Source organism: Spea bombifrons, chromosome 4, assembly GCF_027358695.1.
Source record: "Spea bombifrons isolate aSpeBom1 chromosome 4, aSpeBom1.2.pri, whole genome shotgun sequence".
NCBI lineage: Eukaryota > Metazoa > Chordata > Amphibia > Anura > Pelobatidae > Spea > Spea bombifrons.
In genome coordinates this window covers 6548078-6834557 of record NC_071090.1, presented here as the reverse complement: position 1 = coordinate 6834557, position 286480 = coordinate 6548078, and the positions used below count along the sequence as shown (strand labels likewise).

At 39.3% G+C, this 286480-nt stretch overlaps 3 protein-coding genes across 4 annotated transcripts in view; 2 read left to right on the top strand and 1 right to left on the bottom strand.

The window, feature by feature from the left end:
- The first annotated feature begins 16219 nt into the window (after positions 1–16219).
- LOC128491329 (tetraspanin-11-like) lies at positions 16220–38231 on the top strand. The gene is made up of 6 exons (XM_053463645.1): positions 16220–16411; positions 28411–28485; positions 29879–29983; positions 31026–31184; positions 32824–32910; positions 37907–38231. The coding sequence occupies exons 1-6, from the start codon at positions 16220–16222 to the stop codon at positions 37985–37987; spliced, it is 699 nt and encodes a 232-aa protein (XP_053319620.1). The 3' UTR covers positions 37988–38231.
- Positions 38232–70265: 32034 nt separating this feature from the next.
- TSPAN9 (tetraspanin 9) lies at positions 70266–224216 on the top strand. Of its 2 annotated transcripts, XM_053465674.1 has the most exons (9): positions 70266–70459; positions 104820–104864; positions 153803–153882; positions 210241–210432; positions 211131–211205; positions 216680–216781; positions 217939–218070; positions 218606–218689; positions 223379–224216. In XM_053465674.1, exons 3-9 carry the CDS (start codon positions 153820–153822, stop codon positions 223448–223450), a joined length of 720 nt encoding a protein of 239 aa, XP_053321649.1. In that variant the 5' UTR covers positions 70266–70459; positions 104820–104864; positions 153803–153819; the 3' UTR covers positions 223451–224216. The 2 variants fall into 2 exon arrangements, with proteins under 2 accessions (XP_053321649.1, XP_053321648.1); XM_053465673.1 differs by lacking the exons at positions 70266–70459; positions 104820–104864 and having other exon boundaries at positions 153043–153882.
- Positions 224217–280443: 56227 nt separating this feature from the next.
- The window catches only part of PWP1 (PWP1 homolog, endonuclein), a 13907-nt gene continuing 7870 nt past the window's right edge, over positions 280444–286480 (bottom strand). The window contains exons 11-15 of the mRNA XM_053465660.1: positions 285051–285162; positions 284843–284933; positions 283342–283463; positions 283045–283150; positions 280444–281156 (exon numbers count right to left, since the gene is read on the bottom strand). Coding sequence (XP_053321635.1) covers positions 281050–281156; positions 283045–283150; positions 283342–283463; positions 284843–284933; positions 285051–285162 — 538 coding nt within the window. The 3' untranslated portion in view covers positions 280444–281049. The remainder of the gene's footprint in view (positions 281157–283044; positions 283151–283341; positions 283464–284842; positions 284934–285050; positions 285163–286480) is intronic.

Sequence of the window (286480 nt, the reverse complement as noted above, 5' to 3'; positions counted from 1 at the left end):
CCAATAGGTGGGAACAACAGGTGAGAAGGGTTAGAATCATCTAATAAGGCCTGATAATGCGGCTGCCATATTGGAGACCAACACTTGCAGTGGTAATATTGGAGACCAAAACACTTGCAGCGGCCATCTTGGAGCCATGAAGGGAATATGCATCAGTGCTTCACCAGGTGTCCAGGCCAGTTTCTCCTTTCTCTGGGTAGGTAACCACTGTTTGGCCACGCCTACTTCCCGCCCACTACTCCTATATTAAGGGCTGCCCCTCTTACACAGCTCGCTCCACCACTTCAGGAAGCCTCTCCCTAAGAAGTTGACGAGCTGCGGAGAGCAACCATTGAATTTCCCTTGTGATAATATTACCCATGACACTCTGATGAGTTTCTTACTGTATATGTAGTAATATGTAATATGTAGTAATATGTAATTACCGGGGGGCGTATTAAACTATATGCTAAGTTTAAGGATCAGTCAAGTGCATCTCGAGTATTCGTGTGATGTCACCATCCTCCACGATAAGACATTTACTGTTGACTTCATTGCAGCAAAGATCACGGGAGACATTTATTTAATGATGATGAGGAAGCAGTAAATTGGCCTCTAATAATTTCAGCAAAACAAATAAAAAATATGTTAATAATCATTATTTTTAACATGAGACGTATTTTGCGTTAACGGAACCCCTTGAAGTATCTAGCCTCAGATGAATCATTTCTGGAACGTGTCTCCGGATTAAGAGCAAGAATTTGGCACAATGTCATTTTGTAAAATTACAACCGACTACAACCAGTGGCGAGCATTGCTTTTAGACTCATTCCTTCGCATTTTTTAATTACTGCAGGAAATGCATATGCTTGGGATATGCTTCGAGTATCGGAATGTGCTTTGATCCACGAAACAGGTGCAAAGGTGTACAAAAACCGGCTTAGCGGGATTGAATATTTCTGATGTATTTAAAAAGATATGCGGCGAAGCATAGAAATTAGTCAACTGTTTAAAGTTCCTTAATGTCTCGGGGAATAAAATTATAATAGAGCGAAATAAACGCATTAATATTCATTCCTATTATGTTGTTGACTGCAAAATATGCTGGAAGAATGAAAAAAAAAAGACAAATAACTTGTATATTAGTTTAAGATATAAACGTAAAATGATATGAAATTCTTAGGGAAGCGATCCCATGATGGACATCAAGTGTTTTCATTAGAATTCATTAAAATGTTCTATTTTCAGAACAAAGACGTGTTAAGAAGAACTTTTTTTTAAAGAATATGTTAATTTTGTCATTGTGTTATTTTTTAAAGGAAGGTAGACCAGTGCGCTGCACACACAAAAGGCATTTTGAAGAAGATGCACAACATATTGCTGACTATGTTGGACATCACTGTATGTAATCTAGATTGCAAAGGCCATTAGTTTTGATTGTCTAATGTTATTAATTTCAGGTATGTGGAAGCTGCTGATCTACTTAATAAAAATAATTAAAGAAAATAATAATAATTATTATTATTATTATTCTTATTACTATTATTTTTATTATTCGTTTTATTAATTTACTCTCTCTAGTAAGCTAAACAAGTAAACTTTAGTCATTTTATTATTTCCACTGAAGATTTTCTCAACAACACAGGAACTCTTATGAAGGTTCTTCAGCTTCCATGGCAATAACCTATAAATGCCTGCTTTTATGTCACATGACAAGTGTCACGTTACGAGGCAACATTTTACTTGGTTACTATTTATGATAAGGGTTTGAGTGTTCAATAGTACTAGGAATAATATATTCTAATCCGTACAAATAAATAAGGGACTAGCTCATCCAAGAACAGGCAGCACCTTAACTGGTCCTATGGTGTGTCCCAAACTTCAGCTAATTTGCACCATTAATGAGGGAAAGTTCCCACCCGGATATCCCATCCACAACGAGAGTCCAGAAACAAAATGTGAAGCAAATTTAATCTGCATGAGGAAGCCAATGAAACCCCAAAACATACGCGTTTAGCTTTATAGGCCATAACCAGTCGGTGTGGATGATATACCTTTGGGCACAACTGAGCAAGGAGGTCCACGTGTGGACTCACTGTTACACTTGTGGAGATCCCCAAGAAAGAAAACGTATACAAAAAAGATAAAAGAGTAGCTTAATTGAGAATAGACAGCAAGTTAATAGCCTGCCCTACAATGCATCCCTGTTAAATTGTAGCTCACTTGTGCCGTGAGCTAGTCTCATATCTCTGTTTATGCAGAAGTTTAACACCCTCCAGTTGGTGTTCCCTCCAAATTTAGTAACATCCAGGTAAACCCAGAGTATATTCCAGTTGTAAGAGATGTGTTTGTCCCACTTCAGACTAATAAAAGCGAGACATAGAGTTCCCAGCAGAGCCATTTACAGTGTCTGTAAAGTCCTACATGCACAATGGCACATAAAAGAGGCTCACAGCAACGTTGGTATATAGCGCACTCCTTTGCCACCCGGAAGGGTTCTTGAAGATGACTACGTGCTTTACTCTGTCCATTTTGGAACCCCAGATGAAGTAGAAAACTGCACTGGGGATGGCTCAACTGACTGTGGGCAACGGGGAAACAAGGAGAAGAAGGGGAAGTGGGCAGGGAGTGGGTGTGGCCAACCCCCCCAAAGAGCAAAGTGACCCAGAGACCAGGAAATGCAGGACATCACTCTGAAACTCTTGGACAATCCCAGGGATCTTCCATCTATGTTAATATAGTTTACCTAAAACTATTATTCTTTGAATATAAGTAAAATAGGTTTATTTGGTGTTTCAACTGGAAAATGTAAAATATACAATTTAACATATACAATTTATAATGGGCCCACCAACATTGAAGACAAAAGACGAGGCTATTTCAGTAATTGGTATTCTTTGAAATAGGTGTCTTGGTGACTTTGTCCACGACTGGTGTATAAAAAATTCACCAGGCTCTGGAATAATTGTGTGTTTTCTTATTCTAGGCTCCTAATGCCATTCGTCACACAACCATGTTGTTTTGGAAGTCTATAAATCCGTTTGGATGAGCCTTGCTAATATAAATGACAAGTTGTTAATTAGTGTCATTGTGACGACTTTCCAACGCAGCTGCGGTTGCCAAAAAACGGAAAGTTGAAAACTAATTCATTACCGCCAGCGATTGAATCTAATGTGTATTTTTTTTTGCACCTGACTCTTGTTCAAGCCACGTTCCCCCTCTCTCTCTCCACACCTAGGGGCTTGATTTGGACAGCTGGTGGTTGACAGAAAGTTTAATTAGTGTCACCTCCGCCGGATGATTCGGCCGCATGGCGGAAGTAGGAATTAGGGCAGAGAAGGAAGCATTTATAATATTAGACATATCCATGGGCCAGCTGTGGCTAATAATACTTTACCCAGCCAGCGCTTCCTATCATATGTGTCCAGGGGTCCTCAAATTCATACGAGAAACACTGGGATTAATATATGATGGACGCTTTCAATTTATCTTACACCATACGGGAATATGTTCCACTAAATGAATACAAAGAAAAAAAGAGAAATACAATTTTCTCAATATTAGCTTTTCTTAAAGAAAAAAGTGCTCACTATTTATTCACAATTTATTTCTGCAAATAAATTACCAATAATAATACAAGAAATTTTACAATTCGGGGACAAAGTGTTACATTTCGAGCAAAAGCAAATCTGGATTTCAAACCTTGTGCATTTGATTTGTTGGAATTTTGTAATTATACATTTTTTTTTTAGGATTTGATTTTTAGAAATATTTTTAGAAATATGCCGGAGACTCCGTTTTCTGTTACTCCGCTGCATTACGCTAGTTGCGATTCCTCAGAAAGATAAATGAACACAAAGGGAAATTAAATCATGTTAAAAAAAATGGGCAGACCCATTGATAAGAAGAGTTGTTTGTGCCAAGAAACATAATTGCTTATCTCAGTTAATTAAATAATGTGAAAAACTGCTGACAGAGAATTCTTCGGTTGATCTATATATTTAATTTAATTATTCGATGTACCAATTCCATATTTTCCCAGGAATTATCATGAGAGGCTATAAAAGAGAGAGCTTCTCTAACTTTAGACCTTCTTGGACATATCTGCCACGTGGATGTACCCCTTTTTCAGTTCAAGGTGATCAGAGCTGGTTGTGGGGTACCCAGGGGCTGGCATCAGTGTGGAACTTTGAGGTACGGATAGTTCGAGTAGCACTAGCCAGGTGCAAGACTTGTCGTTGACTGGGTCACCGATGAGTGGCAAGCAATGTGTCCACCATGCAGGGAGTGTTACACCGGGACTATCCATATATCTCTCAGGGACCCCCACCAGTCATCAAGATCTCATTGTTTAGTAAGTTTAAATTAACAAGTCATTGCTTCATATATTTTATTACGGTTTGTTATTATGAAATTGTCACCTTTTGCCTCCATGCCTCTGTGTCTTCATTGGACGTCACAAGGTTGCCATGTGGTTGCTGTGAATGAGCTCTAACACCATTAGAAACATCAATTATTGCTAAGCTCCAACTTTTAGGGAAGGTTTAAATGTCATGTGGCACAAACCTAAGCACTGATAGGCCATTGTCATAGTAACCTGTGACCCTGTTTTATGTGATTAAACATTTAGAGTAAATGTATATAAATAGCAGATTTATATAATATAATAATGAAGATTCTGGATATTTCCTTTCTAGATGGGCCTACGTGACTGGAAGATGTGTATTTGCAAAACCAGACTTTTTTTTCCATCAAAATCTTGTAGCTAATTGTTACTAATCGTGGCTTTAGATTCTCATTAACAGATTAATTAACTTTTAAATGAGGTCTTCCTAAAATAAAGCTTCCATAAGCCAAAAATCGTGAATTGCATGACTCGTAAAGCAATGACAGACACCAAGACAGATGCTAAGTGTACAAAAATAATTCTTAATGAAGTCAACTCTCAAGCTATGAGTCATTAATCATCAGATATTTATCATTTTTCGGCAATGATCACAGACAGAGTACTTTTTTTATTGTAAATATTCTGGTGGTGTAGGAAGGACTCATTAGCGGAGGGAAAAAAAATGGCTACTAGCATTGCAGAAGATGATGGGACAGTGTCCAGCGTGAAGAATGTTAGGTGACCCATGTGATAATGGAACCTGTTTCAGTCCATGTCCATTCTACAGACCTCCATCGATATTACAGCTCTCTGGGCCTGTCAGGGGTGACCAGAAGGTTTCCTCAACCAGCCCATGATCCCTCGGTACCTTCGAAAGTGAGATAGTGGAGCAACTCGGCAGGATGGGGCACAAAAATCTGGACTGTCGCCAGGAAACTGGTTTATTTGGGAGGTATGGATACATGATGATCATTCTCACTTCAATGGGCCACCATGGACCTGTGTGCTGAAGCCACAATACCGTTCTAATGCCCCATGTCTTTTTAATGCATATGTTTTCAGGTTTTGATTTGAGCACCGATAATTTGTTTCCCTTTGTTAACTATGGCTAAATTACATGTCATTGCTACCACCCAGCACGAGCAGGAACATGCAGATCAATCAGTAGAAACATTCCATTGGTTGCTGTGGAGACTACTCAAGAAGTTCTACTTATAAATATAATTAGAAGGCATAGAGTTAAATTTCATTTACTTGTTACACGAAGAGACACAGTACAGAAGGCCTAAAAACACCATCTATGAAAGGATTCATTTTGTACAATAGACTGCAAGCTCACAGGAGCAGGGCCCTCTTCTCCCTCTGTCATCACATGTTTCTGTTTAACATCATTTCAGTTGTAATGTTATTTTAAATTTCCACTCTCGTCTTTTTTAAGAGTGCTATAGAATCTGATAGGTGGATTTGTAATGTTTTCCAAATGTCACAGTCAATAAATAAATTAATTAACCTTGGCAGACTTCATGTTCTCAGAATCTGCATGATTCTTCCTCCGAACAAAGTTATCTCTCCTCTGTTGTGATTGTTGTTGATTGGTTGGTTGATCAACATAATGTATCAAAGAATAGTAAGAATATGAAGTTGTTGAATATATGAAGATCACTCTCTCTCACTTGATCTCTCACACTCTCTCATGCTCTCTCTCAATGTCTCCCTACCTTCTCCACCAACCACGTCTGAGTCCTAACCTCCTTTCCAAAAGCTCCACTTCTTGACGTGCCTGTTCTTGTGCTTTTCTTCTTCTGATTTCTTTCTTGCTCAGCTTCTCCCCGTTATCTGCTTTGTTAGCCTAGCCTCTAAAAAGGGCAGAGCCCTTCCAAATTTCATCCAAACCAAAAGGGCCGGTAAAAAAATCTGTTGTCCATGCTCAAAAGTCTATTAGCAATGACGTTACTCGTGATGCATTCAGCTTTAAGAAATACGCACAGGCATTCTGCTGAGCACTGTATATTGAGATATTTTGCCATAGGAGAACCATTGTCAACTCATGATAAATGCAGGTTACTGGCTGCCTAATTTGTAACTGCTGTGGTTGTCTACTAAATCATTTTCCTTAAGGCAGGCTTAGCCCTATAATCCGTTTAAATCAGCAGGCAAGCCCCCTAGAGAATCCTTGTCATAAATTATATACATGGTTAAAAATGACCACTAGGTGCTTGTAGTCATTGAATCTTTTGCCTCCAGCTTAATATCAACATATTTTCAGAAAGTTTGCAAGGCCTCTTAGTGAAAAAAAATTATGGGGTAAAAAACAGTAAGGTCGTTCATTTCATGGAATACTAATATAGGGGCGTTATATGTTCTCGTAACAGATCTTCATTAGTCCATAGTATTTTGGAATAACATCCCATTATGACCCAAAGTTCTAAGCAATAAGTAATTGCAATAAGTAGAAGAAACGAGTTTCTGCCGTGATGAATACTGGAGGCATGAAGGTTAAGTGGAGGTATATATACTGTCAAGCTTACAATGTCTGACTATTGCCCTACATAGCAATAAAATGAATTTAGGATTACAATTCAAACATTTAAATGTTGAGCACTTAACTGTGATAAGGATACACTTTCCTTTGATATAGGGGCGTACCTAGCGCATTTGGCACCTGGGGCGGATCCTGTATGTGGCACACACACACTTTAAAACTGCATAGCTTCTATCGTTATATACTGAGGCAGACATTGACAAGGGTACAGCATAACTGTTATCATTATATACTGAGGCAGACATTGACGGTGGTACACGATAATACCTATCATTATATACTGAGGCACACATTGATGGGGGTACAGCATAACACCTATCACTATATACCGAGGCACACATTGATGGTGGTACAGCATAACACCTATCACTATATACTGAGGCACACATTGACGGTGGTACAGCATAATCCCTATAACTATAAATTGAGCCAGACATTGACAATAATGCAGCATAACCCCTATCACTATATACTAAGCCAAACATTGATGTGGTGTAGGCCTACAACTTCAGTGACTGGCTTAGTATATAGTAGGGATGCATGGAAATGAAAATTCTGGACTGAAACCTATAATTCAGCATTCACTTGGCCGAAACTGAAAATTATCTCCCCGCACCTTTATAAAAAAACCAACAAAACCACACACCAAAATTGGACAAAAAAAATATATTAGGCCATTCTTCCTTACAGAACTGCTTAAGTTCAGCCACATTCCTGGGATGTCTGGAGTGAACGGCTCTCTTAAGATCATTTCACAGCAACTCTAATGGGTTAAGGTCTGGGCTCTGACCTTTTAAACCATTCTGTAGTAGATTTTTTTTGATGTTTAGGGTCATTGTCCTGCTGCATCACCCAATTTCTTCTGAACTTCATCTGGTAGAGAGCCACCCTAACATTATTCTGTATGATAAACCTTGATAAACTTGGGAATTCGTTGTCTCCTCGATGGTGGCCCTGAGGTAGCAAAGCAGCCTCGAATTATGATGTTCCCTTCATCGCACTTTACCATTAGGATGATGTTTTCATGTTGATATGCAGAGCCCTTCTTACACCATATGTAGTGCTGCATGTTTTTCGCGAACAATTCAACCTTAGTTTCATCCGTCCACAAAACATTTTCCCAACACAGGCAAAAACGCTAAAAATTGGCAAAGATAAACAGAAAATGAGCGCTGAATAGAGCAAAAAAAAAGCCATAGAAACAAGTAGAAAGAAAGATAGGAAATAATGTGTTTAATGTGTTTGTTAATCAGGGCAAGGCCTGTCCCGGGGCATTTCAACGAGGCTGACGCTACCACTTCTACTGAGGAACCTGGAATGGTGAAATTGTCAGTACGGACAAAATGCGGACATCTTGGTACTGTTGGAATATAGTCTTTCTGCAGGGCGGTTAGGAGACTCACAGGGCATTAATCAGGACATAAACAATCTTCGCATCAGCGCTGCTGTTAAAACATTAATGGACCAATATGTGTGTTTTAGTGCTTTAAAAATACAATATATACGTCGTTCAGCCAACCTCATCTATCCTTTCTTGTTTATTGATCGCTTATTATACTGGAAGCGTTGGCAGGATCTGGCACTAATAGAGGGTGAGATCATTGCGCTGGAATGTATTGGCATTGTTTCCACTCTAAATGAGTTAAATGACTTTTACGTTTCACATCAAGCCAGAGGGTGACAGCAAGCTGCCGAATGTCACTTTATGCTCTCACGAGAAACACAGTCACATTCTCCCCTCGCATCGAAGAAGATTTTATCCATTCGACAATTCATCCTGCAAGATAATAAGGCAGCAATAGGTGTAATGTGGAGCAGACACTGCATGCAGTATTGTGTAGATACTTTGGTCCCCTGAAGCTCTCCCCCTAGGGTGGCCATCTTGAGGGTCTTCTACACACATGGGCAGATTAGCCCAGATATACTCAGAAGGGGCAGTAAGTGATGAGAATCTGAGGTGCCCAGAAGGCCTGGTAACCAGAACTGATTTCCAGAGAATCCTGGACAAACCCAAAAGGATCCTGGGTATAAATATTAATCAGTACTTGGCCAGTTTTACTTTAATCAAACAGCATCTTGTCAGTTGCATGATACCTGGGAACTGTCTGGGTTTTACCCAGAGTCTCAGGGTGAAGCCCGCTTACACCTAAACTCTGAGTCTGTGTTGGTTACACTCACTTTCCATCCACTTCCGTTCCACTCCCCACCTTCCCAATGCCATCTGGGACTAGCCTTTAATGTTGTAGATCTTATTGGAAGACCATGGGCAAAATAGTGACATGAATGATGTCATTGGTGATGTGGTGGCATCACCAATGTCTTGTTTGAGGTCATAAATCATATTATATTTAAACTCAGTGGTTTAATCCTGATTAAAAAATTAAACACCAATGGGTCCATTATCATATTATTATACGTGTGTTTCAGTCAGCCCCAAATTTGTCTTAGGCTTTAGCCTAGAACTTCCTTATAATAGTTCTGAAAAATGATGTGCTTATTTTATATATTATTTTTTTTTAAATCTAAAAAATTATAATTATAATAAATAATGTTAATTAATTCTTCAGTTCTCTTTCTCGGGTAAAAAAAAGTCAATGAACTAGAAAAATAAATATTAAAAAATGATAGCTTAGCACAGCGTCCTCTTTTCTGCATGTGTATAAATTATCTTTGTGATAGCTTGCTGGGCTTCCACTGAAGCAAAGAGAAGCAGGCAACCCAACGGTCTTCAAAGTAAATGAACACAGTGGGTTTTATGTGAACCATACAGAGGATTTTCCTATATGAATATTTAGGTCAAGCCAAGCAGAGGCACGAAAGTAAGTTGCCTAGCGTGAAAGTTAAAAATAGATTATCAGTATTTAGTCTATAATTGGAGAAAGTGTTATTTTTCATTACTTTTGAATTTGGTGTCCAGAGACGGCATGCTGGACCTCCAGTCAGAGGGCATCCACAGTACCTAAAAACCCAACTACAGATCAAAAAAAGCTGGAAATAAAAAAAAAAGCATTAGATAAAACCCTAGATTTTTGAAAGTAATAAAAATGACACTGCATCTGCTGGAATAAGAATTATGCCCACAGTAAACCTTGTGATGTATGAAATAACATGGATAATGTGCAAATTATTTCAAAATATTTCATATTTTAATCGTCCTTCCCCCAAGAAGCGGTTAAGGTAGAAGCTTTATTTATTGGCAAACATGCTGCATTTTTATCATACTATATAAAAGTCCTGTTTACCTCCTATCCAACATGTTTTCCACAGGAAAGCCCCAGTTTTTGGGAACTGTACCCCTGTCCCATGTAACTGCCACGCTGTCTTGTTTTTTTGGGGGGGCTGGGTGTCATGAGTGGGTGTCATTAGCCATTTGGGGAGATCATTTGATGTCATAACATTGCCTCTATTGCGGCTACCACATTGCCACCTCAACACAATGACGTTGAGCGTTGCAAGGTGGTTCTTCTAGTAAGCGAGATGGTCAGTCCTGGCCTAGCCCCAAGTGCCTCTCCCTGCTTATGGTCACAACCTTGAAGCAAAGGTGTGTCTATCTATCTATCTATCTATCTATCTATCTATCTATCTATCTATCTATCTATCTATCTATCTATCTATATATCTATCTATACATATATTCCCTATTTCATGACTTGACCAGAGATGATTCAGGATGTGATAATCCTATGTTAAAAACTTCTGAGGCAGGGCATAGTTATCAGTGGGTATTATTACACCCTGACCACCAGCCTCCAAACGCTTGACTTCCGAACCTGCCATACTAACAAGTTCATTAAGCACAGCCAGCAATGTATTTACCTTTTGGCAATGCCCTAGGCTGGACCCAGAAACAGCAACCCCAGCCACCCCCTGCTCAACCAGCATCTTCCCTATGTAAAGGCATGGAGGCTGTGCTGAGCTGGTAGATGCTTCCATAGTGTAAATTGGCCAGTTGGGGGACATCATAGATCTCCTCTGTAACCAGCCCATTGGGCAGCAGCACACCAGAGGACCTGGTAGTCCAAGAGGGCAATCTGCCCCCAATTTTAGCATAATTCTTCTTTTAGAGTTTCACCCCATGACCATTGGGGCCTTTAATGTCAAGAGGTAAATGTGTGTTGTCTATGTGTCTAATCAAGTATGCTTCCATATAAAATTCTGTCTAGGAATGTTTTTTTGTAGTTTAATTTATATTTTGCATGTTCTAATCTTAGCTCATTACCATTTGTGCACCATATGGACCTCTAGGACCATAAGAATCAAGCAAATCCACGTTTTTACACATAAATACTATAGCACTGTGTAGAAATGTCATACGTACAAAAAAATCATTAAATATAATTATATTAATATTTTATCCCTTTGCCTTTCTTTTATTTTCAGTTACGGAAATATTGAATTTATGATGTGCCATAAACCTGTTGGATCTTTAACTATCTTGGACTGGCTTGTTTCTTTACATTTATGAAATACATTTATTATTAAAGAGACAGCCCAATGTGCTCTCCCGCTAGAAACAATGTTGTAGGGGCAGACGCCAACCAGAACATCTTGGCACCGCTATAGTCACAGCATTGGTGGCGCCCTAATGGCCTTGGTGGCTTCACAAGCCTTTCATATAAATTCATTCAAAAATGGCCAACTCATCTTTTTCACACACATGTTTTATTTATATTTACATACCTTAGAGTTGGAATATGGTTCTTGGCTTCCATAAAGTGGACACCTGAAAGCCATCAAATTAACACTGAATTTGAGGGGAAAATTGCATGTATGGAAGAATCTGACCCATTTTACAGAATCAACAACGTTATAGGTGAAAAGTAAATATTATTAGCATTATCCGTAAGTATACTCAATGGGTCTATCAGAGACCAGTTTTTGTATCTCCGACTTCCAACCTGCTTGAATGCCACCATAATAGGACCAAACAGGCGTTTATGCCAGTAGATGGCGGCAGCCAACTGAAATCTAAGCTTGGTGCTGAGCACAAGTTGGAAGGCACTCAAGAAACTTGATCGAACCATTTTCCTCTGTGGCCATCATAATACCATAGGATCTGGCTCAGTCAGCTTAATGATGGGACATGCTCGCTAAAAGCTGCTGTCTCGAGCTCTACACAACCACTCGCTCTTGGAAGGAAACATCAACAACATTGATTACATTTTACTTTAGAATCACTGCGGAGGCTACATAAACATTCAGCCATAGCACAGCGTCACGGTGAGTGAAAACCCTGATGAAGGTCAAGGTGATTTTTAAAATTCTCATTTCTATGTTCTAAACATTCTTGAATGTTCTCACATTCCACCCTCTGGTTCCTACACTCTTCTTTTTATCAAACATGTTTATCTCTGTTTATTCTTATGAAATAGTTGGATCTTTCTGTCATGTCTTTCCTCTCCATCTACTCTTTTGGTGTATACGTACATATTAAGGATCTAAGTCCATGTGGGAACACTTTGGGATCCACCATGTTTTGATGACAATCCACCAAAAGCTATTGAGCTGGCTGTGAGGGTATCATGGCTGATAAATATTCAATTAAAGGTTAATATGCAAAATGAATATTAAACCTATTGTAAATCTGGATTATATCGTTCTGTTTTTAGATTTTCCAAATCCATATAAAAGTATAGGATGAACGGTTTTGCAAAAAATATTACACATCATCATTTATTTAAAATGTTCTTCAGATGACCTTCCAGAAAAATGCATCTATCCTTCTATTGAATAAAATGAAAACATTCCTTGTTTGGACCTCACATGCATCCTGTACATCTATAACATGGATTTTTCCTTGAATCTTTGCGATTTTTAAGAGTTTGTCGACTTATAATACATTTATAATTAAAAATATATTATAAGATATATTTTTATAAATAATAATATAATATATTATGCATTTATCTCCTGCAGCAATGGTTTTTCTTAAACAAAAACTTCAAAAATTGATTTAGGTATGTTTGGTCAGATGTTCTAGAAAGAAAACAGCCAACACTGATACATAAATACTCAATTTAATCAAAGAACATGGGGTTTATGTATGGAAAATGATTTTTCTGTAACTTAGTTTTGTCCTTATAGCAATGAATGGTATGGTCCATTGAGCAGGAACATTCCATATTCCAAACCATGTACCAGAATCGAATTTTTAAATAACCCTTTGTCCATTAGAATGGTAATTCCATATATGATGTAAAGACTCGGGCTTTTAGGGAATCATTTGAACCATAAGATTTTCCATTCTTTTTTGTAAGTTTAAGTTGTATTTTATCGTATTTACTATATTGCGGAATAGGTAGATTGCCTGCTCTTCTGCCCACTTCTGCACCAGTGGTACACATTGTTAAAAAATATATTTTCGTCTACGGTAAGTGGAAAAAGTCTTGAACAGAAGTCCTATATCAATACGCCTATCCCTTAAATGAATCAAGCTTCCAACTTAAACTTGCAATTTGCTGGAATGTGTATGAGAACTGCGGGTAGCTACGGTGATATATTTAATCTTTAACCTAAAATTGAATCTGTTTCTTTCTATCTGTCTTCAAGCTGTTTTTTTATGAACAAAAAATAGGTAATTCTGTTCAGATCAAAAAAAGGACATTTTTTGTGTTACCCTGTAAGTCTCAGCTTTATCTTGGCACCAGAGGAGTGGGAATAAAACAAAGACTAATAGCATGTGTAACCAACAGCATATAGGTAGGTTGATAACAGATTACCCTTTAGTCTAGAACAGTCAGTACAGAGCTAGTAGCGAGATGTGCTAGTAGCGGCGGTGGATTCTGGTGAATACAGCAGGTCCAGGGGGGCAGCAGGCCTATTACGTCAGTCAAAAGGGAGGTCACTGATCTCCCCAACAGGCCCATTAACACAAAGTTGGCACAGTCCAGTCCTCCATAGTTTCCTTCTGCCCGGCACAGTGCGTCCTTAAAAAGTAGAGAAATGGGATATGACGTCATGTCTTGTCTCCCAAGAGACATTGCTCCATTCTCTATGTGTCAAGGGGTACAAGGGGTATCTCCATTTAAATGCGGAGTACTTTTAAGAAATTGAGCTCCAGGATGTACTGGTGCTCCACAGCGAGGACCGTGGCCACGGAGGGAGTCAGGCCTAGTGAACACCCAGGTAAATACGCTGCGAGTATGAGTAAGTTTGCTGCCCTATCGGCCCCAGGCCCGCGAGGCGTTTCCCCGTTGTGTCAGATGACAAGTCCAGGCATGGAAACAGAGTCAGAAGTCAGGGAACTCTCCTAGTGGTTTTCATATCTGGTGACTCTAACTTACGTTTCGGGCAAGAAGAACTGTACAAGCCTTAAAACAACGGAAACAATCAAAATCATAATAGTGAGGTGGGGGTATTAGCCTACAGTGAGCCTGGATTGAAATGAATGTTGTTTACATGCTCTCAAAGCTTTGAAAGGAAATCAATTAACTACAGAATGCAGATAATAATAATAATAATGGCCGAGCTTTCATTTGGGAAAAGCTCCTGGGGAAAAAAGCTGAGCTAGAAGTAACTCATTGACTGTTTATTTTTAGCTGCGGCAGACATGACACATTCCCATGATGAAGAAAGAGATGACAGAGGCACGGTCTTTCTGAAATACCTGCTATTTTTGTACAACTTTCTGTTTTGGGTAAGCTGAACACACAATCGATGACACTTCAGATAAAGAATTCTCGTAATGATATACGAATATTTTTCTTGCAAAACTACAGAATGACAGAGTTCGGACATGGTTACATACTTACACACACACACATACTTACACAAATAGTAACATATTTACACAAGCATATACAGTAACATACCAACCTACCTAAATTAAATACACACACTCACACACACAGTAACATACTTACACATACTAACATACTTACACACACACACATACTTACACAAATAGCAACATATTTACACAAGCGTGCACAGTAACATACCAACCTACCTAAATACACACACACTCACACACACAGTAACATACTTACACCCATGATAACATGCTTACTTTAGCCCACCCACACTAACATATTAACACACCCAATAATATATTTAAACACACACTAATGCACACATACTAACCTCCTTATTAAACACACGCGCATACACACAAACATGCTTACAAATACACACACACCCAAAAACTCACCCTCCTACATTTGCCGGCCGGTGGAAGCTCTTCTGCCCCCTCGAGTTCTACACACTATACACTGTTTATTTTTAAAGATTTGTGTTTTTTTGTGTATAATTCATTTATTCTTGTTCCATGATATATTAGCTAAGCTATCCGGTCAGCCAACACTTACTTTAAGTGTTTTTTTACCATGCCTTGCAATATAATTACCCTAGGGGTAAATTTCAATAGGTTTGATGTTAACTGCTTGTACAGAGTCAGGGATCTGGGCGACTGCATCACAAAAGATTATACAGATTTCCTAAGGACGTTTTTATAGATTGAAGTTATAAAGGTTGAAATTATTATGGCTGACTTACCCTTTGATATGTAGTAATATTTTAGCAGAATACTGAAAGCACCCGAGACAAAAAGACTTCTTCTGGTTAGAAAGAAACAAATATCAGCGTTGGGAAGTGGGTAAAAATTCAAGATTTTCCTCTTCTGACCTACTTTAGCTCGGCTTAAATTCAGCTGATTAATTATTAGTTGTTGCATAAATCTGGCAGTATATAGAGTCTGTATGATCTTGCAATGAAATAGAAAATATAGGAAAACTCAGTTACCTATATATATTTTTTTTCTTGATGATTGACCAGTACAGTCCTTTAATAGATTGTAACAACAAAAGCTGTACTAGAGGCCGCCATCTTGCTTTTCCAGCTACCTGCCTACCATACCCAGAGAACCCCGGAAGAAGCACCGCTTATCCAGTTCTCTGGGTCAACCTTTCGGCTCGCAGGAGCAGGGTTTTGACACCCTAGTGGTTATATATGGAACTGCAAGTAAACACAGCATTGAAACAAAAGATTCTTGGCCCCAACTCTTTAAATACCATGGGCAATCACTTTTATTTATTCCCTTGCCAGTTTTGGTGGGCTCCACTACCCTAAATATTATGTAAATGGCTCAGATAATAGACATAAGCAAGTATTGTATGTACCCGAATTGTCTATTGAAACATTGAAATGGTTCTTGGAGAATCTCTACATGAAAAGTTGCCTAATTTTTTTATAAAAAGTGAAAATAATGTTAAAATTAGGTCAATTTCTAGGTCTGAATTAGAAACTTGTACCAACTCTTGTCGTTATGCTTTCTCTTGTCTTCTTAATGATAACAATTTCCTTCCTTGACACAGATGGGTGGTGCTGCTGTGATCGGGATGGGTCTATGGACATTAATAGAGAAAAGTAGCTACATAACCTTCCTTGCCACCAGTACGCTATCAGTGTCCGCGTCCATCCTACTCTTTGCTGGCAGTGTTGTGATGGTCGCCGGTTTTCTTGGATGCTGTGCAATGTCCCGAGAACACAAAGGCTGCCTTTCAGTAGTAAGTAAAATGAAATATGTAAATATTAGTGAACTAAAATATACTACTTGGTAATATTGAGGAGTTGAAATATAACCTCTTCCTATGCCCTCCATCCAGTCGTGGTATTGTGAAGGAGGTTAATATTGAATTGGAGAGAGTCCATGCCATACCACTTTCCCTCCTTTCCCTGTTCTGTGGAATGGAGGTGTCAAAAAAATAATTCTAAATGCATCAGTCATATGATTTATGTTGGCATAGGTGTAATGATGGAGTCCACAGGTGTCCACAGTTTCTGGCTGTCTGTCCATGACTTTTTCCAAACTTTCTTGGAGAGGGCCTTCATTCTTGGCTCCTGAAGCTGCCTCTCCTCATGGTGATCCGATATCCTACATCACAGTGAACAAGAAGACGTTGCTACAATTGGTTTTGCAGCTAGAAGAGTCATCTGGCTTGACCTGGAGTCACCAGAAAAAAAGTCTGCTCCTCTGGCTGTTCTTCTCCTGTCAAAAAAGAGTTGTCTACTCACAGCCCATATTCTCTCCCACACCCTGCATAGTTAAGGCTCTCTAGAGCTAGTCTGCCCACCTGAACAACAAGTCCCACCCCCACGCATTGTTACCTTTGTCGCCATACTCCCCAGAAGAGGGAGAGCTCCAGGTACCCTTTGTTGAGAAGTTCCTAGGTATGGATGTCCTTCAATGGATAAACACTACAAACATGTGTACACTACTTGGGACCCGTGGCTGTCCAACCCAACCATACCCACCTTTGCTTACTGAAAACAGAAACTCACACCCTATCCTGAAGCACCATGAAATATTATATTTTAAACAGTATCATCTGGTTTATAAATTATTAAAAAAAAGAAAATGTTGAGAACCCTAAGAGTATAAATGAATGTATTTGTACTGTAGGCTATTAATTAAGCAACATGTGAAGGGTAGAATGAGAAAATCTAATAACCCAAAAATTATACGCTCAATAAAAAGTAATTGGTTCATTTTAGATGTGGTTAAAGCAAAGTATTAATGGTGACATTCGAAAGATTGTATTCAAATTAATACTTTGATTAAATCAAGTCTTTCCCTGCTCAACCAGTTAATATTTTTTTCTTATCTTTCATGATAGCAAGAAAATGTAACCTACCCCTGTTTTTTTTTTCTTTAATAGAATGTGTCGGCAGATAACAACGATTTGGCCCATCTAGTCTGCCCAATTACAAAATTATAATTTTAATACAATTACATTTAAGTGATGGCATAACGTTTAATGTCGGAGGTATATCACCACCATCTTAATAGCCCCTGATTTGATTGTAACACTGTTTCATTTTATTACGTATGATGCGTTATGTCTACATGCTGGATAGGAATAAGCTGGCTCGCGTACGGCAGCTGCTGCATACAATATTAACCCTTTATTGGCCCAACTTAAAGATTCGATCTAGTTGCTCACCGAATGTGGCCTTCAGGAAACCAACGTGTTAGTCAAGCATTCAAGGAGGAGTATCAACCATAACACATCTCCATCTTAAAAACATTGCCCACATGCATCCATTCCTAACAAAAGACGCCACTAAGGCTCTTGTTCATGCCCGCTTTATCCCCGTCTTAGATGATTTGCCAAGACTTCACAAGGGCTGTCTCTATCCTCTGGCCTATCCATCTTTTCCCCTGCCTTTGGCCCTTCAAAAAGACCCACTTCTTTGAGGACACCTATGAACGGGTTAATGTCCATCCTCCTATAATCCGTTAGTTCACTTTTCTAGTCCCTCTCCTACTTTTGGACAATACGTATACCAGTGTGTCTGGTCCATCTCTAACCGTGGCGCTTTTACATCTTGCGTCCCAAGTCCCTCTAGATTGTAAGCTCTTTTGAGCAGGGCTCTCCTCACCTGTTGTTTCTGTAAGTAAAATTGTTATGTTAAACACTACTTGTTATGTCTCGTTTACCCATTGTACAGCGATGCAGAGTATGATGGCACCATATAGATCAATAAATAATAATTAATAATAATAATAATAATAGAATACTGGTAGCAAAGGCATCATTTGGGCATCATTTGGGAGTCTTATATATAATCACAGCAGTGTAGAATAAGAAGAAGTCAGTTTCAGACCTTTAGAATCTGCCCCTTCAACCCACAGACTGGGGGCATAATATTCTATCCTCCAGAATGCCTTTGGCCACCTTCCTACAGGTATGGGTCTGTTGAGACCCCCATTTCCATGCTCGGAAAAAGCTCCTAATGATTTCAGTGAGAACACTTTACAGCCATTGATTGGGTTGTTTGAGCAACCAATCAGTGGTGAGAATTGGCAGACCACAGAGGAGATGGATAGTTGTAGCTGCAGCTTCTCCTTAAGGTAAGTAAATTAAATGTTATTTATTTATTTATTTTGTTTCCATACTAAATCTTTCCTGGGCTTTACCTTTAACCCCTTAAGGACAAAGAGCGGTCCCTAAACCCATTGAAAACAATGGATTTTGAGCCCGTACATTTACAGGCTTTGTCATTAAGGGGTTAAGTCCAAATGAACCAAAAAAAAGGCTCAGATTTATGGCTCCCAAGGTTATTTCTCTGTGATCAAATAAACTGTCCGATCTCTTATTACAGGATATGGCAGCAGTACTTTTTCAAAACAGCTACTTCTCTCACCAACTAATTCAGTTTACAGTCAAAAAAAAAACCACACTAATGGATGGATTTTTAACGGTTTTTGACAATGTTTTATGACTTGTCATCTGTGTTTTTCTTGGTTGTCCTTGGATACTAACTGCATTGTGGGGAATATGAGACCTTATGTAATAAGCGCAGCTGGAGCACGCTGGAAATGGTTTATTTTAGGAGTATTTGGCTATTTCTGTGTGTGGTTCTACATAAATCCTCTTGAACCCCGTTAATGAACAGAAGTGTGCGGCAGACAAAACCGTAGTGACGTATACGCCTGCAACAAATGTGGATAGACTTCTCCTGAGAGGTGAGAACTTGACGTCGTATATTGTCCTCCAGGGGCAAATGTTTTAATAATGGGCTCCCTATTCACTAATCAGATCCATAAATATGCAGAGAGGCTCCATCGCTGGTGCATGATCACTGAGGGTGCGGGAAGCTTCTCAAGCCCTGCCATGTGACAGAATCATCCAATAAGAAGTAGTTGGGGGGGGTCGATGATAAATATAGGCCCCCTGCTTGATCGAAGGGTTGCGCTGAGATGGGTGTTGCTGGTGTATGGCACCCAGATGCCACTGCTGGTAGCCAGTAGAGACACAAAGGCATAATGCAAGAGATTTGTAAACCAAGGCTGAATTGTGCTGTAACTGTAGTATGTGAATAATAACAACAAAAATATTCCAGAATTGTATAAAATAAATATCCAACTGAGTAGCCAAGAGTTTGCTAATGCATGGGCACAGCGGCATGTATGTATACATATAGCCCCAGTGCCCCATAATCCACCGCTGCATTTTACTTAATTACACCCAAAACTGTAGTCTTTGGGTGTAATTGTTATTTTCTTCCTTTCTCCCTCTCTTCCTTCCTTCCTTCCTTCCTTCATTTCTTTCTTCCTTCCTTCCTTCCTTGCTTCCCTTCCTTCCTTCCCTTCCTTCCTCCCTTCCTTCCTTCCTTCCTTCCTTCCCTTCCTTCCTTCCTTCCTTCCTTCCTTCATTTATTTCTTCCTTCCTTCCTTCCTTCCTTCCTTGCTTCCCTTCCTTCCTTCCTTCCCTTCCTTCCTCCCTTCCTTCCTTCCTTCCTTCCTTCCTTCCCTTCCTTCCTTCCTTCCTTCCTTCCTTCTTTCCTTTTTTCCCTTTCTTTCTTTCTTTCTTTCTTTCTTCTTTCTTTCTTTCTTTCTTTCTTTCTTTCTTTCTTTCTTTCTTTCTTTCTTTCTTTCTTTCTTTCTTTCTTTCTTTCTTTCTTTCTTTCTTTCTTTCTTTCTTTCTTTCTTTCCTTCTTTCTTTCTTTCTTCCTTCCTTCCTTCCTTCTTTCCCTTCCTTCCTTTCTTTCTTCCTTCCTTCCTTCTTTCCTTCTTTCCCTTCCTTCCTTCCGTTCTTCCTTCCTTTTTAATATAGACTGAACTATGTCTTGCTAATTTGTTAACATTAATCTGTCAGGTATAAAATCCCTTGTGCATGAAAAAATATTTACTCTAATTAAATTAAAATGAAAGTAGATGATATATTTATTTTTCTACATCAATGAGATGTCCAACTCTCCAGTATAAACATTTTATAGGCATCTTATGTTAGACTCCATTATAATTACAGTCCGAGGTTACAGTTCCTGTTACATTGACAAATCACGCTGCATGGATTTGCTCTACTCTCTAAATAGAAGCTGTCAGAAATGTATGTTTATTATAGGGCGTAATAAAGTATCACAAGCTTATTTTATATGGCACATCTAATCTTGTAGCGGCGAAGCATTGTAGCTACGGTGCTGGCCCAGTCTTTTATTAAAGCTAAAGATAAATACTTGTGATAGATTAGCTACGGAAAAGCTTTCACCAAAAGTAATTCCTCTATGAGCTTTTCTGCGGAGCTCGTGTTTTCTTGGTTGCTAGGTGAAGTTTCACATTATTACAGTAATGTAGTAGAAAAAAGGGGGAAATAAGCAGATTTTTAATTTCCTTCTACTCTAAAATAACAGCCTTAGTACTGTGAAGATTAGGATTCCGGGCACACGGGGGGAATGGCTGGTAGATAGCACTTCAAGGCTCGTAGAACATCCAAGACGGCAACCTCAAGATGGTATGTGCATCAAAATCACTTTAATTCTATATAGACACCCGGTCTGTTCACACGACAAATACTAAATACCCCCTTATGCGACATTACTATTATCATTATTTATTTATGATTATATTTTATTTATTTATTATTATTATTATATTTCTTTATATTTATATATTTATATATTTATTTATTTATATTTATGTAGCACCAGCTAGTTACACAACGCTTCTTACAGTACATTTGTTTAAAAAGATACAATAGGCTTACAACCTAGAGTGAATGACGTGTAGAGAAACAGTGAGATGAAGAAATATTTGGCCACTTTTGTTTTTTTTTTCTATTTGTCACATTTAAATTTTAGCTCAGCCAACTAATTTAAATATAAAGCAATAAGAACCCAAAATGTAGCTTTTAAATGATCGTTTCATTTATTGAAGGTAAAGAGTTCTTAAAAACCTATATGAGCCATGTGACAAAGTAATTGCCTCTCTAAACCTAATTGCTTGTGCCACCTTTGGGAGAGACAGCTGCAATTAAAGGTTTGTGATAACCGGCACTGAGACTTTTACATCGCTGCGAGGAATTTTGGCCCACTCTTCATGGCAGGATTGTTTTAATTCAGCCACATTGGAGTGTTTTAGAACATGAATCACCTTTTTAAGGTCCTGCCATAGAATCTCAATCGGATCCAAGTCAGGACTTTGACTCGGCCGCTCCAAAACCTTCATTTTCTTTCAGAGGTGGACTTTCTTGGGTTCCTCGGATCATTGTCCTGCTGCATAACCCAACGATGCTTGAGCTTTAGGTCACAAACTGATGGCCGGACATTCTCCTTTGGGATTTTCCAAGACATTGAGTGTAAAGAGAGAGAACAGAGGGCCAAGGACTTATCCTTAGGGGACACCAACAGAAAGTAGAAGAAGTGAATGGAGATGTCTTGCCAGAGAAAGTGACAGAGAAGAAACAATTAGATCTATTTTTTAAACGTGTGTGTGATTAGATTACATACAAATTATTATTTTTGGACTATCTACTCTAGACTTGGTGCTACAGTCATGCCAGAGAAAATTATCTGATTATCAGTCTTCTGTTCCAGTCCATGGTATTAAAAAATAATGTTGTCAATGCTTGGCATAGAATAACCAATACAATGGTTTTATAATTTTAATTTAGATATTTAAATATTATATAATATATATAATATCTAAATTATATATATATATATGTATATATATATAATTTAGATATTATATATATTATATATATTACATATATATTATATATATAATATTATATATATATTATATATATATATATTATATTCTATTATATATTATATATATATATATATATATATATATATATATATATATATATATGCGCGTGTAGATTCGGTCATTGCAGTAACCTGTTTTACAGAAGAGAATGTTCTTTTTTTATACAAAGTGTAAAAAATATTCCTGTCTCTTTATTGCCATAGCAACCAATGTGATGTTCCTGCTGACTGGACCATTTTGCTTTTTGTGTCTTGGGGACGGAGCATCATTAAGTTCGGCATGTAACAGTAAAGACATTAAAATCCGCCATTCCTACACATATTATACACGGAGTCGATGGGTCCCCGTGCTATATTCTGCAGGAAGACTCTTTATTATAATGGACTGTAGGTTCTGTTTTGGTTCCTTGCGTTAAAAAGCTTGTAATCAGATAAATGAAAAACAAATTGTTTTCTGTCCTTTCCCCCTAAAAAAAATAATATTGCTTTTAATCTACATACTCTTAGATTCAAATGCATTGCACGTGTATTAGTAAAACCTTGCTTTTATTTTACACCCACCCAACAGCACTACTAGACAGGTGTGTCCAGCATGGGCCACGCATTTACTAGCCATTGGGCCGGTAGTCATATAAAAACATAGAAAAATAGAATTTGACAGCAGATAGTCTGCCCGCTTTTCCTGATATAAAACCCAGGTCTTAATCAGTCCTTGGTACAGGATAGCTTTCAGGATTGGGCTCCAATGCATGGTTACATTCCTTTACTGATGGGAGGCTGTTTAATGTATCTACCACCCTCTCAGTAGAGTAAAAGGTCCTTACATTACATCTAAGCTCTGAGCCTCTAGTTTTACACCATGACCTCTGGTTCTCACATTTCTCCTCCTTTGAAATGAACTTCCATTCCCCATTTTAGCCGCCTTCCTCTGAGCTCTCTCCATGTCGATATCCTTCTGGAGATGGGGGTCTCCGGAGCTGGACCCAATACTCTAGGTGAGGTCTGATCAGAGATCTGTAACGTGGCAGAACCATCTCTCTCTTCCTGCTATTAATGCCTCTCGCTATAGATCCCAGCACCCTGTACAGTGTATTGGATAACTATATTATATCTATTAGCATGTTGGCATCCTCTATAATACACAGTTTTGGCTTTTTAAGGCTATTTTTTTTACATAATTTTTAATGCTGCTGGAATGAATTGCATAGGGCAATGACAATCCTCAACGTACTTTAGAAGCAGGGCCAACAACTAGAAATGAATTGATCTTTATAATTACTTCTTCTAAACAGAAGTGACAATTTTCGCTCTAAATTGAAGTCCTAATTAGTTATGTTAACATTCCCATGAAAAGACGTTGCGATGTCCCTCCGAGACCGGACCTGTTTTTAGAAACATGAATATGTCGCCCTTAGTAATCTGTCCGGCTTTTATCACATCGTGGTTTCCTAAACCGGCATGCATTCTTTTTGTGGAATATATTAAATTCTAATATTCATCTGTTCTAAGAGGCAGCTAAGAGATTTCATAGGTTAAACATATAGAATCACTGAAAATACCTTTAAAGCACTCTGGAATAAAAATGATTTCATAACTGCTGGAATCCGTCTTTCAGACGTTAATTGATTTCTTTATGCTTATGCATTTATGGTAACCTGTTTAAATGATTTTCCTTGAAATGACTGGAGTCTTATTTTCCCTCCCAATTAAAATACAAATAATAGAATCTCAATTGTTTTAAAATTACAGTTTTTAACAATGTTAAAGGGACACTCCAGTATCCATGGACAGATTGGCAATGGCAAGGTAGCCCTGGCACTTTAAGGCCAGCAGCCGCCTGATGACGTAACTGCGGCTCAATGTCTGCATATGCACGACTATGTTTTTATGCTTATGTATCATGAGGCCGGACATGTCCGCCCAGTGGACGACACTACAGCAGCAGATCAGTTTTGTGTTGCTGTTGGCCAGTAGACCAGTTCTTCAGGCCAATGGAACCACTTTCTGCACATGGCGGTGCCCTTAGACCCAAGAACGCTTGTTGAGCCAGTAACGGAGCTGAGTGGCAGCAAGTATATCATGTGGCTGGAGATACGTTTGGCCAAAGAGATCCCCTGAACGGCAAATTGCTGGTGGAGTCTTGGGATAATGGTCAAAAGTATATAGAGAGATTCAGCAGAATCCCTCCATGCATTTCCAAGGTGGAGTGTCACTTTAATAACATCTATATAAAAAGATACAACGTATTTTAATATGGGCAAATCCATCATTTTATCTACAGTTTAGCTTGCGGTATAGGTCACTATAAAATATTTTTGTTATTTCAGAGTAAAAACCCTATAATATACACCGACACAACCAATGATTGATGTGAATCCTGATGATCAAGTTCTTGACCAGCTTGTCCGGGCTTCTCTGTCGGCTTAAAAGGGCAATAATCCAAAAGACATTCTCAAAAATGAGATGGGGGGGATGAGAACAACCTCAAAATATCATCAGACGTTTTAACATACAGTCAAATAAAGTTAAATGGATAATTAGACCTTTGCTTACGTGTGCTTAGCTAGATCTAAGCACACGTAACGCTAGTTAGAAGAGTCTAAAAGATCAAGATACCAAAAATTTGAACATTCTCGTTTTGATAAATTATTAATGACCTCTGATTGTAAATTATTTAATACATGCAAATATTAGCGGCGTGAGCCGAATAACTCTACCGGGACTGGTGGATGATCCAATGCAATGTATTTATCTTTAGATCTTTATTTTCATAATTGGCCAGGTGTGTCTATGCTAAATATTAGACTTGTGCATTCGTCTTCGGGCGAACATGAAAACGAACACGAAGAGTGCGTTTTCGTGTTCGTTCCGAAGACATGAAGAAGAGAAGACAGTGCAGGTAAAACGTAGGCGAAGACGAAGACTCACACACGAAGAATCTTCGCCTTCGTCTACTAATCTACCCGGTCCCTCCCCCATCTAACTTACCTTATCTTCACAGCATCGCGGGAGTTGACTGAAGTGGAAATCAGAAGGTTCGTCGTCAGGGGTTACAGGGCAGTGTGAGTGAGCCTATTGGTCACCTGCAGGGTCTTCCTCTGGCATCAAACAATTGGTTGATGCCAGAGGAAGACCCTGCAGGTGACCAATAGGCTCACTTGCACAGCCTTTTTAATTCCTGATTTCCGCTCTCGTTAACCCCTGCAATGCTGCGTTGGATAACGGGAGCAGAAATCTGTAGGGTAAAGGGCTGTGCAAGCGACCAATAGGCTCACTCGCACGGCCCCTTACCACTAGTTGCTAGGCAGAAAAAAAAAAAGCAACCTGGGACCCTGCTGCACCAGTTAACTTAAAAGTCCGTGCCAGTGACCAACAAAGTCACTGGTACGGACATTTAACTGACACAGCAGGGACACCAGTGGTCTCCCCACTGTGTCAGTTAAATGTCAGTGCCAGCGACCAACAAAGTCGCCGGTACGGACATTTAACTTAGTATAAATAGCTTACTATAACTTCGGACAGAATGCTGCCCTCTGTTGGTTTTTCATTAAGTAGCATATGTTTGAAATCCAAAGTTATTCTGCTACTCAACGTAAAACCAACAGAGGGCAGCATTCTGTCCGAAGATATATTAGCCATATGTGGCAGTGTGTTCATTTTCATTTATTAATTATTTAAATAAAATATATTTCCATGATCCGCTGGTCTCCCCGCTGCAACAGTTAAATGTCCGCACTCGCGGACATTAATTTTGTCGAACTTCCAAACTCTTTTTTTCTATTTATTTTGGGGTTTTTTTGTATTAAACTGTTAGACGAAAGGATCATGGGAATAAATGCAAATGAGCGCACGGCCCCATATGGCTTATATATCTTTGGACAGAATGCTGCCCTCTGTTGGTTTTACGTCGAGTAGCAGAATAACTTTGGATTTCAAACATATGCTACTTAATGTAAAACCAACAGAGGGCAGCATTCTGTCCAAAGATATATAAGCCATATGGGGCCGTGTGCTCATTTGCATTTATTCCCATGATCCTTTCGTCTAACAGTTTAATACAAAAAAACCCAAAATAAATAGAAAAAAAGAGTTTGTAAGTTCGACAAAATTAATGTCCGCGAGTGCGGACATTTAACTGTTGCAGTGGGGAGACCAGCGGATCATGGAAATATATTTTATTTAAATAATTAATAAATGAAAATGAACACACTGCCACATATGGCTAATATATCATCGGACAGAATGCTGCCCTCTGTTGGTTTTACATTGAGTAGCAGAATATTCTGCCCGAGAATATATTAGCTATATATGGTACTGTGATCATTGGTCGACAGCAGGAGGCCCCCTGCTGGCGACCAATGGAGTTGCTGATAGACACATTTAAAGTACTGGCGCCAGAGCCGCGTTAACCCCGTATTAACCCCTTAACCGGAAAAAACGAAGAAAAAACGAATATTCGCCCGAAGAGAAGACAGGAACGGGCGAATATTCGCGGAATACGAAGATTTTTTTTTCCCCGAAGACGAGCACGAAGACGAACACGAAGAGCCCCCTGGTGCCCAAGTCTACTAAATATACCTTTGACTTACCTTTTATCACTACAGGAGGGCTCCGGAATAAGCAAGTTTAAGCTTTTTGAACGTACTTCCCGGGGCTAAAACTCTTGACTATTTTCTTTAGATGCTTTTATGAATTTTCTCTACTTTGTGAAATGTATCTATTGGTTTTAACCCCTTAAGGACAATGGGCGGTCTCAAAACCCATTGAAAACAATGCATTTTGAGTGTCATTAAGGGGTTAAAGGAACATCATCCTAAATAAGGTATATGTTTTGCTTAAGCATATAAATATAGAGCTCTTTAATTGCAGATATGTTGTTATTTTTAGCGTAACGAATACTAACTAGCCGTGGAACCCGGGTATGTTTCTTCCCAATTAAAAATTACAGTTTATATTCCATTTGATGACTTTGCTTCTGAAAAGGGTTTAGACAGAGATCAGCGAAGCAGGAGGCGACGTCGTACACAATGTATAGCTAACGAGATATCGAATAAACGCAGGATTATAAACGTCATCTTGTTTAGGAGAACTATATATATATTTATTTTTTTACAAAGAGTGTATTTATAATCTCTCTCTCTATTAATATGGCATTGATACATCTGTATTTAATTTGGGAAATGTATAAATAGCCCCCCCGAAAGATGATTGAGGTCCGTATGGTAGACTAATCATGTTTGGGTGGTCTACCATGTTGGTGCTGTTTCTAGAATTCTTCTAGACGCACGGAACGAGAGTTTAACCCCTTAATGACAAAGCCCATTGTCCTTAAGGGGTTAAGAGCACGTAAATAGCATTTCACCAGATTCCAGGATGGCGTTTCCAACCAGTGAGTGATCGACATCAATAGTCAACCGCTTTGTTTTATAACTCCTTTTACGAAATGTTGAATGTCTTTGGCCTAAATTCACTCCCTTTATACGGAATGCTAACCATAACTTATCTTCTCCATTCATCTCTTCTTGTAGCGATACCCAAAGTTCACCAATTTACCCTCCCCCAGTTTAGATGAAACTTATATATTCTGTTATTAGAATGGCCAGAAAGAGACTTTTTGGTTTTAGACGATGTGGTCAGCGGCATGGCGAGCGACAGGGCTTTGCTAAGCCTTTTTTACATCAATAATTGTAACAGTATAAGGCACTTAGCGGTAGTTTTCTTTAGATAATGTAATTCATAAACCCATTTTCTGCTGTTTCTATACATATTATTGAGTTGTGACTGCAGAACACTGTCATTTACTTATATCCAGCACATCAGTGAAAGTCAAAAGGGACAATCGGGTTTGGGTCAAAAAAGAGTGACTGTCCCTCTTCAGAGCCTTTGTTGACTCCCAAAAAAGTGAATTTTATAGCCTGGAAACCAGAGAATATGTTACACTGTACATAATTAATTCAACAGATTTGACTGCGAACAATAATCTGATTTACTGTATTTTTCTTTACAGTATTTGTCAATAATAATTTCGGTTTATGCTGCTGAACTTGCTGCAGGTCTCCTGGCATACATATATTATGATACCGTAAGTTTGTCCATATATATATATCTATATATATATATATATATATATATAATTTTTTATTATTTTTTATATTTTTTCTTTTAGAAGAGGTAAACATGCATCGGAAAGACATATGGCTTCTTAATCTAAGATGAGACCAACGACTGATTAAGGTTTAAGTCTTTCCATCACGACAAAACGGGCTGTGGTACTAATTTGACCAATATTTCCAGACTAACTAATTAAAAATAATATTTTTGGGTAAAGCAAAATATCCATGATTTTTGATGATGATGATAAATTTAAGGGTAGAATAGTCCATAGATGTACCATTTTGGGTAACAGTCCCAGGGATTAATGATAATCTTTTTTTTCCACTGTAGTTGTTTTCCCGCGGGGAAACACATTGCGTCTTCATGCTGTGACCTATAGCAGCTGAACACTATTTGCGGTTATTATCCAGCGCAGCTGAATTCATTTTAACAACATTAGAGACATGAAAAGCGGAGTCTCATCAGCTTGGGCTAGAACATGCTACTCGGAAATTAGAACATGTATTAAAAGTAATGTATTAAATAAAATAGTTATCCTTCTGGACGTGTCTTAATTTTTTACATAGAATTTCCCTAACCAAAAACTAGCCATATCCAATTTAAAATAGGATGTATAGGAGACATCTATAAAAAGCCCTTGCTTCATATTGTTATGAATGCAAATAAACAACCTCTATATTTAGACTTATTTATTACTTCAACGTTGTAAACGTGAAGATACCATATGCTTTTTTCTTGGGCGACATGTAACTTTAAGCCAGTGAGTCTGACACTTTATGTAGAAGGAAGCTTATTTGTAATTAATTAGCATCATGTCTATATATATATATATTTTTTTATTATTATTATTTTTTAATTTTTTATTTTTTATTTTATTTTTTTTTGTCTTAATGTCCCCCAGTGATTATATTTTAATACATAAAATAAGACAAGGGTTGAGAATTAAAATACTAGAATTGGTGAGATTATCCAGGAGTTGGGTTAATGTATTTGTTAGACAATGGACGGCTGACCAAGTTCTTCTCCAGAATAGAAATGGATAGAAATATAGATCTAAGATTCACGTAAACCCATAAGAACATGGAAACTGTGATCTACAGATCTTTTTATATTTATTTTCTAGATTTAAAATAGAAAATGTATATATAAATGTAATTTAAAATATAAATGAATGGTACCCCACTTCACAGGTAAAAAAAATATATTTGGGGTATCATGTATAAAGAGCAACCAATGGTTCTGGTGATTGAACCAAACTGTTGGTTGTCATGGTGACAACACCAACATTTCCCCAGCATCCCTTTTTTATACATAAGCCCCCTGACTGTGTTCAATCTATTTTTTGTATTTTTAATATTTAGATCAGCGAAGAGCTTAAAGAACATCTGAATCAGACTATTGTGCGTCATTATGCAGAGCCCGGGAAGGAATACATTACCGATGCAATTGATCAAATGCAGGAAGATGTAAGAACTATTTATTATTATTTAATCATCATCGTGAAATAAATGATCTGACGGTTTGTAAATGCTCCTTGGCGCCACTGAAAGTGCTTGTCATTGTTATGATGGCCCAATGAAGGGTATCGTCTTCAACTAAAGACTCCATCGCACGCATTTAGTGCCGTAGACAGAGCTATATTATGACATATCTTTGGATGAAGCCATCATTTTAAATATATCCAAGATGGTTACTCTTAGTTACCGCAAATAAGAATATTTTAATGAAAATGTTAGAAATGATACATATCTTGTAGACGTGCAAATGAGTCAAAAACAATTCGGACAATTTGTTCAGTTCTTTTTTGACCCATTCGTTTTCGGACAACAAATTTTGTTTCCCGCCTGCCCTTTTTGGACGAAAATCAGGGACCAATTCTTTATCCGGCACCCCCATTTACTCTCCCGCACTCTCTTAGACTCTCACTCACTCTCTCACACTCTCATTTTTGTTTACTCTCTCTCATGCTATCTGAATGTCCCCCTACCTTCTCTGCTGTCTCGTAGCTCTGCTTCTTGTTCTCCTCCTTCTTGTTCTCATCTTTCCTCTCTTTTCTCTCCTTTCGTCTCCTTTCTTCTCCTTTCTTCTCTTCCCCTTCCTTTGTCTGCACTCAATGTTACCAGAAGCTCTGCCATTTTAGCAGACATTCACATGGGGTTATCTTAAGGCAAAATGGCGGAGCTTCCGGTGACGTCCTCTACTCCAACCCTCCAATCAGGAAACATTTAAGTCTAATATCTTGTATAAGAATTAGCACAGTTCAACTTTAAAGGGACCGTGAAGGGTGTACTATATGAGATAACATTTGTTACTTCCTGTTAATAGTTATATAGAATGGACAGTTGAAAAGATCTATTTCCTTGTTGACCAAAAATCTTATTCAGTATGATTGTACACGCATTTTATGGGAATTACAAAACAATTATGTATTGTATGAAACTCGGAACATTCAGTTATTGTTGGGTTTATCCATGTAACGGGCGTCTTTGGCTTTCATTCATGGCTCAGCTTAGATGCTGCGGCAGCAACAGCTACGCCGACTGGAAATACAGTTTATACATCAACTCCGAGAAATCCGACGGACGGGTGGTGCCTGACAGCTGCTGCAAGACCGTTACTCCGTACTGTGGGAAACGAGATCATCCCTCTAATATTTTCAAAGTGGAGGTAAGAAATATGTTGCTACATTTCAGTATTTTAAAATCTTGTAATATGGCCACAGTGTGCATACAAGTTGCCCAATGTATAGATACGTCTACTTGCATATTTGTATGTGCAAGTTGGTTTCCAAGTGCTGGCATCCAAGGGTCCACAACTGAAGTTGGGTTTTGGTCATTCACGTAAGTCTGTAACAACTGACCACTCCTTTTAGTGAATATACCCCAGTGTTTTATATAGACACAGACTACAAGGAGACATGAGATATGTTTTAAGGAAAAGGCAAGTTAAAAAGAAATGGCATGACTGTACCTTTAAGTCCAGTTTTGAAATAGTGTCTATACATTCCTTGACACTTTGTGGCTCATCAAAATTAGTACTTCCTTATATGCGTCCTTCCGTCCATGGTGCTTGAGTGATATGTAGGGGGTATCAGATAATGTGTATGAGCAGGTCGGGAGGGCAATTGTTATCTTTAAGCAGCCAATCAGTGCCCTAGAATATCAGAAGCTGCGCTATTTTGGCAGACATTGAAAGAATGCGAAAGCACGTTTACTTGGAAAGCCCTAATTAACAATGTTTCTACCTGCACAAAATGGGGTCTTCACCAGGTACAGAAAATAATGGTACTGTACCCTTCTGAGCATAGACCTCCGTTCATGCTATCATACACCCAGAGGATTTAGCTGGCGAATCCTTCCAGTCTTGCACCTCACGAAGGTAGACAAATAGTGGAAGGGCACTTTGGGTGGTACCCAGTCAGACAGGCCAGCCAAGGACCTTTGGAGATACGCTGAAGGATATCTCACATTGACTCTCCATACACATTAATGTAAACTTGAAACTGTCTCTAAAAATGATGTTTTTATTCAGTCTATACTTCAGGGACTCAGGACTTGAGTACAAACAACATGAAACATTTGTAGAATCAGAAGCCAGACAAATCAATCAAATTGTCAGGTGCTGCCAGAAATTGATCTTTTAATTGGGCCTTTCAAGCCCAGCATCTCACGGAGTTGGGTAAGGCAGATGATAATTGCATTCCATCAATTTGGAAATAAAATAGTCTTCTCGTATTATACACCCTGCTTCAAATTGCCCCATTTAATAGCATGTTGAATGAACTCTGGTTGGTGTGCCCCTCAAATGCTCTATTCTGGAACAGATTTGATAAATGAGGAACTTCCATGGGGCTCCACGTTTTCGGTCCATCATCATAGTCAAAGGGAAAAAGACTCAAACTGGTACCATCAATTATTGATCACTCCCACCCATCGTTTGCTCATGGTCTACCCAGTTACCATTCTCCAGTTGCTTGATGGTCCAGTAGTGGTGGCATCTTATTCCATCCCTAGGGCGTACAGCGCTGTAGACAATTATGGTGCTATAACAATAAATAAAAAATAATAATATAAATATCCTGATCATGATGAGCCATGATAAGTCACTCTTATACCTTAATTATTGGAAATGATTAGTTAATGGATCTACCTAAGCTCCAAGATCACATTGAATCAGACCTACATCTGTCTCTTATATTCTGCCTCATTACCGAAAAGGTCTTCATTTTCACGCGCATGTGTCTTTTTAAGCACCACTGTAAATGATCATTGGACATTGAAAATGACTTCTTAACTTCTGCATACAGATAGGATGTATTTCCAAACTGGAAGAATTCCTTCAAGAACATCTCTTGATCATCGGAGCGGTTTCTGTGGGAATTGCTTGTTTTCAGGTGAGAGTTCAGGACGAAAGTAAATTATACTTAAGACGTACCTTCGTACATTCGATTAATTCATTGAGTAATCGACGTTTGCATATCTCTACATATTTCAACTTACAGTAAGAATTTTGAGTTTTTCTTATTCCTTATATGCTTCCTTCCGTCTATGGTGCTTGAGTGATATGTAGGGGGTATCAGGTAATGTTTATGAGCTGGTCGGGAGGGCAATTGTTATCTTTAAGCAGCCAATCAGTGCCCTAGAATATTGCACCATGGAGGTGGTAGGAAGCTACGGCGGATTAGATAAGTATTTTATATTTATTTTATGAATGATGCATTTGAGGGTACTTACAAAGTACTTTTATATGCATTTATTGTTTGGGGGGACTCCTTAACACAAAGTAGGGGGAGGTATTTCTTTAATACTGGTTTATGCTAATAAAAAGAGGTCTTTATCCCAACCCAAATCATGTGATATCAGGATATCATCCAGTTACTTTGAGTATTATTTTTTTTCAATGTTCATGTTGCATTTTAATATATTTTTTTATCTAGTAAAAACTATTCTTTATATTTGTCAGGACTTCATGACTTCATGTGTGTGTGCATTGAATTCATTAATAAATATGTGTGACTTTATTTCACATGGAACATCTGTACAATATTCGATCACATAAAGTTTTATTATCGTTTCGAGTAGAAGTTTGTATTTATGAAAAGTTATGAACTTTTTTTTCCTGGATCCGTTTCAGTGCTTGTTAAAAACCTGCACGGTCTTTCTATGTATTATTAATATGTTTAACCCATATATACAATCAATAAAAAAGGGGGGGCTTCTAATGTAAGCTGTGACCCCCACAAACCAGGGCTACGTGGGCCTCACAGGTTGAATAAAGTGACCCAGCCAATGTTTGTGGCCCTAGACCAATGTAAGGATGAAGATTAAAAAACATTTGTGAAATAAGTAGGTTTTATTATATTATTTATTATGTTTTATAACATGGGGATGGCCTTAAAGGGAAGTCTAACCATAGTTTCACTTAAAAGCTCTAAAAATTTATTGTTATTGTCTGCTCCAATAATTTCCCCCCAAATTTCAGTGTAGCTAACAGCTGCATAATGGCCTTTATGCATGTGTTTAGGTCTGTTCTAGAATACCTCAGTCTTAATTACCCAGGGGACCATCTACCAATTAAGGTCTATGGGTAAAGGGACTTTTTCACTGAAACAGGATTTCCAGGAGGAATCATCTCTGGTGTTTGTGTTTGGAATATAAATAAAATATCACATGCCTGTCGAAAATGGCCAACCCTCAGATCTTCACATAATGTTTATTGGAACGACGTGGAATAAAAACCCAGTACTCTTCAGTGCTATCCAGTCCAACATCTTAATTTAATTCCCTTAAAAATTGTAAACGTACACTGCACATTTCATTTCCCTTTAATATCATCTGTTAACCGTATAATGTTTAATGCATAAGGTACGGAAAGTAAAATGTAATTTCCCCGGCTCCTCACAATGAAGCAATCATAATAATCTAAATAATGCAGTAAGAAATGTGCCTGGTATCGCTCCAAATTAAAAAAAAAAAACCAAAAAAAACCAAATTGACTCAAGATACATTCTTGCTTGTTCTGACACTTCAATTAGGAAATGATGCATTATATAATGAAACAAAGAGGAAATTGGTTATTTACTTTTACGGTTTCTGCTGCTGGTATAAAAGCAAGAACAAGAATATCTCTTGCCCTGTTATTGATAATGAAGTCTATGAAACAATTTTATTTCCCCCGGCAAGGTCTACTCAACACGATTCTGGTGCAAAGTTTTATCATCAAAGCAACTCTTTAAACCATCCAATAAACATTGGTTACTATGGTAATAACTCACATGCATACATACTAGCATAAAAACAACCACTGTACACTTACATATATACATATTCTGTCTCCTGCTCCTCTTCTTCATCTCCCGGGTGGAATTAACACTAGGTTCACCCCTTACATGCCAAAACCATATGCTGACACAGAGACACATGAAAACATCATACACTGACACACAAACATACACTCTAACCTCATACCTTAACAGACATCATATGCTCACAAACATTAATAGATTACAGTAACACACACACTAACACACACGCTAACACCATACACTCATGCACAGACACGCTAACCTCATACACCAATGCACTCTAACACTACATGTGGATATAAGCGTTCATGCTAATGCCATACAGTCACACACACAACATCATATGCTCACATACATGTGTGTGAGCATATGGTGTTGTGTGTGTAACTCTGTTTATGTATATATATATGCTTATACACCTACAGTACTAATATACTTACACACACACAGTAAAATACTTACACATACAAAAATACTTACAAACACTTACATACTTACACACAGTAACATACTTTCACTAACACACACATGAACTAATATACTTACACACACAAAGACACACACAGTAAAATACTTACACATACTAAAATACTTAACAACCCTAACAAACTTACACACACAGAGTAAAATACTTACACATATTAACATACTTACAAACACACTTACACACAGTAACATACTTACACTAACACATACACAATAATCTACTGACACACAGTAACATATTGACATACTTACACACTTGCACATACAGTAACATACCTACACACATACCTACACAAAAAGTGAAGCACTGTGATAGAAAAACATGAAAACAAATATAGCCCATATAATTTATTGGCAGCATATTTTCATATCATTTTCACCGGCAAACTATTTCTGAACACCTTAGGTTTATTGTTTTTGGAAAATGTGTCTGTCTCTAATGAAACCCTAATAGTTTATTTAGATCTTTATTTCTTGCCATTTGAAAATAACAACAAAAAATGATTTCCTATGGATTTCATAAAACAAATGACAACAGTGCCACCAACTGGTAAAATGTCATTATTACACATAAAACAAAAAAAAACTTTTAGAAAGATGTACTATAAAAATGGCTCAACTTAAAATGATTGTGAGTAATTGATTCATTGATTATTTATATTAATATGGATTTACCAATGAAATCATTACATTACCTATTAATTCCTGAGAGTGTAAGGAGAGTGTAAGGAGTACATTATCCCCATATTTCATGTTCCCAGCTTAAATATTTTTTTTTGTCCAGAATAGGGACAAACCCAGCATTTTTTAAGGATACGTGAAGAACAAATTTGCCATAAATAGGATGCATATGAAAACACATAGGTCTTTATATCACTGTGGCCAATGACATCATGCAATGGACTAGGACCAACTACGAGAGCATCGGTATAGTCGAAATCATACTAAATAATATTTGAAGTATGACATTAACCATTTTTACATTTATTTAAATAAATTTCTGAAAACAACGTTCTTTAGAACACAGAAATCATGTTTACAGTAGATGATAAACGGGGAAATCTCTCCTTATTTGATAAAAGTCTGCAAAACAGTACAAAAAAAAACAGTACAAATTGTTCTTTAGGTAAAGAGGAGCAAAACATTTGTTAAACAATAATTCATTTTAATAATCCTTTAATCTCTAAAATATTTTCCTAAACAGTATTGCAACAGTGGCATTGTAATTCAAAATATTCTGCCTGTCTGCACTGTATGAGTGCTGCTAAGTATGGGAAAATTACACGCAACGGCACTTGGGCATAAATATTGTAAAAGTCTATTTTACCCAACTTCTTGATTTTAAGACAGCCCCAAATGATCATGCTCCCTTCACCATACTTCACAGCTGGTTTGATGTTTTCATGTTGGTATGCAGTGCCCTTTTTATGCCATATGTAGTGCTGCGTGTTCTTCCCAGGCAATTTAACCTTAGTTTCATCCGTCCACAAACATTTTCCCAGTAGTGTTGTGCGTCAAGGTGCTGTTTGTGAGCATCAATGTTTTTGGAGAACAGCGTCTTTCTTCGTGGTGTCCTGCCATGGACTCTATGCCTGTTTTGAGTATAGCGGATTCATGAACAGAGATTCCAAGACCGGTTCCAATGATTCCTTCAAGCATTTAGCTGTTACTTTAGGATTTTTTTTTTACCTCTTTGAGCATTCTACATTGTCCTTTTGAGAGTTATCTTGGTTGGGTGCCCACTTGTAGGTAGAGTATTCACAGTACTAAATTGCCTCTATTTATGAATGATTTGTCTAAGTGCGAACTGATGAATGCGTTAAGTCTTTTAGATTTCTTTGTAACCCTTACCAACTTTATGCAAAATCAATAATTCTTCATTGTAGGCCTTTTGAGATTTATTTATTATTTTGCGATGCATGGTTCACATCAACAGAGGCTTCTTGAGAATAGCAAACTCAAAATGTTTTTTTTTATGTCAAAGTTGCTCTAAAACACACCTCCAATCTCATTTCATAGATTGGACTCCAGGTTTGATAACTCCTGACTCCAATTAGCTTTTGTTGAAGTGATTAATCTAGGGCTTCACATAGTATTCCAACCCACACTGTGAACGTTTGAATGATTTATTCAAAATGGAGAAGAACAATACAATAATTTGTGTTATTAGATTAAATAGATTGTGTTTGTTCATTATTGTAACTTAGATGAAGATCATATAATATTTTATTACAAATTTATACATAAATCCAAAGTATTCACTTACTTGTGTCTCCAAAACTTGGAGAACTATAGTAGGGCTGTATCTAAGTTTATAAGGGCCCAAAGTGAAAAGATTTAGAAGAGCCAATTTGTTATGCAATTAATTAATTAAAGCAAGTAACACAATACTTATTAACCGGTTGTTTTAAAAAGAGATATCGTACTGATATAACCTTATGAGAAATCTGTATCGTACCTCTTTTACAGCCTCCAAGGGAAGCTCTTAGTTACCATAGCAAACAACCTCCCCAAATGTATTTTAGATTTTTGCTTGGCTCAAATAATATATTAAACATTATATAACATTTTAATAACATATTTTGTATGTGTCTTACAGCTGGTTGGTGTATTTCTAACAGCCTGCTTTTTGTGTGTCCTCTACAAAGAAGAAAAGGAAGATTCATATAATGTTACGTGATTCCTTGTATCAAATATATTCGTATTACTATATAAATCATATGACCCATGGACCGTGAATTTGTTAATCAACAAATGATAATAGATTATAATTATATTGGACCCATTTCCCTTCTTATTTATGCTCTTAATGTACTCTTGTTCCTTGTGTGTTGTTCCCTGTAGTGATTGTAAGTTTTGTAGATACCGTAAATCAAATGTATTCATGTTGGTGCTACTGAAATAAAATTAGAAACTTTACTTTACTTTATGACCAAAAGTATGCAGACACCTGACCATCACTCCTATGTGAGCTTCCACTCTTCTGGGAAGGCTTTGCACAAGATTTTGGAGTGTGATTTTGGGAATTTGTGCCCATTCAGCCACAAAAGCATATGTGAGGTACTGATATTGGATGAGAAGGCCTAATCTGGCCAACAATCAGCATTCTACTTCATCCCAGAGGTGTTCAGTGGGGTTAAGGCCCGGCCTTTGTGTGAGCCACTCGAGTTCCTCCACACTCCAAACTCACCCAACCATGTCTTTATGGACCTTGCTTTGTGCGCTGGAATAGAAAAAGGCCTTCCTTACATTGATACCGCATGATATTTTTCCATCTCTCTGAATGCATTCTTCTCTTTAAGCATAAACTTTGGATACCATATCCTTCGTACACCTTGCTGTCCATCTCATAGATTTCATGGGCCAACAGAGGTCCAAAAGACCTTGCAGTAGTCGATGAAATTCATAGTATAGTATCATTTTTAAAAAAATTACTTTAATCCTGGTAAGTAGATGAGGTAACATTTTAACTGCCTAAATTCATGTTGCATTACACCTCATAGTGAAATTAGTGAATTGATACCAAACTGTCTGGTGAACCAACCACCATTCTCCAGCTGTTTGGTGAAAATCTGAGTTTTTGCCGAGGCCTTTCTTGGTGATTTAATTGAAGTCAATAACATCAACAATCTGGCTAATTTTTGAGACATCAAAGGAGAGCCCTTATGATCTTCAGCATATTAGTAGAGTCTCTACTGCTGTCTAACAGCTAGAAAAAGAGGTCTATTTAATCAAAGTTCCACCACATGGATTTGGACACAACGGTATTTTTGACAATTGTGCCTCTGGAACTGTTCCTAGAACACCATAATTGGAATCAATGTGGTGTTCCATTAAAAATCAACACAAAAATAACAAGTCTTATCGGCCAAAAGGATTTATGATAATTTACACCATTCTGCGAAAGGGCAGCAGATGGATTCTTTCCAGGGCAAATAATAGGCATTTCCTTCAGTGAAAAAGCTGTCTCCCTGGAGTCACTCTCTTCCTAATTTATTTACAAGGCACGCATTCTGGATATAGTTGTGAAAGTAGGGATTAACATTCGAAATGAAGAATGACTGCTGAATTCTCGGGATACGCAGGTCTGTTTTGTGTAAACAGTGGTTGACAACTTAATGTTTCCAGGTCAGAATACATGAATTCCAAGAGGCATACATAGGTTTTAAGCGTGGAATACTCCTCGTACTTATGTTTGTACCAGTTGATGCACTGTGAACTAGACTTGATACTATCACTTTCAAAGGGACGCAGTTATAAAAGGTCTGATAATAGTTTATTGGATAATTATAGAGTAAACCAAATACGATCACTTTATTAGTTAGAAGCAAACAGATTTCCCTGTGAACATAATACAGAGGGGCAGGACCAGTGGCGTCTCCAGGAATCATATTCTTTAGAATCTTTAGACATCCAATTTTGACCCTCTTTATCGCTACCCTTTCTTTTTATCTATTTTTTTGTTCTCTTTATTCCTACCCTTTATCTTTATCTCTTCTCCTCTTTATCTCTCACCTTTCTCTTTATGTCTCCATTATCTCCCCTTTTTGTTCATTTCTCAACTTCTTTATTTTTATCTCTACCTTTTCTTTCTACCCCTCCCCCTATCTTTCCACCCTTTCTCTTTATCTCTCATCCTCCCTCTCTCTTCCCTTTCTCTATAACTCTCATTTTTTCTCTTTACCTCGCCTTTTCCCCCCATCTCTCCCCTTTTCCTCAGGAATCTCATTGAGGTCAACAAGAGGTCCAATAAAAATTGTTCCACACCATGAACCAACTTGTGTCAATGGCTAATAGACATTCTGTTTCTTAAAAACATTAAATTAATGTGCTTACAAAATATCTGTAACTGGTAAATACATTTGTTCACAGCTGGAAAGGCCATAGGTTTGATTTCATGATGGCTATTTGTACACAATGTCTCACCTATTCTGACCAATTCTTCTCCACACTCCCCTTAAAAAGTTCGTTTTACTCTTTTTGCGAGACAAATGCGCCATCAGCATTCGTACCTGGGAATATTAGACAGGACACTTGAATCCCATCAGCAAAAGAGAATCCGACAAGTTTTCACTTGTTATATACATTTCCTAGAGCAAAACCGTGCATTTGAGCGAGAGACTTTTAGGTTCATATCCACCTCTTTTGGTTGACTGCATTAATGTCGTTTACAGCATTTGACCGAGGAAGTCCCCTCAGAAACCCTCATTACCTGTTTTGCAAGTGTAACGAATTTTCACGCTTCCTGGATAATGGCTCCTGTTTTGTCATCTTGTCGTGTGTTTCAGAATCAAGTTACTTATTTATTTTCCATAGAATTAACCTTGAGGTATAGGACCGGAGAATTTTTTGCCTGTTCAGTGACTACAACGTTCAGAGTGCGTAAGCACAGCATATGAAGATAAATCGGGCCTAGTACGAAGTTAAAACGTGAGCTAAATTTTATTGTTTTTCGTCAACATGTCCTCTCAATAAACATATCAACAGATTATCCTCTATTTTAATTAAGTGTATAAATGGAGAACTATAGAGAAATAATATATCATTCTTATGTAACAATTACGTTAATAGATCATATAGCTTTTGCCTTAAAATCTACACCGGTCACATTTTATTTTAAATGGAGCTAAACTACAAATCCCACAACACTCAGCTAACAAAGATGCATTTTCTTGCTTTTCACGTTTATGTACTAATCTAGTCAAGGAACGCTTTTAGTTTTTAAATTACAAGGTTTGCCTCTCAGAACAACTCCCACAACCTTTGGTTTGGTATGGATGATGGTGATGTGGTGCGTGGTCCCTGGTTCCTTATCTCTGTGCTTTCAGGGAAATATTCATAATTGTTAATTAATAAATTATGAATGAATTAGTTAAAAGTTATCAATGGCCGACCTCAGGTGTGGAAAAGATGACATTATATTTAATGTTGAAAGGCTCTGAGCGGCCCCTCATTAGGTCGCCCGCTCCACCGTACTCGTCCGTTCTCCAGCTGTGGATGGCTAGATATGCAGTCCAGCCATCCAGTCACGTTATCAGGCGGCCATTGTCCTTAAAGTGCCAGGGCCACCTTGTCATCCCCAGGTCTGACCCTGCCTAGAAACCAGGCCTGGTCCTCAACGGCACCCCTTAAAATTTTCATAATCCTCCCGTTTTCCTGCCCATTACAATCAATTCCAACAGTCAATCCTTGTGACAGTAAGACAACATCTGTCTACAAAAAAAACAGCAGCCCAAACCCAAGAACACACACACACGTGTCCAACGTCACAAATTAAAACAGCTTGAACCAATTAGAGGCCGAACATTGCCTTATATTGGTTAGGCAGTTGGATAATGCCTCTGGCATCAGGCCTCACGTTACCCCGGGGACGTATTAAACCGTCAGGTAAAGTATAAGCTCCCCATTGAGATTTAATACTTAAATACAGTTGCATGGTATCATAAATTCGTTTACAAGGTTAAAGTAACCGTGTCCTCTAATAAGTAATTTTCCATGTGGCCAAAAATCCTGTTTTTTTCATTTCGGGCCATTATTTTGTTCCACACAAATTAGTTTTATTTTATTGTTGACTTTTGCATTTCCACCATGAAACTCTGTCAGTAACACTATGGCTGCGAGCAATAAATTAGTTTAACAAAGAGTTGTAACCACTTCATCCTTTTTTTTCCCTCCGTATTTACCTGTCATTCACGAGGTTCGACAAGATTGATGTCCGAGTATAAGTGCTACAATTCTGCTCCAAATAAAACGTCCTCACGTTGCAACAAACCGCAAACATGGTGTATTCATTTTCCTAATTTCTTAGCTTCTGTTGATATTTTCCATTCAGCTTGATGATTCTGAGAGAAAAAAAATCTTTTTAAGGCATTTATTTAAATTTTTATTATAATAATATTCATTCAATTATTTAAATCAGATTTAAATAAAAATAAGAAAAATTGGGTAAACTAAGGTAAAATATTAAACATTAATATAAATATATACTGCATATATATATATATATATATAGTATATATATAAAATGTAATATATAATATATATAATATATTTATATGTATTTATACTTTTTTTTGTTATTACATTGCGATTTAGTTAATAAAAAAAGTTGTGTATTAAATATTTAATTCACATATAATTTTGCCTTAAATGTGAAAAAAAAAACTTTTTTACTCAACAGGATTTGTCCAACATTTATTTTATTAATCCGTATAATTTATGTTTCTCCGTGCCTTAAGGGCATCCACTATTTGCATCTATCCATTGGATTTTCTAGCACCAGTAACAAAGTGAATTCTCTATCTTTACGGCTTATGCTGTAAGTAACCAATACCTTCTGCTGAATAATAAAACTTCTACCTATTCTCGAGTCTCCAATTACACATAATTCAAAGCCAAAATCTCCAAAAGTGTTTTTTTCTTTTTTTTTCTTTTTCTTTTTACTTGTGTTTGTTTTGTTTTTATTGTGTTAAGCGGTATTAGATTTCAGATTGGCTTATCTGATCTAAAGGCACTGTAAACTAAGCTATTTTATAATAGTTAATCTTTTATAGATCGATTTTATGATTGTAATGTTTGCGTCTCTTTGTATGTATACTTTTGTGGTTTTCTTCTTCTTTTTAAAAAAACAAAAATAAAATAAAGATATTACAAATAAAAAATTAAAAAAAAAGCTTAACCGTACATTGTAGATTGTATATCGTCAGGAGATAATTTACATGGGTGGCTAAGGATAGTTGGTTGCCATACATGTTGTGATTATGATTCCAAAGTAGCACCATTAATAAAAAAAAAAAAAACAAGCCATAACGTGTGACAGAAAGCAGATCGCATGGCTTGGGGACCCTGATTGCTGGAATGTTATCCCTAAAATGTCTGTCTGTGTTTTATCATAAAAGAAAGAGCTGTAGTCACTGTGTTAAAGCAGACCCATCGCGTAAAAAAACTTTAAAATATATGAGTAAAAGAAACTATGACATGTTAACATTTTTTTTTCAGTTTGTAAGATGTTTTAGAGACACATTATGACTCTAAAAAAGAAATTTTCCCAACATTCATCTCTGTCTATTCTTGATTGGCTGTTTCATTTTCATCTTTTAGCATTATTGGAACTTCATGTGGCCGGTTCCAATATCAGGAAATAAAAATAAGATCATTTCCCTGAATGCCCCTGCCATAATGATTATTACTTATTAGGATAATAAATAATATTGGGTGGGAAATGCTCCCAATTATTTCAGTAGGAGCACTTTCATGCCACTGACAGGCTGGACGGACCATGGAGGAGGGAAGCTGCAGCTCTGTAGATGCAGCTCCTACTTCAGGTAAGTACTTTATCCCCCCCCCCCCCTGTAAACTATACCTTTAAGGATGTTGTTAAAACATTAATTGCACTCTTTACTATATTAACCCCTTAATGACAAAGCCTGTACATGTATGTGCTCAAAATGCATTGTTTTCAATGGGTTTTGGGACTGCCTATTGTCCTTAAGGGGTTAAGCACACAATTTTATTCTTTCATCCAAAGGTTTAATCACATAAGGTTTTTGGGTTCTATTGCATCAACTTATTCGTACCTGCCTTTGCGTCACATGACAATTACATATTCCTGGCTAAAATGACCAATTAGACATCATTAAAGAATTATTTCTGGGTATTCAACACTACCAAGAACGATGTTTCTAATGTTGTGTTGGGTTCCAAAAACAGTAAATTCAGCAGTGTAGGTGGAACAGCATCTCAAAACTCTTTTAATTAATCTATAGTTCTCGCCAGGTCCACTTACTGCTGAACAATTTAGGAGGTAAAGCCACTTACATGAAATATAATGCAAAAGCTAAAGGCGATATTAGACGACTACATCTGGAAATAAGCACAAGCCACCCAAACAGACAGTAAATTATAAAAAAAAAATCTATACTTCTTACATCACAGGAAGGGCACGAGTGTTTCATTCTGATGCAGCCAAAATCGTACCGAAATCATGCACACAATTTCCTGTAATGTTGACGCGTACGGCAACCCGTGTATACAAAGTATCGTCTGCTTTCCGGGGGTCGCGGTTCATGAAATTTAGGAATTCAATAAAAATAACAATAAAAAAAAATTCCTGACCCGCCATACCCTTTTCGTGATTCAATGATGTAAAATCCCTGGCATTATGTCGGACAGCGTGTGCGACGGCATCCATTTTTATTGTGTTTGATGTATACAGTAAGTGCGATTTACTGCCACGCAAAGCCGGCAATAAAAACCCTATTCGTCATCGTTATTATTAAGGAACACTTTTTCAAAAGACCCTGTGGGATCTGGAAATCTGTTCTGTTTTCTCGATGGAAATATTGTATATCGTCGTTAAAAAGGTATTATCAGATATAACTTATTTCAATTTTGGTTAATAAATAAATAATAATAATAAAAGACATTTACATGGATTTTTGTAAAATATTTTGCACTTTACAGAAAAATAGGACATTAGGTTTCCTGTAGGTCAATGGCGCACAACCCAAGGGCCTCAAACGGACCACCATTCATGTAAGCACAGGCATCTTAAATAAAATGTATTAAAGCCAGACATAAATCACTGATCTAGACAATTGTGTCACCCACAGATCTATAGTTAGCAACAGTATGATGTCACTGACCTACAAGAAAAAAGTACAAATCTGGCATTCATGCCCGTCTCTTTACTTTCTAATAATGTGTTTTTTTAAATATGTATCGGTTTCATAGAATTTTGATTGTTAGAAAAGCAATGTTAAGAAGACACAAGGCTATGTTATTTAAATCATGTTCTCCTGGATAGAATCCGTGAGCTTAGCTTCCCTTTGGATCCTATGATGTCATTGTGACCTCATCAGTCAGTAGAAACACCTAGATACTAATCCGATGTTAAAAAAAAACAAAACATTTTTTTATTTAAGAAACATTTACCCTCAACACTAGCTGAACGTAAAAATAATATATACATATTGGCGGACTTTACATGCTGTCTAATGATATAAAGATCACATGCGCAAATGCCTTTTTAATGCAGGAATATAGCACTACATAAAAGTGATGCAAATTTTTTTTTTTGCCCAGATTTGTCGGAAAATGTCTGTAATGGACACCAAATATGTAAGCACGGTCTTTATCCTCCATTTATCTCTTCTCTAAACCCACTCTGTCCTGTATAAGCAAATCCCTCTATTGCGTGCAGATAAATCATCACTTTCATGGTTTCTGCACTAATGGCATCGCGGTTGCTTTAGCTACTTTCTGTAACACGAAAACAACAGCCGTAACCAAGCACATTTCAAACGTTTTCATTATGAAGGACAAGCAAAGATTTTTTTCGTCTACATGCAGTAAATGCTGTCAAATATAAAGTTAAAAAAATATATATATTTTTTTAATTAATTTGTATAAATTGTTATTATTAGTTTTTGTGTGTGTGTCGATAATTAAAGAGAAAGTCATTTTATGAAATATGGGGTGGGGATCATGCGCAGTGCAGTTTTACTTTCAGGAACAGATAAATATTGTGTGTCGTTGTTTCCTTCTTTATTTGGAGAAAATGTCTCGGGGAAGGCAGGCAAAGGGACCTGGGGTTATGGCTTCTTGCATTGCTCTTTCACAGTGACTGCAGTTCCACATATAGCCACCGGGGTGCTTGGGTAAAAAAAGGACATTAGAATGCATGAAAACCATTGCCAGATCCGTTTTAGGCTCCCTTTAGTAGTATTCTCAGCAGGTGAATGTCTGTTGTACATTGAATGTACTGTTTCCTTTGGGTTTACCAGAAGGGAGCTGTGAAACGAAGAACATTACTGTAGAGATGAAATCCTCCCTCTAAGCCATATGGGGGATAGAATGGTATGAGAAGAAAGATGGGCTGTAGGTCCAGGGGAGGACCGGCACCTTCTGGCCTGGGGGAAGGTAAAGCCATGGGGTGCTATCTGCCCCTGTTCCCCAAAAATAACATTCTCATGCTCACTTGTATTTACTCTCACACTTACACGCACTTGTGTTAATACACAAACATTCACGCTAACACACACTCACGCTAACACACTCATGCTAACACACACTCATGCTAACACACACTTATCTATCTATTTAAATCTATCTATTTATATAATCATGTGATGTGCATTTATCAATTCTAGTTATATATATATATATAATGTTTTATTTATTTATTAGAAAAGTATATTACGTTAAATACTATTGCTCTAAAATATAAGGTGAGATTTATATCAATTTATTCTCTTTTTCTATTTTCTTATTTTGACCAGCGAGAAAGAAAATAAGTAACATTGAATCAATCTGAGGCGGAATTAGATGCTGGAATTGTTTTTAGGGGAGGTATTAGGTAACATGACACTCTTCCTAAATCCTTCTGACATTCTTGTTCTGGGTAATTTATTACAGCAAGTTGCTTGTTACAGTGTCTGAGTGTCCTGATAATAAATATTTGCTTGATAGACATAGTCGGACAGCAAGATATTTCATTTGTCCGTGTTTTGTGTTTATTTCGATTTAAATAAATAGGGTTTTTTTTTTGTATCAGAAGGCATCTAAGAAGCTTCAGTTACGGTTACTGGAAAGAAAGATGTCAAGAAAGATATAAGTAGAAAATACAATTTAAGGTGCACAAATCCTACTTTTTGCACGTCAGTATATTAGGGAATCCACTGTGACAAATATGTAATAAATCAGTTACTAAAATATCAATTTTATGTGCAAACAATGAGAACAGCCATATGCATTTGCCATGCTATAACTTTTAATTATTTTTTCCTCCCCTTTGAGTTATCCCCCCACTTTGTTAAGCTGCTGATTGTCGTTGTAAGAAAAAGTGCGAGCTCTCTTTAAATTTTCATGTGGTCTATTATGAAAACGCATTTGCCCCTTTCCCCACCCCCCAGCTAAACGCCTTGCAGGAGATGCATTCATCCAAATGCATTTTTCCATAGGAGCAATTTCCTATCACTGATTGGCTGCTTAAGTTGTCAATCAGAGACAGCAACATGCTCCCACTGATTTCTTTGGAAGTCCTTTAGTACTACTGATTGACAGCTTAAGCAGCCAATTAGTGACAAGAAATTTCAGATTATGGAGGAAGAAAGAATTTTTTCTGTGTCAGGTTTAAATTTATATTATGTTTTGGAAAAATGCATATTAAAAAAGGGTTAAGGTGACTTACAGAGTACTTTAATATATTATTTTTATTATTATTATTTTTTATTTATATAGCGCCAACAGTTTACGCAGCGCTATAGAGGTGTCATGGACATTAAGGCCCTTTAAGAGAAATTATAATTCCAACTCTGTATCATAAATAGAATTACCTGGCTATTCTGTTTTCTATTTTAAGTTTTTTGGGATATTATTGTATGAAATCAGCTGTCTAAGAAAACCATTCAGATCTTTAACTAAGACACTATTTTTATGTATGTTTTTACTCTCTCCACGGTCAACACGTCTTACTGTACCCTTTAAACCGACATCAAAGAGCGCTTTCTATAGGATTAAAAATGTTTGATGTAACTAATCACTATACAAACACGGGAATTAAGAAGACCTCGATCAGAACGCTGCGATAAAGCACATCTGCCGATGTCACGAACAATTCAGGCTTCATTTAACCCCTTAACGACAATGGGCGGTCCCTAAACCCATTGAAAACAATGCATTTTGAGCCCGTAAATGTACGGGCTTTGTCATTAAGGGGTTAAACATTTTTTTTCTGTTTGTTATCATTTAATGAGTTGTATTAATTCGATTGGGTCCAAATGGGTCCGAAAAACAGGATCCGCCATTTAAAACATAGCAGCAGCAAAATGTAATGCTTCCATGTTCTCTGGCCAAGGATCATGGGACTTCTGGTACTTGGAAAGCTACTGGGTATCCCTGAACGAACCATATGCCCTTTATATAAATACATTATGTTCTTCCAAAACGTGAAATGGTATTCGCTTAGTGGAGTTTTTTTTTTTTTTATCTTGAATCATTTAACTCACAATCGTAATCAGATGTGATCGTTTCAATATGTTCATTTATTTTCACGATCATTATTGAGAAGTAAACACTAAACAAACGCGTTAAAAATAAATACGTGCGGCGAGAACAACAAAGTCATTGGCTACAAGCGGTAAGCAATTTCAACAGGCCACAGACAGAGATTTATGTGACGGTACGCGAGACAGACGCATACCGGTCTTAAAAATAGGTAGCTACCTAGAAGCTGACTCCTGTAATGTCTGGAGGGGTAAGTCATAAAAAGATGTAAAGATACATAAGCTTTCATGATCTAAGAGACCTCTTCTCAGTTCCATATTAAGAAGAGACCTCTGAAGTTCTGAAAGCTTATGTACCCTTTCATCTTTTTTACGTTGGCCCAATAAAGGGTACCAACTTTGCCTGAAGACTCAGTTTTCTCTTGGGCTAACGTGGCTTCTTCCCTTTGGGTTATTAATGGCCTTGGACAAATCTATAGATTTTTGGCCAATTTTAAGAAACAGTACGTATATAACCCCCCCAAGTGTCTTCTTGGCAGGTCCAGGGATCATGAGGTGGCCCTGGCACTTCAAGGCTGGTGGCTGCCTGATGACGTAAGAATGGCTATATAAGACGACTGGTTGCACTTTAAGTTTTTATGCTCATTCAGCGTGGGTAGAAAATAAATAAAAAACCATATTCTTTATCTTAAATATCCTAGACTCATACATAGCTATCACAAACTTTTTGGTAGTGTCCTGACCCCCAGCTATGTCATCTATGTAAATCAAGGTTGGTGAGCCAGTTGGTGGCATGGAGCACTCAAATCCACAAACTACTTACTTTTAATAAGGCTTTAGTATTGTAACAGCACATAAAAAGTACATAAGCTCATCTGCCACCTCAAGGTACCCCAAATGAAATACACTGCCACCAAAAGCACTACAAAAAGTTGGACTTCCAAATCAAGTATAAGTGATAAGAAATAGGGTAGGCTTTTTGGGGCTGAGACAGTCTCAGGGTCCAGCTTTTGCGCATGATACAAGCCAGATCATAAACTTTTGTTGTTTTTACATAGTCAGCTTAAGTACATTCTTAAGCGTTGTAACCGCGACCCCAATGAATTTCTTACATTCTTCTCCTTCTGACACTTTTTCTTGTTCTGTCGTCTGCTAAATGTCAGATAAAAAAAAAATAGCCATAATCTCTTTTTTAGGTCCAAATACGTCAAACACTTTTATGGTTTTTAGTGTGATAAAGTGATTCAAAAGAAGCTAATTCAATTTCCCATATCCTGTATATACAATTTGATTGGAAACTTCCCAACACGCACCATCCTCTAGCGGCTAATCTCTTCGTTGTATTGTAGAGGGGCAGCTGCTCAGTGTCCTTGGATGTCATGTCTGACAACAGGATTAGCGAAAGATTCTGCCTTCTCCAGAAATGTTGCTCAAAAGAGAGAAAAAGATGTAGATAATGGTATTGAGGGCAGGAGTTTTGGTGAATGTAGTTTTGGTGACACTATTTTTGAGGTGTCTGGGACTTAATGGTAGTTCTGCTAATAGGCTACCAATTCTCACCAAGCGTTAGACATTTTGCTCTGCCCAAGTTATTTTTATGCCCCGTCCGCAAAGCCTTTTTAAGTAACGGCAGGGCTAAGTGTGTGTATGGGCACGGTAAGCCCAGCTGGAACTTAAAGGGCCAGAGAGTGGCCAGAGAATAGGTGGAGATGGGCAGTAAATAGATGCAGCCTTGGTGGTCCCCAGTCCAACCAAAATGGAATACACTGAAGAAAGCAATGTGATTGCCTTATTTTAAATCTGAATCATAGTTCGCACTAGTAAGTCTATGTGTATTATGTGTAATTGTAACACCTCAGATCCAATGCAAATTTCCTTTTATTTTTAAAACAATGCGAGGAAGGAAGTGGGAAGTAACTACTTCCTCCCCCTTTCCTCTGGTCAGTATGATATAATAAACCTGCAACAAACCATACATTTCTAGCCAATGTAATGGCCAAATGTGAATAATATTCTTATATGAACCCTCTTTGTGAGCCAAAGCCCCCTGTCCTATTTTATTCCCGTGATGTCCCTTCTTTTCTAGGAGTTCGGAACGTTTGCTGGATATGAGGCTATCAGAGGGTTCTACAGACCTAAAAGTCACAGTAATGTGTATGAAAACAGCAGAAAATGTATTTATACATTAAACTGTGCAAATAAAATACATTATTCTAGTTATAAATAGGTCAAAAAGTCACATAAAAAGTTTTAGTAAAGCCCCTTCCCCTCTAGTCATGCCTTTAACCACACCCCTAAAACAAAAGCGTCCATATTTGGACATAAACCCACATTTTGGGATTGCCCTGGAAAATCCAGGACTCTTTGCGGCTATGCTTCACTGTCTACCTCCTTTCTCCACTGTGCACGGAAGCATTTTAAAATAAAGCCACATGTAGACCAAACCTCTCAGACTAAACGTCCTGCTGAACTTCGACAAAACATTAATTGTGCGTGTGAAGAAAATAAACTGCGGCACATCTGTCATTTGATTCTTTCATCTGAAGGTTTATTCACATAACAGCAAGGCAGAATCTTTTAGGAAGCCTTCTAAGCTTATATGGCAACAACCTATTAGTGCCTGCTTCTGTGTCACATGACAATTCACTTGGCACAAATTACGAAAGACGTAACATTTCACATAAACCACTTTGTAGAACTTCCTTGACACTGACAGCCACAAGTGCATGGAACTTGCACCTCGAAATACATTTTAGACTTGTGCATTCAGACTCATTTCTACAAATTTAAATTTTAACAAAATTTGCTCATTTTGTTAATTCGTATGTATGTATGAAAACAAGGAGGGACCCTCAAAAAAAAAAAAAAAAAAAGAGGCAGAGAGCTCCAAATTTTTGGTTATATTTTGTTTTTACTCTCACACTTTCTCACGCTCACTCTAATGCTCTCTCTTACACTTTCACTCTCTCTCGCACTTTCTCACGCTCTCTCATTGTCTTCCTACTATCTCCGCCAGCCAGTTCCATGTCAACTTTTTTGCAGCTTCATGTGTTGTCTTGCCTCTTCTCGTTCTTCTGTATTCTTTGTTCTGTCTTCTCACTTGGTCCGCTTCCCCCTTGCTGTCCGAAAAAGAGGGGGTAGGGCTCTGTGCACATCCTCTCTCCCAATTGGAGGAATGAAGGAGAGGGCCACCAACCATCCAGCGAGCAGTGACTCCGCCCCTTTTGCGGAAGTACTTAAAGAGGCCAAAATAATTCAGAAAGGTCTGAGGACCGTCCCTGTCAATGGGCTTGAAACAGAGCCCCTCAGTGAAGACGATAGCCACATCGGGGGGCAGCTGGGGGCAGCTAGAGGTTGGTCAGCCCCACGGCAGCACCTAGGGCATATACGCCTCTGGCTTGTAGGGATGAAATTATAGGTTTGTATGTATGTCTATTAGAATTGTAACACAAAGGAATGAAACATTACCTCTGTGTCTCTGATTTTTTACAAAAAAATCTATTAATTTCTTTTGCATGTTTTTTCTCGTTGACTAATAGGGAACGGTTTTGTAAGGGAAATAATTATTCTTCTATAAATCAGATTCTGCGTTAGTCCCTCAGCAGGTATCACCAACTCCATGTAGTTTGCAGCGAAAATGATAAATACTATATCCGTGTACAGTGAATTCTGTGGTTTGCCGTTAATTTACTGTAGGTTTTCCTCGGAGATTTTAAATCAAATAAAGCAAGGCATTGCCTGTTTCCTATTAGTCTTGGTTTGAAAATGTTTATTCAATTGAGAACATCTTATTTATAGTTTAACACCAAAGCAGTTCTTCCCATGATATACCGCCGCCTGAAGAATGCTATTGTTTGTAGAACTACTTTTTTTTAGAAACGTATTAATAATAACTAAATGCGGATGATAAGGATGTGTAAAGCATATATTGTACATTATTCACGGAATAAGTCTGGTCTGTTTTATACCCCATGGGGGTGGCAGTAGTTCAATCGTCTCATGGACATTTCTTTACTATAATGACTTATAATGACTTATGCGTATTGGGGATTCTTAAGGACTCTCCTTGCCCTTGGGAAATGGCAATACCCCTTCCTGACAAGGCCCTTGAGATTTTGGGTTCCTTGCAGGGTCATTTGGGTTTGGGGGGACTCCTGTTGGGTACAACCTGCGCCAAGCTTCTTCTATGGCACCCTCAGTGTAAGTCCCTGGAAAGATTCCAAAAATGATATCCTGGTGGAAACTTTTATTCAGACCCTCCTGAAGTAGGGATGCATTGTAGGACAGGCTCGTAAGTTGTCCATTATTGGTTGACCTGGTCAACCTAGTATCTCTTTGTATATATTTCCCCCCCCTCAGGGAGATCTCTTGGGGTTCTCCCCAAGTGTAACATTGAGTTCAGATGTGGAACTCACTTTCACCTACCAATCACGCCTCATCGATCAAGTCTACAGAGGGGGAAAAAGGTTGTATGGGTTATAGGTGCACTTGTACATAGAGATGTTTCAGTCCTGAACTGCCTTTGTGGATAATGAACGAGTGAACGTCTTTTGGGTGTGATAAGCAGCGTAAACCGTTGAGTTGCTGTCAGTTCTTGTTTGAGTTGTCCTAGGTTATGGCATCTAAAATCTATATTTATAGAAATATTATTTTGTAATCATTTTGATTGTAAATCGTAACCCAAATGGAATGCTTAACAGTTTCCTGAGTCCTCATAATTCCCGTTTGTTAAATGGGTTAAATAGGGCGCTGCTAATAACTGGATTAAAAGTTTTCCCCGCCATATTGTTTGATACTACAGATACAATTTGCTACAGAAAAGAAAAGTTAAATTTAATGATGAAAAAAATTGTTAGTAAGTTTTAAGAAATGATGAAACTCACAAAGGAATAGAGCTGAGAATTTCACCATATGCTTCGAGCTGAGACGTGCAAATTATATGTCACATAAGTAAGCTAAAACGCAACACATAAACACATTGTCAAAAACTTTAAAGCCAACCGTTGTTTTAGCATTGATTTTATTTAAAAAAAATAATAAGTTGGAAGTTGTGTCGGGTGGAATGGAGCAGTGTCACCAGAATATCCACAAAGTACATTGGGCTGCCTCAGGGAGCTGGTCTATGATGCATGATGTGGCTAGCTTGCTAAGAGGAGAAGACAAAGGCTCCATGGCCATACCTAAGAACTTGGTTTCTATACGGTCTCTGGGTATCGAATATGACGTTTAGGTTGTCCAGTCCAAAACCATTCCACGGCCATCCAAAGCTAACCACATATTGATCGACTAGCCATGCCTACTACCATACTGCATCTTATCTCAGCTCCAGCATGAGCAGGAGATCTAAGCAGACCCAGACTAGCCATTAGGTAAGCAGGGCAAATGCCGGGTTTGACCCGTGCACAATGGCGCCTTCCAGGTACCTTCATTACCACTCATGTGGCAGATCCCGGATGGCTGGATTCACGTGGCCACATGATGAAAAACTGTAAGAGCTTATTGTGCGACCAAGACAACATCGTTTATCGGACGCTGGCCGTAAAAAGCAAGGGACCATTTTAATCCCCAGTCAGGCGCTGGCTCTAAAATAGAATCCCTTGTTAGCTCCCAGGTAAGTCCGTGACCAAAAACTAAGGAACCTGGGAATTAAATGTGACACACCTTAACCTTACAAACAAGGTAACCCTCTAATAATACCACTTCACGTGTCTTCTTAATCAATTCACTTATGGAAGATTTAACCTCAACATTAACAAACAAATGAAACTGTTTATTGCCTTGAATTAGAATTCATTATTTGGCTCACAGCATTCATTTATAGTTGATGGTTTCCCCGCAGGTATCCGTAATTTAGTTTTTATTTAGTGATTTTTTTTCCTGCAACACATATTGCTGTCACCTTCGCCCATGTCTCCACAGCGTCAGCGCTGCCACCAGAGTTACTAATTTCTCTAGCTGTGAAAACGTCTCCTCTCGCTGGCGGGGATTTGCTACATTTTTCTACAGCAAATCTTGTTCTTATTGAGCTTGACATCTTAGCACATAAATGATTACTATGAGATGTCTACCAAAATGTGCCAATTACTGTTATTTACAGCGGGACTTTAGTTCTGCGTTACACATATGGAATATTGGGGTACAAGAACCCAATGGAAGCCAACATATATGACACCTACAACAAGACCATACATGACATCCATAATGGTTTTACCAGCAAAATTCCCAGTGAAGGAAGATAAGCACAGTAGGTTTATGGAGATAAACATCTCACTGTAGCCTATAATGGAAGTCCATTTGAGCCAAACGGAAATCAAGACTAACCCTTGTATAATAAGGACAGTAGTTTCAAACCAGCTCATCAACTGCTAATCATGGAAGCCAACTTCAGCCAACGTACAATGCAATGAAAGAGGGCATGAAGAATATGGGAAAAGTTTTCACAAGCAAAATGGGAATCACAAAATAGTAGTAGAGCCTGGTCTAAACATCTCCCAACAAGGACTTAATTATGAAGAACAAAATGTCTATGATGAACCTGTTGTTGTTTGATAGAATCATCCCCTCCTGAACCTTGTTACCAAAGATGAACAGAAAGTGTAATCATTTTGTGCCCCTCTCCATATAATTGTTTCATGGTCCTGAGGTGCAGACAACAAGGATGAAGGATCTCAAATGGACCCGTGATTTTGTCTTCATCATTTTCTTATTCCTTGACTTGGGCCTCTACAACCTATAACAATTTCTCTAAAAATATTATTATTTCTCATTTGTGTTTTTCAAATTTCACAAAGTGCAGGAAAAATAATAATATCCAGCATCTTATGGGGTGACAATGATATACTTTATGCTCCAACACAATGGGAATGACTAACAACACAGCATATGTTCAAACCCCCATGCTGACTTCCGCCTCTGATAATGTCACGCCTGTCTACATGTCATACACACCATATCTACAATCCTCACAACATGGTGGCTTCCTTCTTCTTTCCAAAGAGGGAGAAGCAATGCATTATACGGTCCAGAGACAGAAGTTCCCAGGTTTTATGAATACTGTGTACGATGATTTTGGGTTTGTGTACTTGGTTCTTCATGGGTACTGGAGCATGTACAATCCTAGAGAAGCCCTTTTCACATGCGCAAATGGCAAAAAACTTTGCTCAGTAAATCTTACGATGACTTCATTTCTGGTAAGTGCGTCTGAGTGCAGCACCCCTGACCTCCTAAATGGAACAGAGAGGATGGAAGGGTCATTTTCAAGGGTTGGTGAAGGTCAAAAGGCAGATTGTATTGCGATCAATGAAATAAAACGAATAACTCAAAACACAATGATTTTTTTTATTATTAAATCACATAATTGGATTATGTATAAATAAAACAAAACACAATTTAACCATACCTGGGATGATGCCGGATGTGATCTTGTTTTTTTTTTTCTCGTGAATCCCAAGTAATGAAATCTTCACCTTTAATTCAAAATAAAAATATTCACTCTGAAAATATCATTTTTTTTCTAGCTGGAGAAACAAACAAAACGCCTTGCGTCAACTATATTATTATAATCACAAAATATGCCTTTGTGAGATTTAAGATATGAAACAGACCTAGCATGGGGGGCATGTTCAAAGATTGTGGCCCTGGCTGCCTAGCATTCCCCCTCCCTATTTTTTGAGTCAGAATGGGACAGAGAGCAGGAGAAGGGTGGCGGAAGGAAAAACAGGACAGGAATCGACAGGGGAGGGCTGGTGCTTTCTGGGGCTAGTAAAGCCCCCTCCGTACCTAACACACATACATGTATCACACATTGCAACATGCGGCGCTACTACTGTGGTGTTCACTGAGCTTCCACCCCCAAGAGCAGTCAGATTAGGAATGTGTACCTGGACAGGGGGCATTTAGCCCCCCCCAGATCAGCCTGTTGTTTCAGGGATTAGCTAATAACATATTAAATACACAGTCATATATCCCTGTTTCATAAATTGTAGTTAACAGACACCTGGATCTTAAGGAACGACAAGGTGGTCGTCAAGATAATATGAGTCAAGTTTTTAAGGAAAGTGAGTGTGTGTGCGTGTATATGTGTTGGAATCACAACATGGGAAATGAGAAATTGCTCCTAATAAGTTTAGCATTACTCTCATCATATGCGTACAAACTTGTATGGCTATTTTTTTGACAGCTGCTAACATTAATTTTCGAAATCCAAACACTCCACCCGCTCGTGTCCAAGTTATGTCGTGATCCAAGCTCTCCAGGGCCCAAGGATCGTTCTGGAGCAAAATCACATCCTGCGCAATAAGAGTATAAAACACTTTATTGGGTTACAAAACCAGGAAGGAATAACAAAGTGACAAAAATATACATAATACAATAAATTAAGAAACACACAGAGGTAAACTGCACGTGTCAGCTAAGGTTCTCTACCAAAAGAGCTTACGATCTACTGGGGTGATAAGAAGTTTAAAGGGGTAGGGAAATAAAAGTAGGAATCGTGTATTTTAATAATTTTTTTAAAATTTGTTCTATCCAGCCTTTGGTATGTTCAGTCAGATATGTAAAATGTGTTGTTTCTATATCATATTAATGATTTATTGATTTATTTTAAATTACTCCATTACTCCATTATTACTCCATTGACGTTGGTGGGCGTTCCCGCTGACTTCGGTGGGCGGTCCCGCTGACGTCGGGGGAGTTCCCACTGACGTCGGTGGGAAACACCCCCATGTAAAGGAAAAAATGGGCGGGGAGTGGGGCGTGTCAAGACCCCGCGACCCGGAGGATTCGGGTCTTGACCCGGAGATCCGGAGGAGCAGCGCTCACCCGGCAATGGGGCTGTTATTAAAACTATTTGGTTGCCACCGTGAACGACAAAAGAAATCCTTGTCATGTGTCAAAAATATTAAAAATTAAAGGGTTAATGTTTTAGGGTTAGCTTATTCAGGTGTTATGCTGTGCGTCATGCCTCCCAACAGTCCCGTTTTGCGCTGGACAGTCCTGATTTTGCATCATTCAGCATCATTCCCGTCACACGGCGGGGACTAATATGTTAAAAAAACCAAAAAGTCTAGGAAACAGGATAACCTGCAAATTGAAGTAATCAGAATATATTACGGCATTAATAAAGGAAAATGTGACAGGCTTGATAACAGATTTAATACGAGGAAAAGAAGAAGTCATGTAATTGGATAAGTAAAAAGAAAACAATAAGATTTATGTGTACAAATGTCTCGAGTCAGGGGAGCCTAATACAGGAACTCGTGATCATAATTCTACAGGAAGATTTGGATATCGCTCAGATTTAAGGTACATTGGGGTATTGGGCCAATGTGTAGCTTATTATAATACAAATCCTGTTGTTTCAATAAAACTTGCCTTAAAGCCAAAATTAACATGAGCGCATAATGTAAGCGGCAGGTGAATGAATGTGAATATATGTACAGATGTCAGGAATGACAATAAAACAAGAAATGTCCGTGTTTTGGCACCTTAGACCACACAAGACAAACTTGAGACCAATAGCCTGTTCAAGGTTTAGCTCTCTTTAGCCATTACAGAGAACAAATCTCGATCGGCATATCCGTCTGATGCTTCCACAAAGGCAGTCCAGAGCCAAAGTGCAAGGTAAATTTCCTCTGGTCAAGGAAACCAACACCAACGTTTTAGCCTTCATAGGCCTGATCATTGGGGTCCAGCTGATATCCTTTAAGGCACAAGAGAGCATGTTGAGGTCTGAAAGGTACACCTGGGGTTGGTGGTTCCCTTGTATCGAGGAAACTTGCCTCACATTTCAGTTCTGGACTGCTCTGTAATGGCAGTTCTGGTCCGCCTGGGGTACTACTGATCAGGGGGATGCCATACTGGCACACAGAGGTCCCAAGTTTCATGGAAATTCTCTCTCGCTCAATGTCTCCCTAGCTTCTCCGCTGAACGCCTCTGTGTCACTGTCTCCTTTCTCGTAGTTCCGCTTCTTCTGTCTCTAGGAGTACTTCCACTAAATAGTTGAGCCATGGGGACAACCTCTCCCCCATTCCTCCAACCAGGGGAGAAAGTGTGTCCGGAAGCTACGCCCTCTCTTGGAAGTGTGCCAGGAGGCCTGGTTCACAGCGAAGCAGACGAAGACAAGAATGAACAATACAATGCAAATGTATAGCAGACACGGAAGTGGTCGTTGAAGAAGCCAGAGAGATATTGAAACAGAGATAGAGAGAGAGACAGCATAAGAATGAGTGAGAGTGTGAGTGAGTGGTAGAGAGCAAGAGTGAGAGCATGAATGAGAGTGTGAGAGAGCGTGAGTAAGAGTTTACATGTGTTTTTACATTTTAAAGTCTTGATCTAGCAAGAAGGAGCAAGGTATCTGCCCCACTGTTGCCATGATAGTCATCATGTAGAACTGACTATTTGGTCCCTGTCCACCACAACTCCAATGGCAATGAGAACACCTGTGAAATTGATCCTGTGTTTAATTTGTGACCTAACAAGAAGCTTTGTGATGTAAACTTCACCCAAACGTTGTAATACAAAAAAAACATAATCATGGAACCACAATTCTGCTGGAGCTTCCACTAGGCATAAAGTACAACTTCTTGCTCTGCTGTAGCTCTCAATGTGCTGTTACATGGAACCAAACTTCATGTTTCTAGTCTGACCTAGTGATCATATTTTACTCATTCCTGATTACTCAAAATGATATCACTATTTGACCTTAAATTTTGAATTTCGCTCAAAACTTGTTGAGTAGGTTAGACTGACTCCATAGTTCTAGAGGATGCATGATGATAGGTATCGGCGTGTGGGGCCACTGACAGAGGTCCAAGTAGGATAAAGCAGCTGCCTGAATAAAATTGGACCATATGGACCTCAATGGTACTTAGTATGGTCCCAATGCTTCTCACTTTAGCAGGTTCTTGGCATAGGCAGAGAAGGATGGAGGTCTACATGTGAGGAACTATTAAGAAGAAGGGTTTAACACATAAAGAAGCGGTGGGGGGTGAATGGAGCAGAGAGGCAGCTGTATCTGAAGTAGAAATAAAACATTCGGCAACATATGGCAAGAAGAAGGGAAAATCTTATAGGAAGCTGTATATCTCTGCCTCTGACATATTGATTATGTATAAGAATTTTTGATATTATAGCCCCCTTTTTCTCTTTTTACTTTATTTTCTCATCTGCGCTTTTAACAGGAAAGCCTGATTTTGTAAAAATATACATGTATAGAAGACTAAATGTCCAAATAAGATTACTATTGTTTTATACAACAGAATAAAAGACATTTTATTTTATTAGCAGTAAAGGGCAGACCAACATGCCTTGTAAAGTTTCACCAGTGGAAAAGTAATATTTATTTAAGCTGTTTACGTCTTAAACGTCCTAGGAGGTGGTCCCTATAAAACAAACACTGTAATTCAATTTATATTGTACTCAGAAAAGATACAAAGACGAGAAGATTGGGAATAGCCTAGAGACAACTGTGGTCACTCGTAGGCTTTGCACACCCCACTGAGTTATCGATTAAATATAATTACAGAGCTAGACCCCCCCACAGTAATAAGTACTTAATTATGGACACAGACGCTCATGTTATAATCAGTTCTAGATTTACGGTATCAGACTTTGACTCTGTTTCTATGCTTTTAGTACCAGATGCTTGAAGAACAACCAGCTCTACCAGATGAGCTAGTTGGTCCTCCATATTTAACTAAACTAGAACATAATATTATTGGTGCTCAACTCCAGGCCTTGAGGACCACAAAGACACTCTGTGTATTACCTGCTGGAAACATACAATTTAATGAATTTTGAATTGGGATATCTATGCTCCAGCTGGGATATCCAAAAATAGATAGTGGCCCTTGAGGTCTGGAGGTGAGCAAAGTTATACGGTCCCAACATGACCATCTTCATTCGAGACTGTCACCAAAAAACATCTAGACTATCCACCAAGCAAATGCCTAGTGGTCCATTGGCCAAAGGGGCCTCACGCTTACCTTTACACCCACTCGAGCAGCAGGCTCGGTTCCTCAGTGTGCGCCCACCGGTCCACGCTGCAAGAATGTAAAGGTGTAGCATGCAGCCGCGCATATCCAAGTATATCATTTATCCTCATTCTTCCAAATTTCCTAATTCATCTATATATTTCATAGTTCATTCACATGATATAAGACAAACTGATACAAAGAGGGCCTTGCTCGCCAGTTTGCTGATACGCTATTATTAAAATCATTGATGTTCTGCGAGTCGTGTTCTATGAGAAAGCATGTTGTCTACTACGAGAACGTAATTAGTATGGAGATACTGGAGATTTTTCAATGCATTGGTGCGAGTCTGGCTCTGCTGCAAGTATAACAGAATGTGCTGGCATGTTAAAAAAAACCACAGCAGATGTTCGCCAGCTTAACATCCAGTTTTTGCCATTCTTATTGACAGATTCGAGCTTCGGTCCAAGAATTAGATTTTTTTAGTATTTTTTTTTATTTACTTGAATATAAAAATGTATTCATGGAGACTGCCTTGAAGTGCTGTGATTATCCATATCTAGATAAACAATCGCGCTGCCATATGTATGGAACATCTTCGAACTGAAATTGTTTTGTAGGTCAAACCCACAAAACGAGGTTTAACCCTTGCCTCAAAACAGGGAGCCAACTGTCCTCTTGGGTGATGAGGCTCCCTGTAGCTCCACTGCTCAATGGCTTGGTTAAAGAGACGATCGGTGACCTCACCAGCCAGCCCATTAACACTTCAGAAAAATGTATCTTTAAGTTTTTAATTAAAATAATTATATTCTGTCCCAGAATTTATGTCTAAAAATTATTCTGTTCATAGCAACCAAAGGAATAACCCTTGCTTCACTTTTACCAATTTGCCCCAGAATTGCTCTTATTACACACGTGTTGATGATGGTGTTGACCATACTTTGGAACTTCCCAAGTTGCGCCACCTGGAGCTCTCCTTCTTCTGGGGAAGTGACAAAGCTAGGAGTGCATGGCGTGGGGCTGACAGCACATGGGGTAGGGCTAGCTGTGCATATAAATGTGGCCCAAGACATAATGCCGCCTGGGGCGAAGTTTAAAATGACGCCCCCCCCCGCTGACGCCGCCAGGGGTCATTATCTACCCTTCCTCTCCCTCCCTATTATCTACCCTTCCTCTCCCTCCATATTATCTACCCTACCACCCCCTTTGCACTTACCTTTCAGCAGTCCTGCGGCGAGTCTCCCTGCTCTGCCACGCTGCGCGCTGCTTTACTGCTGAGCTCCGGAAATGACATCATTTTCCGGTGCTCAGCATTACAAGCCGGCATCGAGACCGAGCTAGAGGGCTCGCAGAGGAGAGAGAGGGGCACTGAGTGGGTAAGCAAAAACCACTCGGCGCCCCTCTCTCTCCTCCGCTTAAAAAAAAAAAAGCCGCCTCTTCAAAAGTGCCACCTGGGCCAATTGCCCCACTCTGCTCCATGGTAGGGCCGGCCCTGGATGTGGCTAGCTCCAGGCTCCCTTATGTGTACTGGAAGTAGGACGGGTAGTTGGTAGGGAGTGGGCATAGCCATAAACTTCTTTCCTGCCATTGAAGGAGGAACGTGACCCAGAGACCCAGACTTCTTTCCTGGTGGGGATTTGACATGGTAAATTAGCTCCTTGAGTCTCTCTATGTGCGTGGACTCTTGGGGAGCAGGGCAAAGTCATCTCTGCACATGGAAACACTTGTTCTTCCGCTCCAAAACCAGACCACCAGAAATAATGGCCCCAAGACTCCAGAATACCAATCCGTTTGCCAACATTTGTAGGATCTGGAGCTCCCCTCTCCCATCTCTTAGTAACGCATCTAGATAAATAAATAAGGGAGCATTTGTATAGTTCAGAAAACTCTGTATCTGGAAGATTAAAGCCTACGTTTTATTACCTTTTATTTTCAAATATTTACATTACTGCTATAATATGGAATACAGAGAAAATCTGCTCCTCGGAAAAGCAGAAAATGTAATATGACTAGTTTATATAAAAAAAGACGCAGATGGAACATTATGTTTCTTCTTGCTGTATTTTTAGTGCTGCGTATATGAATACAGGTATATTTATGTCAGCTGTGCTCCTATCTCGGCAATTGTAAAAAAAACACTTAAAAGATGCTGGATGGCAACCAAGCCTGTTAACTCAACCCGGCTCTCATTTTTCTATTAAAAAATGCTATTTATGTTACAACACTGTTTTTGGAAAAAGGGATTATGTGCCTCTCAAAGACCCACATATGAAAATGTCTAACATGGGGAAGTTGACCGTTTCATGCTTTTGGTACGCCAATTGAGTGTGGTCTAGGACTTATTCTACTTCCATTTTGAACCTTGACCAGGGCCTTACATTTGGTGCCCCTTTTAGATTTCCATCATTTGAGTTTACGGAATTACTATACGGTTCTAAATGAAACCAGCCAGCAGACATGGACACCAAATTCTCTGTTATCAGAGTATCTCAAGCTGAATTTGTACTTGCTCCAAACTCTTTTTTAAATTATTAACACCAAAAGGCGTAGTCAGGAACAGTCCGAATGGTCAAGGCAACAGGCAAACCATCAAACATGAGTATTCCAAGCAGAGGTCAAAGGCAGAGGCAAACAGGGTGAACCAAGAGGCAGCCAAGAGGTTGCTTCTCTGCTGAGCACTAGGACATGACATCATATCTTGGTGCTCCATCTATTAAGCATGCGCAGTGGCTGAGAACCGTGTGCTATAGAGGCTGTGCCTTCTCAACCCAGTCCTCCATAGTGTAAATGGTCCAACTGGGGAGATCTTGCTTATAACTGGCCCATTGAACAGTGCCGCACTGCAAAGCCTAATAAGCCAATAGGGCGATCTGCCCCTGGTTTGGTTCCAGAAGGGTTGGCACCCCTCTATACCAGCCCCCCGAGGTCTAGTCTTATCATGAAGCTTCACTATACCTTTAAGACAAGGCTTCTTGTATTCTTGCTGTCTGGCCAGCTGACATCTTTCCATTCCAGCATTGGATTGTACTATTGATGTTTTAAACAGAAAAAAAAAATGTAAACAGAAAAAAATGCAATAATATTTAAGATATTTTACAAGTGATCCTTGATTTTAAGGTGAGGTTCAGTTGTGTCTATAAAGATTTAGCGAATATGTTTTGAAAATCATTAAAGAACATCAGAGGGCTTCAAAGGTATATCCAGGATAAAGGTTGAACCCTGCAGAAGTCCAAAACAGCAGATCCAAGCCTGGCTCAGCGTTGCGGCTTTGGCTTGTTTACAGTCTTGTCAAGAATTAAGAATACGAATGTCTGGGATTCTGCAAAAAAAAACCAACAATGTTCTTTTTTGAAAAGATCTATATCCATATGACTTAAATCACTTGAAGAAATGGGTTAGATTAGCTGATCATTTTAAAAACACTTTATTCTGAGACTGTGGAATCCCATCGATAGCAAAACTTTATAACAAACAAACCTAATGTAACTGTGTTATTAATGAACAAAGTAACGCACATTCTGTGCAACATAGTAAAGCAACATCTATGGGCCAAATAAAAAACAGGGTAGTATTCATACTTAAAGCATACCTCCCAAGTGTCCCGCTATTATGAGCAGTAGGGATGATGAGCCAGTGAGGAAGAACCTCTGATCTACCATGACCAGCCAAAAAAACCAACGGAGGTCTGTGCTGGTGCTGCGCAAACCTCCATGGAGGCTACCACGTGGCTACTCTCTGAAGCTGAGCGGGCTCTTCATGTATGGTGGGCAGGAAGTCCTGCCCCAACAATGCCCCTTCTGGTGTCTGACAATGCCCTTCAGGTTTGACCACTACCCTCTCTGCCCCAAGTCACAACCTCAATACAGGTATTAAAGTGCTGGATCTACATGCTTATACTTCCCGAATTAAGATTGTCCATCTTGCTACGTTACTCAGCAAAGGACAAAATATATATATTTTTTTAATTTAAAACAATACTAAATAGTGCCCCTGGAGTGCCCGTGTGCTAGAGTGAATCAAACTATTCCATTTAGGCCCAAAACATTAGTAGTATGGATAGACTGTCAAAATACACACATATACACATACATTGCCCTTACAAATGCCTGACCATACACACAGACATACACATGCTTGCACTTACACACAAACATACTGGCTCAGACTTTCTCATTATATCTCACCTTTCTTATGATCTCCTCCCCTTTCTCCCCATCTTCCTTCTCATTATCTCACCCCTTTCTAGCTGTCTCTTTCCTTTCTCTTTATCTCTCCTCCGAATTCTCTCTTTTATTTCTCTGTATCCTTACTACTACCCCCTTTCTCCCCAATCTCTTATCGTTCTCCTTCTCTTTTTTCCTTCTTAAAGTCCACGTGGCTTCAATGCTGGTCGCCGGGATATGATGCCATATCCTGGCACTCGGCATCAATTGTGTTGGGTTACACTGAAGCGGAGGCCCTGGCACTTTAAGACCGGCAGCCACCTAATGACGAGCGGCCAACGGCTGAATATGGCAGGCCACAGTAGCAAACAGCCAGGGATATCTAGCTGATGGGGGGGAGATGGAACGATCTCAGGCATTTGCCTGTTGTGCCAGATGGCTAGTCTGGGTCTTTAATCTAGTAGACTCATTAATGATTTTGTGAGGAACATTTAATTGACATGTGATATAATAAAGTCACTGACAGACATCAGTGAACAAACCTTTATAGGAAAGAATAAAATATATTACCTAATAAGGTCATTTGATGGGGAGTGTTATTGGTGTTTTGTGTAAGTGGAACAGCACCTTTAAAAGATTAAATACAATTACTATCGATCACCCTTTCATTCCAAGCATTTTATCTAATGCTCTATTAAAAGTGTTTGTGTAATGGCTTTTTTTTTTCGGGGAGCGCTCAAGAATTATACTAAAGCAAGTAGACAATTCCTCTGAATTAAATAAAGGAAACTAGTCGGTGATCATTTATTTCATGTAAAAAGATTAATTTCCATGGTAACAAAGGGAGCTAATAATTATCCTTTACAGTCAATGAAAGCTATTAACATTGCGAGGGGCTGCGAAAACACCTTGGTTAATGGAGCAATGAGCCTCCGATAAACTGGGATGGTTTTCCATTGTAGAAATCCAGCATTTATTAATTTTCTGTATTTAATGTTAATTATATCAAAGTACATCGCTGTCCACGGTATGGTGTTAATTACAGTTATTTATAATTATTTGCTTTGTTTCTTAGTAGTGTAGAACACCAACGCTGCACCTCGACACAGAGAATGAGGAGCTGGCTGTCTAACTAGGTCAGAGCAAAAGGGGCAACTGCCCAGGGTGGGTTTTGGCTCCCTAGGTTGGTCAGGCGAGATCAGAAGATCTCTTCCATCCTATGCTGCAGTGGGGCAGCTACCTGGGACACTGCCCAAAAATCAGGACTGTTCTGTGAAAACCGGGACTGCTAGGAGGTATAAAGTACAACTTGGGGAAGGTCGCAGGAGAGGTAAGGGGGTGTAGGTGGAAGGGAGGAGGTATGCATGTTTGGATGTATGTATGTATGTGAGCATGAATGTGTGTGTGTGAGCATGAATGTGTATGTAAAAGTGTATGTGAGCATGAATGTCTATGTATATGCGTGTTAATATGAATGTGTATGTGAAAGATGGCACAGGCAGAGTGTTTGGGGGTAGGATGGCACTGGTAAGCTGCTTGGGGGCAAAGGTGGCAATCATAAGCTGTATGGTGACAAAGGTGGCACTGTGGGACATGTTGCTTGGTGAAGTTGTGGGGCCCCTGGCAATTCTTGTACTGGGGCATTTGTGGTTTCTAGTTACACCCCTTTGTACATTTTTAACCATTAATATTCCATTAAAAGCAGTTGCAGAATGTATTAAATGAAAGTATATTTATTGCATCTAGGTGTCTGACGGATCACGGACCTCCATCTAGACCTCCATTAAGATATCCAACTTTCAGTCTTATTTCTCTCTAATCTACAGCTTTAAAAAAATGTGGATATAAAAAATGCCATGTTTCACGGGATATTTATGAGTTACATTATACTGAAGGGTTCTAAAAAATATTAAATTGCGTTGGAACCTCATGTAATAAAAATGTTATTCAGTTATTTGGTTGCTATGTTCTTTCGGGGATAAACTGCGTATATTAAATCACGATCTCATCTAATCTCCATGAACTTTTTTTCTGGTTTACGGTACTTTACAGAGAGGGTGGTAGATAAGCGGAACAGCCTCCCATCAGAAACTGGAAATGTTAATACACTGAGGTACTTATAGTTCAGGATTTTGCCTGAGAAGCGGGAGTGTGCCTTTAAACGGGGACAGTTGGGAGGTATGTAATGCTGCAAAAGAAGAATGACAGAATCTGAACAGGTGAAGACGGCAGGCATTCGGAGTAAAACCTGTGCATTCCATGCCCTGTTGACTTAACTCCAGTCCCAGTCAGCAGGAGCATCTGCTATTCACTAAGTGATCCAGTCCATGTGATGTAATCGGACAAGTGTGAGAACACATTTCGTGGTCCGGATTAGAGGCTACAACTGAACGTCAACGCCAGTCTACACTGAACGGGTTCCTGTCTCTAAAACATCTCTTAAAAAGGCCAATACAGGGATTTCCAGAACATTTTGTTGTCATCAGAGGAGACGTCCCACAGAAAGCCAAACACTTTTCCTTCTTTTGTTCCGAACTCTAACCGATGGTTTTATCTCAGGTGTGATAATTCGCCTTTTAAAAAGGAAACTGGCGTTATATGTTTAAAAGATGCACTTAGATATTAAACTCAAAGTTCAAATGAGGACACCAGTGTTGGGTGTGGGGCAAGAAGTAGAGAGGGGCAGCATAGAGAACTATCAAACCACTTGAGGCTTGAGGAGCCACGTGGCCACCTGATGGCGCTCTGCTCCAGAGCATTGCGAGGTGGCTCGATGGGAGCTTTATTGCACAGCTCCCCCCCTAGCCGGTCATGGGAGATCAAAGGATCTCCCCAACTGTCCCATAATTGCCAGTGACCGCAAAAGGAGGACCTGGGGCGGCTATGTTGGGCTTTTAAATAATGTCTGATAGACATACCTGGGAACTTTCCAATGAGCTGCTCCTGAGTCTCTTGAAATATCAACCTTTTAATGGCCCACAATGAAGATTCTATGTAGAGACTCTCCAAATGGCTCTAATAATGGATCTAATAATGGATCTCATGAGAACCTCGACTTGCCATTACTTAAAGATACACTTCATTGAGTCACCTGCATTCAAGCAGGGATATTAACCATAACATACTGATTGGGAGTCTTAGATACGATCACAGCGGTGAAGGAATCAGCTCCAGACTGTGATCCTGAGATTCTGCCCCTTCACCCTGAGATTGAGGCAAAAACCCTGAGACTTGGGGGCAAACCCTGAAAGTTCCCAGGTATGCTAATAAGCCTCAGTGGCCTGTGATGGCCACAGAAAAGTGTAAGCTAATGGCAACACGGCATGTTAGTGGCATATTAACCCCTTAAGGACAATGGGTGGTCCCTAAACCCCTTGAAAGCAATGCCTTTTGAGCCTGTACATGTACAGGCTTTGCCATTAAGGGGTTAAACACCATCACAGAATGACCAGAATGTAATGAATATGCATAACTTTTTACTTTTAATAAATATTATTGAGTCATTGATGGGTTTCTGACAGTTTGATATTTATTTACATATATTTTTTTTAAAAAAAAATATTAAAATATCATTGAAATAAATGCAAATGTATTGATTTATGTATTTTTTACAGAAGTTAATAATAAATGCACAAAAACAGACGATTTTTTTTGTCTCGTTACCAGTTGTCTCTGATTTGGTAACAGTTGGCGCTAACAGGCTTGCTAAGTGTCATTCACCAAGTGTCATCTCTGGCCGTCGGAATAAACAATTGTTTCTGAAAGTGAGTAACACAAACTCGATGCCGCTGGACAGGCCATGTTCTCGGGTATTGTGTTTCTACTATATAAATATATATATAACGGAAAAATAAAATCTAAGAAAAAAACTTCAGATTCTGCAGAACCTCTTTAAGCGGATAAATAAATTATTGTTTGGGGGGGGGACGCTATAGTTAGCCAAGCAGATTAGATATTCGTTTTTACAACTAAAGCATTGGTGAAGGACAACTGGCCTCCTATAACCCTGACCATAATTATTAACATGACACATGGCATGGTACACGTGACCCGGGTTATTAGCTGACTCAGGAAACGATGAATGACGTATTCTATGATTATTTCATAAAAAAGACTTTTATTCCAATATTGAAAAATTCAAGTCGATTCATTATCAATTCAGCATCAATTTAGAAATGCTTGTGATGGCTGAGAGGTCCCTTTAAATGTGTGTGTGTATGTATGTATATGTGTGTGTATGTTTGTGTGTGTGTGTATGTATGTGTGTGCGTATATGTGTATGTATATGTGTGTATGTGTGTATAGATGTGTGTGTGTGTGTGTATATATGTGTGTATGTTTGTGTGTGTGTGTATGTATGTGTGTATGTATATGTGTATGTGTGTATATATGTGTGTGTGTGTATGTATGTGTGTGTATGTTTGTGTGTGTGTATGTGTGTGTATGTATATGTGTGTATGTGTGTATATATGTGTGTGTGTATGTATATGTGTGTGTATGTTTGTGTATATATGTGTGTGTGTATGTATATGTGTGTGTGTCTATGTATGTGTGTGGGTATGTGTGTGGGTATGTGTGTGTGTATGTGTGTGTGTGTGTATATGTGTATGTATATGTGTGTATGTGTGTATATATGTGTATGTATATGTGTGCGTATGTGTGTGTATATATGTGTGTGTGTATGTATATGTGTGTGTGTCTATGTATGTGTGTGGGTATGTGTGTGGGTATGTGTGTGTGTATGTGTGTGTATGTGTGTGTGTATATATGTGTATATGTGTGTGTCTGTGTGTGTAGACTTTACAAAGCACACGCTCTATTCTGCACTCCAGCTCTGATGTCTCGCAAAAAATATCCAGGGGTCTAAATGAGACACCTATTTGCATGCACAGGAAACACTCTCATTAATTTCCACCGATTGGCTGCTTCAGGCCAAAAGAGGCATTAAAACAGGACCACGGAGGGTGGTGAGCTGCAACTTCTCTTAAAGGCAAGTTATATATATATAAATAAGTACTCAGTTGGCCCTGGGGGGGTAAATGGGGGTAAATTACTCCCCCCTACCCCCGGGCTGGTTTGAAATTGTTTTCAAAAGCCGTGTCTGATGTGTTAGCATGAGTGTGTGTGCATGAGTGTGTGTGCATGAGTGTGTGTGCATGAGTGTGTGTGCATGAGTGTGTGTGAATGTGTAAATGTATATTTAGTTACTGGGGGGGGGTCAAGGGGCTGATGGGGCCACTTTGCTTTATGAGCCCCCTGGACCAAAAGGTGCCAGCCCTCCCCAGCTTACACCGTACAAGAGGGACAGAGGGATTTGGCTCCCAAACAGGGACTGATCATCCTAAACAGGGACACTTTACAATCTAAACAGAAACATTTTGCTTTGGAAACACAATATTTTGGCCAAAGAAAAGTAACATTCCTGGAACACAGTTTCCTTTGTGGATTTTTGTAACATTGTTGCAGTCGCTCCCCTGGTTCTTTTGATGAGAAATGTTTGTGATCTTTGGGGAAGGGGACTGTCTTGGCGCTGCTCTGGTCGCCAGGAGGAAGCGATCCAAGTAGATGCAGGCACGGGAGCTGCAGGAGAGGTGGGAGGAACATGGGGGGGGGAGAAAAAAAGGTGGGAGGACCTGCTTGAAAAAAGGTAGGAGGACCATGATGGCAGAGTCACTGGAGAAGGAGGAGTCCCAGACATCAGTGACCCTGACTCCAGTGAAACTAAATCCCTTATGTGCCTGCACTTTTTTATGTCCCAGCTGCTTGTTGCTTTCTCTCCCCCCCATCCATTTCCGCTCCCCCAGCAAGCCCAGTGACTCACTTTTTAGGTCAGAAGATCTCCTTCTTGCATGTTTTCTTGTTTCTTTCTCCTTTACCATCAGTGTTTTTGTAGAAGGATCTGTAAAAGTCCCTGAATTTCCTGCCTGGAGCTGATCTGGTTCCTCTGCCACCTCCTCATCCTTCTCCTCCCCCCATTCCTCAGATCTGGGTTCTGGATACACACTGGGAGCTGGTAAGTACATTGTATTTATTGTGTATTGTGTGTTGTGTGTTGTGTGTTGTGTGTTGTGTGTTGTCATCCAGAATGTGAAAGGTTAGGGCAATGAGCTTCTGGTGTGGCTGGAGTGGGTTTCTAGTATTTTGGGGTGTGCTGATCTCACACCCTGCTAGGGGTTCTGCTGGTCCAGACACCCCCACACACCCTATCAGTGTCACCCGAATCTCCAACTCAGCCCAACTCATTGTAGATTGAGAATCAACCACTTCTAACATTCCAGCTGCCTTGGACTCCAACTCCCACCACGCTCAGCCATCCAGCCGCTGTCAGGCTGGCTTATTGTCCCTGGACTATCAGAGATCCCTAACTTTTATATCCTGAAGTCATCAACGCAGAGAGTGTTGAGATTCACTTTTCATTCTTATGATGTCACAGATATGGATAAACTCACTTATACCATGATGGATATTCGTCTGGATTAAAAAATATTAATTAACTGTTGTCAGTGATGTGCTTCTGTGTGATGTGCCTCAGTATTATATGCGGTATCTTGGCTTTATTATGATTTTAATTTATCTACTTGTACAGCGCTTCAGAATATGTTGGCACTATATAAATTAATAAAACAGTAATAATAATAATAATTATTATTATTATTATCGATGATTGGAAAAGCTCCAGCATGGGTGCAATAATTTTTCTATCTATCTATGTATCTATCTATGTATCTATCTATGTATCTATCTATCTATCTATCTATCTATCTATCTATCTATCTATCTATCTATCTATCTATCTATCCATCTATCTATCCATCTATCTATCTATCTATCTATCTATCTATCTATCTATCTATCTATCTATTTATATGCATATAATTGACTTATTGGGCCAGTTATTACATACAATGTGAAATGCATGGGCATTCCCAAGGTATGATGTAATAAAAAAGAACACTGAAATAAAAATATATATAATTTTAGGGTCAATACATTGACAATCTTTGATTTATTCATTATATATATATATATATATATATATATATATATATATATATATATATATTGCCCATTATCACAGTGGGAACAGTTTGATTTATATATAGCACCATCATATACTGCAGCGCTGCACAGTGGGTTAATGGAGAATAAGTAGTATTGACTTGGACATAGGGGTGCCCTGCTCAAAGGAGCTTACAATCTAGAAGGACGTGGATTATTTCTAAATATATTTTTTTTTAAGCAGAATAAGTATATGATAAATGGGGAATTGGTTCTGCTGCTCTACCATGACTTGATTGGACTAGAAAAAGATTAACCCCGTCCAGGTAGAATGGTCACATGTCTAGGACTGACCCCGAATGACCCGGCATTTTTGTGTGTCACACTTTAAGGGCACTTGGCTCACTCTTGCTACAATGCCGGGTTCCTGGAATAGTATTCGGTGATGTCCACAGAGGAGTTGGGTGTCCTTTGCATTCCAGGCCTTAGTAATTTGCACCTATTTATGCAGCCAGCAGTTTTTTTTCTTCTGTATTTGCCTTTGAAACCCCTTGACGGGAACTTTTTGCAAAAAAGTGACCCTGAACTTCTGCAAGGAAATATCTTAATTTAATCATAAAGCCTTGGATGCTTAAGACAAGATATAGATTCATATAATCATTGCTAAAAATATAATATTTATTATTATTATTAAATTATTATTATTATTATTAGTAATATTATTATTATTACATTGAATAATAATATAATTTTAGTATATATATATATATATATATATATATATATATATATAGTAATTTAATTTTATGTGACAATCACACACAAACCTGTGTATTAATTATAGTTTGGATAGATCATGGACAAAATAATTGAATTAATGTTGCAAAGATAAAGCATGTTTATAAAATAATAATAATTAAAATGTATTTAGTATTATTTAATTTAAAAATATTTATTCTAGCTGCGCGGGAAATTCCTGACAAAGTTGTAACAGTTCATTTTGGGGGGTTTTAAGCAATTAACCGGAAATATCCCAAGAATGGTCTAGATGTCACGTGGTAGCTTCCATATTAAAATAATGTTAAATAACATTTAATTGACCCCTAAAAAAGAGTGGGAGTTATTGTTAAAATAGTGGTGCCTATTCTCTGTAATTTCACAATACTGCCATAAAAAAAGTGACAAACTTGGCTTCAGGTTTGCTTTTTTATTACAGGTAGGGTGGTAGATAAGTGGAACAGTCTTCCTGCAGAAGTGGGAGCAGTTAATACAGTGAAGGAATTTTGACATGCATGGGACTGGCGTACGGCTCCTGAATCTAAAAGACCTAGGACTGATTATGGAAACACGGGCAGATTAGATAGGCTGGATGGTTACTAGAAGTTGAATTATCATGACACACAGATCTCTTGGTAAATGTATGGATCAAATTATTATTTTGATCTAAAATATTTTTCACTGATAACGCATATGCTTGTCCTCACGATTAATTCCGGCCAGTATATCCTACTGTAATTATGTGTATTATTCTTATACTAAGTGGTAGAAGCGGAGAAGTCAGCAAGAGAATTCCTTTAGCTTCTAGGGTGACTGCGCTGCTACTTGCTAATAACCATATCTGGCAACTCTCAGGGTTTGTGCCCCAGTCTCAGGGTGAAGGGGCAGATTCTCAGGGTCATACAGTCAGAGCGGACTCCTTCCTATTCTACCCTGCTGTGATAACAATTGGTGCTTTTGTTCCCTGAATGTCATGTTGATAGCCCTGCTTGAACATAGGTGACTTAATTAAGTGCATCTTTAAATAATGGCAAGCCAAGGCTTCCATGAGGAGCGGTATTTGAGCCGTTTGGCTAACACGTTTGAGAAGTCAGTACTTGCTATTAAAGGGTTAATATTAAAGGTGTCGGGGGTCCACTTATTTAGAAAGGCCCCAGGTATGCTCATAACCCGTACTTGTATAGGTTGAGTGTCTAGCCATATAGAAGTGTCCTTCATGCCTTTTTATTACGAGGAGCCAACATGTGGAAGGAAGATTTTTTTTGTCTCGTGTGCTTAGACTGTAATAAATGTCATAGAGCAGAAAGATGGAGGCTGGCCTACACATCAGTGTCTGTCGGCCCTGGCCTCTGATGCATATAACAGGGAGTCAATCACTCCATTGGGCTATCCGGCCCCCTGTCATGGCTCAATGGGACGGTTCAAAGAGACGTCGCCGATCTCCACAACCCACTAACACCACAGACAACTGGGCCTAGTTGGCTCAGCCTCCATGGTCTCCTTCCATCCGGGATACCTAGGAACATCGAGGCTCGCAGCCGGAATGCGAGTGGGCGTCTCCGCTGATGAAAACGCTTGTGTTTGCTCATAATTTAAGTGACCAATCTTAAAAAAAGATAACTTCTAAAATATTTTTTATGCATTTTTTTTGGAAAATTTGATGCATTTTTGTTCGGAATTCCACATCATCAAAAGGGAAAAATCAGCAAAAACATAAATAAAATACAAATAATTTTGAGTGTTTTTTATTATTATTATTCTTGTCGCTTTTAAGGCTTTTAATGGGAACGTGGAATTTTTCGCTGTGGGAATAATTCCCGGCGCCCCTAAGTTCTCTGGGACGGGAAGGCATTTCGAATTTTAGTCATAGATATTTCGGATGCTTCCGATTCTCTCCATGAGTACATGATATGATGCTTTTGGAAGAGGGAGCTCCTGACTGTTCGGTTAATTATGGCCGCCGGTGACGCTGATCCTCATTGGTTCATCTGCTTATTTTGGACTCATATCCATTTATAGTAATTATGCATTTTACGTCGATTTTATATCAGAATTTAATACATAAAATGCTTTCGTGTTCCAGCTCTTGCCTTGGTTAAGGCGACTGAAAGAAATAACTTTTTACTTTTATTTTTCAGTTTTGTATAGTTTGGGTTTCCTGCCCTTTAAGTGGCTTTTTCGGTATAATTTCATTTAAAGGGACAGTAATACCATTTCTTCTTGTGCTTTGTTTTTTTTACAAAGCGGGACTCTGCCTTTAAAAGGGGAACTCCCACAAATTGCTTATTACGAGTATCCGATTAAAAGGTTTTTAATAATATTGTCTTTTTTCCCCCCAGAATATAATGTGTTTAGGCAGATGCATATTAGCCATTTGTATGTGTCGCAGCTGTTAGCCCATTTGGATGCTCTGACTTCATTAGCATTGCCATAAAGCACCAGCTCAGTGTGGTGGGGGTTATTATTGTATACAGCACTGGGTGGGTATTACTGTATACAGCACTGTGGGGGTTATTACTGTATACAGAGCTGGGGGTTATATTACTGTATACAGCGCTGGGGGTTATTACTGTATACAGCGCTGGGGGGTTATATTATTGTATACAGCGCTGGGGGTTATATTACTGTATACAGCGCTGGGGGTTATATTACTGTATACAGCGCTGGGGGTATATTATTGTATACAGCGCTGGGGGTTATATTACTGTATACAGCGCTGGGGGTATATTATTGTATACAGCGCTGGGGGTTATTATTACTGTATACAGCACTGGGGATTATTACTGTATACAACGCTGGGGTTTATGCTCAGGGAGAAAATACTTTTTTTTCACGGACCCCATAACAGAGACATTTTTAAAGAGCCGTAATTTCACTGTTTGACGCGGGGGCCGAGGTGCCATAAATAGAAGAATGACCGCTCCGCGCTGAACTCCACGAGACACGTCCACGATTTGGCAACATCTTAAATGATCAGCGCCTTTAACTTCTGCAAGTAATTGAGATCGATGTCATGACGAAGGATAAAGTAACCCCCGCATTCTGCAGCAAGCAGGGGAAAAAACGACATTCCATCAGTTATTATGACATATCTACATAGTTAGCTTAAAATAGTCAAGTTGCTTGTTTTATGCCAAGAATACTGACAGACTCCAGCTGGCTTCTGCAGCTTCCAGGCCCATCCACAAAATAAGTTCAAATATGTAATAGTAAACACAGTGCGTTATTTAAAGGGACACGCCAGCTATCATGGGGGGGGGGTTGCAGACCCCCCGTATATGCATTTGCCCCACCCCAGCTTCTTTCCTTGTACGCCATGTATTTACCCCGAGTCAGCTCCAGCATGGGGTCCGCGAACACCGCAGATGGAGTTCTGCTATGTGTGGAAAGCGCTCCCATTGATTTGAGTGGGAGTGCTTTCCTGCCACTGATTGGCTGCTGCAAGAATGGTCACGGAGAAGGAGGGAAGCTGCAGTTACATAGCTGCAGCTTCAACCTCCAGTAAGTACTTTAATTTATTGAAGAATTCGTATTAAAATAAAGGCATAGGGTTAGGGTACTTTAATATCCCATTGTACTGCACTGCGGAATATGATGGCGCTGTAAAAAAAAAATAATAATATCCATTCTTCGTTAGGGGGCTTTCTAGGAAATGAAACTGTAACTTTAAAGAGAATCAGCAATCTAAAGCCATGTGCTTACTCATTGGAGCTTACATCTGTGCCTGTAAATTGTGACAAACACGTGGCAAATGTATAGAACAAAATCTACATTTGTAGTCATTCTAGGGCTCACTTGGCCCAGGATAAACTGCAATGAAGCTCAATGTTGTGTATGTTGGCCGTGCATGCGCCATGTACATACAGCATTGCAGGGAGTAAGGTAAAATAAGTATACGTATTTTATTTTAACTGATCTGTAACTTTGCCAGGACTTTTTCCTTGTATAATGTATAGATCGACAAAGGCATTATTTTGGACAAGGTGAGCTAGTCCCTTTTAGGAGAAACATGTGCTTCTAGTTACTATTGGCAAATAGCCTCAGAAAGATAGAAAGGAGGAAAGAGTACGGAAAGAGAACATGTTTCTTATTTTGTCTAATCATCCTATAGAATGCCTGCAGGTTTGGGCAAATTTAGGCAAAGTACGCAATTTCAATTCCGACAAAGTATCTTTTGAAAGCTAGTGAATGAATGTGGATTAAAGGGACGCTCCAGCCGTCATATCCACTTTAAAGCATAGGATAGCTGCGTGGTCACTTTAAATCTTGTTGCTAGTTTTGCCCCCCATATTCATTTGTCCCGTTCCCCTCCCCCAACCGTGTTCAGAAGTCACTGAAGCAGCAGCCAAACGCATGTATACTGTTCAGATAACATACATGTGGCAGGCTCCCGCTAATCCCATTGACTAGAATGGGAGTTCTACTGAGCATGTGCAAGAAGCATACAGAAGTATGCTCCCTGCTTTTAGTAGAGGCAGCTGGGGACGGAGTTAAAAGATACAGAAAAACTTCAATAACTAGGGAATGCCTGCACGGATTTGCATGCAGTAAAATGCGCCGGTGACCATGCAAAGTGGACTCCAAGCAGAAAATAGGTCTGGAGCGCTCGTTTTAAGCTTTTGACATGCTACAGTGCATACGCAACCGAGAAGGAAAACTAAGACAGAAGTCTGACATTCATCAATCTACACGCTGAAAAATGCACTGGAATGCAAGAAAAATGGGCTCCAAAAATAAAATCAAATATTGGATCTGATTTCAAATATTTAGCCATCTATGTAGACCGAACTTCAAAAAAAAATTGCGTTTTGCCTGGTTGTTCTGCAGCCTGGGGAATTTCGAAGTCTGACATTTTGACAACATGAAATTAGCGTCCCTTTTTGGTCTCATTAAATCACACATCCTCCTTCTATTTGGAAAGCCTCCGGAGTGTTTGTCGCTTCTCTGCTTTAAAACCTGAAGTTGTTGGGGTTTTTTTTTTTGGTGATTATGAGACTGGTAGACGAGGACCTCACAAGAAGACTCCCTGCATTTGTATACGAGTCTAAGTACACAACAGCTGTCTATTAAACAGCACGTCGCCTCTCTCTAAATATCCATTAGGCTACTTTAAGTGACATTAAAATCCAGTGAAATTTGTATCACCGCCGTTTAATGGACATCCTGAGTTTAATTATTGCTCTGTTTCCAGGTTCACATATTATATAAAGGTACCGGCTATTTAAAGGGACAGTACATTCAAAATAGTGTACCATAATATATATTAATGGACCTGGCATTTTTAGAAAGGCATTTATATATTATATATATTTTTTTATTATTATTATTATTATTTTTTTAATTTATTTTATTATTTATATATATTTTATTATTTTATTTTTTATTATTATTATTTTTCAAATTTATTTTATTTTATATATATATTTTTTTATAATTTTTTTTTACTATGTTAAATACATTTTATACTGGTATATATTAATTTTCAAAGTGGAACTTTAAATGATACCTTATATGTTTGACGTATTGGCTGAATTCCGCAGCCAGTCAGCTGGCAGCCCAGCCTATAATATCCTGTCCTCTTCTAAACAGCACATCTTCAGAAGGATATTAATACGCAGAAGAAGGGATCTAAAATAGAAAAACCATTCCGGAGTTAGTAAAATAACTAAATAGCTGTACTTCAGGGCTCAGGATGGAGAGGGGATGATTAGGTTAATTTAAAACCTATTAAGGATTATATGGCTCCAAAATTCAGTGTAATAACCATAAAACGTAGGGTATAATATAAACTTGTGTATAATACGGGTAATTTAGATCCAACGTTTCAGGTTAAAAACAGAAGATACGTCCCAATTTGTCGCAGGGATTATTATAAAAATAATTTAGCTTCAGTCAATGTCCATAACTAAAGAAAAAACAAAATTATAATTTAAATGCAAATGTTTCACTGCTTTTTTATTCTAAAATGCTGTGTAAAAACCATTGAATGTATACGGCTGTAAATATATATTTTTTTATTTGTTTTTCAAATGTTTTCAGCTATTTTTTTTGGAGGGGGGATTTAGGTTAAAATTCTTACATTTTTATGAGTGGCTGTTTGTTTACGTCTAAACGCACATCATAAATTTTGTGTTTTTTGCAAGGCGTCTCTTTCATTGTTTCCTCGCAGCTCTCACGTTATAAGTTTTCCAACGTTCCTTCCTGTCTTCATCAAAAATATTGTAGCTTCTTCTCAATTTCGGTATCTATGTGGCTAGCAGAAGGCCCTGTGTTTAAAATATTTTGAAGCCCCCTACGGGCTCTGCGTTTCTGCTCTGTGCAAAGGTGAGGGATGTCCAGGATGTGATGTCCATGGTGGTCTCTTAGGAGAAGATGTATCTGTGCCTCCATCAACACCTTCTTACCTCTCCTGCTTCATCGCTTGTCCTCCCATTGTAGGGAGCTTAAGCGCCAGGATCAAAGTTGTCGCAACAGGCTGAACGACCAGAAGCACCATCAGGAGAAGAGATGATGAGGACACAGATCTACACACTCAACTACCACTGAATGGGTGCAGTTATGGGCCTTGAGGCCATGTCACAGCTGTAGCCCCTGACACCTACTGTCACACAACTATGAAATTCATTGTTAACTAGTTGCCAGTATTTGTACATTTTCTCTCAGACATCCTGACCAGTAGGACACATTTCTGCCCACCACACATGGTGCAATCCGTCACAGTAGGTCAGAAGACATCTCCATCAATATATCATTCTTCTTCTTCTAAAGATAAGAATATAAAAATATAAACGTACCCCCGGATCTGGGGTTCCTGAAGTCCCAAGCTTAGGCTCTATGCTTTGACACATACACGACAGGTGGCTTATTAATTGGCACAGGTGTGACTGAGCGACACTGATGGACCCACCTGTGCTTGTGTAGGAAGGTCCTACAGATTTGTTTCCCTCACGTTAGCACAGTTGGCCCATTAACTGCACAGGTGTGAGAGGCAGACACCGGCCCATCTGTGATAATCTACGGAGAGCCGGAAAACACGGCCAGTTGAGAAACTCTGTACTTTGGCAAAGACAGGTCTGGTGCTCCCCGTGGTTTGTAGAGTGACCACGTCCGCCATTTTTCCCAGGACGCACATACATACATTTGACATTTTGTCAACCACGGCGTTCAAAGTGCGGCCCCATGGGGTATCTAGAATTTATAAATTCACAGAAGGGAGTGAGTTACTCACTTATACATCCTACATCCATGCGCTCATCGATGGCGGAGCTCATAGTAGACCTGCGGCCATAGAATTGGATGTTTTCCCAATCATGCAGTTTCGGTCCAATTAATTCTTTTAGTAGTGTAACGCATGATGAAGTCACGTAACTGTGGATACATAAATTAAATTTCCGCGTCGGAATATTAATTTCCGTGTGTGTTGTAGGACCAGCTGCGGTGGAGCTACCTGTACTTTATGGGGGAGGATATCTGTGTAGCCCTCTACAGAATAGGTCATAAAATGTCCGATTACGTTCTGCTGTCTCTCCAGCTCATTGGTATTCGGGGCGATATCTCTTTCGGCTTCCAGAGATTTCACATGCTTTGGATCACAGGCAGCGCGCAGAGACAGCTGTGTTGCTTTGGCGTATTGTACCCCGTGCAGCGCTTCTGCTAAAGTCCGCATCCTTTCATGGAGTGAGGGAATCCGCGGAAGGTAACGTGCCATTGGAACACATTTTTATACAAAGTGCCATTGGAACACAGGAGTGATGGGAGTGATAAAGGAGTGATGGGAGTGATAAAGGGCCATTGGAACACAGGAGTGCTGGGAGTGATAAAGGAGTGATGGGAGTGATAAAGGGCCTCTGTACGCCTACGAAAATATTCCATTAAAAATCAGCCGTTTCCAGCTACAATAGTCATTTACAACATTAACCCCGTCTGCGCTGGATTTCTGATCCATTTCATGTTATTTTAATGGGCAAAATTTCCTTCTCTTTTTAAAAAAAAGGACATTTCTAAGTGCCCCCAAACGTTTGAGGGTATATTTAAGATCAATCCCATTTGAATTCATTTTATTTGTCGTACAGAATACCTTCCACAGCGTCAAATGGCAAAAGTAGAACAGTTTTTTGTTAGGGGGTGTGGTTAGGGGCGGGGCTTTAGACTACATGTGACCATGAAATATTGACCTCTGTGGACGATGTGTTTAGACAAGGAATAATATGTTTTACTTATTCTATAGAATATGGAGAATGTCTGCTCTTTATGTATATACTGTTGTGACTTTAAGGACTGTAGAACACCGTGATACACTCATACCCCGCGATCATTATGAGCCCCTAGAAAAGAGGGAAACCAAGAGAGAAAGGATCTGGGTTTCAAGAAGGGACTATCTGTCCTAAAGAGGGACACTTGGGAGGTATGATCTAGTGCTTGGTCAAGTGAGACCCAAAGCAGCATTTTTCGTGGAACCTGCAAACCCTTCAGGTTTTGCCCGGAGACTCTGGATGGGGTGCCGCTTCTCCGGGAACTCCAGGTGACGTCCCACTCCTCGGCCACTTCCCATCCAATATGGCGCATGTCCCACTGACAGCAGGACCGCCCACTGACAGCAGGACCGCCCACTGACAGCAGGACCGCCCACTGACAGCAGGACCGCCCCCTGACATCAACAGCACCGTAGCCGGAGAGTTCCCAAGATATCTAGCTGCTCTGTCCCACCAAGCTTTTCAGGACAGAGGTAGAGCTTGATGGGACAGCCGTAATCCTGAGGCCCCGATTTCATTCTCCTGTGTCTGGGATAATGGAGAATGCATAGTGCACGGAGTTGTGCACGTGCGCAGAGTTGTGCATGTGCACGGAGATGTGCACGTGCGCAGTAGCGCTGCCAGTTTGAGTGACACTCTACTTCCCAAGCTCCGCCCCCGGGGATAGAAGTTGGGAGGTATTGTACGAGGTAGAGGTTAATTCGCTGATCCACTCGGCCTCATTGTATTTGTAGGTCTTATAATCGTTGTTTTGTACGCCTTGAAGCCGTCCACGTCAAACGTTTAATTAGGAGCCTAATGTTAACAGAAATAAAAGAAGGTTTTACTTGACTGAGAGGGTGGTGGATAAATGGAGCAACCTCCCAGCAGAAGTGGTAGAAGCTCATACAGTGAAGGAATTTAAACACGCTTGGAATAGGCATATGGCTACTTAATCTAGATCTGAGGGCCGAATGGTTCTTATCTGCCGTCACATTCTTTTTTTCTGTGCACCCCAGTGCATTGTGGGAACCATTTTGCATCACGCTGTTTATGGCGGCAGGTTTGGTTACTTTGATGATGGAAATGAATAATATATTCCGACGTTTTTCAAAGCTAACCGCAAGTTGGAAATGATAACCTTGCCTTTGTATTTTTCCTCCCCTGCTCTTTTTATCCTCCTATCATTGCACAGAATCATGAAGCCGTCACTCAGCAAATGCATTTAATTATCTGTCTTGATTAAAACGACATGTCCCCCCTTTAATTAACTTTGCTGGAAACACTAATTTGCAGGTCAGCTAAATGTGTTTTTTTTTTTTAGTAACACTGATGAAAGGACTGTAAGGACTTTATTTTACAGAGAGGGTGGTGGGTAAGTAGAACAGCCTCCCAGCGGAGGTGGTACAGGCTGCCTGAATCTAATTCCAAAATTGTATCAAACCCCATATTTCTCATAAAATCTGACTGAGCTGATGATGAAATGACAGCCCAGCGATAGCTCTGACTGTAATAATTCTGAAGACAAAGGAAAAAAAACCCCAGTGAAGATAAATAATAGCCAATTGTTTTGTTGCGGGGGTCACAGGATCGCGGATTGGGTTCGCACACAATCACTTATTTGTGTAATTGGTCGTTGTGTGAGCCTCATTGTAATGTCCGCTGTTTCCTGCTCCAGACGTGAAAGTCTCCATGAGCTGCGAGCCGGAATTAGTGAACCTTCTGCGCTCCGGCTACCGGGACGCAGTCAGGAATGCCTACCGACATCAGTCCTGCGCCGTCGGTGGGCGGTGCTGATGACGTCAGGGGCAGCCTCGATGACGTCAGGGGTGTTCCCGCTGATGTCAGTGAGCTTTCCCGCCGACATCGAAGGAAACACCTCCATTTAAAGGGGAGATGGGCGGGGATTGGGGCGTGTCAAGGCCCCACTCCCCGCTCCATAACATGATTATGGAATTTAACCCCTTATGTATGGCTAACATGCAATAGTTTGTGTAATGTGACCTAGATGGGCCGTGTGTGCAGTCTACATGTATGTACAACCACATATATTGCATATGTTTATAAAGTGGCAATATTTGATTTGGTTTGAAATTTATGAGGAAATAATGTGTCCCAACCCCCCCCCCCCCACAATCAAAAGATTGACCAGTTTGGTCCTTTATTGATTTTTTTTAAGTTAGAAAAGTTAGAAAGGGTGAAACTACTTCATTGTTGAGAAGATAAGTTGCTCATATTTACTCAGCCCATGTAGACAGTCTGGGTTGAACAGCTGAACTCAGCAGGGTTCTTCTAAACTTAGGGAGATGGACAAGGGACTCACACGGTGAGGGTCAGTCAAACGAGTTCTCCGTGTTTTCTTAAGCAGGATCAAGTTATTATTGAAGCCAAAAAATGTTTTATTCATAGAGCTCCATCGGGTTCCGTAGTTTGGCTTAATGAGGTTAAGAATAAACAGAACCCTGGTGGACCCTGCTCTGCTGGGGTCTACACTCCAATGGGAACTCAACACTTAAACTGATACAAAAAACATTTGAGATGCTCACCAAGAACGGGCAGCCGCTTCACAGCCTGTCCTACGGCGCGTCCCCAATTGGGAGCATCTCAAGCTTTACCTCTTTTGTGTCATTAGAGAGGAAAAATCTCCATCAACGTGTCACTGTGATCCTACCAGAAGGGCAGCCCAGAACCGAAAGGTAAAGCAAATGTAGCTCTGGGGTTTGTTGGTTCCCTCATGTAGGAGACATTTTGGCCTTCATGGGCCTCACCAGTGGGTTCCGGTTGGTGTCTGTCTAGGCACAAGAGAGTAAAAAGATCCATGTCTGGACTCACCTTTCCACTTGGGGTGACCCAAGAAGTCCCCGAACGATGAAATACCATACAAAACCAATTTGAGGTCCTCACCAAGAATGGACATCTGCTTCGTAGTCCTACGGCGCGTCCCTGGCTTGGGAGCATCTCAAGTTTTAGGTCTCTTGTGTCACCACAGAGGACAAATCTCCATCGGCATATCAGTCTGATCCGACCCCAAGGGCAGTCCAGAACCGAAATGCGAGGCAAATTTAGCCTGCATGACATCCTGATGGGTTCATCCATGAACACCGCTCTGGCTTTAGAACATGATCACTATTAAAATTATTCATTTAGTGAAAGGACTACTTACTATTATTAACTGGGTAAGAAAGTGTTGGTAGCGCGGGAAGATTACCGATATTTACTGCTGTCCTGGGAACTTCTGTAATTTTCCATGAAGTTAATTGTTTACCCAAAACAGTTCTTAGGGACCAGCGTAAAATAAATGTTAGAAGTGGCCTTCATGGATCAGCGACCATTTCCAGCTCAACAAGCAGCCTTTCCTCTTAAGTTTCCAAACCCGGCTCCATTCCTGAGAGTTGTATTGTCCAGAGAGCAGCTGTCAACCAACTGGAATAATGGAGCGCTAAATTTGGACGCTATTAATCATGTAGCGTCACAGCTTAAAAGTGTGCATCTTTAGGGGGAAATCTACTAAACCAGCAGTCAGAAAGCAACGCTAGACAGTTTTTGGAGTTTATACATGACAACCAGCAAAATATTTATTTACTGAAGCCCAACTCCATCTACTGGGTGTCAGTTCCATAGAAAGTTCCCTAGAACTACCACTCTTTATATGGAAAAAAGAAGGGATGCCAAAAGAAAAAAGATGTATATACAGTATATGTATGTACACTACGATTTGGGGGTCAATTAGCTGTTTTCAAGGAAAACAGGGAAATTTCTTGATGTAACATAACTGCAAAAGAGTTTTTTGACTATCAACTAGCCTTTTAAACGTGCCATTGAAACACAGGAGTGATGGGAGTGATAAAGGAGCGATGGGAGTGAGAAAGGAGCAATGGGAGTGATAAAGGAGTGATTGGACTGATAAAGGAGTGATGGGAATGATGGGAGGGATAAAGGGCCATTGGAACACAGGAGTGATGGGAGTGATAAAGGAGCGATGGGAGGGATAAAGGGTCTCTGTACGCCTATGAAGAGATTCCATTACAAATCAGCCATTTCCAGCTACAATAGTCATTTACAACATTAACCCCGTCTGCGCTGGATTTCTAATCCATTTGACCCCAAACATTTGTATACCCTTACCACGTCTACTGTGTTTCACTTCAACAAACTACTACTCTTTTAACAAGCATAGCCCGCTGTCTTCTTGGCTTGATTCATCATCCAGTAAGCGCATTCCTTTGAGACCTGCCCTACCCCTGAAACTGTTGTGAGCGTTGTGAGCGTATACTCGGTAAAGGTAGCGAGTCTTCGCAGTGAATACATTCCATGCAGGTTTTGAGGGATGGGTGGGTTTGTAGCGCAGGTTCGGACCTGTCTGTAAAGATACTTCATTAACATCGAGCAGCTCACGAGGTCCATTAACTCCTTCTAGAATGACGATATCTTAAAGGGGAACTGAAGCCTTAATAGCTTTTGGCAGGAATACAATTATTATTATTATTATTATTATTATTATTATTATTATTATTATTATATGTAATTATTATTATTATATGTAATTATTATTATTATTATATGTAATTATTATTATTATTATTATATGTAATTATTATTATTATTATTATATGTAATTATTATTATTATTATTATTATTATTATTATTATTATTATATGTAATTATTATTATTATTGTATTATTATTATTATGTACGTCTATACATTTTGTGATTCCATTGATTGATTTATCACCATCGCCGGCCCCCCATTTAACTTGCGCTCATAGGAAACCCCTATAATAAAGCAGCGGAGGGGATAAAGCAAAACCCCAAAATAATAGTTGCCAAGAGATTTCATTTAATAGTCCAGGGCTATTTTACTGCAGGGTAGTTATGAGAAGTAACAAAAAAAGTAACAAATGTAGCAACAATTAGCAACTTTACAGCAGGGGAGGGATAACTTGATGGGTATAAGCAGTATATAACGTAACAATTTGACTTACAGAAACAACAGGTGAGGAGGGCACTGCTCAAAGGAGCTTACAATCTAAAGAATCACACAGATGCTGAAAACAGGGAAGTTAAGATGGCTTTTCACTTGGTATACAAATAAAGTGGGTTTGTAACGCATACATATATATATATATATATATGTAATTTACAGATTACGTGGGTTTATTCAGCGTATAGAACTATAAAAACGTAGGATCTGGGGAAAGATGAGTCGTTATTGACTAACTGACGTGTAATAAGGATTGCAAGCTTCTTTACCAAATTCACTTCATCAACTCTTTAGCTTTTATCGATCTGGGGAAAGTGACAGATGCCCTTGAAGGGTTAATTTTCGGTTACGCACACATCTGTAAGCGCTAGTTAAGGTTGCAATGTATTGTTCATCCCTGTGGCAGTTTAAAGGGTTAAACAGGGAAGAGTCAGTTGACATGAGAGCGACACTAATTAGAAGACCGCAGGGGGTCCACGTGGAAATTGAGTGCTGAAAGTTAGGAGCCCGGACCCCCTGCATTCTCAGCTGCTCAGAAGAAAAAAAAGCATCTGTATGATGGATCTGGCATTCCAGGGTCGGAAGTAACGAAAGATATTCTGCTATACAGCCTCCCGCTTCCATGAGGAACGTCGACCACCATCGCTGTACTTTGGCCGGTTCCTGTCTATTCTGCCTGCTTTTCCTGAATTAGACATTCAGACCTTAATCAGTCGTTGGTCCCTTCTTAGGAGCCGTATGTCTATCCCATACCTGTTTAAATTCCGTCCCTCTACCACCGGTGAGTGCCGGGATATGACTTCATATTTCAGCGCTCCATCTTTGAAGGACACGTGGTGCTGGGATGGAAGGAAACCATGGACTGTGCCGGCTTGTGGATCCGTTTTCAATATGAGGTTTTACTATTCCCTAAATAAGAGTTTGTGAGGGTAGTTGAGCCGATTCTTTAGAAGGGTATGAGAACATTTCCATAAATGAATACAAAAGGAACAAAAAGGACCAGCCCACCACATTTTGGGATAGCCCTCGGCTTGTTTACCGATGACCTGCCATAATATTCAATCAATGTTCATCAATGTTCTTCAAATGAAACCCTTGCCAGACTGTTTCTAAAAGGGACAGGGTATAACCAAACCTGGGAACCCTCTTGGTCTAACCTGGAGTCCCCGGGTGACGCTCTGTTTCTCTGGGTCTCCAGGTTACTTTCTTCTTTCTTCATTCAAAGACGCATTGGCCACCCTTTCCTAGGAGAGGGGCAGCTCTGGTAATAACTGCCCTAAAAACCAAATACGGTCTTTCTTTTCTCTCTCTCTCTCTCTCTCTCTCTCTCTTTTTAATATTTAGTAAGATTCTAGTTTTGGGCAAATTACCAAGAGCTCCAAACATATTCAATTAATTTTATGTTACAATATTGGAGCCAAAAATAACACTCTATTGTATAAATGATAAAAAAAAAAAACGCATTTTCTAAAGTGGGTAATTATTTTATGATTCACACGTGAATTGTTTCAGTTTTAAGAAGGCTAAAGCATATTAAGTCGTATTATTCTTCGACAATAGCTGTAATCTCTATGTGTAGACTTTGCACAATAAAAACGACCAAAATGCCTCCACAAACACATTTTTATTTGATTATCTCAAATCATTTATTGTATATTTTCAACAATGCTGTACTGACACACAGCGAAATGGCACAGCGAATGTAATGAAAACCATGCTCAGATATATATTACTATATGGACAAAAGTATTGGGACACCTGACCATTACACCAACAGGGACTTTGATGACATCACATTCTAAATACATCGACATTAATATGCGGTTGGTCCCCATTTGCAGCCATAACAGCTTCCACTCTTCTGGGAAGGCTTTCCACAAGATTTTGGGGAGTTTCTGTGGGAATTTTTGCCCATTCATCCAGTAGAGCATTTTTGAGGTCAAGCACTGATGTTGGATGAGAAGGTGATCCAGCTCGCAATCTCTTTCCCAGTTCCCACAAAGTTGAAAGCTTAGCATTGTCCAAAATGTCATGGTATATTCCATATTCCAATGGTTAGGTGCCCCAATACTTTTGTCCATCTAGTGTATATGGGCTATAAGGATGGAAGGAATCAATGTTTGATTATCTGTAGGTCTAAGGTGACTTTTAAAGTGTTGAAGGTTGATATATGATTAAACACCTAATGATGTGGAACGCAATAGGCTTTGAAATCCTACCACTTGGATGGAATAAAGTTGGCCGTATTTGAATCCAATCTGTGTGGTTGGCTTGTTGATTGAGAGCGCCCACTTGATGGCATTCCATTTCAGCTCTGAAGTTATATGGCATATGTCAACCCTTCTCTCCCAGCTCAGTTGGAGCCTTTCTTGATTTGGACCATCGGGTCTCCCCCCACTTCTCGTGATCACAGAATAATCATTGCCAAGTAGTATCTGTTATTGTGCTTACATGGAAGGATAAACCAGAACATTTTAGTAGCCCCATGGGTCGCTGACTATAGTTATTTTACATTCGGCGATCTGAGTAAGTACCACGTAAACCGTACCATTGTTGGGACATATGCTTTCATTTTCCTTTTGGCAATCGAGTCACAACGTTACCAGCAACAAATTTCCTTAAATCTTTAATGATAAACGAGGAAACCCACAACAACGCTGAGTAAATGTTCCAAGAATGGAAGTCTTTGTGATCTGTGTGATGATTATGTATACATCTGTGTCCATACCTGGCAACCTAGGTCCCTGAATTGAAGGCTTTTTACCCCAATTTGAGTGCCTCTGGGTGAATAGACAGATTTCTGGAGTCACATAGTCTGGAGATGATTCCTTTATATTCGAGTCTGATTTCCCGGTAGGCATATTCTGATCCAGGGTGGAATGTCTGGAGGGAAAAAGACCCTCTGCCGCGAAACCTGGTGGAAATCTCCTTATTGAAAGTTAATCTGCCCAATGGACCACTGCTCAGTGGCCCAGCCAGGACATCGTATCCCACCACTTGGCAATATGGACAGCTGCTGCAGAACGAGCATCTGGGGCACTTGGCTAGTCCTAGGGCTTTTATCACCTCTATTATTACTGAAACCCCTACTTCAATACAGCTGACTTAACTGAGACTATCTTTACCTTATGACCTCATGGTTTGTAGAACCATTTGGTTGCCACCATCAGCGTGTCACTACAATAGAATCAATGTCATAGACTATTAAATATTTTTGACCTCACAGTGTCAGGGTCTGGTCACTTAGAAAGATCCCAAGTATGTCTGTATCCAAAGTTGGACAAAAATGTTGTTGACTATAGAAGCCAGGCTATGTCTACGTTGGCAGACCACAACTTCACAGATGACATCATTCTGTCTCTATAGCATGAGGTACATTATTTATTATTGAGTCACCCTGGTCCAGATAATCAGATACATTCTTCTTGGTCCCAAGTATTCCAGATCAGTGGTGTCCAACTTGCGGCCCTCCAGCTGCTGCAGGACTACATCTCCCATAATGCTCTTTCAGCTAAGGGGCTGGCAGAGGAGAATGGGATATGTAGTCCTGCAGCAGCTGGAGGGCCGCAGGTTGGACACCCTTGTTCCAGATAAACCCTGAGACCTTGTTGCAATATTCGTCTATAGGTACATGATAATAATAACAATATATTCAAATTTCATTGATATTGGTAACTTTGGCCCTGAATTTATCTGTTTCATTTTAATGTTCATTGTAAATGTGTAAGTTTTAGTACCTTCCCTTCCTCCGGTGACAGATTGATGCAGAAATCATAGCTGATCATCTTTAATTTGTGGTTCTGCAACAGAACTTTAGCTAAAAATCCCATAAATTGATAATGTAGTAGACGTAAAATTTATTGGCTTTTATTTGGCTACAGAGACTGTCCCTTTTCGGTAATTTAATACTGCGCAGTAATAATTACATTCTTTATTTTCACTAAACCTTTTCTGAACTGGATATAATTAATGATGGCTTATTTTATATGATTTAATCCCCCCCCCCCCGCTTTACAATATATATATTTTGCATAAAAGTAGGCATTTTATCTGCACTAGAATTATAATAGATTTTTAAATATACTTTTTAAGAGGCACATAATAGATTTTAAAACATACTTTATTCATAGTATCGATCTTTTTAAGAGGGATCGTGCGGGAGGTTATTTGTTAGCCGTATATATTTAGAAAAGCCGGATGTGGAGGAAGTGCATATAAATCATTTACATTTCCTATTGTTGTGGGTTTTTTTTCTCCATATCCTGTGTTGGGAATCTTACTGCCCCTGAAGAATTTAAACTTTAAATCCTATTTTTTTTTGTTAACTATTTGAAAGGAAAGATGTAATACGTTTATGGGCAGATTAATAAAATTGGTTCATTTTTCTCATTTTAAGGGTTCTTGCTAGCTTCTTTTTTGGCACTGTTCCTAGGCCATTGGTTGATGGGGTTGGATTGGCTGATAATGGAATTTAGACGGCAACACTGCATATGGTGGCCCCTGCTAATTGATTGATGACCCCATGAACATATAAATTGTATGTTATTTGGCATACATCGCATGATGCCCACCAGAAGATCGCATGGCTCATACTCTGGAGGTTCGTGGTGGCCTGCTCTGCTTCCAAAACTGGTGGTGGCTGAGGTGGTTTCTAATCTCTTCGTAGACCTCTATGTTGTAGTAAATTGTTTGATTTTGGAGGAAAATTCACTAGCCTTAGAATTTTAGCTTTTAAAGTGTTGTAACCCACAAGTTAGCATCACTAAGGGCCATGCAGCACCATTCAAGGTAGTCCTGGATCTTCTAGCCCCCAAAGAGGAGACCCACTGAAGTCTTCAAGCCCTCAACCCACTTATTTTTGTTTGTGACAACATCACCAGGGCATCTGAACCTCAGCCTAGATTCCTTCTTTAAAAGTCAGGACAGCCCATTGTTTTATACCCCCATGAAATGTCTCCTTCAAAGTAATATATCTACCCCTCGTTGAAGTTATCCGACCCTCCCAGGAAAGAAATCTCACTGCTATGCTATGGAGATGAAAGCAAACATGATCGCCCCGTTACACAGCCCTTTGTCTGTATGTATTTGATTGCAATCCAGATTGCCATTTGTCACTTTTAACAGGGACACACAATGTCATGGTGGTCAGATAATCCTTTGAACTGAGCAGTAATTGGCTGTCCCTTCAGGAGATTCTTTTAGAAGTCTACCCAACATTCTGAGAATGCATTTTTATAATTGCGTCCATATTATTGACCAGAAGTGGCTTCTTCTCTTGGCTTGCCAATTAAAGGACAATTAAATGCAAGCCTTGTGGCTTTACTGCTGTGGAAACCTACTATATTGGAGCATCAGAAGATCCTAGACAGGATGGTGGCCTTTAATGTGGTATCTGCAGAAGAACGGATGGACCTGACCAGAGTGTAGGGAGATCTGATTGCATTGTTGAAGGTGCTATAGCTCAGCTTTATACGGTTCTCACCTCTATAAGTATCTATACGTGAAGATTTTGGATTCTTTTGGGCCAGAAACAATGACAACTGACTCTGGCTAAAGGCTAAATTAAATGATGCAGGAAGGCAGCAGGACCTACATCCAGAGGTGGCCACAAGAGGATCTGAGGATGGATGTCTCGACCTGACTAGGGTATAGGTTGTGCCAGAACCCATTGCTTATTTCCTATCTCAACCAATTTTCTTGAATTAATATTCCTATTCCCAAATATCCACCGATCTGGATCAAACATATATTGTTCATTGGTCAAATTTGATCCATACATACCGGAAAACCAGGAAGAGATCAATGTAGTCCTTTTAGGATCCAAATGCAAAAAAAAAAAAAGTGAGAAGAACCGATGTCTAAGCTTGCAGGAGACCCACAGGTCAAACATCTCGTAACCGATTTTTCTGTGTTCAGTAAAACAAACACCGTGTACTACGTGTACTCGTGATATCATAACTATATCAAAGAGCGGTGATAAAAAGACCCGGATATACTACGAGAATCATATTTATCCGGCAGCAGAGGCTCGGAACAGAACACTCACAGCTGTTGAGTCTCTATCTCAATGCACGTAGTAACTCAATGAACTCGATAAAAATGAAAAGGAGCCTGTGCGCGGTTTATCGTGATATGTGACGTTCACACAGTGGAATCCCGTAACTCTTCGTATCCTGATTATATTATCTAGAAAGCATAATTAAGCTGAAATTACTTTCTATAAAGGAAATGCGTAATTCTAAGTAGGAGACAAATTGATACGGCTGTGCAAATGCCTATAAATATTGCATAGTCGCTGATTAAATTTCTCCTGCTTAATTTGGTAGTCAGAATATACGTCTTCATTAAATACTCCAGGCCTTTGGTAATTTCAATGACGTCCTTTAATACGAGGAGACGGCGTTGCCCGATAGATAATAGTGATAAGGTGAGGAGCTATTCTGTAATGAAAATATATCGCTAGCTAATATATATATATATCTATATATATGTGTACATATCATATATATATATATATATATATATATATATATATATATATATATACACATATATATATATAAATATAAGCTAGCGATATATATGTATATATATTTATATATATATATATGTATATATATATATATTTATATATTAAATATATATATATATATATATTAAATATATATATATATATTAAATATATATATATATATATATATATATATATATTAATATTAAAATGTATACTGTAATGATATCTTTTTTTTATTGGACTAAGATTTGATTTTAAAGATGTGGTTTGAAGAATATTAACCTCCATTTATCACGCCAACGCATTTCCTTTGGAGTGTTAGTCCAATAAAAGTACCTGGGTGTTACCCTCGCAGTTTTTGCCCCAATCTATGTTTACCTGCTGACCTCATGGTTTGTAGAACAACGATTTGGTTGCCACCTGACTCCTTCCTTATTATACCTACATAACACGTCCAATGGGTGCTTTTGCTACCAGTATGTTGTGGTTGATATCCCTGCTTGAACGAAGGTGAACCAGTGAATTGAATCTTTAAATAATGGCAAGTCATTAGAGTCATTTGGTGAACATATCTGGCGAGTCGCTACGTATGAGGAGCAGTAAAGTGGACGCTGAAGTAGTATATGGCAACTCTGCCCTACTGCTACTCGCTTTGGACATTTGCTTGTCCTATGACCACAGACAGTATCTAGAGTAAGAATGTATAAAAAATAAATACAAGTTTAAAATAAAAAACAAACTACAACTGCAGGATACGAGAACAGCAGGATACTGGAGCAGTGAAGAATATGAGGGACTGCCTCTGGAAATACAGGATTGTTGGTTGTCACGCAGCCTTTCAAGCTCTTTGTTATATGTTTTTTCATTTTTCCATACATTTTGGAGAATGATTTGTCAATAACTAGAAATGGTTATTTTGTGTGTGTGTGTGTGTGTGTGGGGGGGGTATCTTATTAACCTCTTGAATGCCGCAGCAGTAAAACACATTGCATAGTCTACTGGTTTCGAAAGCATTGATTGGATTATACAAAAGGACGGGAAATAATGACAGTTCTTTATACTTCACTGATATATCGCAGCCAAGCAAAGATGTCACACGCGCTTATCTCCCTAACGCTCGCACTGAAGTCCCTGAGATAACTGTCTTTTTGGGGTTTAGACACAGAGAGCGTATATCTCAGGTTTTTTTTTTGGAGGGTTATGGAAATGACAAGTCGACGGCTCCATCTGCAGACGCGTCTGGATTGTGTCTGGGGAAACGACTGCATTGCAGCTAGAGCTTCAACAAAGTCTCCGTCAGAAGCCTCATTTACCGAGCTGCCAACATGCCCATAGGCTGCACATCCGCTGACCAGAGCCGTAGGTTTACTGCACATCAGAGGGGTACATTGGCCATCGTTATTGTTAGACCTAGGGGGCGCTCCTCTTTTTAACGTACATTTATTTACATGAAATCACAAGATCTTGAAGCATGAAGTACTTATTTATGAGGACTTTATGTTAGGCAGGTCATGCACCAAGGGGTATTATTCTTTATTGATATATACCGTATTTGCTCGATTATAAGACGACCCTGATTATAAGACGACCCCCCAAAATCTGAATATTAACTTAAGAAAAAAAGAAAAAGCCTGAATATAAGACGACCCCAAAGGAAAAAAGTTTTCCCAGTAAATGTTAATTCATGTAAACTATTTTTTTTAATAAAAGCTATGATTGAGAAAAAGATTTTTTTTGTTTTTATTTCTTGTATTTTCCAACCTGCCCCCCTGTTACGCACATCTGCCCCCAGGCTTGCCACTCCAATATGGCACTGTGGCCCATGATATGCCTTTTAACCCTCTATATGCCACTGTGCCCCATGGTATGCCTTTTGACCCCCTATGTGCCACTCTGCCTCCAGAAATGCCTTATACCCCTATATCCCATTCTGGCATTTAGGGGGTTAAAATGCATATTATGGGGCAGAGTGGCATATAGGGAGGTATAAGGCATTCCAGGAGGCATAGTGGCATTAAGGGAGTTAAAAGGCATTGTATAGAGCACTCTGCCTCCAGAAATGCCTTATACCCCTATATGCCACTCTGCCATTTAGGGGGTTAAAAGTCATATTATGGGGCAGAGTGGCATATAGGGAGGTATAAGGCATTTCAGGAGGCAGAGTGCTCTATTAAATGCCCCCTTAACGCCACTCCAGAAATGCCCTATGCCCCCATTTAACACACACACACCCTATACCCCCATTTAACTAACTAACACACACACACACACACACACACACACACACACACACACACACACACACACACACACACACACACTCTCTCATCCCCCTTCCCCCGCTCTCCCCCCTCTCTTACCGGTGCTTCCAGCCGGGGCAGCGGGTTGACGTCGCCTTCTGCTGCAGCCGGAAGGAGGTGTGGCTAGCAGCGGGGGTTTGTATGCGTCCGTCGCGTATACTTTCCCCGGCTGTCAGAGATCAGCTCTCTGATCTCTGACAGTCGGGGAAGGTCTATGCGACGGACGCAGACAACCCCCGCTGCTAGCCACACCTCCTTCCGGCTGCAGCGGACGTTGTCTACGCGGATCGTGTAGACGTCAACCCGCTGCCCCGGCAACACTGCAGGAAGCACCGGTAAGTGTGTGTATGATGGGGGGGGGTCGGGTGAGACAGGAGGATCCAGGTCCCCTGCAGCGGCGCGGGGGATCTGGATCTCAGTCTCCTAATCAGACCTCTATTTGAGGTCTGATTAGAAGACGACCCCGATTAGAAGACGAGGGGTATTTTTCAGAGCATTTGCTCTGAAAAAAACCTCGTCTTATAATCGAGCAAATACGGTATATATATAGCGCCATCATATTCCGCAGCGCTGTACAACAGAAACAGAGGCTTAGAGATAATAGAAGGATGTTTAACTTCACTGAGAAGGTAGTAGATAAGTGGGACTGCTTCAGAGCAGAGGTGGTAGAGGTTAATTCAGCCATGGAATAGGTATAATGCTGTCCTAAATATAATATGCAGCTGAATTGGATCTGATAGCTATTGAGTCGAATTAGTCTCGGCAACTCAACTTGACTGCCATCTTGACTCGGTCAGCCATTAGCGATTAGCCACCATGTTAGTCCTAGAGGTGCATCTCAATCCGCGGCTTCCAGTCATATTAACTCTTTAATGCCCCATACCAAAGAATCTATTGTAATTGTAATTGTGGCAACCAATTCCTTATAAAAAGCACTAGTTCTCCAGAAGTGGAGATTCTGAGTGAAATCACCTGTTTTCAAGCAGGGATTTCAGCTCTAATACAGCAGTGAGAAAACCACCCGTTTAAATGCTCAGATATGATTAAATCAGAGTAGATTATGAAGGAGTCATCCCCAGACTTCGTAAACCTGAGCCCCCCCGAGATTATAGGTATACAGATTCCATTATCAATGAACACGGCTGGTTCATTCACTGAATTTGGGCAAGTTCTGATTTTCACTATTACTTTTATTCTGAAACACATTATACTCCCATTAAACGACGCATGGTAGTTACTCCCCTGAGGCTGATGTCTGGTACAGGTCGGTAGGATGCTTGTGCCCCATATCAGACGCGCATGCACAGCTGCAACTCAAACCCTTTTAAAAGAGTTCAGAAGTATCACCGGCGATCTTTAATTGAGTTTTTGTTAAGATTCTAGCAGTGTTTATGAAACCTGGAGGTGAAGATTTACTGTAATGGTTGGCACTGCACTGCTTTTACGACCTCTCATGGATCACAGCTGCCTCTGCAGAGAGAGAGATCCTTTTAGTGTCTGCATCCATTGCTGGTAAAGTCATTCTTCGCTCTGTAGTTTAACCTCCGGGTGCCATAGCGAATGAATTACTTAAAATTTTAATCTACAACAGGACGCCTTACACATCACTTTACGAGGCTCTAACCCCTGCGGCTCATAAAGATTACAACAGATCATACTATTTCTGCTTACCGGGTCACATGAGTGTTGAGTTTTATGTCTCGCCCCGATCATGGATGTGAATGAATTACTGGGTATGACATCAGATGTCTTTTAAAGGGACACTACAGCTTTGCTATGCACTTTAATTCATAGGATAGCTGATTGGTCCCTTTAAATGTCCAGTATGGTCCTCATTGCAAGTTCCTTTGCCCCTTTCCCTGCTTTTTGGTCATCTCTGGTTGGTCGAGGGTTGCACACACGCAAAAAGTGGATGGAGGGTTCCTGCAAAATGCAATATGGTTCATTCATTAGTGACGTGAAAGCCACAGATTTTCTGACCCAAAGCCAAAAGAACTAGAACAAGAGCCTAGATGAGGGATTGAATACAAAATGTATTTTTTAAGGTGCTGTTCCACTTATGCGACACATTACTTGTGTCCTGGGTGAAATGAAAATGCTGCCTGCAGTTCCCATCCTGAACACTAGATGGCGCTTCATACATGCATAGTTTTGTAAAGTTATTTTAGCTCAAATATATGACTTTTTTGCTTTTTTTCTTCTTGTTACTGTACGAGGTCTTAAAGCCTCTCATTGTTCGATGTTTTCTTAAATACGATTCTTTCCAATTATGACACATTCATTACAATTAACTTTTTTTTTTTTCCCCACCAAAAGAAAAAGTACTGTTTATAGTGAATTATAACCCAGGAACAATGAAGTGAAATATGTTTATTTGTCTGTTTTTATGAGACTGCAATATGCTAAATGGGTGAAGCATTTCCCTGGATGCAGAGTATGCAATACATCAGATCCGAGTTAATGATGCGTATTACAAGGCGCTTCATTTGCATGCGGAACTTGTGCCGAAATGTTGGGAGTTTTGCCAGTTGCTTACAAATGCATCAGCTGCTGGTAAGACCTGTCCACTTGTAATAACAATTGGATCCCGGGAAATTCATTGCATTCCACAGAAGTACTGTATACACATTAACAGAAAATAACGAATGGCTCGCAAAGAAAGAGAGAGTCGAGCAGCACTGAGAATGCTAACGCAACCGAAAATCGGACATCGTAATTACATACCTGCCAAGTGTTCTTTTTTAGTAGGGACGCTCCATGTGTCCCGCTTTCGTCCCGATCTTCTACAGCCCTAAAAGTCATTAACAAAAAGTTAGTTATACATTAAGATTTCTTAGATTTTTAGGTGGGTCATTTTTAATAACAGCAGTACATGGTTTAGGAATCAAAAACTGCAAAAAAAAATGGCAAAAAAGGTATTTTGTGCACAAAATCACACTATATCAGGAACAAACAGGGTAAGATTTGACATCAAACGGACAATTTGATGCATATGACAGCCGCGTGGCCCCTTTTAAATCTCCATGTGGTCCACTTTGCGAAACCCTGATGATTCACACCACTGATTGGCTGCTTGAAGCAGCCAATCAGTGGCCGGAAAGTGCTCCCATTGAAATCAACAGCTGCTTTTTCTGCCCGTGTGCATGGGGGTTTTAATAGACGCTAGGGGTGGGGAAAGGGGCAAATTCATATAAGGGGGGGTCGCCATGTATTTGCAAGGAGGACACCGTGGAAATTTAAAGGGATCTCAGCTACCATATCCATTAACCCCTTAATGACAAAGCCCGTACTACGGGCTCAAAATGCAGTGTTTTCAATGGGTTTTGGGACCGCCCATTGTCCTTAAGGGGTTAAAGTGCATATGATTGCTGGACTGTCCCTTTAACCCCTTAATGACAAAGCCCGTACATGTACGGGCTCAAAATGCATTGTTTTCAATGGGTTTAGGGACCGCCCATTGTCCTTAAGGGGTTAATTACTGCCGGGATATTGCATTGTTCTTACTGCTATGAAACTCACATTTTGTATCGAGGATTCGGCGTTCACCATATGGGAGAATCCAAATGCCTACATATAATTGCTAAGCCCACGAGGAAATTGGGTAACCATATCTTCCTCCGACGTGCAATAAACGCATGTGAACAAAAACATTTTTAGCGATGAAATTAACAAAAGCTTTTCAGTGTTTCTGAAGTCATTGTGACCCTTCTGGGAGAAATGTTCGGAGTAGAATTTCGTGTTCTCTAGTAATAAATCCGCTGTATCACCAAATGGCATTATATCAAATCTCATTTTACAGAGGAAAGCGGGGGGGGGGGGGGGTCGTTTCAGAAGGTATGTCTTTTCTTTAAATGCGAGACATTTTGTGGAGGACGGAAAGAGAGAAGATAGCGTTTTCGTCGTGGAAGTGACACATTATTATTTAGACAGCTGCGTTATAAATAATCCGGCTTCCCCGGGAGTTTCTAGTTGCAGAATTAGTTATGCGAAAATTCAGAAAAGTTATTTTAATGCTTTAGTGCCGGAGCAAGACTCCTTATGTCTCTTCGGTTAAATAAAAATAGAACTTTCCTACAAAAATAACAAAAAAACCCATATTCTTATGGTTATTCTTGTAGCTGCCTCAAGCATTGATTATATCAGAAATATTGTCGTCATTTACTGTGGGATGCATTTAATTAGAATATCAAATGATCCGAACATTGTGGTTTTTATTACAAATATATAGCTTAAAATATTTTAATATCATACCCAGGTGGGCTCTCTTTTCTGGGGAAGGACTTTGCGTAGGGATGGGCTAGCAACATGTAGGGACAGGGCTAGCCCCAGAGAGCCGTTAGTGGGTGGTAAATGGGTGGGAGCAGTGGAAAGTGGGTGGGCAGTAGGCGGAAAGTGTTTAGGAATGGGCGTGGCCAAGGATCACTCCCCTGCCCTGAGAAAGAAGAGACTGACTCGGAGACCCGGAGAGGTAGGGCTCCACCTGGAGACTAAGGGTTAAACCTGGCAAAAGCAAATGAAATGAAGTATATTGTGTGTGTATATATATATATGCACTAAAATCCATGCAAAATAGACTCCAATGTATCACTAATTTTACCCGTATTTAAAATTATAAAAAAATAATTGAGAAATGATAAACCAGTTGAGTTTTGACTTATTTATTTATTATTTATAGAAATATATTCTATAAATGATGTATTAATAGCTATAGCGAAAGCCTATTGGTTTCCAAGCATTTCATTGCATAGAGACGCGCTGCATTAGAGTTTTATTGGTTAGTAAACAAGCTCGTTTTCTCCGTTTCTCATAAACTAACTGCCCCGACCCCGGGAACGGTAGCATAAAAAAAACCCCCCGTATTTGAGCATTTTGAATATTGCATTTTTTTACAGTGCAATTAGCAGAATAGTACAGTGAGTGGACCCCTTCGACAACCGAGCCAAGATATGCAGATGGCGCGGACGGCGTCGAGTATTGCACCGCGCTACCCACATTCACACGCTTAAATGTATTTTAACCCCTTAATGACAAAGCCCGTGCATGTACGGGCTCAAAATACATTGTTTTCAATGGGTTTAGGGACCGCCCATTGTCCTTAAGGGGTTAATACCAATTAGCCTTGGTGCGGTTGACAGATGCCGTGTAATAATTGTGGTGTCTGGGAAGCTGTGTTTGCTTAAGGTCCATGGCGTAACGATATTTAGTTATAAACATTCATTGGTTTTATTTCTAGATTTTATTTTTTTTCTGCGGAAAATGTAATAACGGTAACGGTTCTTTTTACTATTGCCTACGGTGACATTGATCGTGTGGATGCATCTGGTGACCCCAATCGTATTAGTGTTACGGGGGGGCCGTTGGTAACTTCAGATGCACGACATGCGAGTGGAAACAGTTGCATGGATTACTTACTTATTCAGAGAGCTGCTGTCCATAAAGATGGAATCCATTGAACGCACTGCGGATAATCACTTCCTGATATTTTAATCACGTTTGTAATCAGGTTAGATTTTTAGCCCTGGTTTTGATTGCTGCGGTCTGAAAAAGGGTTACTCCGACTAGCCCATGCGCTTTAATGCATATGATGCATGCTGCGTGGTCCCTCTACATGTTCAGGGTGCCCCTTTTGCAAATGCGTCGGGGGATTCTGCAAAATGCCCCCTATTTACTTCTCCCCGCACGTGAGATGCTCCCTCCGGACACATGTGCACACGTGAGGAAAGTGCTCCCATTAATGTCAATGGGATCACTTTCCTGCCACTGATTGGCTGCTTCAAGTAGCCAATCAGTGGCGAGAATCATCAGCCCACAGGGGAGGAGAGCAATACACAGTACACTGTCCCTTTAAAGATAGATCTTTATAAAATGCCTGTGATGTCACAGCTTTGACTATCAATGATGAAGAAGAGGGTGGTCTACCAATAGCTGTTTAGATTGTAAGCTCACAGGCCAAACTCTCTTTACTTAATATATTGATTTGTTTTAGTCTGGTTTGGTCCGACCCTTTTAATGTGTAAGAAGCGCTGCTTAAGTTGTTGGCCCTATATGAACAATTCCTCCAATGGAGTAAGGCAGTTTGAAATCATCTATTTTTTACAGAATTGTAATTATTAACACCCTCGTTAACACATTTATTATGTTTATGTACACATCATTATGACGTTTAGCGCATTAGAACCCTGTGATACCCTCATACCTAGCAAATATTCTGTGCGCCAAGGAATGAGGACGTCAGAGGACGAAAAGAGAGGCATCACGGGAGGAAAAAGAGACATCAAGGGAGGAAAGAGGAACATCAAGGGAGGAAAGAGAGACATCACTGTACCAGTTATAAGCACACCTGCTCTCTACGGGTCGTGGAAGCAGCGTTGCGGCACACCCCACACCCCCCGCAGGCAATATCATTGGTACCGTCCACTGATGTCAGTAGGACCACCCACTAATGTCAGCAGGACCAACTACCTGCATCCCGAAAAGGGGGGGTCCGGGTAGCCGGCTGTTCCCAGGTATGGTTATAAGACTTGCTATAACCATTTAAAAGGCTTTTATTTATGATGAAGGTCTCCATTTTCCAAAGGATTCATTTCACACAAAAAAATGCTAAAGTAGTCCGAAAAACCCGCATTCCTGCACATTACTGTTTGTAAAACCAAATAAAGTTTATGTTAAAAAAAAACAAACAAGAAATTAAGCAAGTAGCACATTCACCTTTAACTCTTCCTCGACCAAGAGGTCAGTCACAGATTGAACTGAGAGACCCATTAGAAGAGACATTCATCTTCTAAGCAATTATGCTGCTTTTAACGCACGGTTTATGGTAATTGAGACACAGAAGTAGGTTAACTCACTCTGCTGCGGCCGTAGATAATTACTTTAGGAGCAGAAATCAAGGTGACATAGATGCTAATTGCAGTCGCACAGTGGATCGACCACAAATGAGAGTCATTTATATCGGGGCTGTCCAGCTCATTCCTTCAGGTCTATCGGACTGCCACAAATCTGAATTGTCTAATCCATATGCAGTTAACTACAGTGTACACTAAGAAGTAGGCATTTAATTAAAAAAAAATATATACATCACGTATATATAGTGTATTTTTTCATTAAGTACTCGTGATAGAAGCAGTTGTCTATCTGGATTTTCATATCATAGGACCTGAATGATTATTTTGCTCAATTATAGATATGGTATGAATGAGTATCATCTGTGAATGAGTGAATGAATGAGTATCCAAATGAGGGAATGAATCGGTATCTGTGAATTTGTGAATTCATATTTGTGAATGAGTGAATGAATAGAATGAATAGATTTGATCTATACCTGCAATGCTGTGTTTCCATGTGTTGTTTATTTGATCCAACCTGAACTACATGAAGGAGGTAAAGTAAGGTGTGATACAGTGAAGGAGGGGACAACAGGACTCTGGGGGTGATGATGGGGAAGGGGGACCACGGGTGCCCCCCCCACACATGGTGTCTGAACACCTAAAGCCGGCCCTGATCATGACTCGCACATCCATCTCAGGTTGCTCGCCAGGCCCGCACCATTCATGTGATCTGCATAGTATTGTGCTCCTTTTGCCCTGTGTATATGTGTGTGTGTGGGGGGGGGTGAATGGGGCAAGTACTTTTCTTTTTTTGTGGTGTTTTCTTTGGTGTTGGAGTGGCAAATCAGCAAATGTTTGCCCAGGGTCCAACCAATATTAAAGGCGGCCCTGATGAACACCTAAACTGGCTTTCTCTAAATGCAGGAACTGAGGTATGTCCAGGCCTAAAAGTGTCCTACACAACTGAAAGATCAAGTTCTCTGTCAAAAATATTAACATTTTTGTAGAATATGTTTTTATTTGAGTTTTGATAAAATGCGAATAGTTTGTAACCCTTTGACCTTCAGGATCTCACAATACGTTGTGGGGAAAAAAAAAAAAGATTTTGCAAGCCCCCCCCCCGTGTCATTTCACATGGCAAACTCCTGATACCTGATACCCGAGGCCTTGCAGCCGGTATATATGTTTAAATATCTATTTATACGGCAGTTACTGTTTCTGGTGTAGTATCTAAATGTTCTCACAGTAACAGGGATATTTGATACACGATCAAGTATTTGTGGTATGAACAGAAGATGGTGACCTTGTCATGAACCAAAGCAGCATGGTTACTTATCGCACCTTATCCACGGATAATATTACCTTTGCATAACCAGCTGTAATATTTTGTGCGGTTCAACATATTGATTAATAGGATTTGTTCTTAAAGGGAGAGTTTCATATGCAGGGCCAGACTGGGGATGACTAGGCGGCCCTGGCACTTTAAGGCCAGCGGCCTCCTACGCTGCTGGAGGTTGATGTGCTGGATGACCGGGGCCCACTATGGAATGGGATCTTATTGAAATCAGTGTGAGTGCTATATGCACATGCGTCTGGAAATCCTGAGACTTCCAGGGGGTCTAAAGACATCGGTTAGACCCCCTGGAAGTCTTAGGATTTTCAGGAGGTATTGCTGGAGTGGAGTTCCTTCATAATTGAGCTGGGGATTCTCTGTGGGAATTTTTGCCCATTCCTCCAGTAGAGCATTTGCGAGGTCAGACACTGATGTTGGATGAGAAGGTCTGGCTCTCAATCTCCATTCCAGTCCATCCCAAAGGTGTTCGATGGAGTTGAGGTCAGAGCTCTGTGCGGCCGGTCAAGTTCTTCCACCCCAAACTCATCCAACCATGTCTTTATGGAGCTTGCTTTGTGCGCTGGGGCCACAGTCATGCTGGAATAGAAAAAGGGTCTTCCCCAAACTGTTCCCACAAAATTAGAAGCCTAGCATTGTCCCAAATGTATGCTGAAGGGGATGTTGTATTGGTCAGGTGTCCCAATACTTTTGCACATATAGTGTGTAAATACATAGATGGAAAACGGAGGACATGTAGAGAGAGAGAGAGAATTCTGATGAATCCTACTATGTCAACAAAAATGTTAATTATTGTTGATTAGTCTAGGCAGCCTTTGTAAGGTTGGGGGGGGGGTTGTTTGGTTATGGAGGTAACTTTAGAAAAGGAAAATATCAGACTTTTTATTAAAAAATATTTTTCATTCCATCCTGAAGCATATTAAAGACAAAATGAAATATAACATTACAGATAAGTATTTTTATTTTTTAACACATGACTATGGTCCATAATTGCATGTTGCCAATTTTAGAACCATTTTAGAACCATTTACTAACGGCTGCACATAGTGTAAGGAGCAGCGATGCTCATAACTTGATATAGTATCAGGCATGTGAGATACGACGCGATGACCTAGTCCTGAACCTATGGCGAATAACTACATTGTAGCACTTCTTATTTAAAGACTACGCTAAAGAAACATTAAGAACATTGCATCGCTGTCGGTATACTAAAAATCGTTAAAATGTTTCATTTATAATTGTTAAACTAAATGTAATTCTATTTTTCAAATTTAAAATTCTATTAAAAGTAAAATCTTAAATTGAGGGATGCTCTTCCTGCCCGCATGCTATCCGGTATCTTGCTTTCGCAAATCTTTTTTTAACCCCTTAAGGACAATGGGCGGTCCCTAAACCCATTGAAAACAATGCATTTTGAGCCCGTACATGTACGGGCTTTGTCAATAAGGGGTTAAAAAAATAGAAATTTCTAGTGTATGATTTTTAAAATATTTTCACAAATTTTTTTTTTTTTCCCTTGAAAGCATAGCTTTGACCAAACAAAATCTCACTTGGCAAGAACCTTATGGATGTGTCATTTGCCAGATGACTTGAAGCAAAACATGGAATCGACTTAAGTCACAGTCATAGTGCCTCGTTGTCTTGGTGCAAATATTTCTACTTTGAAGCCCTGTTTACTCATTACGAAGGTTTCATCCCTAGCAAGAAGAGCTTGGCTGGCCCTGTATAATGTATAGTTCATTTTTTAGACATATCCGTAGCTAAGCTCAGTGTTACTTAGAGTTACTTGTTGACTAACAACTTTGATCTTAGGTAGCATTTCCGACCAAATGGCCATACTGTTGTCCATTCACTTTTAGAATGAGAGAAATCGGAGCTCATCTTCTTGGGCATTGTTAACCCCGTGAGTGACGGCAGTGGCATTTGGCTCTAATCCCACACGTGTTCCACCCACCTGCTTATTTTCACGTGTATTATGTGATTAGCCCCTTCTTCTTGCTTCTGCCCTATGCCTTCTTTCTAGAGGAGGAAGATTTTTGGGGACTAGCAATTGGAAGAGGTATTAATACATATTTTCAAAAAATAAAATTAATACGAATCAGAATGTACAAGTAAAATAAAAAATAAATAAATATATATATATATATATTGTTATTATAATTTATTGTTTTATATAGCACCATCATATTCCGTAGCGCTGTACAATGGGTAGACAGGACATAACAAGTTGTAAATAACAAAACTAATTACAGAAACAACAGGTGAGCAGGAGTGCCCTTATTGATTGAGATTGTTATTTGATGGGATTTGTTATCAAATTTGCTAAATATGATGATCTATCATAATTTAAGTTTTTTTAAAACTTTTGTATCTTTTGTGTTTCTTTTCTAGCACTTTCCATTTGACGCAGGATCTCAGCAAACACAGCATTTAACGGTAAGTTTTGTTTTTTTGTTGTTGTTTTTTTTTGTTGTTGTTTTTGTTTTTTTTTACCATTTCTTTCTTTCTTAACCTGCTGAGTTGTCCTTTGCCGTAACATCCACCTACTTTATCACAATAAGCTCTTTCTGTGCTATTCATAAGCCCTAACACGGAACAGCTGTGCTTTTAATTTGACTCAAAATACTGTATGCACATCTGTAATTGCATTTCACATATTAATTTTGGCCAGAAGCAAATGATACATTTTGGATTTATAAATCAGTAATGACATTTCTAGACCATGTGTTACCGCCTCTGCTGAGCAAATAAATACCAGTTTATTTTTTTCTTAATTTCATCATAGAAAATACAATTTTATCTGAATTTTTGTTTTTGTTTTTTTTTTTTTAATTCCTGGGGCATGTTCTGTAGACTTTGGTAAAAAAAAAAATTGGCAATTCCAAAATCAAAATTACCATTTTTGCAAATTAAATATAAATATCGTGCCCTTAGGGTTCCATTAGGAAAAAGAGCTGATTTTAATTTACACAAAGTACACAGCATATTAAACGGTGAGAAATTCTAGTGCTTAAATAGATAGATAGAAATATAGATATTACGCCCTGTAAGAATATTGCCAGGTTGGGATAAACTTATTCTGGTGCAAAGATTGAGAACGGACCTTGTTCCACCCAGCAGGACCATATAATTCGTGATAAGATCACAGAAGAAAGAGAGAGAGAGAGAAGAAATAAATCATTAGTGAAATGGCTAATGGTTTAAATAAATTAGATGAATGGTTAATAGTGTTGCAGCACCAGATTAACGTTGATAAATGTAAAATAATGCATTTGGGATGTAAAAAAACAAAGTTAAAATATATTGGGGTTAATGTTGGTGACAACAGAAGAAGGGGCCTTGGGAATAATTATTTCGGAGGACTTAAAGGTACGCAGGCAATGCAATAAAGCATCGGAAAAAGTAAACGGGGTGCTGGGTTGTATAGCGAGAGGAATTAGTAGCAGGAAGATCTCTGGTCAGACCTCACCTATCACATCTCTTCTGCTTTTCCGATGCTTTATTGCATTGCCTGCGTACCTTTAAGTCCTCAGAAATAATTACTCCCAAGGCCCCCTCTTTTGTTGTCACCAACATTGATCCCAAAATATTTAAACTTTGTTTTTTACACCCCAAGTGCATTATTTTACATTTATCAACGTTAAACTGGCGCTGCAACATTGTGTACAGATCTGGAGACCCCCATCTCCAGAAGGATATTGAGATTTTGGAGGGAGTTCAGAGGGCGACTTGAATGGTAAATGGTTTGCGGGATAAAAAATATCAGGAAAGACTAAAGGACATGACTATGTACAGCATGGAAAAAAGAAGAGAACAAGTGGGAAGTTTATTTCAAAGGAGAAAAATTGTTGGGACCAGAGTTCATCATCTAAAACTAGAGGCTCAGAGGCTTAGATACAACAAAAGGGAGTTTTGCTTTACTGATGGTGGTGGTAGGTGAATGGAACAGCCTGCCAGCAGAAGTGGTAGAGGCTTATAGAGTGAGGGAATTTAACCATGCATGGGATAAGCATAAAGCTCCTGAATATAAGACGAGGCCATGGGCTATTTAAAGTTTCAGTCTACATATATCGGTAAACACATGCAGGGCGAAGGGTTCTTAAACATATATACATTCTGTGACAGTAACCTGAGGTTTTTAAAGTCCATGTGTGTTGTCTTTTGTTTTTCTCGTGTCTCTGTTTACAACGTGCTATTCATTTCCACAATGGTTCATTGATCTACAAAACAGTTTGTACCCCAGCCGATACCGATTTAATGTCAATTAACGTAGATGGCCAACCATTCATTGATCATTTATGAAAATCGTTCCGAACGCTGAGGCTGAGAAGAAAGATTCCGAATTCCGCTCCAGCACGTTTCTGAACTTATGTTAATTGCCGGTTATAAATAATGCCTTTTAACAGCAACGCGAGAATTCCTCTTTCTACGGTAAATTATAGCGCTGAACGCTTTAAAAAGCTCCCTGGTCTCTTTATCAAGTTTACTGTTGCAGAAAAAAAGGACGCGTATGTTCCCAAAGGGAATATGCGGGAGAAGATAAACTCTTTTTGTTGTTTGCATTTTCAGCAGGAAGCTGGAACTGCACTTGCCTCGGTAGAACACAGTGGTTAAAAGGTGTTGTCCTGCCAAGGGTTAATATTTGAATACAATTAAATAGAGAGAAAATAAATAAATAAAAATAATAATAAAAATAATAATTAAAAATGAGTCATACTGAGTTATTTAGAATCTTGGAAGCTTTTATATATTTTCCTTTTCAATGTACAGGGGGTCAGGGTTCTAGAAAATGATGAGGCAGCCTCTTGAAATATTAACTCTTTAATAGCCCATCATGAAGATTCTATGTAGTGACTCGGGAAATGCGTTAACCAAGCGGCACTAATAGCGATCCTCATGGAAACCTTGACTTGTCATCATTTAAAGAGTCACTTGATTGAATCACCTGCATTCAAGCAGGGGTATCATTATAATGGCAGCAAAAGCGCCAATCGGGAGCCTCATGTATGATCACAGCGGTATAGCATAGGAAGGAGTCATCTCCTGTCTTTGCGAACCTGAGACGCTGAGATTGGGGCAAAACCTCCCTGAGACTCAGGGTCAAAGCTTGAGAGTTCCGTGGTATTGTTATTGGTTGTTTCATCAGTTGGTTGCTTTTTTGCCCCAGATGATAATTCTGAGTGGCCATTTCCCGAAGGCTCACACCTTTCTTCAGCTTTTCCATTAAATGTTTCATTCCGGGAGCCCTACACGGCTGGTAGGACCTTCAGTAAACAGACCTTTAGAACAGACGGCGTCCACGAGGAACGTGGAGCCAAGTGTGGCTTTTCATAATGTATGAAATGTCACTTCTTTTGTGAGAGCATTAAACAATAACAGTTGCACCCATACCCATTCCATACGATAGCAGAGAGGGTGGATTTAGGGATAAAGTTAGATACAATAGTATCACTGATAATGGAATCCACCTCGATGGGACAGCAGATTAACCGGTCATCCAAGGACTAACATACATTCCTACTGGGAACGTTTCAACCATCAGCCTGGATATTAATATAACCGTAGTGATAAATAGTGGGCATACTTTATCAAGGAAGATTATGTTATAGGGAGATGAAATCTGTGTCATGTAAGCGATCTGGTTCGTATTGCAGTTTTCCAAGGCGACCTTAATGTATGTTGCACTGTATATGGTCAAAGCATAAAGGTACACTTAATCCACATAATCCCTGCCCTAAACAGTTTACAATATACTCTTTGGTATCTAAGGCGACAGAGGTCATTTAAGATATTGCTTTTTGGAATTTGTGATGAAGTTATGGTTAGAACATTGCTAGATTTCTGAGCTGCAGAGCCATTACTAAGGCTTCTCTTGCCTGGACCAGGGTTGGTGGTCCAACCCCGCACTGACGTCATCACTTCTGGACTTTTAAGGAGGCACGAGCGAATTCACTCAAATTCACCCTTCACCCTGCATTACCTGGGGCAGCTGTCTCTCTCTTGCCCTATTGGAGTTATGTGTCCTTCTGATAGAAGCAGATACCTTCATTGGCGTTGTTGTAAATTAATTTATCGATTCAATGTCATGAATAAACTGTGGAGGGCATTCCGTTCTGCTCAGTTAGAATGTAGCTACAGGCTCTAAATGCGTTATTTGTTAATATTTTTGCATAGACCTCTTGTTTTTTGGTTTTTTTTATGGAAATCTTTTGTAGAAAACATGAGTTATTTGATGGTACAATCCAGGACAGGGCAGCGGTTGTTTGGATGAGAACTTAGAACTGAAGGCACATTCGTGTTCCCTGAGTTCTGAAGACATCTGGTTATCAAGGCAGGTAGAAATAAGTCCAAACACGTCTCCAAAATTTAGGTAGACCGTTTACTGAAGAGCTGACATAATAATCCAGTGTGAGGCAAGCAGAGATCCAGTGAAATCTTGACTTGGTTTTCTGGAGAGGCAGGGCGGGTTCAGTCAAAAACTGAGAAAACAAGAGATTTGAGTATTAGAGGCAAATCCAGTCTGGAGATTGAAGTAGTCTCAACCACCAGATGAATGTCTACTACTTGGAGACAGGATCTCAGCACCATTCCACCTCCTGACCGCTGTCCTAGTGTATGGTGCGGTGCCCATCACCCACCTATGTAAAATTAATAAAAAAGGCTCTGGAGCTCTAGAAATCTTATTCCATGACAATGTATCATCCCAGGTGATGAACATTAAACAAATATTATTACATGATGGCTTGGCCCCCCTGGTACATGTGATCATCATAAATGTCCTCAGTATGGTCAGATACCATACCTTGGGTTAGGTAACAAAGTATTTTGAGCCACCAGAGTTTATGATGACTTGGGGCCTTCAGGGCTCAGATTGTCTTCAAAGCATGGAACAGGGTTGGCCCTCAAGCAGTTAAAAACAGCAAAAAGAAATGTTGGCAAAATATTGGATTAACCCTCGTTGTTTTTCAACGATCACACAAACCTTTACAAAACCACAAAGCCACCGGCTCAGGCCGAGACAGCTGGGAGCAGATTCGGGGGGGAATGTTCTCATCTGTCGGAGCAGATACGGTCAGCTCCTTTGATATGGTACTTAATAGAATGACAGATCCTGAACAACTTAACAGAAAGCAGACGCTGGAAAACCGTATTGGAATATATTGTGTTCAGTGTCTGGAATACAGAGACGGTGGCCTCTGACCAGAATCATCTCGGATAAAACATACTCATCTTGGCTTCCAGTCTTTGGTGCCTACAAACAAGAGTCCTCTACTTTTTTTTTTTTTGTTTGTTTGTTTAAACGTATTTACCAAAAGGTTTTAGTATTCAGAATAAGTACTTCACGGAATAGACAAACAGACTGAATACTTAATGTTTCTTTTATGAAAAGCGCGGAACATTCATTATAGAATTGAAAAGAACATGCCCGATGGTATAGTCCTCTGAATTTTTCATATGCTTTGAAGGATGTGTTTCACGTACACTTAATGGGTATCATAACAATACTTTTTTTTTAATATATAAAATACATACATTTTATGGCTATTTCTGCACAGGTCGACTAATTATCAACTACAAAAGTTATTATGACTGATTTATAGGCTTATGTGATAGGGCAGTTGTGGCCCTAAAAGGACTGAAATTGGGAACGAGGGTTCCATTGAATTTATGAGCCCGGGGTATTTCTTACCACTAGGGGGCAGTCTGTGCAAGTTTAGTTTCCAAAGTTTTACAGCTGGGGGCAGAATAGAATAAAAAGATTGAAAAATAAAAAGATGGGCCAAGGGAAGAGGACTATTCTTAATAATTCAGGTAGTAATGCAAAATATTGTTTTTTTTAAAGTTCTAGACATTTTATATGTATTTAGGAGTTCCCGAAACATAATTTAATTGTCAGCCTTACACATCGGTTTTCTATTTTTTAAATATTTTCGATCATTTTTATGCTGGTAAACATGCCTGGGGACGCTGGAATTAACCCTGAGACTCAAGGTGTTTGCTCCAAACTTAGGGTTAATGGGCAAACTCTCGGGAGCGGACTTCTTCGTACTCTACATGGATCTAATGATCAATTATCTATTATGTTCTGCGTTGATGATCTCTTAACCCCTTAAGGACAATGGGGCGGTCCCTAAACCCATTGAAAACAATGCATTTTGAGCCGTACATGTACGGGCTTTGTCATTAAGGGGTTAATAGATTGATAAGTGGCTTTAGCGCAGGTTAAGCACAGGATGACTAAGCAAGTGGAGGTATGAAGAGTCGTTGAATGAAATATCTGATAGATGCCTTTACGGGATGTGCCAAAGGCAGGCAGTGAACTTGCACCCTGTAGATTTGGAATAGTGTGGATTCCATGCGCGGATTCCACTGCGGTCACAGACAGGCTTCCAGCCCTGACACCAGGCACCAGAGACAGGGACAAGGACGGCTATAAGCAGGGATGGCATATTTCAATGCCACGTAACCCTCCCCGTACTGGAGAGTGAATGAGCTTAAAGGGCAACTGTCACGTCTCTTGCTTTTAAAGGCATAGAAACATAGAAATTTATGGCTCATTCACCAAACCATTAATTCTGCCCATTTTCCTCCTGAAAAGACCCCAAACCCTTTTCTTTGCTTGATCTCGTCTTTTAAGAATAGGCGTATGAATGTTGAAATTCATGCACTTTACCGCTTCGGCTTGGAGACTGTTCTACTTACAGTATCTACCTCTCTCAGTAAAGTAAATCTTCCTTACGTTCCATCTAAGCTTCTGCCCCTCTAGTTTTAGATTATTTCTTCTTGTTCCAACATTTCTCCTCCTTTGACATAAGCTTCTCTCCTGTGCTTTGTTAAATCCCCTAGAAAAAGAGCAAATTTGGTATAGATGATACTTTTATTGTCTAGCTGAACGGTAATAAATTTGAAGCTTTCAGGAGTAAAATGTGCCTGAAGAAGAGACAAACATTCATAATGTACACTGCCGTTCAAATGTTTGGGTCACATTTCTCGCTGTAACGTGATTGGAAAAGGGGTTCCAACAATCAGTTAGCCTTTTAAACTTAAACTTAACGAACACAGGAGTGATGGGAGTGATAAAGAAGCGATGGGAGTTAAAGGGCTTCTGTACGCCTATGAAGAGATTCCATTAAAAACCAGCTGTTGCCAGCTACACTAGTCATCTACAACATTAACCCTGTCTGTGCTGGATTTCTGATCCATTGCATGTTATTTTAAAGGACAAAATTAGCTTTTTTTTCCAAAAACAAGGACATTTCCAATTGACCTCAAACTTTTGAATGGTCGCGGTTTTCTTTCTTTGTCTTGTGAACGTAACAAGCAGCATCTGCGGGTTTATAAAATTAAAATGCAGATGCCAACATCTCATTCCTATACTTTCAAGTGCTGCGATAGAGGCGGTAGAATTGAATGGTGGTACAGTGAATGAATTAAGAGTCTTTTGTGAAAAAATTATTAAAATGTCCAGAAATGTATGCAATTAAATAACTTGCAACCCCTCCGCCACAGTTTTTCCAGGAGAGATATGTAGGACTTAATACAAGTTGCATTGACCCTCAATGCTGCACGCAGGGCCGGACTGGTGATCACAATGCGTCCCTGGCACTTTAAGGCCAACGGCCTCCTTATGATGTCGGCTTGACATGCATGGCTGCACAATATATATAGCATGCGGCTGGGCATATCCAGCTGCTGGCTGCAGAATTGAAACCTGTAGAAGAAGATCTGTTGGGGTACGCTGGCCAGTGGCCCACCAGACATTTGGCCGGTGTACCAGATGGTCAGTCTGAGTGAATGAATGCACTTAGCATTTTTTCGGGGACTCGCTGTGTTCCCAACTGCAGCACGTGCCTGTCATTAACCTTAAATCCTTTGCTCTATATATATAGGAAGATCATGTTCTTCGGGTCATGTGGAATTTACACCCAGCATTCATCACCCCTGGAACAGATTTCACTTATTTGAAAGCTCAATACCCCGGTATCATATATATGAGTCCGCAGCTTGAAGGTATTTCCTGGCTTAAGGACTCCGGTGCCTTGTCTGCTTGACAGCAAGTGATCAGCAGTATCATTGCTAACCCTCTAGAAATGTGCTGAAGTCCTTATTTTAGGGTGGGATACCAGCGAATAATTGGAGTGCCATATGTATTGCAGAATTCCTGCTCGTTTTCTGAGATTTGAAGAAGCTTTTCTCGGTATTCGGCTGTCTCAGACTCCATACCTCCCGCCAGTCCTTCTTTGGAACCCAAATCCCTTGGTCCTTCGTCTTCCCCTCATGTTCCACTTCTCCAGGGGCTCAGACTATTTACGGAGTTCTGCATTTTCTCCGGTGTCCTCCTTGGGACACTCAACTTGGAAGACATTCCAGTGTATGAAGAGTAGCGACAGGAACGTGTTAGTCTTCTAAACTAGATATTGTGCTCCATCAAATAAATACACAAGGATATTTTTAAACGAGAAAGATTAAATGATTGGGTTTTTTAATTAAAACAAATCTTGAATTCTATCTAATGTGATAAATAGGTTCGATTTACTAAATGAAAAGCACCTTTTTAAAATGTAGATATAACATATATATTCATGTTGTTACAAAATTGCCAAGCTTAAAGAACGTGCTCCCTGATCTCCTTGTAAGTATCTCATCAGTCCGTCCAAATATAACAAATGGACGTTCTTCGAACACATGCCTTGTATTTAAAGCAACATACCCATAAATAGTACTAAGGGATGTCATGACGTTGTTAAAACTAGCGAAGTCGCTGACAATCATCGTGACGAGCTAAGAATCTCTGGCCCCGGGCCAACTCTACCTTCTGGCCCTCGGCTTGGCATCCTGCGATTCCGAAGCTTCTTGTCACTCGTAATCCTGCTTGGCTAATGATTAGATGTTAAATTTCTCTATGCATATAATACAGATGCAAAGCTCGTTTGTACGTCCATTATGTGTACCGATACTGATATGTTATGAATTATTTATTAATTTAGGGACGGCCATAGAATAAAAATGAAATCTGCTAATAAAATCCAATTTGAACCTTTCGAATTAATTTATTATCATGATGTATTTTTCTCATATTGTTTTAATAGACATATATTCTATTAAAGGATAATACAGTATAATATAAATGTATTACCAACTAGAATTAATTGTTTATTAATTATTAATAATTTAAATAAACACTAGTGGTAATTAAGACTTTTACCATTTAGCCTACAGACTGATTGGGTCCATCTTGATTTTTGTCCGCAGAATTTTTTTTATTTAATTTTATTAATGATTTTAATAATTTTATTTTTATCTATTTCTGTTACATTGGACTGATAGGATGTAATGTCATTGGACTGATGCTCTGCATAACTTGGTCCTCAATAAAAAATAAAAAGAGGACATTTTTCCAATAACGTTGTTAAAATGCATATTCTGCACTATTACATTATATTACTTTTCATTTTCTTTATTGTGCTCCAGCAGATACAAAAGGGGACAGTGAAAATTAACGATAATAGTGAAATTAATAATATACAAAATTGGCAATAAGAAGGAACAGAAGGAAAAAAAAATACCTGTTTCCGCGAGCTTACAATAGAATATGGGAAAATCAGGCTAATATTATTAAAGCAACACATTATTTTTTTAATTACTGTACAGTATTGTATAGTGTTCTAACGTAAAGCAACACCATTATTGAAGCAGAAATAAAACTTTTATTAACAATTCATTAGACCATGCGATGTGGGTAGGGTTGCCGGTATTTAATGGTCGGGGTCGACAGATGTCGTAGGGTTTCCGTCAGAATTCTACTGCATGTCGGGAAATTGAATTTAATGCTGATTTTTTTTCCAATTTTACCAATAAAATATGGATTTAGTGTTTACATTCCCTTACTTTCTATACATATATGAATTATTCAGCTATGGGAGAATATGCTTTACCCTGAAACTCTAGGGGGGGGGTGTAATAAACATGTTTGGCATCGGCACATGCCTATCCCAAATCTAAGAAGAGACCGAGGACTGATAAGGGATTGCGTCGAGAAAACCGCCAGGGTAGATGTGCTGAATGGTTCTTATGTGCTGTCAGATTCGATGTTCTTCATGGCGGAGGCTGAGAGTTAAACTCAAATGCTGGTTCATGGATTCTCGCTAATCCCTGTTGCCCCGAGGCAGCCGGTTTAGTTCCACAATATATTTGGGAGATCTCAAGCGGGTTTTAGCTGTCCCTCCTCCCTATGTGCTAATTCATACACCTTCATCCGTGAGACAGGAATGATCTACAGCCCTTTCTAACCATAGCAACGTTATTCTGAGTCCTGTTGCTGGGAGTAAAGAGACAGAGAAATCACTAGATTACAACTTCGGTTTTGACGTTTGGCTAAATTACTTTTCCAAAATCCTTCATTTTAAAGGTCTACACGCTAACTAAACCTACGTTGTTGTGTTTAAAGATTAAAGTAAACTGTATGTTTGTATTCGAACACCTCCTTTTTTGTAGATATACCTATGTGGAACGGAATCAGCATGATTATTCCTTCTTAAGTTATCTCTCCCACTTTTGTTAGATTGGTGATTGTTTTTGATTGGTTCAGGCAACCTTTGGTTATGCAACAGTCCCCCTTTAAAGATTTTCATAGCTTAAATGTGCACTTTTTGGAGTTTTTTTTCCAGTTTATTAGGAATTCTAATTCTAATATTTATTATTATTAAATACCATCCATATTTGACTTAATTAATGAGGCCAGCTTCTATACTTTGGAACACTTTGTGCCTGTTATCAGCTTGATCTGTTGAAATTTGGTGCTGACATCTTCTTGTCTCATTATTAGGACATCGTTAGGTTTGGTTCAATCACCGAGATTGTACAGATTCTCCGGGGTCCAGCTGTTTTAGGTCTCGTGTTTAAGATGCTGACCTCCAGATATCTAAAAAAACCTTAATTACCTCATACATAGACGCACACACCCAGGGATCAGCTGCCGAGCTGCTAATATATCTGTAGAACGTCAATGAAATCACGTAACATGTGATCATCAAACTTCACGTTGTCCGATGTCTTCTAGTGATCCATGCCCTAAAAAGGGACAATTACAAACATACAGCTAAGGGATCTATTCCTGAACTCGCTGCGATTTATATAGGCTAAGCTAAGTTAAAACTTAGATTCTAGAGTGATGGAATGCTTGGGACTCCTCCATTCGCCTACTCATTGAAATACATACAGCTTGATTGAGCGAGATTCACTTCAAGTGCCCATTGGATTGTGAGATGAAGGTTGGTGGCCATGTCATATGCTGCCATTTTTTACAACCTTTGCCTTTAAGCTCTAAGTGGATTTCCTATTGTTCTCAGTGAAAATGTATCTTACAAGACCAACTAAAGCTTAGGAAGAAGCCACTGGTGGTAACCATCTTAACTTCTCAACAGTATTCAGGACCTGTAACCATACTTATGAACTCTCAGGGTTTGACCTGGAGTCTCCAAGTGAAGCCATGTTTCTCTGGGTCTCTGGGTCACGTTGCTTTTTTTTTGGGAAGGGGAGTGGTATTTGGCCATGCCCACTTGCCCTCCTACGCAAGACTATATGGGGCTAGCCTCAACTCTATGGGGCTAGCCCTGCCTATACAGCCAGCTAGCCCTGCCCCCTCATGAAGCCACTCCCCCAGGAGATAGAGAACTCCCAGTAGCCTCTTCTGGCCAAGTATGATTATTACTCCCCTTCTATACAGTTAATACACTCCTATTGGAAGCTCTTGCAGCCATTGTAAGCGTGGGGCGATGAGCAAGATGATGTCACAACAGCAAACTAATCAATATGCTAATTTTGCCACCTTAATAATAATAGTTTCAATACAAATATTCCCCCAAAAAACCCATAATTTTCTTTAATGAATTTGTTAATACTAATACTAATAAGTGTTACCATTCCAGATGTCAGATATAAATGTTAGAATATATGGTGTTTCTGGCTTATATCTGTGCCACTGTGTGTTTCTTAAATTCACGCCTGAAGCAGAATCCTTACATAAGGAAAGTGCTGCATCTTAATTTTTTTTATGTTAAATTCAGATTTGTTGCGCTTTCATTCCAAAGGTGAAAATTCTTTTTCACAGCTGTTTTGCTTAAGTGACAAAACGGTGATATCTTGCCCACCACCAGCCGGAAAGTAGTTTATCTTCGGATGCCACATTACGATGGGATTTTTTTATTTTTTTATTTAGTTGTTTATTTATTTAGAGCCAAATGATTAAACCTTTACAGGGTAATAAACCGAAGCCGAATGCAGCTGGGAAATAAATATCTGTGCTGTGATATTTTTCTGTTTTTTTTATTTTAAAGAACAAATCGTCGGGCAGATCTTTCAGCCATTTTTCTGCTTTTTTTTTTCACCGTACAAAAAAGAAGCCATACATTATTACTCTGGCCACGTATAGAGAAGAACACCGAACAGGATAACATACATTAAACAATTTCATTGGGTTTTGTGGGGGGTTTTTTATTGGGTTTTTTTGTTTAAGTGATTACTTAACCAAAAATGGATCACTTCTTTGTCATGTCGACTTAGTCCATGGCTGAGAGATCTGATGCCTACTTAGCCCTTTAAAGTGACACTCAAGCCATCATATGTAGTTTCATGTAAGTGACAGCTGTGTGGTCCCCTTAAATTTTAGTGGTGTCCCCCTTTGCAAATTCATGGGGGTGTGCTGAAGAATCCCCCATATGCATTTGCCCCTTCCTTTTACACATCTCCTTGCGAATGCCCACTGCATGGGGTCTCTTCAGATCCCCGTGCTCATGCACAGAAAGATTTCCCATTGATATAAATGGGAATGCTTTCCTGCTGCTGATTGGCTGCTCAATATGCATTCTTTTTTAGAAGAGGTCATCAGGGACAGTAAACTGTAGACATATGCAAATGGGCCAAAAACGATTCGGACAAAGTTGTCAGTTCATTTTTGGCCCATTCGTTTTCGGGCAACAAATTTCATTCCCTGCCCATTCAGTTTGGACAAAAATTGGCGGGGGAGGGGTATTTTTAATTAGTTGCCCAGTGCCTCTCACTCTCTCACCCGCACTCTCTACATGTATTCCTACCACCTCTGCTAACCACTTTAGCTTCCGTATCTTCCCCCAATTGGGGGAGAGGATATCACAAAAAGCACCGCCATTTTGTCCTAAGGTGAATGCAGCGCTTTCATTGACCTCCTCTCCCTCAATCCTCCAATTGGAGGTGGGCGAAGATAGAGGAACAGATAAAGGGCAGAAGGTAGAAGAAAGACGAGGAACAAGAAGATGCAGAAGTTGTTGACAGAGAAGGTAGGGAAACTTTTAGAGGGTGCGAGAGAGCTTTCAGAAAAATAAATTTTGTATGGTTTCACACCATAGAGCACTTACTATATAATTATTTCTTTATAATGCAGTTTTTATTGGTTCCATTAAAAAACAATTATAATAATTGGTTGTCTTGTGTTATAGAGAAAGTGATATTTTGTTTTTATTTACTGTTTACACATATATTAATTATAGATGTTCTCACCCATTTTCCAGGACAAAATGTCATGAACTAGTTGTTAAAATGCTTTCCTGCGCACTGGAGTGCGGGGCGACTGGGTTGTTTGGATGCGCAATGCCTGGAACTTAAAAATCCGTCAGTATTAATGATGCTCAAATGTGACAGGGACTCTTCATTTATACAATGTATACAGTCGCTGGAATAGAAGGTCACCCTTAAGGAAACAGCAGTTTTATTTTAATAATCATAATGTAGATCCATTTTGTGCCCGGCTATGGTTTTTCTGGAAAATCATTATAGGCTTTGGCGCCGCTTCTTTCAGTAATACAGGTACCCAGCAGGCTAATTATTCATTCTATGGTTACAAATAATAATAAAAAAATTAAAATTATTATGCCAACATACCTCCCAAGTATCCCAATTTCCTGAAACTTTCCTCCTGTCTTCTATAGTTGCCCCACTATCTTCGTTTAGGGGAGAAGTGAGCATTATGGGTCAGTTGGGACCATCCTCTGATTGACCCAGGGAGCTTTAAAATCAGTTGATCTCCCATGGGGCCTCCTGAGCCAGGTGAGCACCACAAGTTGGTTCGATGGGTAAGGTAGTTGGCTGGCCAAGCCTCAGATCCTGCCCACTACTGCCTACACTCCCCACCCATTTGCTTCTCTAGACACAAACCCAATTCAGATGTCCTGATTTGGACACCTAAAATGTTGAGGGTGTATGTGCGTTGTGTTTGTAGCGTGTCCGTCAGTCTAATGTGGGCATTGTGCTTGTTGAGGAGTTTTCCATGGTTGGTTCCTATGAGATCTCCCTCTCTTGCTCAGGACCAAGCTAGCCCTTAATAGCCAAGAAAGTGGAAGGGGAGTGGGTGGGGCAGGCCAGGGAGTGGGTGGAGCTAAACACAACTTTCCCCATCCTGAGATGAAGAGCTGCCCTGTGTGCCCAGGAATCGCCCGGAGCCTCCCAGCAAAACTTGGTGAATATCCTCGGTACGATCAGGACATCTGGTGTGGCATCCAGTAGCCAAGATATAAACCCAGTTATGGTGACTCTTTGGGCAAATTGGCAGCAATGATTTTTTCCACCCATTTTTAATCTACTCTGAAAACTGACAAGATCCTAATTTGCCGTACTAGTGTCGCGTGCGGCGTTACCGTCAGATAAAGGGGATATTATCCTTCCTCTAAAGGTACACAATGCAGATTGGTTGTAATGATCTGTGAAAACACACAGCTCTTAAAGTGCTTTGGCTGAGCTGACGGTTACAGAGCATTCTCCGCACTCCCCCGTTAACAATATCCTTTCAGAAGAATGTACAGAGGAATGCGTGCGAATGAAAACATTGAATGAATTACTCATGGTGCGTGATAGCATACGGCTGGGGTACTACACACTGCGTGGACTCTCAAGATGTGTTCTGCTGCCAATATTCCATTTAGATGTAATATGAGGAAGCATTACTTTACTGAGACGGTAGTAGATAAGTGGAACACCCTCCCAGATTTTTTAGGTTTTTCAGGAAAAATAGTCAGACCAGATGAGGTCAAATGGGTCTGATCTGCTGGCCAATTCCATGTTTCTATTCCTGTAGTGGAGATTCAGGTGAATGAATCACTGAATAAAAAAGTACATTTCTATTTTTTCCGTTTCTAAACTGACTCATTCTTGATGATTGATGATCCTAATTATTACACTTCATGTTTTTTTTTTCCACTTAAGTATTAATATAAAAGTTAAATCTGTCATTTTTGTCATTTCTGCTTTAACTTCCCCTATAATGATTGTGATAATAGCTTTCCAAAGGATCTACATGGCTATAAGCAATCCCTAAGTGTTACTTACCCAAGATGCCTCCAGCATCCACATGGCCTGCCTCTCTGCCGCGTCCACAAGGGCGACCTTCAGGCCATGAGGATCCTCATCCGACACCCTCTGACTACAGCAGCTGGCTGTGGCCTTACCCAGAGCCGTGACACACAAAAGGTGGCTGCCATGGAACGACGTGATTGGAGCGACGTCACTCCATTTTGTCCATTTTCAAAATTGCCACCTTTTGCCCTACTTTTTCCTATAACAACCATCAGAGAACCACTACACCTTGCCTTCTGATGGTCCTACCAATGTTCACCATAGTGTATCCTATATCGGTGTGTTGTAGTGCTAATTTGTTCCTGTGTTTCAGCAAGCTCAACTCTGACTATCCTGAATTCTGGCTTTCTGACCTCGGGTTGTTACACGGCTTCGCTGGACTCCCGTCTTAAGACCCGTTTGATCTACCCGTGTGTGCACCCTTGGTGTTAGTCGCCCAGTCTTGGAAGATCATTGGTTAGGCATATGGCAATTCTGAATCAAAGACGAGACCAAGGACTGATTAAGGTCTGAGTCTTTATATTTAGGAAAACCAAGCCAACTAGACGGGCCTTGAAATTCTATTTTTGTATAGGGTACACGTGGAACAGATCTACTGAACTCAGAATGTAGGTTGTGTAATTCCATTTCTCTTCTTGGCAAATTGAAGTTATAAGGAAGCGCGGACACCCAGAAACTTGGCGACTCTTCTGTATTATGTAGCATCTAAATTGCTTTTACCTCACTCGATGCAATCATTCTTTTGTGTATTAGGGGAATGGACAAGTTGGCGTCCGGCCTGTACAAGCTCTGGAGAATTCCTTTTAGTTGGGTTATTCTTTATAGCTGTGGGTTAGAACTTCACAGCAAAGATCCCCGGCACGGAATACACTTTTACATTATCCATAATCCCCAAAAAAGAGAGCGTGATGACAGATATACACACATAATTAAACTTTCACTCTCGTCCGCGTGCATATCTAGAAGGCTGCTTGATAGATCCGATACTGATGTGGAGGCAAATTGCCAGATGGTGTTATGAATCATCTTGACCATTGAGATCAGCTCAACCGCTAAAGAAACCTGCTATGAGACATAATTAACATTTTTTTGCTACTACTTAAAGGGAATCTATCATGGAATCTGTTTTGTCATATCATTTAACTCTTTGCAGGACTGCGATGTACTATAGAACCGTATAGTCCGCTGAAGAGGGCAGTATATCGTTAAGAAGAACGAGCTTGATATGATTAATGAATAAAATAGCAGGAGCATTATTTGGCCCCTCTTCAGGTTATACAAAATATATTAGGGCCACTTGGCGGATAACCCTGTTATAAAAGGGTTTATCTCTCCCCTATTGTTAAGTCGCTGATTGTTGTTGATTGGTTCGGGCAGCCTTTGAAAGGATGGAATGAGGAAATGATAGATGACTTCAGCAGAGGACATTGATTGGGTGGGCTAGTATTGCCACCTTTTGCCACAGAGCCCATCTTCTCTGAGTTAAAACGGATTTCTAATCTTAAAATATATATCGTCAAAACGATGCCGTTGATTGACAAGCAAAAAATATAAGCTGTAGATCGTTTTCATAAATTAGTATAACTTTCGTATAATGTGACCGGTTCTACCAACCATGGAATTCAACGTCCCGCTTATAATTATAGTCAAGGTTATCAGAGAAAGCAGCGGCTTGTAAATAAAGTAACGACTACAGACTTCGGCTTAATTTCTGTTTGCAAAGATTACCGAATTCTCTTTGGCCAAAGGTCTCACACACAAAAAAAAAGGAATCAATACAATTCTTGTAATCATCCGTCAATAGACTCCCCATGAGTATTGTGAGGTTGAAGGGTTGATCGTCAATTAGAACACTGCTTTTTGTTTCATCGATGGTTGTATTGTGTTAAGTACATACACAACAGAGCTTTGAGAACCCGGGACACGTGTAGCGCTGGTAGCTTTTGTCAATAATTATTTTCTTTAACATTGTGCCCATCTATTGTAACTGCGTGGAGACTTGTTGAAGCTTCTGACACAGCTTTGGAGTTTTCCCAGGTATGCTTGCATCATGCTAACCCCTAATTTCATACCGTTCCTTATATAAACCGATGGTCCCATGAGCCACCTTTGTTCTGAACGTTGCTTCTACGTAAAACTCACCTTGTTAAAGTGTCATCAGCTGTATATACTAGTCCAGGCTTGGAGTAGAAGCTCCAGGGAGCAGCAGCTCTTATGTCTCCTCTCATGGGAAGGTGGCCCTAAAGGGCGATCTGCTCCCTGGTGTACTGGGAAATCAGTGGCTCCATTGGAGATCTTTGGTCCCTGGTCCCTGTCACCAGCCAGTTGTCGTCGATAATGCACAACGGAAGTCTCTTTTAACCGGTAGGTCATGGGGGGGGGGTCTGCGGGAACTGCCCTGGAATAGGCCTAGGGCAGCAACCTTCATATTGCCTGTCATCATACAAATTAAAAGGCATTTGGGCTACTTTTACCTATTTTGATTAATTTTCAGGCATGACACAGATAAAACTTGCACCTAACTTGTATTAAAACTAACGTGACCGCTACCCGTTAAAGCTCCTGTACTTAATTGTACGGCCAAATTCATTTACCTTTAAATTAATAATACTAGTGTTCGTGTTGCGTTTGCAGGTTTTTTTCCTTTAATTGTTGCTCTGCGGTGCCAATATTTCTCTGCACAGCCCTTGTTTGTTTTTTTCTCTTTTTCCTTGTTAAAGAAAGGCAGTTTATCCCACGGCGTCTGCTTTTTTTTGCTTAATGAATTACATTTTCTAGCAAATGTTTTTTGACCCGGACCGGCAAATTGCATGTAACTGTATTACCTTTCAGCTAGGTAGAAAATAAGATCCTAATCAGCCAGATTTAAAGGGAAAGGATCATTGCAGCCATCGTTGTAGTTAAAAGGGACATTTTAATATCGCTGACACCCCCACTAAGGAAAAAAATAAATATTAAAGTACTCGATGCATTCATTAGGCATTCAGAACAAAACATAAAATGCCTAGGGTAGAAGCTGCAGCTGCCCTCCTCCTCTGTGGTCCAACAATTCTTCCCACTGATTGGTTGCTTGAAGCAGCCAATGAGTGTCAGGAAATCGCTCCCATTGATATTTATTTCCATCTTGTCCCTAAAGAAATGCATTAAATTTGACTAAAGACTCCATCTTGGTCTAATATGGCTATATTGACTTTCAGGATAACAAAAGGGTGACGATAAGCGACATGGCTTATAGACAGTTATAGCTTAACATGTCCTGGTCCATCTGATAGATGTCAACAGTACCGATTTGGTTGAGACAGTCCTGACGGGTGTCCTGATTTCCAGGACACCTGGTTATTGATTTTGTCCATCACTAAAAGGTATCAGCTTCCACCATAGACACCATCCTGAAAGTCAGGAGTCAAGGTCTACACACATTCAACGCGTCAAACCCGAGACGTTCTTCTTTAGTCCTCTGCAAATAACACAATATCAAACTTTTGTTTCTAGACCTCGTTTTCACACTTTTTTTTTTTTCTAATATCACATTTCGTTGTGTTTCTCGTGCCGGCGCATGCAAAGCAGACGCTGGAATTGATTAATTAGCAACATCTGGTTGCCCAATTATAGACACAGGTGTCTGAAGAAAAACAGAAGGTCAGAGAGAACTTTTAATTTAGTTGTATCATTCAAGAGATAAATGGATCCTCGCTTCCCTATGAAACACTAATACGGCACGGAGAATTTTTTAGCATTGGAAAAGTTTTTAAAAATTTAAATTTAGTGTGAGGTCTGCTAATAAGGCAATATCCTCGTCTATGGAACAGAAACGTGATTATTCAGCCTCCATAAGTATTTCAGCCTCATCCCAATCATAAGGGCAGCCCAAGATAGGTACAATTAGCCCGGACATAGGTCACTTTGTCATCATTGAAAACTATTCTTCACAATTAGGGAGAGCTCTCAAGAAGCAAATGTGTATAAAAGGTCTCTCAGCCATAAAAAAAGACATTCCTGAGTTGCCAGCTGTCTCGTGTTTTCTGGCATATGTCTAAGCTGGTGAGCAGGACCCTTTTTTCCATGAAATGGTTCGTCTCAGTCTGTCAGTTCTAGTTTTGTTGGACCATTTAGAGTATTGGGCCATGAGCATAGCTGGGAACTCTCCGGGTTTTGCCCAGAGACTCTGGGTTGCCCCTGGAAACCTTTGGGTCGTGGAAGCGGTGTTCTGACACACTCCACTTCCTGCCCATTAGACAGCGTCATATCCAGTGATGTCAGTGGGGCGGCCCACCAATGTCAGCGGGAATTCCCACCCGCTTCCCGCAAGAGGGGTTCCAGGTAGCCAGACCCATACCCCCAGGTATGGCCATGAGGGCCAAGTCCCATATAGCGGCCTGTGGAGATAGCAGGCTGTAAGGGTCAATGAAGGGACCTGTGACAGATCAGTGTGGCCGCATCCCCCTGCTCTCCCAGGCCATGTCCACCATGTCTTCTGGTTGTACCCCCCATGATGGCGGCAATGCAAGTAAAAAAAAGAAATGTGCTATTGCCCTTTTATGTGATATTCCCTCAAACGGTGGAAAATGATTACTTTTTTAGAAACTTACAGAAATAGAATCAGATATTCTGCTGGGTTCAGTTCTTGACTCATTTTACAAATCACATCCACCTTGACTTAATAAATCCTTCGATGTGCCCTTAATCTCTCAGAAGAGATATGTAAACACGCCTTACCCCGCAACGGCACATTTTCTGCTTGTAGCAAATGTTAACGCGAACGTTAATAATTAAATTTCCAATTAATATTGCAGCTAAATGTGTTATTTATCAGTTGTACAAGACTCTTCTCCGTGCATGAGTAAGAATCGTCCATTAGCCGTCAGTGATCAAGACGTCGTACCCGTATCTGAACATGCTTTCAATTTTAACCCCTTAAGGACAATGGGCGGTCCCTAAACCCATTGAAAAAAATGCATCTTGAGCCCGTACATGTACGGGCTTTGTCATTAAGGGGTTAAGAAGGATGCAGAGCGTCTTAAGAGACTATAATTTCCTAAATTCATCTTCTGCCTTCATCTGTGTGGTTTACAAGAACGCTAAATGTAAATTTCTGTTGAGTTTTGTGGGTTTTACATAATTGCGGCTCTTAATTTTTTGGGGAAAAAAATATCGTTTTCGCTATATATACCGTTTATATAATAATTTCATTTAATTTTTTTTGCCATTTTGTTGGCAATGGCTGGCTTACAAACCGACTGCAAGCGATAATTACCCAAATATTTCACGGGTATCAGATGGTTGTCGAGAATTGGTGGCCTGATTGTCTTGCCAACAGCTAAATCTACAAATGGCTTTTGAGCGCCGGCGTTCTTAAGGGGCTGCAGCGAATTTATACGACTTGTAAATGAAAGGAACGTCACAGCACAAATATCAAAGAACATTATTGCGCCGGATTTTATAGGCCTGTGTATCAAACTCTCTGGGCTGCAAAAAAAAAGCGCTTGCAAACAAATAGAGATTTATGACGGAAATACCTTTCTATTACTTTCATTGAGATTGTTTTTCGGCGGGTTCTTGTTTTACTGCGCTGCATTTTATTTTACGATATTGTCTTGGAATTTACATATGTATTGGAAATAGGCTGATAATTAGTTTATGTTTTTTTATGGCATTGTTGGAACGTTCCTTTATTTAGTAGATACACAATGGTATGATCCAAGATCGTAAGCTTGCAAGCAGGGCTCTCTCCACCTAATGTATCGGTTTGTCTTAGCCTGTCAATTCTAGTCTTGTCATACCCCTTGAATATACCATATTTGCTCGATTAAAGACGACCCTGATTATAAGATGACCCTGATAATAAGACGACCCCCCAAAATCTGAATATTAATTTAGGAAAAAAAGAAAAAGCCTGAATATAAGAGGACCCTATAGAAAAAAGGTTTTACCAGTAAATGTTAATTCATGTAAACTATTTTTTTTAAATAAAACCTATGATTGAGAAAAATATTCTGTTTTTATTTCCTTTTATTTTCCAACCTGCCCCCCCCCAGTTATGCACATCTGCCCCCAGGCTTGCCACTCTGCCCCAGAAATACCTTATACCCCCTATATGCCACATGGTATGTCTTTTGCAGCTCCCCTGTCTCTTTATGGTTCAATAATTCTCTTGAAGCAGCCAGGGGGATTCTGCAGTCCCTTTAACCCCTTAATGACAAAGCCTGTACATGTACAAATGCACATGTACAAATTCAAAATGCATTGTTTTCAATGGGTTTAGGGATCGTCTTTAAGGGGTTAAAGAATCTTAAAGCAAACACTTCATTCTAGTACAGTAAAATAAACTATATGGACAAAAGTATTTGGACACCTGGCCATTTCACCCACAGGGACCTTGATGACATTAATATGTGGTTGGTCCCCCCGTTTGCAGCTATAACAGCTTCCACTCTTCTGGAAAGACTTTCCATAAGATTTTGGGGAGTTTCTGTGGGGAATTTTTGCCCATTCATCCAGTAGAGCATTTGTGAGGTCAGGCACTGATGTTGGATGAGAAGGTCCGGCTCGCAATCTCCATTCCAGTTCATCCCAATGGTGATTGATGGGGTTGAGGTCAGGGTTTTGTGCGGCCGGTCAAGTTCTTTCACACCAAACTCATCCAACCATGTCTTTATGGACCTTGCTTTGTGTGCTGGGGCCACAGTCACGCTGAAATAGAAAAGAGTCTTCCCCAAACTGTCCAAAATGTCTTGGCATGATGAATGGAACATGGAATGAGCTCCCCACGCCTTCTTAATAATGAATTCCAAAACTCTTGTAGTGTCAGCTCCATCGGTATTTACTGAACACCTCTAAATATAAACTCTAGCTGTGAATAAAATTGCTTTTTACTAGAACCTTAATGGGCATGAAATTGGCTGAATCCACACATCAAATGTGTGCATGTTACTATTTAGAAAAGTTGATTTGAACGTTGTCACCGAATGCTTGAGAAGACGTATGAGGGCGCTTATGTAATTCATAGCTGCCAACAGCACTGATTTATTTTTTTTTGGTGGTGGATGGTTCTAACACCCAAACCTTGCCCATGCGTATGACCATAGTTGGGAATTTGTTGGCTCTCTTAGCATATGATGGCCGGAGCTTCCCTCTGCCTTTAAATTCTAGATCGCTCGCTAAACAAAGCTTTGGTGCACGTCCAACGTAACAAGTTCCATCCAGGTTTGATCCCTGATCTATGTACAACGCAGCCAGAATTGTCAAACTATTTCAAACAAAGTGATGCCAATTAACGACGATAAAGAGAATTTTACATGAAACGTTAGTATTGCCTCGTGTTCCGCATTCCGATTGTATAGGTGATAAGGTCTTTTTTTGTTTCTGCTGGGTGACTTTTGGTTATAATGGATTCCTCTTGGCTGATAAAAGCTGCTGTACTCTATAAGAGAAAAAGCAGCAGGGAGTCTGGCTATGAAGACAAATCACTCCACATTCACCGTGCAGGAGACAGGCAGGGGTATAATGCCTCAATTTTATTTCTCTAAAAATGCATAATAATAATAATAATTATTATTATCATTGTTATTTTTATTATTATTATTATTATTATCATTGTTATTTTTATTATTATTATAATTATTATTATTAAATAATTCATAAAGGCACTTAACAAATACAAGAGGAAAATTATTTCAAAGGAGGAAAAATGTTAGAAGAAGAGGTCATAATATAAAACTAGACCATCAGAGTCTTAGATGTAAAGTAAAGAAGAGAAAAGGCGATAGGAAAGTGTAATAGCCTCCCAGTTGGTAAAGGCTAATACATTTAGGGAATGTAGACATGCATGGTATAGGCATATGGTTTCTGACGAGACCAACGACTGATTAAAGTCTGAGTCTCAACATCAAGAAAACTGTGCCAACCAAATGGGGCAGAATGGGTGTTATCTTCAAATTTGATGTTTTTAATACCAGAAAAGGAACACACAACACTTGTTCATCAAATCGTATGTGGGTAGTTGGGAGTGACCATAGCTATACTATATGTTCAGCCGGTATTCCGAATGCCCCTGTGCTAACTCATTTTCCAATGAGAAATATTGACATTTTTTATGGTTATTCTGCGTCCAGCTTTATCCGATAGAACGTTTTGGCTTCCACCCAGGGCTCTACCTAAACTAAACTGGGTCACCAACCTAAGAGAGCAAACGTTCTGAGCTCCTAGAAAACAAGGACAGTAGTTGGGAGTTATGCTGATGGAGCACAAAGCCACCATCAAATGTAGTGAGCTGTGTGTATGAAGTGTATTTATACAATATGGGGTACACATGTATGATACGAGTTATTAAATGAATTCCAGGTCCAGGAATTGTTTGAGTCTAGCAGAACCTTGACATCTAAGCTTGTGTGCAATTATCGGCGTTGTGTCCCGGTGACAGTAAACTCAATCCCTTTGTCCCTGATGCCTGTAATTTTTTTTATTTATTTACTAAGCAGCATCAATCCAGCACTTGACATTTCAGAAATAAAACCCAAATCCTCCTAACATTATAGGCGCTGGAGGAACGGCTCTGAAATTCATCCTCAGGGGTTGTTAGCACTCCCCAGAAGCTGACACTGTAAAGAACAATCAATATTTAAGCTTAGTGATGTTCCCTGGGTTTTGATTCAATTCTCGAAGTTACTTTTTTTTCTCTGGGCAGAAAAACAATTTATTTTTTTACAAATATACGCAGAGCCCCTGTTACCCTCGGTCACAACTCCTGGCGTCTCTATCTTGTTTGAGAACCCTTGAGATGCCACCTTCCTCATTTAGAAAAGATGGCAGAAAAGAACCAACTGGCCCATCGAGTCTACCATTTTTGAATCATGTTTTACTTTTTTTTAGCTTTATGCACATTCTGTGCTTTCTTCATTTGTTTAAAATGGGAATCCTTTCAAAGTAATTTTGTAACTAAATGAAGAACAATGATGAATGTTCTTCTGGATGAGCTCCAAATTATGAAATACTTTCCCTAGAAAATTAATCCAGCAAGAAAGTCTAAGGTAGCCCTGGATAAAACTTTGGACAGATTTGAGCTGGTAATTGCGCACCTCGTAGTGCTATGATTAAGTCCTTCTATTGCGAAACGCGTGTGTTTTCCCGGAAACGCGTGTGCCGTTATGTTTCTACAAAGTTAAGAATAAAGCTTGGATTTTATTTTGGGTTACGCTGGTGTCACTTTGGAGTTTATTATTCCACTACAAGGTGTGCAAGTCTCAGCTCACATCTTTTCAGAGGGACACACCACGTTAAGCTGCACTCAATGGATGTATACCATTCTGATAATGGACACTTTGTACCTAAATACTACGATTATGCCGGTGTTTTTTTCTATTTGGTAGCCTCGTATAATACATACTTAAAGGAGACATCTCCTGAAAGTCCCTCTCCTTCAATCTCATTCCCCGTCTATCTCTCATAAGCTATACGATCTAAATAAAATATAATAAATCACCATTTTAAAGGCCAGCTGAACACTTTCTGTAGAATAAACTCGCCGGTGTTGGCCCTTTAACTGTATACCTAACCATTTCCCCTATTATGGCTTATACACATTTTTTGGACACTTCTAGTCCAGTCGCTGTCATCTCAGACCCACAAGATATGCAAGTGAATGGGGATACCCATCTACTTACTTGACGAAAGATGGAGCATTCTAGGATATTGGTCTTATCACTGCTGATCAAGTTACAATTATAGACTCTGGGATTCCTGTATCCAGCAGTCACGCTGCGCTGTAATATAGACAGGAGCAGGTGGATATCGTGGTCTTTCATCATGCCTGACACCAGAGCCACCTTCAGTCTCACTGGGGTTGTCAACCCGGAGTCACCAGGATTAACGTGGTGTCTCTAGAAAGTAGATATTAAAGCCATAGGTTTATGGTCATGTTAGACACTACGGAACAAATATATCGAGAAATACACGTTACATTACATAGAAGAAGGATATTTCCACTTGCATCAAGTTATGTGGTGTCAATGAGACGAGGGTAAGGAAGATGAGCGGTGGCATCTCCTGGAGAAGATCTCAGACCACTAAGAATGATGGAGATTGATTTCCGCCATAAATCAAACCTCCTGTCATTCTTTGTAACAGAGCATAAAACACAGACCTTAGCACATTTTATGTAATAAATTCAACCAAAAAAACACCATTATTTAACGTAGGTAACAATAAAACCCATGAGCCATGGACAGATTCCATTCTTGAGCTTGTTGACGCTTCCTATTTGATGGTTTTTCATCTTTGCTTTGACCTGTAAATAAATCTGTAGAAATCTCCTGGAATGTTGTGGGCTGTTAAATCGAATGTTAACCGTACACACACACAATGCGTTTATAGGCTTTTGACGCGATCGTTTGTGTTAGGTCAAATCAAGAGATATGGAAACATTTATTTCAAGGTTACCGCTTCCCATTAGGATGGCTCTGGCGTCGGCATTTATTGATGTACCTTAAGAGGAGCGTTTAAAGCCAGCCGATGTTTGAAAATCCCCAGTCCGCGAGACAGTGTTTGAGGAATCACTGAACTGAAATTAAGCCAAAGTGAAAATAAACATTTGGTCTAAGAGTTAATTAGAAATTAATGCCCCATCTATTTCTAAAGCTCACTGCTAACACACTCGGAAATGTTGGCTTGATGAAAGGAGCAAAATGAGGTATATGCTGAGCAGAACAGTTAATATAAGTCGTTCCGCCTGCAGTCTCTAAAGTACAAGAGATGTTTAGTTAGGGTGATGCCATATGTACTTACATTTTACACTTGTTTACACTAACTAAACAATATAATGCTCAGCCAACAATGGCGGCGTTCCCGTACCGGGGTCCTGTACGTTGATATACCTGAATCTGGTATTGGGAAAGGTGATGGGGCATCATGGACCCAACACTTCAGTTATTGAGTTTTCTCTTTCCTATGAAATTATGGTTATTGGCCTATTTTTTGGTACACATCAATATGCTTGGTTGGGAAGCTGCCAAACAAAGCTGCTTTTTTTTGTCATCCAATCAAAGTCCAATTCAGTAACTGACCTCAGATAAAGAGGGACTAATGTGACGCTGCCGAAAACAATTTGCTCTGTGCCTGCTCACGGTAGAGAGGAGGGAGGGATAGTTCAGCTGCCAGAATGTACCACCTGTGACCAGCATCTTCTTTTCTAAGCCCAGCCATGTGCCACTTATCCTTCCTTTTCTTTTATAATCCTGTCCATGTACTCAGCACTAGGCATATATATCTTACCGACACCATAAACCAAAAACATGAATGATTATAACCATGCCTGGTTTATGGTTTGGCCCTGAGTCCCCAGGTTTTTGCCTTCTTCTGGATCAAAATTGATTGACTTGTGTCTATCTTCAAGATAAATGACTATGTTTCTATGTAAGCCAATAAATCGTTTTTTTTGGAAGGCATGACCATGGTCAGTCTTTTGGGCCATACCAAAAACAAGATACAGTTAGTAGAGTGTAAAAAGTTCTCAAATTATCTACCACAGCAGCAAGAACTTCCTTGAGATGTAGGATGTTAGGGTGGTAAGCCCTGAGGTTAAATGAGCTACATCCAACCTTTAAAATCCATGTACAAATTGCATTGTGTGCACACGAGGAACTGGAATCTCTGGGAACATTCGCTTAGACCATTAATATAATACATAGTGATTTCGTATAGAACACACTGTAACTATACTTTAATCCCTGGGGCCGATGTTTAAATAGCACTAGCATTGGTATTCCACCGAGGAATACTAAAAAAATATTCTAGTGCTTGGCTAGCCTAGCTAAAAATGTTACAAACCATCCACGCCAACCTACAAGCTTTAAATTACCGTGTTAAAACCAAGGAATATGGTTTAATTTACAAGTGATTAAATTCTCAATCACGAGCCCTTTTTCCTGATGTCTGGTCTCCCAATAATTGGTATGATTGTGATGGAACATCATGCCAGTCCCAGGAGTGGAGACCTCATTACTGAAAGCACATGGGCCCCGGTTTTTGGACGGCGTTCAATTGCTTCGCTCTGTTCTTCATTTCTTATCAGACGCTGGGCTGGTAGTGTAAAAGCTGCCTCTGCGTTTTAAGGATTGTTAGTAAGCCCGATGTTTAAGGGCACGGAGGTCATAAAAGTGTGGATTAGATACACCTGTAACACTAGTGCATTTAGAAAGCTTCATTAATTTGATTAATATAGACTAAAAAAACTAAACAAGTCATTCGACACACTTGGAGTTCTGTAATATCGGGGAATTACAAGCACCTTTCAGAATCTGTAAAGAGACCTAAGCTTGCTGTTGATAAAACACTGGTGGCCCATTCTAGACTAGAATATTTAAAGGAAAACGAGGACTACCTATTTTTCGTGCTATAAAGACTGAAACGTTAATCAGTCATTGGTCTCATCATAGATTTCAGCTATATGCCTGTGCCATGCATGTCCTATGCCTGACTCAGGGCAGCTCCCCAAGCTGGTCCCAAGGGCTTGACTTGAGCAGTGGGTCTTCTTTCTAGGACACGATGTCATATACTGGTATTCTGCCACAGAATGTGTAAATGGGTCAGGTACAAGGGAGATCTCCCCAACCAGCCCACTGACCTCCTGCCCACTAGGGAGCCAAAACATTCAATGGGTTATATAGCACAGTGGCTTTCACCCCTGGACCTGTTGCCCTAGACCAGGGGTAGGCAACCTTCGGCTCTCCAGATGTTGTGAACTACATTTCCCTTGATGCTTTGCCAGTAGTATGACTGTAAGCGCATTATGGGAGATGTAGTCCACAACATCAGGAGAGCCACAGTTTGCCTACCCCTGCCCTAGACCTAGTTCACTGGGCCACAATATGCGACTGTGTCCGGCCATTGTCTCTCCCAGTGCATCATTTCTCCCTACTAGCACAGAAAAATGCTTTGCTGAGTTTTAGGATGACTTGGAATGCCAGAGAGACCTACATAGAATAAAATAAATAACAGCAATCACTTTTCCTTTAATAATAAATAGATGAGAACCATATAAATTACTCTGTGAGATGGTCAACTCCTCCAGGACTTGCCTTTGACCTTTTCTTGGCAGAAAGAAAGACATAATTGCATAACGTCTACATTGACTAAGCGATCTATTTTTAATTTCAACGTTTACAATATCTCCGAGTGGTATATCACAGTCTCTCTGACACCTGAGAAAGAAGAGGCTGATCTTTATAGGTTTACTTTTCAGTGTCTCTGGGAATTATAGAACACGTCTACTTTGATTAAGTATTACATGTCCTTAACCCAGAGACAGCATGAAGATGAGAAGTCTGTATCTTGACAACGGGATTCATAATATTCACTGTCATCGTTTTATCTCGGAGGCTCCAAAAACAGATCAAAAACCAATAGTTGAGCTAACGCAACTACAATCGAGTTTTGCGATTACATTTAATCCGGATAGATTAGCGGCAACACATGCTCCTGGTCAAATGCATTGAATGGAATTCATTTTATTATATTGTATCTTGATCTTTGTTCCATTACCTGACACATGCACAGATATAAGAGTTATCTCGGTTCCCGGATATAAAACCACATCCGGAGCATGGAGGCATTAGGTTACCCCGAGTGCTGATCCACACAGATCAGAAATGCTGACATCAAAAGTAATACGCCAAACTAATGAACTAATCAAACATTCAAGGATCATAAACTAGAATGCCATCTGCTGCATCTGAATCCTAGCTGCTAAGAAATGTTTATTTTTTGGATTTCTGTAAAAAAAAAAACTTGAAGAATGGTCCTCAGAGGTCTAGATTGCTTATGCTGGTCCATAGTGGACAGCAGTAGCCACTGTAGGTCAGCTATCCCTGCTTTTGGACTATATCTCAGCTGTTTGTGAACTATAACGCCATGATTCTGAGCAAACATCTGATCACCTGGAGAAGTCCTTGTTGGGTACTCCTGCTTTATAAGTGTCACTACTTGAGAAGTTGAGAAGTTCTATTTAATAGATCATTGAGAAGTTCTATTTAACATGAACAAACAATGCTTGTAAATCAGTGCTTAAGTGCCCCCAACAGGACTGGTTTTGTGTCAAATAAAGTGGATCAGCTACTCATCTGTGTAGACCCCTCCAGTCTTTTTAGGAGGCTGTTGAACACTAAGCTGTAGACTTTGAGGACATGATTTCAGCATTTCCCCAATGGGCACATGTCATAACACCTCCAACACTTGCCACATAAAAGTATCCTAAGAACCTCCGCTCTTAATGGCTCATAAAGACCAACTGTTTTATTGACCCCCCCCATAACCTAAACATTAAACAGTGCTTAGTAGCCTACATCCCATATGTCGTAAGTACTTAAGAGACTAAAAAATACCGGACTTTCCTTTTCTTTGGAAACTCCCTCCCATGGCGTGGGAAACATTTCATGTTTTGGGTGTGAATGTTAGCAGCTCAAAAGATCAATGTAGTTGAACCTGGTCAAAGAGCTTGTCTCTCGATACCTGGTCTCCAAAGAGATGTTGTATGGATCAAATGGGTACAAACAACGATTATATGGTGCGCGGTGGGTCATTGTAACAGCTGGGACAAATGTTGTTTATACAAAAGGGAATTTAAACAATGTTGCCAAAAATTCTTTGTTTTTAGTGATGTTTTGCAACAGGTGTGCCGAGGAACGTGAGAGACACAACCTTCCATATCCCGTAGCCTTGGGTAACACCAGTTTTATTTCCTAGAAGGAAAAAGTTTGGATGTATTTGGTTTCTTTTTTTTATTGGAACAAAAGTAAAACTGAACGGATCTAGATCCCCCCCCATGTTAATTTATTACAGTCATTAGGAAGATCATTCAAAGTTAAAAACTGCCATGTGCCAGGCGCAATACAGATTTAAAAAAAAAAAAGATGATGAAAGTAGTATTGATTTCCGCAGTTTGCCTTTTTTTCCTGTTCATTAATCCCGCTTGGGTTATGTGCTTTGGCAATATGTCTCCAGTTTACATTTTAATAGATAGGAAGCGGGGATAGTCAGACACATTATTTGAAAGCCAGAAAAGTATGTTCATGCATATGTATAATGTATTTATTAAACCTCCTGAACAGCAAAGGGAAATCCATAGGAGAGATAGATCCGTTTGAATCAGGGCTGATTGTCTAATTAAATGATACAAGATCACTGGATTTTGGACTGTGGTATCAGAGCCGGCCTTAAGTGTTCTGGCGCCCTGTGCGGACTACTCCTCTGGCGCCCCCCCATCCCCTTCTCACTGCCCCCCACTCTGCCCCTTCTCACTGCCCCCTCCTCTACCCCCTCTCCCTATCCTTACTTACCTCGTTGCCGGAGTCCTGAGGTGGGAGCGGGAGCGGGGTCGCTGAAAACTTCACAAGCGACCGCTTGGCGCCCCTGCCCGGGACTTAAATTAAAACATCGGGTTTTTTTGTTTGTTTTAACTTTATTTAACTTCCTCCATGTTAAATAAAGTTAAAAAAAAAACTTTATTTAACATGGAGGATGTTAAATAAAGTAAAAAAAAAAAAACAAAAAAACAATGTTTTAATTTAAGTCGCACAGTGCCGCCGCACAGGTCGCACACCCCTAAGGCCGGCCCTGTGTGGTATGTCGGATTAGACTGCTTGCTGATGCCCTATATGCGCTAAAGTCTTCTTGGTGAAGAGCACCCATGAAGCAGGGTTACAGGAGGTGACTGTTGTCCTTTATGGTCTTAAACTAGACAGTTGGACGCTAACATTGAATGCGTTGTATGGACAGGAGATAAGGGGAACAGCCTCCCAGCGGAAGTGTTAGAGGTCAACACAGTGAGGAAATTTAAACTTAAGAGGCATGGGCACGTGGAGCTAAGACGAGGCCGAGGATCAATAAACGCTTAATCCTTTACAGCAGGCAAATTGGGCAGATGAGATGGGCCGAATGAGTCTTATCCGCTGGCAAATTATATGTTAAATGTGCTGACCTCCTAGGACAGAGGGGTGAGGAAGGTGGGACAGGCCCTGTAAGAGAGAGAAATATTGAAGGCAGGGCCGGCCCGACAATGGAGCCGAGTGGGGCAACTGCCGAGTGGTTTTCGCTTACCAAGTTGTCAGTACCCGCTCGGCGCCCCTCTCTTCTCTGCGAGCCCTGTAGCTCGGTCTCGGTGCCGGCTTGTAATGCTGAGCGCCGGAAGATGACGTCATTTCTGGCGCTCAGCATTACAAGCCGGCACTGAGACCGAGGTAGGGTAGATAATAGGGAGGGAGAGGAAGGGTAGATAATGGGGGGGGGCGGCAGGGAGGGAGAGGAAGGGTAGATAATGGGGGGGCGGCATTTTAAACTTCGCCCCAGGCGGCATTTTGTCTTGGGCCGGCCCTGATTGAAGGTATGTGTTCTTGCTTGGTTTCCACCTACTATATTAACTATTAAGAACTTTGGTTAGAGGATGAGAAGGTCTGGAACCATTTTGACCGAGGTCTCTCACTCTTTTCCGTTAATATACTGGTGCCTCTAAGTGGATTCACATTTTAACCTCCTGTTTTGTCATTTCCATTGTCCTCTGAAATATGCCTTTCTCCTGCATCACTCAAAAGTTTGGGGAAGGCTTAAAATGATCCAAGGGAACCGAAAAAATCGAAAGACGTGGAGGAAACTTGTTAGTGATGAGCGATAAATCAAAATGAGTGATATTGATGTTAACTTCAAATCTTTTAGCAACAGAATCCATAATAGAATTTTTTTTTTTAAAGTCTCCTTTTCTTGCCAATAACCTCACTATGGTCTGAAATGATTTTTTAGATGACTATAAGGAGTAGGAAAGTAACATAAGCTCTGATTAATTTAAAGGGGGGGGGACTATACCTTGTATTATAGCTTAAAAAAAAGGATTTAGAAACACAGAGCCGATATATAATAAAATCGGAAAATATAATAATAATAATAATAATAATAATATATTATATTTTATTTTAATTTAATTTATTTTCCTTTTGTTTTGCTAAATTATTGGGATTTAATTCAAAATACAAGCCATTAAATAATTACAACATTATAGTCAGCCGAAAACACCTGTCAGTGTGAATTTAGAACAAATGCAATGTTTAGTACTCTATGGGCTGACGACTGTTCCTGCGGCTGTGTGTCTTGGTAGTTGTAGTCCTCGGCAGATTTTGTGTCCTAAGTTGACGGTCCCTGGGCTAGACGCGGGTTTAAGAAATCTGTACAGCCAGGGGGCACATATCTAATGTATGAAGGGCATAATGATATTTTTTTGCAAGTCAGTTATGACCTCTTCCAAATGATTGTTAAGCATCGTGAGTCACCGGCAGCACCGACAGCTATGCAGTCACAAGACGCCATGTTCCAAATCCGGGTATAGAATCACTGGTTAAAAAAAGCATATTGGGCAGAAGTCTCCAGATCTTTCCGAATCCTGTATAAAAGTTAAAGATTCCAAATGTTAGAAATGACAAAAAAAGGTAAATATTACAATGTGCCAAACTTTCCAAGGAAATGTTATATATTATATTATATATATTATATGTTATATATTAATATATATATTAATATACATTACATCTGTCAGCCGGGACCTCGCTACCTAATGTATCGGTTTGTCTTATTGTCTATTCTAGTTTTTTCAGACCCCTTGAATATCTATGTTGTATGAAGAGCTGTGTAAATTTGGGCGCTGTATAAATAAAAGTTAATAATAATAATAATAATATAAGAGGGCGAGTCCCTTTTTTTACACCCCATGTACCTCCGGCTGGGGTAATAGTGAAACAAGATAGAAGTCTCATTTTCTAACTCCAATAACTAAATAATGCATGTACCATACCCCCTCCAAATTTTTAGGTGCCCAAATCAGGGCAATTGTGTTGGAGGCAGAGAGGGCAAGCCAGTGCTGTGAGTGGGCAGGGCCAACATTGGAAGTGGGAGGGGTTACAAAGGTGGCCATGTTGGAGCTGCGGCGGAGGTCCGTGCTGCAATAGCACAGAACTCCGTTGACTTTACCGCTCCCTGGGACAGTTCTTGGAGATCAGAAGATCACCCCAACTGAGTCATGATCCCCAATGCCCACAAAAATGGGACTGTGGGGTAGCTACCTGGAACAGCAGGACTGTCCTTCAAAGAGGTGTTGAGAGGTATGATGTGGTAAAATTCATAGGAATCTATTAAAAATGGACTGCAACGTGAATTTAAATGCCCTAATCTGTTATATAAATAGCTATCAATAAGTCACAAAGCCATATATAATATCCACGTAAAGCCGCGCCTCTAACCAGACCCCCCCAAAACCAAAGCGTTCTTCACCGGCCAGTTGAACACTTAAAACCTATACGTTCCAATCTAAAGCATCTCGTTTTATGATCATGATAATTATTATCATCCTATTAAACAGTTTCTATCCCTACAGAGGTGTCTTCAAGTTCTTGACGTAAATTGCGAGATTTTGCCTACTACACCCAAACATCTAGCGGTGCGAGTAGATTTATGAGAACTTCACACATGGAGAAGGTAGCGATCTCCCCGTTCTAATGATGAAGACGTAGGGCTCATTAACCAACACAAACATCTCTGACCTCAGACCTCGGAAAGATAAATCTACGGTGCTTTATATTCACGGGATTTCTAGCAGAGCGGGGAATCGTCATTTCGCATACTAAGGGACGTTTTTATAAAGCTGTTTATATAAATTGTTTCCGATTTCACGGGGGCTCGGGGGAGGGGGGGCATGTATATTTTTCAGCGTTATACCTCGGTTTAATAGATACCTTGCCAGAGTCTCAGTAATCAAGGGATGCGTAGCCCAGCGCACGCTTGAAGATGAATGAAACGGTGAAGAACGCCCGGCTAATTTTAGCTATTTCTCTACTTATGCGAGAGAAGCCGTATGAATATTTCATGGCCGCCGCCGTATAACTATAGACTGGTAAACCACAGGATACTAATCAGCTGTTACCGCTGCTGATGTAATCGAAAGGCCGTTAATGAGAGCGTATCTCTATTTAAAGAATGAGACCCTTTGCTCCGGTTTCTCTGCTCTCCCATGTGTCCGGCAAGGACATTGCTGGCAATTTTTAGCCCCGAGGCGCACGTGCTGCCAAATGTCCCGAATACGCAGCAACCTAAAAACATATTTGGCTGCTGCTGATCTCATAGCAAATTCAAGGGGTGGGGGGCAGCCTTGCTGTGCGTACGGAGACGCTCGCTAAAACCGGGGCATCATGTTCGTCCCTTCAGTGCCGAGGACCCCAGGATATTTTATTATTACTATTATTATTAATATTATTATTATTACTATTATTATTATTATTTTTTATTTATAGAAATATTTTTAGTTAAAACATGGAGTCCTCATTTAATCCATTTAAGTAGCCCTTCTAATAGTCCATTTATTTAATGGGTCTGACAAAACGAGAGCCTACTCACAAGCGTTTTGGGCAGCCTTAAGGCTTTTTGGGGGCTTTTTCAAGCGGATATTGCCTGTGCCCCTCTTTCGTCCCCTGATGTCACTCTTTTCTAGGAGCTCAGAGTGTTTGCTGGGTATGAGGGTATCACAGGCTTCTACAGCCCTAAAAGTCACAGTAAGGTGTATAGAAACAGATAATTGGTTTATAAATTAAATTGTGTTATTTCTTTTGACAACGTTCTTCCATAACTAGTTGTCTATAGTCTCGCTGATGCTTTGTCCCCGAGCCATGCCGCTAACCAGTGGGTTGGTTACAAAGAAGGTCTCTGATCTCCTCAACTAGCCTCCTCAACTAGCCCATTCCAACGATGGAAGACGGTGCCAAGCGGGTACAGGCTCAATAGTACGCTGCACGTCCTTAAAGGGACAGATCGCCGAGATATGACATCACCGCGCTCAGCAGCAAAAATGGCGACCACAGATGGCGTGGTTAAGTGCATATGGCGCCAATCCCCATCCACGCTGCCTCAACAAAAATGGCCATCTTTAAGTTGACATCTATTGAATCCTCATTTTTGGTCTAGAAAGGGGCCTCTCATACCGGTTACTTTAACCTGATTCCTCCTTTCCAAAGAGCGGGGTATGGGGGGGCCGAGGGTATAGGTAGGCTCTCTAGACCCAGAGAGGGTAATTCATTTTAATAAAGTTGAACACCTGCCATCATCCCACTAGGCACCAGAGATGGGGGAACCATAGAAGATTGATCTTTTCTTTCGACGCTAGCCCTTTTTAAGTTTAAAATATTTATTATATAATATATAAAACACCTGGAATATATGTATATACAGTATATTTCAGTATCCCCACTCCATGCAGTTCATCTGGAAGCAAACTAGACTTATGGCTCCGAAAGCTCAAGACTCCTGCTAATCTATCTTGCAGGAAAGAAGATATCAAATTACCATACACATAACATTTGAGGACTGTGTGAACACCTTCATCAGGACAAATGACAAATTTAATGTATATAATAAATTGATCCATTTTTTTTTTCCCTTTCTGCAAGACGACGGAAGCCGGAGATTCATGTTTCTTTCTTTTCTAATAGTATGGTTTCTCCGCCGGCTTCTGGAATGCAGAAATGCGTCTATCTTCCTAATAACTTCTCCTAATGGACGCAGATGGAGGCTGAGAATTGAGAAAAAAATGAAAAATAACCAAAAAGACGTTATACATTTAAAAAAAAAAGAAAAAAAAAAAGCATACTGTCCAACAACCTCCGGTTTCAAAAATGGAATATCACGCAGGGAACACCTGCAGACAATTACTCATGCCGGCTGCGGATTAGTGGCGGGATGTCAGTCTTTCTCATTTTTAGTATCTGCGATCTCATAAAAAAATTATAAATACATATTGTATGCTAAACAGGTGTTCCAAGAGATTTCCTCCAAACAAAGGCCATATTTTAATGTTTTATGGCCGGGCTTTTCAACTGTTGACCTGCGGGCCGGATGTAGACCAAAGCCACCCCCGGTGCCGTTGGTTTCTAATGAATTTTTTTGGATGGAATTTTATTCCCGGTGAAACAAGGCCTACGTCTCGAAAAGTTAGGTAGTACGCTTGACTGGCGCTAATCTATTTTAGTTAGAAATTTCAGAAAACACAGAGGCCCTTAACGGACCATTATGCATGTTTAAGGTCCTTCACTTTATTAGCCTCCATAACTTATTATCTACCACCCTCTCTGTAAAGTAAAAGTTCCTTAAACTACACCTATACCTCCGACCCTTTGGTTTCAGATTATGACCTCTTGTTCTAACATGTCTCCCGGAAATAAATGTTCTTCCTGTACCCACTTAACTATGTCAATGTTTCTGACATATGGCCTCTCGCTCTCCTTTCCACCAAGTCCTACATGTCGAGATCCCTTAGTCTTTCCTGATAATTTTGTCTTCTGCAATGTGTCAATATCCTTCTTCTGGAGATGGGGGGTCTTCATAACTCTACCCAATACTCCAGGTGACATCTGACCAGAGATCTGGAATGTGACAGAACCACTTTTCTCTTTCGGCTACCGAAGCGAGAGCAGTGGTTCGGGCCTTTTGGCTCAGATCAAGTATAGTACCCTTGACTGGGAGAACTTGATCTTCTAGTCCTAGGGCCGAGGTAGCTTGGAGGCCGAGGTGTCTCATTTGAGTCCACCAGAGTAATCCGGCCCTCATGCAGGCTTTCTCGCCGGGGAGGGAAGGAAGACTTGGCAAATCCCCTGGGGGAGTGCCAAGTCAGAAGAATTATATAATATATTATTATAATATAATATAATAATTCTCAACGAGTAGTTGAGGACACCTTTCTCAGGTAATATTTATTTATATATTTATATATTTCTTTCCCTTCTCTCGCTTCTCAAGGTTATGTAGAAAAGTAATTTGTTCGGTTATAGACTTCAGTTAAGCGCGAGGCGCTTATTTATTTCACATTGATCTGACCGACCGAAGGAGGATATTTATATTCCGTGCTTGCGCATAGCCGAGAAATGATTTGGTTCCATTATTTTATACATTGTGACCAACGCATTGCAATTTCTAAAACTGTTTTCCGAGGGATTTATTTAAAGTTTCACTTAAGATTAAACGGGAATAGTCACCTTCGCGGCAATAAGTATAACGAAATTCATTTATTAGAACTAGCTATAGCTTGTGTTCTTCTCTTCGCAGTCCACGTCATTGCGCCAGAGATATTTGATTCAAGGTTAGGCTTCTATTTATTGGGGCGATTATATGAACTTTAATGCATATGGTTACTTTAAATGTTCTTATGGTCCCCCCAAAGCCCCGCCCCCATGCATCTTGTGATCTAACAAGACATGGGTAGAAGCGCTCCTATTGGTTTCAATGAGCCAATCAGTGCTGCCAGAATGGGACCACTTAGGGGATGTTGCAGTTCTGGAGCTGCTGCTTCTCCTAAAATGATTAGGAGGGCTTAGTGTTTTATTTTTATTTTTTTTACATTGTCAAAAATGCATAATAAAGTAGTCTAGACACCAAAATTGTGTTTTTTATGTTTAACGCGTGTTTGAGTCATTTCTGCATCGACCTGAATGCATTTCCCATTGATTTCAACAGGAGCTCGGTCTCCATTAACTAGACAGGGAGTTCTACTGAGCACGTGCAGTGAGCATACTGATGTATGCTCCCTACGTCCACGAGACATAAGTCCTGTTTGTTTTTTTTGTTTTTTTATTCCAATTATTAAAATATCTGCAATCTGCAATTAAATTATATATATATATATATATATATTTATAAAGACATAAATTCTGTATATATATTTTATATATATATATATATAATATATATATAAATATAAAAATATATATATATATATAAAATGTAATATATATGTTGTGTATTTGCTATGTGGTGTGTATGACCCAGAAGTCCGGTGATTGCTGTGTTGTATATTACCCAGACCTGGAGGGCTGCAAACAGGTAGTTTAATGATTTTTTAATTGCGAGGCCTGTCCTCAAGCTGGAATAACCAAAAATCGTGGGCTGTTTGCGTCCCTCGAGGGCTGGAGTTGTGCACCGCTGCTTTAATCCACGTCTGGTTGCCATATCGGTGTCTCTGCTAAACCCTATTACCAGCACTACTTTGAAGATCAACCTAATCAATAGAGCAAGTTTCTTGGGAGCAGGGCATGCCGCGCACGCATGGAGTACGGGTTTCGATTGATCTGTGTTGCAATTGTAGGAGAATTGGTCTATAACTCTCACCGGCGTGTCAAGAATGAAATATGGGTTGGTTTGGCGATGTAACAGTTTGGTAAAGGTCGCGCTAGACCTGGAGAAATAGTTTATATTTATCATACTTTACATTTACTGTATATAGCTGTTTGTGTTGGCAAGAAAAAAAAAAAGTTTTGATGATCAGGCCAGTCCCGGTGGGTGGTAGATAGATGGAACAGCCTCCCAGCAGAAGTGGTAGAGGGTAATACAGCGAGGGAATTTAAACATGCATGGGATAGACATACGGCTCTTGAATCTAAGACGATACCAACGACTGAGGAAGGTCTGAGCCTTTATGTCGGGAAAAATAGGCAGGCTAGATGGGGTGAATTGTTGTTACCTGCTGTCAAATTCTATATTTTTACGAGACCCAAAAAAATATGTTTTCTGCTTAAAAAGGAAAACCAGGCACCAGCATAGGAGGCGGTATATTCACAGACCGCAGCACTTGCCAGTGCTAATGATAATATAACCACCAGGGTGCCTAGTAACATACAGATCATGACTAGATCCATTCTGTGCTCTATTTACGGGCTTTTATGCGGTCACCTATGTGATGGACATAAGTAGCCACAGAAGTCGCTGAACATCGTGTCTGGGAAATGGGATTTGGGCAACTGTATTATTGGGCCATCAGGCTGGGCATGTCCCAATCAGGGCTAAAAAATGCCAGGGCCTAAAGAAAGCTGTAGATCCCACTTTATGAACCATCATGGAACCGCTGACGGTTTTATGGTCACCACGTGACCAAAAGTACGTAGTCCTCTGCTTGGGGAACATCTCTGGTGCCACCACCCCTTTTGCTACCATAACATCCTAGAAAAGGGGTGTGCGGCTCCAGTCATCGAGGGCTGTCAACAGGCAGGGCCGGCCTTAGGGGTGTGCGACCTGTGCGGCCGCACAGGGCGCCATGGCAACAGGGGCGCCTGCCCGGGACTTAAATTAAAACATCAGGGGGTTTCTTTTTTGTTTTTTTGTTTTTACTTTATTTAACATCCTCCATGTTAAATAAAGTTTTTTTTTTACTTTATTTAACACGGAGGATGTTAAATAAAGTTAAAACAAAAAAAAAGGTGTTTTAATTTATGTCCCGGGCAGGGACGGCGAGCGGTCGCTTGTGAAGTTTTCAACAACTACTTGGCGCCCCTCACTCTCCGTGACTCCGTTGCGGTGCCGGTGTTTCATGCCGCGGTGCGCGCTTCACAGCGCGGACTGCGGCAGAGCGAGAAGACGGACGCCTCCCACCGCAGGACTCGGGCAACAAGGTAAGTAAGGATAGGGAGAGGGGGTAGATAATGAGAAGGAGCAGGGGGGGTAGATAGTGAGAAGGGGTGGGGGGGTAGATAGTGAGAAGGGGCAGAGGGGGAAGGCAGTGAGAAGGGGCAGAGGTGGTAGATAGTGAGAAGGGGCAGAGGGGGGAGATTTTTTTCCTTTCTTTTTTTTCTGGGATGGGGGGCGCCAGAGGAGTAGTTCGGACAGGGCGCCAGAACACTTAAGGCCGGCTCTGTCAACAGGTCACAATTTTTGGATATCCTAGCTCAATACATTAAAACAAGGAAGGAGGAATACAAATGTTAGAAGAAATAAGCCAGAGGAGGAAAAAAAAAAAGAAATATTGAGAGAAAAGTAGAGGTGTGAAAATATAGAGAGCTCTTTGATGGGAGGAAAGAGACTTGTAACTCAGGTTTTTTTGCGTGTTATGCCAAAACTAATTAAAATGCTCTCGTTTTTCATTCATATAGAGCAAATAATTTACACTGTAATATATACGTAGGATTTTATTGACTTTAATGTACTGGGCTGTTAATTAGTCAGATATCTTTTTATTTACTGTCTGGCCAACTGTACAAGACAAGAATGCTAGAGAGACATTATATATATATATATATATATATATATATATATATATATATATATATATACATGCACAGTACATATATAAATTATATGGTCATTTCTTATCAAGCTTAATAATTTGCTTTCTATGTAACAGTGTTCAAAAATTCCTTGGGTCATCCATGTATTTATCTGTAAACACCATTAAATAGATTTATTTAGTGAATAGAAATGTAAGGTTTCAGATACATGATTGTTCAAGTTTAATAATTGATTTGTTTTGTTAGAAAACATGCACTGTCAAGAAATATTTAAGGAGCTCCGGTTCGGACCTCGGCTCCAGGCGTAGGACTTAGGCGTAGGAGCGCAGCTGGCTACTTGATTATGGATCACTAATCTATAAAGCAATATTGATTTATTGATCTAATTAGAGTTCTGTTAACAGATCTTGGTTATCTTCTTCTCCTCTTTGGTGTCTTGAGTGGAGATTAAGAACTTTAAGCCATGAACCATATGTTGACGTTCAAATTAGATCGGTGGGGGGGGGTCATTGTGTACATTTTCTTTTACTATTGGAAACCTAACTCCAGATAATGCATTGAAAGCCTCTCTTTTTTTAGCCTCTCTTTAAAGGGACACATCAGCCAGCGTGTGTTCTTTAATGTATATGATAGCTGCATTGTCCTTTGACCTCAGTGAGCGGCCCCACTGACGTTGGCGGGCGGTCCCGCTGACGGCAGCGGGAAACACTCCCATTTAATGGAAGAATGGGCGGGGAGCAGGGCGTGTCAAGACCCCGCGACCCAGAGGATTCACTTCTTGACCTGGAGAACCCAAGGAGCAGTGCTTACCCGGCAATCTCTGGGTCAAACCCGGAGAGTTCCCAGGTATGATGAGAACCTCTGGTGCTTACATCATAAAAGTAGACACGGATACATGACTAGTCCTTTAAAAGTAGAAGAAGTTTCTAAAATTCACTGAAATCACCTCTCTCATCTGTCAGAGCAATACCTATAATAAATAGCCTTCATCTCTTCCTACAGCATCTTCCAAATAATAATAAGTTGTATGTTAAGCAAATCGCATATAAAAAAACCCAAAACTTATCATCTCATCCTGGAGAAGAACAAGGAATTGTATTTTATGCCCACCTAAAATGACTTCCGATCCATCTCCGAGATGTAAAAACTATAATGATGTAGCAGCAAGACACGGTTTGCAAACGGTGGGCCATGAAATTTAAACCTTTTTGATTATAACCTTTAGAGTAGTAAATTGGAAGTTTTATGGAAATCATATTTCTTGCTAAGCGTTCGAGATTACAGGACGCCTTCCAAAAGAAATCCTGACGTTTTAATGGCGGAGTTTTTATTATTTGCTTTATTGCGTGCCGTACACAGCTTGTATTTTTTTAATTTTTTTGCCCATTAAAGAAGTTAAATTTTCATTAGAAATATTTCTTTCTTTTTTTTTTTGACTTATTGCCGCTCTAGTTAGAAGGTCGCTTTGTCATTGTTTAGACATTCTTATGTTGCCATAGTACCAACACATGATGACTTGTCCCAAAGATAGGATAGTTGACTTAAAGTGCATCTGTCACGCAGACGGGGCTTAGATACGTCTTTCCATCTAAGCTTATATATAGTTTTCAATTTTTTTTTTTGATTGTTTGGGATCCTTATATGAGAATTTGCGACCCGTGAAGATTTTAAAGGGTCAGTATAAGGTCCCAGGCAGCCTCACCAAAAAAAGAAAGCATATTAAAGTACTTCGTGATTACTTTAATGTGATTTTTGTAATAGGGGGAAGCTGCAGCTCCCCTCCTCCTCCATGGCCCACCATCGATTCTCTTCTTGAAGCAGCCAATCATTTACAGGAAAGCAGTCCTATTGATGAGGACCGGTTTTCTGCCCATGTTGCCATCTACAACATGTTCTGGAACCTTCTAATGTTTAATTACACCCAGATCTCTGGAATAACATAGTTTCTACTTCATATGTCAAGAAACCCACTTGCAGAATGTGGGTAGGAGGCCCCACTGACGTTCCTGGGTGGTCCCCCATTTTTAATGAGGATGTAGGCGGGGAGTAGAGCGATCTGGAGTTTCCCCTTAGTGACCCAGAGACCTGGAGAAACAGTGCTCCGGGCCAAACCCAGAGAGTTCCCGGGTATGCTGGGTAACTAGCAGGGTAGGCTACCCGGAAGGCCATCTCTACTGGGGAGATGCTTTATGGAATGGGGTGGGAATATCCCCAGAAGTCGGTTAGAAGTGGGCGAGGAGTAGACAGGAAGTGGATGGTGAGCGCATGCGTTCAAACATCGTTCCTAAGCCCAGAGAAAGAAGAAACTGACCCGGACACCCCCCGAAACCAGGGCTTCACTTTGAGATTTTGGTTGGGCTCTGGATAGCACCCCAGTGGTACCTCACAATTGCTTTGATGACCGCCATCCTATGCTGAATGCCAGGGTATGATGTCATAAGCTTATGTGGAAGTTGCAGACCTCCTTAGTGTAGCGGGGCTGCTTACAAGCGAGATCTTTGACCACACAGGCAGACTGGACGCGGAATGGTTCTTATCTGCAGTCGGTTTTTGTGTTTCTATGTTATCTCCCCAACTGGCCTGTTGAGCGAATGTGCACCGGAGAGCCTCATTGATCGTTTTATTCATGGGGTATCCGTTATTTCAAAGACGCCAAAACAATAGAGCATGACAGCACGGACGGTGACGATAACTCAGAGATGCAGCGATATCTTCTGGTTCTTGTGCAGAAGGGGTAAACCCCTTTACCTACACTACTAATAAAAACGATGAACTACAACAGTAATGATAAATACCCACCCCCCGGCAGGGAGCTAAAAATGAACCTGAGCACCAAGCATACTATCCCATTGTAACTCTAGCAAGGGACAAGGAACAAGCGCTGTGGCTTTAAACGGCTTCTTATTTCCAAAAGTAATTGCTTCCCACCGAGTTTCGATAAGTCCGGGGCGCCTGAAATTTGTAAATGTCGGATTTTTGGTTCGGCCGCATCAATATACAGTAATATCTAAAAAGAACAGGATTTGCTTTCGCACTCGGCATGCGGGATTAACTATAATGGATCGCGCATCCTCCTGGGATTGACCCGGTATGAACCAAACCGGAGTGAGTCAGACTCACTTGGCTCGCAGCCCAAGCTAAAACATTAACTCTTAGTGTGCCAGGGCCCAGCAGATACAGCATTTTTACGGCAGATAAAAATCATTTGGTTCGTCTAATCTGCCCGTTTTCTGCTTTATAGACACAAACGGCAATCAATTCTTAGTCTTGATTTAGATTCAGGATATCTATATGCCTATCCCATGCATGCTTACATTCCCTTACAGTGTTAACCTCTTCCACCTATGTCGGGAGGCTGTTCCACTCATCTACCACCCTCTCAGTAACATAAACACTAAGGATGATAAATATGAAGCCCCCTAATGAAATACTTAGTAATTTTACAAAGTTTAATGATCTAAGAGACCTGTACACCATACAATGACACTAACTAAAAGGGGCTGTAGAGGGAGCACATAAAGGATCCAGACACCATTAGAATATCACTAAAAAGGCATTGTAGCGTTTCTTTGCGAGGGGAGACTTCAGACAAACCCAGGTTTGGTAATATAGTATGGCATTTCTTGCATATGAATAAACTGGGGGATTTCATGTTATATTATTATTATTATTATTATTATTATTAGACATTATGTATTTTTAAATTCTGATTATAATAATAAACAAGAAAACAAGAAAAAAAAACATAATTTAAGATATATAGGTAAAAAATGATAAATAGTGAAAAAATGGCTAGTCTTACCTGTTAAATTATTCCGTTATTTGAAAGATTTCATTAGATTTTTTGAAAGGTATCTCAAATTGTACGAAGAGTAAATTAAATTCTAAGGGATGTGCTCTCGACACACGTATAATTAGGACAGATGTAGTGCTGAAATCTCTTGACCTGACCTCAGATAATTTGAACTAGAAATTCTTTCGGTGCTGAGCCTACAGAAAAAAAGGCGAAATTTGCACAAAAAGAATAAAATCACTTGATAAAAATATCTTATATTTCATAAATGCCCAAAGTCTTGCATGATATATTTGTCTGAATAATCAATGCAATGTTTTATTGTTATTATTATATTAATATATATTTGTCGAGAGGAAGAACATACACAACCAGGGGTAGGAAGCCCGTCAATTCAAAACAAAGGTTCTGGGCTTTAAAGAGGAACTTTCAAATCTGAAGGCCACATACTGTGTTAATTTTCTTATTCTAACTTTTGTTTAATTTTCGTTTTTAAGGTTATTTAGATTTACAATGTTTAACACCCAGCAAAATAATTCCCAGGGCAATTTCCACACCTAAGGAAAAAAAAGAAAGGAATCTAAGAGTCCCTCAGTTGAAGACCATATCTAGGGACTTTCTAGGGTTGGCTTGATTGTAGTGCCCGCTGTGGTTAAGGGGTGGGGCAAGATCTTGTTAAATATTAATGAGATGTGAAGTGGGAGGAGAGTAGGCAGGAGTTGGCGGAACCTTGGCAGGGAGTGCTCTCCAGGATAGGCCAGGGAAGTAGCTCTTCACCCGGAGACTCCAGGTGCAACCCAAGAAATTCCCAGGTAAGGTGAAGAGCGAATACGTCTTTCAGCCCAAGTAGGAAGGTGTTACCTCCTCAACTCATCTGCGTTTACTCCTTCAACTTTCATAAAGAGAAAAGTTCTTGGTGACGATCAATGCGAACTCACTTTGCATGGGTCATCAGACAAGGTTTTTGTGTCAAGATTTGAGTCTTAAATCCTATTTTGTCTCTTGTAACATGGGATGTTTTATTAAAAATAAGCCAAAAACAATAACTTTTCAAAGACAGAATGCGCAAACTACCTCTGCCAATTGTAGTGTCATAAATCATAGTTGTATCACATCTGCTTACATATACAGTTTTGTACCCAATGAAGGAATGTACTGTACAACCGGGCATAGACCCTGCCGTTCACCTGAGCCATAAAAAACCTAAAACGGGAATTCATAGAATATTTGGAAATTTCTTCCGGAACGCAACTGTATGTCATGCGCGGAAAGTCTGGATGTGGAATCATACTTTAATTGTATGCAAACTATTCTTGTACATCTTACTATACAGATGTTCTTCTGCTATGCGTCCCTGGGAACTTCTGGGCTCCAGCTCCCCGGAGCCTACCCTTGTGGGACGCGGCCAGGACTACCCAATGACGTCCCCCTATTTAAAGGGGAAATGGGCGGGGATTGGGGCCTATGCATGAAGCAGGACAGTGTTCGGCCAACACATCCCGTGCAAGTCAAGTAGCTGAGGAGCGTGAAAGAAACAGGTCCATAGGGGGTCTTATTTGGAGAATTTGTCAATGCATTTGCAAGGGGCACCACACAAAAATACAGAGACCCCTGGGCTATCACATGAACTAAAGTGTATATGATGAATGTATTGTCCCATGAATGCTTTCTTGGTCCATGGGCCACCATGTCTTCACAGAACCAAAAGCTCTCCTTGAATATGTCCTAGCGAGTTAGGCTTTCTTTGTGGCCTGATTGGGGTAATAGGCTTTGGAATAAGTCTTCTGGGTTGAAAATCGTGGCTTTTTTCCTGTTAAGGATTAGATTTCCGCGGAGGGCATTATTAATTACATTGTTATGGGCTGACTGGTTGACCAGCTGTTGCAGAACACTCTGACCGGGATTATAGCTCTTTTGTTAGAGATTTATATTAGGGGAAAAAACCAGTGTAATTATCATTATGCGTCGGGAGAAAAAAATTGAATCACTGAAGGTTCCCCTTTCTCCGTGCCGAACCCAACAGCTTCTAGCTGCCACAGTCTGGCTTTTTCATACATTTGCTATCACTTAAGATGCCAAAATTGAACGTAAAAATGTGATGGGACTATTAAACATCTTTTTTCATTGAATATTATATGAATAATGTGCATTGTGATCGAGATATTGCATTAATCAAAGATCTTACTACATATTTATGTGATAGGAAAAAAATAGTGTAAAGGAAGAAGTCACTCTTTTCACGTACTGGGCTTACAATACCCTCTGCCCATTTATGCTGGACACACACACTAGCATGCCATACTCACCAACGTTTACTTCCTCGATCCTGGGTCAAAAGGGGGTGTGGCCTCAAGGGGGCAGGGCCACACACTCTGCGTGACCCTGCAGCATTAAGCTCTACCCTGTACAGAGACTGGGTATTTTGGAGCTTATTTACAAGCGTCTGGACTGTGTGTGTCTTGGACAGGTATGGCATGCACTGCATAAAACTGCATAGAATGCATACCATATTTCCCCAAGTATAAGACGCTCCCATGTAATATACGCACCTTAATTTTGGGGCCTGAAATTAATAAAAATATATATTACATAAAGTTATTCTACTGGCTGCCTGGGCATGATAGGAGTGTGATTGATGTTAGCTGCTAGCAGTTGTTAGGATTCCAGAATCGCACTCCTATTATGCTCAGGCAGCCAGTACACTTTCAGCTTCCCTGTGCCCCCTACACACGGATCCATGCTATCACACACACATATATTAATTCATGTACTCCCCCACCCTTACCTGAACTGTCGATCTGCTGCTGCTGCTCGCAGACTTCCGTGGGGGACGCTGTTTCCCTCTAAAAAGTGACAATTGTGTATGGAAACAACAGGAAATATAAAAAGTCTTAGTAAACCGTACACCTCTAGTTATCTCTGTAACACCTCCTAAAATTAAATTACCCCCCCCCTTGGGAATTATGAGAAATCCAGGAAAACAAAGAACACGAACACTTAAAGAATCCAGTACTGGGGAAAATACAGTCAACATCTGTTACTTGGAATAACCTCTGGGGACATGTGTCAAAAAATCTAGCAGAACTTGTCAGGGACCTCTCACCTCCATCCGACATCGGGAAGCCCTTTCGTTCCACATTAAACTTGTTCAAAGCACATGTGTGAAGATAAAAACATTAAAGTCCCCCAAAAATTCCAGCCTATTATTGTTGTGTCTGTAGGCATCGGCCCACTGCGACTCTATGAACCGATCCGAAAAACACCACCCACCATGTCCCGATGATTTTATTTTCTACCACATCAAGTGGGCTGCGTCCGATGAGCCATATCAGACATCACAGACATATTCTGATAATGATGATTTGCATGAAGAGTGGAGAGGGTGAAGTTTTATAATGACGGAGTTATTTTGCTAATTGATGAACAAACGCTGCCCTAGAGGGAGATTTCAGTACACAAGTTACTGTTCCCACTGAGATGAGCAGTCCAGAATGGAAACAGTTAAAAAGGGGGGGGACTTCTGCTGGGTCGCTCTGAAAACCTATTGTTCTTCTAATTCCAGTGCTTTCTTGCTTAAATGAGAAGGAACGCAGCCCCCTCGCAACCTTTATATCTGTATTTGCCATTATTATTATTATTATTTTATTTATATAGCGAAGGGTTAATCCATTAAAAGAGGCTCTGTGCCTTTAAATTTAAAGGCATCTACCCTAACCCACATCTAGGCAGCAGGAATCTCTCGGCTGGTGTGTGACTATAACTCCTATGATAGTTGGCTGACTAGGGAAGATGGGAGTTGTAGTTCATCATCAGCCGGGGATCTGCCTTATTTTTCCTAAAAAAAAGGAAAATTGATTAAAAAAGGTGATGTAATACAATATGAACACAAGATTAAAAAAAAACAACTTGCAGTATCCTTAGAAATAAAATCAAAATAATCCTTGATTCCCTTTGAAATTATTAGGATTTACTGTATTTTTAAGATCGAGAAAAAAAAATAATAATGGGTTAAAAAAATGGGTTTCCACATCCACTCACTCAGCAAAAGCGAATATCAGATCGGTGTGTAAAAAGCATAAGCAAGGTTCAAATGGATTTGTAAAACCTTACGTTAAATATTCATGCAGCCGATGTTTTATCTGCGTTCTTTTTATATCGGACAGACTTCATTTATGTTCTTGTTTTGTTTTTTTGTTTTGTTTTTTGTTAAGACGTTCCTAACATTTAAGAGATGTTGCTTTTTGGGCTCTCGCACCGTTCTAGTAAGTGTATAAGCCTTTTAAAGATATTATGTCATGTAGGTGTGCCTGGAAGATATTCTGGTCACCATTGGCTAATTGGGAGGTTTGAGGGGAGGGCTTGGGAGACTAAGCTGTAATATTGAGAAGCTTGCTTAGGGATTTCGGTGGGATTGCCCGTGTACTCGCAGCTGCCTCTGCTTACACATAACTGCACCAGCAGCCTAACACGGATCCAACAGCAGATTACAGAAACAGATACTGCAAGGCAGGCAGTCGCAGGCTTACCGAGAGAGAACGGTTGGGTTCTCGGCTTGGGGAAGTCTCCTAGGTGATGAGAAAAAAGGCTTTAAGGGAATATAATTACCATGATAAAGAAGATTTTAGACATATTTACGGATAGAGACGGCTCTTTTAGAAAGAAACGATGTATGAAAAAATGTCTAGCTGGCCAGAAACATTAAATAGTCTTGACATCTAGAAGGTGCATCAAGTTCTTGACCGAGAAAGTCCAAGCGCGTAGTGTCCCAGCGTGGACCTCTTTGCTTGTAGAAGATAAGGACAGTGTAACTGGATTGTAGATTGTAACCGGTGCTGGATTTTATGCTGAGACATGCGAAACAATAGCTCTGGGAATTGTAAGAAGAAAGACCATGGAAAAGTCAAGTAGTGAGGATTCCTCAATCCACCGGAGTCCATCTGTGGACAGTAGAGACTCAGCTAAACCATCTACCTCAGGCAGGGAGTTTGGTAGAGGATTCACTGCTGGAGCTTTTTTTGGTACTTCTGGATCTCGCGGCCAGACCAATTCCGGTGTGAAAACGGACAAGTGTTCTACAACCAAGGGGGGAAAATACGTGGTCTTTTATCTGGATCTATCATTTGTTTTCCTTCTAGAATTTAAGAAGTGCAACATGGCAAGAGGCTGTCTCTGTTGTTTGAAATACATGATGTTCCTGTTTAACTTAATATTTTGGGTGAGTACCATTCTCATTTTCTTCTTTAATGCACTGTTCTGCTCCATGTTCCTTTCTGTGCTGATCGATGATATCATTTAACCTCTTCACTCCCATAGTGGGAGCGTGACATTTTTGTGGCCACTCTGAAAGCCAATAGGTTAACTGAAATATATGTAAAATAATCATAAGGATTTCTTAGCTACAAATGAACATTGTATAGCGTAACAAAGTCAAAGCACAATAAATTCTAAGAAGTATATTTATATTAATGTTTCTTTTATTTGATCCTTAAAGACACCTTTGGGTGGACGATCTGTCTTAAATTTGTACTTAAACCAAATGGGTATCATCCTATAGTTACAAACTTTGATAAACTGGGGAGAATAGCAAAGCATTTTGTTACAAATAAATGCAATTATCCTCTTTTCTCATTCATGGATGGATTTTATGTGTATAAGTAGACTTCATGCATTGTGGCATTGCCACCTTTTTGACGATCGCGGTAACGCCGTCAGGGGCTGATGAAGCATCGCCTGCTTCGTATTTGCGGTCATTTTGGGATACAGGATTGTAATCACTGCACAGATGATAATGAATTCCTTTATTTTTAAGTAATTACAGAACCCACCCAGCAGGGGTAGCGCTTTAATTGTCTTGCCAGCCCCTTTCCTTGATTTACTTGTAGGCATTATTGAAATAACTTAAACGAGAGATACAACTGTTTCCAAAATCACTGCAGACAGCAGCTGCAATCCTAACTCCATCATCATCTCTTCGGCCGCTTAATATTTAGCAAGGGACTGAAAATCCCTTTTCCATTTTTTGGGGGGAATGTCATAAAAAAAAATGCATTTCTAGTTTAGAACATTAAGACGACTGCTTACGGTTCATTTTTTTTACTCTGAGACACATGAAAACGGACTGTTTTGTTTTTTTTAACCCCTTGAGTACTCGGAGGTAGTACTCGACCAGCAGTGTGTCCTGGCGGCCCTCCTGGCTTTCGAGAGGTTAGCACCTGTCATCGGCATTGAGAGTTTCCACTCTGTCCATGGGGAGCATCGGTTTCCAGCTCCCCGGCGCTGAAAGGGTTAATCCCCAGTGCCAAGATGGCACGGCCCTCTTACCATTAAACCCTTGCAGCCCGGAAAGGCTTAGCCTGCACACAGCTCGCCCTAATCAGAAGAAGATGAATGCGCTTATGCCGCATTATTAGTTCGCGAAAAAGCCCCTGTGTGGCACTTTATATCATTGATTAAGCGCCAGGCTTTCTGCGGCGCATCCTCTGCGCGCGATGTAATATATTCTCTAATCACAGCTCAATAATATTTCTGAAAGAGGAGAAAAGACTCGGAAGGCGAGTTTATAGAATCGACTCGCATTGTCCTGGAGTCCAAAATTCTGATTGCGCTAAAACAAGCTATTGAAGTATTTGGGTTTTTTTTTAATTTAAAATATTATTTGCTATTGAGCTGATTCTTAAAGACACGAACAGGACAAGAAGGGGTCGTTAGGTCTTGCGATAGACCCATGGGACTTATCCTAGCTTGTTTCATTCATTTGCAGACTATTGTACCCAGTGTCATCTTATTCTGTGGCAGTTCAACATCTCATTTTCATTTTTAAATCTTTATAATATATATATATATATATACATACACGTGTTGGTATTACCACCTGCAGCATTACTTTACAGTAAGTGTTGAACAAGAATTGCTTTGCGTTCTAGAACAAAGCTCAGCATTCCGTCCAACAAACAGTTAATACTTTTTTGCATCCAGTTTTTCCCCCCCTCCCAGATATAGGTTGTATTGGTTGCTTGTATGTGTTTGTGATGAACCATCTGGTCTGGCTTCTTGCAGAGATTACAAATGTCTGATCCCTGAATCAACGTGCTTGTGATATTTAATTATGCTGAGATTTTGATCTGTACCGAGCAGAATTCTCGTTCCCCCCCATGCTCTCTATAACATATCGATTCCATCCTTTTTAATAATACATAATTGTTTTTTTTTATTTAACCCCTTAAGGACAATGGGCGGTCCCTGAACCCATTGAAAACAATGCATTTTGAGACGGGCTTTGTCATTAAGGGGTTAATATTAGGTACAGCCTAGTATAGCTATACATTTTATATAAAATCTAATCTACCCAAACTTGTTATTAAGTCAGGTTTACACGTTGGTGCCTAAACTCTAATGCCTCTATAGTAGGTATTACTCCTTCCACTTTTTTTGGTGATGTAATAGTTCTAGTCCTTCCTGCTCACCTAAATGAAGCCCAACTAAGTGAATCCCATCCCCATTTGAGGACTCCAGACCTTTCATCCTCCAGGTATTCCTGCTCATGCACATCAATGACATTATAGCATTCAATACCATGAACAACCCCCCCCCCCTTGTTATTCATGACTGTGGAGCAAGAGCAAGACTCTGGAGAGTCGCTGTGAATGAACTGAACCGCGTACAACATAAAAATTTGATGAGCGCAAGTTAATGTAATTTAAAAATATGAGTTGAGAACTTCGAACTCCCTCCTGCTGCAAATCGTTAATTCACGCGCTGTTCATTCATTAGGAATATTTGCGACTTTCCCGAGGTTCTTTCTTGCCCTAGCAGGATCTTCTGCCGTAGGTTAACCCGGCATGTGATTTATCGCTGGCATCTTACCATTTCTCTTGCTTTAATTAACTATTGCTTCTTCATTACTGATACTCTTAGGAAAGGGCATAAATCATAATTCCTTGATTGCATTTTTCCAACCTATCATTTAATTCGGGGCAAGAACATTCCTTGGAATACACTCGATCCATAGCTCGTAATAAGTCATGTTCCACAGCTAAATGAAGCTGCATCCACCTCCCCTGTTTATTATTAGCATTTAAAACACGCTAACAAAGCTGACTCTAGTTATAGTAAAAATAGTACAGGACTTAAGAGACAGAAAGAGACAATCCAGTGCCCTTTAGGGCCCCTGGCCTGCGAGAGGACATTCTAGAATGGAGTTGGAAAAGAAGAGACCCGTATAATTGGGAGAACATTTTGAGTTAGAAATTTGGTAACTGGTGATTATCAGAAGAGTCAAGCCAGGTTGATGACCTCAAAAGGTGAGATTTTAGGAATAAAAGGTTTTTCTAGAAGCTCCAAGCCTCACCATCAGTGATCCCACACAGAAAGTGGGAAATGGAGTCAACGCAATGTTGGCCAACTTGGCTTGAATTTTGTTGTTGGAAATAACTGCTGGTTGGTATTGGTGAAGATTGGTAGTTGAGTTGAGTAGTTAACCTTCCGCCAAAACCTCATTGTCAAGTGTTGACAAAGGCATGAGAACACACGTTGAACGCTTATATGCTTAGGTGTCTTTCCGCCATTCTTTAATCCTTTAATGAGGTCCTCATTGGGGAATCCGTCTAAATTCTGCAAATTATTCTTTAGTGAATACTCAAGATTATAAAACTTTTATTTTCTGTTCCAAAAAACATCTCACTCCTAGCATGGATAATTGATTGGTCCAGTGAATATTTCCCAGAATCCCTTTTTTTTCATGAGCCATGACGCAAGAGTGGTGCGAGCAACCAGTGGTGTGATTACCAGATACAGCCTTCTATCTCAAAATTCCAGTTAAACCCATGATGATAGGTTGCAAAATTCCAACTCTAAACATGATATTTTAAGTACCATCATTCACAGCCGTCAGGGTGCCAAGATTGCCGTGAAATGCATATTGGAATAATGTAACGAAAATCACGTTGCCTTGTTACACTAACACTAGAGATACACTAAAGATACCAAGCCATTAATTTGCTTTTCCCGATTACTCTTTGACACTTATCCACTTTTATGATACGTTTCGAATGTAAATTCCAGGTGCACGCAAAGTACACTTTCCCTTGTTAAGTTGTGCAGCGGCTTATAAAAGATTGCTAAAATGTATGTGTCAGAGGATTGATGGAAAGACAGGCTGTTATTGGCATGGAGACGACATGTACAATGTCCTTGTCTAGGTTTAATATACCGTGTAGGCTTATAACACTCCATTACCTAGAAGTAAATCAAGCAAGGAACCTATTTAATGGGTTCAGTAACTAAGTCGGCCTAGGCCTGTCCACCGATTACAAAATCGGGGGGCTGATCGCCCCAGTGTCCTGCTGCAGAATGTGTCGGTTATGAGGTGATGATGATGTCATACTTCGTAGAACCTTTTAAAGCATTCAGGATGCCGACTGCAGAGGGGACTGCCCTTAGTTGGGCTATAAACATCTAAATCAACTTTTACCTCGGTCACTGATGATAAATGCTATATTATGAATCTGTGAGATAATTAAATAATTAGTCAATTCAGGAGAGAGGTGTCTCCATGCCTTGAGGGCCATAACGGGACCAGGGTTTAGGTAAACCCTGGGTTTAAGCACAAGTGATTTAAGAAGTTCAAAACCACTTTGATGGAGCTGCCATTTCTCAAGATGGTATATCCATAAAATCTAGCCTGGATTTGGCCTTCAAGGCCTGGAGTTTAACCATATAGTAATTTAATATATAATATTCTTAATCCTCTCCACAGCTTGCTTACCCACAAAATCCAGCCCAACACTAAAATCTTGTAGCAATGTAAATGGGATCCTCATAAAAACCACAACATAAAATATCAGAAGATTCCTGCGTATCATTTTGTTCCCGCGAGGAGTTCTCTCTCTCTCTCTTCATGGCGGTCTACTCGCCTTAGAGGGAGCACTAATTGCCATACTATACATCGCTGCTCTTGATTGCTTAAACTCTGACACCCATCAGGTTTAAAAAAGAACCATAAAGTTTGTAGATTTGCCCTCTGCTTACGAAAACCACGTGAAATGACTTAAAAAAAAATACTCATCAGTTTCCCATAGACTTCCACTCTAGGGCTTGGAATTTAACATACGCCTCGGTTCTACAGGATATCGACACATGGTTTCGAGCTGTTCTCTGTGTTTTTTTTTTTTTTTTCTTGGACAACTAAAAAATCTCAGTCTCATGCCCCGTGACAGTTGGCACTCATCCTAACAAGTACATATTGGACAGCTGCTCGTGTAGAGAGAAGAGTGGATTTGGCCATTAATCAGGCTACTTTTATTCCCACCATATACTTTTACCTCCCCTTTACCCACTAACACTCTCCTTGTCTTTCACGTCAGTTGCTGATTTGTTTTGGAGTAGACGCAGATGGCGGCGAGTTCTTTGTCCTCTCTTGTGACGATGTGACCATCAGTTGCTGTAAATTCTTTGGAAGCCTGGTGATTTCTTACATTGATTCTCCGAGGAATTCTGGCAGGAGATACCTCATCTTATGGAATTACTTTTTTGGGTTCTTCTTTTTCTTTGGAGTATTATACAGTATATAAGGTGTATAATTTGATGGTATGCTTATTGCTTATTTACTCGCTTATTGAACGACGCACTTGGGTTTTAAGGCATCTTTAAAAGAGCAGTTACTGTAAAAGACAATGGTAGAGGAATCCTCTATTACAGTCCGCCATATGGTGGGTTAAAATGTTAACGCATATAGAACAATCCTCGTTATCATCAGACGTTCTGAGCTCCTAGAAAAGAGGGGGCATCTGGAAAGGGGCCGGGGGTTTTGGGGAGCAAAGAGGGAACTGGCCCTCCTAAAGTGGGATGAACACCCTTTGGGGTTTATCCACTAAAAAGAGTGTCGGTGGGAGAGTTTGGATGACAGTTAAGGTTTCAATGTATTAACTTCACTGTACATTGTAAAGGTCCATCCCCAATAAGTCTTTATAAGTTGCGGAAGGGACCTTGGCCCCTCACCAATTAGTTTACACATCATACAGGGCCAGCTCACCCTTCTAGCTGGAGAAACCTTATCACTCTTGGTCCTTCATAATGAGTAGTAAAGTGAGTGAGTAGAAACCATAATATTCCCTGTAAAATGGGCTATTTTTGCCAACATCTTTAAAACCTCTTTATCACTTGATCCATACATTTGTGTGTACTTCCCTAACACAACTTTCATTGCACTGATGTGTGTTTGGGATAAGCCAAGGAACATTTATCAAAGCCAAATACCATTGGTGGCAGATAAGAGTCCTTCTCCTCCGTTTCGTTAATAAATACACCTTCAGGTGAGTTATTGCATTTTCTGTTGTGTGTTGAAGTTGACTTATAGCATCGGCAGCTTCGTGTATCGTATTCAGTGCATAGAGACGATGCCATTCATTAATCTCGTATATTTATGGGAAGGGGATTATTTTATATGACAAGTATGGCTTCCTCGGATCCGTCTAGGAAATGTTTAAAGAAGAAATCCCCGCGCTTTAAAAACCACTTCTTATAATTAGAATCTTCTGTTGCCTTTAAACCCCCCCCCCAGTCCTACGATCCTTTCCTTTCGCATCACGTTCTTGAGTCCTTGTTATTTACGGAGTGTAATTCATCTTCAAACGCTCCTAACCTCTAAATCCATTTGCCGTATCTGTTTGAACCCATCTCGGTTTTAATTCCACCTGTGCTTACTAAATAGATTACCAGAATGGCAATAATTGTCCCGTCTGCCCGTAGAAATTAAAGGGGAACGGCCACCATCACAGCTTTTTGGCACAACTAAATCAATGTAATGAAAGTATCCATAGCTTCTACTTTTCTCAGTTTAATTGTTCTGGGAATATTTAGACTAAAATAGACTTTTTTTCCCCTTAGGGAAAATGCAATTCATGCAAAAAGGGTGTAAATATAATTCAAAAGGCTTATTTAATGTGAAAGGGACTAATGTGCAAGGATCAGGTGGTGTTATCCAGGTACCTATAACTTTAAGAGTTTTTCCATCTGAACCCAAGTCTTTCACACATTTATATAGGTGTTTCTTCTCCAAAAAGTCAATTTGACTTCTTAATTGATCTGTATCTCCTGGATTTTAGTTATGAGAGAGACTATGCATTTTCATCTTTACTCTTCCCCCAGCTTCCATGGCTAGTAGGAGATGCGTTTGGCTTTAAAGCTGGACCATTAATGGGGTGGTAGCCTGGAGCTTCAAAAGGTAGGTGGCTAATGTTCATAGGGGATGAGATTGGAGTAGAAAAACCGTGAGACTCTGCTAGTTTCCAGGTATGCGGATATGTCTCCATGACTTCTTTCTTCTTGGTTCTCGCAGAAAGGGTTAAAAATATATATACATTAATATATATATTATATATTAGCTACGGCCTTGCGAAGGCTTATGTCCAGTGTAGGGAATCTTTTGTCGGCCGGGTTTTGGGTTCCTTTTTGCAAAATTGTAAATACTCCTTAAATAGTGCTGCAGTGCTGATAAGTCAAGGTTCAGGTTTTTGGCATCGTTGCAGAAACTCTTCCTGCTGACAGCAGCCTTGGACGATTTCCAGCAAATTATGTCTTCATTCAGGTGAAGCCATGTTGCTGATGTTGAGAACACGCTCTTAAAATGCAAACGTGTGTTTTCAAGTTCGTCTCTTCGTCGTGATCTAACACACCAGTAAATATTTCCCGTCGTGTAGCCCGGCTAATTCATAAATTTCGATTTTGTCAGACTTTCGACTTTGGGCAAAGGCTGCTGAAGTTAGGAGAATGGTTGTTATCCCTTGTTGTTCCTTACAGAAGGGATTGCCAGCTCTGGATCCTTTCTTTGCTCTTTATCTATCGAAGACCTTCTTAAGTGGTCAACGTTGAGCGAGCCAATGTAATGGAGCATTCTTCGTGTGTCGAACCCTTCGTCCAACCTACAAATTACGTGCTTTTCATTAGGACTATAGACAAAAAAACTTTGATGTCACAGAAAAATCGACGAGAACCATAATAAAGGCCACTATTGGTTGTAGAGAGGTCTTTCATCACGGCGCCATATTTGTAATGGCCCAGTTGGCCATCCTTGTAAGATCGGCGTAATAAGAAATAGAGACAATGAAATGGAATATTTAGCATAAACCCACATCTGAACATGGAATAAACCATGTAGATGTCTACTTACTGAAGTATTTTGATGTATTAGATCTTAAGTCAGATAAGAGTCCTCTGCAACCGCCCCCCCCCCGACACCTAAGGGGTTATATTCATCTAAAAGCTGAAAATAACAGTGCGTCGGGATAATAACATACATTAAACAGCATTACACCGGTGCATATGATGCCCTATAACTGTATTCTCAACACATCTTCTTGAAAGTACTTTGTAGTTCATCCCTAGAATTACTGATTCAACAATAGCTGCTTAAATTAGGAGCTTTTTTCCCTAAAAGCTAGAAATTACTGAATATCATAACATTCCTACGTCCTTCTGTCATATTATACTCTCATTAGAGGTAGAATAAAAATGCTTTTTTTTGTTAACGATTTGTTAACAACTTTATGTAATCCCAGTTTACTGATATTAAAGGCTTGGATAAGTCACAAGCCTTGTATCCTGATTCAATGCACATAAATCATAATATATTTTTATAACAATCACCATTTTTTTTATTTTTCTTTACTATTTTGTACACTTGTTCTCTACGTGTTTTCAGGATTATAACATATTTGTTCCACGATACACTCTAACTCTATAGAGCTACATCACCTTTAATGTAACAACCGATGGCAATCACAAATCCACGGTACTTGGCTAAATGTCTAACATAACGTCGTTATCACCAAAAATAAGCCAGCTATAAGAAGAGGGTTGATGGGAAAAGAGACATATTTTAAAAAGTGACAGTCCCCATTTAGGAAGATGAAATGCTTTGCCCAAAGTAATCCTGAATCGTATCATCTCAAACGAACCTTATTACTTTAAACAAAATTCGGGGACATTTGTGCGCAATTAATAAAAGTAACTTAATCCATACTTACAACATTCTATTGTCTCATGCTGGGATACCTGTACCCATATGACATCATGCATAGTAACATCAAACTTGACGGCAGATAAGATCCATAAAGTCCATCTAGTCTGCACATTTTTTCCTGATGTAAAGACTCAGACCTTAATCAAAATGCACATCTCAGTACATGGACAGTGGTCTGGTCTCAATACATCGACAGTGGTGTGATCTCAGTACATGGACAGTGGTCTGGTCTCAGTACATGGACAGTGGTCTGGTCTCAGTACATGGGCAGTGGTCTGGTCTCATTACATGGACAGTGGTCTGGTCTCAGTACATGGACAGTGGTCTGGTCTCAGTACATGGACAGTGGTCTGGTCTCAGTACATGGACAGTGGTCTGGTCTCAGTACATGGGCAGTGGTCTGGTCTCAGTACATGGACAGTGGTCTGGTCTCAGTACATGGGCAGTGGTGTGATCTCAGTACATGGGCAGTGGTGTGATCTCAGTACATGGACAGTGGTCTGGTCTCAGTACATGGACAGTGGTCTGGTCTCATTACATGGACAGTGGTCTGGTCTCAGTACCTGGACAGTGGTCTGGTCTCAGTACCTGGACAGTGGTCTGGTCTCAGTACCTGGACAGTGGTCTGGTCTCAGTACATGGGCAGTGGTCTGGTCTCAGTACGTGGACAGTGATCTGGTCTCGGTACGTGGACAGTGATCTGGTCTCGGTACGTGGACAGTGATCTGGTCTCGGTACGTGGACAGTGGTGTGATCTCAGTACATGGACAGTGGTGTGATCTCAGTACGTGGACAGTGGTGTGATCTCAGTACGTGGACAGTGGTCTGGTCTCAGTACGTGGACAGTGGTGTGACGCCATGCACGTTCTCCCCTTTGCCAGCATGCACCGTCTCCATTTCATTTTAACGAACCCAAGAAAAAAACAACAGCCCCAAAAGTAATGGATTCTGGGTTTGTTATTCGAGAAGCGCCCCAGGCTATTCGTAACGACGCCTCCCGAAAATATGTTATTTTTATATATATATATATACCGCTAAAGCAGGCAGTCTACTCTACACAAAAACATCGGTTCTCCTACAGTGATTTTGGTCAGACATTAATTTTTTTTCTAACGTTCCTACATGAAACTAGTAGATTTTCGTGGATGCCCTAATTCCCGGCAGCGCATGTTTGTCATCCAGAAGATTTAGCTACGTGAGCAGTAAATGGTTGACACAGGCCTCTGGGGACAAGTTAAAATGGGTGAACAGTTCCTGCTTCAGCAGTCCTACGGATTTTTTTTCTTCTTTTATTGGTATATTGCATTATGTGGCTGACCCGATCTTTAGTGACAGCTTGTCGGGCTGATTAATGCAGACTCTGGAGAATAGCTATCTGCTGTCTGATTGATTCACAGCGCCAACGCTCCCATACTTTAGGCCGGAGTGTGAACAATAAACACAGGATTTAGCAAGCGAACAAAATCCATTTGTGTGAACGACCGATACACAAAAAAAAACAAACAAAAAAAACCACCGATAATTGAATATTTTCATAAATGCCTTAATTGTTTTCATATTTCTATTAAAACATTTGCCTCCTTAAAGGTTCTGGCACAAATTGTATTTTCCTGATCTGTCCTTATTTTTATTCCCCTGAAGGTTTACATTAAAACAAAAAAAAAAACCACAGAGCGTTTTGAGACCCTTTTCTATGGCAATAACCTATCAGTGCCCACCTTTGTGTCACATGACAATTAAGTGTTCCTTGCAAAAAAAAATGTATACGTGATTCAAGAATTATTCCTGGGAAGGGTTTGAGATTTCGGCAGTAATAATGTTTTGTTATAGCACATTTAGGTACAAATGTTGGTGGAGATGCTCTTAACCCCTTAAGGACAATGGGCGGTCCCGAAACCCATTGAAAACAATGCATTTGTCATTAAGGGGTTAAGGGTATGTGGAGCTAATTTATTGTGCTATGACACAAGTCCTGTGATGTAATAATAAGTGTCACATGGGGCACGTGTGTTATGGGATACTTTTAGATACTTTTCACCTATATCCATCATTTTTCTTGTTGCCTAGTGGGGGACTTCTCCCCAACGGCTTCATTTAGGACTAAGATGTCGAAATGGGGTGCTAGAGTCCCTAGCAATGAGCTCCACAGCGGAGCTTCCCAGGTTAGGCTACCCCTTACTGGGCTAGTCCTTCGTGAGGCTGGCTGGTCAGCCTTGTGTGTGTGAGGTTAGCCCCATTCAGTCTTATGTAAGTGTGGCGGAAGAAGGGAATCGGGCCGTGGAAAGCTGGGAAAAGTTACCCGAAGACCCGAGGAAGCAAGGCTTTCCCGGAGACCCCGGGTCAAAGAGTTCCCAGGTATGCCATATATAAATAAATAAACACAGGGTTGAGGGGCTCTACCTGAAATATATGAAATGGTCAGCGCTGGTAGTTCGCGTTGAGTTTTTCAAGACATCAGAATAATCTGCAGATTTTTTTCAATTTTTGTCGTTTCAAATCATTCGTTAAAACGACCGGTTTGTCCAATCACACAAATTGTCATTTATCAAAAAAGCCGGCTGATCATCCAACACAGTAGTTTGAAAGCTAATGCAGTTATAATGCTCATATTATCCATTCCTACAAAAGAACGCATTGCCATCATTCTTTTTAGTATGCAAATTGCTCTTCGGCGTTTTAACACGGGGCTTTCTAATGTATTCGGAATCACTGATCCATTTCCGATAGCAAAGCGAAAGTTTGAAAAGTTTCAGCCTTACAAATTATGAGCCTCGGCGAGAACGTGACAACGATCTCATTGTGTTGATGGTTATATGGCGTGAACTTTGCGATCAGCTAGTGCTGACTGATATTGGTTGGTTCAGAGAGCCTTTGTAAGGATGGGACAATGAGAAAGTGGAGACAACTTAGTAGAACCAAGTCTACCCAATCTTCTGTTTATTCCCAGAGTTAGGGTGTGTATGTGTATGTATATGGATGTCTGTGTGTGTATATATATAATATAATCTACTAAACACCAAAGCTACTTGAAAGGTCATAAGCCAGTGAGCATGTGATGTAAGTCAAGTGTCTCGTATTTGTGACCTTGATCACGTGAGATTCCCAGGCTTTTAGGATGATCTCCACGCGTCACTCTGCCACACATTTTGGGCTAAGCTGATTACCATGCTTTGCTTAGAGATGACATCATTAAACGCAAAAATTGAATGATGTATTTCGGCATCTTTTTACAACATTTAATAAATAAAGAAAAGTCGCCAAAAATGTTTAAACTGCTTTTAAATGAAGGTTTAAGGTCTTTCACCTCTTGGTTACCCACATTGCGTGTTTATGATTATTATTATTTTTTTTTTTTTACCAATATCCTATTGGTAGTAATGGACATAAATATATGAACTGTAAAAAAAAAATCACCTTTCCAATATGCCAATTACAATGTTTGAAATTTTATTATTTTTGGGTGATTTTTTATTTTTTTAATTTTATTTTATTTTTATTTATTTTTTTTTAAAGAATTTTTAGAAAGTTTGTTTAAAGTTCGTTTTCTCCTCTTGAGTAAATAATCTTCTGAAGGAACATGAATTTTTCATTTCATCAGAAAACATTGTTGAGTTCCGAGCAATGTTCCTTAAATTAACAGAGAGATAACTACTCAGTAAGATTATCATTTGAAATTCAAAGGTTTCATAGCAATTCTTCTGTATTGTTTTCTAATCTTTTTTTTTTTTTTTTATCCCTTTCTTCTGAGATTTATGGAAATGTGGTGGCATTGAGCTCGCTGATGAAGGAACGCAGCCTTTCGAACATATAGCGGGATAATTACCTAAGAGTCTGCTAATTGAGAATTGATTACATTTTACGATACCATGTTCCCAGAATAATTCCTGAACAGCTGACCATAAATTTATACAAGTCAACCAGAAGATGGTGAACATCTCCATCTGACTGCAAAATCGTGCTTTAGAGATGTATTTGCTTTTTAATATTTAATTGTAATTATCTCCGCCAAATGGCCCTTTTGTTTTATGCATTGCATATGCTGTTAGGACCAAAACTTAAATGCTTACTTTGTGGGGAAAGGTCTAAGTTATTTCCTCAAGGTCGTTTCGAGCCATCCTTAGGACTTCAGAGCTCTAATGTACCGCATGCCAATCATTTTTAACGCCAACGTGCCAATTTTATTCTATAGTTTTGTGGTCAAAGTGCCGCACGAGGACCGTGACCTTATCCGTGGCAAGGCTTGTGAAAGTCATTGGTTCCTGTGCGTTATTTATTGGATTAGCCACCGGTTGACTGCCTGCCTCTGGCTGGATGTCTCCATACATAATGTACGTTTTTAGTCGTAATGCTTTCATTTGCAAAGATGAAGTCTTATGAGATGCTTTGTTTTGGAGCAGAACTTCCATGAGACAGCTGAGGTCTTTCATCATGTGTCTGATGCACCTACCTGGGAATTCTTTGGCTTTGGCCACCCAGAGCCCCCTTTCTAGATGAGAGTTGGAGGTCCCACTGATGTCGGTGGGCAGTCCCAGTGCTGTCATTAAGGTTGCGGACGGTCCTGCCGATGTCACGGGACACCCGCTATTTTTAATAGTGATGAGCAGGCAGTGGGGTGTCCGGCAACTCCGCCACCCAGAGTGACCATTAAGTAGAAGTAGCTGCTCAGACTTCCGCAGCTTTATCGCCTCCCTGGTGCTTGTTGAGAAGGCCTCTTTTTTTGCCCCTGCCGACTGACTTCATTTGGCATTATGAAGGACAATGCCTTCAAGTTCCGCATGGATGAAGGGCTGAACTCTGTACCATGATGAGTTAAATTGCCCTGTATAGGGCCAGTCAAGCTCTCGCAGCAGGGCAATCTCCCAGGAGCAGGTCCTTCATAGTGAAGTTCCGATTCTCCATCAAAGCTTTGCCATTGTTGAAACCCGTCCCGGTGGTTAGGAGAATTCAGGGGAACTCTTACCTCCTCATCTAAACTATTTATTTTAAGAACCCTGCATTACAAGGTCCACGTTTTGTATGTCCACATTGTTTAATAATTATTTAAAACAAGGTATATCTTATCAGATGTAGGACTATGTAGCTACTATTGTAGCATCGATCCTGTTTTACTAAGCCTATGTACTAATTTGATAGAGGCCAGCACTGGGTCTCATGAACCTTTCTGTGGACAACTGTGAATAAGTATAGAATCCTAAGAATTAAGGAATATTACTCGCTAGGAAGGATATATATTAGACGAGAGCTCACGGTTCCCAACTGCTGTGAAGTCCTGAAGGCAGTGAATTAAAACAAGGCTAGGATTTCTCAGGAACAACTGTTGGATGGGGCGATCAAACTACCATTCCAACCAGTCTCGGTTCCCAGGCTAATCATAATGCCCACCTGCCCCCCTTTCTCAGGAAATGAATCAGATTTACACTCCCGAGGAGTTAACTGCTGGGCAGACCAGATGTCTCCGTAACGTCTCCGGTTACCATAATGCAACTTCGGTCTTCTCTGCAACGTTCAGTCCATTTTAATCTTCGCTGAAAGCCAAGAAAACCCTGGGCACTGGAACCAAGCCCAACAACCGAGGGATAGATTATTCTCTGCGGCTATATCTAAAAGACGCGTCCCGCATGCCCAGAGATGGCATGCAGCGCCTGAATGTCAGATAAATGGCACCGTTCACCATCACGAGGAACCTCGGCGCATGAAATCTAGGTCATCTGGTACAAAGCAAGATAATAAAAAAATAATACCTGTCCTGAAGATGAAATAAAGTCATATAAAAGTCACAGTGAAAAATTTAAATAATATATTCAAGGCATATGTAAAAGGAACAGCAGGTATTCCTACCGCATGGTATCCTGTTGGAGATGTAAGACGAGGAATGATCTATACGGCGGTGTAGTGGTGGTCTTCAAATTCTATTTGGATCATTCAGTAGATTTCATTTGACTTTGGATCATTCCCTTTACTTTTAATTGGGGAATCCAAATTTCTGAAAGGCAAAAGCATAGAACAAAGGTGGTCATCAAACCTGCATTAATGTCGCCTAATCATTTATTCTTTTTTTTTAATGATAGAATCTGTAATAATATCTATTCTGCTTTATGTTATTCATATTATTATTATTATTGTTTAATTATTTTTTACAGAAATATTGGTAGAATAGCGGTAGGCATTGCATAGAATGTAGACTTTTTTGGTTTTATAAAATGGTATGTTTCTGGATACAGATTTGAATGTGGGCTTTTTCAGAACGATGTGACGTTCCAAATCTCCATTTTTTTGGCTAAACTCTGTAATTAGGCTGATCTTGGGTAGCACTTTCTGTAAAGTAAATGTACAACGTTGCCACGTTCGCAAGGTCGGATGAAATAAGTCGCCATTTTCATTTTATGGACCATGAGGTTTTCAACCAAACTTGGTAGGAACTCGGCAGGAACTGAGAGCTTCTTGTATATATTACACACTATTAAGTTGATTAGGTCTCTAAAGAGAAGGGGACAGGAATTAATGAGGACCTTTACGGTTTATAACCTAGACAAATAACGGTCACAAAAACTACAGGTAAATAGAAATGTTGTTCATCATGCGGAATTCTTCTTTCCCAAAATGTAGAACTAGAAATGTTATTACTAGCATTATTGAAATAATCTCATATTTTGCTCTATTTATATTTTTTAATAATGACATTTAATTGTAGTGTACGGTCATGTGACATAGAAGGAGGGTACTGATAGGTGGGAACATTTTGTTGCTATAGGAACAGAAAAATCATCTTAAAATTTAGTGAGTTTTTGCATGATTATACCATTTGAGGGAAAAGAAAAATGGCAGATCAGCGCTGGTGTCTGTCTGGAACACACTAGAACACAGAGGTAATTCTACACCTATGCTCATACCTGGGAACTTACCAGGGTATGCTACCCGGAGGTCCCCCTCTTCTGGGGGAGTGGCTTCATGTAGGGGCTGTGACTACTCATGGGTGGGGCTAGCCCCAAAAAGCCCTTAGTGGGAGGAAACTGGGCAAGGAGCAGGAGAAAGAGGGCGGATAGCAGGAGGAACATAAGCAGGGGCGTGAGCGTGGCCATACATACAAACACATGCTAAGAAGAAGCTAATCCGGGGAAGCAGGTATGGCTATGGGGAAAGAATCAATTAAGTATGCATTAATCTGGCGTAAGCAATTATTCACTACGAGTGTTGGTTGCCTTAGGCTGACTGAGAGCTAGTTCTCAAAACTGTTTTTCTCCAAAAACAACCGAAGCCTCTCTTGCCGTCCCAGATGTGCACCGTATCCATCCTCACAGCAGAAAAACGTGGACGTGGCCGCATGCTGCGCGATCCTGTGAATAATTTAGAAATTGTGCGCTCTGCATTTTTCCCCCCTCTAGGTTACAGCCTGCACTTCGGGTTGTTTTATAATGGTGGCCTTTCAAAGAGCAAATACTCATGAAATGACCTGTATTACGTGTCCAGCCAAGTAGCCTCATCCCTCCAGCAACATCTATAGATAGATAGAAAGATATTTTATGTCTTGATCTCAGTATTGACATTTTATACTTGAAATGACGATCTCGAAAGAATATTCTGCTTTTGATGATTTTTGGGGTAATTTTATTCTTTGGAAGTTAACCAAGACAAAAAAAAGCCGTTGTTTGAGTTTATACAATGTAACCCCTCGCCACTTCTGTCATATCCACGTTTAAACAATTTTTGCTGTGCTTTGACAAGGCGTACTTTTAATTACTAAGGAGAACGCGATAGACAAAACAAGGCAGATGTAAGGAAAAAAAGGTTATTCTAGCATTCATAATTATGCACAATTGAGCGATGACCTGATTCTAATTGTGAAGGAAAGGGGGGGGGGGTTAAATGTAAAGATGTTACATTACAGCCAGCTGATTTACATAAAACTATATTGGAGAACCAACATAATATGTTTGTGTTTAAAGGGACAGGACAGTGTCCCACCAACAATGATGGCATATCAAAGTACTTTGTAAGACCCCAAGGAACTCTCATGCAAGCTAGTGCTGACTTGCCCTGAGTATACCGTGCATGCATATTGGTAGGAGTTGTGTTTTGGGAAACAGACAAGATATTCTGGCTTATCATGAAAGGATAAATGTAAGGTTCTGCAGTTGGCTCGTGATATTTACATAGGCACAGCTCTTTTTAAGGCGTTGCTGTCCCTTTAAACACTTTTCCGACATTTAAAGGGTCAAGTATTTTACCGAAAACCAGGAAAACATCTTGGTAACTATCGACGGACAGACAGACAACTCTTAATTCCTAAGATATTTACTGAAGCCATCCCAGCTGTAAATATTCATTATTTAGCACTCATCAGACCGGTACAAATGGGATGTCATTTCTGGCATTTCGAATAGAAATGTTGCCTTTATCTGAATTCTTTATGATTTATGAGGACAATACCAACTTTTTTTTTGCTTTTAATGTATCTTCTGTAATAAATATAAATGTGTTTGTTTTGCTGGCAATCATGCAGATCCTACAGAGCTCTGAATATTTTCTGTACCAGGAATATTCCGTGAAACGTTTCATCTTTAAAAGAAATGACCCAAATGACTCTTGTTGAAAGCGTTGTTTCCGTACAAACATAATGCCGTATACAGGACTAATTTAGTAGGCAATACTGAAATCGCCTGCAGCCCAAAGCATTGAACTTCGTCTGACTTTGCTTACTAAGTAGGACTTTTATTTCTTCTTATTAAACCAATGGCTTACATTCCACTTACGTCCTGCTTGTTGATTCCTCCCTGTGACGTTCTTTCCCTTATCAAGATTAATTATCTACTTATGATTTGCCCCGGGAAAAAGGAATGGCAACAGAAAGATAATTGACAGACACGGTTACTACCATCGAACGTTCCATCAGACAACGAGTGTGGTTATTCCACTGGTGGCCTTAAGAGAGTCTGGTATCTAAGTGCCTCTAGGCATTGTCCTACATTGCCTTGTGAAAAAGTTGGACCTGACAATTATTTTTACTTCCAACGGATAATAAACAATAAAAAATGCAGTTGGATCCAGTGGTTTGGAACATAGAGTTTTACCGAAGCGAACACTACCATTGTAGACTGAAAAAATAAAAAGTAGGATTCTTGTTGACTACAAGTCTACTTCAAAGTCCTCTTCACTCTCTTCTGGACCTATCTGGTCCTTTCTTCACAGATAACGAGGATACATGGCTTCAGAAACCTGGCTTATTATCATTTTCTTCAGTTTACAAAAGAAAGAGGCAGCTGTAGAAGAAATCAACAAAATAAACAAGAATGAAATGACGATGTAAGTTGGAAAAGAGCAAAAAATAGCGAGATTAGGTGACATCAAAGAATATGAACATCCATAGAAATGGGGTTTTTTGGTCCGAGCTGGGGGAGGGAATAGCTAGAAGAATGAGGGATGAAAACCTTATCCAGAACAGGTGGTGGAGTAAAAAGGAGGTGGGGGAGGAGATGAAGGACATGAGTAAAGAGCTTGGAATCGAACAGGACTTAGACGCCAGAATTTTGTAGAAACAAAGCAATATAATTTATTTCTGTGAACTTTAATATGTTTTTTTTAGTATAGAAATAGGGACATAATACAGCAATGCTGTTTTAATAATGGGTACTATGAGATGTAAAAAGCTTTTCAGGGAAAATAAAATGAAAATATATTGTTTAAAACATTTCGATATACAGGGGCATGTCGCTAAATTGCCATCATATTTATGACCATAGTGGACCCAGACGAAGCATTAGTGTGAATTCCATGGGAGCAGCCATCTTAACTTCCTGTTCCAAGGCTCTGCATAATTATTTCTGCCTATTAGGTTATCTCTCCTGTGTTGTTACGTTCCTGATGGTTGTTGATTGGTTCAGGAGAAAGGAAGTAACATCGGGGCAGGAAATGATGTTCCTGATGACTGTTGATTGGTTCAAACAGTCTTTGTAAAGCTGGGGTCAGGAGAAAGGAGATAACATGGGGACAGGAAATTGACTGCTGCCAGTCTCGGTTCCCATTAAAATAAATAACATCTCCAAAACAATTACCGTGATTGACAAACAAAAATAACAAGCTACTCAAAGTTTTCATAAATTAATTTATGATTTTAGTTTGAAGACCATGACAGCTACAGTACTCTGTATACCGAGTGCTAATAAACCAACGAAGCCCACCTGAGAATGCCACGTATTTCCTCATTTCACTTTGAAGACCGCTCCATTTTGCCCAAAGAGGATTTTGAAACAATTTTCCGTTCCGCGGTAATCACGGGTGTTGTTTTTCCTAGATAGTTGTTTCCGATTTACAAATAAACAGAGGACAGTAGATCATCGTAAATCCTCTTATCTGCTTTAGCTAAGAATACTCTGAGCGATTAAATCTTAAATTACAGTTTGCGAAGATTTCCAGGCAAATTGGACAGATTGTTATATCTGCAGCAAAGCGGTTCACAGCAGTTGAACATACACTTCTGGGATTGCATCTACCCGACCGTTTGTACTGAAAAAAAACAAGTAGAACTTAACACCTTAATGACAAAGCCCGTACATGTACGGGCTCAAAATGCATTGTTTTCAATGGGTTTAGGGACCGCCCATTGCCCTTAAGGGGTTAAATGCATACGAATTGCTTGGCTTTCTGCAAACATAGCACGTACGTCGTGTCTGAATACAATCATTACCGTTCTGTTTGCTCCATACACCCCAATATTTAAAATGTCCAGACAAGCCTACTATTGGTTTAGGGGGTGTGGTTGGAGGCGTGGCTGGGGGCTGGGCTTTACCCAGAAATTTTGGTCACCTATCAAGACCTAAATATGTAACATTTAGAAGAAGAATTTTATTTACACAACTTAATGTATAATGAAAGGGCTGTAGAACACTGTGATGCCCTCAGACCCAAGAAACAGGCCCATGCCCTCCATTGCCCCCAAAGAGTCGTACAGTGGCCAAGTACCAGGACTAATGGGAGGGTATGGCTTGGGCAGGCTGGCAATACAATGCTGTATCTACTTAACAAATAAAGGCAACGTTTTCTGGCCAACAGGATAAATGAACCAGAGGCGGAACATTGGCTGGCCACGATAATTTATTGAGTTTCCAAAACAGGTAGATGTCAATAAATAAAGGCTGATGAAAATAGATGACCAAACATATCTAATGTCTCGCCGGTGGAACCTAACTACCAGAAACGCATTTTTTACACCTTACGGAACCTAATCTGTCTTTTACACTATTGACTTTCTGTTGTTCCAGTGCTAAGCGTCTGCATTTTGCATTACTGATTGAGATATAAAATCAGCCGGTGAACCCGCTAACTCCCAGTAAAGGAAATACACCAGGCTAAAACATATTATTTTTACTGTAATTATAGATGGCTTTATAACAACTTTATAACAACTGTGACTTGCATATTCGAATTAACCCCTTAAGGGCAATGGGCGATATCCCTAAACCCATTGAAAACAATGCATTATGAGCCCGTACATGTACGGGCTTTGTCATTAAGGGGTTAATATTATTTCTGGGGGAGGGATTCTGCTTCAACCAGCCAATCCGTGGTGAGAATGGTCAAGGACGAGGCTGGGAGCTGCAGCTTCTCCTTAAGCTTATTATTTTTATTCTTTTAGTTTAACCTTTTAAAGGATGAATATTAAAGTACTCTTAATGTACATTACTATACATTCTCGTATCTGAATACATTGCAGATGAGAATTCTGTGTTTCATGAAGATCCTTACGTACGTACATTCCTATGATGAGCTGGGAATGACAGCTGTCAGGACGCTTTAATTTATTCCTCGTTCCACTTTGCAAACCAGGTTTGATTTACATACCCATTTTGTCGGGGTTTTTTTTGCATTGCTATAGTTATTAACCCCTTAAGGACAATGGGCGGTCCCTAAACCCATTGAAAACAATGCATTTTGAGCATGTAGGGGCTTTGTCATTAAGGGGTTAAATATGTCATTGCTTTTATTTATGATAATATCATATTTCTCTCCTGTATTGAACGTTTTTTCGTTATTTTTTTTCGAACCGTCACGGCGTAGAGATTTAATTCGGAATGAAAGTTTTGGAAGTCGGGAGCTAATGGGAGAAAATGTGTGTGTGTATCGGAGATCTTTGTGATGAAACGTAACATCCGATGATTCTGGGTAGGAATGCAAATGGAGCGAAGGCATTGATTTTTCTATCTATCCATTTCAACGCCGAATCCTCCGAGGGAGGAAGGAGTGGGAGTCATTCCTACAAACTCAGCATTTTTCAAGCCACCGTCTATTAACAATTAATTACCAATACTTGTAGATTCTCCCGTATTGGAACGTTTTACCCCAGAGAGCACTGTGGGTACAAACAGATGCAGACGGCATAAAAAGACTTGTAGGTTTCTTTTTATTAGGGCATGGATATATTAGGTGCACAATGAATAGGTGAAGTAACCTTATAGTGTAATTTGATTATTAAAGGGACCGTTGAATATTCCTGACAAGTCAACTAACAAAACACTTACATGCGCTAGAAGCTGCGAAACCTGCTTCTGTCCTCCGCCATGCTCCAACCACTCTTTTCACTGATTGGCTGCTTGAAGCAGCCAATCAGTGGCAGGAAAGTGGGCCCATCGAAATTACATGCAAGGAGTGGCCCTTGAATTTTATTTCATAAAACGGCATAAAATAATATATAATATAATATAATATAATAATATATATACATATTATATATACTTATAAATATATAGTATATATAGATTTATTAATCCTAAAAGCTGTCACGGTGACAGCTCCCCTTTAAGTAATAATTTGGTGTAAAATAAGGGATTTGGGAAAGTGCCTTTTTTCCGATTTAAAGGTCTTTTTGCCAAAGGGGACAGTTTAACAGGTACTTATATCAGACGAGAGTATATTTTTTCTTCTTCCTCCTTTGTACTTGGTTATTTATATTAATAGATTTCCATGCTTTAGTAAAAAAAACATTTATTGATCTAAGCAAGGAAATGCAGTTTTGCAAGATCTTATTAGCATTTCTGTGCTTGTTTAATGAACCGCAACTATAATTAGGGCTGTAAAAATGTATATTTATTTATTTATTGAAAGAAATGTTGAATATTTAACATTAGAGGATCAAGTGGAAGTCTGTTTTAGTTCCATTAGCTTGAATGACGGAAGCTTTCCTGAAACCTGTTCTATTCTTTCCGATGGAGAAGCACTTTATTGTAATTATACAAATATGAGCTTTGCAGTGTTGAGACATAATTAAAAATAGGTATTTATATTTATTTACATCTAACATTTTAAAATTGGGTGGCTTTACTGGATATGGCGTGATTCTGCTTGGATGAGTTGAAGGTCTTGGGTCCCTCCATTATACCCATACCCACGTCTTATGTGGTCCATCTCCATTGTGTAGACCAATGTTGGGTAGAGGTTATCCCGTTCAGAGCTCTTTGCTTTAGTTCTTCTACCAAAAGTTATTTTTATAGCCTGTGGATGATAACCGCACTGGCAGAACAGCTTGGAAGAATCAGGTGGCCACATTTATTAGCTAGGAGTCCACGTTGATCCATGGACGTCCAGTGATTGCCCATTAGTGATATCCTTTCGTATGAGCCCAATAAAAAAGAATGTACTGAAACATTTTGCTTATTAAGAGTTTAGCCTTCACAGCCGTTAAGTTTACAAAGCACAATTACCAATATCACTATATTTAATCATTTGTTTCATTTAAGGTCACCTTAAACATGAAAGCCATAGGTAAACCTTCTGTAACAGTCTCTAAGTCAACTACTTCTGAAAACCAGAAGACGAGAATTACAAACAAGGATTAAAGACACTTGTAAGGTCCTCTAAGCCAACCAAACCATGTATGGAGACTATCATTAGATGACAGATTTCTAGAAGCAAGCTGGTCCTTCCAAGCACTTATCGGTTAAATATAGTGAGAGATACAGTGGTCATCAGGCCAAAGCCGTGTTCAGTTACAGCGTGTACTGAATTCCTTGCGGGGCGCATCATCGTTAAAGAAGCAGCAGGGTATTGTTGAATAACGTGAAATGCTGACCTTACATCCGGCTCGCTTTCACCTTCATATCTTTGCCGTTCCCATAAATGCTACGGCGATCCAGAATTTCAGGCTCTCGTTACTTAGATAAATCCTGTAACGTTAGGATGGCGCAAAACACTATCTTGGGACACAGCGCTCCACAAGATCCAAGTAGCAGGAATCAAAGACGAGGGCTGGCGTTTCATTTTTAATAAGCCGTAGTAGGTAAACACCAAGTCAACGTTGCATACTTCTGTAAACAATGTACGCCATCAGTGGAGAGTAACGTAAAAACCTAATCTTACATGTCATAGAATTTCAGGTGCTTGCAGGGTATAAATGTCGATGTTTTGTGTTTTTTGTCTTTTTTACTTATGTTTATGAAAACTCCTACGTGGATAACACAGAAAGTACCCCTTTGGTCAGATTAACCAGGAATGTATGGTCATGGGCAACCAATTATGACAATTATGAAATTGAAGTCAGGTTTATGTTTGGGCACAACACAGCTTGTTATAGGCTCAGTTTTTACTACCGACAGGTTGTTGAAGAAAAGGAGTCTTTAAACATCCATGGGTTTGTCCAGGAGTCTCCGGGTGAAGTGCGGCTTCCCCGGGTCTCCGGGTCACTTTCCTTCTTCTCCAGGCAGGGCATCTGTGTTTAGCCACACCCACTTCCCTGCCTACTCCTCCTCCTTATTTTATCTCTCTAAAGGCAGCCTGGGGCTAGCCCCCATCTCTACCCAAAATCACTCTCTCAGAAGAGAGAACCTCGGGGTAATACACCTATGTAGTGAAATTTGCTAGATGGGACAGTAGATAGATAGATAGATAGATAGATAGATGATAGATAGATAGATAGATAGATAGATAGATTGATTGATAGATATTTCACTTGGACTTTATGACATGATACTTATTTTTAAACCAATGATGAGATGTTTAGAGACGGAGAACCTGGAGAATATTTATAAGAAACTTTAAATAATCTATATTTCCAGGAAAAGGGTTGCTGTTTGTACCTCTACTTGTCTGCAAAATTCTAAAGGTTTTGTTTTTGTGGGCTTTGTGTATAAATATATATTTCCACTTACCAATGGATAAGTATATGTAACCAAAAAAGTTAAATATATATATATATATATATATATATATATAAATATATAAGAAAGAAATAATCTGTATTCTGCCCAGCAATCACTCCAGGTACAAAAATGACATAGAGACGGAGAAGAAGCAAGAAGAAGAAAGAAAATCCTAATTATTAAATTATCTATTTTTCTTGAATCGTGTAAAGACAGAGCACCAGATTGACCAGCGATTTTAATCTTCGACCCATTGTTTTGCTTAATCTTTAATTAAGCTACGGTTAGAGCAATAAAAAAAAACATCTAAAATGAGATATAGCGCAGTATTCTGCTGTGTTGTTGAATAAATCATGTATCCCTATATTTTGGTTTGTAAGAGCTTCAAAACAGTGACAGCTTTCGGCCATTTCCAAACATCATTTTGTCCTCTTCTTTTGAGCCTTTCTCCGTGATACTGTCACAGCAGTATCACCGCAGCTAGAACTCGCCTTCTAAGTGACTGATTACCTTTCAGCGACAAGCAGCTGCGAGACAATTTAGCTGGGTGGCCGACCACAGATTTTGGTTGGCATACAGTAACGATGATGGAAAATAGAGGGGGGGGGTGGTCCAAGAGCGTCTTCTAGAGAATATTAAGGTTTTCATACAAGCCAAATCTTCTTCTTCTTTAGGAAGAAAAGCTCCTTCTCTCTATGTCTTGCCGGGGACGGATTTCCAGCTCACGTACAAATGAGAGTTTATTGGAAGTTTGCAGGGAGTTGAAGAAAAGGTGCAACCCAAGTCAACTTCTCCAGCAAGGAGAGCTTGGTTGGCCCAATATTATAGATAACTGAATCATTGAAAAAGTATCTATTTTATTGACTAAACCCTAAAGGTATAATTCTAGTGAAAAGTGGTAAAACTGGTGGAATCACCGTAGCAGAAGCAGGTCTTTATGAGGAGATCTGCCATATTCCCAGGAAGACCTGGACTGGCCATCTGGCACACCGCGCAAATGGCCAATGGGCTACTGCACATTGGCGCCTTTTAATCACGATCTGTTGCCCCCAGCAGCACTGCAGCATGTGGGCAAGGGCTGGATATGCCCACATGCTGGGGGCAACAGATCGTGATTAACCCCTTAAGGACAATGGGCGGTCCCTAAACCCATTAAAAACAATGCATTTTGAGCCCGTACATCAACATAAAAACCAGTCCGGCTCTGTTCCCAGGTACGATAACCCCATAAACACAAAACCACAGAGTATTGACCCTAATACGTAACACTTGGCTTCACAGGATAAATACCCCCTGGTGTCCCTGCAGCACTGCTTGCAGTTTTTCAGTCTATGTAAACTGTAGGTTAAAGGACTCCCCGGGGGGACATCGAATGAACCCCATACACTTGCAAATGCCCGGTGTGCCCCATAAATAGACCTAATGCCTTTTTTAGTAATTACTATTTTATTGCTTTTGCAGTAGGTGTATTTGAGAAGAATGAATCAACTAGTAACAGAAATATCAACTTATTCAAGTAAATTGATTGCATCGATTCCGACGTACAGCAGCTTTAACGTATATACCGGTATATCTTTTGCTCATTTTATACTCATCATTAATCACTTTTCAGCTGCTATTATTTTGCAGATTCGGTGCACATGAGTCACATTCAGACTTGCTGCCAGTTTTACATATTTTTTTTTATATTCTCTTTCTAGCTTTTCAATTATCTGCTTGACTATAGATAAGATACACCCAAAGCAGATTTTTTATACTTTCCTATTTTAATGTTGTTATCTGCTATCTCTTGCCAGAAAATTGAATCATGTAATTGTTACAGGCACTCGTTAGCTCTAAATATTCTTTTTTTTTTTTTAGGGGATAAAATCCGTAAACTATTATTTGTTGATTTAATAAACAATAAAGAATAAAAAAAAAAACTTGGACCAAGGGCCTCTTTAAATGAAATGAGGTCTTGAACGTCAAACAGAAGAACTTTCACACACACCAGTTGAGTGGGAACATAGAAGGATTGGATGCTGTTTACTAAGGAACTCGTGCTTTAGTGAAATTAATTACCTTGAAGGAAGCGTAGTTGGCATAAATGCCCATTTTTTAAGCATGTATAGCTTTCTTCACATTTAGTACAGCTTAGAGTGTACATTTTTCGACAACGTGGGAACCGGAGGCTTGGGAGCTTGAGGCTTGGGATCTGGGGGCTTTGGTGGCCTAGAAACATAACTTGGTTCCTGAAAGCAAGGGTCACAGGCTCCCTTATTAGTCTCCCCCCAACGTTTCAGATGCCCAAAGTGGGACACCTTCAACAGGCAAGAGGCATGGTCTTCTTTAAGAAATATTTACCTGCACCTGACAGTGTGTTAAAGCAGAACTCAGAGATATGAGGTCATATCTTGTCCTCTCCTTCAGTAAGCCACCAGGTTGACACTGTGGGAGCTGTAATGAGTTTGGTGTTGCCAAACCACAGACCTTTGTTGCTCTATAGCTCAGTGGGCCCATTATATAGGAGATAACCTGATCGATGGGACTGGAAATCCTACCTACCGTTTGGGAGGTGAATAGCGCGTCTCTCTAGTAGACCCCCCCCCCCCGATTATAATGGTGTCCTGGTTTGAAAGGGCTATCAAATTAATTATCCTTTTCTTTTTTCTTATTTCAAAGGCTTGATAACAATTAAAGTACCATATATACCGGTAATCTTATTATCGCTCTTGTCTGCTCAGACTATATGACTGATTGTCTCTTCCTCGATAGTTTTAATCATTTTGAGTCAGTGCAGCTTGACTCGGGGGAGGTAAGGATAATTAGCTGTGTGCCCTTGATGTCCCTATCCTAATGACTTAACTGGCAGATATTGTCATTTCCCCCCCCAAAAAAATATCTAAAATTACAACTGAGCTCTTTAACCCTTTGTGCATTGTATTAAAAATACAATGTTGCATTTTCCGTCGATGAAAGTATAATTCTATTTTGTGTATTCTTTTGGGGAGGGGGTGCTAAAAATAAATGCAATTGTTTGAACACTCAAAATGAAATCTAATGTGTTACCGTGGTTGATTTTTGTCTCAGAATAACCGTTTTTTTACCTCGTTCGCGTAACATTCAAGAAGAGTTTTTCCAGCTGTGTGTAGTTCAAACAGGCAGCTGTTACCGTAGCTCTGACGGTGATTATTGCTCCCATATGTAGCTAATTCCTCTTTTTTTTTATTTTAAAAAGCCATCTTTTCATCTTAAGAGCTTTCCGATGTTAAAAAAAAAATAAATTCCAAAGCTGCGAACGGAGGAATAATCTAATAAAAAAGAATAGTTTACGGATAAACACCTGTCACTATCTTTCTGTCTCAAATCTTCATACAGTTTACACGTTATTTTTCATTGTTTCAGAGATTTGTACTCTAAATGTATCCGACATTATTCCTTCTTCCTAACGAGAATATTTGAATCGCCATGTAATGGCAATTAGCGATCACAATATAATTTTACATTATTTCTCGCAAAGATTTTGTTTTTGGATATTACCGAAAACAATCAAGATGGACTAATGTCTATTCTCCCTTTAAACTTTTGTTAACCCCTTAATGACAAAGTCCGTACATGTACGTTCTCAAAATGCATTGTTTTCAATGGGTTTTGGGACCGCCCATTGTCCTTAAGGGGTTAATTCACTGAAGGTTCTGTTAAGGAGGATGGAAAACCAAGGTACTAAACCAAGAGTTTGTTGGGAAGTTGCGGTTCCTTTTACACCAGGAAAGCTGGGCAGACTAGATGGTCCAAATGGTTCTTCTGTCCAGTTTTAGTTCAATCATTGAGGTTACTGGAATTCTTCTTTATAATACAAGGCCATTTTGCAGTGGAAGCTCGCAGGGCTTGGACCTTCATACTCTACAGTGATTTGAAACTGATTTGAAGCCGTATCTCTCCGGCAAACTTCCTTCCTTGAAAAGGTAAATGAAAATTGGAAAGTTCAGACACTAAGAAGTCTTTGATGTATCTTGACCCACAGAGAGGCCCTAAAGGTACCTTGATGGTCATAACCTTCTACGGTTTATGGACAACATCAAAGGCTTACGGGTCACATACCTAGTATGGCCCTAGACACGTAAACTCTGTGGCTGTCACTTGTGATTATGAGACAAAAAGAAAAAGTGTATTCTATTTTTTTTTTCCAGCTTGGCTCTATGTCCCGATTCCCAGTTGTTGGATCGGACAGTATTTTCTGAATTCAGTATTTAGCTTAACAAATCGCATAAAACATAATTTGGGCATTTGGTTTGTGAAGGATCTACAGGAAATATGGTTATTAATAATTAAACATATTTATGGAGTGTGGAATTTAAAAGGACTCCAATTAAGGTGAATCAATAAACATATACATCCTGAACTACAAAAGGACAATTTGGAATATAGGTGAAATAATTATGCTTTTATTGTGTTTTAAATGACCTTTTGAGCCTAACGGTAGAAATTTGACATTGATATTTTGTTATTCAATTAGCTTTATAGTAATTTCTGTATCCCCAGTTACACCATCATAGACCTTATCATATAAACTGGTTCTAATGAGAATCTATGAGCAGCTGATGTTGATAAATGATGACGTTGCCAGGGTAGGCTCTAATAGGGGAGGGGCTTTGGAAGGGGCAGGGCTAGACATGGAGGTGGGTGGGGCTAACCACAAGCAGTCAACCTTAAATGGACTGGTAGATGGAGTGGGTATGCTGGTGAAAGTGACTTGGAGACCCCCAGGAAGCAGCTGCTCACTCAGAGACTCTGAGTCAACTCTGGAGAGTTCTCAGGTCTGATTTGTAAGAACATGTGTATGTATGCACCATGTGGGGTATGGGAGGCTTTATAAGAAATTGGTGCCACGATCAGCAGTTGGCTTCTTTTGCAGTCCATGTATCTCATGGAAGCATCCCACATAAATACACAACTGTGTAGCCTTCCAGTACATGTGCGCTGTAGAGATCTCATCACAGGGCAGCACCGTTTTAGAGCACCGGTGCCTTTTAATAGTTTCCATTGTGCAACACTCCCTAACTGGCATCGGCTTCTAAGGCAGAAAGATATGTTTTGGTATTTTAAACGTTCTAGTTTAGAAGACAACTGCAGAGAGTTTCTTACAGTACATCATCATTATTATCCGGCCCTGTGATGTGGTATCAGACAAAATTCTGGCACCACAGTGGGTTCTGCCGGCCTCACCCAGATTACTGCAATAACACACATTTGTAATCCAGTTTTCCTCTACGGGAACATAGAAAATATAGAATGTGACGGCAGAGAAGAAGCATTCAGTTCATCTAGTCTGCTTGTTTTTTTTCTGATGTACAAAGCCTTAGTATTCTTATATATTCAGGTGAGCCTTACTCCTATCCCATTCAAGTTTAAATCCCCCCACTGTATTAACCTCTACCACATCTACTGGAAGGCTTTTCCACTTTTCGAGTAAAACTTCTTCTACATTCCACTAGTCCTATGACCTCTCGCCCTGGCATTTCTTCTCCCTGAAAAATGATGTCCATATGTACTTTCTTCAATCTCCAATCAATATGTATTTAGGTATTTCTACTTCCAAATAATGTAAAATCAAAATACCAAAAGTAAATATCCTGGGTTTCTGGATGAAATGCGTTATTGCATAAATCCCTTGGTAGCAGAACTTGAGTCAATTTTTTGTGATTCTAGGGCAAAAGTCTGGAGAATGTTCTTCTCACCATAGCAACCAATAAATAATTCTGCTGTATGTAGAGAGTGCATGAAACATCACGAACTAACGTATAAAAATTGCAGAATATACTTTTTTTTATAATTTTAAAAATAAATTCCACTTTTTCTTATTTTACTGTATGAAGTTTTTTTTCAGTCTGGAGAGTTATGTGTCGAGGAGACTTTCTGCAAATCTTTTTGTACAGAAAAAAACCTGTAAAAATAGATAAAAAATATAATTTCTTGCTGACCTTCCAAATCTGAAGAGGTTTGATCATCACGGGCTATCCTGAAAGTCTGAGTCAAAGATTTAAAGTGTTTTTTAAATTGTTTTCTTATGTTGAGAAAAAAAATTAATTGAATCAGAGATGTGAAGTCATTTTTTTTTCTTTTTAAATATGCTTTACTTACCATACCTGGGATCTCTCTGGGTTTGACCCGGAGCCTCCGGGTGAAGCACTGCTTTCCTGGGTCTCCGGGTCACTCTCAGAGTTCAGCCATGAACACTCCCACTCCTAAAACATGGGTGGGGTTAGCCCAGCCCCTTGACTGGCTAGCCCTGCCCTCATGTGCCTAAACCTGCCCCCTCATAAAGCCACTCCCTCAAAAGAGCCTGCCCTGGGAAGTTCTACCAGGTGTGGTACTAGCTAGAGCTGATCAGTGGCAAGAACAGTTGGACCACGGAGGAGGAGTGCAGCTGCAGAGCTCCCAGGGTATTTTAATATAAAATCTTCTTTAGTGGGGCAGCCTCTCCCTTTAATAAGAGGAATCCCAGGGGTCTGGCAGACTTACAGCCCCTGATATCATGGTTGGACACCCCGTGTCTAAAACATAAGCAGGTCTCACCCTACTCCGCTGAAGCTGCCAGGCAAGTTTAATTGAGCTCCAAGTAACAAGTTACACTTGGCTGTAACACTCATAAAAAAAGAGAGACTTCACTTACTGAACTGCTAAATTTATTTCGTACGAAAACCTATTACTTATCTGGGATTGAAAGTTGAATTCTCTGCTCGGAGTTCCAAGTCGTGTCTTTGGCTCGGAGTGCCAGAATGTGTCATTGACTCTTCTCTTCATCTTTAACATTTACAAAAGCAGATGTCAAGGCTCTGGAGCTTGACTAAAATGTTCAAGTGTCTTGGATGAAATAGGACAAATATGAAAAATGTATGTTGTGGGACCATGTTGGTTCCTGTGGAGCTCTGCAGTTTTTTTTTTTCTACAAACATCCATCAATAATGGAAGCGTCTGAAAGATGATGCTATGCCAGTTCTGGATACCAGTTTGATGGTTGGACAGGCAAATAAACAAAATACACTTTTGTGCAGAAAAGCATAACCTTGAGAACATGTCATCCTTGAAAGTGGCCCTATCATCCTACTTGTTAAAATGCAGCAATACATGGCATTGAGTATTCTATTGTTGGAAAATTGTCTTAATTGGTACTATTTCCATACTTTTTCTACAAGCTTGCTGCCTTTTTTGCCCTATCGACAGAGTGTGGTTTCACGGAAGAGTTTCCATAAACCATAGATGGTTAATAAAGAACACATACAACCGGGGGGGATACTTGATGGAGGATGAGGAAGACCTTTAATTTCCCTTTAATAATACATACCTTAAAGGAACTATTGCCATGTTAAATGTAAATTGGAGTCCATTTTAATGAATGCAAATTGGCGCAGGCATTCCCTGGTTCTTCATTTAACTTCTCCCCCAGCTGCCTCTCCACTCAATGGATCTTGCACATGCTCAGTAGAACTTCTTTTCTAATCAAGGGAGCTGAACTCCTACTGAAATCAATGATGGTAGCAGCAGCCAGGCACTGGTAAGCTATCCGAATACTGATGTTCTGTTGGAATACATGTCATTGGCTGTTTCTTCAAAGACTTAACTGAGCATGTGCAAGAAGTGTACCTAAGAATGCTTCCTGTTTTCAGTAGAGGCACCAGGGGGAGGAGTTAAATGGGACAGAAGTCTCATCTTCTAACTCCAATAACTAAAGAATGCCTGTACACTGTGTCGAAAATGGACTCTAACGTGTTAGAAATAGAAAAATAATTTTGGGGACTAGATTCTTCCTTTAATGTTCTGCACAGTACCCAAAATTCCCCAAAATCCATATGCAAGTACAACCCCTAATGTAGCATTCTAGTGATTCACAGACAACGTGATTTACAGTGTAATTTATTTTTATTTCTCCATTATCCTAATAACATATGTCATGTAGTAGTTTACCATTTGTTCAGCTTGTCTCCAGATATCTGTGTAGTTTTATAGTGGGAGTAGCATTTTGTTTTTAATTGGAAAGCCATAAATATATATTTGTGTGCCGCTATTACTCACCGATACACAACAATAAATTATACTATAATTGGAATTCCTAGAAATCCTTAAATCCACTGCATTTTTATCTTTTTTAAAGCCACAGAAATTAATTCATTTCATAATTTCCATCCCTAATATGTTTCATACCTCCCAAGAGGAACACTTTTTGTTTTGGGGTGCATGATGAGAGGTGTTTCATAGGCAGGGCTTTAGCACAGGTTGTTTTTTTATTATTTTACCTGTCAATAACTCTTTATGTAACATGGAAGTGCATTAAGAAGAAAAATCTAATTGATTTAGGCAATTTATTTTGTAAATATCTTTTTTTAACTGCTTCTATGCAGATTATTGTGAGTTTTATGGCTGTAGAACCCCGTGATACCCTCATACCCAGCAAACATTCCGAGCTCTAGAAAAGAAGGGAAATCAAGGGATACTCAACCCTCTGAACATGAAGTGGTCGAGGTTAATACAGCGAGGGAATTTAAACCTGCATGGGAAAGCCATACGGCTCCCGAGTCTAAGATGGGACCAACAAATAGATTAAGGTTTGAATCCACATCGGAAATAACGGGCAGACTAGATTGGCAGAATGGATCTTATCTGCCGTGAGATTTCTATGAATGAATATTTTTGTTTTCCGGATATAATGTTTCAATCTGGATTTCATGGTCAGTGTGCCTTGCCTTGGCATCAACGTCAGCAGGGTCGGACTGGCGAGCGCTTTAAGGTCAGCCTGAAGACATAAGTGCGGCCAGCGGCTAGATATGCACGACCGATGCGTTTTCATGTTGGTGGCTGGAGAGGCAGATTGGGCGATGGGGTCCTGATCCCCAGTCTGGGTGTAAATGTCAGTGATTTTCCAAACAACCTAAATCATAAAGAAAGGGAGGAGGCGAAAGAAACAGGTTCTGCAATAACCATCCATGCTTTTAAGTCACCAGCCTAAAATAGAACCTATTTGTGGCAGCACGGACAGAACTCAAAGCGAAAGTATCTTAAGATACAGGCTCCATAGCCATTCGGTCGGCTCTTTTTGATATGTGACCTGAACTATGCAGCCAGTTGATGCTCATAGGCTTCTGGGTTTCTCAAGTGATACCTTGTCACCGAGTAGGTACATTTCAGCAATGGTTATGTCAGCAGCAGAAGCTGAGAAACGCACTGCTTACACGCGATGAACTAAAATGACAGTAAGAGGTTTGTGCCTGAAATAGTGACCAAGATAACATTCACGACCAGGTACATTATGTGATTATGTTTACATTTTTTGGCCCTCCTGCAAAACTCAAGGGGAAATCTGTCCAGAACTTTAGAAGGTTTGTTTTTGAAACCATCCTCAAGTCCATGTCTGCTCCCACGAGGAAGCCCTGTAATCAGCACTTAGAAGCAGGTTCACCCAGCTTATCCACTAGCGACATACCCATAAGGGCACGTTGTCCATGTGCTTTGGAATCCATCACTCAGATACGTGCGTTTCACTGAGTTCGGAACGCAACCTCACAAGGTGTCCCTCACGAGATCATCGCCTGTCAGTTGTTCCAACATGGCCGGTTGCCCTGAAAATGTGTATTTGATGGCCCTCTCTGCTGGTTTCATTCAGTTTGTGAATGTGTTAGAGGGCACAGCTGATCACCCTTTGCTGCTTCAGTTTGATAATGGGTGCCTTCAATGAGTTTCAATGGTTGCAAGGAACAGATAAGGGGACAAACGTCCTCATCGACATCAATAGTTGCCAAAATCATGGGATCTCACATGTTTCCAAGGTTCTCCAACTGGAGCTTCTGCTAAATGAAAATTCTCATGCATGGGATTTTAACTGAGCCACCAAACTTTCTATAGAGTGCTAAAATGAGTGCGTCATTAATTTAATATTAAATTAATTTAATAGTCAGGACTTTTCTGGTAAATTTTGTCAGCTATGTTAATGGAGCCACTCATTGTTTGGCTTCTCTCCTAACAATGTTTCAATTTATAAGGAATAGCGAGACGCATATTTATCACCATATTCCAGGCTTAAAATAGCCTTTCGATAAATCCTTTTTTAAAATGCATTCAAATGGTAGAGATAATTACTCCTTGTTATTAGCGAGAGCTAATGACTAATTAGACCCACTCAGCAAGTTTCCCATGTTATCTTTTGTTTCCTAAAGCTAAACTTTGTGTCATTAAACAGAATTAGAATGTCTTCGGCAGAATGAGATTATTTCCCCCATTTAATGCAATTTAAAGCAATTTATAGGCTTTGTGTCTGGTTAGATTAAATAAATATGGTAACCAATCAAATTGCGTGTTAAGCACATCCAAAAATAGGTCTTTGAAAAGTATTTTCTTTATCCTGAAATTGTGTTACTGTGATGTAGAATAGTCAAAGTCCATTGCTAAAGTCTGTCTGTCTGTCAACGGGCACAGATAGGCCATTTGACACAACGGGCAAATGCCTGGTGGGCCACTGGCCGACAAGCTGTGACGGCCCTGCAGTGTGTGTGGCCCTGGGCTGGAAATGCCCAATGGCATTCTTGACGCAGGTGTGCAGGCAATAGAAATGCCTTTAAGACTTAAGGGTAGTGGGGGAGAAAGAAGATCTTGGCTCCTGGCCACCTTTTGACCCAAGAACCAAGTTCCTCTTAGGAACTAAGTCCTACGTCTTCTAGGAGCTCAGAATGTTTGCTGGGTTCGCAGGGTTCTGCAGCTCCAATAGTCGCAATTGAGTAAATAGGAACAGTTTTTAACTCCTTGTGATTTTACAATAATATTTTTGGAGCAGGTCCCCACATTAACTCTTTATGTGTAAGTCTTTGAGTAGACCTGAGACCTCCTTGTTTCTGTCCAAAATCTTGTTTTAGGTGAATGTCTACAGTCCGAAAGGCCCCTTTCAGTCTTGTTATTTACAAATATATGAAATATTTAATTTATCTGTTCCCAAATCTCTTTTATTTTATTTATTATTCTTTCTTATATAGCAGTTATATTAACTTCTGTGCACGATACGCGTTTCTGTATAACGGGTTTAGAGGCCAGACTCTGTAATATGGTTTTTGTTATCTGAAAAAACCGGGAGATAAATCGACTTGCCCGAGGACACGTGAAGTCTGTTGTGGAACAATAACATTTTGGACATTGTTCATTCCCTGCTGCTGATTATACAGTTGACATTATGAGAATGGGGTAACGCGCGATTGAAGCGTTTTATTTTAATTTTGTTTTCTTCTTCGTCAAATGCTCCAAAATATTTCGGTTTAGAAAAAAAACAAAAAACATGCTTTACAAATGATCAAAAGTTTTAGCTTTAGGAAAATGGGCATATTTGTTTGTTCTAAAAGGTACTTTGGAGCAAAAACTGGAAAAAAGCCTGATAAACATCAAAATGAAGAACGTTTTCGCTGTGTGAGAACGCTAATGAAGGAATTTCAGAATCCACCCTATTGTCATGACCTGCGGGTGCTGCTTTTGGATCCTACAGCTACAATTACTGGCCGACAGTTGAAATATTTTATTGTTTAACCAAGGTTAGAAGTGCAAGAGAAGGGGATGCGGAATCGCACGTGTTTGAGGATTTTAAAATATGTTTTTAACAGCAATTATGTGTTTTATTTGTTTTATTTTTCCATGTTTTAAGCCACGTTAATCACAGTTATTTTTGGTATGAAATTATGCCTTTTTATATTTACGTAAATGTTTTGAATATTCTAGGATTGGAGTAGTCAATGCCTTATTACTTTCGTTATTCAATATAGTCTATATATGGTTGACTTATCCTGATATATATGGAAACCAGGAGGATATTTAAATCTAAGCCACTCTGTGCCATGAGAGCCTTAGAGCAACAATAATAATACAGCTATGTTGTTCTCATAAGCCCATCTCTTTGTTGTTGGGTTGAATCCCACCCAGCGATGAACCTCTAGGTAACCATAACTATACGCAGAAGTTGGTTTTTAGTATGGAAAACTGATATAGCTTTATTGGTTCAAGAGAAAGATGAAGTCGTTAGTCGAAGGTAGTACCTTTTATTGCGGTCAAAGATGTAGTCCCGTTAGTCCATGGAATCATCCCAAGAAGAAACCTCTTTTGAGGTTTTACCTTTGATTTAAAACTATAACTTAAATTTATCAACAGTTGTAAACATAGGCTGGATATTGTGTGTTGAAATAGCAAGAGATATTACTGCAATGATATCTAGTCATCAAATGTAAATTGGGCTAGCCATGCATGAAGTAGGGCTAACCGGCCATGTAGACAGGGCTAGCCCCAGTTTTTATCGAGTAGGATGGAAACTGGAAGAAAGAGGAAAGTGTCCTGGAGACCCAGGGAAGCAGCACTTGGCCTGGAGACTCCCCAGTTGTCCAAAAGTAGTCACACCCCACTTTATCCAAAATATGCCGGCAGTGTTATGATGTCAAATCATGGATGTCTGACATCACTATAGACACCATGCATGCCGTAAGCTCTGGTTGTTAGGACTCTCCTCTTAAATACGGCTCTGTAAGCAGATACATTAGTGACCTAAAAATAAATAAATAAATCCTCAAATACATTCCTCTACTGATGGTTTTCTTAATCCTAGCCAAGTGTTTATGAGCAGATATTTCTAAGTAAACCATAATGAAAACAAGCAATTTCAAGAAAAATTAGTATACTTGCAACCGTTGCCAAATGCTGTTTTAATTCTCCATGTATTTGTTTTAAAAGCACTCGTTAATGGGATGTTTAAGCATTTGAACTGGTGCCTAATTTCTTAGCTCGGGCTTGTATAATATGATTCCAGAAGTTATTAAATCCATACACGTAATGTCAATACTACACATAACGCAGAGACCAATCAAAGGCATATCCTAGTTTATGGCATTAAACAAAAACCCTGGAAATGGTAAAGAGGATTTACAAATTCTACCCTTTTTTTAGTTCACTATACCAAATAAATACATTTAATTGTGTTAAGGCTTTAAATAAGCAAAAGGGGGTCATATGCATATACCAGGAGGCAGACGACTCAACTTCCTGTTCTCTCTCTCCTGGTAAGTTGCTGATTGCTGTTGATTGGTTCAGGCAGTCTGTGTAACGGTAAGGGGAGGAAGTGATAGAGATAAAGGCTGTGTACAAAAGAATATAAGAAAAAGCTAAATAGATCATTTATATTTGATGTGAGGGGACATCTTCCTTGTGTTTAGATGAAAGAAATGCCAGAAGACCTGGGCAAGAAATTCCATATTTTTGTTCATATGTTGTGCGTCTTTGTTCATAAAGTCGTAAGATCTGAGCACAAACTTTTTCTTACAGTTGTTTCTCGGATTGTGTGGGTTGAATTAACCTCAAACAGCGATTCCTTAGAAAGGTTGATGAACATTCAGGTGTTAGAAATCATATTTCTCTTTGCTGTTCTATTAGGGACGGTTTGACTCTTTTTTTATTTTTTTTATAGCACATCGTAATGGGGATTTGTTCGTCGTTGAGTTTTATGTTTTAATTATTATGATTAACATTATCCTTATGTTTAGGTTTAAAATTACATCTGGTTTAACGAGTTCCCTTAAGTTTTACTTCCTTTGAAACAGCCGCTATCTTGAATTCATTGAAAAAAATCACTTTTGAGTACTATTTTTGATACTATTTTTCTGAAAACCAAGGGCAGAGGAATACCAAATGGGGTCTATGTGGAGTCTCTTGGTAGTTTATCGTTGACTGCTTCCAGAATTCTCTTTCTTAAGACCTTGCCATTGATTGACCTCATTAATTGACCCCAACAGTAAACTTAATAGCTTTAGGTTTCTTCCAACTTCAGCCGAGCCCTGCAGCTTTATATTGGTTGGTCTGAAAACATTATCGATGCAGGGCTAGCATGTTTCCGAAGACCCTATGATGGTTTCCAAACTATTTCAGCCTGTTGATTGCGAGACTCATTCCCCTTTTGGCTTTTTCGACACACTTCAATGACTCTTCCTGACATTTACGACATTTCTAAAGTGCAACTAATAAAGTGAGTTAAATTCCGGAATACATCATCGCATCAACAACAGAAACCCAAGTGCAAAACTTTGAAATCCATAAAACATCAGTTCATTTTCATGACTCTATCTTTTTTTCTGGGAGACAGAGTCAATCCCTTACTAAGCTGCCAATAGCCCCAAATTTTCCATCCCAAATCAGACGCTGTGCATGCTGAAAAGGGTAGGATACAGTGCAGAACGCCAGTGACATCATACCGCTGCCATCTACTTAATATGACAAGACCATGACATGGCATTGAAGCCAATATGTTCTTGGCACAACATATCTTGGACTGTGCACAGTGGGCATGATGCTAAATAGGGTTGAATGTGGTAGAATTGTAAATTGATGACCAAATATCTGTCATGAAGCAATCTGGTATATATATTAAATGTAACTTTAGTTTTTCAATATAATCATTGATATCAGAATAAGAAACTCAAGGCGTGAATGACACTTTAATGAGACCATTCATTGGATTGTGAAGAACATCTCAGGATACATCAGATGTTGTGTCGTATGGAGGTTTAAAGTCTCCAAAACATGGCAGGCGTACCAGAAAGCCACAATTTTTGGTTGAAAGTTGGCACCCAAGCCAGAGTCGCTGCAGTAAAAGTCAGCTGTTCTGCGCTTCTCGCCCAGATTGATATCCGGAGAAAAATGTTTCTCTCCAGCCAACAGCCTCATATCAGCCTGGCACGGTTTACATTTCTATTTTGAAATCCCCCTAGAAGTTGAGTCTCTATTTGATTACGAGAAGCCAGATCATAAATGCGTAGCTCCTTAATGGAATTACATCTGACATAAAGTTGCTGTTCTACGTCAGCTGCTGAATTTACCACTTGCGTAAGTAAATATAGCATTTAAGTATCATTCCTAGTACTATTGACCAAGTCCTATATTGAAAAAAAGCTCTGATAATGTACATTTTTATTCACAATTTTCCAGGGAGCGCTTGTCACGTGACACAAAAGCAGACATTAACAGGTTGTTGTCATAGAAACTTAAATAGGCTTCTTCAGTTACTAAACATTCTGAGGAAAGAATAAAATGGCGGCTCTCCTAAGGTTTATTTGGTCAGCATGTTAAATAAGTCAATTATGTAGAAGAAAAAGGGACTTTCTTACTGTATTTTATTTTAATATATATATTAAATTTTAATGTATGATTTTTTTTGGCCTCGTTGCTTGAGACCTTGTAGTTTAAATATAAAGTGTTTTTTTTGGGGGGGGTTTCAATAAAAGCAATATTTTGGAGCTCAATCAAGGGGAAATCTGTGAGAAATGATCAGATAACATAACATATTAATTTCCTGTCTTGAAGTAACCCTCTTCTCTTCACCCAACCATTAAAATGGCTGCTCGTACCCTAAAAACCCTCATTGTCATGGCAATTCTGTAGCAATCTAAAGAACTACCAAGATATTTTAGGAATACTTACCATATTCTGTAAGAGAAATTGATATAGACGTGTTAGCTCAAGTCTTTAGTAAACGCCAAGAACAACAGAGAAAAAGACATCAAATTATGGAAGCTTTCGGGACCTCGGAGGCCTCTTCCTCAGGTGGAGTCCATCTTTTTTTTCTATGTTTGGCCTACCAAAAAGGTCTGAACTTTAACTAAAAACTCCATATTCCGTAAGATTGCATTTGTAGTTATAAAATGTAATGTGATTTCAAATTAGCAAGTGAAGCACAAGGCAACATTTCAAGTTTATTTTAAAATTAGCATTAACATTTTTGTGCAAATCATCTAAGTTCTGGTTGTTAAATTAAATTGGTTTTGCAAAAAAAAAAAAATAACTTGTTAGAACATGGAACATCTGCACAGATAATTAATTTAGGATCTGTGTTGTATCAGATAAAGGTTGATGTTGTTCTCTCGTAAAGAAGTTAAAATAATGGAAATAATATTTCCGTAAAATTTTTTTTTTGTATTCGCAAAAAATCAGTAGTTTTGCGACTTACGCATTTCAGAGGCCATTTTCTAGCCTACCGCCAAAGTCAAATGTTTTCCAAAAACAATAAATAATTATAGATACTAAATGTGGGTGTACATTCACTAAGGATCAATGACATGTGCCATGAAAGCCAATATTCTCTATTGAGTTTGAAGGTCAAACAAGAACTCTCTAGATTTCTAGACTTTCTTGAATCGAACTTGCTGGGAGATACATTTTTCATCCCAGAGTAAGCCGGGTCTCCAAAAAGGATTCAAAATGTATATCCTTAATGGGAAATTCCTATACTGTACATTGAGCTTCATTGAGCTTCAAGCATGTAGTGTTCCTCAGAAAAGTCCGCACTGCGATAAAGGAGACCTCCCTTAAACCCATTTAACGCTCATTGAACGTTGGGTACCAAAAGGGTGGTATGAGTTTAGAAGAGCTTTATATCTGTATTAGACGTCTCTGTGACATTTTAGTAGGCTTCCATGCTAAAAAAAACCCAACCAGTACCATTCCTCACAAGTGTCCTAATTTTTCAGGCACGGTCTGCTGTCCCATGTAGTTTCCCCACGTTCCCATATTTGTAGGCACTGAGGATCATGGGCCAGTTAGGAGATACCCTGACCCAACCTAGGGATCTGTAAAGTCAATGGTGGTCTGTGCTCCATTGGAGCCACCTTATGGATGGGTGACCATGCCTGTGACCCCCACCAAGCCTGCACCCAATCGTGCCTCACCCCCAGCACAGGTGTTGGACACCTGAAATGTTGGTGGGATGCAGTAGGTGACAACATGGCATGGAAACTGGAGCAGAGCAGTGGGTTTAACAGGAACCCCCAGAAGATTAAACTATCAAGAAATATATTTTCAATCTTCCCCCTCTTCAACTTTTGTTGTGTTACCAAGCTGCCCCGTGCCTAGAATATGTTTAGGAATGGATCCTCGGAGCTAGAACAGAAAGAAAATTGCTTCCTTCATTCTGCAGGAAAAGAAATAACATTGTTTTATACGGCAACGCTCCAAGCTATGACTGCCACTGAGTGCCATTGAGATCCTGTGATATTCTGAGATATAACAGAATAATCTGTTACCACAGAGAAGAAATAACCTCGCCTCCCTCTGCATGTATTAAACTAACTTTTGAGATGAAAATGTGTGTTATGACACAGCGCATGATTTTATCAAGAGCGAGTGGAACCATTTTCTTTTAAATCACATAAAATAATTTTAGAAACCCAGAAAGTTTTGCTTAAAGTAACATTGGAGTTCAATTTCTTATCAGCCTCTGTGATATATATATTAACAATATAAATATAGATTTTTTTTTTACGTGGATCCTTAATAAAAGATTCATTGATGAAATGCCAGAGCACCGACAAAAAAAAAAAATGTTAAAAATATAAAAAAAATACCGGTAATAATTGTTTTGATAACATCTCATTTTATAAAAACCAAGGAAGGTGACCAATTTTAGAAATCACGAATCGTGATTTTTTTATCTAGTGGGAAAAACGTATTCTGGTACAAGCGTTATGTTTCAAAGTATAACAACGATAGTTCGGTACAGTCATAAATTATTTGCTTTTTTTCGTTGTTCTGATAAAGCTGGTTACGGGGACGAGCGTTTTTTCAGTGGTTTGTTTCGCAAGCTCTTAGCTTCCAGCGAGGATAATGAAGGGAAGGTACCGGCAGCTGTGAATGAAGCAGACGAAGGAATTTATCACGCCTTATCTTTCATCTTAGATCCTCCATATGGTGCTGTTGGTTTATTTGTTATTAAAGGAAATGCGATTGCATAAAATGACATAGAATATTTAGGAAGGCTGGTGTATTGACTGTCTGCGAGAAATCGCATGCAAAAATATATTTGGTCACATTGGAAGAAAGCAGATCTGGTACAATGCACAGGAAAAGTGTGTCCCAAGTCCCCAAATGGGGCTGATTTCACTTGACTGAGCCATTGGCTTCCAAGATTGAACCACCAAAAAAACTATAGCTCAGGAAGTCTTTTAATCAATTGTTTCTTTTTTAGCACTGGGCTCAATGAGTCCACTCACTCAATTCATTCTCAAGTTAAACTGAGTTTAGAGAATGTGTGTGGACCCATCGTCAAGCCAATGTGATACTAAGATACTTGGCGTAAGGTCTACCAGAGATTTTATCATTTCCCCTCCAAAGTATTACTAGTTGTCACGAGAGGCTATTTCTTAAATCTAAAGACAAGGGATTTAAAACATTAAAAGAAAAAATACATGAAGATACTCCCCGTCATTTTAGGGGGTAGCCATGTTGCGGCCATGGTTAGAAACAGCAGTGATGGCGGCTGGAGGCCAGAGTCGGTGGAGGGACAGTGTGGAAAATCAGGGTGCTTGGAAGATATGATATTAACACAAGTAATTGTTTTCATACAGAGCTCTAGGGACTAATCCTGTGGGGTAAATTCATGATCCGAAGCTATGGACACATAGCATACCCGCCAACTGTCCTAATTTGGCCCACAGTGTGGGACGGAATGTTGGTGGTCCATCAAAAGCTATATATACATATCTAAAGATTCACTTCTCCACAATAAACATTTTGCTAATAAAATAGAAAAAGAAGAGTCAATATCCGTTTTTCCCTTTTCCCTTTTTTCCTCTGAGACATTCATTTGCACTTCTGAGCTGCAAATGGAAATTTATTTTCGCTACTGCGCTCTCTCAATCTTCTTTGAAGAGCCCTGATTTTCTGAGGATTTATCAGTATAATACAACCGCATTTTCAGCGCAGGAAACATCGTTCGGAAAAAGGAAAACTTTTGGAAATTGATATGTGTGATGCACATAGCCAAAAAAAAAAGGGGGCTATATCAATAGTTATGATGGAGCTTGGACTTCTGCTAAGAAGATTAGCCGGGCAAAGCTTTTTATAACTTGAGGAAGAGGCCACTGATCGGAGATCTTATCGAAACACGTAGGGCGGTGGAAGGAGACATCTGGATGGAAAACCAATAAACAGTAAGAGATAGTATCTCATCTAGAAACAAGAGGTTTTATATCAGCTAGTTGAGCGAGATAAGCCGAAGGAAGCATAAACATGACAGGAGTGCATCAAATGGGTTCTCGTTCGGAGATCTATTTATTTTATGTGAATTTCTAAGAAGCACTCAACTTTGAGGTTTATTAAGTTCTATAAAACGATTTATGCTAAAGCTGTGTTTTCGGCAATTTGAGTGTTTTTTTTTTTAATGTAAAATGTAAATACGTTACCGGCCTTGTCGGTTGTGTTATTTCACCAGCACATCTTAAAGGCTCCGTATATCAAGTATTTGACCCTTTGTTGAGCAGTAAAAGGGAATTACCAGAGGTTTTTGCGGCATGGGTTTTAGAAAGAAATGGTGCTCTGGGGCCCGATGATTTGCTCTGCGTTGACAGCTCTGGATGATGAATGGTCACCCGATATGGGTCTTGAAGATGTCTCGTTTTACTTAATCTTTGAAGTTGATAATGCTATTGGAGAATTCGTTCCCAGGACATTTTTGAGCCAGTTATAATGGAGTATAATATATATTTTTTTACAATCATCAGTGCGCATACCTCCCTGTTGTCCCTCTTTTTGGATGGGCAGTCCCTCCTTGGGTCCCAAATCCATATGCCCATCTTGTCTTCTATCAGCTCAGAACGTTTGCTGCGTTTCACAGTTTTCTACAACCCTAAACGACACAATAATGTGTTTAGAAACAGCAGGGACCATCCTCAAAACATAATGAAGGCCATAAAATATATGTTTCTTCTTGTGGAAGTCCTACTTTACTACAATAATGTTGTGTAATGACGTTAACCCTTCTAACCACAGAAGTGTCCCTTTTTAATCTGGATGGTATGTGGATAAGGTGTCCTTGACAAACAGAACAAGAGGTAGTGTGCATTTAGTTATTCCAGGAAGGAGTTGGGGGGTTTTGTTGATAATACTCAATGGATAATTAGTTCTTCTAGAAGAAAATGCGTACAAAGATACAAGGCTAGCTCAGCCAAGTAAATATTATTCTTAAGTACCCTGCCTTCACTCAGAAGAGCCTCAATCTCCATTGGTATACCAGTCCAGATCCAAAATGCATGGCACATTTCTGATGCAAAAAGGGAACAACCTCAGATGGACATTTCCACCCTTCATGGACCTTATTAGTGATGTATAGTTGGAATCCCTCTTGGCACAAGTGAGCAAGGTGGTCCAAGTCTGGACTCCCAAAGGGAGAAAATACATGCAAAAAGTTATGAGACTAGTTCAACCGAGAGCAGACAGATCGTAATACAGCCCTACATATATCCATATTAAATAATATAATTAGAATTGTAGTTTCCCTAATGACATTATGTTATTTTGTACTATTTAATACTCTTTATAATGTAAATGTGTGTTGTTTAGTGCCCAAAATTGTGCATTCATTCTGTTGGACCATGTTTGTTACATGTCTGATATACCGTATAATGATGAAAATAAGGAGATACGTCGTATGATACCGATACATTGTAGGGGTATAAATCATTTAACAGGCTGACCTACTTACCAAGGATACTAAGCCTACGCAGGTCTGGCAAAAATCTTGTACTAGACATCAGAACAAAGGCTTGACTTGCGGAATAGACGTAGAAGCGACATGATTAATGGTAATACAAAGAACGGTTTTAGCTAACCTCGCTCAATCTAGGTGTCAGCTAAAATAGAAGATAAGGGAAAAGTCGCGTAAAGTATCACTTTTTTTTTTTGACCTGGAAATTAATAATTGAGTAAATGTACACTGAAATGTATCAGCTAATTGTTTGAGAATGATAGCTTGGCCTATGTCCCTCTACAAATCCTCAAGGCTCTTAATCTGATGCATCTGATGACTACCTGGGTCAGATTAGATGTGTTGGCAGCTCTTAAATCTCCGTAATTAAATGTTCTGCCTTTCTCCGTATGACACACATATTATACTTACTTGAAGTATTTTATTCCAACATTTCAGGTGGCCAAAGAGCAACACCAGTGTTGGGGGGGGGGTTGCCAAGGGCAGGGAGGTGTGAGCTACCCTACCCTAAAGAGGCACTTAGCTCCATTGATTTCCATCGATCCTTGGAAGGTTTTGGGGAGATCATTGGATTTCTTCAACTGGTCGGTGATCCCCACTCCGTAAAGTGGCGCAGCTTGGCGGGACAGCAGGACAGTGCCCAAAAATTGGAAAATCCCGCACAAAACGGTAGAGTTAGGAGGTCTTAAATAGTATTATGATGATCATCAACAAAATGCCATTTCTGTTTAGCTTATTTCGGTCTTGCCGATCGTTTCTTGTTAGGGCCTTCGCCGTCACGTCTTGATTACAATTACAAAGAATGATTGCAATTACCAATTCCAAGCGGCAAAACCAATGTTTTATTAATTTGCAAAGCCATGTTTTCCCCCAGGCAACAGCGTGCGCGCGGCTCAATGCTGGTTGGGTGCCTTGTTCATTTACAGTTCTTAACGTCTCTGTAATTGAAGAAGCGAGATGGGGAAAAAAATAAATAAATAAATAAAAAAGGAAAATCATTCTCCATCAAATCACGCTGAAGATTCAGATTTAATGGCTTGAGCGCATAAGACAGAGACAGCGGGAGCCAAACATGTCTACTTGTGCAACCCGTAATTACTTTTCTCTTTTCTTAATATTACCACTACTGATGTCCTATGATTACCAGGGCTCCCCCGCATCGTTTATCTGTGACATTTAACTATCATAGTCAGTATATCACTTAGAAGGGTAAAAAAACAGTGAGGTTTGCATTTTTTTTTATTTATTTTGTTTGTTAAATATCATCGGTATTAGGGTTATAAATAGGTTTATTGTTTAACATTTAATAGAAAAATCTGCAACTTAGAGACAACAATGTAGAAGGGCAACAATGTACTTGCCTTTTATTCTTCTACCTTAATGGCACCAACATTTTTGGGAGAAAAATGGGGGTTTGGAATTGGTCTACAATTTGTTTGGACTGTTTAGACGCACATGTCCCATTTGTCCAGTTTGTGCCCATGTGGTGAGGTCTTCCTTGAGTAAGGCTTTACAAGACCTCACACTTTTGGGTGTCTACTGGCAGAAACCTATAGGTTTCTTAAGCATGCGAGGGATATAGAAAATAAATATTAGGAGGCCTCCTTATAAACTTTGTCTTTTGATCAGCCCAAGTACGGACAGCATGCTGCTCCATAGGGTTTATTAACCCTCAATCCCATGACATAGAGGATTGGAGGTGCTTGTGAGTGGACGCCATGTCTACAGAGTGCTTATTATCAAACCCCTATGTAACACATAGGGTAGGGGAAGAGGGGAGCACTCACCAGTCACTCCTTGGTTAATAGGGGCCCAGGGAAGCCTATCTTCACATATTTATATAATTAAATGTTTTTTTTGTGTATATGGAAGCTTTCACCTTTGTCTCCTTTTAAGAAGAATGTGATGAAATTTGTAAGCTAGAGCATTTTTGGCAACTTGACTCTGACTATGCGACAGTTAACAAATCCCTGGTATCTTCCGAGGCCATCAACGTATCCGTACTACGGTTGACATTTAGCAGAACCAGTTTGAGTTGAGTATTTGGTAATAAGAATACGAGTTGGATATGTTTGCTTCTACTATACACTTACCTTGATCTCCAATTCCATCGTGTTCAACCTTTACAGAACTAACCCAGCGGCTTCACTGAAACCCACATGTAACGAGGCTGAACTGACAAGTCCTTCCCCTTTGTATTAGTTAAGGCTTCTCCATTATTGATTAAGAACATCAAAACTGTTCATCCTGCAGCAACTCAGTTATTGGAATCGTGCTCCTTCCTAATACAGACGCATTTTAATGATTAGTTTGAGGATCGCTTCACAAGGATGCGTAGGTCAGCATGATAGCCCTGTCTGGGGACTCACAGGGAATGCAGGCAATGTTCTGCTAGCTAGAAAGACCAAGAAAGCAAAAACATCAGAAATTAAATCGGGACTCAAGTTAACCCTTTGTGTATTGATATTTGTGGCATTTATTTAAATGTAAGTTTGAACGGTCAATGAGAAGTAAAGAAGTCTTCAGAAGGAGAAGTCGTATTTGTTTTACCATCAATACAATAAATGTAATGGGTGACTAGCATTGCCGTCTGGCCAAGTGACTAAGATCTTTGAAGAGAAGGCTAGATATTCTTGCTGCTGGTTCTTTCTGGATTATTCTGGTCAAGGGACCGGTCCATCTCTCCCAGTGAAGTTTTATGGCCTAGGCTGGCAGGTCCAGGGGGCGGCAGCCAATCTGCTTCATAACAATGAGCCTCCACTCAATGGGCTGCTCAAAAGGGAGATCCCCGATCTCCCCAACTGGCCCATTAGCACTGTAGAGGGCCATGCCAACACCGTCTTCCATAGATGCCTTCTACGCTGTGCTAATTTTAAAAGCGGGGCATCGGGATATGACATCATATCCCAACAGCCAGGAATAAGGACACTGGTGCAGGGGAGGATGGGTGCTCCTGAAATGACCATATGTGAGCGTACCATTTAAATATTATTCTTTCCCCCAAACTCCCTAGTTACAACTAAACTGCTGTTAAAATCCTCTCGTAAAACTGTTGAGGTGTGAGCAAAGACACGAGAACGCAACACTAGCCACAAAGTGATTTGCTAAGGATTTATCTGAACACGATGAGATAAAGTCGCTAAAAGGAATGTTTATAAAAGCTACTTTCACGTTACGTATTAAGTGCATGAGAGTATAGATGGGGTTTACAGTTTATTAATTGCACTAACATGACTTTTTGTGACATTCTGGGTAGATTGTGTCAAATAGTTAAATGCATGAGTAATATGCAGAATTCCACCCAAAAGTTGTGATACTTGGGAGGTCACTTGGGAGGTGCGCAACACAAACCGTCTTGGACTTATATTCAGAAGAGGACATGGCATGAACCCTGAGATCAGTAATGGTGATAGTATGTTACTATACCGTCCTTTACAAGTCAAATGTGAAAATATAATAGGAAATTGCTGTCTCTTTAAAGTCCCTATGTGGATCGCAAGAAGAGAAGAGAGATTAAATCAGACATTCCTTCCAACCAGAGCCGAATAGAAGTCAAAATATCCTAAGTTTGACCTCCATGGAGCGGACGTAATGTCACTCGAAGACAAGTAATGAAGTGTGGCTATAAACGTCAGTATAGCTTTTACTCTAAGAGCGATCCCGTCGCCTGTAAGAGTGTTTGAGTTTAGGTTTGGGATTCAATACCAGCACTAGACGCCTACTAATCACAACATCATTATCTCACATTCAAACTAAGATAATCAAGTAGCTGTATTCATGAAAAGTATTTTTCTCTTAAAGCAGATCTGACATGTTTCCCGGGTTATTTTTTGTGTTTTTATAGAATTAATAAACCTATGTAATATCCTACTTTAGATTAATATACTTTAGATTAATATATATATATATATATTTATATATATATATATATATATATATATACATACTGTAGTCAATTATTTGCAGATTCATCATTTTATCTATTTTCTCTATCCATAAATACTACCATTACTATGTTTAAAATTATTTGCAAATTCCTCATTTAATCTCCGTGATTGTGACCTCATCAACTGACCTTGTAAAAAAAAAATGCTGCTTTATCATAAAAACACACGCAGGTCCATTAGAAGCCAAACACTCTAGGATGTGTAACGATTCAACCTGTTTATTTTATTATTGACCGTTCTAAGTGCAATTTAGATTAATCGGAGAATGAATAAATTAAATGGCAAAGTTCTTGTTCGGAGTAATCACCTTGTGTCATTAAAACTTTATGATGTCATAAAATTTCCCCCAGAAATGCTTTAATAATAAATGATAGGCAAGTGTGAATTGTTAAATTACAACTCGCTTTATTCGGGTAAATCTGTTCTGTGTTTTTTATTTCTTTTTTTATTTCTTTTACGTGGTAGTAGATATTAAGTTCGGATTAGGGGTATTGATTTTGTCATGTGAAGGCCTTTTAAAATTTGCAAGGCACTTGTAAATTAATTTATTTTGCCAATAATACACTGGAGAGTTTTTCACAAAATGCTTAATGCTATTGATATTGTGATTTCATTTTTTTCACACTGCGCTGTTTCTTTCGACAGCTTAAAAATTCTTAGATTCCAGCATCTCATATCACATATCAAGTCGCTATAAACCATGTGAAATTAAATGTAACCCTTTCCGTTTTCTGAACGTAAGACCATTCCTGAGAACGTAAGACCATTCCTGAGAAGCTAAGCCAAGACAGATATTGGCCTTGAGAACATTCTTCATCACCCACCTATAACTATTGGGACTGAATATTTAGTTGGTTCACAAGGCATTCATTTCTATTTAATAATCCCTTAACTGGGTTGGGGCTGGGAGAGGGCATGGCCAATAATCTCTCTCCTGTCGGGAGAAACAGGAAACCGACGTGGAGACCCAAGGAAGGAGCTCTTCACTCGGAGACTCCGAATCAAACCAATGTACTCATCTTGCATACCTGGGAAGTCTGCGGGTTTGATTCGGAGTCTCCGGGTGAAGAGCTCCTTCCTTGGGTCTCCACGTCGGTTTCCTGTTTCTCCTGACAGGAGAGAGATTATTGACCATGCCCTCTCCCAACCCCAACCCAGTTAAGGGATAATTAAATAGAAATGAATGCCTTGTGAACCAACTAACTCTTCAGTCCCAATAGGTGAGTAATGAAGAGTGTTCTCAAGTCCAATATCTGTCTGGCTTAGCTTCTCAGGAATGGTGGAACGCGGTCAAACTCATTCTCTACCTTATTTCTTTATGTCATTATGGACACATGCGAATGATTAGTCTCAGATCTTAAAAAAATAGCTTAAAGGAATGTAAAGAAAAATTGAAGTTCTCTAAACAATCCAAATCAATTAACGTTGGGCTGTGTATGGTGGCTGGTTTCCTCATGCAAGCACGGATACTTTGAAATAAATAAACCCTCTGCGCACCCAAGAATAAAAGTCAATACCAAGCCCTATTATTCATATTGATTCCAAATTTTTTTTTAAATTAACCTAAGCACTTGCGCAAACCCAGACTTTTAGTGTCAACCAAGCCATCCGGAAGGAAGAAAGATAAACCATACGTTGGCCATCTGCTCATCTCAACTAAGGATGATTAGTGGTAATTGGTCTTTACTAGCTCCACCAACTCTACAAGTGATGATGTTTCAGTAGCTCGTTCTTAGATTAGACAGTTTTTGCTGTCCAAGCCTCAAGGTAGATGATGGGATTGGCTGTTCGAAGGAGGAACCATAGTCTGAGAAAATAGGGATGCACCTAGTCCTAGATGTCCCATCCTGGTGATCAAGACTCTCCTCAAGGGTCTTGGGAGGGAACCAGACACTTTCCACGAATGTTCATAACATTAGATTCTTTATTGGCATTTTACTGTTTTTCTTTTTTTTTCCACTAAATACTAAAATACTTTTTCTGCCAGTTTTCTATTTTATTTCATACTTGGAGAAATATTTTTTAAAAAAAAACAAGGATTAATATATTTTTTTAAAAGAATTTAAAAGAGAATTTTGAAGTGGGGTTCAGTAGATAAGTCGAGTCGAGTAACGAGCGTGACGCAGGAAAATTTGTTCTATGATGATACTGTCTCTTAATATGACTTGGCTCAGGCCTTGATGTACGCGAGAGAGAGAATTTCAAGGATTATATTAGCGAAGAGTGAAACAATGGCACATAAAGCTATCCTCGACCGGCTTTCGAGAGATCAGAGAAGAACGGAAGGAACAGTAATTGAGATTGCATAAAATCTGACCCACTTACAATACCTGAACAAGTTTCCAAAGCTGCGGCTCATCTCAGACTCGGTTCCCGATGCTAAAACTTCTTATGCCTTGAAGAACATGTCATGAAAATGTGTCTTCTTAACGAATCAAACTGTTTAAAAGCTCGGCTAGGTTCGGTTTATGATAATATTAACAGTGTGGGATATTGCGTTAACGTTTTAGGGCATACGTTTGCAGGAGAGCTGGAGTTTTAACTCTCTAAGCTGACTACGCATTAAGAATGATCAATAAGCTTGCCCAACCAGAAGATTTTGGGGGGGAAATCAATAATGTTTTCTGGCAGCTGAATCATTCACCTGTTGTGTAAGAACATTTTCTCTGCATTAGGCATGAAAGGAAATAGATTGTTTTATCAGGCACCGTGTTAACACCTTTCGACTTGGCAGAATAATTAGGTTGAACTCCTCCGTGACCCATCACTTATTCTGGTTCTTCAAATGCGAATTCCCCCCCTTTAACTTTCTAGCCACTCTTAATGAATTCAAGCATTCATTAGAGTGTTCGGTGTTGAACCATCAAATCATCGACTTTCATTAAATGTGAGTCAGGCTACAAAAAAAAATAAATAAAAGCTTCTCTTCAGGGCTGACGGTACGGATGTCCCTAAACGTTAACTAGTGTCCTTTTCCATATTATGCAATACTGTACGTTGCGTGTCATAGCTAAAAAAAAGTGTGTCAAACAGCCATAAAAGGACATTTCTTTTAGGGAGCGTGGTCAGAGGTGTGGCTACTTTATATATGACTTTGTGACCAATGTGTAACCTTTTTTAAGTTAAAAAAAAGCAAAGGTATTGTGGTTTAACCACATCCATGAAGTTGGTGATGGTGCCAGTGCCATTGTAAGACCACAAAAGAACACTGAATCAACATTTTTCTTCTTCTTGGGCTCAGAAAGGATATGTAGCCCCTTTCTTTCTTTCTTTCTTTCTTTCTTTCTTTCGACACTGGCTCTTTAAAATAGCATGTGCCTCAGTAAGTCTGTAGCATTCTTCCCAGGATGAAGAGGTAACAGAACACTCACTCAGAATCGGTGTGAAATAGCAGGAATGTGGCTTTGCCAGCTAAAGTGGGGGATGGGGGGTCAACAGATAGAGCGGATGAGGGGTTAAAGATTTGAAGGGGTATATTGGAAATTAGCATGGGTACAAATACACTGGATGCTGACAATTCCTTTTTTGATCGTTTTCTGTCATTCTTCTTCAAATCAAGGTTGTTTGGGGTGCTGTAGGATGGGTAACATATACACACACACACACACACATGATATATATATATATATATAATCAGAAAACCACAATAGGCTGGGGAGCAGCCATCTTAACTTCCTGTTCTAAGGATCTGCAAGGTTACCCCACTCTTCCTGTTGTTAAGTTCCTGGTCGTTGTTGATTGGCTTAGACAGCCTCTGTGTGGGTTTGGAGAGGAGAATGGGGGGAACTTCAGGACAGGGAATAAATAACACCAACAAAGAAGTTAAGCTGTGCGTTTGTAGACAATTTGCATTTAAATTCTATCGGCATATGGTTTACCTTTAAAGGTAATGAGTCTGGGGACCTAACATTTCTTCTCAGAGTTCCAATGGCGTGTAACAAACAAGCTTTCAGAATCCCCTGTTGCCCGTAATGCACATTCTGGGAGTAGTAGATATTCCTAATAAATCCATTGTGGTTCCTGATCCATCGATAGCTACAGAGGCGCAATCACCTTCCGTAGGATAGGATAAAAACGTGTAAAATTGATTTTGTTGATTTTATTTTTTTATACGAAATAATCCTGATCACGCAACATACATATTTCCGATCAATTAAAGCAGAATGTAAACAATGTTTAGAATGTGTGGTTCGTAAATTCTGCAAAAAATAACCAAATAAACCCATGTGTGTGTATATATATATATATATATTGTATATTAATCCATGTAATTGCTCATAATTGATAAACGGTAAATATCCCTAAGAGGATAAGCGACCAAGCAGCACCGCTAGAACTTACCAGTATCCAGGGCGAAGACCTAAAATACGTTCTTACATTATATTTTTTTTAATGGTTTCCTGCTTTTCCCATTTGCAAACCACTGAAATGTATACAGAACGTAAAGAACGGCATAAATCATTCACAGCTACATGGCTTATTCCACAATATTGAAATAAATCAGAAGTAGGCCCAGTTTAAGAGACGTTTTCCAAGAAAGGGAGTTTTTCATCGTAATAGTTTCTTAATTAACGACGACCGGATAATGTTAATGACGACGGATCAGCTACCTCTAATCTCCAGCAGATTACTTAATGTTTTATGGCAAAACACTGACTTTTATGCCATTAAAATATCTGCTTTCTACTATTTTCTATACTCTAGTACCATGCACGTCAACAGGAGCAGTTTTATTTACCCATCTGTTCTTCAAGCCGTAATCAAAGGAGTAGCTGGAGCAATTAATATATTTTGGAGATGAGTTTCCCCTCTAGGGCCATTAATTCTAATAAAAAATAATAACAAAAACGTCAAAGAAAGAAGTCAGATTTTTTATATCTTTCATAGTTCCGTTGATACATTTTCTCCATCAACAAACGAGCGTCGGTTAAAATTAATCTTTGCGTAAGAGCGTTGATTCATCGGTTTATAGTTTGCGTTAAAAGACTGGGCTTATTAACCCCTTAAGGACAATGGGTGGTCCCTGAACCCATTGAAAGCAATGCATTTAGAGCCCGTACATGTGCGGGCGTTGTCGTTAAGGGGTTAAATGCTGTTGCGGCATAACAAATCGTTTCTTGGAGATCAAACTTATAAACCCTGTTATACATCACAGTTGGATTTGATTTCTGTACAATTTGAATGGCTCAATATTGTCTTTATCACTTTTGGCAGAAAATTTTAGGAGTACGAGATGAAATTTAAAAGCTATTATTCTCTACTAAAAAAATATAATTTCATGCACCGGGGCAATTTTAACCCAATATTCTATTTACACATCATATAAGCGACGTTCAGAACCACAGAGGAGCAGCAATATTAAAAGCATTAGAACCTATTCGACCTTGAGTCATTCCAGGTCCTTAACTATTACATAAAATGAATGTAAAGAGGGTAAAAAAAAATCATTAAAAATATTAATTAAAAAAAAAATACAATAAAAAAAAATATTCAAACATTAACTTGAGCAGCTGACTTGATTCTGGAACTTGTTCTGGAATTCTGGATGACGTACAAGAATAAATGGTTCGCATTTCTCTGGACCGCGTTGTAAGACAGTGGCGTGAAATCTACTGGCAGGCGTTGCTGGAGGGAGGATAAAAAATTGCAGACATGCAGCCAGTGTCATTCTGAGCCGTGCTTTTATTATCCTAACCGATCACTGTCGCTATCAACCAGAATGCGGAAGAATTTAAATGCGGGGAATAAAAAAAAAAAATTAAAAAAATAATAATAAAAAAAAAAAACAATCAGGACAACCTGATTGTAAATATCCTCCCCTGGCTTTTCTGTTTCGCAGCACTGTGCGTAATTTATGCTAAATTATACAGTAGCAGAATTGGCTTGGTATTGATAAGCTAGCCAATTTCTGTATAGAATTTTTATTGTATAGGTTTATTCAATTCTGTAGGTTAGAAACATCAATCTTGGAAGTCAAGGTGCACAGTGCTCGCTTATGCATGTTGTATTTTTTTTTTTTTTTGATTAATAGAAGCTGTATCGAGAAGGAAGGTGAAAAATTGACCAGCATTTTAAAATAATATCGTAGCGAGTTTCATATTTTTTTTGTGTTTTTTTTCTTCTCTTACTCGTATGGACTGCAATTACAGGTCTTTTTCTCGATTTACAGTTTCATAAAATAAATTTACAGTGCTTGCATGATATCGTCCGCCGCCTCGTGTGTCTCTAAAATTATAATTTTGTGCATTTTTGATATGTGTGCATCAAGGATTATCGTTGGTGTGCAGGACACGTAATAATGTTCTTCAGGGAGATATAAGGAGTTGGGGAAGGCATGTATCTTAAAAAATGAGCGTGTGTATGTTGGTTAAACACGCGGAGACTTTGAAAAGTGGGTCGTAAACATAACTGATTGCAAAACGACTGGTCTAAATCATTGTCAGAATTAAATTAATTTACTATGATGACATTTATAGGCTTACGATCATACCTGAGAACGCTCTAGGTTTGATCTGGAGTCTCCAAGGGAAGCCCACCTTCCCAGAGTCTCCTGGCAGAGGAGCAGCATGTAGCCATAGTCGCTTCTCAATGCCCACTTGTTTGGGGCTAGCCCTGTCTCCTATTTGTGGCTCACCCTGCCCCATGTGGAGCTTACCATGCCTCCATGGGCTGCTGGCCCTCACTCCCTCGTGAAGCCTCTCTTCCCAGAAGAGGGAGAGCTCTGGCTATCTACTGTTCCTTGGGAGGTTCCCATGAATGATACAATTAAAGTGATACAACTTAAAGTGTGACTTTTTGCTTTCTTGAGGGTTCTAGAGTATCTTGGTACTATACAGAATAACCCGAGAACTTAAGTCTAGTTGGAGTCACATACAAGCCTTTGAGGGCATTCGTTTGTCCAGGGAGATACTACCTCTATATCATCAAAGGCAGAGTCCGACATACGTTGACGGTCTTGTGTTCTTTCGACTCTTAAAACATGAAATAAAGCCTTACTGAATGTTTGACGGAATTCACTCATCAGTGAAGAATTTTGTAACCAATTGGCATTATCTCATTTTACATTCTTTGCGGTCTGTTGGGCCTGTATAAAAAAACGCGCGTTTGAATGGCAGAACCACTTACCGAGGTATATTAAAGTGCAGTAAAGTTAGCGGCGCTCAAGTGAAAACTTTAGTTTCATGCTTAACGTCATAATTTAATCTGCATTTAACGGCTCTTTAAAGGTTTGACAGAAAAGACCATCTTTCCCGAATAACCACTTGCCAGGAAGTCATCAATCTTTTTTTCTGCTGATTTCCCTAGACTATAGAATATTAGCTAAAAAGCTGAATGATTGGGAGCTAAATTAGATGTAATTCTAACTAAATTCCTACAGGAGCCATTATTTTAGATTCAATTCTCTCCAGATCTAAAGTAGAAGATAAATGACAAAGAACCTGCCCCTTCCCATGCTCACAATAGGACAACCGTACCCTACAGCTCACAATGGTCTGGAAAGAAGCCACCGAGCTCCAGTCCCTGGAAATGAGAACTTGGGCCCCAATCCAATGGAAGGGGCCATTTGAGCCCCATAGCCCACAAGGGCCCAGATACAGGTAGTGGGCCACTACAACCCAGTCTGGGGTAGCAGACCATGAGGCCCAATGAGAGGGCCAGGACACATCTGGGAAGCCGGGCCCCCTGCTTGCCTGTGCCCCAATGGAGATCTCCACCTGGAGACCCCTGACCTTAATAGTATTAACCCCTTAATGACAAAAAGCATTGTTTTCAATGGGTTTAGGGACCGTCCATTGTCCTTAAGGGGTTAATCAGAATTTATACTGAGTGCATATTATTTCATGGAATGTCAGTGTTAGTTTCATGATAATGTTCAGAAAAAAAGGGTAAACATGATGTGAAACAGTTACTTTTTTTTTAATCAAGGTACAATGTATCAATCTGTCTCCCGTTCTGTTTCTTGCAGCTCTGCGGCTGTGGACTATTAGGAGTGGGAATATGGCTGTCGGTATCGCAAGGAAACTTCGCGACGTTTTCTCCCAGTTTTCCATCACTTTCAGCTGCAAATCTAGTGATTGCCATCGGGACAATCGTGATGGTGACTGGTTTTCTTGGCTGCTTGGGTGCTATCAAGGAAAACAAGTGCCTACTGTTAAGCGTAAGTTTCAATATCTTTATGGGGTGATAATAAAAGGCTACGAAGGACCAAAAAAAAAGGTGCTGGCCCACTTATCCAAAAACATTAATTTCACTCTCTGGTATGTTAAGCATAAAAACAGTAGCAGATCTGTTATTTTATTGATTTCCCTGGATTTCATAGCTGCTTTTCTTTGTGTTGCATGGCAACCAAGTGTTCCCTGTAAAAAAAATATGACGTTTAGTCCAATAACGCCTTTCATTGGTCCTGCATATGTATAGTCACGCAGATGGAATGTTTCGGACATTTAACGGCACATGGAATGTTTCTAATGTAACATTTATTTACAAAAGTGTTACATTCATCAAGGTAGCTGGAACAGCACCTTTAATATTAGTATTCAACTCTAAGCTTAAATACTTACTCAAAAGTTGTGTGACTTTCCAGGAGTTTGCGTGATCTCTCAGACGTTAAACATTCATTAGGTTTTTTTTATTGCATTGTTTGTATATGTTTTTAAAACTCTATATCATAGAAACCAATGAAATCGTCCCATTTTCATTGAATGGACAACCACCTTCCAGACTATGGTCCATAATCACCTTTATAAAGCATTCCCGTAGTTTCTTATACTGTAGCCTAAAACTATACGACTGTCTGTGATAATACGGCTATAATTTTCTTATAAAATACTCATTTTTTGTTTTTCATTTTTGCAGTTTTTCATCATTTTGCTGATAATCCTTTTGGCAGAGCTGATTATGCTCATCCTCTTCTTTGTGTATAAGGATGAGGTAAGATATATATATTTTATTACTTGAACCTTCTGCCCGTAGGGCCTGTGATTGGTCGCACGCTAACTATGAGACAAGGGAAGACAGGGCTCTATGATGTCATCGTTTACTGCCGTGTCATTATTTTACATGGACACATGAGAACTCTATAAATTGGGTTACCCACAGGGAAACATTATGACATTTTAAAGGGACCACGTAGCTGTCATTACACAATAACTGACGTGTCGCTGTTAAAGAGACGAGAGAGACATTAACAAAGCGACATTGTTATCCGGATTTTAATATTTAAAAAAAAAAAAGAAAAAAATACATTCAGTCTTTGATGAAGCAAGACAAAAAACAATTAGAAAGAACACATTTATTATTTTGTACAAGTACAGATGTTTAATTTTTCCAAATTGGGCTCATAAAACAATTATATTTTTTAAATGTAACAGTGTTTTTTTGCTATTTTCTGTTTTAAATATTCACTTGAAACAAATTGCAAAATAATAAACAGCTGTCGCTAGAATGCATTCTAGTTGCTTGTTTTTTATTAGTTTTGACATTATAAAAGTAGAAAGAGATTTTGTCGATTTTTAGTTCTTTTTTTTTTTTTAATGCTGTCAGCTGAAGAAAAGAAGTCATTTTAGTTTTTTTTACGATCTGTCCGATGTCCCTATAGGAGGCGTTGAGGCAAATGTGGACACGTATATGGAACATTAAAGTTCTCTGATTGATGAATGAATAGTAATGAATGAATAATTTGAAACACAAAGCCCTGGTTTGTCAGGCCTGCCACATCTTTTTACATCATGTTTAGCAATTGGAAATGGTCTTTAATCTGACATAAAACCTCATCAGCTGAAACCACCATTCTGTTAGGGTAACTATTGAAGCTACATGACACAGAACGTGATGGCAGCTCAAAAAAGCCACCAGACCATATGTGCTTCTCATCAGAATTTCATACTCAGTAACCCAGCGGCCGTATGCGATGGCCGCCAAGTGATGGGAGCAGCGTGAGGGGTGAAAGCTCCGCCCCCTCGCACTCACCTTTCACCCCTCACGCTGCTCCCATCACTATGCGGCCATCAGACTGCTGGAAAACTTATCTAAACGGCCGCTGGGTGCTGATGCTGCCGGCCGGCGCTTCTTTAATACTTTATTTATTTTTAATATGGCAAGCCGATCCGGCATATTAAATAAATAAAAAAAAGGATTAAAGTAGCTCCGGCCGGTGGCATCAGCACCCAGCGGCCGTTTAGATAAGTTTTCCAGCAGTCTGATGGCTGCATAGTGATTGGAGCAGCGTGAGGGGTGAAAGGTGAGTGCGAGGGGGCGGAGCCACTTCACTTGACTTGCCCCCCAGGCCTTAGGCTGCCAGCCCTCCCCTGTGTATGGTAGCTTCGGCCAAGAACTACCCATGGCCACCTGAGCCAACAAGACCTCCACCATCAATGGACAGAGTGGATGGCGTTGAAGAACGTGTCCTCATGAATGTATGAGATAATGCCTCACTCTTTGTAACTTTTAATAATATATCTGAAAAAGAGCAACGTCCCCATATAAAAGTGCGTAGAATAAATGAAGCAATAAAAAAAACAGAGAAAAAATACAGCAAATTTGATTTTTTTGCTCATTACCTGTCTTATTGCTTTTAAGTTCTTGCTTGGGAAGAATAAATACCATTGACATAGCAAATTCACCTTTTTTGGATTATTATTGATTTGCCTTATGGTTAGGAAAGGAGCATTTGCATATCAAAGCAAAAGAATGTTTACAGGAATGTCTTATATGGGGGAAAAAAAAAAAACAATTGCCACAGCATCTAAGAGGATTTGATGAACTAATGATGCTGGCAAAAAAAAAACTTCAAAGATTTTGAAGTGTTTTTCTTTTATTAAAAACAGTAGAGTGGGTAACGAAGGAAGACATAATGGGTCCCATTAAGACCAATTAAAACTGTTTTATATCTAGTCAGAATTAGAAATCAAAGATCATGGTTGAAAGAAGAGTTTGGAAAATATACGCAATCATTCTATTTGCTACAGGGTCATTAATGAAGATCATGGTAGGAATATTTTAATGTCTAAGGTTTAACATAACTTCCTTTGGCCAGTTTTAGAATCCATGAACGAGTCATTCTTTAAAGGGTTACCTTGGATTCAGTGCATGGTCAACTAATCAATGTTCCTTGCATGGCCTGTCTAATTCATGGAGACGCTCTAAGTCATTTAGTTCTATGTATAATTTTTTAATTATTATTATTATTATTTATTTATTTATTTATTATTTATTCTCGGGATTGTGACACATTTTGGCCAGCTAAATTTCTGTGTAGCCTCTCCATACACAGCACGATTCACCAATCTATCTCCCACAAACTGGAAGACACTCGCAGATAACCCCCCTTTTTTGAAGGTGACCTTTCAGTTGATTAATCCATCCTTCACTGGTAAATGACATTGACCCCAGTCCTTTTCTTAACAGTGACAGTAATAGACTTTGACAGCATGTTTTCATTCTACTCCTAACAAGAAAATAACATTCGTCAGAAGTAGAACGTCTTGAATGATCCAGTCTCAGACTTCAGTCAAATTTTGGGATCAAATAAGTACCTGTGCACAAAGTCCATGATGTGCCTCATATTTTTTTTATTATTAATGGGAAATAAGGGTAAGATTTAGCTTTGATACATATCCACAACATGGTATTTTCTTTTCTTGCCTGAGAAAATATAAATAAAATTATATTCTGTATGGAGAATTTTGGTTGTTCTGTTCCACCAAGTATATTACTCATGGGAAGCGATAAATGCAACTAAGTTAAGGTAGAACTTTGAGCCATGGTTTTAAAGTGCAATGGAATTCTTTAACACCTTAATGACAATTGACATGGCAGGCACGTCACGGAAAAACATGCAGATAATGACAATGGACATGGCCTTAGAAAGCAATCAAGAATATCAAGACCAGAAAGGGTTTGATTCGGTTTCAGGAGCAATCACAAGCGCCATATTGGAAGACAGCATGACTTTCCCAAGATGGCGGCACCCTTCTACTGGCTAAAACCAATGACAGTAAAAAGGTTCCAAGAGGGTCTGCCCAGGCCCTCCTGAGACCTCTGAGCCCCCTCAACAGCTACCACGATCATAAGGGGAACCATCCAGTTTAAATGTTAAGTGGAGTTTACCATTCAATGTGTATTAAAATCCCATCCCAACGATATTACCGACTGCCATCCATGAATAATATGTGAATGATCGAGAAAGTGAGAAGAATTAGCATATATTTGCTATTATATCTATAGTTGCATATATGCATCAGTCAAAACAAGCTGATTTCCGGGGATTTAACCTTTTTAATATTGTTACATGTCTATTAAAATATAAATAATTTTTCAAATATAGATAATGTATTAAAATGCATTAAATAAAAAGAAAAAATTCACATATTAACAAAATGTAATAAAATGTATAATTAAACTTTATAGAATATATATATATATATATATATATATTCTATAAAGTTTAATTATACATTTTATTACATTGTGTTAATATGTGAATTTTTTTATTTTTATTTAATGCATTTTAATATAATATATATATAATTAATATAATATATATATATATAATTAATATAATATATATATAATTAATATATTATATATATATAATTAATATATTATATATATATATATATATATATATATATATATATATATATTTATATGTTTCATATAAGGACAAAAGATGCTTAAAACTATAAATTCGACCAATTTGGGAGAAAAAAAAAGTCATGGTATCCAGATGTTTAATGTCCAGAATCAGGGTGAGATGCTCAATTGGTTTTTCATTTGGGAGAATTTGGTTCACAGAACTTACATTAAATCCGCTCCATTGCACTTTAATTGAGTCTTACTCCTCTGACTACGCTGCAATCGAGACCATTTTAAAATGTATTAGCATTAAAGAAGTGTAGCTTGCATAAGATTTCGGATAACCCGCTGCCCTTTTTTTAAACAACCCGTTGTTCTATAAACTCATCCTTGGAAGAAAAAAAAATCATCCAGCCACAGTTCATATATTTGACTTTGTCATGATGTTTAAAGGTCACCCCTATCTTCATTTTTACAACTATATTTATGTGCCTAGTGGGTTTAAAGGAGGTTTTTTTTTTTATATTTTTTTTTTTTGGTCTCAAAGGTCAAATTTTTTTTTTATTCATCCCTGGAAGAAATCATTGAACCGTAATTAACTGCTTCTGGAATTCATAAATCAGACTCATAAATCATCTGTACTTTTTTCCCTCTTGATAAATCAACCAGTGGCTTTTCCTAATTCATTTCGGAATAGGGTTGTATAAATTATAATGTAAAGTAGTAAAATAAGACAATGGCGGATGAATTATGTGCTGTTACCGTTTATTGGAGTCATTCCTTTGACAGAAACATAAAAAAATTGAAAAAAAAAATACTAATAATTTGAGAATTGTTTAATTTTGTTTTGTTTATAGCTAATTTTACAGTCTACACTATTATTCTTTTAAAAGTTTTTCCTATCTGCTTACGTAATCATTACATTACATCATAGTGCTTGTCTGCTTTCAAGTATTTGCATCTTCTCATATTTTAATTCTTTTTTTATAATGGGCAAAAGCCAAAAAAGAGGTCTTCCGAAGTACATATTGTAAGACTCACTTTACGCTATCATTTTCCAGAATTTACAATTTCAAGATGTTTTTTGGGAAATTTTCACACATCAAAAAATGTAAATGTCACAAGAGGAGGAAGCTAAACTTTTCATGCATTTCTTTTCATGGGGGGGGTGTATAGGATGTGACATTCTGGAGGGTCTTTTCAGCTTAATAACCTGGTTCCTTTGATGGACAGCATGCCAAGGTTTGGGTTTGAAGGACATTAGGACATCTAGAGTATGGGTGGAACATCCGTGAACAAGTAAAACCAAGTGACCATCCCTAGTCGTAACTCGTGCCAGCATTCAAAAGGAGGTGGTTCTGATCTCTTGGCATCATAATTCTTGGTGGTCCATTATTCCACATTTGATTTTAAGTCTCCAAAGTCAAGTTTAAAGCCTCAAGTATCACTTCATGTCACTTAGGTCCAAATGTCTGATGGGCAACTCGTGGTAGAAAATGTTTAAATCCACCATCTATTGATGCTTTATAGGGTCTGTTCCATTAACCCATTACTTCTGCTTTCTAGTATAGTAGATACATAATAATAATATAATAATAATAATATATTTTTTTCTTTACTCTGAAGTTTTAATCAAATAAAACCAACAAGCGTTAAATTCCAAAGAATAGGTGGGACGCTACCTTAAGTAATATAGTTGTGACGTGAAGCTGTGTTACGGCTAAAATAATATATAAAAAGTTTTTTTTCCATTTGCAAGGGATGTTGCTTAGAAAAAAATCTCCTTTTCTGTGTACTTATTCCACTGTGTTTTTGTTTTTCTCCCATAGATCAACGAAAATGCAAAGAAGGATCTGAAAGAAGGTTTATTGCTTTACAATACGGAAAATAACGTTGGACTGAAGAACGCGTGGAACATTATTCAGGCTGAAGTAGGTTCCTTGGTTCTCCTATACGCGTATATTGCTTCTCAAAGAACAATTTAACAATAGAATAAACTGATTAAAAGATGATTTAAGCGCCGTTCCGTTCATCTCATTCGGAGCAGATACACTTCCCACTTTCTATGAAGTATAGATTATTATTACCAGCGATGAAAGGCAAATTAAAGTTCCTTTCTTGGTTGCGATGAGGCAAATAGTAAGTTAGTAAGTAAAGGTTAAGTAGCTGAACTTCCGCCGTTTTGAACTTCATTAACATGCGGAATGTTGAAATTTTTGCACATTTCCAGTTGGCTGCCCCGTATTCTAATTAGTCAGTAGGCCAAGAAGAAAAGTTTACCAACTCGACCCTTCGTGTATAATAATAATAATAATAATGTGTATAATTGTGAATATATCAGCCTAAGTCCCATTAAACGGTAAGCACAAAGACCTCTACTATAAACGCGGACAATTTATGGGGTCGATGCACTAGATTAAGAGTGCAAAAGTACTTACCGGTACTTTGGAAGTAAAAGCAGCCAATCAGCAGCAGAAATAGAGCTCCGATTGAAATAAATGGGAGCACTTTTTTTTGCATATGTGTGGCAGGGGTCTCATTAGCCCCCCTCGGGCAGCAGGAGAAATGGTGGACAGATGGGGAATAGGGAAAAAGGGGAAAAAGCATATGGCGTATTCTGCAAAATCCTTCCATACATTTGTAGTAGGACCACATGATTATTTAACCCTTAATGACAAAGCCCGGACACGTACGGGCTCAAAATGCATTGTTTTCAATGGGTTTAGGGACCGCCCATTGTCCTTAAGGGGTTAAAGAGTGCATACGATGGCTGGATGTTTCTCTTGAAGAGCTCACACGAGAATTCTTCCATTTCTGTGTTTTCTTTCGACTCTCAACGTAACACCTCCGAATGTCAAAGAGCAATTCCCGGTATATTTTCACTTCTCGCTGCCATCCATCATAGAGAGATGATGAGGAATAACGGCAGGCGGCTCTCATAATTACAGCATATTATTTCACAAAACGGCCAAATCATAATCTGTGTATTTCACACAAAAAAAGAAGACGTTTCTGAACATGAAGCTGTTTTTGTGCCTGTAGTTAGATATAAATATATATATTTTTTTACATTTATTTTTTAATGTAGATGCAGTGCTGCGGAGTTACAGATTACACAGATTGGTATCCGGTAATGGGCGACAACCGCGTTCCAGATCGGTGCTGCATGGAGAATTCCCAGGACTGCGGTCACAATTCCACCGGTTTAGTGTGGAAAACGGTGAGTCGAGACTGTCCATCCTGCGTGGTTTTATTCTGGTTATCGGCTGTGAATCTACGAACAATTACGTACTTCGGAGTTTGACTAACCTAATTAGTTAATTGTTTAAAGTTACGTTACATTTTAATAGAATTTTTTCTTTAAAAAGAAATGTAGTTCCACCAGGCTGGCGAAATCCCCGTTGTATGGCTACCTTCTTTGTGGCTATCCCGTAACAGATAAGTATTAGCCCAAGTAGGCCGATGGGTAGTCTATCCTACAGACACTTCACGATTTAGACTTCTCTATACCTTGCAATGTATATCGTTGGCCGTCACAATGATGCGGTAATTATAGAGTTAATGATAGCTGTACTAGTTGTACAGCTATCATTAACTCTATAATTACCGCATCATTGTGACGGCTCTAGCGGACAGACATTATTCTTTGACACTCAAATGAATTAGTGGAATTTTGGATAATAATAAGGCATTCTGTAGTTACTACAATTAGAAACTGAAACTTGTTTTTTTTTTCTTTTTTATACATTTTACAGGGTTGCTACGAGAAAGTGAAGATGTGGTTTGACGACAATAAGCACGTTCTTGGCACAATCGGAATGTGCATCCTCATAATACAGGTACTTTCTTTTTTTCCCTTGATTTATATTTCATATAATATGAGTCTTTTCCTTCGATTTTATGGTAATCTTCGTAGGTAAGCTAACCCCCCCCCCGAGAATCATTGTCTGCGCCTTTCCGTCACATGCTGTTCGTCTTGTTTTTTTTTCCCAAAATAGGTCACTTGTCTTGGCTCATTTTAATTTGAATTCATCCACCAGTCTGTCTGCCCCTAAGGTTTTTGTCTTTTTCTTCTTTTTTTTAATGTAAAACTATGACAGCGAATACCCAGTAACGATAATTAACAACCCTGAAACAAAGGCCCTGCTGAGTTAAAGTTTGAAATATATATATAAATATATATATATATATATATATATATAATATATATATATATATTAAAAAAAATATAATAATATATAATATATACTGATTTTAAAAATATATATATTTTCAAGATAATAAGACCAATGTTTTTTCTTCCCAAATGTATCCATCATAAAACTATTACATGGCCTCTAGGTGGAACTTGACTTTTCCTATTATTTACCAGATTTTATACAGGTTCTTTCCATGAACTAGCTTTTTTTAACCCCTTAATGACAAAGCCCATACATGTACGGGCTCAAAATGCATTGTTTTCAATGGGTTTAGGGGCCGCCCATTGCCCTTAAGGGGTTAAACTTTGTTTTAAATCTGTATCAAAGAGGTTAGAAGAAATGTGCATTTTCCTAGAGCAAGGCTGCTTGAGGTTCGCTGTTCATAAGTCCTTTGGAGCTTCATTTAAGAGAACTCATTAACCCTTTAATCCGACTTGCCTATGTGATGAAATTACATGAGTTTGAAAGCAAAAGGGAGGCTTCTACAACCTTCACCGGTCCAAACCGTTCTATGGATACAACGACTAAACATAGAACAGCTCCTACTTTGGACACGGAGTCCGCACGTCATTGAAGCACGTTTCACGGTGAAGTCTTCAACGGTGCTGCGGAAAACATTATGAAAAGAGTTCAGATTTCATAAGGGACCTTGGGATCGGCTCGTATCTCACTTTGTTCAGGATACAGAGACAATGTTCTCAACAGCCAAGGTCACCTCCTTTTTTAATTAAATATCTCGAAGCGTAATTAGCACTTATCTCTAAATGTGTGCATAGATCACATGGCTACGGCTCTTCTCCAGCTGGTTGATGAGCGCTCAGTGCTAAGACCGAATGGGCCTTATATCATTTTTTTTAAAAAGGTTTTTTTTTAACTTTCAAAGTTGTTTTTTTTGTTAAAAGCTTTTCCCCCGATTTTTTTTTTTTGTTATTCCAAAAAATAATAAAATTAATAGGAATAAAAAATAAATTACTCAAAAATAGGAAAAAAATTCTATAAAAATTACCAAATGCATTTTCAGGATAATATTTTTACAAATAATATAGTTAAACGTGTGCATAATGTGTTTTTTTAAATACTTAATCATAAACATATCCAAAGTTCAGTCATATTTAGTATTTTTGATTGACCTGTTTTTTTTTTCATTTTGTTTTATAAATTTAATGATAAACATACTCAAAAGGTTTTTTGTTTTTTTTTTTAGAATTTTTGTACCTTAGAGATATTTTTTTTTTACAATTGTATGCCGGTAAAAATGTTACTTTTTGCTTTGCATACACCAATATCTGGTAACATAGTAACATACTACTTTGGGTTAGTAATAGTACTAATGACTTCATAATAAATATTCGTGAAAGAAGATGATATGACATCATAGTGCACCGAGATCTGAAATGATGTGGTTTAGAAATCCCATTCACTCTTAAGCCGCCTTAGGAGCTCTGGAATTTGCTAAACTGCAAATCCCAGGACTCCGAGCCAGACCTTCAAAGATGGACTCTCGTGTTTGAACGCCACACCTGCCAGGGAATAGGGTCAACGGGTCAAACAGCGAATTGGAGGGACTCACATACTTCCTCGGCCCTGTACATTCAATTACTATTTCCGTTATTGATGTTGAAGACTTGAGGACTTGACTTTGCCCAGGGTGACGGCAAGACGAGTCTGTGGATTTATTCTAGGAACCTGTATTTCAGCAAATCAGTTCTCCAATTACAAAGAATATGGATTTTCTCCCCTGCCACACTTATATATTATATATATCCAATTACCGAGATGACTTCACCCTTTGTCATTCATTTTGATTATGTATTACGCAGCTCCAGCGCTTTCACCTTTTTTTTATTAAATACATTTATAGTAAAATACCTGAAATAACATCAGAACTTTAGATAATTAATTGCGCAGGGAATTCAGTTTTGATATTCATTTAATCTGTTAGGGAGGGGGGTCTTTGGTCAGATCCTTGTCTACGACGCTAGAGACCCCATCTCTAGAACAAAGCTGATAGAATTGTATTGAGATAATGGTAGACAAGAGGAACGGCCTTCCTGCAGAAGTGGTAGAGATGAATACTTTAAGGCAATTTAAACACGCACGGGTATTACATAAGGTTAAGTCAGACTTGAAAATGGGAGAAATGCTAGGAAAAAAGACTAGCATTTGTAAAAATGTATGTCTGCCTTGAGAGGGTGACGCATGGGACAGCCTTCCAGCAGAAGTGGTGGAGGTTAGTACATCGAGGGAATTCCAACATGGATTGAATTGTCATAAGGCACAGACAAGGTCTTGCGTTGGATAGGGAAATGGGCAGATTAGATTGTCCAAATGGCTCTTATTTTCCTGCCAAATAATAATTTGTTTGCCTGTTTAAATAATATAAGTAGAGGCACCCAGTGGGTTAATTTTACTATGATTACCAGCGGCACGACCAGAGCTCTAATTATCATTTATTCAAATGGTCCAAATAAATTATGCAGCGGTCAAATAAAGACGAATCCAAGGTACACGGCAGACGCAAGCCAGGGACAATTAAAATAACTCGTTTATACAAGGACTAGAATAATACAACAAAAAAAAGAAAAACATTATTTTGTTCATGCGCCCCCACCACCAAATTATCCCCATCTAATGAGCGAATAACTAGGATTTTAATATGCTTTGACAGCGCGGATCTCATTAAAAAATGCCCATCCGACATCATCCAGTATTCTAGTTTTCAGATACTCTGTATATATATATATATTTTTTAAATATTATTTTTCTAAAGGTGTTCATTTTTTTTTATTTTTTTTTTTGACGTTCACAATTAAAAAAAGGAGATACATATACAGAGAGAAAAAAAAGTGATCTTTCGGAAAGATAACTAGACAGAGGGAAAAAAAAAGATTTGGACGGTCTAATTATCTCTTGTTTAGAAAAGGAAACGAATGCGCTGAGAAAAGAAAAAAAAATAATGAACTGTCCTAATCTTTTGAAAAGAGCAGCTCTGCTGAGCTTTACGAGTATAAATAAAAACATTTTTTACTGATGTTTTTGTGACATCATTATACCGTACAGTATGTAAATATTTTTCCAGAGTCATTTGCATACTGGGCTGCCTGGTGATGTAAGAAAATACATGGATAGCGCCAACAGACAAAACCCTGTTGGCCCATCTAGTCTTTCCTTTGTTAATCGCTTTATACTCTTTATAATAAAAATTACAAGAATTGTTAATAATATGTGCAGTAGTATAAATACCTTTGGGAAAAGGCAGTCTCTGTCCCCAAGAGCTTACAGTCTAAGTATGTATCTACACATTAGCAATATTCTGTTTGAAAATAGATCTTTTTTTAAAAAAAAATAAAAAAATTAATACGTGGACCTGTAACTTTGTTTCCACTTTCGAATCCTTACTCTCTCGATCTATACATTTGCTATGACAATTTATACATTTGTTTTATGCGTAGTTGACAGATTTGATTTATAGAAACCCAAATATATTCGGTATATTTTTTTATCGCTTTAACAGGAGGTTGTCAGGCGTTTGATAATTATCCAAAGATTTCGCAATATTTTATAATGACACATTTTGAAACTTTACCGCTCAGCTGTTCGAGTTTAGCGGCAGGTATAATAGCGTTCAGCCTTTATGAGCAGGGAATGATAGTCATCTCCCTGGCGATCCCAGGTTTCATCATTAAGATTTTTATTCCTTCTTGAAATAGTAATACTATTAATAAAGTAGATTTAGTAGTGATGGGCTGAAAGGAATCATGTTACTCATCATGGACAGATGACGTATAGCTAGAAAAAAATACGTAAACAAAAAAAACAAAAAAAATAGTATTTTTATCTCAGAAGCATGTCTAGGACTTTAGTGACCATGTAAGCAGAGCATTTATGACGGGAACCGAAAAAATTGATGTTGAAACATCAGTGGGGAATCGGACTTGGATACGTGCCCAAAACAATTGCTTGCTTTGATTGTATGGTATGATGGCCAGTTGGCACTGGTCCAAACTGTGGATGCCACAGGGGGATGTGTCCTGGTAGGAAGCTCTTCTTCTGCCGAGACTAGAGGGGAACTTGGTTCTGAGGACTTTAAAAACAAGTGGACCAAGTGAAACATGTGGACCAACGGTATGCAGGTGATGAGGTATTGGTATACATGGAGGCATCTCTATGACCTTCACTCATCCACCATATCTGCCTAAGGTTGCCCAACTCCAGTTTTACCTGATTTAGTCAAATTAAGGTAAAGGACAAACAGTAGTTCTCTGTTTTCTTGCGTGTGAGTATGTATCAAACATCTAACATGATTGTTCCTTTACATTTTCCTTTTAGATCCTTGGCATGGCCTTCTCCATGACACTCTTCCAGCAAATACACAGGACTGGTAAAAAATACGACGCCTGAGGTCTTCTACAGGACAATTGCATCAACATAATTTGCCATAAAAAAAAAAAAATGAACAAGGCCCAAGAAAGAAAAACAAAAACCGCAAAAAAAAAACACTGTCCCGAACCCCGAAATGCGTCCCACTAACCCGACTTCGTTACTTGACTCATGTTTCTGCGTTATTGCATTTTGCTATTAATTTGCCAAAGAAGGAACTATATACAAAAAAAAAGTCTCTGCCGACCTGCTCTAACAATCTTCTTGAACTCGAAAGAAGAAGCTTTGCTTACTGATACGCTTAAAACTTTTACCAGTACGATACGGATGATAAGCTTTGGCTTCGGTCAACAGAAGACAACGAAGAGGAAGACGTTACAGCCATTGATAAACCGGTAACCAAACTCAGAGGCTGCCGGTTTGCATGGATGGACTGCGATTTTTTTTTTTTTTTTTGTACTTAACTGAATATGTTTTGTTACTGACTTAGATTAGTTCTAGCAAACTCATTTACGTGTATTTTATTTTTTTTATTATTCATCCTATTTTAATCCAAAAAAAAATACCGTGTGATCTCAAAAGGATGCGGTCGACGTAAAAAAACAAAAATGATTACTTTTACGTTCAGAGACATGAAGGGGAACGGGAGCGCTTCGTTAAGTATCTGATCTTCAAATACCCCCCGTTGGTTTTTGAATTGTTTTCCTAAGGTAGGTGGCGGTGTTTTGGAGAAAATGAAGATATTCTGGATTATGATGAACTAGAAGTAAAATATTTTCACAAATCATTTGAATTTTCAAGATTTTCCTAAATACCTACAGCCGTTATTATTATTATTATTATTTTTAATGGGCATTTGTGATAAGGGCATTTTCATGGCGATACCCACTTGGTTAGGGGGGGGGTCAAGTATGTTTTTGATATTAAAATGTAAGTTAGAATTCCGGGGGTAGATTCCGAAGCAACGGCATGCTGGAAAAAAAAACCAGTTCCCAAATAGTCTGAACAAAAATACATTTAGAGGTGGGTGGCCTCTTCTGACCTACTCATCAGTGAGATTTCTTCTTACCCAAGACTTATGCCTTAGACAGGGCCCACTCAGTCCTTCTTGGCAGTGAAACTTGCCAGTGTAGGCCCTTCTCAATGAATAGTGAATTGAGGGAGTTGAAACTCCAATTGACGACCCTTTCTTTAGTGAATAAACCCCAAAAGCCATACAACATTGTAAAAACAGCCAAAACTTACTGGAAATACATCACAAATGGGACACGACCTTCTGTACTGACTAGGAAGATGACCCAATAAGTTCGGCTGTCATCTGGCCCCGTTGTTACATCATATAAGTGTCACTGTATTCTCGAGTCGCTATTCCCCTCTGTAACTTTATTTCCTAATTAACAATTCTCTTCCACAATTCTGATTTGTTGCTTGTATAAAGAATTAGAACCCCGTAAGCCAGAAAGCCAAACACGTTCTTATTTCTGATTGCCCTTGCTTCTCTCTGCTGAAAATGTTTCAACCATACTTATTTTTTCTTGATTTTCTTAAATGTATGCTTTAAGATGCGAACAGTTACCAGATAAAGATACGACATGTTCAGCTGTGTCTCTGCACATAAAATCTTTGATATCCTCGATATACTTACTTACAAAACAGCGTACAATATATTTCTATGGACATTCCTGCTAGAGACTTCAGCACATACCTCTAGGTCAGGGTCGGAGTTAGCGACGATTCCTCCAAGGATGGGCAGCAAATTGTGTCCTAAACTCTGTGCTCCCTCCCAGATCTTCCTGGGAAATTTGGCCCAGAGAAATTACCTATAAAGAACACTCAAAACAAAAGAACTCCAAGGGCTCATCCTTTTTTTTCTCCACCAAGAGTGAGAAGATGTGTTTACATGTCAACTACTGCCCTATCTGAGCACCTTCATCCGACCCTTCTTCTAGTCTGAATGCTGCTTCATCAACAATGCCCATTGTTTTTACATTGGCATGGGCAACATTTTATTTTGCTGCTTCACACAAAAATTTACATTAAATGGAAATATTCCATTCATAGAGATGTTCTCCTGTTTATCTCGATTTATTAGCAATGCCAACGGTCCATACGGTGATAGGACGGCAAGTCAACCTTTGAAATGACGCGTATCTTACAGTGTTAGAACCCGATGTGAAAACCTGGTGACGTTTTACCTTCTGAATTTTATTTTTGGAGGTCATTTTTTATATTTCCGATGTTCTTAATGATTTTGAAGAAAAAAAATAATAATGCCTACATTCTGTAAATCCTAACAGGACATGGTTTATTGGAAGGGGATACCCCCCACCCCTTAAAAAATAGTTTGCTCTTCAAAGGTTATGATAGTTGAGGCAGAGGGTTTGTGGAGGTCCAAGATCTTCTTCAAACTCAAGAAGAAAAGCTGAACCTAAAGTGTAATTAATGCTTTCTGGGTATATTAAGATTAGCCAGGATATTGACCTTGCGTTGAGTTGTCGAGCTTGAAGAACACTAGGACCTCAGATGGCTATGATGGCTATGGCACAGCTATGAAACATAATTGTGTCTGTTACAATGTATATATATTTTAGCACCGATTAGTTCAAGTGAGCCATAAGTCGTGTCTTGTTGGGGTTTCTTGAGCCAAAGTTTACAGAATCACTGCCACGGATCAGGACATCAAGGCTCGCTCTGTCCAGGTTTTTATGAATTTTCATGTCTGGTCATACCTGGTAATATATGAGGAAAACCTGTATTAACTAGGTAAATGTTTCAGACCTTGGACTTCTTTGTCCTGTCACTAAATCTGTATCGTGGCGTTAAATATGAACTTGATTTGTTGATAACCATAACTCATTCTTCTTATTTAAGAACCGTGTGTTTTTAACTCTTGTTGTATGATTGACATTACCATTCCTTTGTAAAACCAGATTATTGTTTTCCGAAAAGGAGACAAAAAATGAAAATGTTTCATTAGTAAATCACCCATCATCGCATAAGCTGTCATGGTGACATGTTGTTGACTTTTCTGTAACATATGCTTATAGTCAACTATAATATGCAGAGAAAAAAAGATGGATGATGTCACCTTCGCAAATTCTTACTTTACTTGAAACGTCAGTCTTGTTCGTAGGTTGCCTTCCTTATGATGGAAGCTGATACCAGATCTTCCGAAAGGTGAATGAATGAAGGGCATTCTGGACAAGTGCGAAACTAATTATTTATAATTTTCCATACAAGACAAAGCTCAAGTGGCATATTTATCTTGGTGCTCTGTATCTTAAAGGCTCAGAGAGCCTTTAAATACATTCTACGAAGGCTGTGCAGACTCAGTACAGTCCTCCATAGCGTTTATGGACCCTTCGGGGAAATCGGCGCTCTCCCTTTTAACCAGCTTATTATAATGTGTCGGTACAGGGAGTCAATACCCAATAGGGCGACCAGGCTCCTTGTTATGTATTCAGAAATTGGGCAGACTAGATGGGCCTAATGGTTCTTATCTTCCGGCATATTCTACGTTTCTATGGTGGTCTAGGCCAGAATATGCCACTGCATAGCTCTATGGAGAATAACTAAACTCAAGTATTTCTAAAACCGCTTAGGTATTTCCCCCAAAAATAAGGTGCCACCATTTGAAACTGTAAGGTTAAACGTGGTGCATGGAATTTTGGGTAAAGGCAAAAAAAAAATATACCAGTTTACTTTAAATAGTAGTAATTGGGACCATGCGTGGCTGAGTTAATATTTTATGTATGAGATGGAAACTCAAGCATATTTGCTGCTACCAAGAATTTTGGGTTAAAATTTCCGAAAATATATATCCGCATGTTAATTATGCCAAAGTTTGTACCAAGGAAAAAAATTCTTGCCACAAATGATAAGGATCGTGCTAGTGCTTGAACGTGTTCAACCAAAAACCCCCTGAACGGGGTCCAGAACTTTCTTTTTGAATAGAGGTACGCTTAGAACATATATAGTCCATTGTCCATCTAAGGAGACCTAGTCCAACAATGGCCCATAGATAAAAGTCACATAAAAACTAAACATGGATGATTATTGGAGCCAACTTTCTTTTGTTCCTTCCAATCACTAGCAGCTCATGTGACATCTGCCGGTTCTATACTTTATTTAGCTAGCTCAGCAGGAGCCTCTATACACATATTCATATTCCATATGTACAGATCTATATTTGGTAACTTTTTCTTATGCCACCTTAAAAATAAAAAAAAAATAAAAAAAAAAAAAAAAATAAAGAATTCCCCCTTTCATCCTTTTTAAAGTTCACGCAGAATAGAAAACTTTTAAATTCACCCTGTGGTTGGTTTTTGTAAAATGATGTATTTATAGCGGGAATTCAAAAGAAACGTGTTAATGTATGTTTTACGTTGCTTACTTAAAACTAATATTTTTATAAAATGCTTTGCTACATTTTTGCAGTGTTATTGCAACATATTTTTTTTTTTTTTTTTGCAATGTCTTCAGGTCTTTAGCACAGTGATGTAAAAAGTAAAAAAAAAAAAAATATATATATATATATATATTTGCCTAAATCCGAAAATTTGGATTTAAAAAAAAAAAAAAAGAATTAAACAATTATGGCAAAAAGAAACAATAAATTTAACAAATTGTAATACAAAAATACATTCACAAAAACCAACCATATGTTTTAGTAATATTTATCTAGAGGAATTTAAATATTTTTTGTCATTTTGTTTTATTTTTTAGAAGATATGTTTAAATTTGCACCTTTTATTGCTTGTAATGATGGGTTGGCTGTCTGTATTTTCAAAAAAAAAAATGCTTTTAGCATTGCGATTTATTATTTTTTTTCTTAAGCATGTTTTTGAATAAAATTATTCTTAAATCGATGCATTTTTAGTGTATACACGTGTTGGTTTTGTTCATTAATGGGAATTAGTTTCAGTAGGAGTATTTTACGTTTTCTTTTTGTTCTATATATTAATAAATTGTATTTTCTGCACTTTCAATACTAAATACAGGAGATGAAAATTCATTGAATTTGTATCACCAGCTGATAAAAGTATTTCTGTAAAATTCATGCAGAAATATATATTAACACACAACATGTTGCAAATGATGATTCATTTAGCCGTGACGCACAGTCTATAAATCCGTAAAGAAACCTTAATATTTGTGGTAATAATAATTAAAAATGAAATTATGTATAAATAGTAAAATGTCATTTTTATTTTTTTTTAAATTTAATACTTGTGACTTTCAACTTTTTTGTTAGCCGCTGATACTGCTGACTCAGTGTCTGATAACAATTAACTTTGTTGAAATAATTTCCAGAAACTTTGGCTGTATCAGCGTTATCAGAGTTTAATTAACTTGGCAACTGAATGATTTATGCAGAAATCATCCACGCAGTGTTGTTTTAAGAAAATTGTGCGTTTGCATATACCCAATTTAGCGTAATATCTGTTTTAATCGCGCAAAAGCAAATAACAAAAATCAAATTAACTACGCAGGGAAAAACCGTATCAAGTATTGGAACTGATGTAAAAAAGAAAGAAAACAAGGAATTTTTTAAAAAATAAATGTGTATTTTTTAAGACCCTTTTTTATAAAAAAAAAAATAATAATTCCTGTCCTGAAAAAATTAGAAAGATAATAAAAGCTGAGTTCAGATATTTTTCAGCTTTGCTTCTCTTTATCTCTCTCTCTCAATGAAAGGATGACATCAACTCTATTAAATTCTTCGCTTCTAAGCATACTGTATTTAGGTTTTATTTATTTTTACGGTTGTGAATATCTATTTTAACCCATTTGTAGCCAATCATTAAATTATTAGTGAATTATTAACGCCAGAGCCAAATATGTCCTCGATGAAAATAAATATTGACTTAATATAGTACTGTCTGTAAATCTCACCTGATTAATAAAGAAAGTTATTTTTTTGACCAAACTGAAACGTTTTATCGGGCCAACAAAAAAGAAATGTAAAGTCACAAAAGGTTTCAGGACCTTAAAGGTCTCTTTTTGGGATGGACTTACTTTAATTACCACTGGGAATAATCGGCTACTCCCTTTGACATTTGAAAGTCACAATAAAAAATATTTTTTTAATGATAATTTATTCTTATATAAATTATAATCTTAAATTACAATCATCTTTAAAATGTCAACCAATATTAACTTCTTTTAAAGTATTTTTTTTCGCCCCCCCCCAGGTTAGAGTATAGAATATTCCAATTGGAAAGCGCACATTCTACGTATGCCACCATTTGAATGCCATACCAGAATGGCTTCCCCCATCCAAAATGTTGGTGCCAGGCTAGTGCGATTTGTTAATGTGATTTGGTGTTATTACATTTTAACCCATATTTAATGGGGGTATTTTTGTATAAGATGCCCTGGAACATCAAGGTATTTAGTGTGCTCGCTATTAGAATGTTATGTGCCATTCCATAAGGGTTTTATTCATTTCTGTGTTCCTTCTATGCAATACCTACTTTAGCCTTTGTAAAAAAAAAAAAAAAAAACATTTTGTATTAGTATTAATAATAAGAAAAAAAATAAACAATGTGATAAAATTGCAGTCTTGTATTGTGGGTGTTTTTTTTTTTTTTAATTAGGTTTAGTTACATTGAAAGGTGTCTGGGATCCGCACGTTGTATTTTTGCATATGTGTATATGTATTGGAGTAGAGAGAATGAGAATTGAGAAGGAAAAGGAGAGAATGAGAAGGAATGAAATATGTAAATGAGTTGGGTGGAATGAGCTTTCCCTAAACCCACAACACAATCACCACACCTGGGAACTCTCTGGGTTTGACCTAGAGTGTTCAGATGAAGCCCTTCTTCCCTGGGTGTCTTTCTCCAGACAGGAAGACACTCCCCTCCCGCTCCTCACCCAATAAAGGCTGGGGCTAGCCCCACCCCTGCGGAGTGGAAGATTCTATTTTGCTTGTGTTCAATGTGACCTGAAACAAGATGCATCATAATGAAGAGAACTCACTTCATTTGGATCATGTGTGTTGTGAGTGTCCCTAAGAAATGGAAGCACATCGACTTCCAGGATGAACTTTCTAAAACTACAGGCAAATAGTTATTTGCCACCCTACACTTGCAGCTATTCCTGCCCTACACTCATCTTGGCCTACCCCTTTCCAGGTAGTTGGTTGAGTCAGTGATCAATTTGCTCTTCGAGTTTGTCCGTTCTGTTGAGTTTAATGAAATTTTTGTTAAAGTGGCCTCCTCTTGAGTCCTTTTTTAACCGACTGCCAAGTAACATAAATTTCTGCTAATGGACAAGGTGGTCAGCTTTTCAAAGCAATTTGCCATGAGTTGGCAGCAGAATTGACTTGAACTGTCAGTGCGTTGACACTCGAGTTCTCCGGATCAACTCCACAGGCACACCTGGAACCTTTGTGAATAAACTATTAAAAGAAAGTTTTGATTTTAAGCAGTTTCCATAACACATACTTAATTCTAACTAACATATCGTGTCCCCTTTTACAATACATTGTATTATATGAATTTATGGCCAAGAAATTGGAGCTTATTTATAGAAGAAAATAAACCTTTTGAGGAACCGCTGGAAATCGTTCCCCGAGCAAACTTACTCTGGTTGTTTTAATTCAATGAAATGTTATATCCCCTGGCGAGAGTGCGAGGTACTTCTGTAATAAAAGCTTACAAGGGTGATGTAAAAGTGATACGTTTAATGATTAACTGAGAAAGAAGACTAAATAACAGAGGACTCCAAACCGAGTGTATGAATTCTGGCATAGCAAAGGGTATTATATGAAATTGTATATGAAATTATATGGAATTGACAGATTTCATATTCGGAAAAGGTACTTTTTGTGAAGGGGTAATGTTATATATGATATAACACAGTAATTGGATTCAGCATGGAGAACCATTTATCACTTGTGCTGATATTATTAATATTTAATGGTCACTCATGTAAGGATTGGCGTAACACTTCAAAATTAGGAAATATGTTTTTCCTGGTGCTCAGAATAAGCCATTGAAGTTTCATTGTAGTGAATAAAGGAAATCGGACTGTCGTAACGGGATATTTCATATCAATGGGGATCACAGGATGGTTGGAAAGGTCCCCTGATCTCTTCTGATCCAACTAAATATACTGTAATGTCAATGGGGGTCATGTAGAAACTTGGAGTTTACCTGCATAGCATTAGCAGACTATGCACGGGTGTATAGGAACAACAGAAAATGGGTTTATTAAATAAATTCTGTAAATTCCATACATTATGCTACATGTAAATGCCTCTTTACATAAATAGATATAAATAAGTCACAAAATCACATCAGATGTCTTGGGAACTGTCTGGGTCTGACCCAGAGTCTCCGGGTGAAGCTCCGCTTCCCTGGGACTCCGGTTCAGTTTGGTGAGGAGATATATTCACACATAAAATGATCGCTACACCGCTCAAGCCATCTATGTGCAAAGATCATTTTTAAAAAAGACACTCCCATTGTGCCAGGTATCAGTGAAATCAGTGTGAACATTTTAACAAATCGAGATAAAATATTGTTCTAAAATAAAAATAAAAAACAGTATGAATACAATGATTAAAAACATGGCTACATAATATACAAAATATAAGGCTCTGTCTAGACCCTTCAGCCCTAAGGGATTTGTATATGTTCTTCCTCAGTGATATTAATACAATTTATTAATAAATTGATACATTCAATTCAATTGATACACTCCCCCTCTTGCTCTCCCCCCTCTCTCTCTCCCATCTCTCTCGCTCTCTTCTTTCTTCCAAGACGTACATATCGAGATCCCTTAGGCTTTACTGATAATTTTTATCCTGCAAACCATTCCATTCACCATTTTTGTCACCCTCCCAGTCAAATATGACTAAAATAACCAGTTAGTTTGATAAGCTCAGGGCGTGTATCTCGTGTCTGTCACACTAAAGGCACCGTGATGACATCATATCTCTGATACAGTGACACGTCAGAGTAAGATATAACTCTAGACTAGCGTCTGAATGACTCCCAGCCTGTAATGTGTCAGGCTTTGCCACGTATTCACAGGTTCCTCCATCTCCTTGTGTCTTAGCGGCCCCTCGGAGGACTATTAACTTTCACTTCTGCATCTGTTTCTAATTTCTTTCTTTTCCTTTCTGTCTGGGCTTTCTTTTACTAAACCTCTAGTGGGATGTTCAGCCTTATACACATATATTTGATACAAGACCCCATGAGGACTATTGTGGATGGGTACATCAGCAGACGATGGCTCCTGGCTCCCTTAAAAAGAATGTTATATATATACATATATATATATATATATATATATATATATATATATATATATATATATCAAAGCCTTTCACTGTATTGTAAGAGTGCCCCACCTCTCCTATAGTTGTATATGTACTATATTATTTATGTATGCAATATTGTGTATGTAACTGAAATCATTTACACATACAGTCTAAACATATAAAAGTTAATATAATAAATATTATGGAAGAATATATTTTCATCATTACTACATGTTATCTGCAGAGGGGAAGAGTCTTGGACACACCACCGTACTTGCACCGTTAACAAAGCCCAGTCTCTCCATCTTCCTGTGGTTAAGCAGCTCAAGTATGATGGCGTCAATGGCAAATAATACAGTTCTGTACCTCCACTGGTATTCTTTCCCTTTTTACTGGTTTGTGGGATGGTCACTGACTGCCCTCCTGTATTGTAGTGGAGAGAGGGCCCAGTGGGCACCCCGTGCACCCATATTGTATACCCCATATAATATATATGGGCGCTATATCAGTCACCATGATACAGGCCCAACAGAGTTCCAAGCCGTTGGCATACATAGAACCCCAAAAGGGGACATACACTTGGAATGTATGTATGCTCGCTCTCTGTCACTTTACATGCACACGCGGTGTGGGGCGCATGTACATGGACCCCATGAACCCGACTCAAACAGGTTAATTTCCTGAACCTGCTTCACCGATCCTGTAGAAATATACGAATCGCTATAACTGCCCCTCTCACCTGCCTCTATTTTGTCACTTTACTGGAGAATCACTGCGCTATTTCTGCTATCAATAATTATGACACACGAGAGTTTATTTTGAATAGATATATTAAAGCTCGTTCCGTTAATACGCTCAGCCTCTGATTTATTGCAATTGATTGTTTTATATTTCCTGTTGACAATGTACTAAAGTGCAGTTATATTGCATTTCATTTAGATCGGAGGAAATCTTTACCAACTGAACCTGACGGTGATGAATTCCACGCTGTCAGAGTTTCTTTGATTGTTATAAATTGGTTGGAAATCATATTGCATTAGCAGCAATAATAAATAAATATGAATTCGTTGGTCTGGCGGTCCACTTAACGGAGATTTAAGACGGAATCTTCTCATTTCATCAGGTTTGAAACAACAGAAATATTTTTATCTTGGCTCTTGTCTTTTGTAATTTTTTTGTGCCGCTCCATGGGATTTCCTACCTCGTCATTAGATGCTTACCTAGATCCTCAAGCTCAAATTCCTACTTGAAAATCCATTTGGCCAAGGGTGCCTTGAAGTGACTTGAAGGTACTTGAGGGCTCTTGCTACATTTCATATAATACAGAGTTTGTGCCACGTTCAGTTAGGTATGAGAACAGCATTGGCTTTATTCCGTACTGGATCGGTTCCTCTTAGCTTTATGTTGCGTAGATAGCATTTCGGTCATTAACCAAGCCTGGTGGAATACAGGGGGGTTATAAATCTTTTTTTTTTGTCAAAGTGGAATGCAGCTTGAATAATTTTGATTTCTGCTTTACAGCCTGTTAATCCAGTTGAGTTGGACGCTATTGGACCTCTGGGTCAACTCATGTCTACTCATGATGAGTTGAACTGATTTTTTTTAGCAAAAGCTCTTTTCCAACATGACCATCAACTCAAAACATCTTCAATTTCTTCAATAGCCAAGCCTTTCATGGCAAAGTTTTCAGAGTTGTGTAGTAAAGTCGACTTGAACTGTGGTCGAGTTGACAAACAGATGACTTGCTTGACGGCCAACACAACTTGAACCTAGGCCTTAGAGTCCACCTAATTTCTCGGGCTAACAGAAGGATCCCAATGGCGCCCCATTACAGGAACTGAAGGACAATTTGGATTATATCTACTGGCTATACCTTCAGAAGTTAAATAACTAAGTTACTACAGTAAATAAACATAATGACAACACAAGTCGTAAGTGGTTTTTGGTGCTGGATTTAAAATATGGTTTTACCCCAGTTTAAGGCATGGGATGTTCCTCTATAAATGCGCTGTTCAAAAAACCTTATTTATACTTACTGTAGCTGATAATTTCCATAAAGTCCTAATACAACATGACACATTTTTAAACTGGCTTTCTAAAGTCTAGTTTGTTTCGGCAAATTATTAGTTATAATCACTTGTCATTAACCACTGTAATTAGAAACAAATAATAAATAAATCCTGTGCTTGTGTAGTAGAATAAAAAAATATGTAAAAAAAAATACTCAAAGGTACAAGAACAAAAAAAAAAAACACACAACACCCCAGAGGACAAGATGAATCACCAGATGAATGAGCAAGAAAAAAAATGTTATAAATATTTTATAGAATAGAAATAAGATCCCTGAAAAGCATGAGCGAAATACACCAGGATTCTTATTTTTTTAATAAATGTTCCATATTGTGAGAGAATAATGTATAATATCACGATGGTGTGCGGTATTATATCCTGAAATTACTAAAATTAAAAAAACAATCCCGAAAATGTATGTATATGTGTGTTTTCTGCTTAATTTTCTGCAAAAGATAAAGGAATATTATGAGGAATGTAAGGATGAACCTGAATTCTTAAGATGCTGTGTGATGTTCACTGATAAAGTAATGTAATTGTATCTTTCTATCATTTAAAAATAATACAATACTAGCAGGTGATAAAAAAATGCAAATGATTTTAAAAACCCCTCGTATAACAAATAAATAAATGTAATTTATCTTATGTGGAGCGTTCGGTTCCAGTAACCTGCGAGCTAAAGTGAGACTCAGTCTTGCAAAGCCATTTGGATGATGAATGAGATATTTTAGAATGTCGCAGCACTAACTCATCTACCGGAGAGTATACAGAGCTGTCAGCAGTCAGGGCAACAGGCTGCATAATAGCTAAGATCAAAAAATATAAGAATTTGGAATTTCAGCTTTGGAGACATAGAAGAGCTTGGACACATTAGGACTCACATCTATGGGCACCCCCAAGAAGTTCAATGCATCTGCTTTTGTGGAAGTTTTAGGTACTGGCCCTTTAGAAAGCCCCAGAGGTGTTGACTGATTCATAAGAATTGCAAATTAACCGCATTTTGGTACATTCGTCGACTTGTACGAAGCCACCAAAAACGAGGCCAGACCCCTACAAGAATAGGACAAATATGAAGCAAAAAGCTCAGAATTTTCTACATTCATTGACACTATCACTCTCTCACATTCTCATTCACTCTCTCTCACACTCTCTTGGAGGATTGGGGGTCACCGCAGAGCTTCCAATTTGGAGGAAGTTGCCACTGGGTTATGTCCTTTTAGCGTGCCTCCCAAAAATCCCTCTTGAAGAAGGACAATCTTCCAATAGGGCCGCAATGCCCCTCACTGATTTTTTTTTTTGCATAAACGCTGATGCTGTCAATGCGGGTTAATGTTAATGCAGATCTATTAATTTTCCAAAACCCTACATTTTACAGTTCTCTATACTAAAATATTTTGTACTGGAGTTTAAACAATAAATATATATGTTTTAGAACCCTTATGGGTATTCCTAGAAGAAGTCATTCTAACTTCCGGTTCTGAAGGTCTGCATGATTACTCTTCCTCATTAGGGTATCTCTCTCGTATTGTTAAGTTGCTGATTGTTGTTGATTGGTTTAGTCTTTTTATAGGGTGGGGTTAAAAGAACAAAGTAAGCTTCAGAACAGAAAATCAATAATGCTAGCTAAGCATTTAAAAAAATCTAAAATAATCATATTAAATAGTCGTTTTAATAAATGAATTCAGTTACTCTAACAAGGCAAGCGAATGGCAACGTAACGCTGATATGGCCACAGTTTCATTACCTAGAATTTAGCAAGAGATGGAACAAATGTGTAATTTTCACACAATATGATGGCTATTTATCAAACATGTTTTTTTTTAGTTGGATTCAGCCGTCTGAGATTTTTCAATTCCTATACAGGATTTCCGGTCTCCCGGCTGCCTGATCAATTATACTTGGATGCCTGCCTATAAAATCCCCGGTGCGTTTCAGCATGGTTACTAGCTGATACAGTGAGTTCACGAATGGAAATGCTGTCATTCATCTACCGACTCCTGGGCTTTTAGCTGTTTTATACAGTGTTTTCCCTTCAGCATTCCCAAGTCTGATTTGCGCACGGTAATTCATTTTCCTTGATGCTCAATATGTTACATCTGATCCTACAAGGGCACTTCAGCCATAGCTAAAGCCATAACTTAAAATGTACGCGCAGCATGTCTTCATAGTGCAGAAAGCTCAATTCTGTGCGGCGGACGTCTCTGCTCATTGCGCTTTTGTTTAGGTACATGAATGAACCACGTATCTTCTCTATACAATTAAAAAATAAAAATGTTTCATATATATCTGTATAGTACTGTGCAATATATACAGCTTGTTTATAGTTTATTTTTATCATTTAACAAAATACAAAGTGAGTTACCAGAAGGAAGATCCAAATCAAATCGATATTTGGTAAGACCACCCATTGCCTTCAAGACGGCTTTAATTCTTTTAGGTACACTTGCATAAGATCAGGGATTTTGTAGGCATACAGTTAGGTGTATGATACAACAAGTATACCAAACAGGTGCTAATGATCATTAATTTAGTATGTCGGTTGAGATACAATCATTAACGGACACAGAAACAGCTGTGTAGGAGGAATAAAACTGGGTGAGGAGCAGACAAACTCACTAACAAAGTTAGGTTGCCGATGTCATACACCATGGCAACACCGAGCACAGCAACAAGACACAAGGTAGTGATACCGCATCAGGTCTCTTCTAAGCATACATTTTTAAGGCAGACAGGGGTTTTCAGATGTTCTGTCCAAGAACAAAAACGGGCAATGTTGAGGACCAAACAAATTTTTAGCACATTGAAAATTACATTTAGTAATATTTTTTAAAAAATGTCTGGTAGGGGTTGCCATTCACTATGGAATACATCTTTTGTGGCACTTAAACAAAAAAGGTTCCTTTTTTTTTAAATTAGGATTTTTTTAAATGGACTCTCCAGTGTCCCAGGCAGAATTCTCAACAAATAATGAAGTACTTTTAAGTACTTTAGGATTAATTTAGTTAAATTAAAAGAAATATTAATATTAAATAACATATATTCAATAGAAGCTGCACCCAGAGCTGCAGAGGCACTGTGGTCTGATGTTTTGCGCTGCTGATTGGCTACTTGAAGCAGCCAATCAGTGGCAGGATATGCTCCCACTGAAATCAATCAGTGCGATTTTCATCGGGCCTCCTTGAAGCACTCACCGCACTGGACTGGCGGTAATTATATGAAGCATTGGTCGATGTGTTTGGCTGAACACATCTTATGTAAAGCAAATTGGAATGGAGTAAGGGCCAAATGCATATGGATGGATCCCTTTATTCGTTTTCAAGAGGACACCATGAAAATGTAAAACATGTAAAAAGTTATCATATGTAGGTGCAACGGATGACTAGAGTGTACCTTTAAGAGAAATAGACAGACATCTTTAACATGGGACTGTCCACCGTGGTCAACCTACATTTGAAGGCCATTCCAGGTTATCAACCACCTCTTCATTCTTTCACATTCTAATCACACTCCTTTTTTTAGTACTAAATTGAACTTAGGACGATCCTGCAATTAATTATGGGATTTGGTTAAATAAAATTGGATATTTCCTTACTGAACAGAATCACTGGGAACAAATATATTATTTCTCATCTCTGTGTTTGCTATATGTTACTATGTAAATTTCCCCCCTCCTTTATTTTCTGCACTGGCTGGTAAGATTTATAGTAATGAAATCTACCCTAAGACTTATTCCATCAGTAATTTATTGAGAGAACTAGAGTTTGAATTACAATATATGACACATAACATTTTACATAGTCTTGGCTTACCAATTATTGGGAAAAAGACAGTTACAATAAAAAATGATATATCTCCAAACCTCTGTAGAATTTACATGTAATGAGATACAGGTAACAATCAAAGGGGTCCCCGGGAGGATCCTTGTCAGATAGAACCTGCTGGCAATTTGTCAGGGTCAGCGGAAAGTTAGAGTCTGTTAGCAGACATATTTCTGCGTCCATCAAACTTTTCTGTTGCCTTTAAGTGTTTGTATAGTCAATGAAAGATGAAGCGACTGGGTGGTTTGGTCTGATGCACCTAAACCGAGTCCCATAGAGAAATTATGCAGCCACATTTTGTCTTTATTTGGCTGAAACCAAGCAAGCTACACTGTAAAAATAAAAATAGTTTCCTGCTTGTAAAGGGGAATTGATGTATGGAAGCCTGCATATGTAAGTGTTTGTGTGTTAGCATGGCTGTGTATGTGTAAATGTTTGTGCGTTAACATGGATGTGTATGAGTAAGTATTTGTGTGCTGGCATGGATCTGTATGTGTGTTTACATGGATGTGTATGTGTGAGCATGAATGTGTATGTGGAAGTGGTGTGAGGGGGTGTGTGTGTGTTAGCATGAGTGTGTAAGTGTGCGTTAGCGAGTATGAGTATGTGTATGTTAGTGTAAGTATGTGTAAGCATGTGTATGTGTGTTACATATGTGTGCTAATGTGTATGTTGGGGGGGGCTGATGTGGCTACTTGGCTTTACTGCCCCCCCCCTTTCGTGCCAGAAGGTGTCATCCCTTCCTATAGTTGTCTTATAGTTCATACATATTACACACAGGTATGTACTATGCTTTTGTTTTCTAAATAATAAACATTTGAAAGCGTTTTTCAAAACTAAATTGCAGCATTTTGTTGCGTTAATTGTTTTTTTTTTGTAGGTAAATTATGTTTTACATATGTTTTACTTCTATTTTATTGCAGTTGAAACGAATCAAAATAAGAACATCTGAACAAAATATGATGTGATCACAAAAAAGAAGTCACAAAGTTGCCCGATTTGTCGCACACAAATCATAGCGTACCATCTGTAGTTATATCACTGGCAATGTTTTTCTCATTTTTTGTTTTTTTTTTTCATTTCTCACCTTACCACACAAGAATTTTTACTGATTCCGATTCGTTTCTAAATCATAGCTGTAATTTACGATAAAGCATTTAACCTTTAAAAAGGAAGAATTCATTATCTTAAATTAAATAAAATCCATCTGTCTTTCCATTTCAAGAGAGGTAAAAAGCAAGCAGAGCATACGAGGCTATGATTTGCAGGTGATCTTATTAAACTTTGTATTTCTCCCTTGAATAAATTTATGTTGCCCTTTACAATGCTAATAATGAATTTTAAGAAAGTATCAGCCGTTTGCCTTTGAGTTTGTTTTATTACCTTAATTACCATAAGACAATAAAAAATTGAGCTAATTTGTACACTTTCAGATATATGTAAATTTGGAGGCACAAATAAACCATTTGGAAAGGTACACAGGCTTGGGATCTCAGCCTATGCAGCTTCCAATCTTCATGACGAATCAAGTTTTGGGGAGTTGGCCCACGCGTTTTTCTTTCTTGAACTTTGGGGCGTTTGAAGCATTCAAGTTGACGTTTTTCATGAGCTGAATTGGGTAAGGTTCAAGAGGAAAGAAACCTACGGGAGGAAACATCTGCTGACTTGACCACAGTTAAGTGCCACTCAATATGATAATGTGGAACTTGACAGAACTAAAGGGAAAACGTACAATGTCCAATTCAACAGTACCCAACACCATTCGACAACAACATTTCATGAACTCACCTTTCTCTGTTCCTTCTGTCTGCCCTCACCCCATTCCCTCAAGATTGTAAGCGAGCCGAGCTCTCTCCACCAAATGTATCGGTTTGTCTTAGTCCGTCAATTCTCGTCTTGTCACATCCCTTGAATATATGTATTGTATGAAGCGCTGCGTAAACTGTTGGCGCTATATAAATAAAAGATAATAATAATATATAATAATAATTAATTGCTATTTGAGTTGATGTAGAAGTTTTGAGTCAAGTAGTCTCTGTAACTCAACCCATGAGTCAACCTTTACTTAATAAACCTTATTGAACTTGGTGTTTTTAATATATAGGATCCATGTCATAAGTTGTGAATAAGTGTGTTAAGGCCATCTAACTTAAAAGGTGCAATTCAGTAGTAAGAAATAAATATAAGGGTATAATGTGCTCAAAATGACACAGGCGATGAGCTTCCTATATAGATAAATATACATGCATGCGTATGCCTCTGAGGTTCCTCTGAGCAAAAACAAGTAGTGTGACAGATTTTATGTCAACATTTTACATAATATTTAATCTCATGGAACAAGGAAACACGGCCCTGAATGCCATAGAACAAATAGCATATGCCGGCGTAAAGTGATATCCCGGAGGATAACTGCAGAACAGTGAGAGATGTTCCACTACGATACAGCATTAAGATAAATGCACCGACATAAACACTTCCAAATAGGTTAAAAATTACCATAAAATATACGATAATATACACAATATATTACAGTGACGTCAGCGACTATGTATGTTTAGCACAGCACTTATGGACTGGGATATTAGAAACAACCTGACGCCTAAGGTCTTGATGCCTATGGGAGCCAGCATGGGCCGGAGTGGGGCTTGACTGGGATACTGACTAGGGTCCGGGGAGAGCATTTGGTGGCATTTCGGTGTGAGGTTCCTTGCTGGTGGTGCTCGAAGCCTCAAGTCTGGTGTTGGGCATCCGGGTATGTCCTCCACTGTGTTGGTGATATTGGATAGCCTGGTAAGTTTAGGGGTGTTTTCGTTATTTGTTATGTTAATTATGTATGATATTTATTGTGTTTAGTTTGGTAGTCATTGCCCTGTTAACGCAACTAGTTTTAGTTTAGGTTGTGTGGCAATGGCTTGGTTAAATAAATAAATCGGCTGCGGCGTTTTCAACCCCACTGTTGATGTCGGGTTAATAATTGGGTAGTTGGTTGGGTGGGCCTGGCCCGGACATCTAGGGTACATCAGCCATCGCACGAGTACAGAGGCCGCGAATGGCATTCTACGTCCTATATGGAACCAGCGTATTTTAGGCAATACATGGATGGGGGGCTTGACATCAGCAGCGGAAGGGAGAGGCAACGCTGGAGCACTGTGAGAAAAGAAGAAATGACAGCCCGTCAACATTTGGTTCCATGAAACGAAATTAGTTGCTTGAAAACGAATGCAGCAAAAACAAAAACAAATTTTTTTGTCCGAATTGATTTTGCTTGCCGAATTGATTTTGTTTAATCTGTAAACATGATGGGTTAATTTACTAGACAGACCTGTAAAATGTAGGATTTTGGGGAGGTGACTTATCTATCCCAACATAATCATGAATCCTAACGATGTATTTTCATATTTCTTTCACCGGTTATGTTAAATTCATTAAACATCCACTCCATAAATTACCTGCCGTACACGCAATGCATCCAATTTATGTTTCTTCCGATAAAGCTCGTAATTCCCTCCGCGCTCGCTAACTATCTCTTCGTTGACCCCATGGTCAGAAAATATAGCTTAATTAATATGAAAGTGTTGGGTTTCCTCAGGGTCACAAGGATCAATTTAATTAAGTTGTGTATTGGTAACAGCGCCTCATTGATTTTCCCGCCCCACTACAGAATTAACAATTAAGGTGAGATTCAAGCGGACAAAAATGTGAGCAATCAGAATTGTGGCCACTTTTTCATTTAAATTCAACACAAAGTCTCATTTTGCTGACGTCTTTACTTTTCCTCCCTTCTCAACAGAATTTGACATTACTTTGTCAACTAATGGAAGTCTACGGACGAACGGACTTCATTAGCATTGCCATAAAGCATCGGCTCAGTGTGGTGTTTGAGGAGGGAAAGCCTCGCAAAATATCACATGACTGACAACAACGGCCGCCTCCAGGTCTGCAGATAAAGGAAGTTTATTGGAACAAAGAGAGATAAAAGCCAGCTTCTAGGGTAACCTACAGCACTGGGTATTTTTTTCTATATAATTTGCTCTTTAAGTTCTATAAAATGATATTTTATTGTTAATTTATAGTTGGCTTAAAGTATGACATGTTCTATTATTGAGTTTAAAGAACCACTTCCTTTGGTTGCTATGGTAATAAGACTATATGTGCATCATAAACACTATTTATACATACCCCCCTTTGTGACATTTTTAGCTTTATAAAGGCTCCACACAACTAGTATCCTTCAAATAGGGGGCTGGGATGAGTATATAATTAGTTAATTAGTTATGGTTAATTCCTTATTACACTATTAATTACACTAATTATTAGTGTATAATAATTAACATAGAAGTACTGTATATTCATGTATATAATATATGTTCTGGGTAGTTTTATCACTTTTGCATCACCCACTCCCATCGTGTTAAAATTATTACGGGGACTCTCTGATCGGCACGGCCAGGGCCGGCCTTAGGGGTGTACGATCTGTGAGGCCGCACAGGGCGCCATGGCAACAGGGGCGCCTGCCCGGGACTTAAATTAAAACATATGGGGTTTTTTCTTTTTTTAACTTTATTTAACATCCTCCATGTTAAATAAAGTTTTTTTTAACTTTATTTAACACGGAGGATGTTAAAGTTAAAACAAAAAAAAAACCCGGTGTTTTAATTTTATGTCCCAGGCAGGGGCGCCAAGCGGTCGCTCGTGAAGTTCTCAGCAACCGCTCGGCGTCCCTCACTCTCTGTGACTGTGTGAGAAGGGGCAAAAGGGGGAGATATTTTTTGGGGACGGGGGGGTCGCCAGAGGAGTAGTCCGCACAGGGTGCCAGAACACTTACATTTTGATTAGAATTTAAAGGTGCCGTTCCACCTACTGTGTTGAATCTAATTCTTTTTTTTGTCCACTAAATGCAGCTTTAGAAACATCACGTCCGCTACCGCGGCATTTAATTCTTCTTTTCACTGAATGCAGCTTTAGAAACGAAACATTATTTCTGATGAATGTCCAAAACCTTCTGAGAAATCACTCGTTAATCATATCGTTTTTGGTAGGAACACTTAATTGTCATATGACGTAAGAGCGCGCCCTAATAGAGCGTTACCGTAGAACATGTAAAGCTTCTTAACACTTCCTGTGTTGTTTCATGTGATTAATCCTTTACAGGAAACAAAACAATTACAGAAATGCCACAGTTTATCCGATCCACATCCTAGCATGTCTGACGCTCATTAAAAAAGCACTATTATGTAACAAAAAAATCTATTTTAAACACCGGTTGAGTTAAACTTTCTTTTTTTTTTTTTTTGGATCGTCTGTCAATTAGGGGGAAATAGACTGTAAATTCCTAAAATCTTAAAAGGTTCTTTGTATAAATGGCAGAGTTGAAGTCCTAGGCAGGACAGGAAGGAAAGCAGATTTAATGTTCCCTGGCCCTGGCACATAATTGGCATGACCTTTACCCCTAACATTTTGCTTCTTAAAACGCCGGTAATATCTGATTTTTGTATTTTCTTATGTTGTTAAGAAAATGTTTAATATAGTCCCTCTATTCTCCCTAGTGCCTAATATGCATACAGGGCCGGCCAAAGACTTAACGTCGCCTGGGGCGAAGTTTAAAACGCCGCCCCCCCCCGACGCCGGGGGGGGGCGGCGGCGGCATTTTAAACTTCGCCGACGCCCCGGTACTTACCTTTAAACAGTCCTGCGGCGAGTCTCCCTGCTCTGCCACGGTGCCGGCTTGTAATGCTGAGCGCCGGAAATTGACGTCACTTCCGGCGCTCTGCATTACAAGCCGGCACCGGGACCGAACAGGGAGACTCGCCGCAGAGGAGAGAGAGAGAGGGGCGCCGAGCGGGTAAGCGAAAACCACTCGGCGCCCCTCTCTCTCTCTCCTCCGCTTCAAAACAAAAAAAAAAAGCGCTTGGGGCGGCAAAGTGCCGCCCCTTCTAAAGTGCCGCCTGGGGCAATTGCCCCAGTCTGCCCCATTATAGGGCCGGCCCTGTATGCATACCTGGGAGACTCCGGGAGAAGCGACAGCAGGAACGGCTACTGATGTCAGTGGGAATGCCACGACATCAGGAAGTCCTGGCTGTGTCCCACAAGGTAGTCAGAGCCCACAAGTTCCCAGGTATGATATTATTAGGGTCTATTCACTCAATTGCAAGTGCTCACCATCTGCTGAAACCAGCCATTGTGGTTCACATGACTCTTTCCCTAGAGGTTGAACCCACTACCCTGCTGCTGTCAGGACTTCAAGGCTAATGCAGGGTACTGGACGGTAAGGCACAAAAGATAGGCCAAAAGGTGGAGAACAGTGTGGAACAAAGCTAGGTTCTCATCCATGAAACAGGAATCAACGAGAAGCGCAGGTAGAGTGAACAGGTAGAGTTAGATACGCTGAATGGAGTACTCAACCTGGCATGCATATCGGCAGCATGTGCTATGAACGCAGAGCCCAGGAACTAATATGCATGGCATGGAAGTTCTATGTGACTAACAAGAAGACGTCAACAATGCATTAGCCATAAAAGAACAAAGGACCCTCATCTGGGCAACTAGGCCTTTTGCTGGAATCGCCCGATGCTCAGTCTCCATATGGACCTCTTTGGGATGTCCAGTTTTGGTCATATCAGCTCAAGGCTATCCCGCCTTACACAGATGCCGTATATAATGATTATCCTCAACGTTCACAATTGGCTTCATATTTTTCCGGATTCCGATTTCTTTGTTCTGTATATTCTTTTTTTAACTTATTGCAATTCTCACAGAAATTGTAAAGCACTTTTTTTTTGGGAGAAAATACTTTATAGTTATTAATTCTATTATACATAGGCCAGTAGGTTGTTGTCTGGCACCACAATCCACGCTTTGACAAAACGGACAAAAAACGAACACATTCTTAACACCTTTAGTTCAGGAAAGAAAACAGCGAATTCTGATAAAATTGCAAATGTGGTTTTTCACACAAGTCTATTCTTTCAAATGTTTTTTTTTTTTATTTTTAATTTACATGTATTTGAACAGAAATTCAGTGTATATTGTTTGCAATACAAAGAGAATTTGTTGAGTGAGAAAGGCTCTGCGAGAAATTGAATTTCTTTTCTGTACACTGAGTAAACAGGGACTTGAACAGCGGAAAACTAATGTGATCATTGTAGGACGGATAAATTGGAATTCCTTTCTGCTCTGATAGATGCAAGAAGAGTAAATATGGTAACATCTTACTAACTTAATATGTTATTTCCAAGATTTCATTCTGCATAGCAAACATCACCGGGTTTCACACTGAGACAATTATTATAAACACGCTTGGTCAAATGGTCCATATCTTCATTCATTTCTTTCTATCTACAGCCAAAGTCAATATGGCAACAAGGGAGTACACAGAGTACAGGTACTTTTTTGTGTGGCTACATCAGAAATAAGGTCTCATTTTTGGTCTGAAAATCGATTAGCTTCCTGTTTGACACATCAACATAGGAGAAAGTTTTGACTCCTCAAAAGTGTCATAACACCTTTGTGAAAGACATTAACGGGTGATGTGCGTAAGCTGATGATTCCGGTGGCCGGTGACGCCAGCTGTAAGCACAATTTTGAGCTGATTTGGAGCATTCTCACACATTAAATTATAATCGTTATTGCTTTTTCACCTGATAAATTCCATGACGGATATTGGTCTTGAAGTTGAACTCTTGACTAGTTCGCTGTTTAGCCGAGTCTTGTGTAGTGAAATACAATGGAAATAAAAATGATTCTTTGTTAGAAGTATCATTTTAATTCTGTTCTAGGTTTATTCTTCATACAATGTTGTTCATGAAGCTGGATTCACTTGATGAAACTGTTATCCATAACCTTCTCCTTTGGTCTCCACACCATGGACCACCTTGCCACCACACTGCAAAACGGAATGAAATAAAATCTTGATCTGGAGTCAACACAGATCTCTATCACAGCTCCCACATAGCCTCCTCGCTACGTAGTGAAGAATGTGTCCCCCGGGATGTGGTGTCATATTCCAGCGTTTGGCTTCACAACCTCACTACGTTTAAGGTTGGTGTTCTCACTTTTGGCCTTCCTTACAGCCCTGACTAGCTACAATGCATCTCAACAAAGGGATACAGGTTTGGGCACCAGAAATCTTCATGGTATGAGCATATTGGGTTAACTTCCAGGCTCCTGCTCCCCAGAATCCTCCTTCTTCAGGTAGCCCGATGATGTCAGTATGCCAGACGGATGATGTCAGTAGGCAAGGCCAGTGATGTTGCGGGTGGAGTGAGCCACAACCATTTCATATTTGTATGGGGTTGAAGGAGGGGTGGCCATGGATGGGGAGTGGAGTGTGTCTAAATGGCACTTTGGTGGCCCAAAGATTTCAGGCAGTGACCTAGAAGCTGCACTTCAAGTGGAGTTTCTGGTCCCAAGCTTAAGTTCTCCCAGGTGTGGATATAACATACAGTAACATTTTGTGACAACCATTAAGTCACAAAAGAGACAGAAAGGCGAAAATAAAATTTAAATATTTTTTTTAAAAAAACATAACTAAACATATCCAGCTTTATAAATCACTCCATGAGTTTCAAATGCATATAAAATAAAGGATAAAAAACCTAAACTCAACATATTGATGATATCTTTATTAACAATTTGCAGATAAATTCAATCACATTTATGTTTATGCTTTTGGCAAGCAAAAGATATATTCATAGTCATACAGTTGATTGTTCAGATGTAATCAAGAGTCTTATTTTATCTGCAAAAAAAACTTACTTCTAGAAGGTTTCTTGCATTAATAGCACTTCGGTGCTGTTTGATGATTGTTTTGCTAAGAGATTAAGAGATTAGTTTGCTGGAATATTCACATATAGGGTTTTGAAAAGCAACGTACTGAATAAACTAAATAAGATTAAAATAGTTTTGTATGATAGATAAGGATGAGGAAGAAAAATCATGGATGATATCTATATATATATATATATATATATATATATATATATATATATATATTTATTATTTATTTTTCCCACTTGTTGTGGTATTTAAAAAAAAAAATAATAATAATATATATATTTATTATTATTTTTATTTATTTTATTAAATACCACCGCAAGCGGAAAGGTGGACCTCCTTGCTCTCCTTGAAGGATTCCAACTGAAGCCCGCTGATGAAGCCCATAAAGGCTGAAATGTGTGTCTGAGGTTGTTGCTTGCCTCACATTTCAGTTTTAGACTGTTCTTGTGGTTGGACCAGACTGATGGAGAGATCTTTCATCTGTAATAGCGCAAAAACTCGAAATGCTCCCAAGCGAGAGATGCACCCTACGACAGTCTATTAAGCGGCAATGCGTTCTTAGGGATTAAAAAAAAAAACTATAAACATTAATGGTGAATTTTGAGGGCTTTTTAGAGTCGGAAGTACAAAGACAAATGTACTTTTTAAATTAATGCCTTTGGTCACTCTAATATTTGTAGGGGATCTTGAATAATTGGGTAACTCCATATTGGATAGTATTAATGGCGGAGAACAGAGGATCCTCATGAATAACCTAAGACGCATGTTACCACCTTGGCCTGCTCTTGGGCTCCCTCAGCATAAACGTTTCACAGTATATTAAAAAATTCTGTATGTTCCCGCTCTTTATTTATGAATGTATGCTCTTTATTGTACTCCTCTACACCAAATCATCTGTGAGATTTTATAGTAAAATGGATTTTACGCTTGCCGAAAGCTCAGGAATATATTTATACCTATTCGTTATCACTGCGTTACAGCTGCACAAAATCTTTGTTATCTTACTGCTTATTTAAGCGAAACTTTTTTTTTTTCCAAACAATTGTGTGGATTTAATTTATTGAAAAATAAGATATAGATTTTTCTTTTTAAATATACCAGGCAAATAAATAAAAACAAGAGATTTGTTAACGTTAAGCAGGGGTTTAACAAGGGGAAATCGTTTGTATGTTTGTGGGGTAGTGTGTGCATGAATGTATGTGTGTAAGGGAGCATGTGTGTACCTATATGTATGTGTGAGATTCATTTGCTTTGGTTCACCCAAGGCAGGGGAGGGCTGACAGCCTAAGGCCTGGGGGGCAAGTCAAGTGAAGTGGCTCCGCCCCCTCGCACTCACCTTTCACCCCTCACGCTGCTCCCATCACTATGCAGCCATCAGACTGCTGGAAAACTTATCTAAACGGCCGCTGGGTGCTGATGCCACCGGCCGTTTAGATTCGAGTTTCCAACAATCTGATGGCAGCATAGTGATGGGAGCAGCGTGAGGGGTGAAAGGTGAGTGCGAGGGGGCGGAGCTTTCACCCCTCACGCTGCTCCCATCACTTGGCGGCCATCGCATCCGGCCGCTGGGTGATGATGCCGCCGGCCGGCGCTGCTTTAATACTTTTTTTTTCCATTTAATAGCCGATCCGGCTTGCCATATTAAATTTAAAAAAAAAAAGTATTAAAGTAGCGCCGGCCGGCGGCATCAGCACCCAGCGGCCGTTTAGATTAGATTTCGGGCGGCCCCCCGGCCCGGCCCGCCCCCGACCCAAGGTTAGAGGGGACAATCAGTGCCATATCCCGCAAGGGGGGCTCTGGGTACCCGGGGCTTAAAAGTTCCCAGGTATGCTGGTAGTATTGCTGTACCGAGAATTGCTGTTCAGAAGTATGGCTACATATGTTGATATAGTGTAAGGAACTAATGTTTTTTTAATCCCACGCCAGAACTCTTAGAGCAGGAGTGGTTTGGGGATTAAATTGGTACTGGCACTTTAAGGCACACAGACGCCTGCTGGAATACGCTCTAATGCATACTACCCTCTCACCAGAGAAAGGTACATGGGATGTGCCAATGTACGTTTGCCAGGTTTGCTGATGGGTATTATGGGTCTTCTGGAACGCTTCCTTGGTCAACGAATGGTCCAAAGACACAGAAGCTATGGTTTCGCTTCATCCTTGGTCAAAGATACCCAGCTATTCCCAAAAACTGAAGATCTACCAATGGCTTACATGACAGTAAGGTCATTGTGTTCTCAAAATAAACAGAAGACTTTACTACAATACTTTTTCCTAAACATTCTACCAATGGAGACATAACGCCTCTCTGGGGTCCAATAAAGAAGCAAGAGAAATAAGCTGAGAAGCTTTTAATAATAAAAGACAAAATAAGCCACATTTTGACAAAATAAAGTTTATTATTATTACATAAATCGTTATTAAACTGACAGTTCTCATTGAAATACATAACCGACAAAGAGTGATTACGCCATAAAACATTTTCTTCACCGGAGAGAGCGAGATTTATATAGAAATCAGGACATCGTTATAAATCTGAAATAAAGAAGATGACCTCATGGTCACAGTTTAATGCAGCTGTGGCAACATACATCTACAATATGCCTCCGACATAGACCCCATCCGTATTATTCTTATTTCATATTTTTATTCTTGTAGAAACCGCTGAGGTACTGCCTGTCTGGTGCCAATTTTTAAAGCCGAGCGGTCGCAGAAGCAGGTGGCTAACGATTTAATATGAAAAGGGGGTTTAAGAATTAGATCTGGACACCTGTCTGAAACGAGATCCTTCCCTTTCGAAATCTGCTGCTAAAATACAGAGAATATCTTGAGATTTCACAGTGGGGTTTTTTGTTTTTTTTTAAACTCGTCTTAGCTCCATGCTATGTTCTGTTTTATTTCTCTTTAATGTGCTTAAATTTGGTGAAATTTGTCATTTTTAACTAAATAATCACAGGTGTCGTTCTGCTGTACAGCTGTTTTGAAAATCTGAATTTTAATGAACATTTTGTAGCGTAACGACATGGTCAAGTATGTTTAATACTGTTAGTTATAATCTTAATCACAACGTGATATACATAGTGTCAGTCTTTTTAGACCGTCTGCATGGACGGAAAGAGCTCCCATTGATTGTAAAGGGAGTGCTTTCCTGCCACTGATTGGTTTCTTCAAGCAATCAATCAGTGGCAAGTTATGTCAGACCACAGAGAAGGAGGGTGGCTGAGACAACAGGACTGCAGCTCCATAAAGCAGCCAATCACTGGCAGGAAAGTGCTCAGATTAAAATCAATGGGAGCTCTTTCCGTGCATGTTCCCACAGAGTTTCATGAGACCCCCTGGAAATCATAGCGTTAGATCTGGCTGGCAGTATGTCTTCTATACTGGAAAGCCGGAGATGCGTTCCAGAGGGATTTAAGTCCTAAAGAGAGACAGTTGGTAGGTATGAGCTATGTCTGAGAAATAAAAGATGGGTTTCAAGGTGGGTGATGAATCCAGTCCTTAGATTATAGACAGTTTGTTTGAATTGTGGCAATACTGTGTGTTGAAATGAATGAATGAATTTTAGATAAAGAGGTTTCATTCGCTTGCATTTTTATCATGCTTGATCTGATACAGCGGATTAAACTTTTTAAGTGTCTGCAATAGATATCTATTTTAAAACTAGGCTTTATATTACATCATACTTTATGACATAACTTGAATGTTATCAGATAATCCGGTGAAACCGTGTAATTCATACAAATTCAGAAAGCTAAAATAATGTCGATTTTACAGGGATCATAAATGCATTATAGAGGCTATGTCGAAAAGTACACAACATTTTTGTCTTGATCGATAAAAAAATATTTCCCATATATGCATTAAAAAACATGAAAAAATCCGTAGCCTCCTGATTGACGAAAAGAATCATTCAGTTTGTTGTAAAATAAACATAATTAGAGATCAATTAATTCCATTTGAACTGTAGTGGGAGTTGTTTGTTTTTGATCTATACATCATGTTACCATACCCAGCAATATCCCAGTTAAGCCCATGCCCTCCTCCACCTTCTCCATATAGCAGTCAGAAGAGGTGGAGGCTGGTAGGAAGAAGTGGAGGCTGATGGGAAGAAGTGGAGGCTGGTGGGAAGAGGTGGAGGCTGGTAGGAAGAAGTGGAGGCTGGTGGGAAGAGGTGGAGGCTGGCCGGAAGAGGTGGAGGCTGGTAGGAAGAAGTGGAGGTTGGCGGGAAGACGTGGAGGCTGGTAGGAAGAAGTGGAGGCTGGTGGGAAGAGGTGGAGGCTGGTGGGAAGAGGCAGGGCATGTACCGCTACTTACAAATATATGGGAAATGAAATGGGTAGGTAGTAGGCAAACTAAGCAAAGAATAGTTTAAACCAGAGTGCTATCCCTGTCCCTTATAATGGCTGCACCTCTTTCCTTCCTCATTTAAGGAGTAGGAGGGTTGGACATGGGGTGTTCCCAGGCATGCCCATGGGCTATTTTTACTTATGGCCACTGGGCACCTATATGTTCCTTCCAAGGACTTTGTGGAGTGTGTCTTGTAGGGTACAGTTTTCTAATAACATTCTTGTTCAACTTATCCTCCAAGTTCGAAGTTGCCGGGTTGCCCCAGAACAAAGGTTCTACAATGTTCCTTCTGAAACTAGATAAACATCATTATTCACCTTCCAATTGGCTCAGTACCATACACCATATATTATTAATTCCCCTTCTTTAACCAATTAAAGAGTTCTACAACTCAGCTCTCCAAAAATACAATTTTCAATGGGCCAGTTAACCCGTGTCATCTTGGCCTGGCTGATGTAATGTAACACGAGGAAGAGCTAAGCCTGGTAGCTCACATCAGCTGGAATGCTTATCACCCCTCTTGCCCTTTGGAGTATTAATACCACTATTACTTCCTTTTCTGGAAGTATTTTTACGCTAAGGTCAAGCATAACTGCTTACTAATAGCATTGATGAAGTATAGTTAATACAGTGGGGATTTTAGAAAGTTTATTATATTATATTATTAACTACAGTGTGTCTAATTGACTTTATACTGTATCCTGTATGTTAAATGCTATTATTAATTATTAAAGTCATACATAGGTCATTCTTCTTACTTCTTTATCAAGTCAATACACTTAAATATTTAATTCACCAGATTTACATGACTGCTGCTCAACTGAATCTAGAATCCCAATAGAATAAATTAATTCATCGTTACATGTGCTTGCGTAACCAAGGTTCTAAATACTTAACATTGAATGAAGACTTTGTCGAGCACGTTAATAATAATAATGACTTATGCATTCATTGAATGATTTAAAGTCCATTTTCTAAGTGACTGGTGTCAACTGTGCTTTGATCTAAGTATTTTAATATTAATACCAAAATATAAAAGCTGGGAATTAAAACCTATTTTACAATAATATTGGGGCAGTAGATAATATTTTTTCTACTTGCTGTACTCCTTATTTATGCCCATGCGTTGAAACTCTCTGAGGTTGACCTGGAGTCTTAGGGTGAAGCACTGCTCCTCTGGGTCTTCAGATTCGTCTCCTCTTACTCCATGAAGATGAGTCTTATTTGACTATGCCCACCTAAACTCATACTCCCTGACATTTTAAGAATATCTGGGACCAGTCCCACAACCAAGCATTGGCTAGCCTTGCGTCCATAAACAGCTATCACCAAAAGAGAGAAAGGTTTGTATAGTGTTTGTAATATTACATTTATGATGGAGCCGGTGGTCAAGCTGGAGAACACTGGTAGATTATGTTGGATTCTACTATTTAGCTGTAACATCCAGGATCAAGAAGTAACCCCAAATAGCTTTTTTTATTATGTCTTGGATCTCCAATATCGGATATTTCCATAAAATAAGATTTTTATGATTATTCACCGAGTCATACCACCAACATTTAACACGGAAGAAGACTCTTTATTTTAGTATGCTTGTTTACAGGTGTGGCTGTAATGGAGGACTCAACCAAGACTTGGACACTTATGAACATGTTTTCTGCGTGCATTATTGTGACGTTTACAGCTGTAGAACACTGTGATATACTCATAACCAGCAAACATTCTGAGCTCCTAGAAATCAGGGATATCAGCAGAGGAAAGAAGGGCAGATGGATTTGGGTCAAACAGTCCTCCTGAAGAGTGGCACTTGGGAGGTATGCATGATTAATAAGGATTTTTCTCTTTAGGGACCAACTAACATTAGCTCTACTCACCCCTATATTTAGTCCTACTCTGTATTCAAACCATTGTCCAACCTTTTAGGGCATAATAGGCCTTTTTTTAGCACAACCAGCCCACTTCTAGCTTATGCCCTGCCGAACACAATTTTTATTGGATTTTGTTAACACAGACTAATGGAAGCAGTATTTGTGCCTGGGGGCCATTGGATTTAAATATGGTCCGGTCTCTAGGCATAGCTGTGATTTGCTTAACAGTGTTCGGTAAGATAAATCAAAGTTAAGATTTGGTGGCTCTGGAACCTTCATTGCAAGTTCTCACCTGAATAAGTCATCTCGTAATAACAGGACCTGACAGTGATTTATTGGTGTGTACCCGGCTAAAACTCCGTTTTCACGCTTAGGCTTTTATATTTTACCTTGGGTTCAGTGTGTTATTTTAGTACAATGCTTCCGCTAATTCCCAAGACAAAAACAATGACTAGAAATCCTTAGACTGCCAGGATCCTCAGGGAAAACAGATATTGGGGGGGGGCGGGTGACATTAGCCTTCGAAAACAGATTTTTTATTCTGTTTTTAATTAAAAGTAAGGAATTTGCTTTCTTCTTCCCAGATTTGTTTTCAAATCTGAGTATACTTGTTTGTTCATAATACATTTGAAATAGCATGTTTAGCTTTGACCACCTAAAAAAAGAAATAATTATCAATAATATTCAATGTTATTTAGTTGTTCTTTTGTATGGTTCTTCTTCAGGTCCCGACTGGCCATCTAGCACAAAGGAGAACCATCGGGTGGGCTGCTTGTTGATGGCACCAAACACTCACCAAATGTGATGCTCCATTGGTAGATCAGGTGCTACAGCGTGCTCCTAGGGGCTCGATATGCCCAACCGTCTGCGGCACTTATGTCATCAATTGGCTGCTAGTCTTAAAGTGCTCCAACATAACTAGTCCAGCCCTGATCTTCTTCCTTTTATCATATACTGGTGCTCCTAATTAGTTTCCATCTATAATATGTAGTATTAATGGGAATGTTTCAAAGATGTTTGAGCCTTATACTCAATAGTGAAGAACCAAGGGCTGATGCCGCCCGTAGAACAGCTACTGTAGCCAAGCTAGCCAAGAATACAACATTACCTGTAAGTCAGTCAGCCTTTACCTGATTATAATGATCGGAGCTGTATTCCATCCACATCTTTAGAACCCTCACAATTAACATTGCAATTAACACCATGGTACATAAAGGGATATAACCGCCCTGGGCATTTTTTTAATTTTTCTTAAGAAAATTATTTTTGAATACTACATTTGTTTAGAGCGGCTGTTTTATTTTTTTTTAATGCTTCGCCAGACAGGATACACCATTAAACAGAAATAAAATGCTCATTCTTTTTCATGGGCTATAAGCACAAAGTAATAAAAATATTTTAGATATGTAAGCCGAATGATGCATATAACATTCTGGAAAAAAAACGCTGCGATTACTTTGCAAAGAGGTGTTTTATTTGCAGCTGTTAACTATTTTATAAAAGGTGAGTTTGTGACAAAACCACCAATGGCATCTGAAAAGAGTAGGTTCGGGCTGGAGAGATGAAGATAATTGCTCATTGTTACCCTAGTGGCTGATTGCGGAACTGCAAGTGAACTTCAGATCCTAACTTCCTATGGGGTAATTACCCATGACCCTTACTATCCGTCCATTGCTGAACACTTATGGATCATTTTATTCTCTGTCTTGGCTGAATCAGGAACCAGGTCAAAGCATTTCAACTCCTAATGACTCAGATCAGCACAATGCAGCTTTAGTTTACTCACAAATAATGATTATAGATAATGCTTGCAGCCAAGAGCAGCTGGATATTTGGAAGATAATGTATATCTCTCCGGACTAGGTTTTTAATGATCATTTACCACTTGCCATCCTGTTTTTAACTTTTTCCACCATATCCAGTATCCAGTGTGCCTAATTCTTGACAATGGTAAAGTTCCAGTTGACTTATAATGTTTTATGTATCGTTACAGATTAAAAAAGAAATCTTAAAAATCTTAAAATATCGAGAATCAGCATTTCTAAAAGAAATAATATACGAAGGATGTAAGAGACAATTATGAAAACAGTAATGAATATGTGTGAATTACAGACAGATAAGAAATGTAGATACTATCCTGATGCCCACGGGGGGGCCAGCATGGGCTATAGTGGGCCTTGACTGTTGTGCGGAGGAGGGGTAGGCTTTTTGGCGGGAATTTTGGGGGTGGAGTTGGGGGTAGATTATATAAGTGGTTGCTTTCCCGGGCTCAGGAACCATTTTTTGTGGTTAGCTTACCTGGTTGCGTGTCCCACCCTCCCTCCCTTTTTTCTTTTGTTTGTAGGTTTGTGTCGTTTGTCACAGTCTGTGGGGCGGCAGCTTGCCAGGTATCCAGGGGGTTAATGTGGTGGTAAGTGAATGGTTGGTAACATCTGGTGGGAGGTTCTTGGCTGTCAGTGCTGGAACCTCAGGTCAGGGTGGGGGCATCTCGGTATGTCCCTTCCTTAAGTGGCATTTGGTTATGGTACCTGGATTGCTTGGCAAGCTTGGGTGTTTATTGTATATATTTACATGTTGGTGTTTGAGTCATTGTCCTTGTTAACGCACCTATGTTTATTGTTTCAGGTTTTGGCGTGACAATGACTCTAATAAATAAAATTGGCTGTGGCCTTTTCTCATCCATATTTTTGGTGTGGTGTCTTTATTGGGGGGTTTGAATGGGCAGTTAAGCCTAGCCCGGAGAATCGAAGCTACAACAGTCATTGAATTAAAAGGTTATACAGTCTCTCGACATACACGCTGTTGAATAAAAATGCATATTTGATTGCTCTCATTCACATTTGTGGAACATATTCACTAGGTATAAATGATTTAGCAGTCATCCATTAAATACATAGCCGTCTAACCTCTTCATCCTCTGCGGAGAGGCTTGCTACAGGGCTAACGCAGCTCTTTCTTAAAAATTAATCAATACGGACGTTTTTTTCTTCCACTGCAGATAAACACCATAGGGCAAATGAAAAAAACTAAATATGCCATTTCCTTTCTCTTTCAAATGTCCTAATCTTTTTTTTTTTATGGAAAAAATTGTTTAACTGTTTCATTCACGTCGGATTTTTGGTCCTTTGAGGTCAAAGATCAATGCACAAACCGTGCTGAAAAAGGATAAATTCTGACAGCTTTATGCCGACTGTCATGATACACTTACTGTCCATTGGAACATCAGCATTTTATATTGAATGTTTCTCAGGGGCGTACCTAGAGTATTTGGCACCTAGGGCAGATCCTGCATCCCTCTCCCACCTTAAAATGTAAAGATACCCACAAGAAAATAATGTTGGCAAGAATATTTATTTCACAAATTTGTAAACTGTATGTCACTTGGAAAAAAACTGCAAAAATAAATTATTTACATAAATAATTTAAACAAGTTTCAATAAATTACTTTTACTGAACAGATATGATACAGGATAACTCCTATCACTATATACTGAGCAAGACATTGAGGGTGGTACAGCTTAACTGCTATCATTATATATGAAGTCAGACATTGTCAGTGGTACAGCATAACTTCTATCGCTCTACACTGAGCCAGACATTGACAGTGGTACAGCATAACTCCTATCACTATATACTGAGCCAGACATTGACGGTGGTACAGCATATCTCCTATAGCTATATACTGAGCCAAACATTAAGTGTGGTACAGCGTAACTCCTATCACTGTATAGGAGTTATGCTCACTATATAGTGATAGGAGTTATTCTGTACCACTGTCAATGTCTGGCTCAGTATGACATCCAATTCCAATGCACAGCATCAGCTGCCGGTGTGCATCACAAGGGAGCAGGATAAGAGTTCTGTATTTATAGATCACCCGCTCCCTTAAGCAGACCGCCCCCTCCTAGGTACTCTACTGATGTTTGTAGAATATTTTTTCTTAGGAATGGGTGCATTAAGTGCAATGCTTATTGAATCTGATTATTGAGCTTATAGTCTAAAACTAGAGGATCAGAGGCTTAGATGAAATGTAAGGAAGTTCTACTATACCTAATGGGTGGTAGATAAATGGAACAGCTTCCCATCAGTCACAGAGGCTAATACAGTGAGGGGATTTAAACATGCATGGGATAGACATATGACTCCTGAATCCTTACATCAGAACTAGATGGGCCAAATGGGTCTTCCCTGCCGTCAAATTCTATGTTTTTACGATTATGTCTCTGAAATCAAACACACCTCTAAAACCTCTTACACTGGGACCTCTTATCGTGAATGATGCCATGTCATCGCATTCCATCCACCATACATAGGACATTCCTTCCATGGAACTCTCCCTTTCTTCTTACCTGGACACTAGGTTATTTGAGTCCTAATATACAGAACATTTGCTGGGACAGTTGACAGCTGGGAGATGAACGTTGGGACTGTTGGCAGCTGAGTGAAGTTATTTAATATTCAATTTCAAATGAATACTACAGCATCAATCTGGTGTCTGTTTCTCCGATGTACAGTGATTCCACGGTGAAACCCTAAAATCCCCACGTATGTGGATCCAGCTAAATGGTTCCTAGAAAATTCTAGCTTCTCCGTCAGCATACTTGTCCGGATAGCCATATAATTTGTACTGGCCTGAATCCTCTGAGAAACCCTGAAACTTCCCATATGTGTGTGTTGTACCAGCTAGATGATTCCAAGAAATTTCTCGTATCTAACTCAGCATATTTGTGGATATTGGTACGGGAAGGACACAATTAATTTCTTCTCGGTTATTTTCTTTTCACCCTAGAGCATTCGCCGGCACCAAAGCAGAGCAGATTATTAACTCTTATATTGCCAGATCAGTGAGCAATCTTGCGGCAAATGGGCAGAATGTCCACTTTACTGCATAGTTACAAATGACCCTTCGGCACATAACATACAGATAAAGAATTCACGTATTGGGTTGTTTAATATTGCAGATGACTCAGAATTGTGCTGCCCCACTACTAATCTTAACATATCTTTCTGCATAGAAATTTCATATCATAACTGCATGGAAATTTCATATCGCTGGCTGTTGGCCCCCAGGGAGTTGGGACTAAAATAACAGCTGTAATGCCTATATTTACATCACTGATGAAAAGGTTTTCTGATATATAGCCACTTATAGTTACTTATAGGCCCCTTCTTTCCGCGTTCAGGAAACATTTGTTCACTATCTGTCTAAGCGCATCCACAAGTCTTCTTCACCTAAAATGTAAAGCTGCCCAAGGAAAACCACTACCCCACACACACACACACACACCTCGGCCTTCATAGGCTTTCTAAATAGTCAGTAAACATTCACATATTCTTGACGTGACTTTATTTTCTACAAATAAATGAATAAACATATTTAATGGTGTTTGCAAAAGAAAGTATGAATACAAATGTATTATAAATAGAAACCCATTTAATGTTCTCAGGATCAACATGATTATTCTGTCCCATTATGTTATCTCTCCCCTATTGGTAAGTTGCTGACTGCTTTTGATTGGTTCAGGCAGCCGTTGTAAGAATGGTGGAGGAGGAGAAGGTGGAGGACTTCAATTAATTTGATACGGCCATCACTGGACGTTAACAAGGAAAGCCAAATTTATATAAGCTGAACCTTTCAACTAAATATCACCTCAATTATTAGAATAAATGATATATAAACAACATAAAATATAGGTATTACTAATAAATTAATTTAGTTATGGTGAAAGGTATGACCTGAAAGAACTACCAATTCACTTTAATGCGATTTCCATGGAGGATTAATGATTGAGGATAAACGATTCAAAATGGTCCCAAAAAACATGACCTTATATAAAATATCCACAGTAAAATGACAAATAAGGGAAGTAAAAAACAATAACATTTATAATAACAGCGGACAAAGAGGGATATCCAATTTTTCAGTTAAAGACTTTCTACTAAGATAGACTTATCCCACCACTGAAGTGCAACAAAACTGAAGTTAAGGTTATAAAAAAAACAAAGGGATATAACTATTGATTTAAAAACATTTAACTAAAAAATAGAACAATGGAAAGAAAATGGGGAAAAAAAGATGAAAATGGACAGGTAATACAGGTTAACTAAGATAACGATTGTCAAACATAATTGAGAAGACAATAATATGGTAGACATGGAGGAATGAAATAAAGTATAGAGAGTAAATAATTTTGAGCGGATTAACATCAAAACATCGCTATACAAACTAAAGAATAAACTTTTATTAATTTAGGGACCCCCTTTACCTAGTGGGTTCAGCGTATGTGTTGGCATATTAGGGGTGAGCCTAGGGTTAGTGGCGACTGGGAGTGGGACAGAAGGAGCAGGAGAAAGAATGTGTGTCTAAGTGTCCTGTGGTAGAGTGAGTGTTATGGCGAGTTTGTGTGTTAGTATGAATGTGTGTTAGTTATATGGAGGCCTTGAAGAAGTACTGCTTCCAGACACCGCTAACTCTAGATTGGCCCCTGTTCTCATAAAGTGTGCCTTTGGAAGGATCTTAAGGAGGGGTGATGGGTGGATAAATGGGTAGTGCAGGGGGGATAGACATGAGGTGATGGTGGGGGCATGGGGTCCCAGGCATTAAGCATGCCCTGGGCCACAAGATTTTTGATGGCGGCCCTGGTTGTGCTACATGGTGACGTCACAAAGAAAAATTATCGAACAAACAATCTTTAAACAAAACTGAATTCATACATTTGGTAGCGGCTTTTCCATGCCATGAATTCACACAGATATAAGGGTTCAGGTGGGGGGATCTTTTTTTTACTCGGCAAGAGGTAAAAATTGATTTGCTAATAATAGTCGCAAAAGAGGAAATGATACAAAAGCTAATAGAATGAACTGAGACGGAACGGAAAGAACATGCTATTTCATGTGCCATATAAAATGAATTCTGATACAACATACAGACCATGCCTCGGCTCACTACTGTTCCCTGTTATCCACCTGCCATCCATCTACTTCCCCTGTAATTCAATAAATGGCACCTAATGAATTTGTTTTATGTTTTTTTATACTGAATGTTTTTTTTTTATTATATTTTCTTATATATCTTTTGGTCTTTAAAGGGGGGGGGGATAAATCTATTTTTATGGAAAATATGGAGAATGAGAACTTCCAAACTTCATTTAGTATTTCCGTGAGAGAAAAAAAAAAACATGACCCATACCTTACCCTGTTAAAAAATGTGCTTCGACTTCCCTGTAAACATCTGGTTTGGTGAATAAATTACCAAACTTTATCAAATTCATTGAGCAGTTTCCGTGACATTCATTAGGGAAGTACCTCAAATTCCCAATTCTGGCTAAACCTGATGCCTAGTTAAAATTATCCAAGACTTGTTATATTGATGGTCACCTTAGCCAACGATGGACTGGGAGACATCAACGTTTCCTTAAGCAGAACCTTGGTTAAGTAGCATTAAATGTAGCGATTATGGAACATTCCCAGTACAAATGGTTGCAGCGAAAAAGAAAAACACCACCGTATGACCAGCTTCTGTGTCAATGTTTATTATGAATGAGAATTAATGCTCAGGCAGTGAGTGCTTCTTAATGGAACATTTTTTAATTGCGTTTGGAGGTTAGGTGCCTTCAACGGTGGAAACGAAGCAATTGCACATTCCTTTAACCGTTTACTAATGGATTGGAAGTGTCCATAGAGAGCAAAAAAAAATTCTGTTGTGCAAATTAGAGTACTTTGTGTGTCAGCTAATTAAATCAAAACTAGTTTTAATACATTTCAGTTGCAGAATGTTATTAGTTGTATCAAGGGCATTTGATGCTTGAGATTCATAAGCAAATTTAGGACTCGCCTTCATTAAGGTGGATTAAGGATTTCCAGGAGTGAATGTGTGTGTAGTGGACAACCCTGTATCTACAGTGATAATACTTTCCAGAATGTATAGGTGTTCATGCTGTGTTCTTTTAAACCCAAGTTGTTGATGATTCTTCTCAGTCGAGAAGACATTTCTTAAGATAGATTTGGCATGAAAAAGGGAGAAGGAAATGTCTGAGGAACTTCCCAGGGTGGGTTCCCTGAAACCTCTACACTCTTGCTCATTCATAGACTGATTTGGAACATCGACAATGCCATTCCCGCAACCTGAGAGATCAAAGGCTTCCCAGGTGATCATCTATGAACAAGCAGGGACTGGCTGTTGGGCCAGGTGGCACCTTCCACACACCATCACTGATGGTTGCATGGCAGGTCTTGTCCTCTAATGTGGGGCCACCTGTTGGATACACATGGACACGCAGTGCTGAAGTGTAAGAGTGTAGTGTGCGGCCACGTGTATCATGCCAACAGCCACATCTATGTCATTCATCGGCCTCTGGTCATAAATGGATAGGGCCGCTGTTGATTCCAAGTGTGGCCCAAGCTATGACCTTGAGTGTCGCCAGGTATGCTTGTGACAAGCACTTTTTATAAGAATTTCTGAAGACTCCAAAGCAGACTGACATATGTGTTACTTATACCTGTAGCGTAGGTGCAAAACAGGCTAACTATTAAGAATAAAGAATTGTTTGGCTTACAGTCACAAAAATATGACTAGCTGCTTCAACCCTCAATGTAAAGTGTGGTGGTTAAAGTTGGGTGACGCATGGTCAAGGGGAATGGAGGCCCAGACTGATCATACTCATCCAACCTGCCGCTCCAGGGGCCACCTCCTTATCCAAAGTCTGGTCCGGTTATTGTGCAATATTGAGATCTAAGTCTTAGCCGTCTTTAAAGTGAGTAAAAACAAGAAGTTTGTGATATTTGTACTTTTGATAAAGGAATGTTGTGGCGCATGTATCACCTTTTAATCTGTTTATGCGAAATGGTGCGATAATGACATTTCCCCTTTAAATTATTAGTTTTCGTACTTTTCATATCAAAACTTATTAGTTTCCTTGTTCTATATTTTCAACTCATATCTCTTCCCGGCAATAAGTTTGACATTATAAAATGTTATTGCTCAAACTTTATAAGACGCTCTGGGGCTTTACAGGGTATTATTATTCCTGGAGTATAATTTCTGTAAACTGCACATGTGCTCACTTATAGACGGTTTGTCTATTTATTTTTTTATTAGAAAGAATATAAAGAATGGTGTTATACGTGCATCTGTTCAGAAGTAAAGATTTTTTAAAGGGAGAATTCTTATGGCAAAATAAAAAAACGAACATTAAATAAAGTGTTGGACACAGTAACATAATTTACCACTGAAGAGAAGTACGTTTTATGTCGATTTGTTACAATATGCCGATAAAGTTTTTTTTATCGGCAGCCCCGGAGGTAGGCATTGTAGGCAGTCATGTGATATTTTAATGGCATCCCCTACTTAAATACCACACTAAACTGGTAATGGCAATATCCTGCTTATCAAAAGGAGCCCTTTCCATGGTGGTTTTTCATTAGTCAGAGAATAACAAAACTTTACACCGCGCAGGATCTTTTTTTTTATTTTTATTACACCAGATCTTTTCTAAATTCGCACCGGGAGTTTGTTTTTTATATGCATTTGATTTAAAATTCCCAGTATAATACATCTGTCCCGTTGACTATATGTACGGTAGTTTATTTGTATTAATATGGCCGCATTGAGCAAGTTACTTCAGCTCCAATGAAATAAAGGCTAAAAAAATGAAGCGATGAAAAACAAAAAAAAAATATTTAAATTCAGTGCTGAGAACCTGGAAAGTCTTGCGAAAAAGGAGGGAGCATGACTAAAGAGAACCAATCAGTAATCTTAAATGAAAGCAATATAGAGTTGCGTGCGTCGAGCCCTTGAGTTTCAATTATCACGTTTTCTCAAGTTAAAATTCCAACTCAACGTAGTTGAGTTTAATGGGGACTCTGGGCACTCAAATTCATATCAAGTTTGGTTCAACCCAGTAAAAGAACTTGCAAAACGCACAAGAAGTTGTAGTTTAAGATCAAAATTGATGTTTTTTGTTTTTTATCTGGATCTCGAAGTAGAGTATATCTTTGTGCAACTTGGATGTGAATTAGCCACGGTGTATAAAAATGCAGAACTCCTCAAAGAAATGCCTCTACGGAAACATCCCAGGTAGTACTAGTATGTACAAAGATCTCTGCCATCTACCATGGCAAGTAACCATGAATAGTGAAAAAAGTGGGGTGGGCAAACTTGGCATGGATCATTGTCCATTCAACCAATTAGAAGAATGGTCAAGTGTGGAAGCTGCGGTTTAATGTTGATAAATGTCAGATAATGCACTTGGCAAAATACAGCATTGGGGGCAATGTTCTGTCAGTGACAACAGAAGAGAGTGACTTGGGAGTAATTATTTCTGCGGACTTAAAGGTAAGCAGACAAAGCAAATAAGTGCTAGAAAAAGCTGCTGGGTTGTATAGGCAGGGCCGGCCCTACCATGGAGCAGAGTGGGGCAATTGCCCCATGCGGCACTTTTGAAGAGGCAGCACTTGGCCGCCCCAAGCGCCTTTTATTTTTTAAGCGGAGGAGACAGAGGGGTGCCGAGTGGTTTTCGCTTACCCACTCGGCGCCTCTCTCTCCTCTGCGAGCCCTCTAGCTCGGTCTCGGTGCCGGCTTGTAATGCTGAGCACCGGAAAATGATGTCATTTCCGGCGCTCAGCAGTAAAGCAGCGCGCACCGTGGCAGAGCAGGGAGACTCGCCGCAGGACTGCTGAAAGGTAAGTGCAAAGGGGGGGGTAGATAATGACCCCTGGCATCGACGTGGAGGGGGCGGCATTTTAAACTTCGCCCCAGGGGGCATTATGTCTTGGGCTGGCCCTGGCGAGAGGCATTAGTAGCAGGAAGCGAGGAGGTTCTGCCACTCTAAAAACTAGAGGGTCAGGATTAAAGGTATTAAAGGTGATATAAAGAAGTCTTACTTTAGTAACGGGGTGGTACAGCCTCCCAGCAGAAGTGGTAGAAGCTAAAACAGTGAGGGATTTTAAACATTTATGGGATAGGCAAAAAACTGAGACCAAAGACTGATTAGGGTTTGAATCTCGACATCAGACAAAAACGGGCAGAATGGTTCTTTTCTGCCGTTGTCTTCTATGTTTCTACCGACTGTGATAACGCAGCAGTGTTAGTAATCTAGATAATTATATCAACTGCGCGAGAATAAATGGCCCATGTTGGCGTGATTAATTGATTTAAACAGACCTGAAATGTCATGTCTTTTATGTAAAAGAAAAGAGGTTAAACACACAAGGGTAAGCCAGCTTTAAGAACATCAATAGTGATTTTTTAATCTATATCTACGCTACATGCAACTAATATTGTTATTTTTATTGAATGCACAATTTGCTCATTTATAAAATTATTCAATAAAAAGAACGTAAGACGCAGCGGTTACCAGATAATGTCTCGACGACAGGCGTCTTAAAGGGATACTCCGGTGTCTCCATTTTTTTAAGAGCCATTTGGTGTAAATTATAATGAAACACATTTTCTTTTTGTTTCAACTTTTCTTTTAACTTTTTGAACTTTTCAGCAGCGACGTTAAATATAAAACTCATTAATATTGTCCACCTATAAAGTGTGACTGCCATGGTCCATAAAGAGACGTTTTATTCAGTATTGAAATGAAACATTCAAAGCTTTCTTATTCGCTCACCTTAAAACTTTATGGATCTCTTGGCTGTGGTTTGCCTTCTCGGTAAAGCCCCTAACGCGTTTTGTGACCTCACGTGTCTGTCTCGGGGGAGTAATGAACTACGTGATTTTAATTCCTGTGTGAAACAAGCCATTTTTGTGACGTACTTCAGAAGAAATCATCTAGTATGTTTCAGGTTCTTTTGTGTATCGGTTTTCTGCTTTCTGTATTGGAGAGGGAAAAAAACCTAGCGGATTTTAGATAAGAAACACTAGGAATGGGGCAGACAGAATTTATAGACAGATAAGGACCATTTGGCCCGTCTAGTCTGCCTGTTTTTCCTGAGGAAAAGACTCAGACCTTAATTAGCCTTTGCTTCCGCCTTCTGGGACACCAGCGTTTAACCCCTTCAGCGCCAGACAGAGCCAGCGTTGCAGAGAAGAAGGGGGGGCGCCGCTGCACCGGAGCTGCGTTGGCACTGTGGCTAGCCGAGACCGAGCTACACCGCGTGGCTATTGTCCTGAAATGGTCAATAAAGGATCATAGCAGCCCACCCCAAGCATCAGACAGCACTCATGGTGAGGTGAAACACAGGGGTATTTAAACAGTACAAGGGGGTCAGTTACATGCAATAGACCCAACAAACCACACAAAGTTCTTCATCAGGTCCTCCTTTGCACACAGCTCAGGATTTGCACTCAGTCCACCTCAGCCCAGTAGGGGGTCGCTATTGTAGTCTGTGGGGAGGATGGTAAACACAGGCGGTTCCCTGACTTCTGGCTGAAACCTGTAGGATATCAGATCCAGGTGCACATACCGGCCATGGAGGTCTCGGTCCTGTAAGTCCTGACCCGATGGAGAGTAACACCACACATAAACCCCCTCCCAAAGCGCAGGCGCCCCAAATCTGTGTCCAAGCTCCACAGTCTTTAGAGTCTCTGGTACTTTGGGAAACGTAGCACTCCATACCAGGGCCCATAGTTTGTAGGATGGAGGATGGCACTCAGTCCCCTCCAAGAGCCCATGGCACTGAGGCTTCCATGACAGAGGCTGTTCCATTTACCTACCACCATACCTAGGAACAGCCAGGCTCCAGCTCCCTGGAGCCCTCCATTTTCAGGATGCGCGTCGGTCTATTGATGGTGGGGGTACCACTGATGTCGCTAGGTGGTCCACTGACGTTGTCGTGCGTTCCGCTGAGTGTCTAGCACCATTTACTGAGTGATAGAAGGGTTCGTGGGCAGGGAGTAGGGCAGGCCTTAACACCGCTCCTGTGACCCAGAAACTCTCTCCCGGGTATGTCAACCACCCTATAAAGGAAGTAAAATTTCCTTACATTACATCTAAGCTTCTGAACCTCTAGTTTTAGATTATGAACTCAAATCAAAAGCCAACCATGTTTTGAATAGGTATCTGCCCTGTTTGCCCTCATGGGGCTTGACCCGGCAGTGATTCCTACATACAAAAAAATATCAAGGTCTTAATTCTTCCTTCATGTACAGTATCTCTAACATAGTACATTCATGGCAGGTTAACTACTACCTTTAAAACATTGCAATGGGTCCAATTCTACCTTAAAAAAAATAGAATTCTATCAAAAACAACACAATGTAACATTAAACTTTAACGCATATTTATGATTAATTTTATGTAAAATCCAATGGCGTTAAGGAATTAAAATGAGAAATTGTCGGGTTTTTTTTTTTTTTTTTTTTAAATTGAACTATGAAATATCAAAAAAGTTTTAATTAAAGTACCCGATCTCTTTTTCCGACCTAATTCCTTCTGCAGCTGCACAGGCATTGTCATTTTTTGAAGTCTTCAAAGAAAAATGAATCATCTTCCAGCCGCAGCGTTATAAAAAGCCTTGTAAATTTGAGTGTATTAGAAATTATTAGAGCAATTTGGCGCAATTTAGCTCGGCCCCTGACTGAACGTCTGATAAGATGGGTCCAAATTATTCTTTATTAGAAGTTATGCACAGCGTGGAAAAAAAGTGTCACAGAAAGGATGGCCAATTTTGAGAGTATCCATAATGTGTTCCATAGCAGCCAAAATACCCGCGTAATTATGGGTAAAAAAAACTAAATACGCCCAACCTTTGCGTAGTGATTAGAGGCCTTCTACCACGAAATGTAGTTTTGTGTTATGAATATTGTATACTGCTCACCTATGTCTTTCAAGTCATAAATCTGATGTGGAGAAATGTATATTGTCGAAACTTTGTAAGTAGCGAAGGACCTATAAACCTTTGTTATTGTTCTTGGCACATAATCATATTATGTCCCTTGAAAATCACACTTTTTTTTTTTTCTCTTTATACGCTGCTGTCTACTTTTTTTTTAATATAGCGATAAAAATATATGCCGCGTTTTGTAACATGTACATGAATGAGGATACGCAGGGGGAAAGAGCAGACGTTATTTTTTAGAGAACAAAGCCAGGCCCCGGAATCTTACAAAGTCAATGTTCGTTTGATACAAATTCTTTTAGGACGAAAGGTTGTAGAAGCTGAAGCATTGCATCCCTTGGGCTGTACAGAAGTACAACTATTGCCTTACTACAATGACAATCGTGAACGTTAGTTATTTAAACATGGTCTGAATTTGTAAGAAAGCCAGAACGTAAAATAATTTGTTGACGTTGCGTGCGGTTGACATTTAAGTGATTTTAAAAAAAATAAAAATAAATATACAACCTTGGCTAGAATAAATATTTAGAAAAAATTCAACCGGGCAAGTAAGAGTTTCGTATCTAGTGTCTTAACCTACTCATGGCAAACTTGGAAAACTAGTGTTATTTAAGGGTTAAACAAAAGTTAGAGTGGACTTAGATGCGTTAGTTAAAAAAGAGCTAGTTAATGATGATCAAAGCTCATTGGCGTACTTAAGGGGGAGCGGGGGGCAGTACACCCCAGGTGCCACTCATGAGGGGGTCCACCTGCCGGGAAACCGAGGGGGCTCCTAACACAGGCCTGCCGCTTGCCGCTGTATAGTTCGTACACTGTGCCAGGAAACTCTTTTCCTGCGGCCGACCCCTGGATCAGTGAAAGGGGGTGAATGAGTGAATGTATGTTATAAGTGTTCAAAGGTGGCACAAGCAGGCTGTTTCAGGGGCAGAGGTGCCATAGACAGGCTGTTTCAGGGACAGAGGTGGCACAAGCAGGCTGTTTCAGGGGGAGAAGTGGCACAGGCAGGCTGTTTCAGGGGCAGAGGTGGCGCAGGCAGGGTGTTTCAGGGGCAGAGGCCTACCAGGTCAATGTCTGACTCAGTGTATAGTGATGGGGTTACGGTGTACCACCATCAATGTCTGGCTCAGTATATCGTGATGCAGGTGATGCTGTACCACCATTAATGTCTGGCTCAGTATATAGTGATAAGAGTTATGCTGTACCATATATGTTCAGTAAATTTAATTTAATTTTGAGATTTTTTATTTCTGTCTTGCCAACATTATTTTGTTAGTGTGTGTGGGAGGGGGAAGCACAAACAGGATCTGCTCTCAGTGCCAAATACTCTAGGTACACCACTGTCAAAACTCTCAAACATTTAGGGTAATCACTTTTGGAAATGCCCAAAATAAACTTATGTGTTGTCAGGCAGAAGAAGTAAACTATTGATGGTCCTCCATGTTATGTGGCAGAGGGGCTGCCCCCCTCTGGGCATTTGTTTAGGCCAGAATATGCCAATGTTTGAGCCGCCAACCAAGAATAATTACATATCCTGTATAGCACATATTGTGTTATAAAAGATAGATATCTTTTTAATGATTTTGAAACACCTAGCTCAGAAAATAGTGAGTTAATTTTGACGGCAACGGATATTTTAAACTTGGCACCTCCATAGATGTCTGCACCAATAAAGTTCTTAAGATAGCTCCCATTCAAAAAGGAAACAATAAGTGTTTAGATTGTTATTTTTGGCAATCATGTCTGGCTATGACTAATGTTTTTTGACAGCTTGCAGACTAAATGCTGTTTTAAGTGTTATCTTTCTGGCGATTTCAATGACTTTGGGAATGGCGCATATGCTGGCAGCCATAACATATTGTGTGTTAATGTTTTTCTGCATAATCCTATGACATTTTTATTATAGAAATAAAAAATCTAGAATAACACTATTCTTTCTACATTGATCATGCTTTCATCCTTGGGGGATTGTTACTGTGCATGCAAAATGCAAACAAACATGATCTCATTAACAGGTCATATTAGACAGAATGCCAAGGTCAAGGCTCACAGCGTTGTATCTGATTGAAGCAGATCGCTTTGATAAGAAAAGAGTAAAAGGAACAGTAAGGTATTTTCATCAGTAGAACATAAGGTTCTAATGTGGAGAATGTTGTGTCCCAAAAGTAATATGAAATGTTACCTTTTGGGGGCCTTCAAAATCTACAAAGCAAATGTAACAAGTTTGAACCTTACATGAACCTCATGAATATCTAAGGTCTAATTGTCAAGGTAAACTCAACCAAGTTGGTTTTTCTGGATTAAGACACTCAACAGATTCACTAAACTTGAGTGAACACTTGACTAGAATTGACTCCGAACTTGTGTTGAGTTAAAATTGAAGACACAGTAGCTCATCACAGAAAGTTGTGTTGGATTATAGGTTAGTAGTCAAATTGAAAAAGTCTTGCATCTTGGCTTCTCAGGAGGAGGGGTGTTGACCCACAACTGGTCAAACTCTTCAGCTTCCCAATTCAAGTGGTATGGAGACTCTCCTCTGAGGTGACTGGGCTTCCTTCGGCAGATCTCCAGAGTTGGTTCACAGCTGGCCACCCAGGAGTATTCTGTCATCCAGGGTAGGCATTGCTTTCAGGCTGGTCCTGGGCATTCCTGGCATGTTTTACAAGAAGGAAGTCCACTCGGTTTATGTAAGCTCCTTAACCCCTTCCTGCAATCTTTTCTGGCTGTTACCTGCCCCACTCACCTTTCTATCCTGCCCTAGAATACTAACCTATTTATAGAAAGGAGTTTGACCACTATCTCATTAAAAGCTACACATAACCATGCCCCAAGGTTTATCTATTTCTTACATCTACATTTGACCAAGAATATGACATAGATGCCCCCAGGATATTTTTATCTTTAAAAAGACAATTAAAAAAAAAACCCTGGATCAACATTAGCAGTTGTTGCCTCAGTCTGATCCAGGAACTTGGCAGTATATCCTGTGTTCCATAGTCCTGGTCCTTTCCTGTACCCGTTCTGACCCTGTTGTCCACAGACCTTGGCTTTCCTCCTGGACTACGATTTACATATCCTGTTCACCTATCTTTGCTGACCTTGGCTTGTCCCCTGGTCTACGAGTCACGTTGCTAGAGTACCGTTGGTTGTCTCCTGGGCTAGATCCTAGCTGTGACCTCTGATAGTCTATCTCCTACATTAGGCTTCCTCCATCTTCACTCCAGACCAAGTAGGCCACCATACTTTCTAATAAGTGCCATTATTTTAAGGATGGAGCCAAAATCAGGAATGTTTTTGTATCTCTGGCACTTAATATAAATCCAGTGCTGAGGGCACCATAGGTGAAATGTACCACACCTCTGTGCCAGAAAAATATCAATCAATCAGTGCCCCAAACCCTGTTGCCCACAAACAGATGGGAACCACCAGGAGTGTCAAGTGGTTTGATAAGCAAGGCAGCAGTCAACATATTCACAAATGTCACTTGATTTGCTCTTTTGAGAATTACGGAACAAACGAAAACCTCTTCTTTTTGCTAGCCTAACAAAACAAAAGCATGTGGTACCTGTGAGTTAGATCTAAATTCATGGTGGCCACCCATGCACCTTTACCCCTAACCTTGTGTGACCCCAGATCACCAGGACCTTGAAATAATCTCTTCTCCTCATGCAGATAAAGCTTGAAACTCTTTTGCTGGAGAGAACGTTCCTGACACTACTATCAACCATATTTTGGTACCGCTCCAGCAAAACCCTCTCCTTTCTTTTGATTCATTTTTTCCCCCAGAATATAATAATTCACGTGTCATTTTTGCTCTATTGCTATTAGAATTACAGAACCATTAATCCTATATTCTGCTTGAGATTTCTGTTGCCCGGTGAATTATACTGTATTATTTGGCATGAAATTGCCAGTCCTCGACTAATAAGACTCTCTAAGTGTGCTGCCAAGATAGAAATGCTTAACGCAGGACAATTATTTGGAAAGTAGTTTACAAAGTTCTATGCGACTAAAAAAAAATATAAAAAAAAATATAAAAAAAATAGAAAGCAATCACTTCTAAACATCTTCTTATTCTTCTCTAACCATTTAAGTAAAGCAGAAATTAGCAACCCAATAATACTTTTTTTTAATGAAGTAAAATAGGCTTTCAGTCACATGGCAACCAAAAACAATTTCCTATTTAAAGTGTGTACATTAGATTTCAAAGCATAATACAAAAGGCATCTTTTATTATTTTTTTTTTTTAGAATATCATTTGTATGGAGTTTGCATTATTCAAAAGATTACAAGAGACTTTTTTTTTTTATTGACACTTTAATGTGTAAAAGAATATTTCACAGAAATTAAGATGCTTTTAAGACCCTGCTAGAAAAAAATATATATTCTGTGCTTTTAGCGGAACATTAAAATATGCAGATTTTGTATGCTAAAAAGTATCCTCTCTAAAAAAAATAAATAAAAAGAGATTGTTTTGTAGAATTCTTTGGATTAAGAGAAAAACAGAAAGACGCAAATGGTTATGGTTTTTGGTTGCGTAGACCCCAAAAAGTGCAGGATACAAAGCTAGAGACACTGGCCCCCCCAGGCACCGCATTGGACCATAAGGCTAGAAATTTACAAGTCAGAAGGGACTGCTGAAGGGCCGTGATGTATAACCCCTGGGCTGCCCCAGGCACCACTCCCCATGCTCACTGATGAGCGATGAAGTGGGGGTATGACATCATATCCCGGCGCTCTGCGTTCCTAACCCCTTAAGGACAATGGGCGGCCCCTAAACCCATTGAAAACAATGCATTTTGAGCCCGTACATGCTTTGTCATTAAGGGGTTAAAATGTGCAGTCTCTTCTTCTGCACATTATGGAAGTTGTGCTGACTCAGCACAGTCCTTCATCGTGTAACTGGACCAGCTACGGAGATCAGAGATACATCACCCCCAAAAAAAGGGATATATTAGTTACCCTTACAACCCCAAATCTACCAAAATATTATTCCAGGTGCCAAATTTGGTGTTCAAATAACGAACTGGCTTATCGTTAATTAATTTAAGCACGTTAACGGGGCCATTGCCACTACCTCCATTCTGCTTTCCATCCCATCGAGTTCCTTCCTCAGCTATAATCTGGAGTTGTTGTTCCTCTAATCTTTACAGCATTATTTGTGGCCACACTTTTAGTCTATTTGTTCATTTTACTTATTGTAATGCATTTCTTTTTCTTTTTTTTTTTGCTTTTGCGCTCCAATGCTCCTTTTTTTTCCCGCCTGCTTTGCGAAAAGAAAAATTCCCAAATATTTCTTTTTCCAGTCACATCACCGCAATTATCGAATGCTCTTAAATTAATCCGAGGGAGAAGCTTAAAATATGGAAATGCATTATTTATTGAATAAGTGTGCTATTTCATGTAAAATACCTCTCATCACTGCCAGCGTTGCCTTTCCATGTCCTTGAAACTGATGAGATTTATTACCTTTTTAATTTAGGGAATACTCCACTGAAGAAGCAATCTAGATTTGAATCTTATATCACTTGGCCTGGGGGATTTCTGAAAAATTTGATTTGACATGACATCGTATCACAAGAACATTCTCTGCAAGTGTACGAATTTAGTATGCCATTCATGCAGACAACCTGTTATATATTGGGATGGTTTGAGGTCTCCCGTAACTGCTGTAATAACGGGCCTGCTTTTTGTCATTTTTAAGACTGTTTCGATACCGAAATTAACTTTCAGAATGTCTGCACACCACAGTTTCTTAGAATGAAAATCCATTTTTTGCTATTTCTCAGCTTAAAAAGTAAGTCCCCTTGGTACCAAAGGATGGTCGAGGCAACGATCTTTGATGTTTCACTAACTGTCTTCTTCCTAATGGACAACCATAAACATGTGTATACAAACACATTAACAATCAAGAATACTGTGTCATTGATACTACCATTTAAATTAGTGTTTTGGGGTCCCCTCCTCTTCTGTCTAGAGTCAGCTGGATGGCCAATATAACTATTTCTGCCGGGTGGGACGATTTATACCCAGGTCTCTAATACTCCTATGTATAGGCAGGGCAGCTGCCAACGGCATGGCTCAACTGTATTTATGAACCCGCTAAATGGATTGAGAGTGAGTTTACAAAGCAAACTCAACTCATTTTTCCTTCTTCGCGATGAGGCTAGCCAAGCATGGCAGTGAGCTCAAGCCCAGGTCAAGCCATAGGTCACAAGGACAATGTAACTAACTATGCGATGGTGGGCTTGACATGTCCTCATCTAGCCTTTGGTCCCTGTCCCACGTGTGCCATATAAGATGGATGTTCCAAATGTCAGGAGGAATCTCTGGACTTCAACCAAGGATAGGTATCTTTTGGCACTGTATATATATAGTGAATGAAGGGCATATGGACAACTATTGCGCTTTTAACTCATTCTCAACAAGGTCACATCTCATATTCTATGCCTACTTAAACACAACATAAAAAGCGTATTTATGCGTATTAACCCATTTTGGGATACCCATTTATAGTTGCACCGTTGACAGAGCCAAAGCTCCTCAAATACTGATGTAGGGTATGGACTTGTAGTTGGAGAAGCTACACCATGTACAGAAGAGTTTTGTACCCATTTTGTAATCCCTGTAAACCTGCCGATCACGAGAACCATGAACACCAATAATTGGTATAATCCAAAGGGAGAGAAGATAAAGAGATTAACCAATACCAACATGAACATGAGATCCAAATGGTATCCATATGGTATCCAAATGATATAACATTCAGAATCAAAATGGAAGACAACTCTCCCGGTTGAAATGTTCTTAAATAAACTCAATAGAAGTGTCCATAAATGTTTAACTAGTCAATCTATGATGTTCTTGTCTAATTATTTTGTTCCAAATCAATACAAGGGTTACACATACACAATCCCATGACACACAAAGACCACACACTAGAATTGACTGCTAGATAGAGAGGAATATTTGACCGGAGACTGATATAGATTGAATCTCCAGTGGGACTCGGCTCAGGGATCTTGGGAGTGAAGATTAGAGTGTGTGACTACTCAGCAGGTCACCTAAGGAAAAATCTAAGATCCCATTAATACTTGAGACAATGATACTATGGAGCATTGAATGGCATTAAGCCTATTTCACAATCACAATTCTGTTGGAAACACAACGTCTAACGTGACACAAAACTAAAGAATTATATGGAACAAGCCTTGGAGAATTTATTTTTTTCCCAATAATAAGGGTTTTGATCCTGTAAAAACAACAAAATGATTTTCTAAACAAGCATCATAAAAATTGATTAAATAATATCTAAACACGTATAGTAGACCTCAAATCTAAATTAAGGATTGTAAAAAAAAGCCCAAAAATGATTGTAACGGTGACGGTAGTTGCTGATTTTGTGAAATAGTCTAATTAAAATCTGTAATTGGTGTTAATCTTAGATGTTCCCTGGTAATAGCCGTATGGGTCGGTTCAATAGCTCATCAAGTGTAAAGTAATAAATGAAACAGAGCTGATAAATTAGAACGCGGCGTAATATGGAAGGCTGAATGCTCACTTAAGTTTATGGTGGAGCCCAGGAAGGAACTTCTAGGTTTTCACAAATGGGTGTCCCAGATTTATACTCAACACTAATGGATGTATCCCCCGGACCACTGCTTCCCAGGACTGTCTTCAATCTTTAGGAAGGGAAGTGGTATTTGGTCATGTCCATTCAAAATCCAGGTTCTGGTGATGACGAGGCGGCCTTGGAATAAGGCCAATGGCAGTCTAATGACCCAAGACTGGCCAACAATCAGATATATACAGCTGCATGTTAGTTAGTCATGGGGTGGGGGTATGCCAAATGGGCCAGTTTGGGCCTGCCCGGGGTTCCACTCACTCCTGGTACCTTCAAAGTCCAACTGGGGATAGCTCCACCACTGCGGATTGGGGGAGCTCTGGGCAGCAAACCCTGGCAGGTTTCCAGGACTTCAGAAAATTGGGACAAACGGCACCGTTCCCAGTATTGTAGCACAACTCCCAACTCCGTGGGGCATCACCATTCTGAAACCTTCATATCTCCTCCAACTGCCTCACGCGTTTCGCTCTAAAAGGCACAACTCGCACGTGCATGAGAACCAAGCAATTTTTATACTGGTTACCCGGCGGATTAATGCCAAGACAATAATAAAACGATCTAAAAATATTGGTCAATTAATGTGAATAAAAGTTATAATTTATTATTTTGATTAAAATCTAATGTTTTTTTGTCTGGCTTAGCATGAAGAGAGCTGTAACCTACTTTAATTAAAATACCTCCCTGATTTCAGTTAGTGGTATTGTTCCTTGATGAAGCATTGCTAAGTGTCTTTTTTAATTGATTATATTATTTTTTTGCATTTTACAAAAATGTATTTTTAAATCTTCATTTACTTACGGATCTCAAATTCTCACCATCGCGAGGCAATATCGCACGTATATTTTAGTAATAAACCAGACAAAAAAAGACAAAGGATTGGTTAATATTTCATTTAAATGTGCATCATTTGTAACATTCTGGCGCAGCCCATGAAGTCCCTTATGAGTGCCCATTACAGACAGAAATAATACTTCACTAAGAGTAGTCACAATATATAAAAACATAATTAATCAGAGCAGCATCTTAAAATATTACAAGAAAAAGCATCCTATCGGAGTTTCCGTATGAATAATAAAGATGCAGATTTCACCTTAAGTTGCACTACAAGAGCGCCACCTAGTGTTTTGCACGACTTTTGTAGGCAGCTGCTTTACAATAACCCCTTTCAATATATATAACCAGAGTAAGAAAGAAAGAAAGAGGGAAGGAAAGAGAGAAGAGGGGAGAAAGAGAGAAAGAAAAGATGAGGTAAAAAAGAGAGATGGGGAGAGAAAAAGAGAAGAGATAGAAGGAGTAAAGAAAGAGAGAAGGAGGAGAGAAAGAGGGAAGGAGGAGAGAGAGAGAGAGATTTTTACCTTTCAGACCACCACATCATTAAAATTTGCCCTATTTACCAACATGTTCTTTTCACACTCATTAGCTGAGATAGATTAGGTAGCGGCCTACCTGTGCCAAGCCAAATTTCAATTAAGGATTATAGGAATTATAGTTAAATAATAGCAGAAGTGCCCAATGAAAGAGTGAGCCTATTGGTCGCCTGCAGGTGCCAATTGGTTGATGCCAGAGGAGGCCCCTGCAGGTGACCAATAGAGTAGTTCGCACGCCCTTTAACCCCGGTGATGCTGCGTATATAACAGGAGCGGAAATCCTTGGTTTGCCGTCAGGGGTTAAAAGGCTGTGCAAAAATAGGCCCTCAAGATGGCACAATTAATTGTATGCGGCCCAGTCTGATCTCACACACAGGGCACGCTGTGTGTTCCCAATCCATGGCCAAACATTTTTCTAATGCCATCTTATCAAAGAGAGAGAAATGTTCCCAATCTCGGAAAAATAGGGAAAAAAACCCCAAATATTCAAATGCAAATTCTAATTAGAAGAATTACGGTATCTCGAACATCATCATCCAAGGTTTAGTCTTGTGTAGGGTTTCTTATTTTCAGATGTTATTATGCCATCTGCGTTCCCCGTTTACAAGTTTACTTTGCAAACATTGTTTTAGTACATTAAATTTAAAACGTAAAAACATGTAAATGTCACATCACAAAAATACTAATTACTGAAGGTTTTATTCTCTTCTTTCCCGTAAAACAAGGCAGCTGCTGTTAAATGAGCTTGTAGTACTGAACAGGCTGTCATTCTACGAGCGTATTCTTTCTGTGCATTAGCGACCTATACCCCGTATGACATATCATACGGACAACATTCGTATTAGCTATTTGTGAAAAAGACCCAGCTGCCTATCGTTCTGCTCCACAGCCACACCAGTAGGCATAGGGGTTATAGATTGGGGGCTCACCATAGGCTACCGATCTTTAAGTAGTCATTGAGGAGGACATACGTTGGGACTTGGTGGAACAGACCCCTTTTTTGTGTGTTACGGGATGAAGTTCGCTCATTAATGCATCAACGTCGACCATAAGAAGCTTTCAAGTGATTGAGAGCTCCACTGGTTTAGAAGGAACCGGAAGGATGACCATTCCAGTGTTCAGTCCAATCTCCTCTCCGGTAGAACGTCAGTCCGGTATGGCCCTTTTTTCAAGGAGCTTTGATGTCCACTCGACTTCAGTGAAGAACATTCTGTCCACATGGATCTTGAAGCAGGAAAATATCAACCAACCGACCAACCACCAAGTCTTATTCCTTTCAGCTCTTGGTAAATCTATACCTTAAGTGCTTACATTTAAAAAAAAAAAAAATATATTCACAATAATTAGTTTATTACATTTAAAAGCTGTGTTTTTTTATATTTCAACTAATTATAACTTATATTATTCTGTTTCCTAAAATTATTATAAAAATATTCCAATATAGTAAGTTGAATATAGTAAGAGAAAATAAAAACATTTGAATTTTTTTAGATTTTTTTAAAAAAAGGTTAATCTTCGGTAGAGTAAAGTAAACATATTTTTATCACAACGCATTATCGCTGTATGTGATTTCCATTTTTCTACATGATAATAATATGTGTTAGCAATTTTAAATAAATTATTATTATTTGTGCTGCTGGGATACTATTGCGATGAAAGGACATCACAACTCACTACTCAATAGCACAATAAAAGAATCACATTAGGAATGAATTTAATATTTATGGATAAAATTACCCCAAGGAATTAATAGGGCATACATTATCGACAATGTAGTCTGAAAATACTTTCTGTAATTATAATAATTAATGTAAGTGCTGGGTCTAATTTTGCAACTTAGTCCAAAATTACAAAAGTTACATTAATAATTTATGGAGCATTCGGAATCTGATTACGTGCCCTGCAACGGAAATAACGCAGGAGGAAAGAGATGGGAAGAAAAAAGCGTAGAATAAGAAAAATAAAATTTTAAAGGGCAAAGTTCGCGTAATAAATATCTGTATAAAATGTACAAAGTACCCGCGTTGTAGGGTTCACATATTTCCGCCGAGAAGCCCACAAACCTCTATAACAAAATAAAACAAGAGTCTTTATTTGAAGTAGATACCTTATTTATTGGACCAACATAGAAAAAGATCCTCATCTGAGGACATCAGAGGTCCTCAGATGAGAATGCAGTCATTGGAGTGCGCACCTTAAAGACATGGAGCTCCGGAACGTCAATATGATTACACTCGAGCATCAATAAGATTCATGTCGTGAGTTGAGTTACGTCTTACTCGATAGACTTTAGACCACTTGATCAAGTTGTTGTGGAGTTAAGTTGAATTGAACATCAAGAGCTGGTCACAGTGTTGGGTCAAGTTGGTGGATAGTCAGAAGTTGAGCTTGCCAGTACGTTTCACATGGAGTTTAGGTAGTTCTAGGTTAACTCATGTACTCCATGACTCTAGTCCCTGAGGTTCCCCTCACAGTCTCCGCACACGATTGGCTGCTCTACCCCTTCTGCCCTATTGGAACCTTGAGTCACATGATGCTGCAATGGCTTTGCTACATTTATGGACTGGCATTCTTCCTTTGGCTTTGACATTTCAGCTGCTACCCCAGCTATCTTTGACTACAAATAGCACATGAACGCACAGCTGTGATGCTCTCGCTACCAGAATACCTGTGTACACAAGCGATCGCTGTTCCAGTACCTCCTGTAACCTAGGTATCTGGTGTGTGGTAGGCAGTAAAGTCCCAGAGGCTCAATCAAAGGGGAAAAGGTCTTTCGTAGGTGAATACCCTAGCGTTGCCATCAAGGACCTAGACCAAGGGCTCTCAAGGCTTTTGATGCAAACGTTACCCTCTGGAGAAGTCAAATTGGAGCACTCTCTTCTAGTACCTACTCTTTAGAATTTCTGTGAATAGATTTACGATCTATGTTTCCTGGCAACAACCGTATAAGAGATAAAACTGGATTTTTTTTTTGGAGTTCAGGTCAGGACAAATTGTATAATAAATCCACAACCACGTAAATTGGAATAAATAAGAGCAAGAGAGACAACCTAAACAAACACACTGAAAGAAACAAGTACACAGTGTGTTAGACACTACAATCTATTTTAACACCTAATAATGCCAACTGAACTCCAACCTCTTTTATAAAGCACATACATTCTACTAAACATATACAATATAAAGCAATCAGGGCCGGTCTTTGGGGTGCGCGAGCTGTGCGGCCCCAGATCCACTGACCATATACACTCCATCATCAAACCCACGGAAAATGAGTTACGCAATCACGCTCTTCTCTGAAAAGGTCATTGTGTCTAATCCGCCGACGGTCCTGCTTGTATTTCTTTTGATATGAAATAATACCTCGCTTGCGAAAGAGGTTAATTACTAGAAAGATGTGTTAGAGGTTTCCTTTTTTTTTTTTTTTTTTTTTTTTTTTTAAAGACATCACTTTTCTTCGCTTTCATTATTTCTGGTTTTTCCCCACGGAGTCTTGATTGACCAATAATAATCTTTCCCGGGAGCCTCGGCTAGATATTATTTCTGAATTTGACATGTTTATTCTGTTTTATAGATCATTATACATAGCTCCTCTTGGTTTGGCTTTATGTCGCATTGTTTACAAACGTCTCAGTATTTTGCATAACGTATCGGGAGGAGGTACAATCCATGAACCGCCAGCTTGACGACTTAGATGGTTTAGAGAGACAACTAAACAGGGATTGTGGCGTCACGGATCATAGGATCAGGTTATAGCTCAATATGCCTTCCAGCATTTAGTGATGATACTTGCGAAGTTATGTTGTATAACATACTGAATTATGTCATGTAACAAAAGACTCTCGGTAGCTACAAACATCATCATGATCGATCGTTGCTTCATAGCCTTGAAGCTGCCGAAAAGGCTGAAGGTTCTGCTTCCAATATGGTGATAACAGCGGTCCTCATTATCGTCTCGCCCCTTTAGTGTTAACATTATAAACTAGGATGCCATCTTTGCAGTTACCCTACTTTAGCACAATTGCCCATCCTGACAATGGTAATGTAACGGTCACGGCATGGTGACTACAAACTAGCCCCAGCGTCAAGGTTTATTTTTTTAGTCAAGTCTCAACATAACGACGGAACAATCAGGAACCTCGTATTTTAGTTTGCAAAAATTGCCAGAAACACTAAATAAAGGAAAATTTGATGATACATTTATTCTTCTTTTGACACAGATGACTTTGTGAGTCACTTGTGAATTGGTGTTATACAGAATGGGGTCAAAATGGCGGAAAAATTCAGTCTTTTGGAATTTATATTCAGAAAAGTCCAATGCATAATTAAACTTTTTAACCATTCGCGTCTTCTGTTAAATATTGGATCTACATCTCCTCCGAGTTCTGGATCGCAGCATTCCAATTGGAACGCACATCTGACTGATTATACAGCCCAGCAAAAGGCATAAGTCCGCATGAAATATTAAGGGAAAATGAGACTGGACCAGTGATAAAAAAAAATATCATCTAATCTGTACAGCGGAAAGCCTACTACTGTGAAATACAGACATTTGGTATTAATCCTACAGATTTTGTTTCCCGGTATCAATAAATATTAATGAACATGCCAATTGATGTGAATAGCCACATTTCCCTTGTTTTGCCTTAAGGGTAGGGAAGACGCAATTTGCAGCCAGAAAAAAGACGAATTCCTCTGGTTCTAGGATTCCATTGTATCGGATGCGCTGGTTCCTGGAACGCTGCCTGATGACGAATCTGAAAGCGTGGAGACCACCAGCCTTTCTCTGCTCCCAAAAGCTTCTTTCACTAAAAGAAGAAAATATGGAATAGCTTGAAAATGTTTAAATTATAGTCAAAAGAAACATTCGACAGTCTCCCTCACTGCCCAATTCCAGATTCAGTATAGGAGTGGAATCATTTAATAGGGATCTAGGTGTTTCATCCCATGGTACACACATGCAGGGGCGTAATTAGAAACCACAAGGCTCTGGTGCGAAAATTGCCCCAGGGCCCCCCAGCTTCCCAGGCAACATGTCCCACAGTGCCACCTTTATCCACAAACAGCTGTGCCACCTTTGGCCCAAAACACCTTTCCAGTGCCATCTTAGCCCCCAAACCGCCTACCTGTGCCATCTTCACCCCTCCATGCATGCACACATCCATGCTAATACACACATTCATGTTAACACACACTTATGCATACATTCTCATTCATACATACATTCTCATTCATACACACTCTCCTTCGCACTCCGATAACCTCACCCGCAGCTCTCTCTATCCACTCCTTTAAAGCTGCTCATCCTACACAACATGGGCCAGCAGCTTATATCTCTGGCGCTCGTTTTTAACGCAAGGCTGCGTAATGTGACCCCGCTGCCTCCCCATGCGGGTCAAAAATCGTTCAAAAAGGGCCAGTCAGACATGTTCGTTTTACTTAAAAACTGAATAACCCCCAGCTCCCTGCAGAGCGTTTTCTTGTGAACCACTCCTTGAACTCCCTCTTCTGTGATCTAGCATTCTAGCCTGTTTAGTAAGCTATTGTCACATACAGGTCCAGGCTATTTAATAATGTATGCCTAATGAGATTTTAATTATCTGAACGGTACAGCAACATAACAAATTCATCCATAATGGCTCTATATTCCACATTCTTCTTCTTCTTTGGGTATGGGGGAGCTTATTTTATTGGAAATACACACCAGTCACATACAAAAATCATTAGATTCTATCAGTTCCATTTACCCTGTACACATTTCACTGCGCTGAGGGCCCTCGCAAACAGCGCAGAATCATTCCCCGCTTTCCCTGCAAAAGATCATTACCCACGGGCTGTGAAGCCCTTCAAAGGGGAAAAGTAATGCGTTCTCTCTCCGCAGAGCTATGAATTATGAACGTAGCTGGCGGCTGAAATATAGCTGGCGGCAAACATGTGACGTCTGATGCCATCATCTTTATATAGCGAGTCAAACACGCTTCCCACACGGGGATTGGCAACCCAGTCTCACGAGCCAGGCTAACAATCGTGATCTGGAGTCAACGTAAACGATGTGCCGGCAAACAGAGCGAAGGGGTTTGCTAACAGAGTAAGCACGATCCCATATGCAATGTTATCCCGTGAGTTAAATATTACAATTATCTGAATATTACAACTACATGATCTGAATATTTCAGCACAAAACCAGGGTGGGCAGCCGACACTTGCAATGCGAAAGAGTTCATCTAGAACCTTAAAATACTGCACTTATTCTTATTAACCCTTTAATGACAAAGCCCGGACATGTACGGGCTCAAAATGCATTGTTTTCAATGGGTTTAGGGACTGCCCATTGTCCTTAAGGGGTTAAACAAATACATTATTTATGTATGTCAGCGTTCTGCTCACCAAAGCGTTGCCCGCGGACTGTACATTTTCTGCCTTTTGAAGTTCTTTAGAATTACTTATTTAATATAAAGCTTGGGTCGTGCCATAGCCTTTTGCCTAGCAGTAGCCGGAACGCGTAGCAGTAATACATACAACCGACATTTCAATAACCTTTTGACAGGTTCATACCTCTAATTAGTGGCTACTTATATTATAAATTATATTATAATAATATATATATATATATATATATATAATATTATAATAATGTTGAGAGAGGTCTAAAGGGAAACATCTAGCCCCCCAAACATGATACAGAAAGAATCTTACCTGCATTAATGCTGCTAATGTCCCAAACTCTCAGACCGTCCTTTTGACCACCAAATGCATAAACAAAAGGTAAGTCTGGGCAACAAGCAGTGCAGAACATGACTCCCTGGAAAAAAAAAAAAAAAGCCCAATACATTAACAAACCGGGTTGAAAACTCGACAATAAGAACATAAATTGAGAATTTTTTTAATTTTTTTTTGTGACAGATGTTTTGGGTAACAAAATTGGGGTAATTTGGTAGATTAAGAACATTGTAAAAGAGGTACAATAACATTAAAATATGTTATAAGCCTTACCATCTTCATATCTCTGGAATGAATTAGGCTTGGCTTATCAAGTAAGATATCCCAAATTTTTACAAATTTATCAGCAGATGACGTCACCAGGCATCCTTTTACTTGGCTACTTAACTCCAGACCTAAGAAAACAAAAGGTAAAGTTACAATGATTTACAATAATTTGGACCCTATATAATATATATATATTTTTTATATCAATTGTGGAGCAATCGCCATGGAATCCAATGAAATCTCCTTGCGGTTTGCTACTCAATTAGCACCAAAACAGCGTACAAATCTTAAGGAGAACAGAAAACATGAAACAATAGTATGAGAGGAAAAAGTGATCCTGGTGCAAAGCGGTTTTATCACTATGGCAACTATAGAAAGCGCCAATAGTCTTATCAAAATTACACCTCTTTAATCCGGCATCACCCCAATATACACTAGTATTGGATGAATCTAGAACGTCAAGGAAGAGCTTCCATTGACGCACCTAGAACATCTAACATTTGCTCTGTTTGGGATCCTAAAAATTAACCTATTAAAATACCAAATTATATTGAAAAAAGCCTTATTTTACAGCAAAATGTCATTATCTAACCACTTGCAGATGAAAAGGTCTGTTTGGATTGTTAGATTGACGGATTGTTTGCTTATCCACAATGTTCCCAGACGTCAATACAGTTTATTGTCCCCGCTGAAAGTGTCATTGCCATCATTACTGGTTTTACATCAGGAATGACGGGGAACTTAGATATTTAAGTGGAAACGTCTCTGCTCTGGTTTCCATGTATGTGTTTTCTGATGATTGCCGAATGTAAAAAAAAAAAAACTTTAAAAGAAAACACATCAAAATATGTCAAACAATTGTAGTGAAGCATTCAGACACTTCGGGTTTAGAAACAGAGCGAATGAAGTCTGCTCTCTGCCAGATCTTCAGAAAATCAATAGTGCAGTTAATGCCCAGAGAGAATGATCCCAAGTATCTCCAGATAACTGACACCATGAATCATTAGCGGCAGAAGCTCGACACCACGCACGGAACACAAAAACAAATAAAAACGGATGTGACAACAACAAAACAAACCTGGAACATTTAACCATATCTGAAAAATACACAAGCAGCAAGATGGCCAGGGAAGCCAAAATATCTAATTTTACTATTTATAGGAACACGTGCTTTTATTTTCTAACATTTTTGACTTCTGGGAGAAAAAAAAAAAAAAAAAAAAAAGCTACAAAACAAAAGTCAAAAATTCTTATATTTCACCTCATTATGTTGTTTTGTTTAAAGGGAGAGGAGCACAAAAAAGACAACAAAACATGCTTAAAGGTACAAAAAAATGTATATATTAAAGAAGAAACTTGTTTATTGTGGAGCAGTTCAACGTTGTGTTCGTTAATCTTAACATACAAAAGTCCAATTGCCGACATCTCCAAACAAGACACGGCTTTCGTTTGTAGAATATCAAACAATAATTGTGTTCTGAAGTTGAGAAGATTTTAATACACATACCAGAAACTTCTGCATCGTGAGCCTTGAGGGTGAAAACCGGTTTGTCGGAACGGGCATCCAAGCAATACACAAAGCCATCTTCTGTGCTGGCCTGAAAAGAACGCAAATTATCGATTAATTATCTGGTTAAAGTTACAAAACACAATTATAACTCCCCGGTTTATATAGCGATGCAGCATTTGTGTACACTTTTTAATACATTACGCACTAAAAAGTTCCTTGGGGAGAACTGGTTCCAAGTTACTCTTTCCACCTGTCCGCTGAACCTCCAGGTTCTGTGGTTTTCTTGAGGGCTCCTGCAGTCGTACAATATGGCAGACCTGAAACCCAAAAGCGCAGAAACGTAAAGTATTGGCTACATTAACGTGATATAACCAAGCGAAATATCATGAATGCGCTTTTACTGAAACTGTTCACTTTGTGTTTTAAATGGAATCATATGAATAAATGCATTTTGAGCTATTTTGGTGGCCAACCAGCAGTTCATTGAGCGTAAGCTCAACTTAAGCCATAAATGGTGGTTACAACCAAAGTAGCCAACAAATGAGAAGGATACATGGAAAATCTGCTAGAATAACTAATTCAGGCATAATATTTGAGTTTGCTTAAACAAATCGGGGGGGAAAAAGGAAATCAGAAAACCTAATGTGGCAGCAATAGGGTGAATGATTTAGGAGATCCTGGTAAAAGCTCAAAATAAAACCCCCAAAAAGATGTGGAACACCACAGCTGGACAATCTCACGAGACATCCATAACTCTTAGAATGTTACTGCTTGTGCGATGTTATAATGATCTTTTTTTAAATCGTCCTTTCATACCTTCCATGAAATTATTCTACCTGGTTCTTAAATTCTACATCATTTTGTCTATTAGTGGCTTCAATTACCATTCTCAAAAAAGTCTTAGAATAGATAAGAAGTGTCTCCGAGTACGAGACGTCTCTGATAAATAATTATTGATGTGTACATACAAGGCATTTGGAAATCATGCCTTCAATCCACCCTCAAGTGTCAGGGGATCACCCTGAATATAATTTATGAGTTTCCACTTCACAAAACAAAACCAGAACGATATTCTACACAGAATTGAAATGTATTTGATAAACATTCTTAAAAACAACAGCTCCAATCCATCTGCTGCCGAGATTGAAACGGTCTCAGACGTGCTTCAGTTCATTCCGTGACCGAGAATGAAGATAATAAAATCTGATTCAAGGTCCGTCCCGCACGGCAAACAGATGGCGTGGGGAGACTTCAATGGTACTTGCTCGACTAGACGCGTTTTTGCCTTTTGGTTCTCGTTGGAGAGGTGCAAACTAAAAATATTACTCTGAAATCGAGTGTCTGTATCAAGTGACAGATCTAACGATAATACAAGACGATGGCTTAAAAAAAAAAACAAAAAAAAAACCACTCTGATTTGCCAAGTGTGGCAATGCTTCGGTGGAAACATCTGCCCATATTGATAAGGCAACCCCAATGTAATGTCAGATCATGAAAGAACTAGTGATTTTGTTGTTGGAGGGGGGCTGTAATTTTTATTGTTTAATTGCTGCTCCGTACAGTCATCGGAGGTGAGATTAGGTACGTGTGTGGAGCTGTCCTGAATAACCCTTCTCCTAAAGCTATCAACTTCCA

What these genes read in the sequence shown, in the direction of transcription:
- LOC128491329 (XM_053463645.1), top strand. Translation starts at nt 16,220, where the DNA reads ATGGGTGGTGCTGCTGTGATCGGGATGGGTCTATGGACATTAATAGAG. An exon ending in CATACATATATTATGATACC is followed by an intron (nt 28,486 to 29,878) that starts GTAAGTTTGTCC and finishes TTTAATATTTAG; the next exon opens with ATCAGCGAAGAGCTTAAAGA. An exon ending in TGGGAATTGCTTGTTTTCAG is followed by an intron (nt 32,911 to 37,906) that starts GTGAGAGTTCAG and finishes TGTGTCTTACAG; the next exon opens with CTGGTTGGTGTATTTCTAAC.
- TSPAN9 (XM_053465673.1), top strand. Translation starts at nt 153,559, where the DNA reads ATGGAAAAGTCAAGTAGTGAGGATTCCTCAATCCACCGGAGTCCATCT. An exon ending in GGAACATTATTCAGGCTGAA is followed by an intron (nt 216,782 to 217,938) that starts GTAGGTTCCTTG and finishes TTTTTAATGTAG; the next exon opens with ATGCAGTGCTGCGGAGTTAC. An exon ending in TGTGCATCCTCATAATACAG is followed by an intron (nt 218,690 to 223,378) that starts GTACTTTCTTTT and finishes TTTTCCTTTTAG; the next exon opens with ATCCTTGGCATGGCCTTCTC.